The sequence below is a fragment of the Halichoerus grypus genome, chromosome 1, assembly GCF_964656455.1.
Source record: "Halichoerus grypus chromosome 1, mHalGry1.hap1.1, whole genome shotgun sequence".
Taxonomy (NCBI): Eukaryota; Metazoa; Chordata; class Mammalia; order Carnivora; family Phocidae; genus Halichoerus; species Halichoerus grypus.
This window is the reverse complement of record NC_135712.1, coordinates 111,560,667-111,813,501: the sequence shown is the minus strand read 5'-3', so window position 1 is coordinate 111,813,501 and position 252,835 is coordinate 111,560,667. Positions and strand designations below refer to the sequence as shown.

General features: G+C 39.8%; 5 protein-coding genes and 4 pseudogenes across 14 annotated transcripts; 3 read left to right on the top strand and 6 right to left on the bottom strand.

Moving 5' to 3' along the window:
- Positions 1 to 2,098: 2,098 nt before the first annotated feature.
- On the bottom strand, positions 2,099 to 4,674 carry LOC118550514 (large ribosomal subunit protein eL15 pseudogene; annotated as a pseudogene).
- Positions 4,675 to 15,895: 11,221 nt separating this feature from the next.
- Positions 15,896 to 55,500, top strand: HPS3 (HPS3 biogenesis of lysosomal organelles complex 2 subunit 1). 7 transcript variants are annotated; one of them, XR_004924592.2, is made up of 17 exons: positions 15,897 to 16,358; positions 23,208 to 23,699; positions 24,277 to 24,448; positions 24,550 to 24,635; positions 27,006 to 27,198; positions 32,577 to 32,658; positions 36,573 to 36,727; positions 38,757 to 38,865; positions 40,731 to 40,912; positions 41,772 to 41,952; positions 42,859 to 43,092; positions 44,356 to 44,541; positions 44,885 to 45,073; positions 46,503 to 46,610; positions 50,254 to 50,460; positions 51,125 to 51,219; positions 54,647 to 54,872. XR_004924592.2 is itself a non-coding variant. In XM_036115621.2 (17 exons), exons 1-17 carry the CDS (start codon positions 16,142 to 16,144, stop codon positions 54,772 to 54,774), a joined length of 3,012 nt encoding a protein of 1,003 aa, XP_035971514.2. In that variant the 5' UTR covers positions 15,898 to 16,141; the 3' UTR covers positions 54,775 to 55,500. The 7 variants fall into 7 exon arrangements, 3 of the variants coding, with proteins under 3 accessions (XP_077926691.1, XP_035971519.2, XP_035971514.2); XM_036115621.2 differs by having other exon boundaries at positions 15,898 to 16,358; positions 51,129 to 51,219; positions 54,647 to 55,500; XR_004924594.2 differs by lacking the exon at positions 54,647 to 54,872 and having other exon boundaries at positions 15,896 to 16,358; positions 50,285 to 50,460.
- On the bottom strand, positions 44,619 to 102,974 carry CP (ceruloplasmin). Of its 4 annotated transcripts, none has more exons than XM_036115616.2 (20): positions 102,612 to 102,974; positions 95,003 to 95,250; positions 92,594 to 92,806; positions 91,667 to 91,840; positions 89,584 to 89,838; positions 88,163 to 88,334; positions 84,940 to 85,079; positions 83,186 to 83,338; positions 81,450 to 81,664; positions 73,057 to 73,207; positions 71,602 to 71,814; positions 70,268 to 70,475; positions 68,331 to 68,470; positions 67,066 to 67,194; positions 64,234 to 64,340; positions 62,560 to 62,776; positions 62,021 to 62,160; positions 60,727 to 60,889; positions 49,162 to 49,266; positions 44,619 to 45,070 (listed from the first exon to the last, which is right to left on the bottom strand). In XM_036115616.2, exons 1-19 carry the CDS (start codon positions 102,752 to 102,754, stop codon positions 49,163 to 49,165), a joined length of 3,285 nt encoding a protein of 1,094 aa, XP_035971509.2. In that variant the 5' UTR covers positions 102,755 to 102,974; the 3' UTR covers positions 44,619 to 45,070; position 49,162. The 4 variants fall into 4 exon arrangements, 3 of the variants coding, with proteins under 3 accessions (XP_035971509.2, XP_077926669.1, XP_035971512.2); XR_013447037.1 differs by lacking the exons at positions 44,619 to 45,070; positions 49,162 to 49,266 and adding exons at positions 55,779 to 56,342; positions 59,376 to 59,589 and having other exon boundaries at positions 102,612 to 102,972; XM_078070543.1 differs by lacking the exon at positions 95,003 to 95,250 and having other exon boundaries at positions 102,612 to 102,968.
- A 7,047-nt stretch (positions 102,975 to 110,021) lies between these two features.
- Positions 110,022 to 140,147, bottom strand: LOC118550500 (ceruloplasmin-like). Its single transcript, XM_036115640.2, has 19 exons — positions 139,956 to 140,147; positions 138,880 to 139,130; positions 137,397 to 137,609; positions 136,747 to 136,917; positions 135,465 to 135,707; positions 132,936 to 133,101; positions 130,912 to 131,042; positions 130,395 to 130,535; positions 129,909 to 130,120; positions 128,146 to 128,296; positions 127,313 to 127,525; positions 124,926 to 125,133; positions 124,031 to 124,170; positions 121,782 to 121,910; positions 119,657 to 119,763; positions 118,529 to 118,730; positions 115,122 to 115,261; positions 111,163 to 111,325; positions 110,022 to 110,180 (listed from the first exon to the last, which is right to left on the bottom strand). Exons 1-18 carry the CDS (start codon positions 140,108 to 140,110, stop codon positions 111,167 to 111,169), a joined length of 3,132 nt encoding a protein of 1,043 aa, XP_035971533.1. The 5' UTR covers positions 140,111 to 140,147; the 3' UTR covers positions 110,022 to 110,180; positions 111,163 to 111,166.
- Positions 140,148 to 159,338: 19,191 nt separating this feature from the next.
- On the bottom strand, positions 159,339 to 184,756 carry TM4SF18 (transmembrane 4 L six family member 18). The gene is made up of 6 exons (XM_036115641.2): positions 184,555 to 184,756; positions 184,272 to 184,465; positions 181,373 to 181,462; positions 173,993 to 174,135; positions 168,714 to 168,894; positions 159,339 to 161,929 (listed from the first exon to the last, which is right to left on the bottom strand). Exons 2-6 carry the CDS (start codon positions 184,446 to 184,448, stop codon positions 161,915 to 161,917), a joined length of 606 nt encoding a protein of 201 aa, XP_035971534.1. The 5' UTR covers positions 184,449 to 184,465; positions 184,555 to 184,756; the 3' UTR covers positions 159,339 to 161,914.
- A 6,027-nt stretch (positions 184,757 to 190,783) lies between these two features.
- LOC118550515 (SREBP regulating gene protein pseudogene) lies at positions 190,784 to 195,263 on the top strand (annotated as a pseudogene).
- Positions 195,264 to 221,912: 26,649 nt separating this feature from the next.
- Positions 221,913 to 222,860, top strand: LOC118550502 (small ubiquitin-related modifier 2 pseudogene; annotated as a pseudogene).
- A 5,525-nt stretch (positions 222,861 to 228,385) lies between these two features.
- On the bottom strand, positions 228,386 to 229,854 carry LOC118550516 (peptidyl-prolyl cis-trans isomerase A pseudogene; annotated as a pseudogene).
- A 1,676-nt stretch (positions 229,855 to 231,530) lies between these two features.
- Positions 231,531 to 238,921, bottom strand: TM4SF1 (transmembrane 4 L six family member 1). Its single transcript, XM_036115643.2, has 5 exons — positions 238,610 to 238,921; positions 237,095 to 237,184; positions 236,859 to 237,004; positions 234,220 to 234,400; positions 231,531 to 232,390 (listed from the first exon to the last, which is right to left on the bottom strand). Exons 1-5 carry the CDS (start codon positions 238,784 to 238,786, stop codon positions 232,376 to 232,378), a joined length of 609 nt encoding a protein of 202 aa, XP_035971536.1. The 5' UTR covers positions 238,787 to 238,921; the 3' UTR covers positions 231,531 to 232,375.
- Positions 238,922 to 252,835: the final 13,914 nt, after the last annotated feature.

The window sequence follows — 252,835 nt, the reverse complement described above, 5'->3', positions numbered from 1 at the left end:
ATGTTCTCTGTATTGAACATGTATTGCTTTTCTGCCACAAGAAAATAATAAAAGATATAAACCAAATTATAGTAAAGAAATTATGAAGTTTTTCAACTTTGTTTTTAATTAATGTTAGACTTATAGAAAAGTTGAAAAATTACTACAAAAAGTCCCCTCATATCTCTTACCCCATTTATTTTAACATACATAATCACAGTATAATTATCAAAATCAAAAAATTAACACTGACACAATACGCTTTCTGAACTTTTTTTTTTTAAATAAGAAGGCAGAGGAAATGATGGAAGATAAAATCTTTTGTAACTTAGTTATTTACAACAGAATTTTCTCAGACTTAATCAGGACCCCAACAGATTCTGGGGCAGATTTCTGGGTATAACAGCTGGTAGGGCAGAGGAAGTAATATAAAATGAATGCCAAATAAAAGTCTTAATAATATAATGAATATCAAGTGCCTGCCTTTGAATAATAAATGCTTATTGTCATTACTATTATTGTAATAGAATTATTATCCAATGAGTCCTCTAGCACTTAACAAGAAATATAGTTGATTGAAGCTTATTTCCTGGTGCTCAGCAGCTGGGTTATTCCTAAATACCAGAATAACTGTTTCCAGAAGCCATTTTCGTAGGTGTGTGTCCTTGATCATACTGAATTGTTTCATCAAGAATCAGGAGACACTCTGATGCCAACTCCCATTCTGAGAAATCTGTGGTGTTCCAGATTACAGAGGACTTTCCCAGGAGATAGTAGTTTCCTCCTCCTTCAGGCCTTGACTCACTAAGCGCTCCTACTCGGCAAAAGACCAGAATTGCTGAAGAATCAGGCCTGCCTGGGATCTGTCCCTTCCTTTGTGTCCTGCACAGGATGCTTTTCCTAACTTCAGGAAAGCACAACTCTGAGCCATGGAATTATTTAGGGTTCTTGTCATGGCCATGGTGAAAGTTCTTATTTTAATGAATACTGCAAGGATTGGTGAATGTTTTTCTGCCTTCTTTATGGCTAAAAAATTAAAAGACCAAAACTTCAACTCTAAATACACTTTGGACATTATCAAAAACACTTTTTAAATGTGGGAAACTTTATTGTATTAGCAAATCGGTTTAAATCATCAGTCATTATCACAATTCACCAAACCATTGCATCCTACAACCATAGGATTATAGTTTGCTAACCCAGAATTAAGGTTTAACTTGCCATTTCCAAGTCCTTTAGAAAGTTAAAAAAAACTGCAAAATGTCAAACACATTTTTCAAATTTGAAGAAAAAGAGTAATTTGAATAGATTTTTAGAGGAATTTAATCTCCTGACCTAATAGAATTAGAAATCCCAGGAGACTCAAGTTCATAAACAGATGAAATTTTAGGGTCAAAATATATTAATATCCTGCTTGAATTGCTAATTTTGTAATATTTACAAATAAAATTTCCATTTCTCAAGTATTTTTAGATAAGGTGTTGGGGTCAAAAAGAAAGTCAAATGTACCCCCAGGTGAACATTAAAGCATTGATGACCTAGGTTAGCATACTAAAGTCAACACAGATGGCTGTAAATATTCAGAAAATTGAGCTTATCAGTAAACATCAATAGTTGTCTACATTATAAATTTGTGAAAAAGATCATTAAAAGGACAAGACACATATTTATACCCATAAAATTAATATAGATTTTTAAAAAGGATGAGACACAAAGCTAGCCTGGTGTCTAAGATGTGCTTTTTCAAGATACTTCTGCTAAGAAATAAATCACTATATTGTTTAAAATTACTATTTATTTAAAAGAAAATTTGAGTTTAGGAAAGAAGTAGCAATAATAGATACATATATTTAAAAAAATTTTTTTGACTGTTGTAAATTGTTTATTTATTTTAAAGATGTTATTTATTTGACAGAGAGAGACACAGCGAGAGAGGGAACACAAGCAGGGGGAGTGGGAGAGGGAGAAGCAGGCTTCCCGCCGAGCAGGGAGCCCGATGCGGGGCTCGATCCCAGGACCCTGAGATCATGACCTGAGCCGAAGGCAGTCGCTTAACGACTGAGCCATCCAGGCGCCCCTGTTTATTTATTAAGTAAGAATTTTACAAACATTACTTATATTAGCAGTAACAGTGGAGTTGGAGAGTACTGGCGTGTAAGTTGTGACCCTTTCCCAGGCCACGCCTCCTGGGGCCTGCAGATTTCAATTCTCAAATCTCCCTGTGCTTGAGGGCTGGTTTGGTGATCTACTGGGTGTCAGGATTTCTTCTGATAGCCTTATGTAATGGATCAATGAAGATAACCTCAAAGAATATGTATGTGGAATCTTCACCAACCCAGTAAGAATTCAGGATCTTCAGAACTCGACAGTGGTGTCCAGCTCCCTCCTAGGCAACAGATTGAAGGCTTGGGGCAAACTTTAGCTGGTTAACACCATGATGGGCAGGCTTGCCATAGGTAGCACACTGAGGAATTGGGCGTTTGCAGTCACCACGGTGCACATGAATCTGATATACGACATAACCTTTCTTGGTCTTGTATCCCAGTCTGTGCACTTTATCAGGCTAGGTTGGGTGGGGTACCCTGGGGAGTACAGACAGTTGGCAGTACTGCAAGCAGTGCACTCTGAGAATAAAGCCCATTACATCTGACTGCTTCTTCCTCCATAGCCCCAGGATGTACTTGTAAGTGCCCACCTTCACTGACTTTTGAGCTAAATTGCTGCCACCAGATGGAAAGGAAAGAGCCTTTCTCCCACAAACCCTTTTGGGTTCTTCTTAAAAAATTTTTTTGTACTAAGTATTAAATAGGATAGTTCTCAGTCTTTTCCCAAGAATCCCTTTGTTATTGAAAGATCGCCTAGAACTTTATTCAGGTTTTTAATCAAGAGTTTTTAACTAGCTTTTAACAAACTTGAAATTATATATGTTGAGTAAAAATAATTTTTAAAAGCTTTTTTAAACCTATACATTTTTATTTGAGGAGATATGTTTAGTCTTTTTTTTACACCAAAAATAGGTGGATAAATATTATTATCTTTGCCAGGGGTTCCTGGCAAAAGCTGGGAATTACAGAGGTTTATGTGCTAGACACTTGTATATACATGTGCAAAAATGAATAGTACATGATTATTAAGAATAAAAGAGAGCGGGGGGGGGGGGTGGCGCCTGGGTGGCTCAGTCAGTTAAGCATCTGCCTTCGGTCATGATCCTGCGGTCCTGGGATCCAGCCCCACTTTGGGCTCCCTGATCAATGGGGAGCCTGCTTCTCCCTCTCCCTCTGCTGCTCCCCCTGCTTGTGCTCTCTCACTCTCTCTCTACCTCAAATAAATAAATAAAATATTAAAAATAAAAAAGAATAAAAGGGTCACCTGGATGACTCAGTCGGTTAAGCATCCAACTTGATCTCAGCTCAGGTCTTGATCTCAGGGTTGTGAGTTCAAGCCCTGCATTGGATTCCACAGTGGGCGTGGAGCCTACTTAAAAAAGAAAAAAGAATAAAAGATAACTAATATATGGTCTCTAAATGCACAAAAGAAAATACTGCATGTCTTGCATGGTTTTTTAAAGCAGCAAGGTAAACAAGATACAAATTACTAAACTGCAAGGGAAATTAACAAAGCAGAGTAATGGAGATAAAAATACTGGGAACTAGGAAAGGGTGTTCAGAGGCTTCATGAACTAGGAAGCCCCTAAGCTGGAAGAAAATGAAAATTTCATTTTTTAAAAAAGATTTATTTATTTTAACAAGAGAGAGCACACGCACAAGAGCAGGGGGGAGGGGCAGAAGGAGAGGGACAGAGAATCCTCAAGCTGACGCCCCACTGAGTGCACAGCCCAACACAGGGCTCGATCCCAGGACCCTAGGATCATGACCTGAGCCAGACACTTAACCAACTGAGCCACCCAGGCATCCTGGGGAATGACAATTTTAATGGGTGTGTTGCAAAGGAGCCTTTAAAGCTAGAGAAAACAACAACAACAACAACAACAACGAAATACCAAGTCAGAGAAGCCACCCATTTAAACTATGATGAAGTGCTTATTGTGGGTAAAAGAATGTCTAAGAGACGGTATAAAACAGAGAAATGCATATCTCATCCAACTAAATCCCCAAATAATGCTGTTCTGTATTTCTCAATATCAATTTAATATAGAATTTGGTGTGGACTACAAAAATAAGAGAGTAAATATTTTCCTAAACACTAAGACTTGACATGTTTTTATTGATGTTAATTAGCCAAGGGATTGTCCTGTTGTCTCCCACCCACCCAGGGAATTCCTTGCAATCAATGCCACACTCAGCAAGAATCTTCCTTAATGGATATTATCTCTGTCCAAAACAAACTATAGATCTTTCTCAACTTACAGGGTTATATCCTGATAAACCCATCCTATGCTGAAAATATCTTAAGTTGAAAATGCATTTAATACACTTAACCTACAGAACATCATCACTTAGCCTAGCCTACCTTAAACATGCTCAGAAGAGCATGTTTGTTGGTCCACAGTGGGGCTGCCTCATCTAAAACAAAGCCCATTTTATACTAAAGTGTGGATCATCTCATGTATTGAATACTGTACTGAAAGTGAGAAACAGAACAGCTGTAAATCATTATCAGTTGATTACCCTTGTGACCTCGTGGCTGATTGGGAACTGTGGCTCGCTGCCGCTCACTGCTGTTGCCCAGTATCATGAGAGAGTATCATACTGTGTATCACTAGCCCAGAAAAAGATCCAAATTCAAAATTTAGAGTGCAGTTTCTACTGAATGTATACTGCTTTTGCACCACAGTAAAGAGAAAAAATCATTATGTCAAACTATTGTAAGTCGGGGATTGTCTATAAAACGATAACAGTACAAAACAAAACAAACACAAATCCAAAACAAAACTAAGAGATCATCACCGGTCTCTTTAACCCCTCATAATTGACCTGTGCCCCAGAAGATTTCCTCCCTAACCCCCTCCACATTAAACAACACACAAACACTAAAAGTCCACATCAACCTAAAAATCTTACTGTACTACTACTGTAAAACCAGATGCTGTTCTCCTCCTGCTTCTACACATTTACAAAATATTCTCATTCAGAGAGCTAGGGAATCATTATAAATATTACCGCTTTGGATTTCTATCCCTGAGGTAGTTCAAAGTCCCAAAACGAACACAATAAAATTACATGTTTTCCTTCATTACTAAGGATTAATTATCTCAAAGGCCTACAATCTAAATGCTCATTTCCTGATTCCAAGACTAGTGTAATGCTCTTCCTCACATCATACAATTTAAGCTAACAACTGATAATATACATGAAGACATTAAAAGTCACACAAAAATCAATAGTGAAAAAAAAAACCAAACGCAAAAAAAAAAAAAACATCTATACGTAGCACCACACTAACAGGTTAAACTTAGCTAAAGACACAAAAATTTAGTTTAGTAAAACTACGGGCATCTTAGGAAGTACTTGAGAAATTAACAGTTTATTAAAATAGGGTAAAAATTTCAGGTGGGAGCAGAAAACTAAAATCACGTTATATTCTACCAGAAGCCTTGGCCCTGACCGTACTCCTTGCCGGGCCCCTGCCTTAAGTCCTTCACGTTTCATCTCCAACTTCAGTCGCTCTGGGAAACCTTCCTCACCTACTCGTTTCTGCTCAACACAGCAATTAAAAATACACGCCCTTTTACTCATGCTATTTTGTCAGTTTGCTGGTTAGCCCTTCCCAGATTGTGAGCTCTGGAATGAAAAAACCTTATCCTGTAGGAAGGTCAGATAGAACCTCGATCAAAAGAAGCAGTCGCGCCTGCGCGCCTTCAAGCTGCACCCCTAGGGGACACCCAGCACGTGCCCATTTCGCGCGAGAGCAAGCACCAAGGTCCAGAGCGCAAAGCGCAGGCGGAATTGGGCATGCGTGTTTGGAGACCAAAAACTACTAATCCCAGAATCCTCTGGGAATGCATCCTCCTTATCCAGGTTGCCAGAAAGCCCCGCAGGGTTTCAGTCGGTGTTTGGAAGCTTTTCTTTCATCAGAATACAAAGGGCGGGATTAACCGGTATGTTCCTTCTGGCGCGGGAGCCGCCGAGGCAATACCTAGCTTTCCTGGGATTGGGGATGGCGTCAGCGAACCCTCTTTTAGGCTTGTCACATTTTGTTAGACCATGGTGTCAGTAGAAGTTCCAAAAAATCGAGATTCTGGAAGGAGTGGAAGGGGACGGGGAGACAGCTGCGCCCGACCCCGCTTTGTGCCAAGCAAGGGCAGATGGCTTAGGACCCCTAGGTCTTCTCCAACTCACACTGGCCGGGATGGTATCTTGGTCCCCAGAAGCCCCGTGTCCTAGGAGTCACACTGTGGTGGCCACCAGGCGTCAGCTGCAGAAGTCTTGGTAGGGGCAGTGGCGCCTCTGGCTGTTCTCCGTCTCAGTCTCAGTCTCCAGGGAAACTACCTAAACGGGACCCAGACATCCCTTCTCCCCTGTTCCTCATCTTCAGTTTCACTCCATTTCTGCTTCAGAGACTCAACTCTGCCAGCTTACATGCAAGGATCCACCCCACGCCTTCTCCCCACCCCCAGTCCCTAAATCGTCAGCCTCTACCCTCCAACACTGATATCCTACTTTTCTTTCAGACCCTACAGTCCCATACTTTTTGCTAGTATTGTAGCATCATTTATTATTAGCTCACATTGAGCGTGTACATCTCTAGTGCCCTATTAGGCTGAGGCTCTAGGTTAGCCAGGGGCTTTCAGAAGAGTGCCTGGTGAGAACAGTTCTGTACTTGATCTTCAATTTCCCCACTTGATATGAAGCCCCTTGGATTCAGGACAGAGAGAAGAGATGTATCAAGATGAATCATCTCCTACTGATGATAGCAAACTTTACATTATGCCTTATTCTCATTTGTAAAATGGAGGTAGTTACCCTTAAGCAGAAGGCTCAGTCAGTTGCCAGAAGTGCAACCTTTGCCCTCTACCCCAAAGAAGAAACAAAACCCTAGGCCATAGAAGAAAGAGATCATTACTCTTCTGGTGGTGCTCACACTGGGAAGTTGTGACGATGAGGCCACTCTGGGGAGGATACCTTTGAGAGGAAGGGGAAGCTGGAGGACCAATTACATTTCAATTTCACAGCTATCAATGATTCTTGTGTGCTCTTGGTTACCTTACTCCCTAGACCTAAATTTCCCTTTCTAGATATATGTGTATGTGGTAGAGGGGCACAGAGGTGGGGGATAGTCTTCCTTGACATCCTTTCCCTGTATTTAAAGCATTTTTATCCCAAGTAGATTAATTTAGGTTCCAATCACACCACCAGAGGGCACTATTGACTGTCTGAAGAGCATCTGAAAAGCCCTGTTACTGTTGTCATAGTTTTTACACACATTACTTAGAAAAATGAAACAAGGTCCCAGATAAAGGCATTGATTTATTTAGCACCCCAAAGTCAGAAGGAAAACCAGTCTGTTAAGCCAGAGGTTGCCAACTTTGTTTCAAACTGGAATCTTTAAAAGACTCTGATTCCTGGGGCGCCTGGGTGGCTCAGTCTGTTAAGCATCTGCCTTTGGCTCAGGTCATGATCCCAGAGTCCAAGTTGGGCTCCTTGCTCAACAGGGAGCCTGCTTCTCCCTCTCCTCCCCACTTGTGCTCTCTCTCACTATCTCTGTCTCTCTCTCTCTCAAATAAATAAGTAAATAAAATCTTAAAAAAAAAAAAAAGTAAAAAATACTGATTCCTGGTCCCTGTCTCCAAACATTCTAATTTCACTGATAAGGGGCCCAATATGGGCATCAGTACTTTTAAAAGCTCCCCAGTGATTCTAATGTGCAGTAAAATTTGGGAACTGTGGCCTTAAGTTCTCTGCTCAGTTTTAAGAAAGGAGTGTGAGCCTGATCTAAACTTTATATGTTATCAACTTCAGGGAGAAAAGCAGGAGTCCTCAGGGAAGCAATTCCAGGAATGCACTTGATGCAGCTCCAACTGGAAACACTGCTAGCCTCTCTGTGCTATTTAGTATTCCCAAGAACAAGAGCCTTACTGGAGTGACCCAGGAAATTAAGTTGAAAATTGATAATAATAGCAGCTTTCACTTACTAAGCTTTTATAATGTGCCAAGCATGTTTTACCCTTAACAGGTTTTAGCTCATTTAATCTTGAGAATAAAAAGCTGGAAGCTATCATTATTTCCATTTTACACATGGGGAAACTGAGTCACAGAATGGTTAAATAATTTGCCCAGGATCACACAATACAGCTAGTAAATTGCAAAAGCCAGGGTTCAAAACCAGATAGTCTGTCTGCAAGAGTACAAACTCTTAATCACCATGCTATTCTACTTCCTAATCCACAAATAGTGAATTTTTTCCTTTTCTCCCCACTTGGTCTATATTCCCTCCAATAGTGTTCACATCCATTTTCACCCCTCCTTCATTCTCTACTCTTATCTCCAAGGCCTACATTTCTGACCATTGTTCATTTTCAAATTACTCAAGTTTCTAGCCCCACATAACACTGTGTACTCTGGGGAGATACTAGGATATAAAATTTTCTCACTATGTGGCAGGCCCTTCAATAAAAACTTTATATGTATTATCTCATATGAGGCTTATAATAACAGTGTTGCAGTTGAAGAAATCAGCTTGGTGAGGTAAAATAACTTGTTCAGCTCTTTGGCTTGGTTTCAGGTTGTTTGCCCTGACTTTACTCAGGGCATTTCCATCTGTCTTCCCAGGGTCCCAGTAAGTGTTTATCAAAAAGAGGAAAAAAGGGAGGAAAGGAAGAAAGAAAGGAAAGAAGAAAGGAGGGAAAGACGGAAAAAAAGGGGGAAGAGACTTCTCTGTTAGAGATATTGTTAATATTATAGAACAGGTCCAAATTCCATTAGTCTGAACTTGAGTGAAGAGGTGGTTTTCCTAACGTCATTCCACCAGGATAGAATTCTGAAGCACCATTATGTGGGATTTCCCTTTGGCTTAGGCTGGTATCTTTTTCTGGGTATGTATCTTGTGTTCCCAGCTAAGGAGCAAGCTCTATGTTTCACACTCCCTCACTTCACTCAGCACATTGGCTCGTATGTAGTAGAAGCAAAGAATTAACAGGTGCTTTTAGATATGGATGACACCTCATCTTGCCCACTCCCCTCAGTCTGCACATGTGGAAACTCAGGTCTAGGGAGATTGAGTGTTGGCACCAAGACCACAGTTAGTTGTAAAGTTGGGATTAGCATTGACTATCAGCTGAATGCTCTTGGCACTCTTCCAAACTCAATAAATATTTGATTTTTAAATTGATGTATTTTAATGTCAAAATGACCTGTATTGTGATTGGTACATTATATATGTAGAGACATGGAACTATTTCATGAGGTAGTTACCACTGTAAATAATTTTTTGGTTGTAATAAGATTTCAGATTCATGCAGCCATGAATAAATAAAATAGTTTACTGAAAAAAATAGTTTACTGAATGGTTCTCAAAGTTTGGTTCAGTAGCATTAACATTGCCTAGGAATTTGTTAGAAATGCGGTTTCTCTGGCTCTACTATAGACTTACTGAATTGGAAAGTGGGGGTGAAGCACAGCAAAAAGTGTTTTCACAAGCCCTCCAGGAATATCTGATGCATAGTCAGGTTTGTGAACCGCTGGTGTAGTGTGAAGTGTCTGTTTGGTTTAAGAAATATATAACCATAAGGGATTCTTTTTTTTTTTTTTTAGATTTTATTTATTCATTTGAGACACAGAGATACAGAGAGAGAGAGCATGAGCAGGGGGAGAGGGAGAAGCAGGCTCCCCGCTGAGCCAGGAGCCCGATGTGGGGCTCGATGTGGGGCTTGATGTGGGGCTCGATGTGGGGCTTGATGTGGGGCTCGATCCCAGGACCCTGGGATCATGACCTGAGCCGAAGGCAGACGCTTAACCATCTGAGCCACCCAGGTGCCCCAGCCATAAGGGATTCTTAATCTTAGGAAAGAAACTGAGGGTTGCTGGAGGGGAGGGGGTTGGGAGATGGGGTGGCTGGGTGATGGACATTGGGGAGGGTATGTGTTGTGGTGAGCACTGGGTATTGTGTAAGACTGATGAATCACAGACCTATACCCCTGAAACAAATAATACATTTATGTTAATTAATTGAATTTAAATAAAAAAAGAAATATATAACCAATGAAAAGTCTCTAAAGATTTTGTATAATGGGTTTTTTTTTTTAATCAGATATCCTGTTTATATATTACCTTGATTAGGACTTGTCTGGCCCAGATATAAGAAAATGGTCACTGAAAATATTTTGTCAACAACCCAGTTTTTACCATAAAATTATTCTCTAGAATAAATCGTTCTGAAAAGATATAGGATTAGACTCTCGTGACAAAAGCAGTGCAAAGCCAGTAATTGCAAGTTTATGTGTTTAACAGGTACATCTTCCTAAAAAATTAATAAAGGTAGTTCATAGAAAATTCTGTTCATAGTTCATAGAAAAATAATGTTAACTCATGAAATAGGTATATATATACTAGGTATAGTTAATTTATATATGTTTGCCTGTGGGGGGAAAAAGGGAATATGTACTTAGAATGTTTGAATCTGAGAGCTCTGTGATTATTTAGGAAACAGTTTTCATACAGTTTCAGCAATAACCTAGATCAGTAGGGGATGCTACCAATTCTTCCAAGCTAGGAGTCATTTTATATAAGGAAATTCCGGAAGGGGCCACTCTTGAATAAGATAGAAACTGAGTGAGCTAGGCATAACCCAGCCTGGAAGTCACCAGAAATGTAAATTGTCCCTTTGAGCAAAGGAGGCATCTATTCCATTAGCCCTGCTTTATTGAGTGAAAAGGTAGGGAAGGAAAGATGTGTTTGTGTGTGCATGTGTGCACATGTGTATGGCATTGGGTATAAGGAGAAATTTACTTTCTTTAAGTCCTCTGTAGCCCAGGAGACTATTCTGAGAAATTTGTGAGAAACTATAACCTTTGGCATTTACCCATTTTGTTATTTACTGTTATTGCCTGTTTGTTTTGTTTTCCTAGCATTAGTTTGGAGCAAATATATTCCAAATTCAGAGTACCTGAAGATCGATTTTAGGAGTAGTCCTGTGGGAGAAGGAATCCCAAGGCCTAGAGTGGGTAGGGATGGGAGCTCCCGAAGGGAAGGGTAGGACAACACTGGTCTGGCTGGGCCTCAGGGAAGGCATTGGCATAAACAGACCAAAGGGCCCATGAGGATGTCCTCTTGTGGCCGTGCATGACGTTAGGAAAATGGGCGTAAAGGTTGGCTTTGGTGGCAACTTGGACATACAAGCAGTTGCTGCTTGGCATTCTAAACTAAGTATCATTCACCCTTTCTTTAAAGCCCACGACAAGTTCTGGATACCAGCATACTTTGGGTTGCTGTAGAAATCCACATGTTTTGCTTTAATAACTTTTAGTATTTTACACTTCTAGAGTGGCTTGCCCACCCTGCCTTTTGCCCTAATGAATTGGGCTCTTTAAGTAAAAACCCACAAAAAGACATGAGGTGATATATCAGTAAGAAATTCTGAGCTGGGATACTTTGTCTCTTTAGATAAGTTTTCCTGAGTGAAGATTCTCAAAGATGCTCTGCACATTCATGTTTTTAAAACATGAACAGTATTTTTTGACTTCTATATTTTTAAATTGAAGGAATAAAATAACTATTGAAATAAAATGTCCCATTTAAGCAAAACAATGTGAAAGACCCTACACGTTTTTTCAGTGAGGAATTGGAACTTAGAAGAGACGAGATCTTAGAGGAGATCTCATCCTCTACTCTCTCTCTTCTAAAACAAACAAACAAACAAAATATGTCTTCTAGAGTTACATTTGTGATTATTACTCTTGCTTTTAAAAGCAAACCCATAAAGAAGAAAAGTGAGTCTACATGGTCTGGAGGGTACATTACACAGAATGTCAGGGAAGTAATATTAGAGAGGACCTAAAAAGAAGCAAGATGGTAAGTTATGGGAAGATCTGGGAACCAATTCCAGGCACAGGGAACAGCAAGTGCTAAAATCCTAAGAGAATGAGCAGGGGATTTTTAGAGAACACAGAAGGCTTCTGTGTCTATGGCACAATGAAAGAGAGTGGTAGGAAATGAAGTTGGAGAGAGATAATGAGGTTGACCAGATAATATAGGGCCTTGCAGGCCAAGCCAGGAAATTTTAGTTTTGATCTGAATATCATGGAAAGCCATTGGAATGTTTTGAGTATGAAAGTGACACTGTCTGCTTCTCTTTCTCTCCCTTACTAAAAAGCATTTAGAATTTTTAAATATTTTCCTGAACACAGCAGATATCTTAGAACACATTATTTACCATTGAACTCCAGTCCACATCACTCTTATTTTAGATTCTTTTTTTTTGGATTACATATTTTATTGTATTTTTTTGTTAGCTTATTTTACTTAAATTCAATTAGTTAACAATAGTGTATCATTAGTTTCAGATTTAAAGTTCAGTTATTCTCTTATTTTAAATTCTTAAATACATATGAAGTAACTTCTATATAATTGAGGTTCATACAATGAGCTTTACTTTGCAATTAGCTAATTAGCAATATGATTTGGGGTAAGTAGTCTTATAGTCTTTAAAAAAAATTCCACGTATTTAAAGTACACAGTCTGATAAGTTATGACATATGTATTCACCCATAAACCCATTACAAAAATCAAGATAATGGGCATCTGGGTGGCTCAGTTGGTTAAGTGACTGCCTTCGGCTCAGGTCATGATCCTGGAGTCCCAGGATCGAGTCCCTCATCAGGCTCCCTGCTCAGCAGGGAGTCTGCTTCTCCCTCTGACCCCCCCCCTCCCCAGTGCTCTCTCTCTCTCAAATAAATAAATAAAATCTTAAAAAAAATCAAGATAATGGACATATCCATCATTCCCAAAGTTTACTCATGCTCTTTTTTAATCTGTCATATCTCTGCCCCTCACTCAGACCCAGGCAACCACTATTATCTGTTACTATAGTTTGTATTTTCTAGAATTTTATATAAATAGAATCATTTATATAACTAGTACATTCTATTTTTGTCTGGCTTCTTTGATTCAGCATAATTATTTTGAGATCTTTCCATGTCGTTTTATGTATCAATAGTTCATTCCTTTTTATTGCTGAGTAGTATTTCATTGTATGGATAAAACAAAATTTGTTTATCCATTTATCTGTTGATGGATATTTGGGTTGTTTTCGGTTTTTGATGGGTACACAAAAAGCTGCCATGAGAATGTATGTACAAGTCCTTTTAAGGATACATGCCTCGGTTCTCTTGGGTAAACACCTAGGTGTAGAATGGTTGGAACATATGGTTGGTGTATGTCTAACTTTCTAAAAGACCGCCAAACTGTTTCAAAAGTTCAGCCACATCAGTTGCTCCATATCCTCACTAACACTTGTTATGATCAGTCTTAAATTTTTATTAATACAATAAATGTATAGTGATCTCTAATGGTAGTTTTGACGTGCTTTTCCCTAAGGACTTATGCTGCTGAGCACCTATTGGAATCTTAATGCCCAATGTGATGGTGTTAAAAGGTAGGGCCTTTGGAAGGTGATTAGGTCACCCTCATGAATGGGATTAGTGCTCTTATATAAGAGGTCCCACAGAGCTCCCTAGCCCCTTCCAGCAAGTGAGAACACAGCAAGAAGTCAGCAGTCTTCAACCTCAAAGAGGACCCTAACCCTACTATATGCTGGCACCTTGATCTCAGAATTCCCCAATTCCAGAACTGTGAGAAAAAAACATTGTTGTTTATAAGCTGCCTAGTCTGTGGTATTTTGTTATAACAGCCCAAATGGATTATGACAGTGGCTATCCACAAGCCAAGGAAAGAGGCCTCAGGAAAAACCAGAACTGCAGACACACTTCTGACCTCCAGAACTGTGAAAAAAAAAATTCTGTTTAAGCAATCCATTCTGCGCTATTTTATTATGGCTACCCTAGCAGACTAACACAGCCTCCCATAAGGAAATTAGGGTGTGCCTACGGCTGGCCCTGCATTTGTAACAGGAATATAAGCAGGTAACTCCTCTTTATGGCTACTGACATACATGGAAACCAGGGACATCCTCCTCCTTCCCTTGGTTAGCATGTCTATTCCCTAAGAATCTTAAAGGAGGGCCGCCTGGGTGTCTCAGTCGTTAAGCGTCTGCCTTCGGCTCAAGTCATGATCCCAGGGTCCTGAGGTTGAGCCCTGCATCAGGCTCCCTGCTCTGCAGGAAGCCTGCTTCTCCCTCTCCCACTCCCCCTGCTTATGTTCTCTCTCTCGCTGTCTCTCTGTCAAATAAATAAATAAAATCTTAAAAAAAAAAAAGAATCTTAAAGGAGGCTTATTTAAGGGAGAGGTGGCCTATCTCTAGAAGGGACTGGGGTTCCAGGCTGTGAACAAATATCACTGGTTTCTCCAAAATAGACATTTTCAATGTAGGGTGAAATTACAATAAAATTGTAAGTTTAGTCTTGAAATTTTAATTTAGTACTGGAATTGTAATTTTCAGTCTTGAAGGAGGAAATAAAAAAAGGACACATATGGCATATATTTGTGGAGAAAGGGGTGTTCATGAGTGTTGTATCTGAATGAGTTAGTTGTAAGCAGTTGTTAGGCTCTTTGTTTTTTATATGAATTTTCAACCCTATTGCTGACATCCTTGTCCAGTTCTTGGCCTCACTTAGTTTGGTGAATAGTTGTATCCCCAGAAGTCCCTATTGGTTGGGTTAGGTGAAGGACAGTAGGATACTACTTAAGGGGTACTTTATTCATCTAGATGGCAAAAGAAATGGAGGTAGGTTTAACTTCAAACCAATTTCACCTAATTTGTAAATTCTTCTAAGAAATGATTCATGAGGGTGAGAACTAGAAACCGACCAAAGGAAAATTTGCTCTTTCCGGGCGCCTGAGTGGTTCAGACCGTTAAGCCTCTGCCTTCGGCTGAGGTCATGATCCCAGAGTCCTGGGCTCAAGCTCCACGTAGGGCTCCCTGCTCAGGGGGAAGCCTGCTCCTCCCTCTTCCTCTGCTGCTGCTCCCCTTGCTTGTGCTCTCTCTGTCAAATAAATAACAAAATCTTAAAAAAAATTTGCTCTTTCTTTTTAGTTTTGTCCCTACACAAGTAAGGGGACACCAAAAGTAAGAGAACACGCCACAAGTCATACTTACATATGTTATTTTCTGGATAAATTGTAAAGAGTAGCTCTAATGCTCATGTGGGTTTTTTTGTTTTGTTTTGTTTTTAAATTGGGATTGTAACCATGAGCTCCACCTTGAGACATCAGGAATAGATACAGGACACAGATTAGTCTTAGGAGCACTGGACTGAGAGCTAGTGGATTTCACCCCTAGTCATTCCATCCTCTGGGGCTCAAACTAATTTTTTGTCAAATACCTGGAGTTCACTAGGTTATGTCCACGGTTCTTCAGCATTATATATATATATAATATTATATATACATATATAATATAATATTATATATATATATAAATAAAATTTCCTTCCTTCCTTCTTTCCTTCCTTCCTTCCCTCCTTCCTTTTTGCTAAGCGTATTCTAGGTGTTATTTCCAATGAAATCATTCTAGAATTTCCAATATTTTGGAACAACTCTTCAGTGTGTTCAGCCCGGTGTGGAGCCGTGTGCACTGCACTTCAGCTTTCGCCGCAGCCCTATCCTCCTGAAGCTCAGAGGCTATCGGGAAGACTAAGCGATGCCTCTGAAGTAAGTACAAAATGGTACAAGATAGCAGATAATCAAATGTTGAGACGTATTCAAGGGCCTAAACATCTCGTCTAGCCCAAAGCAGTAACGTGAAATGACGGGGGAAAAAAGGACACAGCGGTCTTTGCGCCAGTCAACCGCGGAGCGCGGAGGTGTGGCCAGCACCGGTCGGCCGGGTCCAAGGCCCCCAGACGAGAGGCCCGCGGGGCGCAGGCGCACGGGGCGGAGGCGAGAGTTCCCCGGACCCCAGCCTCGCCCCGTAACAGCCTCTTTAAGAAGGGGAGCCGCAGGCGGCCCGGGTGACGCTCACGTGACTCGGCTCTGTGCAACTGCTGGCGGAAGTGGTCCAGCCTCTGCGACCCGAGCGGGGTCTCTGGGCGCCCCGCGGGGTGTGCAGGCCTGAGCGGGCACCGCCGGGCTGCCCCGGAGCCGTGGTCAGGATGGTGCAGCTATACAACCTGCACCCATTCGGGTCGCAGCAGGTGGTGCCCTGCAAGTTGGAGCCCGAGCGGTTCTGCGGCGGAGGACGCGACGCGCTCTTCGTGGCGGCAGGCTGCAAGGTGGAGGCATTCGCCGTGACCGGACAGGAGCTGTGCCAGCCGAGGTGCGCCTTCTCCACGCTAGGCAGGGTGCTGTGCCTGGCCTACAGCGAGGCGGGTGAGTAGCAACGAGGCCAGGGGGAGCCTGGATCCCGGCTTGGGGCCTCCTTCCTAGAGGACTGAGCGTCCCCGGCGGCACTCTGGGTGGGGAAGAGACTTCCCGGAATTTGCTGGATGGTCTCGCGGGGTCTGGCTGCTGATTACTGAAGGAGAGCAGAGCTGTGCGGTTGTCGTGGCAACCGCAGGTGAGCGCTTGCTTCAAGGGGGCGGGGGACGCTGTCTGCTCTTTCTTACCTCGTTCGCTCACCAGAAAGGCCCGTGGTTGGGTGGCTGGGTTCCACTCAGCCCAGACACTTAAAAACAAAAAATACAACCACAAAAAACCCAAACTCAGAAGTATAGAAAATCTCAAACACATGCAAAAGCAGGGAGAATAGTATCCTGAACCCCAGGTACTGCCAGCTTCAGCAATCATGCCAACTCATGGCCAGTCCTTTTACATCTATACATTTATCCACTTGCCGGTTTTTGAAAGCTCACATTATATGCTGGTTTTTAAATCTATGCAAGTGGAACTCAAGTCATAAACTCCTCCCTCCCACCCAAAACAGCACAGCAGCATCCACTACCCTTTTTCCAAGAAATGTGAAGCAGTACAAGGAGGTACTATGTGGGTGTATCTCTATTTTAGAAAAACCCAACATTTAAAAATAGATGGTACTTAAGATTACAGGAGGATTTTCCATAGGCTTCTTTTAACTGCTTAATAATGCACTTAAAGTTTGATTCCTGCTTCTCAAGAGGGGTATAAAGGTATAAATTGCAGTATTTATGGTAGAAAATCCATGGCTCAGGGGCTTACTAATGAAGTAGAGAGCCCGAACTTGGAGGATTGGGGATCTCTTTCTGCTACTGGTTGGGTGTGAGTTTATAGAAACTTTTGGATCTCAGGCTCTCTCTCTCTCTCTTTTTTTTTTTTTAAGTTGAAATACTAGATCAGTGATTTCCAGGCATTGGGGTTTTGTGGCTCCATGATGGGGCTATCATCATACTTAGTATCTGAGTATTCATTTTGTCCAGTAAAAATATATATTTTTAAAAATGAAAAGCCCTACTATTTACTATAACCATAAGAGAAAAAAGCACTTAGCCCTGAACATTGGATATCTTTGCTTTATGAGCAACTTACTATGCTGTTATTTTTTCTTTTTGACTAGTGAAGACATCAACAGAAGCTTGCACTGGTTCACAGATAATATTTGAAAACCACTCATTAGATCTATATGTTCTCTTTCAGGAGAAGATTCTGATTTTGGAATTTAGTAGAAATACTTCTCAATCATTTTTCAATATTGGTGGTTTTCCCCACCCCACCCCCCCTTTTAAACATGGAAGTTCTTACCTTCAAGAGCTCTACTGAGTGGCAAACTCACCAGTCTCAAGGTGTGATATGTGTGCGTGTGTGTGTGTGTGAGAGAGAGAGAGAGACAGACAGACAGACAGAGAGTGAGGCAGAGACAGAGAGACAGACATATTTATGTAATCTGCCCCCATTCTTCCAAATGGACATTTATTCTAGAATTGAAAGTGGCAGGCATCATGTAAACCTCTAGTTTTCTTCCCTGTCAGTAGTGGTGATTCTTGGGATCTTTGATGTCACTACTTGTGCTTCAGAATCACCTGGGGGAGCTTGAAAATATGCTGATGCCTGGACCACAACCTCAGAGAAACTGTCAGTTTCCTGGGCTATGCCCCAGCATTGGGGTGAGTCTGATATTTAACCAAGATTCAGAACTACTGGACCTCGTGCCATACTGGCTGCTGTAGGCATTGAGTAGCATGGTAACCTTATTAATGAGGCCTTGAAAAACAAAGACTTTTTATAACCCAGTTTTATAATCCAACTTTCCTAAAGAAAGTTCAGGAGTCATGTGGTATGGCATTAGCCTGGGTCAGATAGCTCAAGGGAAACTTTCAGTCCTCAGCTTGAAGACTGGGTACAATCCCTGGGTACAGCTTCTATTAACCCACACATAGTTGACTCCTAGCTATGCTGATATCCAGATAACTTCTCTTCCATTTCTCAGCTTTTTCCTTTTGGTCTCTTTCCTCCCATTCACAGTAATTTAGACATGGGGATTCCTGCTCTAAGTGCCTCCTGTCTTTCTCTGTAGCAAATCTCCTCCTGTCAGAAACAAAATCAATCTTATATCAGCCATTTCTATTCATTATAAGTGCTTTGCAGGTCTCTTACCCAAGTAGAAAACATTTTATTTTCTTCTTCTTTTTTTAAAGATTTTATTTATTTATTTGAGAGAGAGAGATTGAGAGAACAAGTGGGAGGAGGGGCAGAGGGAGAAGCAGACTCCCTGCAGAGCAGGGAGCCGGATGCTGGATTCAATCCCAGGACCCTGGGATCATGACTTGAGCTGAAGGCAGGCGCTTAACAACTGAGCCACCCAGGTGCCCAACATTTTCACTTTTTTAATCTCTAATTAGCAGGATGCTATTCTCCCTTTATAAAATTTGGGGCTGTTAGGGAGAAAGTAGGTAGAAATTTTGAAGGACAGAGGGCCCTAACATCATCATCGTTAATGGAAATTTAATTTAGGCTTTGTGTGTGAAGTGAAGAAAAGGAGACAGGAGAATTTATTGCTCTCAATGGAGAAAGACCTGGTGGCCAGGGTTGAGTGCTGTGTGGGGAGCTCTGGTGCAGGACATTTGTTTATGGGGTGTCTGAAAGTGGTAGGGCAGGGAGGACAAGACCGCATGGCTCTCATTGCCTGTTCTTTAGCACAGGTGTATTAAATGAGTCTGTCTATTACATACCCCCCAAACCTTACCATCTCTTCACTTTTCCAGAGCCATAAAACATATTTTGATGCATCATATATTTCAGCCTTCTGATGTCAATTTTGTCATAGGAGCAGCCTTTTCCTTAATCATGTATTAGTATTAACCAGGTTTATGATCTTCTTATATAAAAGGAAGTTTATTATTTTAAAAAATCAATAATCTCAGCTTAAGAATAAATATGAGAATGATTTTTTAATTTACTTAATGAAGACAGAAGCTGTTGTAAAGTAAGTAGAGTAAAGCTCTGACCATATACATAATGCCTAAAAAAGTTTATAAGTCAGTCAGAGGAAGACAAATACCATATGATTTTTTGTATGTAAAATCTAAAACAAAACAAAACGAAACAAAACAAAAAACAAAAAAAAAACCAAAACTAATTGGTGGTGGGGTGGGGGCAGTGGGAGAAATAGATGAACTGTTTTTTTGTTGTTTGTTTGTTTAAATAAATAAAATTTTTTTAAAAAGTTTAGTTTCTTTCTTTCATAAAGAGCTATTAACCTCCACAGAATCCTCCAGACTTATATCTCCTTTTTAACATTTTGAGAAATAGCATAATTGGGGAATGAGCATCGACTTTTGAGCTAACCAGATCCAGGTTTAAGTCCCAGCTCTAGCTTGTTGGCTGTGTTGCCTTAGGCAAGTTACCTAGCTTATCTGAGCCTGTTTCCTGATCTGTAAAATGGAGAATGAGATAGTATCTTAAAGCTTTGTTGTGAGGATTAATTGAGAGAACTCTAAATCTCTGATCATAATGCTTGTCAGGTAAACACATTTACTTAGCAAGTTCTAGTTCATCATTATAAAACTAATCTGAAAACATACAAGACAATATGGGCACTATCTACAGTTTGCAGATTATGTATAAATGATAAATAGACTTTATCGGTGAAGTAGGTATATGTTTATAAATGTCTGAATAAAACAATTTTATTTAACCAAACAAATATTCTTAGTTTTAAAATTCATTTACTAATTTGAATATGGCACCAAAGCATGGGCAACAAAAGAGTAAAGTAAATTAGATGTCATCAAAATTAAAAACCTTCATGCATCTATAAAAGACACTAACAACAGATTGAAAAGGCAATCCACAGAATGGGAGAAAATACTTGCAAAGCATATATCCAATAAGGGATTAATATCCAGAATATATAAAGAACTCCTATAACTTAACAACAACAAAAGCCACTTCAAAAATGGACAAATAGGCATTTCTTCAAATGGCCAACAAGCACATGAAAAGATGCTTAACGTCATTAATGACCAGGGAAATGCAAACCAAACCCATAATGAGATACCATTTCATACCTATTAGGATGGCTATTATTTAAAGAAGAAAGAAAATAGCAAATGTTGGTGAGAATGTGGAGAGATTGGAACTCCTGCACACTGCAGGAATGGAAAATGGTAGAGCTGCTGTGGAAAACAGTATGGTGTTCCTCAAAAAATTAATTACCATATGATCCAGCAATTTCACTCTTGGAAGTATATAAACAAAGTAGTTGAAAGCAGGGACTTGTGTAGATATTTGTACATCAATGTTCATAGCATTTTTAAATGAGAGCCAAGAAGTGGAAGCACCCCAAATGTCCATCAACTGAAGAAAAGATAAACAAAATGTGGCATATGCATGTCTGTACCTGCATGTTCATTGCAGAATTATTTATAATAGCCAAGACGTGGAAACAACCTGAGTGTCCTTAAACAGATGAATAAATAAAATGTGGTATTTACATAAAATCGAATATTATTCAGTCTTAAAAAGGAAGGGAATTCTGACACACATTACAACACAAATGAACCTTGAAGACATTGTGCTAAGTGAAATAAAGCAGACACAAAAGGACGAATATTGTATGATTCAGTTTACATGAGGTATCTAGAGTGGGCGAATTCATAGAGACAGAAAGAAAGTAGAATGGTCATTGCCAGAGTCTGGGGGTGGGGGAGATGAGGCGTTATTGTTCAAGGGTTTTGAGGAGGATGAAAAAGTTCTAGAGAGGGATGATGGTGATTGGGGCACAACAATGTGAATATACTTCATACCATTGAACTGTATACTCAGAAATGATGAAAGTGGTAAATTTTATGGTATGTATATTTTACCATAATAAAAATTTGAAAAAAATAATTTACTGAGGAAATTCTAGGAAGATGGAGGCTATAAGGCATCTTTTGATGCAACTCCATCCAAATTGCTTCTCTGGAACAGAGTGAGCACATTTATGGAGCCTGGAGGGTACGGTTAGGCATTCTGTGAAGATATCCAGGGAATGAACAAGTGCAAGCTCCATTTCTGTGGTATCAAAGGGACCAGCATCAAGAGAAGGCTTGCCTTTCTGGAAGGCTGGCTCATTTTGGACACGGAGGGAACCCGGCCAGCCCAGCGAGTGTTTGCTGAAAGGGGCTGCTTGCTTGCTGCTTGTGTATATGGGAAGTCATTATGCTAATAGCAGCGTTTCAGTTTCAGTTCATTGAAAAAGGGCTTATTTACCAAATAATGTTAGTAAATAGGCGGTCCTACATTTGGAAAAACCTTGACTTATCTTCCCCTCAAAGTTCTAAAGATTAAAAATTTAAATTAAAAAAGCCACTAAAATAGAATATGTAAGAGTATAGTTATGTAATTTGGAGGGCATAGGGGACTGTCTAAGCAAATTAGGAAAGAAGGAAATTAGGAAATTAGGCCAAGGAGGAAACGATATATATCTGACTACATACATATCTGATGACTTTTACTATGGTGAAAGATGCCATGAGTGAAATCAAACGTCAAAGAATAGACTACCAAAAACAATTTGTTATTCATGACCAACCAAAGATCAATATCACTTTTACCCAGAGAGCGGCTATTTCTTAGTAAGAGAAACAAATCAAACATCCTAATGAAGTAGATAACTTGCAGAAGAGAAATCATACATGACTGATAAACATAGCAGAAGATGGCCAGCTTTAGAAATGGTCTGGAAAATATACATTATAATAACCATAAGAGTCCTGGTTTCCCCATCACGCTGAGTCAGTGCTAGTGAGGATATAGGGAAACGGGCATGTTCAAACAGTGCTGCTGGCAACATGAGTTCCTATTATGTAATTGTGATAGAATCTGGCAATATCTTAAGATTTAAAACGTACCTGCCCTTTGGCCCAACATTCGTACTTTTGGGAATATTGAAACAAACCCGTAGGAAATAAATATATAGGTATAGGCCTATTTGTTACAGTATGAAGTATAGTGGCAGAAAAGCTTGAATATATATCAATAGGGGAACTGTTGAATGAATTATGGCACATGTATACATAGGATATACAGATAATTTTCAATAAAACGACGTTAGATACCTATGTATTGACGTGGCGAGTTAAGATTTATTGGTAATTTTTAGAAGTCGTAGATTGTTAAATATATTCAGTGAGATTCCATTTTGGTGGGAAAAAAAAAAGAAAGACAAAACACTAGTCTACGGTCTATGTTTATATGAGAGAAAAGTATAGAAGGACACGTACCAAGCTATGTGTGTTACCACTGGCTCGGACTGCAGGGAAGAGATTATGCTTTCCATTTGCCATCTCTTTACTGCTTTGATTTCTCACAACAGAGAGTAACTATAAAATTACTTTATAATTTAAACAATATAATAAAATCAACAAGTAAGGGAAAATTAACTTGGATTTAAGTTTTGTTTAATATGTATAGCTTTATCCTACTTCTCAGAGTTGACATGAAGGTGTGACTTGTGGGAAGGGGGATTTCAGAGCTACATGAAACACTCAGCTAATATAAGGAATAAAATGTACAATTTCTATGTAAACTGCATGAATAATTAATGGATTATCTTAAGACATAATGGCGAGAAATTTATTTCAGAACCTAAATGCGTAATGTCAGTTAAAAATACACCTAAGATCCTATTAATTAGGGTTTTGTTCTCGTCAATCTTTAATTCAACCATTCACATTAGGGTTCACTAATAGTTCCTTTTCATGGCACAAAGTAAGTGGTTGTTTCTAATTACAAATTCTAAGTATAATCTTATTTCCATCTCAGGAGACTATTTGGCAGCAATTGAAGAGAAAAACAAAGCTACGTTTTTACGTGCATATGTGAACTGGAGAAGTAAAAGGACTGAAAACTGTCGCGTGTGTATCCGAATGGTTGGACATAATGTGGAGGCACCCTTCAGTGACACCTACAAAGACCAGATGTCTATTATTGAAATGCCGCTTTCTGAGGCCCCCTTGTGCATCTCCTGTTGCCCAGTAAAAGGAGACCTTCTTGTTGGTTGCACCAATAAGTTAGTCTTGTTTAGTTTGAAGTATCAGATCATTAATGAAGAATTCTCAATATTGGACTTTGAACGTTCTTTAATTATACACATAGATAATATTATTCCTGTTGAAATTTCTTTTTGCATTGGTTATGTTGCTCTCATGTCAGACTTAGAAGTCTTAATCCTAAAACTGGAGTCAGACCCTAAAAATGGAGAGAGTGTCAACCACCAGCCACATAAGACCAACAATCCAATGAGACAGACAGAAGGTAAATAATGAATTTAGCTTGCTTTCTTATCTTAGGTGTAGAGAAAACCCTTACTTCTGGCAATCTCTGAAGGGTGCTAATATATATATATATGTGTGTGTGTATATATATATATATAAACAATCACCAAGCCACATTGTTTATAGATTCAGTTATACCTGATACATGGGATTTGGGTTTATGATCTGGCTGCCCATATCTTACTCTGTAGCATGTCAGTGTGTTTCAGCATATACTTGTCAATAGAAATAATGGAAGAGCTAGGAGGGGTTTCTGGCCCCAGTTCTCATAAGTTGAATGGCCTTGGGTTAGGAATACCATCTCTGAGTTTCAATTTCCTCGCGTGTAAAATTGGGATAATATCCTGTTGTACTTTATCAGTTGTGAGGAATAAATGAGGAAGTGCTAAGGCTTTTCAAAACCATAGTGCCTTGCAAATATGTGAGATGCCTGTGTGTATGAATAAATAAAATTACTATATGTCTATTTAATTGGTCTGGGGATGTTGTGAAATTTAATTTTCATTCAAGTAGTACTTGGAGTTATTAAACTCTTTTCTCAAATTTTATTTTTTAAGATGTCAGTCATGAAACTTTGCAGCTTGAGTCAGATGACTTTGTTATCTGTCAAAAGCCCATGGAACTTCTTGGTGAAAAAAGTAGCCAATCTGGAGTATCCGTTACACTGGAGTCAACGGGATTAGCTGATGAAAAAACAAAATATTACCACGTTCAGCACCTGCTCTATAAGTATTACAAAGCTTTTCATTCACCAGCATTTAATATATATTTGCCCGCTTAGAAGTACATGGAAATTAGATGTCTTCCTCTTTCTCTTTTTAAACTCGCAGACGTTTTGCTCCTGATATTTCATTCTGTGTCTTTTCTGATGACGTCAAGTTACATTCACTTCAGCTGCTACCTATTTACCAAACAGGTAAGTAAGTATGGTATTGCTACAGTGCAGAGATGAAAAGGCTCTGGGCTGGGAGGGGAGACCGATGTGGGTAATACGTTAGGTTCTTCTACTGAATCTCCCTGTGACCCTGGACAATTTCCTTAGCAAATAATGCTAAATAGTGCTCCTGTGAGCACTCGCGAGAGAAGTTGTGTCTGCTAGGAGAAGCCATGGAGAGGACGTGACAGACAAAACACATTTCCCCTTTCAAAATAATTACTTGGCCCGAAAAGGGAAATTAGAGACTTGTCCTAGCTGGGTTTTTTTTAGCTGGGTATGTGGCAAAGCTTCATATGATGGCCTTGCGAGCAAGGTGGGAAAATGTTGACTGAATGGGAAATTCATTCAGAGTGGTGGTTTTCAACCTTGTTGCACATTGGGCTTACTTGGATGCTTTAAAAATACTGATGCCCAGGCTCTACATACTATGGTGCTGGGCATCAGTAGTTTTTTTTTGTTTTTTTTTAAAGATTTTATTTATTTATTTATTTGAGAGAGAGAATGAGAGAGAGAGAGAGAGAGAGCATGAGATGGGGGAGGGTCAGAGGGAGAAGCAGACTCCCCGCTGAGCAGGGAGCCCGATGCGGGACTCGATCCCGGGACTCCAGGATCATGACCTGAGCCGAAGGCAGTCGCTTAACCAACTGAGCCACCCAGGCGCCCCGTATCAGTAGTTTTTTAAAAGTTCCCCTGGAACCTAATGGACAGCCAAGACTGAGAATTTGCCATTGGGTTTTGTACTTAGTCCTGGCCTGCCTACCATCTTTAGATGTTGCCTAGAGACAATATAAATATTATTCTGATTAAATGTGTTTAATAAACCTCCCTTATTTTTTTCTTTCCTAGTGAACATTTATTGACTACCTACTATGTTGGGTATTGTGCTGAATACTAGGGAACCAATAATGAGCAAAAGTAGGCAAAGTACTTGCACTCGTGGAGCTTATTGTCTTCGGGGAGGAAGCAGACATTAATCGAATAATCATTTGATTATTATCAAGGAGTATACAATTACACACCGAAATGAGCACTCTGTGGGAAAAGAACCCTACCTTGAGAGCCTATAACAAAGATATTAACCTCATTTAGGGGTGAAGAAAGGCTTCCTAGGAAAGAGGATCTGAAGAGTGAATCGGGATTGATTTGGAAATATGGTTGGTGCAGAGGAAGCAGCACAGGCATTGTGGTAGAGGGAGAATCTTATATTTGAGGAACTGAGAGGAGCAAGATCGAGAGGTAGAGCAAGGCAGAGAGGGTCGTGAGACAACACTGGAGACCAGAGAGGGCCCAGAGCCATGTTAGGGGGACAACTATCTAATGGTGTCTCCCTTTCTCTCTCTTTTCTTTGCAATAGCAAGAAACTGGACTAATACCGTAGAATTTCCCATAATCTGAATTTTGTTAATTGAGTCCCCACAGTGTCATTTAACATGTTCCTGTATCCCCTGTATTTCCCTGTGATTTGGTGGTTTGATCTAAAGCTGTACTGTTCACTGTGGTAGCCATTAGCCACTTGCTACTGCTCAGCACTTGAAATGTGACTAATCTAAATGGAAATACACTGTTAAATGTAAAAGTCACACCATATCTTGAAGAGTTAGTACTGAAATATATATATATATATATATATATATATATGATATCTCAATTTTTTTGTTGACTGCTTGTTGAAATAGCAATAGGGATATATTGGGTTAATACAATATACTATGAAAATTTTGCCTGTTTCTGATTACTTTTAAAATGTCATTACTAGAAAACTTTAAATTACATATGTGGCTCGTGTTATATCTCTATCGACAATGCTGGTCTAGACTAAGTCTTGATTAGATGATGGTGGTGGTGATGATTATGAAGATGATGATTTGGTAGCACAAGTAATGCTGACTTCTGTTGGAAGGTACATGGAATCTGGTTGACTCTGTGATGATTATTACGTACATCTGTTAATTTATTAGGGGTTGCAAAATGGTGATATTTTAATTATATCACTCCCTTTTCATATCTTGCTGGCATTCCTCTATAAATAACAGCTTTTCCATGGGGCACCTGGGTGGCTCAGTCATTAAGCGTCTACCTTCGGCTCAGGTCATGATCCCGGGGTCCTGGGATCGAGCCCCGCATCGGGCTCCCTTCTCCATGGGGAGCCTGTTTCTCCCTCTGCCTGCTCTGCCTGCTTGTGCTCTCTATGTCAAATAAATAAATAAAAAATCTTAAAAAAAATAAAGAACAGCTTTTTCTAAACAACACTTTGGTTATCCACACTGAGAGACTTTTTTGCTTAGAAAAGTTAAGATATCAGTTTCCTTTACTGGTTTCATGGGTTTCCCCCCCTTTTTTTTCATGCAGGTTCCCTTACTTCTGGTAGAAAAAAATTGTCTCAGGAAAAAGAGTTGCTGAGTCTCTTCTGTTTTTTCTCGTTACCTCATGTGGGCTATCTGTACATGGTTGTCAAATCTGTTGAATTAATGTCGGTTTACCAGTATCCTGAGAAGTCTCAGCAGGCGGTGCTCACACCACAATTTTTACATGTCATCGCAAGGTATGTTACAGTGTTACTTGCTGGACTTTGAGTCACTTATTCTTCTGCAAATCCTTGGGGTGCTTCTTAAATCTTTAAATGAGAATTGTGTGGGGGCACCTGGGTGGCTCAGTCGTTAAGTGTCTGCCTTCAGCTCAGGTCATGATCCCAGGGTCCTAGGATCCAGTCCAGCATTGGGCTCCCTGCTCAGCAGGGAGCCTGCTTCTCCCTCTGCCTGCCGCTCCTCCTGCTTGTGCTCTCTCTCTCTCTCTCTCTCTCATAAATAAATAAATAAATAAATAAATAAATAAATAAATAAATCTTAAAAAAAAAATCAGTGAGAATTGTGTGAACCAGTATATAGTATTGTAAATTAATGGTGTAAATTTGTCTTTTGATGGCCCATACCTACCTTTTCAATGTCAAAGATTTAGATTCTGGTTTTGCCTTTGTTTTATTTTCTTAGATTGGATAGGGGTCTTTGTGAGGAAAAATTTTCATAGGGAATTTTAATGAAAAGTCAGTGGGGCCAGTCAGGACATCTCTGGATTTCTTTTTAGATTTCCTAATTTTTTTCTGTGCTGTCCTATCCTTTCTATATGAGTTGAGTTATTTCATAATGGTTTAGAACTGTGAAGGAGCCAGAAAGACTGCCCTCTAATTAGTACAAATGGGGAAATAATCCAGAGGTTGGCACTGGCGAGGTCATGTGCCTGGTTGGTGGCAGATGCCTTTTGGATTGCCTTACCCTAATATGCTGGCATGTAACCTGGGTTCCTGAGCAGGCTTTTAATCTCATTTCCTTTTATCTCAGCAGTAACTGATGCTTCTGGTTCTATTTCCTGTTTTTTGAGCTTAGATTATGTGCAAGACACTGCATTGGGCCCTCTGGCCAAGCAACCATGAATAAGGTATACCACCTGCTTTTTAAAGCAACAGCGTGAAAGAAGGCCAGAGACACATACGTGGGGCACAAACACCAGGGGATTTGTGAAAAATATCTTTAGACTTTGTGAAAGTGGTGTAGGCACTGCGAGGAGGGAAATTACTTCTGGCTGAGTCATACAGGAAAGTTTTTTGTGCTTGAAGTGAGAAAAGCTAGTTAGAATCTACAGATGTACATTAGAAGAGAAGGGCATTATAGATATGGGGAAGACTATAAACAAAGGCTATGTCTAGTTTTGTAGGAGCATCTAATAATTAATTGCATAGGACAGTGATTTTTAATTTTTTTCAACTGAGTGGTAGTATCAGAAGCTGCAGCAGGTGCTGGAGTATATTCAGACAGCACAGAGCTCACTGAAGGTTCTGCTACTCACTCATAGTGTGGTTGCTGCCCTCTCCCCCCATTGTCTGGCGTAAGGAGAAATGCCACTGTGTGCTTCCTAAGTGAACATCGTGGAAGTAGCTAGTCTCAATTTCCACCGTGTTGCGCATAGTGATGTTCTTTAACTAGGAAGAAGCTGAAATGCAGTGGTGCAAATAATGCTCAAGAGAGAGCTCAGGGCTTTGAAAATTAAGGACTTCTTTAAGGTTTTGATCAATAAAGTGATGTGATAAGAGCACTGCTTTAAGAAAATTAGTGGTGGCTGTTATGCAGGATGGATTGAACACAGGTAAATAAGCTACTGAAATGGTTCGGGGAAGGATGATCAGGGGCTGTAGCAGTGAGAGGACAAGGAAGAATGCATGGGAGAGGCTTCGGCAAGAGAATGACAAGCCTTGGTGTCTGTTGGGATGGTGGGAATGCAGGAGGCATGAAAAACCTCGCCAGAGTGTTGAGGCTGCTCTTATGAAAGAGTGGAGGCGGGTGAAGTGTGGGGCAAAAAGGAAGTTTGGTTTAGGCATTTGAGTTTGAGGCGCTGAGAGAATATCAAGGGGAAATGTTAAGTAGGCTTTTGGACACAGAACTGAAGATTAGAAAAGAAAGGAAAATGTAGATGTTTTATTATCAAAAAAGAGCTGTCGAAGTAGGGAGCATGGCCCCCAGAGTGTGCAGCAGAGAAAAGTAGTTGGAAAACTAAACTCTGGTGAAGGTCATGTTTAGGAAGGGAGAGAAAGAACAGAAGGATTTTCAAGAATTGAAAGAACCTAGGGAACTACAGCATCTTAGAAACCAAGGAAAAGGGGCGCCTGGGTGGCTCAGTCATTAAGCGTCTGCCTTCGGTTCAGGTCATGATCCCAGGGTCCTGGGATCGAGTCCCATCCCGCATCCGGGCTCCCAGCTCAGTGGGGAGTCTGCTCCTCCCTCTCCCACTCCCCCTGCTTGTGTTCCTGCTCTCACTATCTCTCTCTGTCAAATAAATAAATAAAGTCTAAAAAAAAAAAGAAAAAGAAAAAGAAACAAAGGAAAAACTAGAGGGAGAAAGAATAAAATATTAATTTCTTTTTTTTTAAAAAAAGATTTTATTTATTTATTTGACAGAGAGACACACAGCGAGAGAGGGAACACAAGCAGGGGGAGTGTCAGGCAGAGGGAGAGGGAGAAGCAGGCTTCCCGCGGATCAGGGAGCCCGATGCGGGGCTTGATCCCAGGACCCTGGGATCATGACCTGAACCAAAGGCAGACGCTTAATGACTGAGCCACCCAGGCGCCCCTAAAATATTAATTTCTGTCCCAAAATATTGATGCAAAAGACTATTAATCTTTATCTGGTTGCATAAAGGACACAGAATTTAGTGTCTCTCTTAAATATGTCATGAATTAGTTTGGAATGTAGAGTCCTGAAAACACAGTTACGGGAATTTGAAGGGACTTAAAATGTGTGGGTTTTGCCTGTCTCCAGATAAGAAATTACTGAAGTTTTTCTTAATATCAGCACCAAAATACATTCTGACATCACTAACTTGACTGTGGAAGCACTAGACGTTAGAATAGCAGTTGTTATATGTAAATTCAGATTCTTAATAAGGATCCCCACCCCTATTTTTAAAATCCTATATTTGTTGAACTTTTTACATATTATTATTTTTTTTAAGATTTTTATTTATTTATTTATTTGACAGAGAGAGACACAGCGAGAGAGGGAACACAAGCAGGGGGAGTGGGAGAGGGAGAAGCAGGCTTCCCCGCGGTCCAGGGAGCCCGATGCGGGGCTCGATCCCAGGATCCTGGGATCATGACCTGAACCGAAGGCAGACGCTTAACGACTGAGCCACCCAGGCGCCCCATTTACATATTATTTTACCCAGTAAATACATGTTTTAGAAATATCTTGACCCGTAAGTTTGTCTTGAAAAGTTTCTTGAAGCCTGGTATGTTTTTAAAAAAAAGCAATAGAAAAAAATTTTTAAAGAATCTGAGAACAATATAAAATCATGTAAAATGTCATCCTTATAGAAATACATAAATGGGAAAGCCCCCCCATAATCCTACTCCTCAGAGTCAACCATGTCAACAATTGGTGTATATTCGGGGCACCTGGGCGACTCATTCGGTTAAGGGTCTGCCTTCAGCTCAGGTCATGATCCCAGGACCCTGGGATCCCAGCCCCACCTCGGGCTCCCTGCTCATCGGAGAGTCTGCTTCTCTCTCTCCCTCTGTCTGCCGCTCCCCCTGCTCATGCTCTCTCTCTCTCAAATGAATAAATAAAATCTTAAAAAAAAAACAATTGGTGTATATTCATCCAACTTTTTTAAAAAACAGTACATTTACTACTATGATTTGTTTTTCATAGAAGTGGATCATATGATGTCCACTGTTCAGCAACTTGCTGCTTCACTTAGCAGCATATCCTGGACATCTTCCCATGCCAACACATTTCAGTTCATTTTATTCTTTTTTTATACTACTGCTTAGTATTCCAGCAATAGCCAACAGCTGGATTACTATAGGTGGAAGGGATTCAGAGGACCAACCTTTTTATCTCTGAAACCTAACAGTCATTTATCTTTATAGTCACAGCTACTCTCACCTGTCCTTCTGACCCCACCACAGGTGCTTTTTTGCTTCTCACTATCTCAAAGTCCCTTCTATTCATTTTACTTCCTGGTGCTAACTCTATTCTCTAGATTTCTAAGTGGTGGTGCTACTGTTCCAGCGATTATCACGATTCCAGAGGTCATTTGTGGAAATGGACTTGTGGAAATTGACAGATAGCAATGGGCTGAGGCTGCAGTGGAAGCCTCCCAAAACAGAGGGAGAATGCCCTGAGTGATACCTCTTACCCTACATTGTGCAAAATCTCCCAACTGTGAAAATGTCAGAATGCCTTCCTTATAAAGAAGTATTTCTCCTATTTTAAAAAAATATTTATTTATTTATTTGAAAGAGAGAGAGCACCAGTGCGCATGCACAAGTGGGGGGAGGGGCGGAGGGAGAGGGAGAAGCAGGCTCCCTGCTGAGCAGGGAGCCTGACGAGGGGGCTTGATCCCAGTGTCCTGGGATCATGACTTGAGCTGAAGGCAGGTTCTTAACTGACTGAGCCACCCAGGTGCCCCAAGAACTATTTCTTCTATTATAAGATCAATGCTAGGTTTGCTTTATTTCAACATAGTTCATTTTTAATCCTCCTACTTCTTAATTTGTTTTTAAAAATTATTCCTGTGGGAAAAAAATAAAAATTATTTATTCCTGTGAATCCACTACAAGATGGGTTTTGTAAGTTAACTGTTTTTAATGTCAGTGTTGGAGTGTTGACTTATCCACTAGTCACCAGGCCTCCATTGTGCACTGACCACTCAGGTGGTCTCTAGGTCATTTTACAGTGCAGAAGCAGCCTGGGGTTGTGTAAAGAGCCAGAGGAGTGTGAGGAGTAAGAAGACCTAGGATCTAATTTGGCTCCATCCTCCAGAGATGTCTTAGACCAGTCATAAGACTTCCATGCCCTCATCTTTAAAACAAGCTTCTGGAGTAGATAATTCTCAAGATTCCTTCAGATAGTCTGTAATTTTCTGTTCTACCATTGGATATGTGTTTGCATAATCTAAGTGTGTTGTCCAGCATAATCTAGGCTCAATTACATCCTGAGATGAGTGGGATAGAGATAGCAGGAAACTTGGGTTCTAATCTTGGCTTTGATAATCACCTCTTTGTACCTTGGCCAGATCCTAGGAACATCATTTTGTCTGTGAGATATTGACCCAGATCCATGGTTCTTAACTAGGATTGTACAGCAGAGCCACACATGGAGCTTTGCAGAAATATACATGTCTAGATTCAGCTCTTAGAGATTATGATTCAGTATGGGTGAGGTGGGGACCAGTTGTATATTTTTACAAACACGCCACGGGGATTCTGAGGTGCTCTTTGTTAAGAAGCAGACTAATCATCAGCATTTGACAAATACTTGAGTCTTCCCTCCCCACCATTGCTGTTTGCCTCTGTGAAATCCTCCCCACTATGGGCATGTTGGTTATTGGCCTCTGCTTTGCTCAGTGGTGTCTCTCCTCTTCCTTAGCAACAACCTACAGTGTTTCACAGTGCGGTGCAGTGCGGCGGCAGCTCGTGAGGAGGACCCATACGTGGACACCACCCTGAAGGTTAGAACTGGTTTATGATGACAAAAAATCTTAAGCTCAAAAAGGGATACATGAATGCTTGCAGATTTGCTCTTGGGTCTAAGTTGGTGAACATTAAAGGTCTTAAGATCTTATTTCTCAAAATAGAACTTTTGGATGTAAAATAGTAAACATTTTGTGATTCATGGTTTAGATGACAATTTTTAAGATTACTTTGAAAACATTTCACTCAGAATTTAGGTGTAGTGCATAGTTTTTAAAATTTGGTAAAGAATATGTGTAGTGTAGGGTCGCCTGGGTGGCTCAGTCGGTTAAGCGTCTGCCTTCAGCTCAGGTCATGATCCTGGGGTCCTGGGATCGAGCCCTGCATCGGGCTCCCTGCTCAGTGGGGAGTCTGCTTCTCCCTCTCCCTCTAACCCTCCCTCCTACTGGTGCTCTTGCTCTCTCTGATGAATAAATCAAAAATCTTAAAAAAAAGAATATGTGTAGTGTAACTTCAGAGAGAGTACTTTACAATTATAGTGTACTACAATTTTATTCTTTTTTAATGGAAATACTGGTGGCACTTGTATATAGCTATTAACAAAGCTATACAGAAATCGGTGTGTTCAAGAACACAAGTGCATGAAAATGATTTATTTATATTTTTTTGTTTTGTTTTATCAGATATGTCTATAATGTATTTCTGTAGTCTTAATCTAAGAGTTAATTGATGTGGTAGGTTATTAACCTCATTTTCAGTGAGAAGTAATATGCTTATTCTCTGAAAAGCTCTTGACCACAAAATAACCATAGGCAGTTTTATGATGAAATTCTATATTTTCTGATCTTGAATTTCTGTTCTCAGAAATATACTGATTCTTTGTGTGATATTCATCATATGCTATTCCACTTCTCAGGTATAAACTACTTGAATGGATGTTTGTTATAAAGCTACATGCAGCAGGAAACTTCCAAATTATGATGGCCTATATTTTTTTTTGTAAATATTTATTTGAGAGACAGTGAGTGAGAGAGAGAGAGAGCACGTGATCAGGGGCAGAGGCAGAGAGAGAGAGGGAGAAGTGGGGCTCGATCCCAGGGCCCTGGGATCATGACCTGAGCCAAAAGCAGACACTTAACTGACTGAGCCACCCAGGCGCCCCATGATGGCCTATATTTTATAAGTTAGTTTATGTCTGTCTAGCACCTAGAACACCTTTTCCTGGAAAAGTAAGTGTTCACTATTGATGGTTATGTTAATAAGCCAGCACTTTGTAGTGCTTAATGTGTCTGAAGTCCTCTTCCACTATCACCGTCACCCAAATTGTGACATGTGATAGCGTTTTCCGTGATCTGAGTTCTCAGTAACTCTTTCATGCAATGGCCTGCCTGTAGCTTTCTGTTGCTGACCAGGCATACTGCCTACCTTCAGCCTCTGAAGAAACCCGACTTACAGCTTCCCCATGCCTTTCTATCTGTGTTTAAGATACACGCATACCCTTTTCTTTCTTTCTTTTTTTTTTAACATTTTATTTATTTATTTGACAGAGACACAGTGAGAGAGGGAACATAAGCAGTGGGAGTGGGAGAGGGAGAAGCAGGCTTCCCTCGGAGCAGGGAGCCCGATGTGGGGCTCGATCCCAGGACGCTGGGATCATGACCTGAGCCGAAGGCAGGCACCTAACGACTGAGCTACCCAGGCGCCCCCATACATAGATTTTCAAGAGCGTATTTTATTTTATTTATTTATTTATTTTATTTTTTAAGATTTTATTTATTTATTTGACAGAGAGAGACACAGCGAGAGAGAGAACACAAGCAGGGGGAGTGGGAGAGGGAGAAGCAGGCTCCCCGCGAAGCAGGGAGCCCGATGCGGGGCTCGATCCCAGGACCCTGGGATCACGACCCGAGCCGAAGGCAGACGCTTAACCGACTGAGCCACCCAGGTGCCCCTCAAGAGCGTATTTTAGAAATAAAGGTTATTTCCCTAGTAAAAATGGAAAGCCAACAGATTTTTTGTCCTTCTCTCATTCTCCCCACGCCTTGCTTTGCTTTTTTTTTTCTTCTGTTTTTCAAACCTCAGAAAGACATAGGCTTACATAGGTGGTGATGCGGGAGTGAGGGGTCCATAATAGATTGAGGTAGGTTCAAGCTGCATTTGAAATTAAATCATGTTGTAGGTCTTCTCAGAGTCTCCTAAAACCAGAGGGAAGGAACAAGGAAGAGAGGAAGGGAGATAAGAAGAGAGATGGGCAGCTAGCTGGTGGGGGATGCTGCCCTTGAGGCCAGTCCTCCTGAAGGTGGCAAAGGGAAGGACAGTGATGATCACACTTCATGGCTCCCCCTTTCCTGGGACTCTACCATTCTGAAATCCTAGATACCACCTGAACCAGCACACGTTTAGCCCTCTTGCCGACTCAGCCTTTGGGAGCCATGGCATCTGAGAAAGATTTCACAACCTCAGAATGTGGTCCAAAATGTACATCTTACCTCCCTTTCCTCCGAGATTCTGGCTCCTCAGCACTAGCTAAGACCATCTTATCTATTCTTAGGAATGAAAAAAATAGATGATGTTTTTTTTTTTTAATTTTTTTATTGTTATGTTAATCCCCATGCATTACATCATTAGTTTTAGATATAGTGTTCCATGATTCATTGTTTGTGCATAACACCCAGTGCTCCATGCAGAACGTGCCCTCCTCAATACCCATCACCAGGCTAACCCATCCTCCCAACCCCTCCCCTCTAGAACCCTCAGTTTGTTTTTCAGAGTCCATTGTCTCTCATGGTTCTTCTCCCCCTCCGATTTCCCCCCCTTCATTCTTCCCCTCCTGCTACATTCTTCTTCTTCTTTTTTTCTTTCTTAACATATAATGCATTATTTGTTTCAGAGGTACAGATCTGAGATTCAACAGTCTTGCACAATTCACAGTGCTTACCAGAACACATACCCTCCCCAGTGTCCATCACCCAGTCACCCCATCCCTCCCACCCCACCCCCCACTCCAGCAACCCTCAGTTTGTTTCCTGAGATTAAGAATTCCTCATATCAGTGAGGTCATATGATACATGTCTTTCTCTGTTTGACTTATTTCGCTCAGCATAATACCCTCCAGTTCCATCCACGTTGTTGCAAATGGCAAGATCTTATTCCTTTTGATGGCTGCATAATATTCCATTGTATATGATGTTGCCCCAATCTCTTTGTACAAAAGGACAATGAAGATAACTTCAGAACCCAAATAGTGTTAATGGAAGAGAGGCCTGACAGCATCATTTTGTGAGCTCTCAGAAACAGCTCTTCTCTTACCTTATCCATTCTACTTGATTAATGCTCCCTTACAGGGACAGGAGCCTGGCTCCTGGGCCAGGATTTCCTCCCCTTTAGCTGACACACCCAGCCCGTCATCCATTCCAGGCAATGTTTCCACCCAAGGAGCTAACAGTCAGGGGCCATCTGAACATGCAAGCATTTCTCTTCCCTGTACACCCATCCACTAAGAAACCATTTATGTTCTCTCTGTGCCATAGAATGACCTTTTAGAGTGTCTGATTTTTCCTAGAAACCACATTGGGCCATATTCCTGAGTCAGCCGATTGTTAGTGGGGATTTCTCTAGGTGCAGGTTACCAGCCCACAGGTGTGCTCCGAGAGCCACTCTCTAAGCCACGCAGGAGTTCCCACAGCTGCCAGGGGCTCAAGAGCACCTGCTATCTGCATTCACTCAGTCAGCAAATCCTGAGTAGCTCTTCAGCAGGCACATATGTAACAGGTAGTTGGTTACATAACTTTAAGACAGGAAAACCTCCTGCTCTGATAAGATTAGGAATTCAGATTGTTTTTTTGGAGGGGGGGTGGACAGGGGAGCAGGACAAATAAACAGACTGGTTTTTGAAGGTTAAAGTTCATGTACATTTATTCCTTGGTTAAATTTGTGATTTTTCCTTTACTAGGCTTGCCCACCTGTCAGTATGGATGTCTGTGCTTTAAGAATACAGCTTTTCATAGGCTTGAAATCCATTTGTCACTTTAAAAACCACCTGATACTTTTGACCAAGGCAGACCCTGAGGCCATTCCAGAGAGAAGAGAATCACCCAAGAGGCTTCTGTAAGCATCCCTACACTTCCACACATTCCTGCCAATGTTTCTGGAAAGAACTGTTACTGGTATATTTTGTGTGTGTCCTAGTTTATCTTTTTAAAAATCAAGACAAAACTTTGAATGATTACATGGCTTGTCTATGTTTTTTTTTTTTCCAGAGAAGGAAAAGAAGGTTCTAGTGGTCTCCATACTATCCTTTATATTAACCTTGGAATTTTAGAAGAAAGTGGATTATAAAGTAGTTCCAATAAAAATCTGTGTAATTTTAGATAAGTTAAAGGACATGCTCTTCAGTGTAATTAATAGGAAAGACAGAGCCTCTAATGCTAATCCAAACTACAAGGCTCTTTACTACTTTTTTCTTTTTTTCTTTGACCTTTCAGTGGTTACATTTTTATCCAATTATTATTTTCTGGTATTTCAATTCAAAAGAAATTAATAATGCATTTCTTACCTTAAAGCACATTCATGATATATAGATACGTGCTGATCGATCTTAAAATAAAATTGCATTTTGATAACACTAATCTCTGGGTGACTCTTGGATTTTCTGCTTCTACATTGTTTGGAATAGAACACTTAGTTCCAGACTAGTTATGCTTCTGTTCAACATTTTTTGTTCTGTGAACTTATGAGTAGGAATTAAATGATGATGATGATGATGATGATGATGATTTGTATGTTCTCCTATGAATAATTTAATCAGGAAAGAAATCCGTCTGGGGGAAGAGAAGCAGATAGTGTACAGATGGTCCCATACTTATGTTAGTTTGACTTACAAGTTTTCGATTTTACAATGGTGTTGAAGGCAGTACCCATTCACTAGAAACTGTATTTCGGATTTTGAATTTGTCATATCACATGTGGTATGATATTTTTTGGTGATGCTACACAGTGGCAGCCACGTGATCATGAGGGTGAACAACCTATACATTTACATCCATACTGTACCCATACAGTCATTCTGTTTTTCACTCTGTACAGTATTCAATAAATTACATCAGATATTCAACACTTTATTATAAAATAGGCTTTGTGTTAGATGATTGCTACTGTAAGTGTTCTGAGCAAGTTTAAGGTAGGCTAGGCTAAGCTCTGATGTTTGGGAGGTTAGGTGTATCTGATTTATGGTATTTTCAATTTTTCATGGGTTTATTGGGAGGTAGCCTCATCGTAAGTCAAGGAAGAGCTGTATTTCTAGTCAAACTGGTTTTTATTTTTAACATAAGTTTTTGCTTTTTCAAATTTTTTGTGCCTGTGCTTTGTCCCACCAACAGGAATAATCAGAGGTTGATTTGGGTAACTGGTCACTCAGAGCGTACACGGGATGGCCTGAGACTGACTGATTCTGAAAGCTTTCTGGCAAGAGGAAGAACAATTTGCAATCTTGCAAATTATTGACATTTTTTTGTAATTGGACATTTTAAAAAATTCTATTTTTAAGTGATTTAAAAAAAAATCCTAACCTATTTGAAAGTTTCTTTGGTCAGAGGTCTACATTTTAAAAAGATTGTATACTAAAGAAAATGCATCACATAGTGAAAGCAAGAGATAAGAGAGTGCTTGAACCCATGGTTATATGTGTCTTGCGCGCTTTCCCAGCAGCCCTGAGTGTTTTGCCTCGTGTTCTGTTGCAGCTTCTGCTTAGATTGGTGACATAGGCGTGCTGGACTCCTGAAGGCCATGTGCAAGAGAGATACTGGGCACAGACACTCTCACAGCCAAGTCTTTCTTCCTTTTGAGGGGTCTTGCCTGTTCTTTGAGCATTTTGCCCATTTAAGAATTCTTGTGGAGTAAATTGGAAGCAATTGGTTTGTCAGTACATGAGAGCTGTCGAATTTTAAATGCTGTAGGCCTGTGTAGCATTGTGAACTAATGTTGTATAAAAATCCACTGTACAGCTAATCACTGAAGAAAATACTAAATGAAAATGATTGCATAAATCTTTTTAGGTATCCAATATTTACCATTTAAGATTGCCATTTATTAATTCTGTGTCTTATCCTGTAATTCTTATCTTTTGTTTTGCTTTTAGTTCTAGAAAAGGAACCAGTGGTAAGCTTAAAACACCTCCTGTAGCTGAGGCTGGGTGGAATTTGTATATTGTGGATACGATCTCACCAGTGCAACTGTACAAAGAAATGGTACTCCTTTCAGACTTCCAATTCTTATTTGTAGAAATTTAGAGTCAAAGCAATGCCCCGATATTGATTCTAATCATCACACATTCAGAGTGCCACAGCCAACCAACGTTCAAGCTCCGTCTGGCAGTAGAGTGTGGATCTTTAGTCACCTTCTCGTTTTCACAGCTCCTGACATTTGAGGAGCCAGTAGAAATCCCCTTCACTAAAATAAGACTTCCTTATTCATACCCACCCTCCAAAGAGGATCGATTAACCAGTCTAAGCATAAATAGCCTTTGACCTTTACTTTGAACCCTAGCAAAGAGAGCCAGGAAATGGAGCTGAAAGAAATCTTAGATCATTTATCCCCATCTCACTCTTTGAAATATTAGTTGATTGTCTTAGGACCTTCGCACCTGCAGCATTATCTGTTGGGTAGTGGCCCAGACGGGGGCACCCTTCTTCCTTTTTTAAGAGTGACAGCTGCCAACTCATTACTCGCAATTTTTTTTAACTCTTTAATTTGAAATAATTTAAAACTTACAGAGAAGTTGCAAGGATAAGAATAGTAGAAATAAAACTCTGTATATTCTCCACACAGATTCACCCATAGTCAACATTTTACCCCTTTTGCTTCTTTCTCTCTCTTTTTTGTGCTTTTGCACTTTCTAAACACACACACACATACACACACACACACACACACTCCCCCCCTCCCGCCCCCCCCAGCCCACGCACCGTGATCCATTGGAAGGTAATTTGCATGCATCAGAGCCTAATGCCCCTAAATACTTCACTGTATGTTTCCTAAGAATCCGGGTATTTGTTTATCACTTATTCAGTTATCACTGAAGTACCATCAGATGCTTAATAAATTTAACAGGACACATATTCCAATGTTGCAGTTGACTCAATTATGACCTACTAGTATCTCCCTTCTCCAGTACAGGGGCCAGTCTAACATCAGGTAGGGCATTTAATTATCATGCCTCTTTGGCCTCCTTTCATCCAGAATAACTTCATAGCCTTTATTTTTTATGGCATAGACATTTTTGAAAATAAATTTTTGCCCCTCCACCTTTTTAAATTTTTTATTATTTATTTTCTTCTTGTTTAGATTCAGGTTATGTATGCTCATTCTCAGCCAGGACATTACATAGGTAACGTTGTGTCTTTCTCAGGGTGTTACATCAGGAGGCACATGATGTCTGTGCCCCTCATTGGTGATGTTAATTTTGAACATCAGGTCAAGGTTTTGCCTGATTTGTCCCTGGCATTTTAATGCTGATAATTATATTGGTTTTGCCCTGTCCTTTTAATTTTGCTTGATTGAAAGTCTTAAAACTTCATCTAGATGATTTGCTTGCTGGAATCTGAAAATACTGATGGGCTCAGATTAGCTAGTGATAATTTTAATAAGCCCACTGTGGGTTATAGAAATAGGCCAAGTAGAACCTAAATTTACTGACTGAAACTACAATAAAGGAAGCATACTCAGTCTAAATTTAAGATTTAAATCATAGAACTGAGAAAAGTTAACTGTTTCACATATGTTTGTTAGCCTTATTGAACTATGAACAAATTATTGCTAAGTTAACAGTGTTATTAGTATTACAGTGTTATTTGTACCTTCTCTAGTGATTAGCACTGTTTAACAAGGGGATGTTTACAATCACGTATGTATTAAGCTGGCTCATGGATTGTGGGGGAAAACAACACCTCAGCTAGGCCCTATCAGAATGGTAAATAACCACTTTTTAGTTTTTTAGGATTTAATGTGTTTAAATATGAACTCTACTAACAAAATATATAGATACTCTTAAGAACCAGGAAACTTTTGGGTGTTTTTCTGCAGCAATATTAGCTGTTGGCCTTTTTTGTTTCAGGTAGACTACAGTAATACCTACAAGACTGCAAAAACCCAGAGCTGCATCCACCTTCTTAGCGAGGCTCATCTGTTAGTGAGGGCTGCCTTGATGGATGCCAATCAGTTGGAACCTGGAGAAAAAGCAGAGCTTTTGGAAGCATTTAAAGAAAGCTGTGGGCACCTTGGAGACTGCTACAGCAGGTTGGTGATGCTTCTTGGAAACTTGTTAGAGAAGCCATCTTGAGATTTGGGTGTCGGTACTAGCTTTTCCATCTCTGGTAGCTACCTGATGAATGGGGGAATGAATGAGGGGAGGAGATTCATTTATTCATTTATTCCGCCAGCATTTGTTGAGCACATACTGTGTGCCAGGTCCTGTGCTAGGCTTAGAGTCACAAAGATGAACATGACTGTTTCCTGCCTTCAAAAGGAGTTACAATTTGTTAGATGAACAATGAATCTCCAGTTCATGAGTCTCCTTGCACTTAATTTAGGAATTAAATTTCTTTCAGGCCTTCTGGGCCTGCTCATGACCATGAAAATCCCAGAGACAGCCGTTATTACTAGTTTATTGCCTGTTAGCCTTTAGAGAGAGATACCGTTTGGATGGTCTGTGATTTTAATCTTAGTAGTCAGTGCTTTTATGATTTCAGAAAAGGACTGGGATGAATAGTGGTTTTACTTTTAGAGATGGTCTTTATAGATTTTTTTGTGTATGATTATTTCAAAGGCTTACTCGACCCACGGGAATGATTATAAATTAATAAAACAGACTTTTTGTGCCTATCAACACCATTATTTTAGAGCCACTTTAAAAATCCTAAAATTCACTTAATGAATTATTTTTCTATTTTTATTATGAGCAGACAAAAAGAAACTGTATTAATTAGGATGACTTTACAGAATAAAACTTAGAACTTGTTCCAACTACTAATGGCAGTAGAAGAGTATTTTGAGATTTATGCCATCCGGAAAGCATTATCTGTTTTATTATCAAATGTGTTAGGCACCCAGGCTTCAAAATGACAAATTTGAGGTTTTTTTACTTCCTTCCCTTTAGGCTTGACACCCAGTATTCCCACCTCGCCTTGCCATACTATAAGATGTCTGGTTTGTCTATGGCTGAAGTTCTAACCCGAGCAGACTGGGTACTAGAGGATGGATCACAGAAATACGAGAGGGGATTAATCTTTTACATTAATCATTCACTTTATGAAAACCTGGATGAAGAATTAAGTGAAGTTAATATAGTTTTCTATTTACTTATATCAACCTTCTTAACTTTTCATGTTAGCAATTTATTTTATGCGATACTGTTTTAGAAGTCAGGTTCCAAATATTTTTCTTTGGAATTATTTTCTTCTTTTCCTAAAAAGGTAATGAATGTGTCCTTTTCTTCATTAATAATCCTAGAATTATAGCTTGGAAAATAACTTATAATCACCTTCTCCTACTTTCTCATTATATAGATGGAGGACTGTGGTCCATTGTGGTTGAGTGACCTGCCCAGTGTGACAGGAGCATATCTTTAGAAGAACGACACACACCCCGGGGCCTTCCCCTCCTTCTCATCTGCAGCCCTTTGCACAACCCTAGTTCTCCCAAATCCCAAGTGTCCAAGCTTCACTTATGAAATCCTGACCCAGCGACCTTGAGACATTGCTAAGGCTTATTTTTAGCCCCTCATGTATTTTTAAAAAGAATTGAGTGCAAATATGCAAAGCTGGACATTGGGAGACCAAATGTTTTAAGGTTTTGAGAGAAAGGAAATTTTTTTGTATACATTACCTCATTAAGTATATCTTGTACTAAGCTGTAATTTTTAAATGGACTTTTAGGTGTAATTTAATCAAATCTTTAATTTCTTCTTTTGAACTCTTGTTAAAATTAGAAATGCTAGCCACAACTCGGTACATATTTTCGCTGCTTTTTCTTCATTATACCTCAGCAAAGAGATCACTTCAGCTCATCTCAGGTCTCCCACATTATCACCGTGAACTCTGTCTTTTTTAATCTAAAACGTCATACTTATAATTTCGTCTCATTTGGAAGTTTATGTCTTTTATATCTCTTTTTTTCATTTTTGCTGATTTTGTTGCTTTCTGTTGATTAACCGGCCTTTTATTTCTTATTCATGTTCACTAAAGGAATTAGCAGCAAAAGTGGTCCAGATGTTCCACGTGGCTGAGCCAAAGCAACTGCCGCATATTCTCTGTAGTCCTTCTATGAAGAATATTAATCCTTTAACTGCCATGAGCTACCTAAGCAAGCTGGATACTTCTGGGTTTTCATCGATCTTAGTGACATTGACTAAAGCAGCAATGGCTCTGAAAATGGGGGATCTTGACATGCACAGAAATGAAATGAAAAGCCATCCAGAGGTATGGTGCCCTGCCTGGTATTAGCAGCAGGCTGAAACAGGACCTGGTAGTCCTACGTTGTTTAGCTTTCTTTTGGCTTCTGTCTAGTTCATTTCTTCTTAGTCATAAAGGAAAATAGACTTAATGTTAGAAAAGAAGTGACCCAAAGTGGGAGTGCTTGGGCTTTGGAAATGGTAAATGAAAAAGAAATAAGAATGACCAGTGGTAGCAATGGGTATCCAAAGACCTCTCAACTTTGCGTCAGGTACTTTTAGAGCACAGTACTTGGTACTGAAGAATATATAGGCTCTGTCCTGAGCTGACAGGCTGATCTAGCATGAGGGATATGGTATGTCCACTGAAACAGAACAGAGTTATGTGTGTTCAAGTACAGCAAGTGGGATGTTAACCATGAGCCTTAGGAGTCTAGTAGTGGAGGAAATGGCCTGCACTTGGGAAAATCACAAATTACGTTATAGAAGATTAGTATTTGAATGATATATCAAAGAAAAGGTAGCTTTTCTTTCGAAGAGAGCCCATTTAGAGTCATGAGCCAAAGATGTTAATCATTAGGGGAGGAAATTAAAAGGTAATGTTAATTGAGCACCTATTATGTCCCAGGTCTATTCTAAGCCCCTTATATATGCTATCTGACTTAATTCTTGCAACAATGTTATAAGTTAGATGCTTTTATTATACCTGTTATAAAGATGAGGGAACTAAGACAAAGAGAGGATAAATGAGTTGTCCAAGATCACATAGCTGTTGAGTGTTCGAGCCAGGGTTTGGAGCAGGCAATATGGCTTCTGATCCTGTGCTCCTATTCTGTTGTTTTGTTGCCTGTGGTCAAATGCCCACAGTATGACGTTAGTTTCTAAAACAAGAGAGCAGAAGTGTTTTATCATTGTACAAATGACATGTTTTGTTAGATGAAGAGAGCGAGTCAACATTGAGGTCTCCTTTGCCTTGAAGAGTACAGTTTTAGAAAGATGAATTTTCTTAAGATATATTCTTTTTATATTCTTATGGTATGTTATTTTTAAACAAGTAGACTTAAATATAAAGCTCTCTACAAAAATAGGATATCCTGATGCTTAATTAAATATTAATAACTTCTTCAAAGACAGTTAACAATGATGTCCCTCTTAGAGTGAGAACTTTGTAGTTAAAGAAAAATTGAGATTGAGTATTAATAGTTTACCCATGAACCTTGAATGCACTGGCATGTATTTTCAAGATGAATGCAATGTACATTTTGATCCTAAATTTCTTGTTTATCTGAAGATGAAGTTGGTATGTGGCTTCATTCTGGAACCTCGACTATTGATTCAACAGAGAAAGGGACAGATTGTTCCAACTGAGCTTGCAGCACACTTGAAGGACACTCAGCCTGGACTGCTCGTGGCTTCAGTTCTGGGCTTACAGAAGAACAACAAAATTGGAATTGAAGAAGCAGATTCCTTCTTTAAGGTTTGTCACTTTCAAAATGCAATGGTTCTGGGTAGGCTGATAAAATTGGTGGGGGGACGGGAAGCAGAATAAGAGACTGAGTTTTCATTTGTTTATTGAAAAAAAAGACACGTAACAAATTTATAAAAGTACACATTAAAAGGATGTATCTAGAAAAATTCCATTCATGCAACCTAGAATCTGTTTTCTGTTCAAATATCTCAATCTACTTTGCCATGGCACGAATGCTAATGATAAATTATTAAATGCATGGCCCACATGATGGAGTGCTACTCAGACTAGCTATAACTTGATCGATAATATATTTATCTGGGATATGGGGGCTTGTTTCACTGTTTTCAAGGTGCTTTGTGGTAAGGATGAAGATATCATTCCTCAGCTCTTGGTAGACCTTTGGGAAGCTCAGCTCGTAGCAGGTCTTCCAGATGTGGTTCTCCAGGAACTCTTTTTTAAGCTCACATCGCAGTACATCTGGAGATTATCCAAGAGGCAGCCCCCTGACACCATACCATTGCGAACATCAGAGGATCTGGTGAGAGAATAGAATAATATATTAAATTAAACTTGTACACTACACATTATAGTAGTGTACCTTGTGATTTTTTTTTTTAAAGATTTTTTTTTATTTGACAGAGAAACAGCGAGAGAGGGAACACAAGCAGGGGGAGTGGGAGAGGGAGAAGCAGGCTTCCCGCAGAGCAGAGAGCCCAATGTGGGGCTCGATCCCAGAACCCTGGGATCATGACCTGAGCTGAAGGCAGACACTTAACGACTGAGCCACCCAGGTGCTCCTACCTTGTGATTTTTAATGGCTTAGAATCAAACCTAATTTATATTACCAGATATCTTATAAGCAGGAATGAAAAATACACTTAAATCTTGTCCATGAGTAAAGTTTCTTGCATTTTAAATAATTTTGTTTTGTAAGGACTGCCCCCTACTGCTCCTATATTACTTACTTGCAGTGGTACCTCAGTAGACAAAGCATAGAGGAGGGGCTTTCCCCCCAAACATGTCTGCACTCCCTCAGGGGATAGTTCCAAAGTAGAACACAAGACACATTTGCAGACTCCTTGGTAGGAGAGGAACTGCAGAAGGCTTGTGGGAGGGAGACTTCCTTACTGGACTCATTTCCTGTCAGCTGCACACACAAGAGCTATTCTGTAGCCCTTGCAGGAGCCCTAACAACTCTGCTTTACCACTTCCTGTCCCCTTCTCCCTCTAGCCCTTTATGCCTGTCCTGGATGCCACGCCTAATGTGGGTTCACTGGAAAAGTTGCCAACTTCTTGAATAAGGGGGCTTTATGGGAATTGTCTTGAGAACTTACGGAAGAGACTTTGCCTAACAAAGAAAGTAGTAGAAGTAAAAATTCCAATATTACTGTTAAATTTTTTTGAGTAAAATTAGCTTAAAAGCAGTATTGCTTTTTTTGCTACAAAGTGTTTCTTAGGAATATTTTAAAATTTAAAATGTAAGGAACTATTGGGGCACTTGGGTGGCTCAGTCAGTTAAACATCTGACTTTGGCTCAGGTCATGATCTCAGGGTCCTGGGATTGAGCCCCCTGTTGGGCTCTGTGCTCAGCAGGGAGTCTGGAGTCAGTTGGCTTGTCTCTCTTCCTCTGCCCCTCCCCCCTTCGCTCCTGCGTGTGCGCTCTCTCTGTCTCTCAAATAAATAAATAAAATCTTAAAAAAATAAATAAAAAATTTTAAAAATATATAAGGAAATATTTAGTGCATTTCCCCCCATTTTTGGTGCAGTTTTATTCAGTGAGAAGCAGCAAGGCTGAGACTTTTCCAGGGGAATATATTCTAAAAGACTTCTGTTCCCGTTCCCAGGAAAGTGTATACCTAACTCTGTGACAAGGCAGAAGATTAGCAATTGCTTGTTCTTTTTGGAATGGATGAAGAGAATCTTGTTTTGTTGTATTTTGTTTATGATAAATTTCTTTTACATTTTAGATTAATGCCTGTAGTCATTATGGCTTAATCTATCCATGGGTTAATGTCTTAATATCATCCGATTCCTTAGCGGATAAAAGTTATACAGAAGACCTTTCAAAATTACAGGTAAATAAAAATGCCTTCTTTTTTTATGAATATGCATATTACAATATAGTATCAGATTTAAATTTGGTAAAACCTCAGGTGTCCTGTTAATCTAGAGTGTATACTTTTGGGGGGGGAGGATAAAATCCACAGTTAGGCATAGTCAGGAGCTCTGGAGGACATTCCCACCTCTGCCTGAAACTGCAGAGAGGAAGGCGGGCGGCTCCCGTTCCCGGCTCCCCCCACCCCACCAAGGCTGGTTTTGTTGCCTGCAGAGAGTGAGTTCACCAGGTCACGTGACTGACTTGCTTCATTTTTCAGGATGTGCTTGGAAACACTTTGTGAAATGGAAGTATGGCAAATGCTTAGTGGTGTTTTTATTGATGGCATTTATTTTTTGTTTAGTGTTCACTCATGTTAGGCCTCTAGCCCAAGGCCACCACTATCTGTCTTATAGAAAGTAGGTTAAAATAGCCAGTTTATCTGGCTCCTGAGGAGGAGTCTTAAAAAAAAAGTAAGTATGATCAAAAATGTAGATCATCCTGCAAGAATTCTGCCCATGACAGTGTTTTTGCCACAAATAAGAAATAAAGTCCATCTTTGACTTGGTGGACCAAGCTGGGCTAGATGTGGATATGATTTTATTTCAGGTAGTCCTGTGGCCCAAGGACTGAATATAACCCCCACATCTGCTTTGTTTGGTCTGCCCAATATAGTGCCAACATATACAAATTGAAATTTCCAATGAAGAATTCTGAGTTTCAAGATTTTTCTTGAAAAATTCAGCAGAACTGGTAACCCTGGGCTTTCACTGCCTCTGAGACCTTAGAGTTGGAGCGAACTAGTGATTTTGCTCCATGGTCAGTGCTCATATTGTCCTGTCTGCCTCAGTTCGTATCTCTGGGTCTGCCTGGTCCAGATATGGTGTCCGGTGTCCATTTTCCTCATACCCAGCTGCCTTCATTCATTTCCATAATCTGTTTTGGCCTGTTTAGGCTTTTGAGTTTGCAACCCCTGATTCACCCTGGGAACTGGTATAAGTGTGGTTCCTGCTTATAGAAACCACAATGGCAAGTTGGGGTTGGGGTCAGGGAGGGAAGATCAAAAGCCCATATTGCTTAGACTCAGGCTTTAGACAGGCCTGAGTTGTAAATCCAGAGATGGAGTTACTTACATTCATGAAAAACTGCTGGAGAAAATTCTTGTTGGTTCATATCTCTAGTACACTTACGATACAGAGGCTCCTTAGGGCTTAGCCTCAAATACATTCATTCAACAAATATTCCTCAAGCAGGTGCTGTCAACTTGGTCTGTGGCATTGGATAAGCCAGGCAGGGCCTTGCCCTCCCAGAATATATATATTAATTACATATTTAAAATCACAGTTGTAACTAGTGCTGTTAATCTTACCGGATAGAGCTTCACAGAATTTTTATAATCACTGCTTGAAAAAGTGTAATTGAGTGATCTTTTAAAATTCATTTTAAAGTATTTAAAAAGAATACTTTCTTCTGGGAATCTTTGCTGTTTAAGGATAGAAATGTAGTCAACCTATACTTTTAAAAATTGTTTTCCTAACAATGAATCATGGAACACTACATCAAAAACTAATGATGTAATGTATGGAGATTAACGTAACATAATAAAAAAATAAAAAATAAAAAAAAATTGTTTTCCTAATTGTATCTTTTTCTAGATTATCTGTGGGTTGAGTCATTAAATAAAAAATAACCATCAAGAAACAAAAAGATCTCATTTGTTTTCACCTAGAGGAATGGGAGTTTCAGAATCACCTGGAGAACTTTTCCAAAATTTTATGATTCCCCTCTGCCCCGCATCCCACCATCACCACACAGATTTGATATGAGTGTCTGTCTCTTATCCTCAATCACTGTTATAGTGTATTTGTGCAAAACTTAAAATAAAAACAATCTATAAATCAACTAATGTCAAAAAGCTGCTATTTGGAAAGACACAGTAACTAGTAGATGCCCTGCCTTTTGCCATAATCATCATGGTCCCCTCCCCCACTTCCTTGCCGACCACCACTCCTTAGATTGTGTCGGTGGAGGATAGAGTCTGTGGGTTCCAGCCATGCAGAGTCGGCTGAGAATGGGGGATCACAGAAGGAAATAAATGTCCGTGTGTTAGGTGTGGAAAGGAGCCCATTTCCAATACTGAAAACAAAGGGAGCACTCTGCTAAGTAGCATTAAGAGTAGTTTAAAGAGTATCCTTTGGGCCATTTTAAATTCAGTGATACACGTGTTGTCTGGTGTTTCTTATTTTTAAACTTGTTGATGATATGGATAAAACTAAGTAAAAATTCATGGGTAATCAATTTGTACCAAGCTTTGAGTAGTTTCATTTAACCATGGTTTGGGTTACCCATGCCTTGATCCTTCCTACCCTGCCCATTATCCAAATTAATCAAAAGTAAATATAGAAATAATCTGTGTTTTCTTTCATGTGGGAGATCCTACAAGTGGTAGATTTTCATGTTTGCTCTCTTGTTGTCAGGAAATTATTTCGATGAAGGTGACTATTAAACTTGCAGGAAGGAAAGGGACCAACCTTATACTCCAAGCCATTCCTTGGTAGATATTTGGAATAAAATAATCAAGCTGACTGTAAACGAATAGGTCACATTCCATATCCTCTTGTGCGTCTGAGAAGATGCTGTAGTAAAAAGGATACAGGAAGAAGAAAAATCAGGAAATGACCATCTCATCTTTATCCAGAAGAAAGGGAAAGCAGAGATTTTTTTTTGGTGGTAGAATCAAAAGTAGTATTTATAGTTTAAATGTTTAAAAGTAAAACACTGGTAAAGTTCTGAATACTCAAATACTACCTACTCTATGTCTTTCAGTTTGTGGCAAATAGTATTGATACAATTGCTTTAGTTTTCTTAAATGTTAGATTTTATTTTTGGTTATATATGTAGTGCATGCTTATTATAGAACATTTGGAAGATACAGGAAAGTGTGAAAAAATAAAAAGTGGGCTTTGTCCTTCCATCCAATGAGCTGATCTCTGTTTCAAATTTCAAAGGCATTTCTATATGTACATGTATGTACCTGTGTAGATTTTACAAAATTGATCCTGCTCTGAATATAATTTTGTATTGACATTTTTTACTAATCATTCTGTTATGAGCATTTGCTCATTAACTAGCCACTGACAATAATTTTGATGGCTATATAATATTCCACCATATGAATGTACCGTAATTTACTTATCCCTTATTTAACATAGATCCTAGTTGTTCAATATTACAATTACTCCTGAAATGAAATGGACATAAATCTTTGACCACAATGTTGATTATTTCCTTAGGATAGAGTCCTAAAACATTCCCATTAGTTTTAATTTGCAGTCTATCCAAAGCAACTAAAATATGTTAGTTTAGAAATGATTGCTTTCTATTAAACAGTTTTTTTCTTTAAACTAGAGGTGATTTCAAGATTATTTAATACTTCAGTCTACTTAGACTTATAAATATTGTATGCATGTCCTCTAAAACCTCATTCATCTTTTTGTTTCCTTTCCTTTTTTTTTTTTTTTGGCAAGTGCTGTTTGGTCTTTTTAAAAAAAATTGTATTCTATATATTGTGCTTTAGTTTTTTGGGTGCCTCATTCCATAACATTTCACTTTTCTGTTCATAGTCTCTTATATGTGGTCCTTCATTTGACATAGCTTCCATTATTCCATTCCTGGAGCCACTCTCGGAAGACACTATCGCTGGCCTCAGTGTCCATGTTCTGTGTCAGACACGTTTGAAAGAGTATGAACAGTGTATAGACACACTGTTAGAAAGATGCCCAGAGGCGATCATTCCATATGCTAATCACGAGCTGAAAGAAGAGAATCGGGTACGCTTTTTCAGCTTATGTCTTTTAGGCTTGATTAGTGATCATCAGATTTGATAATCTTGTTGCCTTATCTGCAAAACAGGGACAAATTCTATCAGTCCAACCTCACAGGTCTGGATGGGTCAAAGGAGCAAATATGTTTAATATGTTACGTGCTTTGAATACTGTTAGAGACTATTAAAATGTATGGTGATTGTATGTTATCTTCATTAAAAACCTCATTTGGAAATAAAGCAGGATATTACTTGAAGATTTGGGAAACAGTGTATGATAGGAAAATATTTTCTGGGCTATATGGTCTTTAGCTTAGAAATTAGAAGAGTTTTAAACTTTAGTACTCCTCCCTCCCTCCCACCTCCCCTCCCTTCCTTCCTTCCTTCTTGTTACCTAAGAGATGATAACAGGGCATGTCTATGTTTCTTCTTGAAAATAACGAAGTACATATGTACAACATACATATCATTAGATTTTCAAGTTACAAACCTGATTTATGGTATAGTTTAAACAGAAGCCTGGCTGCTGATATAACTTCTGTTGTAACAAAGTTTGGCACCTTAACCAACATGATGTATTTTTGCCCTGTGCTTTCCTGCACAATCTTACTCTCGTTGGAAATTTGAATGTAAAATGCATCAAACTTAAACTGTATTCATTTTTTCCTAAGATAGACTTTGTGGTGGAAAAAACTGCTGCCTGAACTTTGTCACAGAATAAAATGTGGTGGAGAGAAAGGTCAGCTTTACCTGTCATCATTAAAAGGTAAAATGATCTTTTTTGCTTGATTATAAATTTGAGTCCTAATTTTCGTTTCCATAATTTGCTGAAGACTTGCTTTCTCTGTTTTTTTCATGAGGTTCTCAAATGAGGTGAAGAGGGTCTTAGCAGAATCATCTCAAAGGTTTATTTCCACATTGATATGCTCCCCCATCACATTGGATATTCATTTATCTCTTCGAGCCATGGAGCTGATACTTTTAAGTCAATCTTTTCAAACACTTAACAAATGATCGTAGTCATAGAAACTCACAACCTCAGTATTTTAAAAACTTGAATAGCCATTAATACAATTGCATTTTTTATTGATGATCTGAGTGCTTAATTTATTTCATATAGGAAATTAAGATTATTATTATTATTAATTATAATTGTAAGCAAGTATTGAGGAATAACAAGGTTCTCAAGGATTTAAAAGTTGACTATAAATTATGCAGTGTTTTGCAGCATAGGTATTGTTTGAATTTGCATAATTTGTAGTCACCTATAATTTGGTTATCAATTTCTCTAGTCTTACGTGTTAATATCACTAGATAATTGTTGGCCTGATGACAAAGGGTGTGGTTATATTGATTTAATTGTGCATAAAAGATTAGAAATTGACAGTGCTGGGGGCGCCTGGGTGGCTCAGTCAGTTAAGCATCTGCCTTCGGCTCAGGTCATGATCCCGAGGTCCTGGGATCGAGCCCCACATCGGGCTCCCTGCTCGGCAGGAGGCCTGCTTCTCCCTCTCCCACTCCCCCTGCTTGTGTTCCCTCTCTCGCTGTGTCTCTCTCTGTCAAATAAATAAATAAAATCTTTAAAAAGAAATTGACAGTGCTGGCATTGTGTTTTCCAGCTGACGTGATTGGTTTTTAAAGTGTTAGGCAGAGCCAGTGGCCATAGGAGGGTGTTTTTCTGAAGACGCCCACCTAAGTAAAGTTGCGTGCTTGTGACTGGGAAGATGTGGTGACTTGATACTAACTTTTTGTCCTACTCATCTCCCTGAGTGAATTTTTGCTTTTCAGAAGGTGGAAATGTCAGATATTTGATGGCCTTGTCCCCCTGTGTCACGTTTATCACATACCTTGGAGCCGATTATTTGTGTGGGTGGATCACTTTGCAGAGCAGCTATCCCACAGCTTCATACCTCAGTAGCACCATTATCTCAGTCAAAGGACTTCATCCTTTCCTCATCCATATCCATGTCCTCTCTACCCCTAGCCTACCCATAATCATTCCTCCAAATGTTCCATTTTTCTCTATCATCAAACTATGTCAGTGCGTGTGCATAGACATGTGCATGTATGTATGTATGTGTGTGATGTGTGTGGCTCATTAGACTAAGTGCTGGGTGAGATTTATGTTTACTAGACTCCAAAACCTCAAGAGCTGGTATAGCGTTTTACTCATTTTTCCTGTTGTGCCCTCCTTACCAGCAATATGCCTGTCCATAGGAAGCGTTCTCTATTTATTGATTTGAAGGGAAGACACCTGAATAATTTCAGGTCCATTTTCAAGGGAGTTGTAGTGCACTGAGAGGAGACCAGGACTAGAGTCTGGAGACCTGGTTACTGAGTGACCGGAAGCAGGTCAATGTTTTAGTATCCTGAGACTAATGAGAAGTTCAGGATTGACTCTAGAATAAACGTTAGGCAGGATCGTAAGATGGCAAGGTTGGAGATGGAGGTCGGGAATCTATGTAATATGCTTAGGAGCTTGGATTTCTTATCTCTCTAATACAGCATTTCTCAGCCTTGGCACTATTTACATTTTGGACTGATAATTCTTTTGTGTATATGCATTTTAGGATGTTTAGCAGCATTCCTTGCCGCTAAATACCAGCAGCACTCCCCCAGTTATGATAAACAAAAATGTCTCCAGACATTTCCAGATGTCCCTGAGGAGCAAAATCATGCTGGTTGAGAACCATTGCACTAATGCAGAGCCATTGAAACTGGGGCTAGTGATTGGCTTGTTTCCGGGAAATATTTGTTACTGTTTTTGTGGTAATGGACTGTGTTTATTATTAAAAATGTTACTACTGTAGTAAGTTACAAAAATGAAGTTTAGAAAGTCATTTAAAATCCCATCAGCCAGAAATAACTATTTTCATCATCTGATGAATATTTTCTAGACACACTGGAGGATTTAAAGTCCTCTACAGATTTAAGATATTGACCTTATTCTTGGAGTTATAACCTATATTAGCCCCTCACTGGTTGGCAGAAGAGGAGAATTGGGCAGTGGCAAGATTTTTGTTGCCTCTATAACCTCAATACTGGCCCCCAACTCGGTTTTTTTAAACCTATGATACTATTTATAGGCTCCACATTTACGCTAAATAAACTGGTTTGATAGGGAAGTATTGATAATTCATGTTTTTCATATGGGTTTTGCAAACTAGTTAGTAGTCATTGTTTATTAAGTTTCTATTAATATTTTAGATATGCATCATTGTATTTTATTTAATTCTCAAAGGACTCTAGAAGCTAGCAGATGGTACCCCCTCATTATAGATGAAGAAACTGGGACTCAGAAGGTTAAGTGGCTTTCTTAAAGTCACAGAATCTGTCTGACTCCAGAGTTAGGGATCTTTCTCATACATCACTGCTGATCCATTCATTAACTTTTTAGCAACATGGGCATGTCATTCCTTTGTGTAAGGGATGCTTTAGGTTGCTGAATATTAGAGAGATGACTTTGGATGGATGCACACACATCTGAGCAGGAGATTTTATATTGTAGTCACTCTGCAGATAGAGTAAGTGGTGGACAGGTGAGGATCACACAGGGAATGGCACTGGTGTTATTGCCAACACTGTTCTTAAGTGTCACCCCCTCTCTTCCCAGCAGAGGGCAGCATGTATGTATCAAGAAGCAATGGAATCATAAAATTATAAACATGTTTGCTAAATCCCTTAGTAATTGAAGATGTACACGAGAGTACCTTATTTTACAGTTTGGAAAAAAATGGTCATGAAGACAGATTTGTGCTTATTAAAAACATGAAAATCTCATAATAGAGAGGAACTGATTTAGGAAAATGTCATCCATCAATTAGTAGTATTTCCTGTCCTAGCAATCTTTATAAATTACCTGCAATATAGCCCTAACATTAAAGACAGTATCCAAATTATTTTAGTTTTCTTTAGAGGCTAATAAAAGTATATTGAAAAATAATGCAATGAAGCAGTAAATCAAAATTGCATGGAACTAATATAAAATAAAATTCAGGGCATTTTAGAAAGAATGAATAAGAAGTTGTTAAAACCGTAAGTAGTCTGTGGATTTAAAAGACCGATCTTTTTTTTTCTTCCTGTTGTAGTTATAACATTTTGTTGCCTGACCTCGCTTCTAATTGGTTGAGTGATAAGAAAATTGAATGAAAGACAGGCTTGCAGTTCTAACTCAGATACTGTCCTACCAACAGAAACGTTGTCAGTTGTTGCTGTGGAGCTGGAACTGAGGGATTTCCTGAATGTCCTCCCAGAAGATGGCACTGCAGCATTTTTCTTGCCGTATCTTCTTTATTGCAGTCGAAAGAAATCATTGACTTGAAGGTATCATTTGAAAAATACCACAATGCCATAGAAGACTGACTTTTAAAAACAACTGAATGTCCAGTAAAAATGTAAATAAAGGATTTTCATATCGAATATGTGCATTTGTTGCAGATGCTTTCAGGCTGCTTACGTTTCCATGAAGTGGTATTATTAGTTTGGTACTTTATGACCTGCATCCAGAATGTAAAAAAAAAAAAGCTACAAAACTTAAGAATTTTCTCAAAGAAGGCATATGTTTTTAGAAGTAGACACTGACTTTTATTCCAAAGAACATCAAATCAGTGTTGCTAGAGAAGTGACAATCTTTTTCACCCCAGAAACACAAAGAAACATTTGGTGGGTATGTTTGAAAGAATGTCACTCCAAGTGGTCCAGAATTTATTCTTGATTTTTCCAGATACCTCAATTAGGTCTCTTCTTCTTCTTCTCCTCCTCCTCCTTCTTCTTCTTCTTGAATAATTTTCTTTGAGAAAGAGGTTAATGTTTCCCCACAGTAAGATTTCAAATTTTACTTTTTTGTTACTTTTTAAAACTCATGCTGTGGTTTCTCCCTGAATCAATGAAGTAGAAATTTACAAAGTTAATTGTCTTATTGTCTGGCCATTAACATAATTTGTTGGATGCATGTTTTTCAGCCAAAGCCTTGTTTCTGTTTTTTTATTGGTGTACTTTTGCTCTTTTAGCTAGAGTATATGTGAAAATAAAGAAATATACCATTGTATTCACAGTTGTGTCTTCTTTTTTAGCCTCTTATTAAACAATTTTGAGTCCAAGTTCAGCTCATTGATAATGTGCTTTGACTTTACTTAAGACTGGCCAAAAGCTACTCACCCAGCATCTGCCACAACTGTATTTTGAAACTTTTCTCCTGATGTTAGTGTTCATCTTTACCAAGATTTAATCTGTAGAATTGTTTGTCAATTTTGCCTTTCTCCAGTTCCAGATTATTCTCCTTTTGACCGTCTCTTCAAGGGTTCACCAAATCCAGATAGATAGGCATTATTTTAATTTTTTATTTTACCTTGTTTTATTTCATTTTAAAATTTTATTTTATTTAAAAAATTTAATTTTTAATTTATTATTATTTTAAAATAATTTTTTACTTTCTCTACACCTATGCCCTCATGTCCACTGATTCATTAAGAATGATATCAGCACCATGTTATAGGGATTGATGGGAAGCCAATGGTTGAAAACATTTCATGAATCTTAATAGCGATCTTTGAAGAACCATCAAGGACAACATCTGGTCATAGATTTTGGGGGTGGGGGTGGAGAATACAGTTTTATAAAGTCCTGGTGGTGATATGAAGGACTTATGTAAATCAATTATAATTGTATTAGAGTCAGTCATGTGTCTGTTGATCTTTTCATATGAAACAAAGAGTTTCCACCACAAATACATGAAAGTGTATGTTTTCAGTCTTTTTTTTAATGCTTATAGCCATTCCAAAGTAAACTTTTTCTTCAGCACTTTCACGTACATTGTTATGAATCACTGTTTTTTTCTTTTTTTTTTTTTCCACTTATCACCAATTTATTTCTTTCAGCCAGACTTGGTCTCTATAGAAAAAGAAATTTTAAGACCATTATTATAAACAGTACAGTGGTCCCCCCTTATCCACGGCTTCAGTTACCCATGGTCAATGTAGTCCAGGGGCAGATGTTCCTTAGAAGGTCAATAGTAGCTTAACGCTATGTCATAATGCCTACGTCATTCACTTCATTTCATCTTATCATGTCAGCATTTTATCATCTCACACCATAACAAGAAAAGGAGGATCACTATATCCTGAAGGATCAGGATGAGATGTTTTGAGAGAGAGAGAGAGAGGGACCGCATTCACATAACTTTTATTACAGTATATTATTAAAATTATTCTGTTTTGTTATTATTGTTGTTAATCTCTTACTGTGCCTAATTTATAAATGAGACTTTATCATAGGTATGTATATATAGGAAAAAAATAGTATATATAAGGTTCAGCACTATCCATGGTTTCAGGCATCCACTGGGGATCTTGGAACATATCCCCTATGGATAAGAGGGATGACGACTCTATATGTCATCTGGTTTAAATGTATTCGCATTTTTTACTGTTAGTTGTTTTGTTTAATTATTCTTGATTTATTTCTATTTTTCCATTTTTTTGTTTTCTTTTTTATTTAAAATCCATTCATTAACATATAGTGTTTTATTAGTTTCAGAGGTAGAGTTTAGGGATTCATCAGTTGCATATAACACCCAGTGCTCATTACATCAAGGGTCCTCCATCACCCAGTTACTGCTTACCCCACCCTCCTCTCCTTCAGCCACCCTCAGTTTGTTTTCTATAGTTAAGAGTCTCTTACGGTTTGTCTCCTCTGATTTCATCCCATTTTATTTTTCCTTCCCTTCCCCTATGTTCATCTGTTTTGTTTCTTAAATTCCACACATGAGTGAAATCATATGATATCTGTCTTTCTCTGACTAACTTATCTCACTTAGCATAATACCCTTTAGTTCCATCCACATCATTGCTAATGGCAAGATTTCATTCCTTTTTGATGGCTCAGCAATATTCCATTATATATATATATATATATATATATATATATATATATATATATATATCTTACATCTTCTTTATCCATTTATCTGTCTATGGACACCTGGCAGCAATGTCCATTTTTTTATATATTTAAAAACATGTCTCATTCTAGTACTGCTTTATTTAAAGAAAATTTACTTTGCTCCCTGCAAGATCTTCATCAATTATAAAGGGGAAAATAGTAACTTTATAGTAAAGAAACCTGGCAGAAATCTCCTTAAATCAAACGCTCAAAGTTAACATAATCAGTAAGGGAAAAAAATCAACATCTTGTGCCTCTTGACATGTGTACAGAGAAAAACAATATCACTTCTGTAAGAATCTTGCCAAAAAATGTATAACCTGAATCTAATTATGAGGACATTAGAGAAACCCAAATTGAAGGACATTATACAAAGTGGCTGCCCTGTATTCTTTAAAAATGTCAAAGTCGGGGCACCTGGGTGGTTCAGTCCATTGAGCGACCAGCTCTTGATTTTGGCTCAGGTCATGATCTCAGGGTCGTGAGATCAAGCCCCAATGTCAGTCTCCATGCTCAGTGGGGAGCCTGCTTGAGAGTCTCTCTCTCCTTCTCCCTCTGACTCTCCCCCCGCCCCCAGCTCTCTCTTTCTCAAATAAATAAATCTTGAAAAAAAAGTCAAAGTTATAAAAGACAAAGAAACTGTTCCAGACTAAGAAGACAAACCAACTGAACACAATGTATGAGTGGGATTTTCTTTTTCTGTGAAGAATGTTATTAGAATAATTTGTGAAATTTGAAAATGGTCTGTAGTATTGAATCATCTTTAATTTCCTAATTTTGATAGGTGTATTATGTTTCTATATAACAATATCCTTACTTTTAGGAAATATATATATTTACTATATATGTTTATTTAACTTTATATATAACTTAATATATATACATTTACTATTGTATATGTGTTAGAGAGGGAAGAGGATGGGGGGCAGATAGGAGAGAGAACAGGAAGCAAATATGGCTATGTAAAATGTTAACAGTTGGGGAATTTGGGTGAAGGGTATATGGGAATTTTTTGTACTATTCTCACAACTTTTCTGTAAGTCTGAAATTACATCCAAAAAAGTTTAAAAATTCCTTTTCATTGGTGGTTAGATATTTACCAAGCAGAGTATTGGATTGGATTGGGGTAGTTACTAGAAATACAGAATATACAGTCCCTGCCTGAATAACTGAAAGCTAGGCAAGCCTTTTTTCCTACTGACTCCTCTAAAAGGTTATCTGACTGTAGTAGAAATGTCACAGTCTAAAAAAAAGTACCTTTTATATTTATCAGAGAAGGTCTTTATTATGCTTCCTCTGGTAGGGGAAATGAAGCATTCCATTAAGTATATCAGGATATTTACAGTTCTTTTCTAGTGATTTTTTTCATTGTGGTGGAAATTGCCTGTCTCCTGGTGCATAATACTGAACAATTTTACTCTAACCTCCTGTGCTCCCTTTTCTGTGTCAGAGTAGACAGAAGATTTTCTAAGATTCAGAATTAATGTAGACTTACCCAAAGCTTTATCAAACTTTCATTTAAAGATAATTCAGACTGGTAAACATGGCTCTCCATCTTTCTGTTTATAGTTCAAGCTATCTTTTTCGTTCATTACCCCTTCTTTCGCTCTATACGATACCTTTTCCTTTTGTAGAAGCCAATTTCTCTTTAATCTTTTCCCCAATGTGTGTTTTCCCTTCCCATTTGCAGTTTGTTCTACAGTTTTCTCTAAGGCTTTAAAAACAATCTCCCTTCTCTTAACCAAGCAATCCTCTCCCTCTCCTTCCAGGCTAATTCCACAGGAGGAATCCTCTGCACGTGAGGCATTTGCACACATGTATTTCCAGAATGCCTGCCTCAGTGCTCCCTCAGAGCAGGATCATCGTTTTGTGTGGTGGCTTACGTGTGTGCTGATGTTCTTTAAACACTGCAGTTTTCTTTCTCATGTTTGACTCTTCACCTTGTTCCGTAGTGACTAGCACTGAACCCAGCGGTTTATTTACCTCTGCCAGTCTTTGGCGTTCCGGTACTCCCAGTCCCACGCTTTGTAATAAAGGCTTTAAGAGAACCATTTTTCATGTTACGAGGTGTCTGTGTAAAACCCGGGAGCAGAAATGAAAACTGGTCGTTTGCACTCACGGTTGATCTTTGAGTGACTTTTAATTTTTGAGAGATTTATTTCTATATTTTCTTCCACTTATATGTCCTCTTTAATGCCTGTTTTAAAGAGGAAACACAAGGCATTGTTTTCTCTACATCATTTCCCCCTGTTGGATTGGCCATCGCCAATTCCAACAATTCTGAACTCAGAAGACCCAAGAAACACCAAAGCCTGCGACCACACAGCAGGATTTCACTCTATAGAACACATTCTGTGACTTTTTACCCAGGAAAGGGCTGTTCCTTCTCCTGTGTTTCCTGTGCTTCAAGAGGGAGTATTATTGCTGGGCTGGGGGAAACATGGAATTCAGATTCTATTTTTTTTTCCTGGATCTTTGCTATAGTCTGAACCTTGGTGTCCCCCCAAATTCCTATGTTGAAAACCTATTGCCCATGGTTGACAGCAACTTGGTAGGGCCTTTGGGAGGTGATTGGGTCATGAGGGTGGAGCCCTTGTGAATGGGATTAGTGCCCTTGTCAAAGAGGCCCCAAAGAGCTAGCTTGTCCCTTCCACCATGCAAGGATAAAATAAGAAGTCTGTAACCCAGAAAAGGGCTGTCACCCAACCATGCTGGCACCCCGATCTCAGGTTAACAGCCTCCAGAACTGTGAAAATAAATATATGCTGTTTATAAACTACCTAGTCCGATATTTTGTTAGAGCAGCCTGAATGGACTAAGACAATCTCTGACAAACAGTAATCAATAATACTTCCCCTCACCCCTAGAAGTAGAGAAAGATATTATTTCTGCCTGATTGACTATTTAAAATTATATTGATTTTTGGGGGGGGGGGTGGGGAGGAGTTTCTTGTGTACCAGACCTAGAAAAAAAGTTAAATGTTTTCTATTAAGAAAGAAATTAAACTCTGAATGTGTCTTTTGTTAGTCTTTTGGTAAATAACACGACCACTCCCTTATATCAGTTTTAGGAATAATTGCACTGCCTTAAATTGGTGTCATTTGTATTAGCTGAGAGACTTCTGGTGCTGTTATCAGTACCAGCTTTCAGAGGATAAGCAGTATCCCACACCATTTAGCAGTAAAAACAAAATTCCTATTTGGTGGTAGGAAAGGAAGAAATCAGGGCAGCGAATTCACGAATGCTTCATATTGGGGAAAGTATTTAGGCAAAGTAGTGCATCTTAATTATATTCATGCTATGTGACTTCTAGAATTACTAACTCGATATTCACCTTCATTTGGTAGAACCGTGTAAGTAGTCTCCATTCCAGCATGAATGTGGTCAGTCACATGGCAGTGGAGTAACCAGATTCCAGGTGTCGTTGGAAACATTTCTAGAGTTTGGTATGTCCCAGGGAAAATGTCAAAGACATCAGAACTATAAATGCCCCTGTGCTTAATTAGAAAAATGACAAATATTATATAATGTTTATTATATGTGAGAGTTCATTCAAATAATCTTTCATTGGCCAGCTCAGGGATAGTGGGAAAAGTGGATGAATCTGTTAAAGAAAGAAAAAAGAGAGAGAGAGACCCTGCACATTTGTGTGTCCGAAACAAACAGTGAGGTATGCGGTCTTGGTACTGCTAAATGTCTGGCAGTAGGGGCCACGAAGTGGGTGTGAAGGGGAGATGTGATGAGAGTCCATTCATCCATTAGGACCACCTGGCGCCTCTTACACTTCAAATCCAGTTTGTCTTTTATCAGAGTGCTTGAGTTACACAAGGGAATTTAGCTGTGGCCTCGTTTCGGTCCTAATCTCACTTTTGCTGAAGCTCTTCTAGATTAGCTGGTCCGTGAAACTTTATGGCAGGGAGGGGAATGCAGGGAGCAGGAAAGGAGGCCCATGGAGAAGCCAGAACCAGAGGCAGTTCAGGTCGAGTCTAGACTAGACACAGAGTAGTTGGGGGGTATTTCTGCAAGGACAGAATTGAAAGTCTGCTGAGAAGGTAACATCTACGTAAAGCAAAATACAGATAACAAAATGGCCTTTTCTGCAATGGGCTTTGTGGTAGTTTCTGAATTTTCTACATTAACTCAAAGGTAAGAAAGAGAGCTTTTGACTCCTGCTGAAATCGGCACTGGGTGAGAAGCAAAAGCAGCGTTGAGATCTAGAGACCGATCAGTTGCCCGACACCAAAATGATAAACTTGTTCACTTTAGGCTGTTTAAGATTCAGAAGTTAGAACTGGTAAAGCTTATAATAAAGTCTTGGCTCTACTCTCTGATCCATCATTATGTGAACATGCCTAACCTCTCTGCTAACAATGCTATTCAAATGCCTTGGCCAGCAATATGTGAGCAGAATTCCACGAAAACCCACTAAAACTATAAATCCAACGAAGAGCCCAATTTGTAACAAAGGTTGGTAACAGCAACTGAAATTGCTGTGTGGCACACTCTTTGGATATAATTTAGTTGTCTCTTGAAACTTTTTTTTTCATGAGTCTCTCTGAGGAAATATTTTCATTTGTATTAAAACATTTTCCAATAGAGCAAGAATAATGACCGTGGATCACTCTTACCTGGTACCCGAAGCTGTGGCCATGAAAATGTACCGAGTGCAAGTCGATTTCATTGCCCATTCCCATCAGATACCAGTTGACTTCATCTCCCACGTGCATCGTGAGGCCTTGCAGGTTCCCAAACATTCTTCCATTAATAGCTGGGGAAATCACATGATTTTTTTTTTAATTACTTTTCAGGATATTTTAAATCAATGGCTGTTTCACTGACCATATGATTACTAGGTTAATATATGAATCTTTTTGAGATAATGGAAGTTATTTCCCTACAGACTGGGAAATGAATACTTTAGGGTCAATAAGGTCACACTGCTTTTCTAGTCCTTTAGCACCAAAAGCCATAATCCTAATTGTGAATTTAAAAGAGAATGAGACCTTGGAATGGGGAGAGAAGTTAATAGGTGGTTTTTCTTTGAACAGAATTCTACCTCACATACAGCATGAGGCAGAACTGGTTTACTATAAAATGAATAGTCTCCAAACTAATTTTATTTGAAAGAAGAAAAGGGGGAACATAGGGCTGGAATAATGTCTCATACCATGCATTTTATTGCTTTCTATGAATTCCTCATTGTCTTTGTTTACTTTCTCAGGGTGTTCAGAGTATGTTTTGATGTTGTCATCTATGTACCAGGATTCATTTTCATCAAAAACAAAAAACAGAAGGGAAAATTCCAGTTTTGTGATGGGATTGAATACTTTCATGTAATGTCTCCGGCAAACAATCAGTGGGCCAATTAATCCACTATACAGATCCTGAAAACAAGCAAAAACTTTGGTCATTTTTGTGATAGAAGTCAGGATTTCAGAGAACTGGGACCTCGGGAATTTCAGAGGGATCGATTTAAGTTGTAGACTTTGCCTAACATGGTGCTGTCAGGTCAGTCACTTTCCACTTGTGGATAAGTTGGACTAACCGTGAGTAGTAGGTAGGTCAAATGGGTGATGCTGAAGTAACAAAAGTGCGTGCAGGGGCCAAATATTGGCTCAGCTAATGAGCAGCAATTTAAAGGAACCCCAAACGAACAGTGTTGGTTGGCCTATTCCGTAAATCAAGCACAGTGCTAGTCTCTAAAAATCCAGAGATGAATCAAACAAAGCCCGTGCCCTCCAGGAACTCAGTCCAGTAGGGAAAATAGAGGAGGGAGAAATGAATCACTCGCTGTGATGGAGGTACATAAGGTGCTAATGAACACAGAGGAGGAAAATGACAACTGACAAATCTATGAGACGTTTGGTCTGGCGGGTGTCAATAATGACAGATGAGGTCTGGAAGGGTCTTTGAGCTCTATCATGTTCAGGAATTTTAGACTCTATCGTATGGGTCACAGGGAGCCATTGAAAACTTGAACATGACATGGCAACATATTTGCATTTTAGACCAGTCATCCTAGTGGTGAGTGAAGGAAGGATTGAAGGAGGAAGAGACTGGAGCGTGGGAGGCCATTGCAGTAGTCAGGCAAATCACGAGGACCCAATCTATGGAGACAGGGAGAAGAAATAGACTGAGCTCTATGGAGGTGGGTGAATTGCCTGTGTGAGCCAGGGGGAAGAACTAGATACTTCATACCCAGGGTTCTAGCTTGAACAAATGAGTAGATTTGGAACTCGTGGTGCCACTTATTGTAACAGGAAATACAAGAGGTAGAGGAGGATCTCAATTCCATGTTAGAGTTGCTGTGTTTCCAGTGCCGGTGGGACATGCTGATGGAGATGTTCAGTAGGCTGGTATATAAACAGGTCTGGAGCTCAGGAGAGAGATTTGGACTCGAGATTTAATTCTACAAAAGAATCTTGGAACAAGTTCTGATTTGCAGTTGTTGAGTGTTTTGTTGGCTTTGAAATATTCAATAAAATAGCTTTAGTTGTGCTAGTACTGAGATCAACACTTTTATTATCATTAATAGAGCTCTGAGATCATGTACCTCAGTTCTTTGGGTTTAATGTATTTTTATGTCAAAAGGGAAATAAAACACTGTACTTATTAATATTTGATTCTGTTACCCATAATCAGCAGTCATAGGGTTAACACACTTACAACTCTATCCTTAAAAAGAAACAAACTGAAAAATGAAACCAAAGTGAATTGTAGAGAAGCTTCCTTTCCTGGGATTTTAAGATAGAATTGGATCACAGGAAAACTCTAATCTCATCTTCCTTCAACTATGTGTCTAATTTGGGGATTTTCACAAAACAAATGATTTAAAATTTACCTTAACTTGATCCACAGTTGAATAGTAAGCCCATGGAATACAAGCAGAATCCTCTATTCCAGGTCCAGATCTTTCTGGGATCTTCCATATGTAAGTGCGAGTTTCACCTAAATAAATCAAGTGTTAATGTATCTGGTTATATTTGGTATATATTTGCGATACACACACACACACAGACACACACACACTAAGTCTTAATAACCAATGACCTAGAAACTGGAAATGTCAAGGTAATTAGTGTTAAAAAGTAGTAGCACTCAAAATTGTTTTCAGGGATTTAGTGTTAAGACAAACTGTAAGACATACTTTTAGATCTTCTTTGTCAGTTATGAATTAACTAACCACGACACACACCTGCAATACCACCAAGCCAGGATGTGGCAATACCAATATCACAATTTGAAGGTATTTTGTAAGAGATCTTTTTTTTAGCTTGAAGTCTGTTTCTGTAAAACACTGTTTTCAACCGTCAAGTCATTTCCCCCAATGTGAGCACCTTCCCCAAACCTTCTCTGTGTTTGTACCTGCGTGCCCTGTGTCATTCCCTTGGCCTCAACTTGGCCTTCTTTTCTCCTTTTCTACCATTATCCCTAGCGATTCCAGAATTCCTGGTGAGGAGCCATTAGCTCTTGGGATCTCATGGGTCACTGACTTGTCACAATGACCTCTTCTCGGGTCTGTCCCATTCTGTCATACCATACGCTGTTCTGTCCCAGCTCTGTCACATACAGGACACTGTCACACCCTGGACCTTGACACTTTGAAGATAGCCAGTTGCTCTACCCTCCTAACTTGCCAAGGCCTTGACCCTCTTCCATGTGCTCTGGGCTCTTCCCCGGGCTGATCTCTGCTTCCAGTCACCTCCGGGTTTCCTGTCCAGCAGTTCACCAGACCTTGACTTTTAGCTGTGGCCACTCACCATCCACTCCATTTACGTAGACCTCACGGTTACATATTCATGCTGTCAGACTTTCATTAGCCAGATTCTGACAAACCTTTTCTAGGGAATCAAGCAGGACAGGAGGGATGGTCTCAAGGGATGTGGTAGACTTTTTCCTTTTTCTTCAAGTCCTCCATCTTACCCACCCCTACATTGTCACCCTTTTTGTAAGCAGAATCTTTCACTGAGAATATAAAGCATAGATTCACCACCTGAACATATCATCTCTTCATCTACACTCTTAATCTCATAAGCCAAAAAATAATGTTTCCTTCTCTTCTCCATTCCCCCACCTGCTCTGCCACCCATGGTGGATGTCCAAAACCCTGGCACTGTCCTTGACCCCTCCTTCCCTAACGTTTACTAATGCCTGATCTTTCAGCAAGGATTGTTAGCACCACCTTTAAAATACAACCAGAATATGACAATTTACCACTTCAGCTACTTCTACCCTGGTCCACGTCTCATTTTTTTAACCCAGATTATTGCAATAGTCCTCTAACTGTTCCTTTATTCTACCCTGTTTCTGCAGTCACTTACCCACACGTCAACCAGAAGAGGCCTTTATAAAGTGTTCCTCAGACCATCAATCTCCAGCTTGGTTAATAGTATAAAATGTAAGGTTCTAACCATGGCCTCGAGGATTCCCTTTCCTCCTATTGCATCCAGCCCCCTGCCCTCCCTGGGTCTCATCTCACATTCTGTCCCCTGTTTGCTCTGCTCTGGCCTCTGGCCTCCTTGCTGTTCCCATCTCGGGACCTTCAATGCTCTTCCCCCGTAACTCCCTGTGGCTCATGACTTAGTATTTAGGTGTCTTCACAAGTGGCACCTCCTCAAAGAAGCCCTCCTGATCACCCTACCTAAAATAGCACTCTTGTTACTTCCTCTCTCTCATCTGCTTTAATCTTTTTCATAGCACTGTTTATAAATTAATACTATGTAATTTGCTTATCTCTTTTGGAAGAATGTGAGAGTCACAAGGGCAGGGCTTTTTATTTCTAATGCCCTGAATTGACACGAGCAACTTTATAGCGTAATTTATTTTTTTCTCACTCATTTTTTCTCACTTGCCATATTGGGGAACTGCTAAATTACTAAGAAATGGTCCTTTCCTAGAAGCCAACTTTCCAACTAATAGAAGAAAAACATAGTTTTAATTAAAGGAAATACACACGTGTATTTAACCTCTTCCAGCTTTTGCACTGTGTTAAGTGAAGTTACTGAGTTTCTAGTACATGCCAGATACTGGGCTAGAATTGGGGGATTTAAAATTCCACGTGGCAGTCTCTGCTCTTAGGACCCTGCCTTCAGCTACAGTCATGGAAACATTCAACCACACACAATGTGCGGTAAATGCTGTCTGGGCATGGAGAGATCATCTCTGCTCACTCCATCTTGAGTATTTGTAGATATCCAGTACTCACAGATGTTTTCCTTACAGTTCTCCTGTGGGTCTCTCTCTTTCTTGCCCCCTCTCTCTTTCTCCCTTCCCTTCCCTTTCCTTATTTGTGCATAGAGAAGTATACACAGATATACCTCCTTGCATGTCTCTTTTTTTTTTCTTTAAGATTTTATTTATTTATTTGAGACAGAGAGAGAGAGCACAAGCTGGGGATGAGTGGCAGAGGGGGAGGGAGAAGCAGACTCCCCACTGAGCAGGGAGCCCCACATAAGGGCTAATCCCAGGACCCTGAGATCATGACCAGACTGAAGGCAGACTCAACCAACTGAGCCACCCAGGCACTCCCCTGCATGCAATCTTAACCACTTCCTTCTTCACTTCCTTAAGACACTCATTTGGAAGGAATACGTCTCTGATAATAGTCATTTGTGGAAAGCCTGTAAAGTCTATTAAAATACCACCCCCCCCCATCCTGCCCCGCCATAAGTACCTGGTAAAGTTGGAGTAACTGTAGAACTCTCTGTTTTCACCCCATGGGCATGTATTGAGTAGGGCCTTGTGGCCATGTTTTTAAAGATAATTTTAACTATGTCTCCAACATCTGCATGAAGTTGTGGACCTGGCAAGAGCAAAAAAGAATGGTTTATATACCTATTGGATGAGAAGTTCTAACTCAGTAAAAGAAGCAAAGATCAGGTAACTTTCTTAGCATGAAGGCAGGAGTGTGTGTGGCTTCATACCATACTACTCTTGGATTTACACCTGGTCTCGGAGGATTCAGAATAAAAGCATGAGGAATGGTTATCTCTATAAATGGAAACCAGGGGTGTATCTCTCATCAAGAGTCTTACGGGAGGTTTTGGCCTGAAAGTGCCCTGCAGGGCAATGGCCTAATCCTGGTGAGTCAGCAGTGACCCTACCCTGGCCAAGAGTCATTGGGTAACACTTGCTCTCATTTCTCTGCATTTGGACTTCCGGGCCTTCCTGAGTGTGAATTTGTGGCATTTGGAAGGGTGGGTGGGGCCACCCCTCCCATTTCTACCTTATTCTCTAGCCAATCTTAGCTTGTCTGCTGCTAAGAATTTCTACAACCCAGCAACAATGCCATTCCCCCTTGGGTGTCTTATTTCAGGGGCTGAGGATAACACGCGCCAAGGTATTCTGTTAGTATGGAAATATGATGAGGTTGGGAGGGAAGTCCCCTGCACTTGATGATTTTCAAGAAAATTCCCAAGACCACTGTTGGTCAGGTTCTTAGACATTCTCTCTTAAAAGGATTCCTGAAAAATCGAAAGCAACTTTCCCCATGCCTTGTGTATGGTAACACTTTTTTCTTTCTTTATTTCCTTGTCTATGTGTACATTTTTTTCTCTTGGAGTTAATCACTAGATGGCAATTTTAAAAGCAAATAGCTATGATTTGGGAGCTGGGAGAGAGGTGGAATAACAGGGAGAATTTGGTGAAGACTTTCACTAGAACTAATTTCTAGGAATTTCACCGAAACGACAGGCATCAATTTGATGAACACCAAATACATACAATTTCATTAGTATATGTGATAATACATTGTTTCTGAGAAAAATAAGCAAAATTTTGGTCATATTCTTCAGTAAACACAGGCTTCTCGTTTTTATTGCATAACTTTTATTTTTATTTGAATACCTTTGACTATGAACTGAGAAATTAAACCCTTGGACACGTACTCTCACTGCACAGAGCCCCACATCGCTACCCCACACCCGATGATTAGCGTACCTAGAATGCCCAGATGTTCTTCTTCAGCCTTTCTCTCCACGGGAACTCTGAACGTGCTGTCAGTGTATTGCCGATATGCAACTTTCTTGTACTTGGAGCCTATGTAAAACTCTTCCTTATCTAAAAATGCATTCGAAACACTTCAACAAAACACACACATAACTAAGGTTAGTACTTGTCTTAATGAAAGTGGAAATTGAGTTTTAAATTTTGAATAAAAATATAGTTTTCACTCAAGTAATTATGCTGATTTTTAATAGCATTCTCCCATTCCAGCAAGAAAGAATAAGACTTTAGAAATAGATAGACCTGGTAGAAAGTGCTCCTTTCTGGGAGTGAAGCCATCTGAGACCTGTGCTGACTGGCACTAGCTGACCTCCAGCTAGTCATTGCCTGGTGGATCCTCAGTTTCCTCACCCCCAAAATGAAGTATGAGATGAGATGATCTCTAAAGTTTCTCTATAGCCCTAAAATTCTGAGCCCAGATTTCACTGATGAAGTGTTCTCTGGTTCCTGCAGTGTTTCTGGTTTATAAGAGCCAATATGGCCCAGTGTTTTCAGCCACTCCCTTTATCTTAAGTTTGCAATGACTCCTCATGGCTCCTGTACATTTTTCTTTTCTTTTTAAAGATTTTTATTTATTTATTTTAGAGAGAGAGAAAGAGATTGCAAGCAGGGAAAGGGACAGAGGGAGAGGGAAAGAGAGAATCCCAAAGAGACTCCCCATGGAGCACAGAGCTTGAAGTGGGTCTCGATCCCAGGACCCTGAGATCATGACCTGAGCCAAAATCAAGAGTTGACTGCTCAACCAACCGAGCCACCCAAGTGTGCCAGCTCTTGTAAACTTTTGACTATTTTACCCCCCACCCCCTCTTAAAATAACCTTTTACTCCTTTATACTGCAAATCATACTCCCCATCGAAGTCAAACTAACCAGCTAAGCTTTGCTCAGCTGTAGGTTACCAGAGATGTTGTGCACCCCAGATCTGCACACATGTCCATCCTGATCTCTCAGATCATATCCATGAAAGGTTAGTGTGGGACATGTGAAATGATAGAGGGCAAAGTGTTTGGAAAAGTCTTCAAGAAGTCTCTGGTGATACTGTTTTACATGCAGTTTCTGCAGCTTCAACAATGATGCTTTACTTACACTTATTCACAATGAACTTATTATTTTTTACATTTCCATAATGTCCATGTTATTGGTGGTTTTGAAGTATATTTTCCTATAAGTTCTTAGGGGACAGAGACCATGTCTACTATACTGTCCTCAAGAATTTTCTTTTTAAAGATTTTATTTATTTATTTGTCAGAGAGGGAGAGTAAAGCAGGGGGAGCGGCAGGCAGAGACAAAAGCAGGCTCCCCGCTGAGGAGGGAACCCGAGGCGGGACTCGTTCCCAGGATCCTGGGATCATGACCTGAGCCGAAGGCAGACGCTTAACCAACTCAGCCACCCAGGCATCCCTACTCTCAAGAATTTAAAATATTCTTCACACATAATAGTTTTAAGAATATGACAGAACAGATTACTGAACTGATAAGGAACTCTGGAGGAAAAATAAGAGAAGCAGCAAATGGTTGATAAGGAAAATAATATTTTAGCTTTGATTTAGGCATTAATTTTTGTTCAAGTTTGAAAATCAATAGCAAGATAGGGCACATGAATATAAGAAGACAATCCAACGGAAAAGAAAGGAAGATGAGTGACTACAAAGAATCAAATGAGACAGGTGGAAATTTTCCTGTGAGAAAATTGCGAGAACAGAAATTAATGAGGAAAGGTTCCTGGGAAACATTTTGTTACTGTTCTGTTGTTATTGTTCCATTGTTACTGTTTAATGCAACTGTTTGTTTTTCTAAAATTTAGCATAATTCTTAATTCTCTGAAAGAGAAAACTAAAAAAAAAAAATTGGGAATCAGAGTCTGGAGAATTACTTTTGTTCTTGTAGGCGATGCAGCTCCCGTTCCCATTCCCTGCTTGGGGAATAATCCCATTCCATCTCCACTGCTGCAATGTAGTAGGTCCTCTCTGCCAGGTAGAAGCTTGGATCGTCAATCTGTTGCTTGCATTTGTTCACCGTGTACTTTTGCTTCATGCCTCCTGTGTAGTGATCGGTTGTCAGGCATTCAACCTCAAAAGTCCCTGGGATGGTAAATAAGAAAGCACATCACTGCTTCGCTCAGCACCTTCTATGGCTTCTCAACTCACTCAGAGTCAACACCCAAGTCCTCAATGTGGCTCACCTGGATGATCACATCAGCTACCACTCACTCTGCTCCAGTCACAGAGGCTTCTTTGCTGTTCTTAGAACAGGTCAAGTGTGTGCCTGCCTCAGGGCCTTTGCCCTTGCTGTTTCCTCTTCCTGGAACACTCCTCCCCAGAATAGCTACATAGCTCATGTCCTCACTTTATTCAAGCTTCTTGTTAATTGTCACCATCTCAGAGAATTGTTACCCACCTTCCCCCATCAGTCTCCAGTCCCTTTTTCTGCCCTGTTTTTCTTTGTAGTACTTATAACCACTATATATATATATATATATATATATATATATATATATATATATACATATATATATATTTATACTTGCTTCTTGTCTGTCTCCTTGCATTAGAATTTCTACTTCACAAGAACAGATGCTTTAAAATACTGTTGTATTTACACTTGTCTAATGAATAAAGGAAGAGGTGACATTGGATTTGTCTTACGTTGTAGTGGCATATGATGAACCAGATAAAGCCTGAAGCAAGTTAGTGTGTTTCACGTTTTGGTTAAAGTCCTTGCTTTTTTGTTTCAGTTTGTTTTACTCACTCAGAACCAGGCCTGCAGAAATCTCTGAGGTTGCATGGCTATCCTTCTAGCACAGGACACTCAACTGCAAACAGCCAACAAGCCAACATTACGTGAAGGCTACAGAGAGATGACAGAGCTGTTACAGAAGTCATTCCCTTTCTAGTCTGACTTGCCAGCTATCTTTAAAAGGACCATAACTTAAAAAGAGAGCGTCCTGAGGATTCTACTATGTGGAAATGGGAGGAACCACAGTCTACTCTTCACCTGTCACTCCCTCCCCTCCCCTCAATAAGCAGGAAACAGACCTATCTGCCACACACTTAGCTAATAGTGGCCCGGACATGCTCTTCAAGGGAAGGAAGAGCACACACTTGGAGGCTTGGGGAAGGGATGAGTTTAGCACCCAACACAGGATTTTAAACCAAAATGACATGAATCCATTCAATGGAGACTTGTCTTGACCTTAAAGAAATGCACCTTTAGCATCAGGCTGCATGAGGAGTGTAACACTTGCTTGAGGGAAGAGGTTTGCTGTGTCTCTTCTTCCTCCTTTTGACAGATACGTGTTTCCGGTAAAGTAAATCCCGTGTACATCAGCCTCATTTCCAGCACTGAATAAGTACCACATGACTGAATCTCCTTGGCACATGTTGAGACCAGGCTGATTCCCGTACATGAATCCATTCATGGCTGTAAAAGTTGGGAAATGGTATTTTGAAAGTGGTTTATCATCTGTCCTCCTACATGACAACCTCCCAGATTTTCTAGAACCAACTTTGTTGATCTAATTTTTGAAAGACCCGTTCATGCCTTCCCCTCCCCTTTATGTGTCAGGAGTGTCTCTGCTGTACCCAGCACCCCCAGAGCAGTCCCTGGCTGGAAGGGGACTAGCCACTTCTTAGTTCTCTCAAGAGTCAGATTTGTGAGCACCCAAATGAATGAATAATAACAGCTATTCCTGGGCACTGTAGACTGGGAACGTGTTTGTTGCTCTGGATGGAAAACTCTCCGATTCATCACGAATGACGAGGAAGAGTGAATGCAGGAAGTTTTCTCTCACTGCTGTTACTAATAGGTAATAGTCTTGACTTCTCCAAAATGTAAAAATGCAAACTCAAAAGGAATGTTATCATGATTGTTACTAGTATTGATTCAATTAAAAAACAACATCGGTTTGTAACACAACTTTACATTTGTTTCCTCTTACTACAGTGATTTTCACATGTAGTCCATTAGCAGTGTGGATATCCTGAACAATTAGCTCACTGTCTCTAAACCTCTGGAATTACACTGGAAACGAAAGAGAAAATCTGATGCTAGGTTCCAATTAAATAAAAATTTCTGGAGGTTGCCCTGAGCATTTAAAAAATAGTTTTAACAGTTTTAATAAGACACCCAGGGGATTCTAATTTGTAGTCAAGGGTGAGAATCATTGAAGTTCATTGACAACAGAGAACATATCTTTCTTCATTTTGAATAATAAAATGAGGCTGTCACTATTAAACCACAGATGAGAAGAGTATCTAATCCAGTAGTTCTCAAACTTACGCATATATTACCTGATGTAGAGGGTTTGTTAAATAGAGATTGCTGGCCCCAGCCATAAAGTTTCTGGTTCAGTAGGTAGGAGTTGGGGCCCAAGAATTTGCATTTCTAACAAGTCCCTGGGTCATGCTAAAGCTGCTGATCCAGGGACAACATTTTAAGGACCATGCATCTAATTGATATATTTTATATGTTTTATTATTCTAGATTAAGTGAAATGAAGAATAATTGACTGATACCTTAAATATCAATATTATCCTCAGAGTTGTATTTAATCGTTTGTTGAAAATTAATCAATGGGCAAAGCTATTAGCATTTTGGTTTCATTAAAAGCATTACATGAGCAGTACTGGAGTAATTTAATATTGGCAGATGGTGTATACTTACAGTGCATCTTATTAGATTCCTGAAAGTCTTCATCTTCCTTATTCACCAGATGAGGTGCAGTTGTAAACATTCTAATATTTTCATCCAGGAGTAAACTTTCATTCTCATCAAACACTGTGGGAAACAGGTAGAACTCCTTGTCTACATTTTTCTGTAAATCAAAACAAGAACAATGAGGTGAAGATAGGATAAGTGAAGTAGAAAGACTTCCATGCACACAATACTATTTGGGCACAAACTCACCAAAGGAAGGTTAAGAACTTTCCATTCCTCTTTGTAGATGGGTCTCACGAAGTAGCCCAGTTGATTACCAGAGTTTTCATTACTATCTGTGTAGTAGGTTTTGGTTCAACATGATCTAAGTCTCTCTCTGCACCTACAAGTTCTGACTCCTCTCCCCACCTTCCTGCCAGTCATCTGGACAAACATTCTCACTTCCTCTCCCCCTGTCCCTGGTGAAACATAAGCAAGCAGAGATGCTGTCTGGTCTACTGAAATGTTTCAGTAGTTCAGAAGAAGGCAGTCTAAGAAATCAAAGCATATGAGCCCCTGAAAACTAGATCCTCCCTCAAAGAAAAGTTTAGATATTATTGCATGTCTTTTTTCTTTCAGATGAAAAATATGATTATCAAATTTTTAAAATCTAACAAAAGCAGAGACCTAAAGGTTAGATCCTATTGAAAACTGAATCAGTGAGAGAGATAATTTTTTGAAAAATTTATTTATTAGAGAGAGAGAGCAGAGGGAGGGGCAGAGGGAGAGAGAGTCTCAAGCAGACTCTGCGCTGAGCATGGAGTCTGATGCAGGTCTCAATCCCATGACCCTGAGATCATGACCTGAGCTGAAACCAAGAATCTGACAATTAACTGACTACACCACCCAGGGGCCTCTGTGACGGAGATAATTTTAAGACAGCTCCCATAAATCAGAAGAAAAGATTCAAAGATGAAAAATATGTACATAGTAATGATTTCAGAAAGAGAGAAATTATAAAAGGGGAAAACATAATGATAATAAATAATAATGGAAATGTTTACCACCATGAAGAGAAAATTCAGATTCAAAAGCTTCACTGAAAACAAGGCAAAAGTAGTCATAGAGATCTATGCTTAAAAATATTCTGGCAAAATTTTTGAGATTCAGACATAGACAAATTTCTACAATAAGTCATTCTAAAAGTGTTATCACAAACACTGGACTTCTCTAGCACAATAAATATCAGAAGAAGATGGAGTAGCATTTATGTTTTTGAGGGGAAAAGATTACAATACAAAAATTCTATACCTAGCAAAGAACAACAAAAATACATTCTCACATGTGTAGGGATTGTAATAGAGGACTGCTACAGTCACTTGTATTCTTATCTATAGAGTAAACTTCAGTGAAAAGTTTACAGGTCATATTTTCTGATCATAATGCAACAAAACTAAAAAGTACTAATAAAGGAAGATCATATTTGATCCTAATAACTCTTAGAGAGGAAGCAAACATGAATTACTAAGTATTTAATAAGCAACGTCCATAACAACAAGGCATAATGTATGGAATACACTAAACATATAAACTGAGAGTCTGAAATACTTTTACTTTTTAATTTTTTTAGAGAAAGAGAGCCCAACACACACGTGTGCACAGGGGTGGGGGGAGGGGAGAAGCAGAAGGAGAGAGAATCTTAAGCAGGTTGCACTCCCAGTGTAGAGCCCGACTTGAGGCTTGGGCTTATGACCCTGATATCATGACCTGAGTTGAAATCAAGAGTTGGCTGTTTAGCCAACTGAGCCACCCAGGCACCCCAGAAATACTTTTTATTTTAAGTAAAACCAAATAAAAATAGATGTTTGTAAATATCTGAAAATTTTAGAAAAGTAAAATGAAAAAAAGGAGAAAGGAATTAATAAAGGAAAAGATGAACTTTTTAATAAATTAGAGCACAAATTAAAATGGTTAAACCTAAAAATGTATTATTTGAAAAGACCAATGAAATACACAAATCTCTGGCAAGTCTAATAAAAAAAAATGAGAGATAACCCAAATATACCACAATAGAACTGAGAAAGGAATATAACCACATATATGGGGAAGGAAAAAAAGATCATTATGTACAATAATAATAATTCTTCTAAGTTGACTTAGAAGAAGGTACCTGAATAGACCAATATCCATAGGTGAAATAAAATGTGATTAAAACACATTTTAATAGACAAAAAAGAAAAAAGAAAAAGTAAAACCCCTAACTACTTCTTTTTAAAAGTCACACAGTTGAAATAATTTTACAGACAATTTCTTTCAAATCTCTAGGGAGCAGATAATTCCTATCTATTTAAACAGTTCCTGAGTATTCAAAACATGGAACTCTTCCCAATTTATTTAATGAAGATAGTGTAACTATGATATAAGACCTAAGAAAGCACACAAAATCTAAAATAATATCACTTACAGCTTATGTGAGAAATTCTAAATAAAACACTATCAAATTCAATACAGAAATGTAAGTGAAAAAATGTTTTAAAAAACCACAGTGCTCATACCACCAGCATTTTTCACAGAGCTAGAACAAATAATCCTAAAATTTGTATGGAACCCCAAAAGACCCCAAATAGCTAAAGCAATCCTGATCTAGAAAAGCAAAGCTGGAGGCAACACAATTCCAGACTTAAAGCTGTTATTACAAAGCTGTAGTCATCAAGACAGTGCTGTACTGGCATAAAAACAGACACATAGGTCAATAGAACAAAATAGAAAACCCAGAATTGGACCCACAGCTATATGGTCAACTAATCTTCGACAAAGCAGGAAAGAATATCTATTGGAGGAAAGACAGTTTCTTCAACAAATGGTATTGGGAAAACTGGACAGCAACATGCAGAAGAATGAATGTTTCTTACATCATACACAAAAATAAATTCAAAATGGATGAAAGACCTAAGTGTGAGACAGGAAACCATCAAAATCCTGGAAGAGATCACAGGCAGCAACCTCTTTGACATCGGCTGCAGCAACTTCTTATTAGACACGTTGTTGGAGGCAAGGGAAACAAAAGTAAACATGAACTATTGGGACTTCATCAAGATAAAAAGTTTCTGCACAGTGAAACAAACAAACAACAAAACTAAAAGGCAACCTACAGAATGGGAGAAGATATTTGCAAATGACATATCTGATAAATCTATAAAGAACTTATCAAACTCAACACCCAAAAAACAAATAATCCAGTTAAGAAATGGGCAGAAGACATGAATAGACATTTCTCCAAAGAAGACATACAAATGGCCAACAGACACATGAAAAATGCTTAACATCACTCATCATCAGGGAAATACAAATCAAAACCACCATGAGATATCACCTCACACCTGTCAGAATGGCTAAAATCAACAACACAAGACACAACTGGTGTTGGCAAGGACTCAGAGAAAGGGGAACCCTCTTACACTGTTGGTGGGAATGCAAACTAGAGCAGCCACTCTGGAGAACAGAATAGAGGTTTCTCAAAAAGTTAAAAGTAGAACTGCCCTATGATCCAGCAATTGCACTATTAGGTATTTACCCAAAGGATAAAAAAATACAGATTCAAAGGGGTACATGCACCTGAAGTTTATAGAAGCATTATCAATGATAGACAAACTATGGAAAGAGCCCAAATGTCCATCGACTAATGAATGGATAAAGAATAAGTGATAGATAGATAGATAGATAGATGATAGATAGATAGATAGATAGATATACCTATATCAGAATATTACTCAGCCATTAAAAAGAATGAAATCTTGCCATTTGCAATGATGTGGATGGAGGTAGAGTGTATTATGCTACGCGAAATAAGTCAGAGAAAGACAAATACCATACGACTTCCTTATATGTGGAATTTAAGAAACAAACCATATGAACATATTGGGGGGATAGAGATGGAAACAAACCATAAGAGACTCTTAATGATAGAGAACAAACTGAGAGTTGCTGGAGGGAGGTGGGTGGGGGATGGGCTAGATGGGTGATAAGTATTAAGTAGGGCACTTGTGATGAGCACTGAGTGTTGTGGTAAGTGATGAACTACTGAATTCTACTCCTGAAACCAATACTGCCCTGTATGTTCACTAACTAGAATTTAAATAAGAGTTTGAAAACAAACAAACAAAAAAACCCCACGGTGTTCAAGTAACATTTTTCCCCAGAAGTGCAAGACTGGTTCAACATTAGGAAATACTTAAGGTATTTGGTCATGCCTACAGGTCAAAGGAGAAAAGATATAAAATAATTTTTTAAATAATATTTTTTAAATAAATTTTTTAAATAAAATTTTTAAATAAAATTACACATTTTGGCACTAGCTACTCCCTCCCTTTCCCCCCAGATCTTTGCAAGGCTTCCTCCTTAAAATTTAGATCTCACCTCAAATATTACATTCCCCTTATCTAAACTAGGATTTCTGTTCACTATCCCATTACCCTTAATAGAAATTCCATGTTCGTGGATAGGAAGACTCAATATTGCCAAGTTGTCAGTTCTTCCCAATTCGATCTATAGATTCAATGTAATCCCAATAAAAATACTAGAAAATTATTTGTGGTTATCAACAAAGGGATTCTAAAGTTTATACGGAGCGGCAAAAGGCCGAGAATAGCCAACATAATATCGAAGAAGAACAAGGTTGGAAGACTATTTCCCAACTTCAAAATTTACTACAACGCTACAGCAATCAAGACACTATGGCATTGGCGAAAGAATAGACCAATAGATCAACGGGAAGAATCGAGAGACCAGAAGTAGATTCACATGAATTTAGTCAACTGATCTCTGACAAAGGAGCAAAGGCAATACAGTGGAACAAAGATAGTCTTTTCAACAAATGGTGACATAACAACTGGATGTTTACATGCAAAAAAAAATGAATCTAGACACAGATTTTACACTCTTCACAAAAATCAACTCAAAATGGATCACAAACCTAAATGTAAAACAAATAAAATAAATGTAAAATAAGTAAAGCTCCTAAAAGATAACATAAGAAAAATCCAGATGACCTTGGCGATAACTTTTTAGATACACACCAAAGACACAACCTGTAAAAGAAATAATTGATAAGCTGGATTTCATTAAAATTACAGTTTATGCTCTAGAGAAGATAATGTCCAGAGAAGTGAGAAGACAATCCACAGAATGGGAGAAGATATTTGCAAAAGACACATCTGATAAAGAACTGTTATCTAAAATACTACAGAACTTTTAAAACTCAACATTAAGAAAACAAACAACACAATTAACCTATAGGCAAAGACCTTAGCAGACACCTCACCAAAGAAGATACACAGATGGAAAACAAGCATATGAAAAGATGTTCCACTTCATATATCATTAGGGAAATGCACATTAAAACAATGGTGGGATACCACTACACACCTATCGGAATGACCAAAATCTGGAACACCGACCATACCAGATACTGGCAAAGATGTGGAACAACAGGACCTCCTGTTCATTTCTAATGGGAATACAAAATGGTATAGCCATTTTGGAAGACAGTTTGGTGTTCTCTTACAAAACGAAATACACTTTTACCATACAGTCCAGCAATTGGTCTCCTTGGTACTTACCCAAAGGGGCTGAAAACTTATGTCTACACAAAACTCTGCACATGGATACTTATGGCAGCTTTATGCATAACTGCCAAAACTTGGAAGTAACCAAGATGTTCTCCAGTAGGTGAATGGATAAGCAATCTGGTACATTCAGACAATGGAACATGATTCAGCACTAAAAAAGAATGAACTATTGAGCCATGAAAAGACTTGGAGGAAACTTAAATGTGTATTATCAAGTGAAAGAGGCCAGTCTGAAAGGCTACATAGTGTATGATTCTAACTATACAACATTCTGGAAAAAAGGCAAAACTATAAAACATTAAAAAGACCAGTGGTTACCGGGGGTTGGGTTTCGGGAGTAGGGAATAAACCGGTGGAACACGGGATTTTTAGGGCAGTGAAAATATTCTATATGATACCATAATGGTGGATACTTTCATTATACATTTGTCTATACCCATAGAATGTAAACACCAAGAGTGAACCCTAGTGTAAACTATGGACTTTGGATGATAACACTGTGTCAATGCAGGTTCATCAGTTGTAACACATGCACCCCTCTGCTGGAAATGTTGATATTGGGAGAGGCTGGGCGGAGCTGGGGGGGCGGGTAGGGGATATATGGGAAATCTCTACTTTCTTCTTAATTTTGCTGTTAATCTTAAAGTGCTCTGAAAAATTAAGTTGACAAAAATAATAATAAAAAAATTAAAAATAAACTGTAAAGCTAAAAATGAAAGGTGCTGGTATTAAGGGAATAGGTGACAGGGGAGAAAGGATAGGAGCCAGACTTCTTTGAATACGCCTCTTTTTGTAGATTTGATGTTGGAACCAGGTAAATATTTTACATTATTATAAAATAATATTACAATTTTAAAGGCAATCCCTAAAAGAAATAGAAGTAAAATTAATTAAATAAACCTGTGTATCTAGTGGGTAGCAAAACTACACAGAGAGGAACTATTCCAAGTGACTTTAACTTTGTAATTTGACTGAACATCCCTAGTGGGATCTACTCTAAGGACAAAAAGGGCTGCAAACAAATCTTAAATTATTTTCAGTAATTATATTGCTGGCTGTAGTGTTGTAATTGTGATTCTGAGGCTGTTGTATGTATATTGTGGGATGAATTGAGTGAATGTTTATGTTGTTATCATTGAGAACTAAGATTTTTCAGTGTAGTTGAAGGGAGATACAGATGTAAGATTAATAAAGTTAAGTAAAAAACAATAAGAATCCTTAGACCTGACTTTGAATAGAAAGTATCAGTATGAACTCATGATTAATTTTATCTTAAAAAATTTCCTTCTCCAGTTCTGTCCATTGAAAAGGCCTAGAAACAATGATGAAGCCAATAGAAATGAGTGAGTACCCATAGTGCCCAGATTGTGGTTCTAAAAATAATTTCTTCCTGAAAAGAACTAGGGCTTCTTAGGAGAAATGGCTGATTTCAGGTCTGGTTCAGAAAGTGTGTAATATGAACTTAAAATAGCTTTTTATACCAAAAATCAAGGAAGCTTCAAAGTCTACCAAGTTCATGTAAAAATGAAGGAATCAACCTGAACAAATCCTCTTAGTAGCAAAAAATAGGTAGGATATTTGGGGCATCAATAGGGATAATGTTAATGAATTCAAACACACCAAATATTCTTAAATCCATGAGTTCACAATAGCACTTAACAAGAAAATAAATTATTAAGAATCTTTGAAGTATGTTAGAGAACTATTACTTTGAAAACTTGTAAATAAAGGGAAAGAATCAAGCATCTGTCATTCCTTTCTTATAGAATATGTACCTCAGGCTAACCAAATAATCCATTAAGGGAAGTTTCTGTTTAAGGAAGTATACTGGCTAATAAATAAAGAAGAATGATGAGATCAGGATGTTACTATTGTGCAATCCCTGATTAGTTTACGAATCTAGGAAATGGTTCTCAGGGGCTGACAACATTCCCAACTGTATGGTATATATTCTCTGATAGAAGTACCCAGTACTACACATGAAGTAGTATTGAAAAAAAGAATCTAACCTGAATTTGATCAGACCTATAGATCTAGCTACTGATTTATAGGAAATTGAGAGAAAGAGGAAGAAACTTTCTTGCTGAATGACACCCCAGGAATACGAACAGTACATCCAGGTGTGGGAAACTTCCATAGGATAGATGACCCTTGAGACAGAAAAATGCAAGGAAATAACCTTGAGAAACACAACTGATTGCAATGAGCGTCATTTTTTGGGTACTGATTCAAACAACAAACTTGAAACAATTAAGAGGCAGCTGGAAAAAGGGGAACATTAATTGGAAATGTTATGATAAAATTTGATTAAAAATTGATGATACTAACATTATTATGATGATGATTCTAAGGTATGATAATTATATTGAAGGCATTTTTTTTAAAGAGCCCTTATCTTTTAAAGGCTCGTATTACAATAATTAGAGATAAAAACATGATGGAGTTAAGTATTTCTCTTTTCTGGTCAAATGGTCATTTCCTCCTTTAAAAATGCTTTAAACAATACTTTCCTTAGTGAATGTTGAGTGACCAATTATTTTTTATTTGTGTGTTGAAGTCTAAATGTATCATAAAAGACCTTGGGTTTCAAGGAAAGTCTGTTTCCAACTCATCTTGAAATAATCATGTTAGCCAGAGAACCTCTGCACAGTAGAGCTCTTATGAGCTGGAGAAAAATTTATAATAAACAGTGTGTGTTAAATCCTCACTGTCTCAAAACCCAGAATTTTCCTTATAATAATGATAATTCAAAGAGATTGGGAAATCATTTATATTTTCCCTCATTGGACTCACCAGTCTCCCATTTGCAAGTAAACTTCCTTTCTTGCATATTTTCATTGGCCCGATAAGCCCAGTGAATATATCTTTGGTGGGATCCACAGCAGAATAATACATCTTAGATAGACAGACAGGATCTTTGTAAGTGGGTCCCACTTCTTTGGGGACAGTCCATTCGTAGGTGAATGTTTGTTTGGGTGCTACATGTGAAGCTGAAGGAGAAGGCATACCTGTGAGAAATGTCACATTGGAGAGGTTAAGTATGCGCTCTAATGTGGTCATTTGAGCCACCAAGTGGACTGGGTTTCGTCTGAGACAACCCACTTCTCAGTTCCTTTTTAGAATTAGAATGAAACCCTACTTGAATGGCGTCCCCCTTGTGCTCCTTTGTCAGGTCACAGATGGGTGTGATTTCCTTCAGGAAGCCTCCTCTTAACCAGTGTGCGGTTGGCGCCTGCTATGGTCCAAATGTTTGTGTCCTCCTAGAATTCACATATTGGCATCCTAATGCCCAATGAGATAGTCTTAGAAGGTGGGGCCTTTGGGGAGTGATTAAACCTTGAGACTGGGGCTCCCCTAAATGGGATTAGTGCCCTTACAAGAGAGATCCCACAGAGCTCCCTAGCCCCTGCTACCACATGAGAACACAGCAAGAAGTCTGAGACCCAGAAAAGGGTCCTCATCCAACCATGCTGGCCCTCTGTTCTTGGACTTCCAGTTTCCAGAACTGTGAGAAATAAATTTCTGTTGTTTATAAGACACCCAGTCTGTGGTATTTAGTTACAGCAGCCTGAACAGACTAAGATAGGGCTGCTCTCACAGTCCCTGATGATGCCCCCAGCACTTTTCATGTTAGATTATGTGTATTTCCCCACAAATAGAACGTAACCTTCCTGAAGCAAGCATCGTCTCTATATTTCCTTTGCTAGAACAACACCTGAAAAGAGGGGGTAATCCATACATTTTCTATTGAACACAACTGAATTGAAAATAACTTCAGACCTAAAAGGCAACTGCAGATGATCCTGTTCAAATATCCTGATTTTATACTTGGGGAAACTGAGACCAGAAAGACTGAATAACTTGCCCACAGTCATACTGCAAGAGGTGGCAAAGGCACTCATCTTCATCGGTCACCCTGACATATAAAAATACCCAAATGCATGCATAAAATGGAATATTTGTGTTATTAAAGTTATATTAAAATGCTTATAATGCTAAGGAAGCAAACTCAGTACAAAAACACAATGACAAGTACTATGACAAGTACAATGACAAATACTATGATCTCAACTACATTCAAAATATATATTATATGTACACAGATGGAAGAGTGGGGGGTTATATAAGAATATAATAGTGGTTATCTATAGAACTGTAGATAATATTTTTGGCTGTACCTTTTTATATTTTTCAAATATTCTAAAATGAGCATTTAATCTTATAATTGCAAGAACATTTTTCAAATCTAAAAATCACCCAAGTAGTACTCCAGAAATGTATAATTGATATAATCCCAATAAGTTACTACCAGCATTGTCAAAAATCATCCAATCAAGGCAGGACAAAATTCCATACACCAGTTGGAAATGGAAGAAGAGGTTTCCTTACTTCCTGGCGTGATGTCTAAGAATGATATACGAGCGGTTTCCTTGGAAGTTCCTGCCTTCAGTTTTTGCAGGGCAGTTTTCCCTGGCTGACTAGCACAGTGGGTTATTAAATGTTGTGTGGTTATAGAAGGTGGTACTCACTTTCACTCAGGGGGTTGTGAAGTGAGGTATAGTATGTGCCCTCGTTGTTCTTACTGACCCTCACCCCAGTTGGCTCAATACTGAGGGGATATGCTCCTTTGTTATGGAAAGTGACTCTGATCGTATCTCCCACCTCTGCCCAAATGACAGGACCTAGGGACAAAGAGAGCATTATTAGTCTTCCTTGGTATATAACATACAGAATACTTAAGACAGTTGTTTTCTTTGGCTTGTCCTCTGGCAGAAACTGCTGGAAGCAACATCTTATTTATGGCAAATGGAACATCTTTTTTTTTTTTTTTTTAAAGTCTCGTATCAGCTTGACATGGTAAGGCTAGAAAGAGATAAGAAGGGCTTTTTGATTTAACTTCAGGTTAAGGAAATTTGTCAGCATTTTGATCCAAGTCGGTTCACCAGCTTTATACATTGACAAGAAACTATTCAGTGTCTATGCTCTCCTTATCTTAGCCTTCTATTTGCCAGATGTGTGATATTTGTCCCAAGAGTCAGGGGGCTGCTAGTTAAACCTTGACCACCCAAAGAGGGTAAGTTAAATTGTCTTGGATGTAAAGAGTAACGTTTTTGTGGATTTTCTGTCACCAAAATCAATATTGTTACCAAATATAGAATAAAAACATAGATATATAGTACATATATTATGGAATATATAAAATGATATTTATTGAGAGCTTCTCATGTGCTTTTCTGAGTGTTTATGTGTATTAACTCCTTTAATCCTTACAGCATCTTTATGAGTTAAGGACTGTTATTGTTATTTTTTTTAAGATTTATTTATTTATTTGAGAGAGAGAGAGAGAGAACACGTGGCAGGGGAGCAGAGGGAGAAAGAAAGAGAAGCAGACTCCCCGCTGAGTGAGGAGCCCAATGCAGGGCTGGATCCCACAACCCTGAAATCATGACCTGAGCCGAAACCAAGAGTCAGACGCTTAACTGACTGAGCCGCCCAGGTGCCCCAGGACTGTTATTGTTATTATTGTTCCCCTTTCACAGAAAGAGAACAGGCATAGCAAACTAAGTACTTTCAGAAGTCACACAGCTAATAGGTGAGGAGTGAGGATAGTCTGGATCCAGACTCTGTGTGCTCACCCACTATATTCTGTCTGAAGGTCTGAGTGAGAACAGGTCTCTAGGCTGTGCACAAGGCTCTAAGACTGACCCAGCCTTTTTCATTAGTAGCCTGGATTTTATTTCCAGGGGAATGTAATTTCAGCTAAGAATAGAGGCTAACAGCTTTGCTGTCTATTTAAACCAAGCCATAAACACAATTCTCCATACCTCTTTTTTTTTTAAGATTTTATTTATTTATTTGAGAGAGATTTTATTTATTTATTTGTTGCTTCTCAACAGAGAGCAAGAGTGGGGAGGAGAGGGAGAAGCAGACTCCCTGCTGAGCAGGGAGCCTGATGTGGGGCTCAATCCCAGGACCCTGGGATCATGACCTGAACCGAAGGCAGATGCTAATCGACTGAGCCACCCAGGCGCCCCTCTCCTTACCTCTTGAAGAAAAAAAAAAATCATCATTTGAAGTCAGCAGAGTTTTCAATGATGAAGATTTACTATTGGTAATTTACATTGGAAAAGTAACTAGCTGCTACCTTTAATTATTGAACGACCTTCCACGTCCCTAGTTTCTATGTAGAAATCGTACTGCAGGTCCTGAAGTTTCTGTTCTTTCTGAGGTTGGGTGGCTCAGGACAAGAGTACAACAGTCACAAATATTCTGCAGGACTCACCCAGGAGGCCAAGATGTTCCTCTTCAGGGCCTCTCTTCTTTTGATTTGTGAAGGAGGCATCTGTGTATTCACGATAAACCAGCTTTTTATAAGATCCTCCAATTCTTGTAGAACCCTGTTCAAAAAATACCTCTGAAGCACTGCCAAAAGAAAAAGGGTTTATCACTGGAGTTGAAAGCAGAACAGAAAGCAAGCGTTCACACAGGACAAATTGAAGAGCAAAATTATGACCAGTGCTCAAAGGTAATTCTTATTTACGATTTGCCAAATATTCAAACAGAAGCAGATGGTACTAGGCGCGTCATAGAAGGATGTTCAATTAATGAGTGGAGTATCATGGTATGGAGGTTTCACTTTTTCAAGTGAAGCGAAAAATTGTAAGATGGCCCATGTCAACCCCTGATAGTTATTAACTGTTCTACAATAGAATCTTTTTAACAAATTATGAAATGTTTAAAAATACAGTAGCTACTGTTAATTGCATATCAGCACCAGCTGGGTACTTAGGAGCTTTCATTTGTTATCTGAAACTCACATGATAAGGCAACAAAGTTGGCATTATTCTCCCCATTTTACAAATGAAGAAATTAAATTTCAGAAAGGCATTTGACTTGCCAAAGTCATTCCATTCATCTCTTCTCCCATTTGACGAATGTATTGGACACCTGCTTTTTGCCAGGAACCTTGTTACATGTTGATGGCGTAACCATAAGCAAGCTGGACCCAGCCCTGTCCACAAGGACTTTACACTGATCAGAGAAGACAGACTATGAACCGATCAACATAATACCATGCAATAAGCACATGGCCTTATGGAGTAGTTCTCCTGGGCTTGGAGAAAGTTGTGGGAAGAGGCCCCAAAGGCTTTCCAAAGAAAGTGATTTTTCAAAACTATCTAGAGGAGAGTCAAGTTAAAAAAGATGAAGTATATGTGGTGGGGAGAATGGGGTGGGTGTTTACAAAGAGGAAATACCCTATGGAAGGCTTGGAGGAAAGAGTGAATATGGCATGTTTTACAAAATATGACAGGAGCAAAGCGTACAGGGAAGGGCAAACAAGAGAGAAAGAGGCAGAAGAGAGAGAAGGAGGCTTGGAGAGATGGGGGTGGGGGGGCAGCAGGACCTAGTTAAAGTTTTAGTGCTCCATCCCAGAGCAGTAGGAAAGCTTTAAAAGATGTGAGCATTCAGGAGCAGTGTTTTAAGAGGATCCCTCAGGTGGGGGAAAAGTAGATAACTGTTGGAAACATTTAGGATATAATGAGGCAGTACATGATGAGGAGGGAAGGAGGGAGTGGTGAAGTGGGGAGTCAGGGATGGTACTCAGGTTTTGGGCTTGACTGATGATGCGTAGTGATATTATTCACAGAGAGGAGAAAGCTCGGATATATGGGGGGAGACAATAGGTTCAGATTTGGACATACTGATTTGGAGGGCCTCATCCGAATGGGGTGTCTCTTAAGCAATTTGAAATGCAAGTCTACAATTTACAAGAGCCTTCTGGGCTGAGCTGCAGCCTTGGAGTCATTGCATCTGGATGTCAGTGTAGACTGGGGCTTAAATTTCTGCTTCAGGAATCACAGACCCAGTTGTGATTCCAACATGTTTCCCACGGATACTGTCCTCTGATGAAGGCTTGTTACAGTCTCGTACCTGGAAAAAGGCCTGGAGACCAGCTGAAAATCACAGGCCCAGCTACGGACCAGTCGTGTGTCATTGAGTAAGTTACTTGACCTTTCCAAGTAGCTGGGTGGCAAATAAAGCTTCTCTTAGGAGGTGATGTCTGAGTAGAGACTTGAAGCAGGGGTGTGGCATAATCTCATCAACATTTTCAAAAGCTTACTTTGGGTGCTTTATGGAGGATGGACAGTAGGAAAGGAAGACTGAGCAAGGAAGAATGGCTGGGAGGCTCTGGAAGTCATTGGACATGGACAGGAGTAGTTCCTGTGAATCAAAGGACACTATCAAGAGAGTGAAAAGAAAACCTATAGAATGGGAGAAAATATTTGCAAACCATATATCTGATAAGAGGTTAATATCCAGAATATATAAAGAAGTCATAGACTTTAACAACCACCACCAACAGAAACAAAAACAAACAACCCAATTCAGCAATGGGATAAGGACTTGAACAGATATTTCTCCAAATCACCAACAAGAACATGAAAAGATGCTCAACGTCACTAATTAGGAAAATGCAGGTCAAAACCACAATAAGATACAACTTCACACCCAATAAGATGCCTATGATAAAAAAAATGGAAAATAAATATTGGTAAGGATGTGGAGAAATTGGAACCCTTGTACATTACTGGTGGGAATGTAAAGTACAGCCACTGTGGAAAACAGTAAGGCTGTTCCTCAAAAAATTAAAAATACAATTGTCATATGACTGAGCAATTCCATTCCTAGGTATGTACACAAAAGAATTGAAAGCAGGGATGTAAACAATATTGTCCTTCCATGTTCATAGTTGCATTAGTCACAATAGCCAAAAAGTGGAAACAACCCAAATTTTCACCAATGGATGGATAAATAAAACACGGTACATGCATACAATGGAATATTATTGAGCCTCAAAGAGGAACGAATGCTACGACGTGGATGAACCGTGAAAACATTATGCTAAGTGAAATAAGCCAGACAAAAAAGGACAAATACTGCATTATGTCCCTTGTATTAATTGCCCAGAATAGGCAAATTCATGGAGACAGAAAGTAGAAGTTATCAGGGATTGGAAAGCTACTGTTTAATGGATACAGACTTTCTATTCAGAATGATGACAAGGTTCTGGAAATGGATAGTGTGGATGATGGTACAACTTTGTGAATGTACTTAATGCTGCTGGATTGCACAATGCTGTATTTTCTTTTCTTTTTAATTAATTAATTAATTAATTTTAATTTTAATTCAATTAGCCAAGGTATATTGTTTTCATGAAAGGAAAGCTAATGCATTGATCAGTCTAGTTGTTTTCAGTATTTTCTGAGGAATTTGTTGAGCCTCTGATAATTTTTAAAACCATTTTCTTTCATGAACTCAAAAATCATATTTTTCAAACTGGGACTCATACCAAACACCTTAGTAAATATTTAGCAGTGTTGTTACTCAGTTTCAGGTACCAATTAAAATGTTAATTGCTGAATCCATCTTTTATGGCCTTTCTTTCTTTCTTTCTTTCTTTTAGGGAGTCCTATTTTGAAATAATAGTCCTTTTTCTGAATTACCTTCCAGGTGCTGTTAAGTTTTTTTTGGTGAAGATGTCTATTCCAGAAGGTGCATAGTTCCAGATGATTTCCTCAGCAGCGACGTAGTAATGTCTAACATGTTTCCCATGGATATCGTCCTCTGATGAAGGCTTGTTACAGTCTTGTACCTGGAAAAAGGCCTGGAGACCAGCTGAAAACCACACGGAAGGAGACATTGGTTAATGCAGCCAATGGTTTTTCCCTCCGATTGCCTCGTAATCATTGCTGGTGAAATAACAGATGGAAATTGAAGAAACAGTGAGAAACAATATTACAAATTATAGTAAATAGTTGTAAATAAATTACTGATAGAAAATTCAAAACTTCTCTATATGGCACAGAGAAGAGATATTAAACACTAGTATTTCTAAAAATGTGGTACCAAGTTCTGTGGAGTTTCACTTGGGAGGTCTTCTGATGAGAAAAAAAAAGACACATTAATAGATAATTAATGAAGAGGGGTTTGGCCATACTTTAAGGGCAGGGTGGAGTAGAGGAGAAGGAATAGTATGAGCATACATGATTATTGTTCTCAGACAAAATCAAAATGGTTATTCACCCAGTGTGTTGGGTCTTCTGAGGCCAAGGTCATATTTAATAGGTGAGGTTATGTTTGAAGGTCAGAGTTAACATACCAAAAGACCCAGATTAAAGTTAATTTCTTCAGGAGATCAATATTACAAACTAATATTTTTTTCAAGAACTAAGAATGTTCTTTTTTTTTTTTTTAAAGATTTTATTTATTTGACAGAGAGAGAGACAGCGAGAGCAGGAACACAAGCACGGGGAGTGGGACAGGGAGAAACAGGCTTCCCGCTGAGCAGGGAGACTGATGCGGGGCTCGATCCCAGGACCCTGGGATCATGACCTGAGCCGAAGGCAGACGCTTAACGACTGAGCCACCCAGGTGCCCCAAGACTGTTCTTATATTGAAGAGATGCAGGAGGGATTTAGCAAGTTAAACCAAGGAGTAACTAGACTCAATGAACAAAGTTAGTTATATTTGATGGAACCAAGTCAAAAAAAAAAAAGCTACTTTTCAACTCCACATGCAAATCTTCTGGTGTTTACAATATTGTGTATTTTACAAAGCTAAGAAGTTATATACAGAACTATACTTTTAGGACAGGACTACACATTCAGAACCAGTTGTTCTTTTCCCAAAATTAATATATTTTCAGATTTCATTACTTTATAAAATTCCAGTCTTTCAGTCTTTTTTATTACATTATGATGCATACCATCATAGGAATGAAATTAAGTGACCAGTTCAAGGCTCAGATTATTCCAAAGATATTTAACTTTTACATTCTGATTCCCAATAATCACCCCATTAGTGGTGTAACAGAGACATGATGCTTATTTCAGCTGACAGCTCATTTTAGGTAAAAATGCCTTACCTTTCAGGTGGTTTAGATTCTGACAGCTAAGCATCCATTCTCCAGGATTCTGGGCCACCATAAAAGCTTCGAAGAGGGTAGCAGGAAAGAGATTGATTGTATCAATCCGGTAGTTCTTATTAGTCAACACTTGGCCGTGGAAGAAAGCTGCATGCACATCCACTTCATTACCCATACCAAAAAGATACCATTTGACTTTGTCCTCTGCACACATGGAGAGTCCTGGGAGACTTCCAAAAGTGTATCCATTCACAGCTGTAAGCCAAGAGCAGAGATCGTGACTCACAGACATTGGTGCCTGGGATAGTAATAGTCACCTCTATAGAAACTGAATGATTTTGGGATGGAAAATACCTGGCATACATCCTGCTGCTATTCCTCCCTCCTGTACCCACATCAGACATTGCTAATCAATCACAGCGCTCTTATTTTAGACCTGAATTCAGCCTCAGGAATTTTGTCAACACAGCATTAGCAGATGAACACAACACTGAAGATGAAACCTGTTTTCTCTCTCTGTTATAAGCTATAGACATTAGTATGTGTATATGTGTATGTGTATTTATAAATACACGCATATATATGCATATATACATACATACATACAAAATGTACAAACATAAGTTTTAAAGACTGAAGGTTATTTAGTAATCAATCATGTATCATGATGATAGTGGTAATATGAATGATTTCAATGCTTTCTTTTTGCTTATCAGAACTCTACCAATTTTCTACAGTGACTATGAATTACTTTTGTAATAAGAACACAAGGAAAGTTTTTTCTTTCTTTTTTTCTTTTTTAAAGGCCGGAAGACAAAATTAGAAGAGATGTGAAGGAGGAAAGAAGAAATGCAGGGGAAGGATAGTAGAGACTGGTACCAGAACCACAAAGCCCTAAAAGTCCAAAAGCAGGATGATCTAAGACCCTTTGAAGAAACTTAGGATCACTATTCACACTCAGTGGTCCTAGAAGTAAGGTGGAAATTGGTTCTGGGAAGCACCATGAATGCACCTGATACAACAGAGGAATAACCACACCTACCCAGACGAGATGTTTGAGGATCTTTTTCTAACATCTATTTTTGATTAGTGCATAACAGAGGCAGGATTAAAGTATAGAAAGAGGACCTTCGAGCCAGAAAAAAAATCTGTATTTCGTTAATTATTTTTCTGCTTTGGGAGTTATTTTTGTATTCTCAATTTCTGAGTAAAGATTATTTTGAAGAAGCTAAACACAAACAAAAATCTATACTTACTGGTCTAGTTGGTGTTAAGAGATGTGATTTCTTATGCAAATTCTGAGTGATAGACAACCTTACTAAGCTCATTGTTTTGTGTCTGGGGGCACAATTAAGAATTAAGGAGAAGCCTGGGCAGTAAAGAAAGCATTTCTAGAAGAAACAAAGTGAATTAAAAGATAGAAAAAAATGATGCAGAGGAAAAATGTAAGAGAAATACCTTTTAGAACTAGTGGTTTGAACTATTTTCCTAAATACAGTTCAGTGCTTTATGATATAAGTATAATTTTAAGCATTTAGTTTAATAATTTTAGGCTGCCTCAAATAATTTTTGGAATGAGTTTGGAGGATAAACAAATATATAAATAAATATAACATACATATACATTAAACCATAATTGATGGTGTTTTCTCCTTATTAGTTTGGGAACAATTTGGTATATCCAGTTGTACCAGGCACAGAGTTTTGATTTGATCTGTTTAGCTGAATATGAAGTTGCATGTTTAATATACCTTCTTATCAAGGCCAGACTAGAAACACACCACTTAGGGATGCCTGGGTGGCTTAGTTGGTTAAGCGTCTGCCTTCGGATCAGGTCATGATCTCAGGGTCCTGGGATCAAGTCCCACATGGGGTTGCTTGCTCACTGGGGAGCCTGCTTCTCTCTCTGCCTGCCGCTCCCCCAGCTTGTGCTCTCTCTGTCTCTCTCTCTGACAAGTAAATAAGTAAAAATCTTTAAAAAAAAATAAAGAAGCACACTACTTATTCATGTGAAGGATAAACCTAGCAGACTTAATGGATAAAGAAAAATAAGATAAAGTTAACACATCTTCTATAATCTTACAATACATCCTGTTACTCTCCTGGAAGTCTTCATCATCTTTGTCAACTTTCTCTGGTTCAGAGCAATAGGTTTTAATGTTGTCATCTAGGTACCAGCTGAGATTTTCATCCACCACAGAAAACATCACCACAAATTCTTGGTCAATATTTTTTTCTTTTTCATTATCCAGAGAATCTGAAGTGAAAATTACTATTTTAGTAGTAGTTAATCTTTAGCATGTATTTTTAGCAGGTGATTTATAGCTTTAAAGATTTATTTTTCTTATAAACCACAAATCTGGATTAGTCACTTCTGTTTTACAGACATGGAAATACTAGGAAATTTTATGTTCAGTATCTTGGGCTTGGAGATCCTTATATATCTGGATGTCCACTGACCACATAACTATTCAATACTTTTTGGCAAATGGGAAGGTTGGAATCTAAAGTTGTGTGTATATCTTCTGGTACATACAGCCATAAGCTGAGACAATAAGTCTTTGCAGGTAAATCCTTATTCCAGTAAGAATTAGATTTCAAGCTCTTGAGCTATGTTGTCTTTTTCATGATGCTAGAAATAGATACTGTGATCTTATATTTACCAACACAATACAGATAACTACAGACCTATCACCATGGAGTGCCGCTAAGGGAGTCACATTCAGTAAAGTCACACATTTCCAACCACCACTGTTGGAAATTGGATACAGCAAAACTGTCTTCCAGGAAAGCATGTTTCTTGCAGTTTACCTATGTGTGTGAATGCTTGTTCCATTTATCCCTTCTTCTTTTCCTGCCCTGCTCTTTCTTTCCTTTTTTCTAGATTCACCCCCTCTCAACCTTACCTACTCAATCATAACACAGAAGACTTGACTTACATTTAAAAAAGCGAACTACCCCATCTCTTGCCTGTTGGTCATACATTGCGATCAATAATGAAAAAATGTACCTTTTTTACAGATTATTAAAGGTCCGATAAGTCCTGAGGCGATATCTTTTGGAGCATCAATGTGGGAATGGTAAATCCTGGTCACACAATTGCTATCTTCCTCACCAGGACTTTGGTCTTGGCTGGCATCCAATATGTATGTGTACTGTTCGCCTGGATACACTTTGTCATCTGCTTTGTGAAAATCTGTGGTGTTATCAGGATAGATGGCCCCTAGGAAGCAATATGCGATAAAGTTACAAAGTGAATGTATTTGAACTTAAATGAGAGAATAGATGGTCCATTAATTTTTTCAGCAAACATTTGGTCAATTTCTAGTATGTGCCCCCTTGGGAATGTAGTGATGTACTATTTGAACAGAGAGGAATGAAGGAGTGAGAGGCTAATGATTAGGGGGTCTGGAAGCTTCACAGAAGATTTGGTTATTATTTTTTATACTTACTGAATCTTAAGGGAGTAGTAATAGATAGAGAATAGTGACTTTTGGTTTGCAATTTAAAGAACCACTTTTGCTCTGGGGTCATGGTATGGAAGCATGAGCAAAATGGCTACTCTCTCTTTTAATTTGAAACATCTTATATGAGGGGGCGCCTGGGTGGCTCAGTTGGTTAAGCGACTGCAGTTGGTTAAGCGACTGCCTTCAGCTCAGGTCATGATCCTGGAGTCCCAGGATCGAGTCCCGCATTGGGCTCCCTGCTCAGCAGGGAGTCTGCTTCTCCTTCTGACCCTCCTCCCTCTCATGCTCTCTCTCTCTTAATAATAAATAAATGAAACATCTTATATGATATCAAATTTTTGCCCATGAAGTAACTATGGATTTTTTAAAATTTTGTACTTTTAATTTCGGAAATTTCCAAAAACATGTAAAAGTTGAGAAAATAATATGATGAACTTACATGTACCCATCACCTGAGCTTTAACAATGATCAACTCAAGGCCAATCTTGTTTCATCCTTACCCCCACCACTCTTATCTCCAACACCACTGAATTATTCCAAAGCATCATCTCATTTCATTCATAAATACTTGAATATGTGCCTCTAAAGGATAAGAACTCTTTTTTCTTTTAACAGAAACACAGTATAACTACCATACCTTAAAAATGAGTAATGCCCTAATATAACATGAAATTGTAAAAAAAGAAATAAGACAGCAGTCAACTTCTATGCTATGAATGTATTTGTTTGTTTCAGAAGAACAAACAAAACTATATGGTCAAAACAATCACCTTCTCAAGCAATACCTCTTTAAAAAAGAAAAAAATTATTTAAAAAAATCTAATTTAATCTTCATTTCTAGACTTAATCCTTATAATTTCAATTAGCATGGCCTCCTCATTTTCACTTATGATAATACCTGACATTCATTGAGCTATTACTATGTACTATTATTGTACTTATTTTATGTATGAGGACACTGAAGCACAGAGAATGTAAGTAACTTGCCTAAGATCATGCAGCCAATAAAAGGCAAGGCTGCACTTGAAACTTGGTCTATTACTTTCGGAGCCCTTGCTCTTATCCACAGCAAAACACCACCTCTTTCCATCATCATTACCATCATTGAGTACTAAAAATGAATCAGAGACATCAAACCTAATCTGTGTTCTTCCTGTACCATCTTTAAGTTTTCTAAGTCCTACATTCCAATGACCTTTTTTTTTTTTAAACATTTTATTTATTTATTTGAGAGAGAGAGAATGAGAGAGAGAGAGCATGAGAGGGGGGAGGGTCAGAGGGAGAAGCAGACTCCCTGCCGAGCAGGGAGCCCGATGCGGGACTCGATCCAGGGACTCCAGGACCATGACCTGAGCCGAAGGCAGTCGCTTAACCAACTGAGCCACCCAGGCGCCCTCCAATGACCTTTTGATTAATTGTATCTCAGTTGTGGCTCTGGAGTCGTGCAGCCATGTGTACCATTTGGCTGTCGTAGGAGACTACCCAGACTGCCTGAGCCGGGACAGAGTTTATCCCAAGTTAGGATGGGACGGGACAGCGGCCACGGTATATTCACACGTAAGAACTTCAGAGGTGAGACAATCCCTATCTTGAGTCCTGTTTCCTCCCTCTGGACGTTTGCCTTTTCTAGGCCTTAATTCCCATTGCCTAGTTCTTTCATTCTCTTTGGCTGGCGAGGTGCGGGGCGCTGGGAGGGAAGTCCCAGTTCTCACTGACTCATTCCATCCATCTACCCAGAAGTCCCATCACATTCACACTTCACACAAGCAAGCACAACTAAGAGAAACTCAGTATTATTATGATGAACCAAAATACTTAATAAAATCGTTTAGAGCTAAACGACAAAGTTATAGATCTTATCCAGGAAGGGAGGCCATAATCTTAGAAGTTAAAAAAGTGCTCCTACTGAGAATTAAGAGGAAATTCCAGCTAGAATATGAGCTGAACTTACCCTCATGTTCCTTATAGTAAGTTATTCCATGTGGATGAAAAGTGTAGGGCCTAGAGGCAAAGTTTTTTAAGTGTACATAAACCTTATCTCCAGTTTCAGCTTTGATAATAGGGCCTAAAAACCCCAGCCAGATAGGTTTTTCTATAAATGTTGTAAAGGTTTTGTCTGTGTACTGAAGATACAAGGCCTTCTTATAGAACCTTCCAATTCTATTTGGGCCATTTTGAAGATAGATATCGGGATGTCCCCTGGAAAGGAAAAGAAGACAACTCTATCAGAAGCCATCATTTTGGGGGATAACATTATAATTATAACATCTCATGTAACTAAAGAGAGATTAATAACTATATCACATTAAATGTTTCCCTACTATTGTATGGATGCTTCCAAAAAATGAAGAGGTGAGCGGGTACTTACCCTGCTATTTTAATTAAGTGAGGCATCCCACATCAGGTGTGTATTAGAGAATCATGTGTGAAGGCACCATAAAAATATGGTGTATCTTACAACAGTATTTTTCTTTTTTTGTTTTTGTTTTTTTTTAGAGATTAATTAATTAATTATTTTTTGTGGTCTGATAATCTTTTATTAATATATAATGTATTATTTGTTTCAGGGGTACAGGTCTGTGATTCATCAGTCTTACATAATTCACAGGGTTCACCATAGCACATACCCTCCCCAGTGTCCATCACCCAGCCACCCCATCCCTCCCACCCCCCTCCACTCCAGCAACCCTGTTTGTTTCCTGAGATTAAGAGTCTCTTATGGTTTGTCTCCCTCTCTGGTTTTGTCTTGTTTCATTTTTTCCTCTCTTCCCCTATGATCCACCAGAGTATTTTTCTGCAGGATTTTTATGTTAAAACCCAGAGGTATTATGAAATAAAATACAAAATTAAAGTGAAATATTAAAATAAAGCAGTTAAGACGTTACTCATTTATGGTATACCTCTTTCAACTGCTAGAAAAAAATGAGTTTATAAGCAGTTAATCTTGATATTTGAGACTTCAACATGTGCATATATTTTGTTTTCCTATATAAATAAAATTAATGATGCTAAATTAATTTTACCATTTGTATTTCTTTTAGCAGCACTAAACCAAGATTGGAATTGATGCGTTCAGTACATGTGGGTTTTAAAATTACCTTTGGATTCAAATTACCCTTATGTTCTTTTAATCCCTTGCAACTGAAAATACTTGAACACTGAACGTTTACATTCTGCTTAGTGGCTGATTCATAGTTGCTCAAAACTTTTCTAAAAATATGAGCAAATTAAATTATAACTGGGCCAGGGGAGCAGGGGGAGGAGGAGAAAGAAAGACAAGAAAGGAAAAGGAAGAAAGTGAGTTTGGTATTCAAACTTTTAAAATGATTCTTATGTTGTCTTTAACAGAAGGCTCTGAATAGCTCAGGAAGATCGATTTGTGGGTAACACCATCTGCCCATGTGGAGGACCCACTTAAAACCTGGACTTTGGCAAGTTCCACCACAAATGGGATCTCCTCCAGTAGAATAAAAACTGCTAACACTCAGGCTGATGATCTGAGGTTTGTATTTCTTGGTGTGAGTGTGTGTGTGTGTTTGTGTGTGTGTGTGTGTTTTGCCAACTTTCCCCTCAGTGACCTCTGATGCCTTACGGTTTCTACTCAGTCCCCGTGGACCCGGAAGATCTGACTGGAGAATAAACTTTGATTTATTTCCTCAGCTATAAGCTCAATGAAAAGAGTGAGAGAGACTTTTCCTTCTTTTCTTCAAGACAAGAGGAGGGCTTGTCTGGGACCTCTGGACTAATGTTGCTGCAGAGTTTAAAGGCCCAGTTCTTCCAAAATCTAGGCTTGCAGCCTAATATTTCTTAAGTTTTAATGTGCATGGGAATCTACTGAAGACCTTGATGAAATACAAGCTCCTGAGCCCCAGCCCCATTGATTCTGATGGTGTGCATCTAGGCTGGGGCTCAGGCATCCGTAGTTACTAACAAACACCCCAGTGTGTTGGTGTGTTCTGTTGGGGGCGGGCAGCGCTGGACCATGGATAACCTGAACACGGGAGACTCCAAAGTGAAGGGGAAGAGAGCTGCCTAATCCCAGAGGCAGTGGGATTTCTTGGGACAGTGAGACAGAAAAGTGGCAGGTTCTGTTTCCAGACCCTACCCTGGTAGTGGCCAGACTTCTGTTGCTATAGTTGCATGAGGACATCAGATTAAATCTGAGTACTGGAGCCAGTGAGCATAGCTGCTCGGCAGTGCTTCTGGTAGCTGAGCTGGGGCAGCAGCAGCAGGTGCTGGAAATAGCAGAGCACCATGCCCCGGATTGACCAGAGGACTTTGACAATGAGTATCTCATCGTTGTCACCATAGACCGAGGATGCCATTTTTCCTGGATTGTGTGAACTCCAGGATTCTCAAATTGTTCACTGAGAAATGAACCCTTTTGATGGGAAGGGGGCCAAACTGGAAGTTAGAACACAAAGAAGTGACATCTTTTGCTTCAGTTCTCCTAATTGTTTTCTAATTGTGTGTTGGAGTTTCCATTTCATTAGAATAAAATAGAAAAACGAATTCAGGAAGGCTCAGAGGGACTTCAAGGACATCAATATGCATGGGAAAACAGCAGGACAGGGGGGTGAATTCTTCCTCTAACACTGCAGCGTTAGCATGAACAGGAGGAGTCCTAATAAGGAGGTGTTTTAACAACAGCAAAATTCTGAGGCACTGAAGGCCGCTGAGATTAAAAGCAGATTCATCCAGATGGTACTGCTGTGAAGAGGTTCACGGGAGTACAGTTTCAGTCAGGCACACGGCTAGAGCACGGCTCACAGCGCGGAGATGGAATTCCTCTCTGGTCACCCCAGCACTCAGTCTTACACAGGCCCATCCAAGTCTGAGCGTAAACTTTCTCCAGTGTCTCCTCGTGTTAGGAGATTAGTCCTGGAGATAATTTAAGTCGAGATTCTAATCTGTGTTCTAAAATGCCCTCTTGATACACATTTTACATTGGCCCTCAAATTTTTAAGGCTTCACTCAAATACTCTGTGTATTTATATTTTCTGAATGTGACTCTGAAACACTTGAAGCACGTCTCATCCCACTTCCGTAAAATGCAGTGAGTTTTGTGGGATGCCTTCATTGCACAGAAGTTCCCCTGTATTAATCACCTCCTGACAGGAGGAGCGCTGCCTAAGCCTCGGGATTCACTCTTTGTACACGGAGATTTGGGGGAGGCAAAAGCTTCTTTTGAAATAATTGATCTGAAGTTATAACATATATTCAGGGTTTTTAACATTTGGAATTCCTTTTATATACACAGCAATATGCGAAATATGTTTCCCATCTTTTTTTTTTTTTTGAAATAAAATTAACCAAATTGGGAAATATTTCATATCATGTGATAGTCTAAGGGAGGTCTATTTAATTATGTTCTGTCTCCAAAGGAATATCAAAGGATCATAAGAAGAGGTCTATTTAATTTCAAGAACACAGCTTGAGGACAAGGGTCAGTTACTGGAAGTTTGCAGGAAGTTTGACAGTCAGATATTCAGTCAAAAGAATCCATTATAGTTGATCTTTGAACCAGATAATTCATATTAATTGTAGTTCTTCCTGTTGGCAATTGTAACATGCTCTTTTCTACTCATTACAATAGATACTGTCTCTCTCTCAGTAATCACATCCCTCTTTTTTACCCCCCTAACTTCTAGAATCCTGTAGCCAACCCTTACAATTTCTGGTAGATTCATACTCAGAAGTGAGTTTTTAATGGTAGTGGAATTTTTAAAAAAAATTTACACTGCCTTAGTAAGACAATAATAATGCTACATCCTTCCATAAATTCAGAATGCACTTGAGTGGTCTTGGTTTATGTTTAGACACGATTACTAACATGTGGGTAATATATGGGAAAAGTTTCTGGATTCTTGGCTTCATCAGTGGAGACACAGAAGATTAGTTTTCTATTGCCAAATAACAAATTATCACATAACAGCTTCAAACAACACCCACTGATTATTTCACAGCTCTGTGGGTCAGAAGTCTGGCCCGGCGTGACTGGCTTCTCCGCTCAGGTTATCACAAGGTTGACATCAAGGTGCTGGAGGGGCTGAGCACTCATCTGGAGGTGCTGGAGAAATCCACTTCCAAACTCAGTCAGGTTTTTGGCAGAATTCAGTTCACTGTGGTTGTAGGATTAAAATCCCCACTTCCTGGCTGGCTATAAGTGGAGGACCTTACTCAGCTCCTCACAGCCACCTGTATTCCTTCTCAATTGGCCTATTCCAAATGTGAGTCAACAGCAGTTTGTTGAATCACCTCAAATCTCTTCTTCTTCCTCTTCTTCCACTAGGAATTCTCTGGGTTAAATTAGGCACACCCAAATCATCACCCTATTTTTACTTTATTTTATTATTTATTTATTTAAATTCTTCATTTAAATTCAATGTAGTTAACATATACTATATTTTTAGTTTCAGGGGTAGAATTGAGTGATTCATCAGTTGCATACAACACCCAGTGCTCATTACATCAAGTGTCCTTCTTAATGCCTATCACCCAGTTACCTCTTACCCCCACCCACCACCCCTCTGGCAACCCTCAGTTTGTTTTCTAGAGTTAAGAGTCTCTTATGGTTTGCCTCCCTATTTTCATCTTATTTTATTTTTCCTTTCCTTCCCCTATGTTCATCTGTTTTATTTCTTAAATTCCACGTGTGAATGAAATCATATGGTATTTGTCTTTCTCTGACTGACTTATTTCACTTAGCGTAATACGCTCTAGTTCCATCCACGTTGTTGCAAATGGCAAGATTTCATTCTTTTTGATGGCTCAGTAGGATTCCATTGTATATAATACCACCTCTTTCTCCATTCATCTGTCGATAGACATCTAGGCTCTTTCCATAGTTTGGCTATTGTGGACATGGCTGCCAGAAACACTGGGGTGCGTGTGCCCACTTCAAATCACTATGTTTATATCCTTTGGATAAATACCTAGTAAGGCAATTGATGGGTCATACTGTAGCTCTATTTTTAACTTTTTGAGGAACCTCCATACTGTTTTCCAGAGTGGCTGCACCAGCTTGCATTCCCACCAACAGTGTAGGAGGGTTCCCCTTTCTCCACATCCTCGCCAACATCTGTTGTTTCCTGAATTGTTAATTTCAGCCATTCTGACTGGTGTGAGGTGGTATCTCATTGTGGTTTTGATTTGTATCTCCCTGATGATCAGTGATGTTGAGCATTTTTTTCATGTGTCTGTTGGCCATTTGTATGTCTTCTCTGGAGAAATGTCTGTTTATGTCTTCTGCCCATTTCTTGACTGGATTTTTTGTGGTTTGGGTGTTGGGTTTGATAAGTCCTTTATAGATTTTGGATACTAGCCCTTTATCTGATAAGACATTTGCAAATATCTTCCCCCATTCCATAGGTTGCCTTTTAGTTTTGTTGACTGTTTCCTTTGCTGAGTCATCACCCTATTTTAAAGGCAACTGTGCCATTGAATATAATATAGACAATGAGAGCTCTAGCTCTTCATACATATGGGTTCTGGAGTTTTAAGACCACCTCTAATATGATGGATAAGGAGATGGGGCCTTTGGGATGTGCCTAGGTCATGAAAATGGAGCCCTCATAAATGGGATTAGTGTCCTCTGAAAGAGGCTCCAGAGAGATTTGTAGCTTCTTCCACCATGTGAGGACACAGTGAAAAGGCTATGAACCAGGAAGAGAGCTCTTACTAGAACATGGCCATGCTGGTACCTTGACTTTGAACTTCTCAGCCTCTAAAACTGAAAAATAAATTTCTGTTGTTAATAAGCTACCCAATCTGTAATATTTTGCTCTGGCAGCCTGAACAAACTAAGACTGCTGGACATGCTGGTAATCAGAGACAGAGAAGGGAGAAACAAGTTGCTACCTAAACTCATCTTTACAAAAAGTTTAGTAGAGTATTGGTGAAATTAATAAAGCTCTGTTCAATAGTCACAGTTCAGATATATTTTTTTTAAAAAAAGATCACAAGCAGAGTGAGCAGTGCCATTTAGAGTTCACATGACTCTAGGTTGTTGTTGAAACCACAGATTATCAAACCAATGTTGTGCAAACTCCCTAAGCCCAGACAAGACACAAGAGTATTTAAAACCAAAGAAATTCTCTGTCCCCCAGTTCCCCTCCCCCAGCATTCTTAATAAACACCCTCTCTCTTCTCTCACTTCTGGAATTACAGACTTCTTTATTGAAGCGTGTTTGGGGCAATGTCTTGCACTTAGTTTATGTCCAGTAAAGCTGATTTGATTTTTTGATCATGAATAAGAGCAGAAGAATGGTGGATGGGGGCATGGAGTATAGTGTTTTGTTTCCCTATAAAAATCGCATATAATTTACATTGTATTTAATCAGGGAAAATACTGCCACCATACAAAATACCTTGGTGAAGTCATGAAAATAGGTCATATTCCTAAGAAGAGAATGCTACCTCAAAACCAGGCTTTAAAAAAATTATAGCAAGGTGTATTAGTTTTGTTTACAATCAGTTATTTTTAGGTCAGAAACTCTTCTTATTGTATATTACTAAATTAATAACTTAACAGGTATTATCAGCTATGCATTTATTTTTTATGGTGAAAAATTTCAAACATACATAAAATGAATGAGAATAGCATATACCCATCAACATAATCAAAGATTATGAAAATTGGCATACTTGCTTAGCTATTTTTAAAGATATAATCTTAGCAGCTGATGGTCATTGGGTTCATTTGTGCTTTATCACCATTAAAATACATTTTTAGAAGTAGCGAGCATTGAGTGTGGTGATAATTAATGAGCATTATTAAAAGTGATGACCTCAGTATAAACTTCCAGTATAAAAATGTCAAGGAGAACTATACTCTTGCTTTTCTGTATGGTGACTATTGCTTGAAATAAGGGGGCTTTCACCTAAAACATGAAAACATTTAAATTACACAGAGTTTTTTGGGGGGCCATCACAATAGATATCTCACATTTTTTTGTACATGTGTGATGGACCAAGCACCGTACTAAGAGCTTTAAATGCACCCACTCTTCCAAGAACCCTATGAGGTATTCTTTATCTCCATTTTACAGATTAGCAAGCTGAGGCTGAGAGAGATTAAACTGAATTAACTGTCCAGAGTCATCCAACAAGTACTGGGTGCAGTCATATTTGTTAAAATTGTGTTTAATTTCTATAAATGATGTTTTAAAGGATCAAAAAACATTTTATTCTTACCTACTAGTAATCAATAAATAGTATGATAAACATAACATTTTACACTGTCATTATTTAAATTAAGGATCCTCAGCATAAACAGACAAGAAGACTCATCCCTGATGAGAGACAAAATAATAACCAGAGGAGGTATTAAGGAGCGCCCGCAGATCCCCTGAGACTGAGGGGAAAGGTGTAGGGCAGCCTTTCTCCCTCACCAAAAAATGCCCAGGAATTTAGAGATTTATTAAAGTTTCCTGGATTTCCAGTCCACATTTTGCTCTTTCTATTTACAACAAATTAATAAAATATTTTATCTTATTGCCTTTATTTTTTAATTGATAGTTTATAAATTTGGTCTATAAACAATAAAAATAGTGACTTACGTGTCAACTGAGATAAGTTTCTGCTCACTGTCAGAGGCATAGTCCCAAGTTGTTTCAATAATTCCGATGTAATAACGCTTCTCTTTCGCCCAGGCTGAGTTACTATATAAAAACAGAAAAATACTCAGCCACAAAATCTTCATTTTTTTTCCTCTTGGAGCCTGAGAAGCAATGAAGTGAAATCAGAAGCAGGCAATTTTAAGCTTCTTCCTTTATTTGCTTGTTTGACACAACTTAATGTTGCACAAAAGTAAATTGTTTCGTCAAAGCAAATAATGTTTCCCACTTCAGCTCATTTCTCGTAAATCCAGAAAGAAAAGTTTTCTGTTGCCAGGCTTCTCTGATGACAAATAAAAAGTCGACAGTTATTGTTGGAGCCACTAGAGTGTGCATAACTCTGCCTTCTTCCATTTATTGCATAAATTCCAGGAGGGTAAAAATCATCTCTAAATGCTCCCTTTGTTCCTCGAACAATAAGCCACAGTACAGTGGCCTGCACCCAGCGAACTCTTAATAAATTAGGAGGAAATTATGCAAAGTGGTTTAAAACATGTCACTCTTTACTTTTGAAATGGCTACCAGTACTTAGTTGCAACTTGATACAAAACCTGATATTTAGCTTGCCAAATGTAAGTACCCCACAATAAGAATCTTATTTTGAAGGATTTATCTATTTTGTATGCTCTGCACTTACCTGCATAGAAAGTTTACCATATTATTCTGCATTGCTATATGCAAATAACAGAGCACAACAGGGGTTGATAATTCTGTTTTATCATCAAAGAAATCAGACCTAAGTAAATCTGTTTGCAAAGGCAAAGGTTGGTCTTAATAAACAGAAGTTTATTATCAGAAGTAAGTAGAAGTTTATTAACAGAAAATCCTGGTTGTAACATTGCACACTTTGTGTTAATATAACCTTTTCCTCTAGAATCTTTCAATGCATTATTATTTGCCCGAAGTTGTTTATAAAAGTAGACTGGTATAGGAGAAAGGACCCGGATGTTTGTACAATTCATTAATTTAGTAAGTGTTACCGAGAGAACCTGCTATGCGCCAGGTCCTGTTCTAAGCGGTGGGGGTGCAGCAGACATGAGTCCCTACCTTCATCAGCTGACATTCTACTTGTGAGAGACTGGCAATGTATAAATGAAGAGTGAAATAGCTAGTATTAGCAGCAAGTGCTAGGGAGCAAAACAAATCAGAGAAAGACAATAATGAGTGCCAGGGAAGACAGCGGGATGAAAATCAAAATCCGATGGCACCATGTCACATCAGACAAGATACTTAACCCTGGCCTCAGTTTCCTCACCTGTAAAATCTCAGTCTCAGCGACTATTGTCCAGATGGTAATTAAAATGACTCACCACGTTAAGGCACATAGTAGAGATGCTTCTCTCACCAGGTCATAATATCTTAACTAATTGCCCTGATACAGACAACTGAATCACATTGCCCAGGATGTCCCAAGACCTCCTCCTAGAGCCACATTTAACTATTGTGTCCTCATGCCCACTGAGAGGACCACTGGCCAAAATCTGTGCCTTGCAAGGTGCTGTTCCTTTTAAATACTGGAGCCCTAGAGGGGCTCCTATTTCCAAATGGTCTACTCGGAGGGGACATCTTTTAGCAATTCATTCTCCCAAAAGGAGAATGGCACAGAGCCATTATATGAGCCAGCAGCTTTCCAGACGTTTCCTTCTTTCTCATCCTCTACTCCAAGCCCAAACTCAGCCCTGAGGGATGTGAGGACAGTGATCAGATCACAGCAACAATCCTGTCACTTCTTTCAGCTAGTCTACCCCACTCCCACCAAAAACAAAACAAAACAAAACAAAAAACCCCAAACAAACAAAAACGGCTCAGGTAGTTACTGAGGGCTTCAGAATATATTGGGGGCGAAATGAAATGGTTAAAGAATAACACCCCTGCCCAGTGGGAGTAAATATTTGATGTTGCAATGCAGGGAAGGTCATGAAGTCCATCTTACTGTTTTGTAACAGTTACCCTTCCCATTAAAAGGCATATAGCTGCTGAATGGTGGGAAGTAGGGAGAATTATCTGAGTCTTAATACTGTCTAAATAAAAAGAGGCCACTGCGGGCTAATAAGCAACCAGCCATTGACAGGGTCATTTACTGCAAACTTCCTTATAGTGACTCCAGGGTTGGACCTCAAAAGTGAACTTTGAATGATGTTGCAATTGAGAACTTCTGTGCTCAAGAAATGTGTCACAGCAGCATAAACTGGGGTAAGACAAGAAGCGCAAGGGGCCCACAGGAGAGGCTCAGCGGACTTAGAGCATCGCAAGAAAGAAGAGAGGAACCTGGATGGGACCAAATAGCTCATCCACTTAACTACGTCTGGCAGAAGGTTGCTACCTCAGAACCCTGGGGTACACCTTTATAGTTTGCTATAAACAATTACTGCACAGCCAAGCTAATTGTTTAGTAACCTGAGTAGAGTCACATACCACAAGTTTTAATCACTTTCCACAATTTCTTTTCTTTATTGTCTTAAAGATTTCTGGAGAGTCTTACCTGCATTTAGCAATTAAGACCCTAGGGCTAGGGGCACCTGGGTGGCTCAGTCAGTTAAGCATCTACCTTTGGCTCAGATCATGAGCCCAGGGTCCTGGATGGAGCCCCACGTTAGGCCCTGCTCAGCGGGGAGCCTGCTTCTCTCTCTGCCCCTCCCCTCCCAACTCATGCTCTCTCTCTCTTATTTAAATAAATAAAATCTTTCAAAAAAAAAAAAAAGGTTAAAAAAAGAGATCCTGGGGCTGATAAGGGCTAAAATCAAGGAAGCTTCAGCTTTATTTCTGTCTGGCAAGATTCAATCTCCCTTTACTTCCACTATTCCTGCTTATACCCTCTAGTTTCTTTTTTGGTTGATCCATGACAACTGGCTTTTAACATAATATGTCAGAATTACTAAGAAACAAACCACCGAAGACAGTCTTTCACTTTGTGACTGCAGGAAACAGTATAAAATCACAAATCATTCTCTACATGACCAGTCAGACCACCACGATGCTATCTTTTTCACAGGAAATTGTGCAACTCTGGAATTTTATCAGTGAGTGTGGTTACATACAGAACTCTGATAATGAGTGCTTTGACTTGAACTAGTATAGCACAAACCTGGCTGATCCTCTTCTCTATTGTTCAGTTCATAACTATTTAGGGGGTTATCAAATTGGTCTTTGGTTGCTCCATCCCCTTTGGCTGCCTGTTAATGGGTCAAGGTTCTGGTCAGCACATTCTGACAGGTAGAGCTGTCACAGACAGGGGAAGAAAAAAATCCTAGACTCTCATCTAGCAAAAGCCTTGATGGTGTCGACGTCTACATTACAATGGGGAAGGAGATTTGTTTTTTAATGGCATAAGGATTCCAATTACTCCATTCTTGTTTTCTTACACTGTGAACAATGTAGAAATCAAAGCATATGATTCGTTAGCAATGAAAAGGAACCAAAATAGTAGAATTATTTTTATAAAAGGTTAAAGAATAGCTTGTTCACAAGGTTTGATTACATACAACTTCAATGTGCGACTTAAAAAAAAAAAAGATTTTATTTATTTATTTGGAAGAAAGAGAGCGAGAGAGCATGAGCAGGGGAGAGTGGGGGCAGAGGGAGAAGCAGACTCCCCCTGAGCAGGGAGCTGGGCTGGGGGCCTAATGTCAGGACCCTGGAATCATGACCCGAGCAGAAGGCAGTTGCTTAACCACTTCACCAACTGAGCCACCCAGGCGCCCCCAATGTGCAACTTTCTTGAAACATCTTCCTCTCTTGTTGTGGTTAACCTCATTTCTTCTTGCTTCTATTCCATGCTGGGGCAACACGTTTTGTATAGCTCTTAACACTTTGATTTGTGCCTGGGTCTTAATTTATAAAAGATGGCTCTGTGATGACATAAAAAGGCGAATGCCATTGAAAGAAAAGTTACAATTCCCCTAGACACAAGAGGCACGCATGTCTTGCAGGGCCAGCGTTGTTGAGGAGGCAGAAGCAGATACTGGGGGAAGCATAGGCCACAACCTTCGTTGGGATTTGTGTAGGAAAGGCAAGGCAGGGCAGAGTAAATAGCTTATAATTGGCTAGTTTGAATAATCTCAGCAGGCTTTGGGGCATAGGAACGGTCTCTAGTTTGGTGCTTGGCTCCAGATTGATTTCGGGCAGAGGAACTATGGCTTGGTGTGTGAGTTACATAAAGGAGGTGGTTAGGGGTATGGATTCAGGGATTGGTTGGTTTGCATATGAAAGTCTGGCTCACTGGCAAGCTGTTAACTATCTCTAGGAATTAGCTAGCTCTGGGAGGGGCAGTCTTTTCCCACCTAGCAAGGTCCCCAAAGACGTCAAAGCATGATAAAATATTGAAAATTAAAAACATGATTAATACATATTTCGTATTGGAATTATCTGTTTATGTGACTGTCTCCTCAATTAGACTGGGCTTTCTTGGGGCCAATGACTATGCCTTGTTTTATCTTGAATCCCAGGCACTCAGCATAGTTCCTGACACACAGCTTAATAAAAATTGAGAGAATGAATAAATGTTAACTATAGGAACGGTCACTAACATCAATTAGTTGATTACTGTATGCCAGAGCAGTGCCAAGAGCTTTATAAATTTTATTTCATTTAATCTTCACAATAACCAATTGGGCAGATGTATTAGTTTTTTTTTTTTTTTCTAATTTTTTTATTGCTGCTTTAACAAATCGCCACTAACTCAGTGGCTTGAAACAACATAAAGTTAATATCTTACACTTCTAGATGTCAGAAATCTGACCCCTACATCACCGGGCTAAAGTCAAGGTGTCAGTGGGGCTGCATTCCTTTCTCGAGGCTGTAGGGGAGAACACATTTCCTAGCTTGCTCCGGTTTTTAGGGGCTGCCCACATTCCTTGGTTCATGTGGCCCCCTTCTATAAGCCAACAATGGCAGGTCGAATCCTGACATTGCATCACTCCGACCTCCTCTTCTGCCCTCCTCTTCTACTGCTAAGGACCCACCCTGATAACCCTGAATAATCTCCCTATCTTAAGGTTAGTTGATGAGCAGCCTTAATTCCATCTGCAACCTTCATTCACCTTTGCATGGACAGTAATATAGCCATAGGTTCTGAGGATTAGGATGAGGACATCTTTGGGGGAGACCATTATTTTGCTTACAGAATATCACAAATAAGTATTATTATTATTATTATTATTATTATTATTATTATCTTCATTTTACAGATGAGGAAACTATGGATAAGAGAGATTTTATACCTTGTCAAGGACCCCATAGCTAGTAAGTGGAGTAGCCAGAATTCAGGTGTGTCCTCCCTGACCCAGAGATGCACTATGATCCTGAGGGCAGTAGAACATGGCTTCAGACCACGGTTGGGCTGGGCTTCCCAGTCTCTCTGTGCTGTGGAAGGATTCAGGCCAGGGTCTGGTTGGCAGTTGGCAGATTCAGAACCTTCATTTTGTCAGTTTACAAAAAGATGATTAGGTTTAGAGGGCTCCCTTTGGAGAATTTTGCAAACTTGGAGAATCAGTCAATATAGTAATTTATTCATTTAAAAATAAAGGAGAATAGGTATATATTATTGGTCTTTTATTTTTTTATTTTTATTTTTTTAATAATCTCTACACTCAACATGGGTCTTGAACTCACGACCCTGAGATCAAGAGTTGCATGCTCTATCAACTGAGCCAACCAGGTGCCCCATATAATTGATCTTTTAAAAAATTTGTTTATAGATCTACTTAGAAAATCATATTATGGAACAAAATTTTCTTGGCAAGTATAGAATTTGACTAAAAGAGTGTATATTCTTAAAGTATATTCCTTTTTTAAAATTTTTTTTTGCACTAACAATATTTCTGTTGAAATGATGGTACTCATCATCACAATGAGAGCACCTTCCAATAGTTGTGCAGGAGACACATCCCACTGATGCATTCTTAGTCTTTGACTGTTCCTGTTAAGATGCATGCAGCTGACTACCTTTCCCTACAACTCCATTCACTAGATCACACTTCACGTATCCATTAAATTAGGGTTTATTTTACTAGACTGTGACTACTGTCCATCTCTGAATCCCAAAGCCTAGGATTGTGTTCTTAAGTGAATGAGTAGATGAAGTAAGCATTACTTTTGGTGACATTGGGGCATCACCTTTAGCAATTTCTTACAGAATAGTGTAGTTTTATCAGCAACACTTTTAAAATTCTCAGACTGGAATGCTTCTTGTGGGGAAGGGGCATGGCTAGTTTCATCCATATTTTGTAGGTTCTTATTAGCTTCAACAGCAGAGAGTGAAGTAGTATTGTTACTTTTGCCCAATGTTATAATAGCATTATTAGCATATTAATTTTTAGAAGTACTCTTCTGGAGACACAAGTTGGAGTATCTTGGGGTAAAATGAAATGATGTCAGGGATTTGCTTGATAAGATTCTGGGTATTTATATATTACTTCTGAAGTTAAGAAGTTAAAAAGTAAAAGGAATGAAGAGTCTGGCTTTGGTTTCAATTCTCACGTTGAATCCTTTTATTTAACTAATTTCTGATTTCAAATATTCTTATTGTCTAAGGCATAAGCTGTTTGTTAGCCAACGCACAAGACATGTGTAGTCCCCTCTCCCTGTTATTTCCTCTACAAAAGCTACAAAAGCTCTTTCTCAGCCTTCCTTGCAGTTAAGAATAGCATATAAGAGGGGTTTGACCAATGAGACACAGGAAGAAGTTGGCTGGGTCTCCTCAGAAGATTTTTACTTTCCTGATAAAAGGAGAATATGTGGTTGGTGCTACTCTTTTTTCCTTCTTCTCTGCCTTCAATGTGTATACAATATTTGGAGTTGCAACAACCATCTTGCAACCATGAGGCAACAGTCATGAGGGAAAGGCCAAGGACATTAAAGACACTGGCCCTTGCACCATCAAGTTGCTGAACCAACACTAGCAGCCTCCTAACTTACTAAAAATATGAAACAAACACCATTGGTAATCCCCATAGCTGGGTTTTCTGTAGCAGAACACATCCCAAATGTTCATATTGTTAGATACAAAGTCAGAGCATGAGTCCTTATTCTTGGTTCTGGAAGACTGGCACTTATGCATTCTGTAACCTGCAGTCTAATAATAATACATGGGTTTGCATTTAAAAGACTGATACAAATTTTCAACCATGCTATGAGAATTTCATTTTTTTTTTTTTTTTGATGCTTGCTGATGGTGCAGGGTTAGTCTTGGATTGTGTATTTTTTTTTCTAACTGAGCTAGACTTCAGATTGTACCTGCTCTCTTTGTTCCTCTTGCTCACCCCCTTTGCTATGTGTTGAAAACCTTGTTATACCACTACAGACTCTACTCCAGTGACACCGTTTACAGAAAGAGGAAGCAGCTCGCACACAAAATGGACAAAAAAAAAATTTATTTCAAGCTCGTTTTCCTGGTAGATTGCCATGAGTCTTCAGCCAGGCCCTCCTAGATTCCTTTATCTCTGGTGTTTCTTCTTCAGCAGCTTTTGCTCTGCTCATGGACTTGTCAACACTCATATCAGAAAGATATTTATGCTGCGGAAAAGAAAGTTTCATGATGTTCTAAGAAGTAACTGAGTCAAAATATTACAATCATCGTATCAAGAGACTAAAGGGTAATGAGCTCATGGATAGCCTAAGTAACTAAGGAAGTGATGAAAGTCTCAGAGAAAAAGATACTGTTTTCATCCTAAAGTTGCTAGTAAAATGTGTTGGAGAAAGGGGAGACAAGAATGAGAAGAAATTAAGTGTCACTTGAATATGAAAAAATATGTAATCATTATTTAGTTTCTTTCAAGAGTTGTAGAAACACTTTATACTTCCACCAGAGTGTATGTAATGCCCATCTCACCACACTGTTACCGATATTATCTTTGAAAAAAGAAATTGTTGCCAAATCAATGGCTTACTTACCCAACAACTGTATCTGACTGTTATTTAAATGCAATGTTTAAGTGATTTGATTATTAGCAAGGTTAGATATCTTTATAGTTTCAGTAATCATTTGTGTTTCATCTTCTATAAATTGTTCAAATCCTTATCCATATGTTGTATGAATCTGGAAATAACACATTTAACTCTAGAGTATCTTTTATCAGATCAGAAACAGTTATCTAAGTTTGAGAAAGAAGATAAAACCAGAGTTTCTTGGTCATCTCAAAACAGTAATCTTTGGGTTTTTTTTGAGATTTATTTATTTCTTTTAGGGAGAGAGAGAAAGTGAGAGAGAGTGTGGTGGGGAGGGGCAAAGGGACTGGGAGAGACAGAATCTCAAGCAGACTCCCTGCTGAGTGTAGAGCCCAATGAGGGGCTCGATCTCACAACCCTGAGGTCATGACCTGAGCAGAAATCAAGAGTCGGACGCCTAACTGACTGAGCCACCCAGGCACTCCACAAAACAGGAATCTTTGAATGAATGAGTCACGTGTCGGATCATGTAAATGTTCAGTGGATCAGATACCCTTATGTAAACATTGAATTTATTTAAATATGATCACTTCAAATTAATTTGGCTTACCTTTTCATTCGATTACAGTATAAGTGCTCTCCATTCCACCCTCAATGTGAACACTAACATGGCAATGAAATAACCAGGTCCCAACATCTCTTGCATACATTTTTACAGTCTGATATACTCCAGGAGGAAGGTCATAAACGTCAGAGCGATACAGTCCCGTATCCTCAATAAGGAGACAAAACACCATTAAATAACTTAAAAAAGGTAGTAGTCATTTATACATCCTATCAATTCTAATATGCTTTGTTAGACGACAATTAGAGAGCATTAGGTGCCATTGCACTTCTCCTCTGAGTACAAGTGAGGGTTTAGAGGAGGAACAAGCCTGAGAACATTTCAGGAATGGGCCACAGAGAAACATCTCACTCTAAAGAGATCTTGTGTCATTCTTGGTGTTAGATACTTTGTCAGGGTCTCCTGCAGAAGAAAGCTCTAGATTTCAGACAACATCTGGTCTTACAAATCCCAAAAGTTTTAACTGAATTATTTCTTTTTTTTAATTTAATTTAATTTTTTAAAATTTATTTATTAACATGTAATGAATTATTTGTTTCAGGGATACAGGTCTGTGATTATTCAGTCTTACACAATTCACAGTGCTCACCATAGCACGTACCCTCCCCAATGTCCATCATCCAGCCACCCCATCCCTCCCAAACCCCCTCCAGTCCAGCAACCCTCAGTTTGTTTCCTGAGATTAAGAGTCTCTTATGGTTTGTCTCCCTCTCTGGTTTTGTCTTGTTTCATTTTTCCCTCTCTTCCCCTATGATCCTCTGTCTTGTTTCTAAAATTCCTCATATCAGTGAGATCATATGATACTTGTCTTTCTCTGATTGACTTATTTCGCTTAGCATAATACCCTTTAGTTCCATCCACGTCATTGCAAATGGCAAGATTTCATTTTTTGATGGCTGCATAATATTCCATTGTATATATATACCACATCTTCTTTATCCATTCATCTTTAGCTGAAGTTTTTCTAACTAAGGATGTTGGTGATGTGAAGATGACCATTTCTTGAGATATAGCTAATCAGGAAAACTCATGGTTACAGGAAGGAGAGGAGCTCATCTGCCTTCTGGGGTCGGGACTGAAGACTGAGGGCCTTAAGGGCTATTTGTTCTCCTAAGCAGAGAACCAGATGTTCAGAAGACTACCTCCTCGGCAGGCTACTTTGATTTTGAAAGACGAAGCTCTGGGGCCTGGCCTGACTGGATTAGGATGGATTTGGAAGAGCATAGGAAGGAGATGAATTGCTCTGAATAATGCAAGGGGAGGTATTTGGAGGATGGGGGCATGTTAAAGAGTACAGCTCAAGACGGGGTCTGGAATAATTTGAGGAGAGGACAGATGTCAAGCAAGTCCTGCATTGGGCTCCCTGCTCAGCAGGAAGTCTGCTTCTCCCTCTGACCCTACCCCCCTTGTGCTCTCTCTCTCTCAAATAAATAAATAAAATAAAATCTTTTTTAAAAAAAAAGAGTCTGTTTTTCTGTTTGTCTCTTTTTTTCTTTGTTCATTTTGTTTCTTAAATTTAATAGGATTGCTCTGAAAAGAGCAGTTTTGTGAAGAGGTTAAGAGTGAGGGACTCTAGAGCTGGGGTTCAAATCCTACTTCTACCCCTTATTGTTTATGGGAAAGTTCTTTGTCTTGTTAATCCTTCATTTCGTTCCCTTATAAAACAGTGATAAAATAGTGCCTATCTCTGGGAAGCCTCAATGAGAAATCCATGCAAAGAACTAAGCATAGCATTTGGCACATAAGATGTACTTAATCAAGGTTAGCTTTAATTAACATTATAGAAATGTTACCACAAATTCCACTTAATTTGATGCCTTATAATATAATCATTTTGCAGAGCTAGTCCCTGAGAGCTAACTCTTTTGATTTCCTCTCTTTTCCACACAACTCTTGGCATGGTTCTAGGAATGTCAGAGGCATTTGCTGAACTGAACTGATCTGAACTAAACATCAAACGTACGGTAGAAACTATAACCAGAGTTTAAATCTCTCTCTTTTGTTCTAATTTTTAAAGTCTTATGTAAACACTTATGAATAACAACCCTCGTATCAAGGCTTTTCCTTCAAAAATATGAGGAATGTAGAGGGAAGTACAGGAAGGTCATGATTTTTGGCCCCTGGGTGGTGGGTAAAGGAGTTCATTATATTATTCTGTCTACTTTGTCATGTAAAATTCCCTAGAATAATAAAAATAGTTTTTAAGCCAAAACAAGTAAGTTAAAGAAGAATAAATGTGTTCATTAAAGGACAGAAAAGAAAGCAGCACACTGATAAAGTTTGGTGCAAAACAAGTCATGCAGACTCATTGAATTTGTCTAAGATAGGCTCTGAGCATTACAGAAGCCATGAACATAATACATCTAGAATCCAGGAAGGCTTTATGTGAAACTTTTATCAATGCCAAAAGATGGACTGTATTATGCCAAGTGTCTGGACTAAATGAGGTGTCAAATGCATGAGATATAATTGGTGCTCAATTGTACATTAATGTTTATATAAGGGACTAGGATGAAGAGATAAAGAAAATGCTCCTTAAGTAAATAAATGACACTAACTTGGACACTGAAAAGAGGAAGGATAAACCTTAAAATACTTGTAATAAATTAGAGAAATGGTCAGGCAAAGATGGTCAGTAAAACAACAATGGTAAAGAATATGAAGGTGTGGTGGGGGAAAAGCAATTCAGACAGAGACATAAAGAGACTAAGAATACATAAAAGGGAAAAAGATGAAGATAATTATTTTAAAAAGTTACCACAAAGCCAATTGTCACCTAATTCCACATTTTTATTTTATAACAAATGCTGAAGGAATGATAGAATTAGAAAGCTACCATTTATAAGTCCCACTGTAAAAATTGATTCTGGCAATAATCATCAATGGATCCTTTTTATAACTACAAGGTGAAATATAGTTGGAGAATAAAATATGCTTAAAAAATCACTTCACAGCTTGCTTATTAATTACAAGGGAAAGATGATGCTTTTGTAAATGGAGAGAAATTGTAGACCTCACCTCAATAAAGTTATCAAACAACCCCAACAATGTCAGCACCTGTTGTCAGGATGTACTTCTTGGTGTGATGCATGGGAAGCACATAATATCACCTATGTACTGTTCATGTCAAGAATGTTTGACATGGATCTGATCATGAGGAAACTATCAGACCAAGGCAGAATATGGGGCATTCTACAAAGCAACTGACCTGGACACTTCAAAAATGAAATGCCATGAAGGATCGAGAAAAAAAAACAACCTTCTTTTTTAGGAGAGAGATGACAATGACAACCAAATGCTATGTATAGATAATTAGATCCTGAATTAAAAACAAAACAAAACAAAATGGTTAGAAAGAGAATTTTGGGGACAACTGGGGCTATTTGAATGGATTATATGATAGATTATATTACTGAATTAATGTTAACATTGGGGGTATAGTAATGTTATCACAATGGGGCAGAGATTCTCCTTAGTCTGAGGATGCATATGGCTTTATTTAGTATTTAGAGGTGAAGAACCATGATGTTTGCAATTTACTTTAAATTGGGTTCAGAAAAATAGAGAAAGAAAGAAAATGTGGCAAAATGTATGAGTGTTCCAAGTGTTTTTCTCTTATGTTACTAAGTGTTTGAAAAAAAAAGTTGGGATAGAAAGGGTGAAACTTGAGATGATTATAGAAGTCTTATTTACCTATCAAGTAACACCATATTAGAGTGAGAAGTGCACTTCATTCATTCGTAAACATTTACTGAGTGTCCATGGGACACAAAGAGCTAAATGTATAATTATTTACATGCACCTGATATGTTATAGATTGTAGGTATTGAACTTCAGTTCTGGCTGGGTCATTTCCTTTCTAGTCCTGTTATCCTGCCATGCTGCCCCAGTAACTGCTTCACAAGACACAACAATAATTAAACAAAGCTGCCCAGGGCTCTTACCGTGTATTCAAAGCTGTGGCCGTGAAAGTGAACTGTGTGCAGGTCAAATTCACTCCCCATGCCAATCAGATACCAATTCACTTCATCCCCAACGTGGAACGTCAGACCTTGGTTATTTCCAAACAGTCTTCCGTTAATTGCTGTGAAGGGACACAATTTATTATATTCAACAAATATTTAAAATAATGTAGGTTTTAAAAAAAAACATCTCATAGAAAGTATCACAGATGTTTTCGGAGGCCATGAGGATGTTAAAGTCAGCCTAAGGAAGCTGTTAAACATGACCAAGCCATCCATTCATGTGGGTGAGTCTAATTCTAGAGAGTTTTTCTTGCCTGAGGAAATGAAGCATTGACTTTGCTTTAAATAATTGGGTTGCACTAGAATATTTCACCACTATGGATACTTAAATTGATGGATACTTAAATGTGTCTATATATTTAAAGTATATTTAAAGTGGTCACAAGAGGCTTAGAAATTGAGTGTGTTCTTCTTTAACTGCTCTAAGTCAGACCTTCATGATCTGTCACTGGTATGATTAGAATGGCCTTTTAGTTGAGGTCTGGGCCTTTTGTCTTTCCCTCTCTCTCTAATCCTCTATAGGAGTGGTTTCCAAAGAGTAATAGGAAGAAAATATTAATTTAATTATATAATTATATATGTAATATATAATTTAATCATTAATCGTATATAACATATGCATATTAATATATAACAATTAATAATCTATAATGAAATTATAGATTAACATATAACTATCAAGATATCAACATATCAATATATAAATATATAATATTTAAATTATATCAATATTTAAATATATAATATTTAAATTAAATTTAAATTTAAATATATAAATATATAAATTATATAAATTATATAAATTATATATAAAAACTATAAAATATCAATATCAATATATAAATATATAATATTTAAATTAAATTTAAATTTAAATATATAGATACATAAATTATATAAATTTATATAAAAACTATAAATAATATATAGATTATATATAAAAACTATATAAATTATATATAGTTATATATAAACTATATAAATTATATATTATATAAATTATATATTATATAAATTATATAATTAATATTTTATATATAATTACATATAAATAATTATTTAATAAACATTAAATATTATTTGAGATTTAAGATTAACATTTAAAATAAATTTTAATAAAATATTTTATATAATCATTGTTAATTAATTTAATTATATAGTTATATATAGTTATATATATAATTATATATATATTTCCTCCTTTTTACTTTTCTATTTTGTGTTCATCTTTTGAAATGCCAAAAATGCATTAATACAGTGGTACAAATATATAATTTATAACCATATATCTAGGGAGGTTGGGTTCTAACTTTTAGCTGATGGAGGGATAGAATAGAAAAAACTAAGAGACTCTGCTTTAGACCGTGCTTCTCAGACTTTAATGTGCACGTGCCCTGAGACTCTTGTTCCCGTGCAGATTATGGCTTACTAGGTCTGTTTCACCTGAAATTCCGCATTTCTAACAAGCTCCCAAGTGATGCTGAGGCTGCTAGGACTACAAGTGGAGCACAAAGGCCGAGCTGAGTGCCAGAGCCGTTCCTCCAGTACACACCTCTTCCTGCTGTTCCCTCGTTCGGTGCCTTTAGTGCCTTCGGCACAGTGGTTCTGGACGGGATTTTGTCCTGCAGAGGACATTTGGCCATGCCTGGAGACATTTTGAGGTTGCACAACTTGGGGGGAGGGTGTTACTGGCTTCCCGGGGGTTGGAGGGTAAGGATGCTGCTAAACATCTTACGATGCACAGGACAGCCCCCCACAATAGTTACCAGACTGAAATATGAATAGTGGCGAGCTTGAGAAACCCCAATTTAGATCGAGTCTAAATCCTTAACAGGGTAGTCAAGGTCTTGCACAATTCTGTAGGCTTTTCTTTTCTTTCTTTCTTAGGTCACATTCTTCCGGCTACATGGAATGTCATCCCCCTCCCTTTCTACTAGACAGACTCCCATGCATCTTTAAATACTCAACTTGGGCTCCTGGGTGGCTCAGTTGGTTAGGTGTCTGCTTTCAGCTCAGGTCATGATCCCAACATCCTCGGATCCAGCCCCGCATGGGGCTCCCTGCTCAGCGGAGAGCCTGCTTCTCCCTCACCCTCTGCCTGCCGCTCTGCCTACTTGTGCTCTCTCTCTCTGTGAGAGAGCGCTGTGTTTGTATTTCTGTTACAGCAACCCCCCCTCCCCCGCCGGCCCCGCCAAGTCAGCAGAGATAGGCTGGCCCTGTTCTGTGAGCAACTTGAGAGAAGATGCCTCATCTAACTGGCCTTCGTATCTCCTCAGCACGAGTATAGTGCTCTGTGCCCTCCACGAGGCTTATTAAAAGATGATGGGTAGCAAGGATGCAGTCCTTGAATTAATTTCAAATTTACTATATGTATCTTGGGGGGGGGGGTGAAGAAGTTGAAAAAGATCACATTTGGGTTTGCCTTACTTAAGGATCCCTCATCTAGTCGCGTCCCCAAGCTTCCTCCAGTGAAAGGACTGGGACCAGAAGTCTGACTGAATGTGACTATAATTCAGTGAGATTGTTTATGTGCTTTTTCTTTGAATAATTGTCTCATTACTATGATTCTAGATGGGAAGGGGGACATAAAAAAGCAGGACGTGCCTAGTCACAAGCCACCTACAAAAGAATTTTGGTTGATGAGCATGGAGTTCTTTAAAGTTCTGCTTGGTGGGAAGATTGGATGGGGCCATGTGCTCTCCGGTTTGCCGCAAGCCCCACCTCTCCCTGTGTCCATCCAGGTAAGACACTTAGACAAGTGTGTAGGAAATCCCTCCAGAAATGATAGCTGGTATTCTTGGTTTTACATCACCTGCATGGTTCCAGAAGCGTTGGAATTTGCCTCACTGCTAAGTCTACAGCCCTTAGGCCAGATCCAGCCCTCTCGTTTCCTGTTCTTCTGTGGCCCATGAGTACAGGGTGGTTTTTAAATTTCCAAGTGGTTGGAAAAAACCAAATAACCAAAAAGAATATTTCCCAACATGTGAAAATTATATGAAATACAAACTTCAGTGTCCATAAAGGAAGTTTTATTGGCTCGTAGCCACTTCCATTTCTTTATGTCTCGTCTGTGGTTGCCTTTGTGCCCCACGGCAGAGTAAAATATAGCCTCCGGTAGGGACTGTGTGGTTTACAAGTCTACGCTCTTTACTCTCTGGTCCTTTATGGAAAAAGTTTATCAGCCCCTGGTCCACGGGATCTATGCCACAGCCCCATGCGATTGCTTTCTCTAAACTGCTGAGTCGGCCAAGGGTGAACCTTCATCTGCTCCCTTTGTGTGGGACACCCCACAGGCTCCAGCCGCTGAGGCAGCTAGTGGACATTACCGTGCATTTGGTTGCTGAGGTCAAACAGTTTATCATTCCTGTCTATGTTGTTCGGATCTGAAGAATAGGTGTTAACATTTTCTTCGAAGTACCAGGATTTGTTCTCATTAAAAATCATAAAGTGGAGCACACGGTGAACTACGCTGGCTTTGGTGTTTTTGCGACATACGATCAAAGGGCCTACCAGTCCACTGTTAAGGTCCTGCAGAGGAAAAGCAAGATTGTCAACTGTGCCCAAAACTAAAAATGTCCCCCAACCAGAGAAACGAGTCGAATCAAGGTTGAGTTCTAGCGAGGTCAGATCCTGAGTTTGTAGTTACTAGGATTCTGAGAGGAAGGAAGAAGATGTTCGACATGTTAGATCCTTGACTAAGGAAAAACGGTCAGCTCACTCACTTGAGTTGAAGTCTGATGAGAACCACTAACTCCTGAGAGGGATTTAAGTCACATTCCTCAGTGGATTTAGCTCTATTTTTGAAATAAACAACAACAACAACCAAAAAAAACCAAGAGCTTTGTTTTTAATTAGAATTTCTCGGCCTTGGAGTTGGCCAGCCGCGAAGTCTAAAGGTCTGGGATCCTTGGCCATGTGATACCGCTGCTCCCAGAGCCGCTTCCAGCTGAGAGCCTTAGTTTGTTTATACTCATTTTGGTTTGGGGTTGAATGTCCGTGTAGATTCCTGTTCTAGGCAGAAAGCAGGCCAAAATAACTAAAAGTCTGCAGATGAGCCTTTTGTTGTTGTTGTTAAGTGAAAATAAACTGAACTCGAGCATTGATGGCTTAAAAAAATATATACATCTGTATGTGTTTATTTCTCATTCATCAGAGACTTTTAACTCCATACTTTGTTTTCTGTAATCCAAATCCAACAAAACAAGAGGATATTATATTTTCCAATTCACAGTGACATGTTGGAAAGTATCGTGAATCGAAGTAACCATAACGCAATGATTTTGCTCTTGGAAAATGCAAACATCTGTAGAATTAAAAGCTGAGCAGTATTTAGGTTGCTTAAATGAAAGATTACATAGAACTAAGATTGTTTTTTTAACACAAATTCCTTCTTTCTTCCATTATAATTTCTAAGAGGAGATAGGAGGAAAACGATGACTTGATTTAAAGTTTACCTTAATCACATCCACGGTCGAATAGTAAAACCAAGGTATGCACTCAAAGTCCTTTGAGGCAGGGCCAGATCTTTCAGGAATCTGCCAAATGTATGTTTGGATCTCTCCTAAAATAGACAAATACAGTGTATATAAACAGAATCTTTTAAAGCCCATGTTTTTATGGAGAACCAGATAACGAGCAAACCCCAAAGCTATACAAATATTAGGCAGCATGGTCCTGGTTTTCACTTCTGGCTCTACTGCTCCTAGCTTTGCGGTCTTGGTCAATGTGTTTACAGTTTCTGAGCCTTCTGTTTCCTCCTGAGCATAAAATGGGAATTTAGGGATTAGACAAGATGGTCCAAATAAGGCATTACTTGGGTCCCAGGGTGAAGTTGATATAACTATCACAGCTGGCTCTCATGTTCTCAGGGTTACTGAATCAAAACCTTATAGTGATTTTGCCATTGAAAAATGTCAGTCGTTACATATCTAATTTATTTGTTCAACAAATACTTATTGTAGTGAAGATAATGTAGGCTTTGAAACGCGACAGACTTGTTTTGAATTCCAGCTCTGAACCTTCCAATTTATAGATCACATGGGGCTCTTCCCCGCTCCCAGAGCATTTGCATTAGCCCTACTGAATCTAAGTCCTATACTCTTGCCTATTTCAGAAAAGTTCTTTGGGACACCTCCTTCCACTCCTGCCCCTTGCTGTATAATCCTGCATCTCCCACTTCCAGAGGCTTAAATTAATTTTCCCAAGCCCCTCCACTAACTGATGCTATCCCCAACTTCCCTGCTTCCAAATCTTTAACAATCAGTCTACTTAGAACCAGCCCTCCCCTTCCACCACACCACACAGTGCCTGGGTTCAGCAGATACTCAGCAGTGTTTGTGGAATGTACCCAATGGGATCCTTCTCCGACTACTGAGAACAGAGTCCTGACTTGCAAACTCCTTGGATAGGAGAATCATGTTGGCACTACCATAGGACTGTCTCTTTTTTAAAATCAAAAGGGAATATTTCACCTGCCATCAAAATCTCTCTTTCCTCCCTCTGCCCCACACATCTTCCCTTTTTGAATTTGGCTCTTTCCACGATACTACTTGTTTTGGTAGGCAACTGGATTCTGGATGTCCCTCCCAGGTTCCCCTTTGAGAATGAAGGAAATTTTGCTCCACAGGCTGTCTACCCTCCTCTGAGACAGCCTTGGTGGAAGAGAGTCACCTTACCCAGGCTTACATCCAATGACAGCTGCAGGGACAGAAAGGCCCAGCTTTCTCACCCCAACTCAGGACAGCTGAGGACCACCCACTCTTCAGAACTTCTAGGGGTGGTTGGGATTTCTATTGAGGCTGCATCTCTGCATAAGCTCTCCCCCTGCCCAATTCTGTTTCTTTGTCTTTGATCCCAAGAGCACTATCTGCCCACAAATTTTCATTTCAGGGTCTGCTCCCTGGGCATTAATATTAAAAAGCATTTGTTTTGGGGGCACCTGGGTGGCTCCGTCGGTTAAGAGTCTGCCTTCAGCTCAGGCCATGATCCCAGGGTCCTGGGATCGAGCCCCACGTTGGGCTTCCTGCTCAGCGGAGAGCCTGAGTCTCTCTCTCCCTCTGCTTGCTGCTCCCCCTGCTTGTGCTCTCTCTCTCTCAAATAAATAAATAAAATTTGTTAAAAAAGCATTTGTTTTTGTCTGAGGTATGTGGAATGGCATGCTGTACAGTGGTGATGCCACAGAAATGTTAATACATGAGGTTCATTACTCCCTCTTAGTGACTCTCTCCCCTGCCCCCTTCTTCACACACTGCATCGTATACTCAATTCCTACTTTAGCACTTGAATTGGAGAGATGGACTATAGCCTAAGAATACCTGGCAGCCGGACAGTGGAGAGAGGGGAGGGAAGGTGGTTCTAGAAGAGACTTGTATACACGGGGGAGTTTTGCTCATGGCACCCATCCTGGAAGCAAACTCAAGACTTGTGAAAGGAACTCGCTCCCCAACTCCTTCTTTAGACCCTTCCTACTAGTCCACTGGTCTCTCTCATCTAGAACTACACCTATACCTAAGAAAGGACATTAGCACATAGTCCTGCATAAAAGCTTTGAAGCTTTCTTTCCTCTTCTGAAGCAGTTACCTGGCTGTGTTGGAACAACAGTGGAATAGTTTGTTTTCACTCCATGAGCGTGAATCGAATATGGTCTTGAGGCTTTATTTTTAAAGATAATTCGGATTTTTTGACCAGGAGTGAGAAATATTAAAGGACCTAGGGAATATAAAAAGGAAAATGTGTGGAAATTGTTATTTATTTTAAACTATGAATCATCTGTCCTCTTAAGTATTTATACAGCGACTTATTTTTATCCTTTTTCCTTAACATGCAAGCCAAATAAAACACACTTTTAACAAGTGGATCATTGATGATTTATGAAACATGGTTTTTGCCTGGAAAATTTAAGTCTTTAGAAAACTTACTTTGATGAGCATCAGTTAATACCTACAAAAACACACAATTTAGAAATGAAATCTTTTATTTTCTTTCTTGACCAACCTTATCACTTAAACCTTTTATCCTTTTCCCCTTCACCTTAATGGAGAGTTAGGAGGAGCTGGAGGCCTTGTTACTGACCAACAGTGATTTTTTTTCTCTCTCTCAAGACTGAAGACCCCTTCATTATATTCACGCTCCCTTCCATCCCAGGCCAAGAACTGGAGGTAAAAAAAAATTGTTTTAAATCTTCTTTCTATTTAGAAGCAGATTATGTCACTGACTCTAAAAATTCTGAAACAGGGATGGTTTTGAGATGAAAGAAGCAGTAAGAATTCTCTTCAAACTTGTACTATAATTACTGAAATCAGAGCCCTGAAGATATGTACTGGATATTAGATTCTAGCTCGGGACATCCTCTCTTTGTCCCCATGGCCGTTTCACCTTCCCAAACACTAGAGAATTGTTTTCCCTGTTCTGTAAAGTGGTTGTTGTTTTTTTTCTTTTTTTGTATAAATATAATGGAATCTAGAGGGTCATGTCGTGTTATTTATCTTGATGCATTCAGCCAGAATCCTAGCAAAAACTAACATCCTGCTGTTACTAAAGATAGGAGCCCGCCCAATAGCAGGGGGAACTGGACAGCACAGACCTCCTTCTGGGGGTCGCAAAGGATCAAGCTCAAGAGGTCAATGAGGAGCCAAGAAGAGTAAGAGTAAGAGTTTCTCCAACAGCATGTAAATCTCAGGGTCTCACATCAGAAAATAGTCTCTAACAGGGGACTCTGGGTGTCTGACTCTTGGTTTTGGCTCAGGTCATGATCTCAGGGTTGTGAGATCAAGCCCCATGTTGGGCTTCTCACTCAGTGCAGAATCTGCTTGAGATTCTCTCCCTCTCCCTCCCCCTCTGTTCCTCCCTCTGCACGAATGTGTGCACGTATGTGCGTGCACACGCTCTCTCTCTCAAATAAATAAACAAACAAATAAACAAATAAAATCTTTAAAAAAAGAAGAAGAAGAAAATAGTCTCCAATAGACACTTAGATATCAGGAGCCAAATAAAATTTGAGCATATGGAAATGCCATGTGACTTCTCGAAATATTATGCAACATACAGACATGTTATTTGACATATGAAAACATCATGTGACCTCTGGAAATGCTGTGGGACTTAGGGAAATGTTGCATGTAGGTGCTTGGGGGTGACTTGTAATTTTCCTAGCTGACCTGTCAAGGGTAGAAGAAAGGGCTGCAATATTCCTCACTCTTGGACAGAAGATGAAACTAAATATTAACACTTTAAGTGTTTAAATTAAACACTTAGGGTTGCCTGGGTGGCTCGGTCGTTAAGCGTCTGCCTTCGGCTCAGGTCATGATCCCAGGGTCCTGGGATCGAGCCAAACGTCGGGCTCCCTGCTCAGTGGGAAGCCTGCTTCTCCCTCTCCCGCTCCCCCTGCTTGTCTTCCCTCTCTCACTACATCTCTCTCTTCAAATAAATAAAAATAAATAAATAAAATCTTAAATTAAACACTTAAATTTAAACAAAGAGTTCCCCCTTCTCACTATAGTAGGGCTTCTGGGCTTCATTTTAATATCAGTGAAATGATCTCTAAATGCTACTTCTGAAGTCTCTCTAGAGTTCTTGAGTTCTAAGAAGCCAGGTAATCTGAAACTGACCACATTAACTTTCTATGGTCCCTTCAATTTCCATGAAACAACACTTGAATCAGTTTTCTTTTCCCAGTAAAAGTGCCTATCGGCAAACAAATTAGGATTAGCATGATAGGCCCTTTCCTCTGTCAAGGTGGAGGTTAACAATATCCTCAATGTGTGCAACAGTCTGTGGTGGCTGAGGACAGGAAGAAAAACCTGAAGACCAGTCTGATCATGTATCAATACCTAGTATGTCCAGATGTTTTTCATCTTCAGTTCTTTGTGTTAGATTCTTGAATGTGATATCATCATACTGACGGTATATGACTTTCTTGTATTTGGACCCAAGATACGTCCCAATTCTATCCAAATATATGCTTGTTTTACTTTAAGGAAATAAGAACAAAACCAAAAAAACCACAAGGTTAGTTAATTTAACCATTAAATTAGACAAATTCTCATATGGAAGAACTCCTTATTGCAACAACACAATTGATTAATGTCTAGAGGCCACCACTTCACCTCTTCTTAAAAAAAAAGTATTAATACTGGTAAGTGGCTGGATATTCATTCTGTACTTTAAAACATATTTTCTGGATGAAATTTTAGTTTTGATAAATGAATAAATAGAAAAAGTGAAAATCAGAGAGAGAAATCAAGTTTTACAAAAAGAAAAACAAAGGTCTTCGATTTGAGGTTCCCAGAAGAAGAGAGATTGACAGAGACAAATGAAGATAAAAGGAAAATCTGACTGATGCCACATGTTAAATGTAGCTGAAGTGATGTTTATTACACCTTGGAGTGACCAGGCTGGATGGTAACACACATCAGGAAGACTGGATGCAAGGAGTGAAAAGAAAGCGAGAAACAAAGCACAGAAGTGATGCAGATATTTAGAAAGAATTGAAGTCATTTATAATTGAAGGTAAGATACACAGATACACTGTGATTTGTAACGGAACGTATCCTAAGCCCACACGTGCCTCGCACTTACCATGCACACACACCCATCATGCACACGCACACCATACACACAAATACACATGTGCACACACGTGCACGCATGTGTGAGACTGAAAAGAAAGGGTGGAGGACTCCAGAAGGAGCCCTTCTCGGTTAGAGATGGAAGTTATTGCCATACTTCTCTCCTTGTAAATGTTGCAGTTGTTTCTCCCACTTCCTGCTAGGAGAATAATCCCACAGAACTTCCTCAGCAGCGATGTAAATGGTTTTCTCTTCCTCATACTGTGTTTGATCAGGGTTTGGCTTCTCACACTGCCTCACGTGGTATTTATGCTTCATGCCTCCTAGATAGTGCTCTGTTGTCATGCAAACTACATCAAAAGTTCCTGGAGATGAGTAAGAAAAGAATGCATAAAGCTTTGCATTCAGATTTCTTTTCTCTGTGAAGTCATCTAGAAGATATAAACCCCCAAACGTAATACAGTAAGATAGTCCATTTGGTTTTTTTTTTTTCATTAATTTGACAGATACTTATTCTTTATGCCAGGCTTATTTCTAGGCACTTGGGAAACATCAGTGAGCAAAACAGTTAAAAATCCATGTCCTAAGGGTTTATATGGCAGGGTGGGTGGGTGTTGCCGAGATAAAAATAGCAGGTAACATTTATGGATGTTGGAAGCTGGTAAGTGCTATGGATTAAAAAAAGGCAGACCGGTGTGGGAAGGATTGAGAATCCTGGGCAGGGTGGGGCAGGGCAGGGGGGAGTTCCAGGGAGCAATGAGCAATATTTTATAGGATGATCAGGGTAGGCCTTGATGGAAGGGTGACACCTGGACAAAGATGAGAGGTGACTGATGGATCCGCGGCAAGAGCAATCCAGGCAGAGGAAACACGCAGCAAAATCTCTAAGCTGAGGGCCTGTTTGGTGTGTCTGCAGACCATTCCAGAGGTCTGTGTGTCTGGAGTGGAGTGAGCAAGGGTGAGAGGAGACAAGCTTGGTGTGGGTTGGAGGGCTGGGTCCCACGGACCCTTGGGAAACAGATGGTAGTGGGCAAGTGTGGAAGGAAGGAGACCTGTTAGGATGCTACGAAGTAATCCATGAGAGATGGTGGGGCTTGGATCGGAGTGGCAGCGGTGGAAGGCGATCAGACTCACACTTTCAAATCCCCAAGCAATGACAACAGCAAAAAAACTCCAGCCTGGTTCAGACCAGTATATTCCACCTGAATTCAAGCTGTCTTTCTTTGATTTTGGTAATTTTATGCTCATCGCATGCCAACGCTGTTTCTCAAAGTTACCTTTATCATCACCAATACTTTCTTCTGTCTCTGTATGTGTTTCCGTTGTTGCTGTTACTTTTTGCATAGGGTAAGATTCAGGAAGACTGACAAGGAACAAAACCTTCAGACTCAAGGATTTGGGAAGAAGTATTTGTTTAGAATGAAGTGATGCCCATATAGCCCAGCGTTTGACTCATAGCAGGTGTCTCCACATGTTTACTGCAGCTGATCTCGTTAAGTAAAGAGATGAAGAACGAAGCAATTTTTTTTTTTTTAAGTCCAGGAAAACATCTCCAGGGAAAAGGAGAGGAAGAAGTGGGGCGGGCAGGGGCAGGAAATCACCTGCCACCGAGTGAGTGCACAGGGCAGAGAGGAGAACGAGTGTTGGAAAAGATTTCTTTCTTGTTTCCCTCTGAGTGCTCTTAATCTCAGGCTCTGCTTGTTTGTAAAGTAAAATAAAAAATTTTTACATGTAGAAAATGTAATCAAATGAATCTATGGTATCACCAAGAGTTCAGATACCAACCCATGGCATTTATGGAGTATCTAGCTTATCGTGTAGCCAGCATTTGATTGGTGCCAGTAGTTTTTGACCAAGATGAATGGATTTGTATTTTATTTATTTATTTTATTTTGGTGAAGGTGGATCTGCAGGATAAACGAAGGAACTAATATTTTATTGAACGTCTAACACACGCCAGGCACTTTACTATGCTGCATCTATCTCACCTGGTCCTTCCTTGTCTATTCCTTTTTGCGGATTGTAAATTATTGCAATACCTATTTTACAAATGAGGGTATTAAGTTCAGAGCAGAGGGGAGGTTCCTCTGACACCCCTAACAGTATTCTGATTTAAAAAAATTTGCCACAGCAGCAATCGACCTCACTGAAGTGAAAACATTTCCCTAGAGAGCCAAGCCAGCAAGGAGAGGAGTAGAGAGAAGGCGGAAGCAGACCGGTGGGTCTGGGAAACAAACAGATAGAGAATAGAGTGAAAACAGATTAAAATGCTTCAAAGCATCTTCATCACTTTTGAGGAGTGTGGATTGATTTAGAGTCTGGAGCCCAGGAAGAGAAAACCAAGAGGGGTGGAGGGGATTTTTGTGATCTGGGAAATGATATATTACTGCTCCTATAAATTACATGGAGCAGGGGAAAGGCTTTTTAAACACTGTTTATATAAGTTCCCTTTTTTTCTGTACGAACAATATTCAGTGCATGTCAAGACACTGTTTTTCATAATTTGGGCACATTTCAGTGTGAAAGAGAAGATCTACTACTTACCTATGGAATCGGGTGTCATAAAAAGTGTCTGGGAGGTGTGGGGAAACAGAGCTATGGTGTCGTCCCTTGATCCTAAGGAAGTGAAGGTATTTCCTGAAAAATATATCCCATGTAAGTCTTTTTCTGATCCCACACTGAGAACGTGCCATGAAACGTTGTCTCCTAAGCACATGTCCAGTCCAGGCAGATTTCCATACATGTATCCATTAATGGCTACAAGACATTGGGGACAAAGAAAAGAATATTTAATTTATTGATAATTGGCATCTCTTCAAACTCAACAAAGGACTAATCCTAAGGCAGCTCAATCATGTAAGATAATCTCAAGATTATCTGTGTTCACCCCTTCCTTTTAGATTTGAGGAAACTAAGGCCAAAGAGGCAATTACTTGTCCAGTGTCGTTAAGCTTATTTTTGGAACAGTTAAGATCAAAGTCCAAGTCTTTAGACTCTAGACCAGTCCTTTCCCCCTACACTTGCAGTCTTCAAAAACCAACCAACCAACCAACCACCTAACTCAATAAACACTCCATCCACCAGTGTCACTAAATTTGGCAGTAAAAAAATACATGACTTTTCTATCTCACATTTAGTAATAGCTAAACAATATAGTGCACCAACAAGGCATTGTTAAATATTTAGTAAGTTGAATTTAACATAATCATCCTAGTAGATAATATTTTTGTTGAGAAATTATCTTTAAAAGAAACATGAAATATATTAGCCAACCCTTGGGGAAAAATGTATGTCTCTCTTAATCTGTAATTCTTTAGACATAATGAAATTAAACAAGTGCTTAATGCATTTATTTTGTAAATTGCATGTTCCCTCACAATACATCTGGTTGGACTTTTGGAAGTCTGGATCCTTTTTATCCACGTTTTCAGGCTTTGTGGTAAATGTTCTGATATTTTCATCTAAGAGATGACTTTCATTTTCATCAAATATTGTGGCAAGCAGGTAAAACTCTTTGTCTTTTCCTTTCTGTGGATGAGAATAGAAAAAGAAATAGACATGAAATATAGATGCTCTATGTACAAAGTCTAGTCAAATAGTTGATCTGCATACAGGATTTCCTACACAAAGTGTTTTGTATACTCCTCGAAAATCCAGGCACAGATAAAGGCATGAATCCCAGTGAATGGATTTATCACAGAACTAAGAAGTTAGGAGAATTATCTATAGTTGTTTTCATATAAAGCTCTTACTCTAGGGACCCCTACAACTGAACTTCATAAAACTAAACTGTATGATCATAGATGTTTATAGTGGCTTTTCATAGGATGCTTTGTAGAAAGTGTGTTAAATAAAATGTTTTCAATTCTAGAAAGTCTGCATTTTTAGCATTTATGAAGAAATTAAATATGTACACGTATTTATATTTTTGGATAAATAGAAAGATTACATGTGCTATAAGAATTATGAGACTTATAATGCTTGAATTATATGGATACCTGTTAATATATCATCTCATTTTTAGATAAAATATACATTCAATTATACATATATTTATTTGGGGAGATTTATTAGGCTTTATTACCTTATAAATTATAAGTGCAAAAAAGAAATTAGATATCAGTTCACTTGTGAGTGAGGAACAGGGGAAATTCATCCCTCAGACATTTATTAAGCACCTACTACACGCCAGAGAGGGTCAGTCGTTTTCACAAAAAATTAACAAAACAACAACAAACAAACAAACAAACAAACAAAAAAGCCTCACGTATGGTTTCAAGGAACTTATGGTCTAGTGGGACAGAAAGGCCAATAAATACAATTGCATGGATAAGTGCTCCAATGGAAACATACACAAGGAACTATGGTAACTGACAGAAACCACTTTAGTTAGCGAATATCGTCTGAAGGGCAGGAAGGAACTTTCAGTCGGAGTTTTAAAAACGTCTCCCCTCTTAGCAGGCAAAGCCGTGAGGAGAGGCCATCCCCGATAGAGAGCAGAGGGCAAAATCAAAGAGATGTGAATGAGCCTTTCTTCCTCAGGGACTAACAAGCTGATTCTGCACAGTGTGGCAAGGAAGGAGGCATGAATCTGGAGGGGCCGACAGGGGTCTGTTGTGCTGACTTCTGAGCCAGCCAACTGCAGAGTATGGAGCATGCTAAAGTTGGATTTGAAAAGAAGTGGTGTGGAGGCACAGTGAAGCAGGGTGAGAGTGGAACCCGGAGTCAGGAGGTTAAAGGAGTTCAAAAAGAGGGGATGGTACCTCCCAAGAAGGCAGTGGTATTGGGAGTTGGATGACTAATGTTGGAGGTGAGAAAGGAGTTGTTCATGGAAATCCTGGGCTGGGTGGTGTCATTAACAAAAGAGACAGAGTGAAGGAGAGAGGGGCAGGTAGTGGTTGTCCAGAGGGAGATGAAGAGTTAAAGCAGTCAAGCGGAAATAGAGGTGTCTGGTACACGCTAGGGTGGGTGCTCATTGGGCAGAGGAAGATGCAGGTCTGGAGTTCAGAAAAGGATAGAATTGAGAAAATCAGCCCACAGAAGAGATTGAACCTGCCGACTGCCACATTGCTTTGCCTCTGCAGTTCTGTCTCAGGCAACCTCTCACCAAGGCCTATCTGGACATAGATCCATGACTCACCTGTTTGCCATCTTTACCAAGGCTTCCATTTCTGCACACGAGGAGAGGCCCTACGAGGCCACTGTTGATGTCTCTTGTCATATTTACTGAGGAATAGTATAACCAGGTCAGACAGTTGGGATCTGAGGAGGTAGGACCCACATATCTTGGAACTTCCCATGTATAGACAAATATCTTGCCAGGATTTACATGTGAGGAGGGTGGAGGAGTACCTAGTAAGAAATAAATATTGGTAAAATAGGTCCTAGGACCAGAAGTACCCTAGTCTAGGCTGTTAGATCTCTGAGAGCAAGGACCGTATCGTGCTCACTTTGTAGCACCTCGGGTGACAGTTGAAAGCGGCTGAAGGAATCACGGCCATAATTAGGACACAGTGCTGTTATGATGTGAAAAGTGGGCTGCATCATGATTTGAGGAGAAATTTATTTTCTAGCTGACATTATATTGCAGTGTGGCTTGTTTTGGCCTCCCTCAAACATTACTTACTTCCTCCAGGTGTTTTGTAGAAGGAGCCCTCATTACTCTTTCTGTAACGTAGTCCATGAGGCTGAATGCTGAGTGGCATGGAAGCCTTGTTATAAAAAATGATCTTGATGATCTGTCCCACTTCTGCCTTAATAATAGGGCCTAGAGACCAACAGAATTAGTAATTGTCCTCAGTTTTCACAAACAATTTTCAGGTGTGTTACCTGAGTAAGTTTCTTCTAGGAACAAATTAAAGAGACAATGCTATGAACCAGGAATGCCTCCGACTGCAAGAGCTCTAGATGATTCACGGTCTTAGAAAGTCACTTTGGATCGCATGAATATATTAATCTTATTGGATGTATAGGGACAAAAGAATGTAGTTTAAAATTGGGTGAATCAGAATGTACTGTTTTCATAAGGTTGTAAGATGACAGCCTAAAATCTCTAAAACTGTGAGATGTGAATACTACTTTGATTGCACAGAATATGTATAAACGGTGGTTATAACCCTGCAGGGCTACGAAGAGAATCTTACCAAGGATTCCAAGGTGCTCCTCTCTTGCCTTCCGTGTTCGGAAGGAAGCATCGGTATATTCGCGGTAAACTAGTTTTTTGTAAGATCCTCCGATTCTGGTCGGGCTTTGTTCAAAATGTAGCTGGGATTCACTGTGCAGAGAAAGCAGATGCACGAAGAACTTTTAAGTTAACAGTGATCACGTGAAAAGAAAACAAGAATCTGTTTTAAATTACTTGTAATATATTTATAAAAGCAATGCATGCTCATTGTAGGAAATTTGAAAAATAAGAAGAAAACTGACCCCCCAAAATTAAAATCTTCATAATCCCATTATCTACATATAACCACTGTCAACATTTTCCATGGATTTCTTTTCAGTCTTTTATCTGTGCGTGTGTGTATAAAAGTATCTATGCCTGTCTACTTGGCGGTTTATCCACACACTTTCTTCTGGAACACAAGGTTCTTTTTTTTTTTTCAGTCAGGTAGTAACAAACACCACTTCTAAAACAACTATGTGCAGAGATGTTAGAATAGTAAGATGAGAGATGTCATTCTTCTTTTTAGATTTTATTATAATAGGGGTGCCCGGGTGGTTCAGTCGGTAAGCGTCTGCCTTCAGCTCAGGTCATGATCCCAGGGTCCTGGGATCGAGCCCCACGTCGGGCTCCCTGCTCCGCAGGAAGCCTGCTTTTCCCTCTCCCGCTCCCCCTGCTTGTGTTCCCTCTCTTGCTGTCTCTCTCTGTCAAATAAATAAATAAAATCTTAAAAAAATAAAAAAAATAAATTTTATTATAATAAAATTAAATGGGGTCCCCTGAGAAAAAGAGTTTCTTAGCAGTGAAGTAGTGACTTGTCATGCTAACACATCATAGAATTTCATAGCCAGGACAATCAAGCAAGCTGAAAAAAAATCTATTAATTCATACTTATTTTAGTCAATATAAAATGAGAGTTGGACCTAACTCTGAATCTAATTTTTGCTCTAAGCCCAGATATCCTTCATATAAAATTTCCATCCCACAGATTGAATAATTTATTGATGAACTGAAGAAGTGAAAACACTCACTCGACATAACATTCTTAGTTTTCGCAAATTTTCTCTGAGTAAATTAGAGAAAAATAATTACCATGGGAAACACTGCTTGGTGGTTTCAGAACTTGATATTTTCTGACATATAACTTCCATTCAATAGACCAGAAGGTTTAAAATTGCTGTAATCTTTGAGTTGGTAAATATAATTATAGCAGTTGGACTATCAAAAAAACTTTTTGTGTACTTTTAAATACTGTGCCATGGTAATGTATTTTGGTCATAGTTTTTGGTCATTAAAATAGTAATTGGTAATATATTCTTAGTTGCTGTTGGAATAAAAAATATTTATAAAACATGATTTAAGGCCGCCTGGGTGGCTCAGTTGATTAAGCGACTGCCTTCAGCTCAGGTTATGATCCTGGAGTCCCTGGATCGAGTCGGCATCGGGCTCCCTGCTCAGCAGGGAGTCTGCTTCTCCCTCTGACCCTCCCCCACCATGGTCTCTCTCTCTCACTTTCTTTCAAATAAATAAATAAAATCTTAAAAAAAAAACCCAAAAACAAAAACATGATTTAAGAATGTCATAGGAAAGAAAAAAGTAATAAAAAATGTCATGGGCAATAATTTAATTATGCCTTCAGATCTTAGCAGGAAAGTATAAATTATACATGAGGAATGTTTTGAATTTTTATAAAATTGTTATTGATAACATTATCCACTGCCTCATAATTACATATAATAAATCTATTTTAAAACAGTGCTAGGGGAAAAAATGAGCAGTATGTTTTATTTCGCGCTGGCTGCCAAGGCATTTAGAGAAAAATTTTGTGTGGTAGTGATCTTTTAATTCAACATCTTCTAATTATTGATATAATTATTTTTCTCCTTTTGTTTTATCGGTATCTTTTTGTGATAAGATGCCTAAATCCTTCTTAGGAGTAGCTGGTTATGAAAAAGTTCGATTATCTTTATTTAACCATAAATATTTTAATCACTGAATTATTACCTTCCAGATGTTGTTAAATTTTCTTTAGTGAAGGAATCTACACCAGAGGGAGCATAGTTCCAAACAATTTTTTCAGCAGCAATATAATAACATACAACATGTGTCCAATGAACATCTGTTGAAGGTTTTCGGCAATTCCTTACGTTAAAAAAGGCCTTCATACTATCTGAAAAACAGTAAACCCAAGCAGAGAATGTTACTGCAACATTTTTCTTATTCCATATATATTTTATATTTTAGCCAACAATATTGCAACTTCTCCTTTTTGGAGAAATTTGAGGCATTTTACTTACGGAATCTGTGTAAAAACCTAAAATGTATGAAACAAATACAAAAAGCAGGATGCAAAGATAAAGGTTAGAGGAACATATATTACTGGAGAATAATCACCACCTTTGGACCAGTCCCTAGATGAAGATGTTGCCTGTCTACCAAGAAGAATTTGAGAGTCTATTTGGCCAAAAACATCTTTCCTTGGGGGTATAAAATTACCACCATTAGTCACTAATGAATTAGCTGATTTATTAGATTAACTAGAAGGAGGCAGGAAGAAAATCAAGGCAGGTAACTTTCCACGAGGGCACCAGTCCTGTGCTTTGATTTTGGAGTACTGTTGGTGGGAGTGTAAATTAGGACAGACATTTTGGAAGGCAATCTGGGCAGCATTTGTTAAAACATAAAAAGATACAAATAAAAAGATGTTAACTATAACATTGTTAATAAGCAAAAAACGTGGAAGCAATTTAAATGCCTATCGGGAGGCAATTGGATAAATAACTCGGGATAGATACATCCCCAGTGTGGAAAACTATACAACAGTGTAAAAGAATAAGTTAGATGTATGTGGAATGTCAGGAAAAAGATTTCAAAACATTGATAAGTGAAGAAAGCAACAGCAGAAAATTATATGCAGCGTGATCTACTTATGTAAAACAAAACACAAAATATAGCAATGTGTTTTTTGTTTCTACATGTTCATATATATTGTGTGAGAATGCATAGTGAACAGGTTTTCAAGTATTCACACCCAGTGTTTACTCTCTGGGGAGGAACAAAGATGGCGATGGGAGGGTTGGACTAATGGTGTGTTCTTAAACCGGCTCTCTAAAGAAAAAAAAACACCATATTTGATTTATTTTGCTAATTTTTGTGGTCTAAACACTCCCACTGTGACCAGTTTGAAGTTACCAAGAGTTTACCAGCTGGCTGACTTAACTCCCTGCCCTCTTGAGCTGGTATGAGCTGGCTCCCATACATCACATTAGATTTTTGCTTTTTCTGCCTACTGCCCACCCCTCCAATCCTCCCCCCACCTCATTCCTTCCTCTTTCCATCCTTCCTTTCTTTCCAGCCAAAGTCTATTCATGTATTCTTGTAATTACTAATAAAATAAAATAAAATTTTAAATAAATTTTAAATAAAAACATTTTAAATACAAATTTTAAAAAGACTGGAAGTAAATTTTAAAAACCACACACAACTCTAGGACACGGGAAGAGATTAAATACAAGGGAAAGCTATGGAGTCAATCAAATCAACCAAGGAACTCTCAGAAGCTTCTCAATTGTGCCAAGGGCTGGCCCTATTCTTTCTGCAGAGCTGAGGGCCAGACCTGGCTCGAAGGCACCATCCGCAAAGTCAGTAAATGGGAAGAGTGGGATTGAGTGTACATTTTCACCTGAAAATGATATTCCTTTCTAAGTGAGAAACTTTTCACCATTAAATTCAGTCCTCGAGTTGCAGTGGCTGCGAGTGGTTCTCCTTTTTCCCCAGAGCCCTCGAGGGTCCCAGCGCATAGGAAATCCTGATAAATACTTGCTGTGTAGTTATTTCCGTAACTAGTGGAAGCATGATTCTAACCAAAGTATGAGACTTAGAAGGCAGGTTTGATCACAAAAGTAAACCCATTTTTGTATAAAAAAAGAAAAGTGAATTCTTCAGTTCTAATAATAACCGTGTTTTTTGATCGAAAGGTAAGACAAAAGAGTGCATGATGATATGTAGAGTTTGGTCATATTTAAGTATAGAAAAGATGAATGACTTCATAACTGGCTATCGTATGATTCAATGGACAGTGTGATTGAAGAGGGAAACAAACGGAAATACAAAGGTTTCCTGAGTTCTGGATTAGTATCATTTAGTCCCACAATATTCCTGGCAATTCTTCTTACAGGGTTTTGGACACATGTTTTAACCTCTTGAAACTTGTTTTCTCAACTTAAAAACAAACAGTAATAATACCTGCTCTGACATTCAGGCTTTTTGTAAGGCTCGCTGGCTAATAAATATAAAAGTTTTTTTGTACAAACAAAACAAAACACCCCTATATACCTAGAAGCGTTCATTACTATGGAGTTAAGTGTTAGAGACCCGGGTTCCAGTTCTGATCCTGTCACTGCCTTTCCAAAAGGCAACCCCATCACCTCCCTAGAAATCGCTTTCTATCATTTGGAAAAGAAGGTATTTGTGAGGGGTTGCAACGTTGAAAATTCTCTGACGCTGTGTTATGTAAAGGTCACAAATCCCTACCGTGTATCTGACATCCCAGCTGCCAGTCTCCAGGGCCCTTGGCCACCATGAAGGCATCTTCCAGCGAGGCAGGGAAGACAGTAATGGTGTCCTTTCTGTGGTTCCGGGATATCAGAGTTTGTCCATGCAGATAGATGGAGTGTGTGTCCAACACACCACCCATGCCCACAAAATACCACTTGACCCTGTCCTCAGCACACATGGTGAGATTGGGCAGATTTCCATACATGTATCCGTTTATTGCTGAAAACAAATGTATGTTTTATTTTATTTTTTTATTTTTTAAGTAAACTCTACGCCCAAAGCAGGGCTTGAACTCATGAGCCTGATAGCAAAGAGTTGCATGCTGTCCTGACTGAGCCAAGAAAATAAACGTGTGCTCATCTCTCACACACGGTAGATGAGGACCATACGCTATACATTCTTTTTTTTTTTTTTAAAGATTTTATTTATTTATCTGACAGAGAGAGAGAGAGAAAACAAGTAGGCAGAGAGACAGGCAGAGGGAGAGGGAGAAGCACGCTCCCCGCTGAGCAGGGAGCCCGATGCGGGGCTCGATCCCAGGACCCTGGGATCATGACCTGAGCCGAAGGCAGCCGCTTAATCGGCTGAGCCACCCAGGTGCCCCATATGCTATAGATTCGGCGCATTTCCTCAATACACAAACCTCACAGTGTCAGCTTTATTCTCATGCATAATCTAACATGGGATTTGATTGGTGTTTCAAACATGAAAAGGCCATAAATATTGTATATAATTAGAAGTGTCAAGAGCACGAAGAATTACAGGCAAGAGGAGGAAAAGTGAGCGAAGGGCAGAGGTCAGTGACGAGGGGAAAAGAATAAAAAGAAGCTAAGTCCCGGAAAGAAGAGAACAAGGATGGGTGACTGAGGGAATGAGAGTGGCTTTTCTGAAAAAATCTTATGTAGAAACATTTTTTTTTAAGAAACACATTTTCATAAAATACCTGGTCAGTTATGTTTTTGTTCTTCCATAATATTTTATTACCTTAAAATTATACCTTTCCTTTTTTTTTACCATCTCCTTTTGATCAAGATCAGACTTTAGAAAACAAATGCATCTACCTAACTTTACATGCTATGAAACTCTGCAAACCAGCAAAATTTACTAGATGCCTTGCATATCAACCAGCGTACCTTGAGGGAAAACTGGAAAATGTAAACTCAACCACACAAACTTGAACAAAAGGAAATCACTAAATAGAATCACCAAAGTTAGAGTTATAGGGTATGATGAATAAGAAAGCTTTCTTTAATCTTACAAGGCATGAGATTGCTCTCCTGGAAGTCAGGATCGTTAGCATTAACTTTGCCAGATTCAGTGTATGCATTAATATTGTCATCGATATACCAGCTTTTGTTTTCATCAGTTATGGAAAACATCAAAACGTAAGACCTGTCGATATTTTTTTCGGTGTCTCCATCCAGTGTGCCTGAAACATAAAGAACAACAAAACTTGCTGTTTGCAATAATTATTTTTGCCATGAAATAAACTGGTGATTCTAACTGATTCAACTTAATCTTGCACACCTACAGACAGAACTCTAAGGAACAATGCACGCAAGGAACAGGCAAACAGCCTCTCAGCTTCCTACTTTCTTCGACCCTGCTGATTCAACACTTCTCTATAGGAGAAAGGTGTCAGTCATTTTGTGAAAAGGCGGCTAAAGTGAAGTTCACTGGATTTGACTACCATCTAGTGACCAACCTGGACTTGAACTGAGGTGTTGGACTCACCATCGCCATCTAGTGCTCGGAGTCTGAGAGGGCAACTTTACTTTCTTGACTGAAGAATCAAGGTCAAGGCAGGAAAAGGGAGCTCATCTGATAGAAAAATTCCACGAGGAGAGCAGGGGGAGAGCCCACTTATTCTGGTTCTATTGCTACAATGAGATTTTAAAAATATGTTACCTCTTTTGCAAGTCAGAATTGGTCCAACAAGACCCGAAGCCACGTCTCTTGGCGTGTCTACATGGGAGTGGTAAATCCTTGTCACGCAGTTACTGTCATCGGGGCCAGGCCCCTGATTTTCTTCTACAAACCACTTGTAAGTATATCGTGCCCCTGGTTGCAGACGGTCATCTTCCTTTTGCTCGCTCGTAGTATTATCAGGATAGAGGGCACCTAGGAAACATAATCCACACTGCGGTCACAGTAACCATTGGGCAACAGTATTTTGAATGTCACTCATGCCTTCTCTAGTAAGCCATGAATATATGTTAATTTCTATTTTTGGAATCAAGTGTACATTTCTCCCCTCCTCTTTCCTGTCTCCTGTCTCTTCTTCCTTAGCTGGCTTCCACTTGAATATCCAGCTTGTCTAGTTTCTAGACGAAACCGGAATGAGATAGGCAGTATAATTGCAGACTATTATCACCATTATTGACGGATTCCAAAAATATTTACTGTATATCTACTATATGCCTAGACCTCAGATACAGAAACCTAGACTCCTGACAGGCCTTCCATATTTTCTTCAGACTTGGGACCCAGGGCATCAAGAGGTATTCATGTGTCCTCCAAGTAGACCACTGGAGCCCAAAAGTGGCCCTCTGCATAGCTTACATTACCCTGAGCTTTTACCCCAGTTCTGAATCTGGGGCCTTTCTCTTCTTTCTTTCTTCTTTTCCTAGAATTTTTGCCTCGAATCTTTATCTCTTGAGGCTAGAGTCCTCATAACTATGAATAAAGTTCTTACATTCAGTAGAAGACTTCAAAGCATGGCCAGCCTCTCATATTTACCCATATCCCAGCAACCCCCTGCTCCATGGTGAACATAAAACCTTATTTTTTTGGCTTTCTCTTCCCTTTTTCTAACACCATTGGGCAGCTGTGAGTGTAGATGTCTAGGAGACAAGATACTGTCTGGAAAATAATGATTTCTCTTGATAATGATGTTTTCAAGAGGCTAATCCTCATCCATTAGGAAATGAAATGAGGTGGGGTAGAATAGTATTCCTGGAAAATAATGATTTCTCTTGACACTGATGCTTTCAAGAGGCAAATCCTCATCTATTAGAAAATGAAATGAGGTGGGGGTAGAATAGTATTTCTGCCAACCTAACATTTGCTCATGAGCATCTCCTACCAAAAAAAAAAAAAATGTGGCCCATGCTTTCTCTAGTAAGCCATGAATGTTCATTAGTTTGTATTATTATTATTGTGAGTGAAAAGTGTGTTTTCTTTCCTAAGAATTGCACAAGGGTGGGCACTTACTCAAGATGAAAAATTGAAAAAGGATTGTCAGGTATAAACATTAAAGACATCAAAAATAAGAGTTTGCATTCACCCCAAACTACTCCCAGTTCATAATTACCCTGCTTTCCCTGAGGTCTTGGGCTCATACTTCCCATAAGCAACAGCTCAGGAATATAAGAAAAAAGGATCCACTTACCTTCATTGTCTTTAGAGTAGGTGAGTCCATGAGGATGGAAACTATACATTCTTGAAGCAAAATTTTTTACATGAACATAAACCATGTCTCCAGTCTCTGCCTTAATTATCGGCCCTAAAAATCCCAGCCAGGATGGTTTTTTAATGATTGTTTGAAATGTGTCATTAGTATACTGAAAATACAAAGCCTTTTTATAAACAGATCCTATCTTGTCTTGGCTTTGTTTTAGATATTTATAGGACTGAAACTCTCTGTAAAAAATAAACAAAGAAACAAAAAAAGAGAACTTTAATAAAGTTTGACAGGAAGGAAAAAAAATGTTAAGTCAACTGAAACTAGAAATAAGAAGCTTTACAACCTAATTTTGATAGACAAAACTCAGACACGGGAGAAAATGTGAAGGGAATCAAAAAAAGGTGGTGTAAGCAAGGAGAACGTTGGAGTCTATGATGAAGGGATCAAATACAAGTGTAGCAAGTAATATGCGTGGCATTTTGGTTTACAAGACTTACCAAACTCTCCATACTGAGCCACAAAAAGGCTTCTAACCCCACTTGAAGGTCACTTTAGATCTCAAGCATTAGATCAATCCCAGTAACTTAGAATTGTTTACCCATTTATACGGATTTGTGGATTTGCTGGTAGACTTAGGGTCTTTTTGGCCAACAAACATGGTAAATCCAAACCCCCACGCATAACCGCTAGATTTCTCCCTCCCAATTACTTGAAAAGAGAAATCAAGAACAGAGCTGCAATTTTAGAATCTCTGCCATACCCTCCATATCAGAAGGAAAAGTGTTGTTTTATATCTTGAGCATCACACAAACAAAATTGATGATAAACACAGAATTAGAAATGATCCTTGAAATATTGTGCCATGTTGGCAAAAGTGGCGACAATTCTAAGAAAGAACAATTTCTGATTTCTATCAAGAAAACAAAGGAAGCAGTTCTAATAGCAAATGTGCCCTTAAAGGGTCAACGATGGGAAATTCTTCATTAGCATTTTATCAGTGAATAACAATTACCAACTTCTGTTTCTGAGAGTAACTTTTTCATTGCAAAGGTGTTACTTACTGATCTTCTGAAAAAGGCTTCCCATTGAGCATATTTTTACCAGTAGGAGCATAGTTCCAAGTGGTTTCTTTAATGCCTATGCTGTAGTGCCTGTCTTTTGCCCAACCTGGAGAACTAATACAAACCAGAAAGATTAATGGTGAAAGGGCCTTCATTTTCAAACCTTAATCCTGGAGAGTCTAAGTGAGTGATGCCTGCCTTTCTTTTATAATCCAGGCTTTCTTCCTTTATTTGTGTCCATTTACATAATAAGTAGGAGTTGCATAAGAGCCCATCATGTTTCATCTACACATACGTCATTTCCATTCCAAATGCATTTAGTTTTCATTAGTCAGGCTGAGTGAAATGTTGCACAACCCATAGAGAATACTGGTGCTTGGCCAGTATTAGAGCTTGCCTGAATTATTGGGTAGATGGGCTACCAGATTATCCCCCGACACCATCCCCCAACAATTACTATCTGTTCCTAGGTTATAAGAATCATCTCCAATTTATTCTCCAGCCTCCACGTTCTCCCAAATTCTTCATTGCATGTTAGTTTTAATAATTCGTTGCTCTAGATGTTAATTTAAATTCCTTGTCATTTAATACTTTTATTCTCAAATTTCTTGAAATTTAAGACTGTCCATAATCTGCCCCTAATCTGATATTCCGCGTTCATCTGCATAATTCACTTAGAGGACCCCTTCCCTCTGGGAAGTTGACTTATTAGGGACCCAGCTTATCCAAGTTGTCCCCATTTTTCAAGCCTCCTGAAACTTTACCTCCTTAGTGAAGACCTCCCTGATTATTTCGGCCTATAGACACTTCTCTCTTTCTGAATTCACCAGCTGTGTCCAGGCCTGGTAATTAACTACACAGTTTTGTACTGTTGTTTAAATATACATGTATTTTCTCTACCACCATTAGATTATAAATCCTAGAGATTACTTCTTTTTATTCTGTATATCTTCTAGAAATGTCAAGGAAGAAATGTAAAAATTTTTAGGAACAAATAAATAAAGTCCCTTGGCTATAGTTACAGTACGTAAGGAAAGGAACAGGAATCTTTGTCACTGATTTGTATATCATCATTTATTGGGATACCTATTACCATTGGGTCTTGTTTGAGACTTTACAATTGGAAAGCCACAATGCCTTTCAACAGTTAGAGTGGTATTCTGATTGAGGTTTGGAAACCCACACTTAGAAATATTAAGGCGGGGCAATCATATAACATGTATTATTTTGCAGCTTGCTTTTATTCCTCAACTACGTGTCTTAGAGACCTTTATATATCACTGCCTAGAAGTCTACTTCCTTCATTCCAATTGTAGCATTTTTTTTTCTATTATGAATGTAATTCATTTATTTTTTAAAACACACAAAATCAAAGTATATTTTTCCTGGGTGCACATACAGATGTCTATACACACTTAAGGAGGTGCCCAAAAGGGTACCCATCGAACTAAATACAGCTCTGAGAAGAGAGAGGATTATTATATTTAAATTATTTTTTACAAGGAGGATACATTTCTATATTACTTGATTTTAAAAAATCAACCAAGTATTTGCATTTTTTCTTTCTTGGATTAAAAAATAACGGGACTCTGAATCTTCCTTATAAGCAATAGTTGCTAAATTCTACAGAAATCAAAACTTCTAGGCTGTTGTATCACAAAAATTATTCACATTTGTGAATTCGTAGGTGAGTTTTAAAAACAAGTTGGGTAAACAACAGTCCACTGCTTTGGCAGGTTTTAATGTCACCAGCAGATGCTGGAAGGAATTCAGAAAAGCTAAGCCTGGAGGGACCTCGGTGTGTGGAAAAGCTGCCCACAGGAAAATCAAGAAGAGGAAGGGTTTCACAAGTGGCACCCTTGGGGAAACAGTTGAAAGGGTTGGAGAGAAGACTCACATCAGACCTGCTGGGTCTCACATGAGAGAGGGATTAGAGACAGCCTCTCTGGCCTCAAGGAGGAGACCCATGGGTTGGAATAGTTGGAAGCTCTAGTCTCACATATTTAGCTCTGTATATGGAAGAACCTTATGACCTTCCCTGTCACTGTAGCCTAGACCAGGAGCTGTGAAAGACCCGCCACCCAGCAGGCAGGGGGAGGGATTCCTTCAGCGGGCTTTCCAGTGTCCCTTTATCCCGAAATTCTGTGACTTCCTTCCTCATCCTCCCAGAAACATTAATTTTACTTTGGAACGTGGATAATACAAGACCCATTCAGCTGCCTTTTTTTCTTCTTTTTATTTAGTAAGCACCCCAAGAAGTGCAAAGTCTAGTGTATTCAAATCAAACAGATGTATCCCCACTTCCCAACTCCACCATATACTAGCTATGTGATTTGGGACGAGTTGCATTATCATTCTGAACCCAAGTCCCCTTATCTATAACAGAAAGGTAGTAACAATTAAAGCTCCTGGCCGCTGTGAGGACTTACCTTCTAGCCTATCAAAGAAAGTTAAGCATCCTTTCCCCAAGACAATGAAAATGGTGTTGGTAAACACTCACTGTTCTTCTTCTCAAGAAATAACTAGGGAAACTGGCTTTGTGTGTGTGTGTGAGAGGGTGGGGGTGGATGGGTGAGATTGGAAGGCAGCACTTTTTCTTAGGTGATGTTATATTTTATGGCTTGGAAAGATGACAGTTTCTGTCCTTCCCTTCCTGCATAGACCTCAATAGATCCGTCTTTTGGTACAGCAGTATTTCAAGTTGGTCACCATTATTTGGTTATTTTCTTGGTTTGTAGCCCAAGAGCATAAGGCAACTTACTTAGCTAAGCTTTGTTGAATTTGGCCCAAAGGTGTAAGTTCAAACACCTTGGAGGAAAATTTGGATTCCTTCCTGGTTTTTCCATTCCACAGCTGAAAATTGTTTAAGAAGAAATAGAGCACATGAAAATATGCATAAGGTTCTAATGACACTAGTACCTTGTTTGCAAAAAAGCTTTACAATATATAAAAATTACCTTTAAAAAATTATTCTTCAAAATGTAATCTTCAAAACACTCTCCTTCACCTCAACTCTTATACCTGTTAAATAAATGAAGTATCTAAAGCTCAGAAGGTCTAGGAACTCACTGCATGATGCACACTTCCAAGTTATGGTGCCAGGGTTCAAACAGAAATCCCTGGATTCCAAATCAAATGTTTCTCCTGTGTGACCTTATTAATTGGCTTCCATAATTTAAGCGCATATACTTCTATATTATTAATAAATGCTAAGTTTTGCTCAGAACATATAACTCTAATTTTATCTTCCAACAAAGCAGACCAATGGGATATAAATGATGTGGAGACAGGATGGGGAGTTTAAAGACAATGAGGAAGATGTTAGCAACATTTACATCCACTTCCATTCTTTCTGTTTCTTCTGCCAATAACCACTATTTGTTGAAAGTCAGATGGTCCTTAGTCATTTTCTGAACAGTAACTCTAATTGTGTCAGCAAATCCTGAAAGGAAAGTTCATTAAGTTCTTTTGATAGTTGAGGAAACTAGAACTTGGGGGTTTTAAAGAACTGACCAAAGCAAATAGGTGTTATTGTCAAATTTAAACCCAGACCTTAAAGCCTGGTGGATGCTCTTACTACTAAACTCCCCACCTCCTACTCTGGGCAACTCTGAGCAACTATCAACCAGATCAGAAGAGTTTAAATAAGTAGAGCAATAGGCAGCTGGGGCAGATAGGTACACTTAGGCTAGAGCCCTGTGTCCTTCTCAGGTTGGAACTATGTAAACTGCAAGCTTTTATAGTATGGGGTAGACTCCATGAGGGACCAGATGCCCACAGAACAAGGCATAGAAGGAAAGAGTGGGAAATGTTGAGGACCAAGAGGAAAGAGAAAAGCAGGCCCTGATATTTGGAGCTGGCCTGATACTATCAGCTGGGCCTTGTCCTGGGACTCACAGTTAGACCTTGGTGTTCTTCTCCTATTGGACATAAAATTTCCTGAACTCTAGCATCAGACTACACCACTGTGACCACAATGAATCAAGACAAAAATAGGTCCACTCCAAAATAATGTCTGAACACACAGGAGGAACATGAACATTGTCCAAACCTTTAAAATAACCAAGCATTCCCTTATCCTGGCTATAACTGACTAATGCTTCTTCACCAATTATAGCTTTAGCTTGGCTTTGTTCCTCCTGACTTATAGATAAGATTTAAGACATCCAGTCATAGAATCGACCCTCCTGCATCCAATCCAGAGCAAAGCCCTGCTTCCTTAAACATCCCCCAAAACACCTAACACAAGCACCAATCCTGTAAACCCTTTGTAACACCTTCTTTCTGAGATACTCCGTGATTCTCTATGGTATGTGTTGTCTTTCATTGCAACAAGCAATAAACACAACTTACTCAATTACAGGCATATTCCTGTGGTTGGATTAGAGTGCACTGACACTAATTTCCCCTAGGAAAAAAAATCCATAGCATGGCTACTATTAAAATATTATCAACATGACAAAAATTAAGAAATGTATGTCTCCAACCTGGACCTCTCTGCCTAATTCCAGCATATATGGTGGTCTACTCGACATCTTCACTTAGCTGTTTAGTACAGCACTTCACAAACACTTATGTGCAGATGAATCCTCAGAAAAATCTGAGGGTCTTTCAAAATGCAAATTCCGAGTCTGTAGGTCTGAGGTGGAGCCCAATATTCTGCATTTCTGTGCTGGCTCCCTAGCGATGCCAGCGCTGCAGGTCTATGAACCATACTCTCCGTAGCAACAACCAAATAGACACCTCAAACTCAACATGCCCAAATATGAACTTCTAAGACTTTCATTCTTAGCTCCAACATGTTAGGAGCTTGGAAGTCATCACTGCCATCCTTATAACAAGAAGCACTGGACAAACTGGAAATCAACAACTTTTCTTAAACCCATTAGAGAAGTAATGCAAGTAGGGAGATGAAAATTCTAAAAGAAAGAATCAAAAGAAAATGCTAGAAATCAAAAAACACTGTAATAGGAATAAAGGTGCTTCTGAGGCTTCGTTAGACTAGACACAGCCAAGGAGAGAATCAATGACCTTCAAGAGCAGTCAATAGAAACTTCCAAAAGTGAAATGCAAAGAGAAAAAAGAATAAAAACAAAAAACAAACACATACACACACACAGACACACACACTATCTTGGAACTATGGGATAATTTCAAAAGATATAACAAAATTGGAATGCCAGAAGGAGAAGAATGAAAGAAATGGAGTAAAATAAATATTTGAAATAATAAGGACCGAGAACTTTCCAAAATTAGTGACAAATACCAAACTACAAATTCGAGCAGCTTAGAGAACAAATGCTAGAATAAATACCAAAAAACAAAGCCCCATACTTAAGCATATCATATTCAAACTACAGAAGAACAAATCTAGAGAGAAAATCTTGAAAGAAGTTAGGAAGAGGAAAGTATCTTCTCTACAGAGAAACAAGAATAAGAATTATTAAACTGGAATGATCTTGCTCATCTTCCTAAAGCCATTCATTCCATTCACCTCCTTCTTCATCTCAGTTAATGGCACCTCCAGTCTTCTAATAAAGCCAGGTCAAAAATGTTGGATTCATCCTTAGCTCCTCTCTTTCTCACGTTTCACAACCAGTCTGCCACCTGTTCAAAGTATAACCTAAAATCCAGCCACTTCTCACCACCTCTACTGATACTTCCCTGGTTCAAGCCACAGTTGTGTCCCTCCAAGGAACTGTAAGAGCCTCCTAAATAGTTTCTCTGCTTCTACTCTTGCCTCCCTCCGGTCTGTTCTTAACACAGGAGCCTGAGTGACACTTTAAAAATATAAATTCCATCAGGTCACTCCTCTTCTCAAAGTCTTGTAATGACTCCCTATTTCCTGCAGTATAAGATCCCTTCTATGATTTTCAAAGCTCCTTAATGAGTTCACTTCCCATTACCTCTTTTTGCCCATCTCCACTCTTCTCTCCTTCACTCGCTCTGCTCTGACCCGGCTTGCCTCCTTGCTGCTCCTCAGACCTACCAGCCACACCTGCAACAGAAAGCTTTTGCACTGACTCTTCTCTCTGCCTGAACACTTCCCCTCCGGTATCCTCATGGCTCCCTTCTTCATCTCCACCAGGTCTTAATTTAAATGTCACCCTCTCAATGAGGGCTACCCTGACCATATGATTTAATATCAACACCTGCTCCACTTCTCTTCTCCCTAGCACGTGGGATTCCCTTCTGTCCACAGCATGTATCTTCCAATTTACTATACAATCTTCTTCTTTATCTGGTTTATAATTTATTGTGGGTCTCTTTATACTAAAATGTAAGCTCCATAAGGGCACAAAATTTTGTTGGTTTTGTTTGTTGATGTATCCCTAGCACCTAGAACAGTGTTCGGCACAAAGTATGTGCCTAATGAATATTTGCTGAATGAAAGCATGGTAGGATACCCTGAAACTGGCTATGTGACCTGGAAAAACAGTAGCAGCAACAATAATGACAATTTTGGAGTGCTTTCTATGTGTTAAGCACTTTATGAGTTTAACTCATTTAATCTCTATAACCTTGAAAGTGAGACAACTAAAGCAGGAAGAAGGCAAGACTCCCACCCAGGGGGCACCTGGTTGGCTCAGTCGGTTAAGCATCTGCCTTCAGCTCAGGTCATGACCTCAGGGTTCTGGGATCAAGTCCTACATCGAGCTCCCTGCTCAACAGGAGTCTTCTTCTCCCTCTCCCTGTGCCCCTCCCCCTGCTTGTGCTCTCTTTTTCTCTCATATAAATAAATAAAATCTTAAAAAAAAAGAAAAAGACTCCTACCCAGGGCTGCACAGCTGGTGAAAGACAGAGCCAGAATTTGAACACCCAGGTATTTGGTCTCCAGAGCTCAAGTTCACAAACAATGTGCTATGTTGAGAAAGTGGATTATCCTCTCTGTACTTCAAGCATTTTCCTTTTCATTACAAACTGTTGTGCCAGATTATTTTAAAGGATCTTTCCTTATCCACAAACCTGAATGTCACTCTGCTTCACTATTTTATCTACTTTGCTGATGATTTTCAGACTAAGTTATAAGATAAGGACTTGATGGAACTAGGACCTGGTGGCTCTGTGGACATCACATTGCAGATCCTTCAGAATATTCCTACTTCCTATTTTCAGATGCAAATATCACACAACTGTGCATGAGTAAACTTTTTTTTTCCTGCTATGATAATACAATGCTGGCTAGTCCTGCCTGTCCAAGTTCCCTTAGTATCTGTAAGAATGAGCAAACAGGGACGCCTGGGTGGCCCACTCGGTTAAGCGGCTGCCTTCGGCTCAGGCCATGATCCCAGGGTCCTGGGATCAAGTCCCGCATCAGGCTCCTTGCTTAGCAGGGAACCTGCTTCTCCCTCTGCCCGCCGCTTCCCCTGCTTGTGTGCTCTCTCTCTCTCTTTCTCTGATAAATAAATAAAAATCTTAAAAAAAAAAAAAAAAGAATGAGCAAACAGTGATTTTGTAAATCAAAGTTCTTCAAAGAAAACAGAACAATTTTAAATAGCCAGATTAATCAAAACTAGCAGAGCCCCCACTCCTGCTTTTAGGAGCAATCAAGGACTTTTGTGGGGGAGGGAGTGAGGGAGTCTGGTACAGCTCAGAGATATTCAACTGGCCAGAAATACTGAGATATAAAATGGTGGGATTAATAGAAAACTGTATTGGAAAAAAAATTTTTTGCCCCTTTTGTTTACCAACTGTGAGCCATTTCTACTTCACGGTACATGTGAATGACACTCATAAATAGGAAGTCATGTCTTCACTCATTTATTCAACATTCAGTGGATGCTTATGGAGAGTTTTTATGTGCCCAGCCTTATGCCAATCACTAGGGGGGTAATGACATTTATAAAATAGGGCAGTATAATGAATGAGGAGTGTCTGTGGCTGATGGTAGAACCACACATAAAGTATGGCCAGACAAAAACACAAACCTCATTTCTTGTTTGTATTCTCAAATATATTGTCTGGCTTATTTACTTACCACATTACTAAAATCAACCTATCTTCAGTGGATGAGTAGCTGCCATTTTAAAAAAAAACATTTAAAAAAATTATTGCCACAGACTGCAAGGATGTTTCAACATCTGCAAATCAATCCGTGTGATACACTACATAAATAAAAGAAAGGACAAGAACCATATGATCCTCTCAATAGATGCAGAAAAAGCATTTGACAAAGTACAGCATCCTTTCTTGATTAAAACTATTCACCGTGTAGGGATAGAGGGTACATACACCAATATCATAAAAGCATATATGAAAGACCCACAGAGAATATCATTCTCAATGGGGGAAAAACTGAGAGCTTTTCCCCTAAGGTCAGGAACATGACAAGGATGTCCACTCTCACCACTGTTGTTCAACATAGTACTAGAAGTCCTAGCCTCAGCAATCTGACAACAAAAAGAAATAAAAGGCATCTGAATTGACAAAGAAGAAGTGAAACTCTCGCTCTTCACAGATGACATGATTCTCTATTTAGAAAGCCCAAAAGACTCCATCAAAAAATTGCTAGAAGTGATACAGGAATTCAGCAGAGTCGCGGGATATAAAATCAATGCACAGAAATCAGTTGCATTTCTGTACACTAACAATGAAGCAGAAGAAAGAGAAATCAAGGAATCAATCCCATTTACAATTGCACCAAAAAACCATAAGATACCTAGGAATAAACCTAACCAAAGAGGCAAAGGATCTGGACTTGGAAAACTATAGAACACTCATGAAAGAAATTGAGGAAAAAATAAAGAAATGGAAAAACGTTCCATGCTCATGGATTGGAAGAACAAATATTGTTAAAATGTCTACCCTACCTAGAGCAATCTACGCATTCATGCAATCCGTATCAAAATACCATCAACTTTTTTCACAGAGCTGGAACAAATAATCCTAAAATTTGTATGGAACCAGAAAAGGCCCTGAATAGCCAGAGGAATGTTGAAAAAGAAAACCAAAGCTGGTGACATCACAATTCCGGACTTCAAGCTCTATTACAAAGCTGTAATCATCAAGATTGTATGGTACTGACAAAAAAACAGACACATAGATCAAAGGAACCAGAAATGGACCCTCAACTTTATGGTCAACTAATCTTCAACAAGGCAGGAAAGACTATCCAATAGAAAAAAGACAGTCTCTTCAACAAATGGTGTTGGGAAAATTGGACAGCCACAGGCAGAAGAATGAAACTGGATCATTTCCTTATACCATGCACAAAAATAGACTCAAAATGGATGAAAGGATGTTGAAACATCCTTGCAGTCTGTGGCAATAAACTCAAAATAAATGTGAGACAGGAATCCATCAAAATCCTTGAGGAGAACACAGGCAGCAACCTCTTTTTTTTTTGTTTAAAGATTTTATTTATTTATTTGACAGAGAGAGAGAGACTGCGAGAGAGGGAACACAAGCAGGGGTAGTGGGAGAAGAAGAAGCAGACTTCCTGCTGAGCAGGGAGCCCAATGCGGGGCTCGATCCCAGTACCCCAGGATCATGACCTGAGCCGAAGGCAGACGCTTAACGACTGAGCCACCCAGGCGCCCCGGCAGCAACCTCTTTGACCTTGGCTGCAGCAATTTCTTGCTAGACACATCTCCAAAGGCAAGGGAAACAAAGGCAAAAATGAACTCTTGGGACTTCATCAAGATAAAAAGCTCTTGCACAGCCAAGGAAACAGTCGACAAAACCAAAAGACAACTGATAGAATGGGAAGAGATATGTACAAATGACATATCAGATAAAGGGCTAGTATCCAAAGTCTATAAAGAACTCATCAAACTCAACACCCAAAGAACAAATAATCCAATCAAGAAATGGGCAGAAGATATGAACAGACATTTCTGCAAAGAAGACATCCAAATAGCCAACAGACACATGAAAAAGTGCTCAACATCACTTGGTATCAGGGAAATACAAATCAAAACCTCAATGAAATACCACCTCACACCAGTCAGAATGGCTAAAATCAACCACTCAGGAAACAACAGATGTTGGCAAGGATGCGGAGAAAGGAGAACCCTCTTACACTGTTGGGAATGCAAATTAGTGCAGCCACTCTGGAAAACAGTATGGAGGTTCCTCAAAAAGTTGAAAATAGAGCTACCCTACAACCCATCAATTGGACTGCTGGGTATTTACCCCAAAGATACAAATGTAGTGATCCGAAGGGGCACCTGCACCCCAATGTTTATAGCAGCAATGTCCACAATAGCCAAACTATGGAAGGAGCCGAGATGTCCTTTGACAGATGAATGGATAAAGAAGATGTGGTATGTATATACAATGGAATACTACTCAACCATCAAAAAAATGAAATCTTGTCTTTTGCAATGACATGGATGGAACTAGAGGGTATTATGCTAAGCAAAATGAGTCGATCAGAGAAAGACTATTATCATATGATCTCACTCATGTGTGGAACTTAAGAAACAAAACAGAGGCTCATAGGGGAAGAGAGGAAAAAAGAAAACAAGATGAAAGGAGAGAGGGGGACAAATCATAAGAGACAATCATAGGAAACAAACTGAGGGTTGCTGGAGGGGAGGAGGGTGAGGGGATGGGGTAACTGGATGGTGGACATTAAGGAGGGCACGTGATATAATGAGCACTGAGTATTATATAAGACTGATGAATCACTGACCTCTACCTCTGAAACTAATAATACATTATGTTAATTGATTGAATTTAAATTTAAAAAAATTAAAAATAAATAAATTTAAGTATAAAAAAAGTTATTGCCACAGAATTTTAGGGCAACCAGAAGAGAAGACCCAACAACTATCTGGAACCATGACCTTATTGTGAAAATGTCTGTGTAATCTCCCAGGTTGATGACTTTGAGAATATCTGCATTCACTAGAATATGCACCATCCGGTGTGTTTCTTATTAAAATAGTTACACTATGTCACACTCACAACTCTTCAGCTGCTATCAGCTAAAAAAAAGTGGGTTGATTGCAAAAATTAATTTGTAATTCATCCTTTGGACTTCAGGATGACTTTTCTCCCAATGAAGTAGTCTTCTGAGTGGTGGATGCATTCCACCTCTGCCCTCCAAATGACATTGTAATCCCAAATATAGATATAATAACCAAAGATCATTGTTACTGAAACATGGCCACCTAAAGTAAATCCATTTGAAACTGGAAATAAAATACTTGATGAGGATTTTATTGTTAGAAATGAAACCAAATAAGAGAATAAGCTTATTTTACTTTGTATCAGTTGAAATCCTACTTTTTTGATTTATAAAGATGAGTTTCACATGGTTTCATCTAATATTTAACACAATTTTGATTAGGCCTATAAGTCTGCACCAAATCTTAGGATGAAGCTAAAACAAATCAAGTGTTACTTGGATTTAAATGTTATCATTTTTGTTGACAAAGCTTTGAGAGAGCACAATGTGAACTCCTTCATTTCACTTTTGATATATGTAGCACCTTCACAGAGAGGGTCATTTTGCCTAAATATTGAAGGGAACCCAAAGGCATCTCTAAATCTATCATACTCAAATCATTCTTTTGACACATGTAACCTGTCATAATTCTTTGGCATTTCTTCAAACATTTGCTAACCTAACTCTGCCGGATCCTTATTTGTCAAGACCTTGTGTGTAATTTGAGTAGTTCTCTATTACTTTCAGTGACTTGAAAGTGCTCCAATATTTACATTTAATTGGCACTGGGAAGTGAAGCAGGGAAAGGAGAGAAGCCAAAAAGCGAGTGAGTTAATGCTGTGGGTAACTGGGGCTCAGTCAGGCTGGGGATTCTTTGAGAAACTTGGTAATAATACCCCCTCAGAACTATCCTATTGAAGAGCAAGGAGGGTATGGAATTTACCACCAGAAGGTCACTGCTGGGCTGTTGACTCCTAGGCACTTCTGGCCTCCCCGTGTGGTGTGGAAGCATGCTCCTACACCCAGAGAATATATTCAGGTAGAGAAATGCAGAGAGTCATCTGCCTGTACTTGGACTATCGGCAGAAGCCCTACAGGGTGAACCAAGGGGAAATGTGAGAGGCACTCACACGTCTGCTACACTCAGTTGGGTCACTTAGAGAAGGTGACGTCAGATGTCTCCATTCAAAAGGTATCTTTTCCCCTTTGTAATTTATAAGTAATTTCAAAGGTGACCTTTGAGTAAACGTCTTATTCCCCAAACATAGTTTTACTCAATGATTTTACTATCATTCATTCATAACTTCTTTTTTTAAGATTTTATTTATTTATTTGAGAGAGCAGGAGTGGGGCAGGGAGGGGCAGAGGGAGAAACAGACTCTTTGCTGAGCAAGGAGCCCGATGGGGGGCTCGATCCTAGGACGCTGGGACCATGACCTGAGCCGAAGGCAGACACTTAACTGACTGAGCCACCCAGGTGGCTTATAACTCTTATTAACATAAGGGATCAAACCTTATTTCTAATCGCTGAGTTCCAAAAAACCTATAATTAATGAAAGTAACCTCACCTGGGTCCCTGAACTCTTTGAGCCTGCCTTAATCTTTCCCCTTGGCTATCCTTTTAGATCTTCAGTCCAAAGAACTGATCCTTAGGGGTTTGTGACATTATAGAAACTGACCCACGATACCAGGAACTGCCTCCAGGATTCTTGCAAATGTTTTTCTTCAATCTTCCTGCCCTTACCCCTAGGGCTGGGTACTATTGCCTCTGCCAAAATACGTGAAGAGTAGGCCTAGAATTCAGAGGCAGAGCAGTGAGACTTGCCCCGTCATAACCAAGAACACCAAAAGGCTCCAAGGAGCCTCATTTTCCAATTCGGAGAAGCTAACAGAAGACTCCTCCATGATGGGGCTCAGTCGTTAAGCATCTGCCTTCGGCTCAGGTCATGATCCCAGGGTCCTGGTATCGAGCCCCGCATCGGGCTCCCTGCTCAGCGGGAAGCCTGCTTCTCCCTCTCCCACTTCCCCTGCTTGTGTTCCCTCTCTCACTGTCTCTCTCTCTCTCTGTCAAATAAATAAATAAATAAAATCTTAAAAAAATAAAAAAGATTCCTCCATGAGATTTCCACCATGGTGGACTTGATAGATTCAGGTCCCAAAACAATATGTTATTTACTTTTGAAGAAGAAAAAAATAATAGCAAACATAAACTTGTCTGTGTTAGAAAAGAGGCAACAGTGCAAATGAGTGTGGTTCCCATGGCCTGCCCGCTCTCGGAAGTGGGCAGGGGAACAGTCCCGAAGAGTGAAGTGAGTGTCCTCAGCCAATGCAAATGGTGGACAACAGAAGGGAGATCAGGAACATCAGCAGCACGTGGTGAAGCCAGACCAAGTAGAGATAAAAATCTCACCGAGTCATGCCGTCCTTAAGTTAAAAGGATAGTACATTTGCAGCAGGGCTCCTGGTGACGACTGCCCTTGACCTATCTGTCTCTCAAGTCCTACTGCCTGGGGACTGGTTGCTCTACACCTGGTGAGCAGGTGTTATTCTGGGACACTCTTTTCCTTCTTTCTGGGAATTCCTCTAAGCTCTCCTCTGTGATCTATCTCCTGTTTCCTGAACCTTATTTCTTCCTCTTTGTGGAGGGAGAATTCTCTCATTTTGGTGGAGTGTGTTCTCCAGGAGCTTCCTGGGAAGGTGATATTTTGAGAACTTACTCATCAGAAAATGTCATGTGTCATGGAAATAATTTCCTTCAAAATGTAAAAGGCATTGCTCCAGTCTTTCTCTAATTTAGCTGTTTAGAAGTTTAAAGCCAATATGATTCCCTATACTTTCTATGTGAGCTGTTCTTTTTTATCCAGAAGGTTATGGAATATCCTCTTTCAGTCAGAGGTTTTAAAACTTCATTTGGTATACCTTTTCTATCTGGATACTCATGCTGTTCAGTTTCATGAAGTCTTTTCTTGCATTAAAATTATTTCTCACCTGGGGCACCTGGGTGGCTCGGTTAAGCATCTGACTCATGGTTTCAGCTCAGGTCATGATCTCAGGGTCGTGAGATCTAGCCCCAAGTCAGGCTCCATGCGGAGCCTGGAGTGTGGAGTCTGCGTGAAATTCTTTTCCTCTCCCTTTGCCCCTCCCCCACTCACGCATGCTCTTTCTCACTCTCTCTAAAATAAATAAATAAATAAACAAATAAATAAATAAAATCTTAAAATTATTTCTGTCTCCATTTTATCTGTTATCTCTTTCTAGAAATTCATATTATTTGGTGTTGACTTCTTATACTGACTGGTTTTCTAATTTTCCTTAGTTTTTGCTCCATTTAAAAAAAAAAAAACTCTTATTCTTTTTGCTCTAGTCTCTGAGTGATTCCTTGACTTCATTTTCCAAATCGTCTACTGAGTTTTTCATTTATGCTATCTTATTCTTAATTTCTAAGAGTTTTTGTTGTTGTTGTTGTTCTTTGAATGCTTCTTTTTAAATAGCATTCCTGTCTTTTCTCATGAACACAGAAATTATCTTTGTGAGGAATTCATGGTATATATTTTTTAAGGTTTTCTTCTTTCCAAGTTTGTTTCCTCCAAATCAGTGTTTATTTATATTTGCTTTAGTCTCTATCTTTCATGTAAGAGGCATTCCTTAGATGTGTGAGGACCCTTGTCTATCTGCTCATGATTATGAATGAAGAGAAGAGCTGATTGCAAGTTGAGTGTGTGTGTAGGGCTTATTGACTCTGAACTTCACTGTTGGGTAAACTGGGTGAGCCGTTTGTTGAAGAATTGCAAATGTCACTATATTAGTTTCCTATTGCTATGGTGACAAATAACTACAAACTTAGTGACAGAAAACAACACAAGTTTATTATCTTACAGTTCTGGAGTGTAGAAGTCCAAAATCAGTTTCACTGGACTAAAATCAAGATGTTGGCAAGCCTGAGTTCCTTCTGGAGGCTCTAGATGAGCATCCATTTCCTTGACTTTTCCAGCTTCTACAGGCTGCCTGCATTCCTTGATTGATCCCTTTCCTCCATCTTCAAAGCCAGAAGTGTAGCAGCTTCTCCCCTGTCAGATTTCTGTTCCTATCTTTGTATCTTCTCTCTCTGAATGTGATATTCTTGTCTCCCTCCGTAACGACCTTTGTGATTACATTGGATTTGCCTGGATAATCTCCCCCATTTAAAAATACTTAATTATTCACATCTGCAAAGTCCATTTCTAGGCAACATATTCACAGGCTCCTGGGAATAGGACATGGACATTTTGGGGGGTTATTATTCAGCCTACCACAGTCAGTATCTAAGTTTTCCCTCTTACACCAGCCAGACTCCCTACAAGAGGCTCCAACTTGGAAGGTAAAATGTGGCTACAAGTATTCTGAGATCTGAGTGGAATAAAGGGGTTTGGGGCAGGTGTCTCTCGGCATTCCTCCTTCAGGATGAACCAGTCACTTAATGTCTCTGATTTTGCTGCAGTGTCCATATCTTTGGTGAGTTTAGTTCCCTCCAATTCAGAGACCCTCTATTTTACCTTTTCCAGAGAATAAACTTTCAAATATCTGCCACTTTCTAGTGACATAGAGAGGAGAAGGGATACAGGGAGGCACTCAATCCTTCTTGTTTTAGTGTTCTTCCTTTACTCCCAGTTCCAGATGAATCTGGTGCTATCCATTTGGGAGTCTTTTGAAGATTCTGACATGTAGATTACGCTGGCTCTCTGCTCCCCACCCCCACTCCCAGAGCTTGGGATTTTCATGTTTCATGAATTGGTTTTGTCAGTTATGTTTTATCAGTATGCTTTGTAGCTTCCACAATTTTATTGCTCTTGTCTCCTCTCCTGATCTCTGCATATTTGTTGGTTTATGTCTTTAAAAAAATCTTTATTATAAATTTAGTGTGATTTTAGGCAGGAGTGAAATTAGATGTGTGTGTGTGTGTGCTTTCATATTAATGCAGAAAAAACATTTGACTTGAATTGGTTATGTTTCCTTGCGTCAGGCTTGGGTTGGCTCTGACTGCAGTGGCCAGGCACCACATCTAATAAAAGGATTTTAGTGGCCAGGTTTTTTGTGTCCTGCCCTACCTGCCCAATTACACACTAAAGCTTGACTTCTTGCCTCAGTTTCCTACCAGAAATCCCAGTTCCTCTGAGACTGGGCTCTTGTCCCTAATTCTCAGCTTCATCTCACAAAGCAGGAAGTAGAACTGGCAGGAGTCATTCTGAATATAAATAGTTGGGGTTTTCATAATAGTACCCTTGAGTTGCCCCCTTTCCTTGTGGCTTTTCAGTGGGATGGAAGTATATAGGCCAGAGGCTGAGGTTTTAGGAACCTGATTCTTTATTTTTATTTTTATTTATTTATTTAACAGAGAGAGAGAGAGAGAGAAGGAGACAGCACAAGCGGGGGGAGCAGCAGAGGGAGAGAGAGAAGCCCGCTCTCCGCTGAGCAAGGAGACCGATGCGAGGCTCGATCCCAGGACCCTGAGATCATGACCTGAGCTGAAGGCAGACGCTTAACCCACTGAGCCACTCAGGAACCTGATTCTGACAGCTATTGTGTTTACATTCTCCAAACATGTGACAAAAGGAAGTGCAGGCCTGCACTTTGTCTAGCCTAGAAATGCGTGCCTCTTACCTCTGCCTACTTTCCTTCCCCAGACTTCTGACCCTATCTTCTCCCTAGAACTGTAGGACATTCCTTTACTCCCTTCCCCTTCTGTTATATTTGTGGTATTTCCACATCTCAGCCATCCCAAATCTGCTCCAGCTACACTGAGTTCTGATTTCAGTCACCCGGGTTCTAAGAGCTTTATATGTACCAACTCACAATCTGCATAACACCTCTATTATTTTTTTAATATTATTTTTTTAGAAGGGGAGTGGGGGCAGAGGGAGAGGGAGAGAGAGAATCTTAAGCAGGCTCCATGCCCAGCACAGAGCCAGATGTGTGTGGCTTGACCCATGGGGCTGATCTCAGGACCCTGAGATCATGACCTGAGCTGAAATCAAAAGCCAGCTGCTTAACCGACTGAGCCACGCAGGCTCACACACTCTATTATTATTCCTCCTTTACAAATTCAGGAACTGAGGCACAGATACTGTAAGTTAACTTGACCAGGATTGTACAACTAATAAGGCAGAGTCCCGATTTGAATCTGAGCATTTTGACTCCAGAGTACATCTTTAAACCATCTTTAAACCACTTTAAACCATCTTTAAACCACTATGTTATAGACTTATAAATCACATCCATGTGCCAAACACTGTTTTCTGAGATATATATATATACATATATATATATGATACACATATCTGAGATACATAAATATATAATATGTAAATAAGATTATACAAATTAGTATATATATATATACACCCATATAATCTTCATGGATACTATAGATCAAGCAAACAACCAAAAGGAAAGATACTGAGGCTCTGAACAACAAAATTAACAACTTCACCTAATGGACACTGTAGAATCTTGCACCCAATATTTGGAAAAATATGCACTTTTAAAGTACATAAAATATTTACAAATAGTAACCATAAAACATGTTTTTAAAATGTTCAAAGTATCAGAATCATATAGACCACATTGTATAATCACAATACAATTAAGTTGGAAATCAATTTTTTTTACTGTGAATTTTTTAAATTTTATTATATTATGTTAATCACCATACATTACATCATTAGTTTTTGATGTAGTGTTCCATGACTCATTGTTTGCATATAACACCCAGTGCTCCATTCAATATGTGCCCTCTTTAATACCCATCACCAGGCTAACCCATCCCCCCACCCCCCTCCCCTCTAGAACCCTCAGTCTGTTTCTCAGAGTCCATAGTCTCTCATGGTTCATCTCCCCCTCCAATTTCTGCCCCCCTTCATTTTTCCCTTCCTACTATCTTCTTTTTTTTTAACATATAATGTATTATTTGCTTCAGAGGTACAGGTCTGTGATTCAACAGTCTTACACAATTCACGGTGCTCACCATAGCACATACCCTCCCCAATGTCTATCACCCAGGCACCCCATCCCTCCCACACCCCACCACTCCAGCAACACTCAGTTTGTTTCCTGAGATTAAGAATTCCTCATATCAGTGAGAGCATATGATACATGTCTTTCTCTGATTGACTTATTTCGCTCAGCATAATATCTTCCAGTTTCATCCACGTCGTTGCAAATGGCAAGATTTCATTCCTTTTGATGGCTGCATAATATTCCATTGTATATATATACCACATCTTCTTTATCCATTCATCTGTTGATGGACATCTTGGCTCTTTCCTTAGTTTGGCTATTGTGGACATTGCTGATATAAACATTGGGGTGCACATACCCCTTCAGATCACTACATTTGTATCTTTGGGGTAAATACCCAGTAGTGCAATTGCTGGGTCGTATGGTAGCTGATTTCGTCTCATTTTTCCTCCCTTCCCCTATGATCCTCTGTTTTTTTTCTTAAATTCCACATATGAGTGTCTTTCTCTGATTGACTTATTTCACTTAGCATAATACCCTCTAGTTCCATCCACATCATTGCAAATGGTAAGATTTCATTTTTTGGATGGCTGAGTAATATTCCCGTGTGTGTGTGTGTGTGTGTGTGTGTGTACAGGTGCCCCTTCAGATCACTACATTTGTATCCTGTGGATAAATACCCAGTAGTGCAATTGCTGGGTCGTAGGGTAACTCTATTTTCAACTTTTTGAGGAACCTCCATACTGTTTTCCAGAGTGGCTGCACCAGCCTGCATTCCCACCAACAGTGTAGGAGGGTTCCCCTTTCTCCGCATCCCCGCCAACATATGTCATTTCCTGATTTGTTAATTTTAGCCATTCTGACTGGTGTGAGGTGGTATCTCATTGAGGTTTTGATTTGTATTTCCCTGATGCTGAGCAATGTTGAGCACTTTTTCATGTGTCTGTTGGCCATTTGGATGCCTTCTTTGGAAAAATGTCTGTTCATGTCTTCTGCCCATTTCTTGATTGGATTATTTTTTAAAAACCCAAACTCATATATTTGGGAATTTTAAAGCACATTTAAAAACACATAGATGGAAAAATAAATCCTAAAGAAAAGTAGAAAAATTTATAACTAAATAATAAGGAAAATATAACATATTGAAACTTGGGAGATGCAACCAAATTGACACTTAAATAAAATGTGTATAGTCTTAAATGATTATTTTAAGGAAAAAAAGAAAGTTTGAAATTAATAAGCTAGGCATTCAATTTAAGAAGTTAGAAAAATTACAGTGAGAGAGAAGCAAGGGAAATAAGAGAGAAATAGCAAATATAAAAAATAAATGCATAAAATAGAATTCATTCTCAATTAGAATTAGCAATATTCAGTCTCTCTGAGAATGAGAAAATGAAAAGAACAAGAAAAAGGGCTATCACACACTTACCTTCATGTTTAGTGCTTTTCTATTTTAAGCTCCTTAAGCAGATTTTACAAAAAGGATGAGAGACTACTTCCTTTTAAAATGGTATTTATTTTTTCTCATTATTCAGGTAACACATTTTCAAATGAAAATTTGAAAATATAGAACAATGTAGAGAAAAGAAACATGGGTCACAATCCAACCATTAGGGGATAATTATTAACTACTAGCATTTAGGTATTGTTCCAGTCTTTTTTTGTCTGTATCTGAAGGTTTGCACATGTCTACATGTAATCATATGGTTATTAAAAAATTTGGGCTCACAGTGCACACATAGATTTGTATCCAGCTTTTTCCCTTAAAACTGCATTATTAGCAGATGCTCTTTAAATTAAAAATGTGGGGTTGCTGTGTTAATATTTAATTTACTGATACAAATATTCTACTGCATGTGGCTGCAACCGTGTTCTTAGGCAATGTTTCCAATTCTGGGGTGGAGTCGTTCAGCTGACATCTGCTCATGGTCCCCTCAAGGCATGGTGCCATATTGAATCTAAACAAGGTTGAGACAGTCTGACTGTGTCAGACAAACTGGTGGGGTTGACCTGCCAGAAGTCTGTTTACCAGAGGGTAAAGGAGTCATTGGGAGAACTAAGAAAGGTGGATGATAAATATGACAAGTTTATGGGCTGGGTGGAGTAATCAGATACTCTCTGTATGTTGGTGTCCTTTCTCCTCCTTTAATTATTTTCCTGACAGCAATGATTAGGTTGCTTTTTTCTTAGCTTCCTTGAGTTCAAATTCTCAAGCAAGAATGACCACTAATCTCATTTGGATGGTGTTTCCCTCTTGGCTAAGTCAGAGCTAGTAGGGCGACAATAGGCTGCCCATGGCTTGGGTGCCCATCCCAGTTCTTTTGGCTGGGTCCAGGCATGGAAGTCATCTGATATACAACATGGCTTGCTTTTAAGACACTCACATCAGCAAAGGCTGCGGTCAGGGCAGCTTCCTTTAAAGGAGGATGTGGGCAGAGCAGGTGCCAAGGAGAGAAGCATTTTTCCCTCTTCCGCCAGGCTGCTGCCCGGCTTTGGTACAGAGCAGGTATTGACAGAGCATTGTTGACAATGTTCATGGAGGAGAGCAACAGGGAAGGGGCAGAAGTGTTATGGCCCAGTGGGGCCTATGATGGAGACAGGTGTTCAGCAGAGCAGCCATGAAGGGCAGATGGGCCTGGCATAAATATCCAACACTGAGTGTCTGCTATACCTCTTTGTGCTATGTCCTAAGGAGAATGGGAAAATATATAACATAGCTGCTGTTCTCAAGGAGGTCATAGTAAGTATAGGGTATAGATAGAAAGTTTCTAAATGTTTCACTAAAAATTTTTTTTCTATAAATACAGGTAGTGGTAACTCCCTATGACATAGGTATCAACCAGTCAATGGTCACTTTTTTTAACCCATTGAGCATGTCCTCGACTGCTCATTTATTTCAAGGCTACCTCTTGTAGCCCACCACACTCATCCTCAGGAGTGAGACAATAAGGTTAAAGGCTCAGTTAGATTATATAAATTTGTATAACTTTTTTTGCCTTTTCTTCTCTTTTTTCCAAAGATTTTATTTATTTATTTGACAGAGAGAGAGACAGAGAGAGAGGGAATACAAGCACGGGGAGTGGGAGAGGGAGAAGCAGGCTTCCCGCCGAGCAGGGAGCCCAATGTGGGGCTCCATGTGGGGCTCCATGTGGGGCTTGATCCCAGGACCCAGGGATCATGACCTGAGCCAAAGGCAGACGCTTAACGACTGAGCCACCCAGGTGCCCCCCTTTTTTTGTCTTTTCTATCTCAATACTTTCTTTATTGAAGGGTTGAAGCGTTATTTTATGATGTTTACAGATACTCAAGGTGGGAAAACATGTGGAAAAGTATATATCTTTAAAGGTTGGCTAAAAGCAAACATTTTTAATAGTAAAAATATGAGTTTTAAAATATGTTTTAATTGTAAAACATGATAAAGAAAACTTGGGAAATAGAGAAAAGTAGGAAGGGTCACCTATCATCCAGACAAATGACAGTTGACATTTTTCTGTAAATCCTTCTAGATTGAGTTTTTCTCCTAAATTTTGATTATTTGGTGTTTACCTTAGATGGTTATGTTTATACTGTAAACATAAATTTGTAATCTGCTTTTTTAATTAACAGTATTCATAATCTTAAAATATAATTTGTAATGACTGTGTATCATAATTTGTAATGACTATATAATATTACAACTAATGTACTACTCTTGATTTAATCCTTCCCCTAAAGTTAAACTTTGGGGTATTTCTAATTTTCTAGAATATTAAATAATATTGCATTATTTGTATTTGCAGAAAGTTTTATCTTCTATTCTTATTTATTTCCATAGTATAGATTATTGGAAATGGATTTGTTTGACCAAAGAATATGGATATTCCTGAAGATCCTGGCACATATTGCTTAGAAAAAAATTCCAAATTGAAGGGTGACATAGTTGGCACTTTCAGTGAGGACTATCAATTTTATAAGCAGGCTCAAAAAACACCAAACGGAGAAATCACCATCATTTAAATATTGCCTTAAGGTCTATAGTAGATATGAGACAGATGGATGGCATCTTGATAGTGGAAAATATTTTTGTTGTCATTCAAATGATTCCAGGCTATAAAAAAAGAAAAAGAAAATGAATAAAGTAGTAAATTTGGCTTGATTAATGATCCATGATCCAGGTAGCAACTTAAATTTATAGTTCATATTCAAAACATGATGAATTAGGAAAATATCTACTTGAAAATACTAGGAAGGGTATACATTATTTTTTGTTAAATAAGACACAAGATAACTCGTTCATGATTTCTCTTCACTCTGGACTTGCTGGGTAGTTTTAGCAATTTCAATCATAACGAAATTAACATCAGTATTTTAGCAAATGAAGCAGAAGCAGTTTTGAAGGGATAAAAACATCTTTCTTAGAGGGGGGTGGAGCAAGATGGTGGAGGAGTAGGAGATCTGGATTTCGTCCGGTCCCAGGAATTCAGCTGGATAGGGATCAAACCATTCTGAACACCTACAAACTCAACAGGAGATCGAAGAAAAGAATAGCAACAACTCTCTGAACAGAAAAGCGACCACTTTCTGGAAGAGTCATATTCTATCCCTTCATAGTAGTTACCCTTATTTTTGGCATATATATATAAGTTGTTCTCTCTTTAAAATTTTGAGATAGTTTCTCCTAACAGATCAAAATATACCCTAAATCTCTAGGGTATGGCTTTGTTCTAGTCTCCTGCCTGATCACATTCTCTCCTTTTTTTTTCTTTTTTTTTTTTAAAAATCCTCGTCTTTCTTTTCTTTTTTTCAAACAACTTCTTATCAATTCCTTTTATAAAATTTTTTATAATTTTCATCTTTACAGTCATATTCCATCCCTTCATCATATCAACCCTTATTTTTGTACATATATAAGTTTCTCTTTCTTTAAAATTTTGGGAGGCACTTTCTTCTAACAGACCAAAATACACCCAAAATCTACTGTGTGGCACTGACCTATGCACCAGCCTGATCATATTTGATCATATTCCGTTTTTTTTGTTTTGTTCTGTTTTTGTTTGTTTTTATCTTTTTCTTTTTCTTTTTTTTTTTCTTTTCTTTTTTCTTTCTTTCCCTTTCTTTTCCCCCAGCTTCAGGCCTTTTCTGATTTGTTTAGAGTATATTTTCTGGGGACGTTGTTACCCTGTTAGCATTTTGTTCTCTCATTCACCTATTCTCCTCTGGACAAAATGACAAGATGGAAAAAATCACCTCAACAAAAAGAACAAGAGGTAGCACCGACTGCCAGGGACCTACTCAATACGGACATTAGTACGATGTCGGATCTAGAGTTCAGAATCATCACTTTAAAGATACTAGCTGGGCTTGAAAAAAGCATGGAAGTTATTAGAGAAACTCTTTCTGGAGAAATAAAAGAACTAAAATCTAACCAAGTCGCAATCAAAAAGGCTATTAATGAGGTGCAATCAAAAATGGGGGCGCTAACTGCTAGGATAAATGAGGCAGAAGAGAGAATCAGTGATATAGAAGACCAAATGATGGAAAATAAAGAAGCTGAGAAAAAGAGAGATAAACAACTACTGGATCACGAGGGCAGAATTTGAGAGATAAGCGATACCATAAGACAAAACAACATTAGAATAATTGGGATCCCAGAAGAAGAAGAAAGAGAGAGAGGGGCAGAAGGTATATTGGAGCGAATTATAGCAGAGAACTTCCCTAATTTGGGGAAGGAAACAGGCATCAAAATCCAGGAGGCACAGAGAACCCCTCTCAAAATCAATAAAAATAGGTCAACACCCCGACATCTAATAGTAAAATTTACAAGTCTCAGAGACAAAGAGAAAATCCTGAAAGCAGCTCGGGAGAAGAGATATGTAACCTACAATGGTAGAAACATTAGATTGGCAACAGACCTATCCACAGAGACCTGGCAGGCCAGAAAGGACTGGCAGGATATACTCAGAGCACTAAACGAGAAAAATATGCAGCCAAGAATACTATATCCAGCTAGGCTGTCATTGAAAATAGAAGGAGAGATAAAAAGCTTCCAGGACAAACAAAAACTAAAGGAATTTGCAAACACGAAACCAGCCCTACAAGAAATCTTGAAAGGGGTCCTCTAAGCAAAGAGAGAGCCTAAAAGCAACATAGACCAGAAAGGAACACAGACAATATTCAGGGACAGTCACCTTACAGGCAATACAATGGCACTAAATTCCTATCTTTCAATAGTTACCCTGAATGTGAATGGGCTAAATGCCCCAATCAAAAGACACAGGCTATCAGATTGGATTAAAAAACAAGACCCATCAATATGCTGTCTGCAAGAGACTCATTTTGCAAAGACACTCCCAGATTGAAAGTGAGGGGGTGGAAAACCATTTACCATGCTAATGGACACCAAAAGAAAGCTGGGGTGGCAATCCTTATATCACACAAATTAGATTTTAAGCCAAAGACTGTAATAAGAGATGAGGAAGGACACTATATCCTACTTAAAGGGTCTATCCAACAAGAAGATCTAACAATTGTAAATATCTATGCCCCTAACATGGGAGCGGCCAATTATGTAAGGCAATTAATAACAAAAGCAAAGAAACATATTGACACCAATACAATAATAGTGGGGGACTTTAACACCCCCCTCACTGAAATGGACAGATCATCTAAGCAAAAGATCAACAAGGAAATAAAGACTTTAAATGACACACTGGACCAAATGGACTTCACAGACATATTCAGAACATTCCATCCCAAAGCAACAGAATACACATTCTTCTCTAGTGCCCATGGAACATTCTCCAGAATAGATCACATCCTAAGTCACAAATCAGGTCTCAACCGGTACCAAAAGATTGGGATCATTCCCTGCCTATTTTCAGACCACAATGCTTTGAAACTAGAACTCAATCACAAGAGGAAAGTCGGAAAGAACTCAAATACATGGAGGCTAAAGAGCATCCTACTAAAGAATGAATGGGTCAACCAGGAAATTAAAGAAGAATTTTTAAAAATCATGGAAACCAATGAAAATGAAAACACAACTGTTCAAAATCTTTGGGATGCAGCAAAGGCAGTCCTAAGAGGAAAGTATATAGCAATACAAGCCTTTCTCAAGAAACAAGAAAGGTCTCAAATACACAACCTAACCCTACACCTAAAGGAGCTAGAGAAAAAACAGCAAAGAAAGCCTAAACCCAGCAGGATAAGAAAAATAATAAAGATCAGAGCAGAAATCAATGAAATAGAAACCAAAAGAACAGTAGAACAGATCAACAAAACTAGGAGCTGGTTCTTTGAAAGAATTAACAAAGACTTAGCAAAAAGAAAAGAGAAATGACCCAAATCAACAAAATAATGAATGAAAGAGGAGAGATCACAACCAACACCAAAGAAATACAAACAATTATAAGAACATACTATGAGCAAATATATGCCAGCAAATTAGATAACCTGGAAGAAATAGATGCATTCCTAGAGATGTATAAACTACCAAAACTGAACCAGGAAGAAATAGGAAACCTGAACAGACCTATAACCACTAAGGAAATTGAAGCAGTCATCAAAAATCTCCCAACAAACAAAAGCCCAGGGCCAGATGGCTTCCCAGGAGAATTCTACCAAACATTTAAAGAGGAATTAATACTTATTCTTCTGAAACTGTTCCAAAAAATAGAAATGGAAGGAAAACTTCCAAACTCGTTTTATGAGGCCACCATTACCTTGATCCCCAAACCAGACAAAGACCCCATCAAAAAGGAGAATTACAGACCAATATCCTTGATGAACATGGATGCAAAAATTCTTACCAAAATACTAGCCAATAGGATCCAACAGTACATTAAAAGGATTATTCACCACAACCAAGTGGGATTTATCCATGGGCTGCAAGGTTGGTTCAACATCCGCAAATCAATCAACGTGATACAATACATTAACAAAAGAAAGAACAAGAATCATAGGATCCTCTCAATAGATGCAGAAAAAGCATTTGACAAAGTACAGCATCCTTTCTTGATCAAAACTTATCAGAGTATAGGGATAGAGGGTACATACCTCAATATCATAAAAGTCACCTATGAAAAACCTACAGCAAATATCATTCTCAATGGGGAAAAGCTGAGAGCTTTCCCCTTAAGGTCAGGAACACGGCAGGGATGTCCACTATCACCACTGCTATTCAACATAGTATTAGAAGTCCTAGCCACAGCAATCAGACAACAAAAAGAAATAAAAGGCATCCAGATCAGCAAAGAAGTCAAACTCTCACTGTTTGCAGATGATATGATACTTTATGTGGAAAACCCAAAAGACTCCACCGCAAAACTGCTAGAACTCATACAGGAATTCAGTAAAGTGGCAGGATATAAAATCAATGCACAGAAATCAGTGGCATTCCTATACACCAACAACAAGACAGACGAAAGAGAAATTTAGGAGTCGATCCCATTTACAATTGCACCAAAACCATAAGATACCTAGGAATAAATCTAACCAAAGAGGCAAAGGATCTGTACTGAGAAAACTATAAAATACTCATGGAAGAAATTGAGGAAGACACAAAGAAATGGAAAAACATTCCATGCTCATGGATTGGAAGAACAAATATTGTGAAGATGTCAATGCTACCTAGAGCAATCTACACATTCAATGCAATCCCCATCAAAATACCATCCACTTTTTTCAAAAAATGGAACAAATAATCCTAAAATTTGTATGGAACCAGAAAAGACCCCGAATAGCCAGAGGGATGTTGAAAAAGAAAAGCAAAGCTGGTGGCATCACAATTCCAGACTTCCAGCTCTATTACAAAGCTGTCATCATCAAGACAGTATGGTACTGGCACAAAAACAGACACACAGATCAATGGAACAGAAGAGAGAGCCCAGAAATGGACCCTCAACTCTATGGTCAACTAATCTTTGACAAAGCAGGAAAGAATGTCCAATGGAAAAAAGACAGTCTCTTCAAAAAATGGTGCTGGGAAAATCGGACAGCCATATGCAGAAGAATGAAACTGGACCATTTCCTTACACCACACACAAAAATAGACTCCAAATGGTTGAAAGACCTAAATGTGAGACAGGAGTCCATCAAAATCCTAAAGGAGAACACAGGCAGCAACCTCTTCGACCTCAGCCGCAGCAACTTCTAGAAACATCACCAAAGGCAGGGGAAGCAAGGGCAAAAATGAACTGTTGGGACTTCATCAAGATAAGCTTTTGCACAGCAAAAGAAACAGTCAACAAAACCAAAAGACAACCGACAGAATGGGAGAAGATATTTGCAAATGACATATCAGATAAAGGGCTAGTATCCAAAATCTATAAAGAACTTATCAAACTCAACACTCAAAGAACAAATAATCCAATCAAGAAATGGGCAGAAGACATGAACAGACATTTTTCCAAAGAAGGCATCCAAATGGCCAACAGACACATGAAAAAGTGCTCAACATCGCTCGGCATCAGGGAAATCCAAATCAAAACCTCAATGAGATACCACCTCACACCAGTCACAATGGCTAAAATTAACAAGTCAGGAAATGACAGATGTTGGCGGGGATGCGGAGAAAGGGGAACCCTCCTACATTGTTGGTGGGAATGCAAGCTGGTGCAACCACTCTGGAAAACAGTATGGAGGTTCCTCAAAAAGTTGAAAATAGAGCTACCATACGATCCAGCAATTGCACTACTGGGTATTTACCCCAAAGATACAAATGTAGGGATCCGAAGGGGTATGTGTACCCCGATGCTTATAGCATCAATGTCCACAATAGCCAAACTGTGGAAAGAGCCAAGATGTCCATCAACAGATGAATGGATAAAGAAGATGTGGTATATATATACAATGGAATATTATGCAGCCAGCAAAAGGAATGAGATCTTGCCATTTGCAACGACGTTGGTGGAACTGGAGGGTGTTATGCTGAGCGAAATAAGTCAAACAGAGAAAGACATGTATCATATGACCTCACTGATATGAGGGATTCTTAATCTAAGGAAACAAACTGAGGGTTGCTGGAGTGGGGGGTAGGGTGGGAGGGATGGGGTGGCTGGGTGATAGACATTGGGGAGGGTATGTGCTACGGTGAACGCTGTGAATTGTGTAAGACTGTTGAATCACAGATCTGTACCTCTGAAACAAATAATGTAATATATGTTAAGAAAAAAAAAAAAGATAGCAGGAGGGGAAGAATGAAGGGGGAGAAATTGGAGGGGGAGATGAACCATGAGAGACGATGGACTCTGAAAAACAAACTGAGGGTTCTAGAAGGGAGGGGGGTGGGAGGATGGGTTAGCCTGGTGATGGGTATTAAAGAGGGCACGTTCTGCATGGAGCACTGGGTGTTATACGCAAACAATGAATCATGCAACACTACATCAAAAACTAATGATGTAATGTATGGTGATTAACATAACAATAAAAATTTTAAAAACCATCTTTCTCTACTTTAAAACCAATTACTAATGATTCAGTATAAAGAATGATTATTAGGTTCATGTAGCAGCATTCAGAAGAGAAATTATTTCAATGGGATAATGTTGTGAGCCTTCAATTATCTTATGAACAGGGAAATTCTCAATAAATAGTAAGACCTCTTTGTGCTCTGAGTTATTTCTACACAAAACTGTGGCTCATTCAAAACACTTGTGCTGTTTTCACCATTCAGGACTGAGTGCAGATTTTATAATTATTCCATTGATTTAATCCACATAGGCAAGCCAACAGACACATTGGAATATCGAAAAAAAAAATTGAGCTATTTGTTGAGGGCAGTAGGGATGGAAAGAAAAAGATGGGAGGCTAAAAACCTTTCAACCAGAGTCATTGAATCTTGGGTAATGGGGGGTAAAATGGAGGAGGTACAGGTGCCAGTAGTGATCTATTACCTGGATGATGACTGAATAGGTTCCACACAGTATCTTGGATAACTGAGTGACTACTCTGATGAGGCAAACAATCACTTGAAGCCCACTGAGAGCTATGAGAATAGAAAATAAAATGATGTTCCACTCCACTACGTGTGCAGGTTCCAGGCACTCGGTCCATATGCTGGAGTCTGTAAGGAAACTGAGAGGAGGGATATAGTCAACAAGACTCGTGGCCAAGCCAAAATACTTGGTCCAAGTAAGAAGGCTACAGATGTTTGTATGTTTGGGAAATTAATATATATTACTGAAATACATAATATTATTAAATGTGAAAGAAAGCATTTAAAAAATCATTCAAATACATATATTGAGTATATAGCATGCATAAAGCATTGGGCTATGCTTATTTTAAACAGGGAGCCTGCCTCAGAGACAATTTTAATTCAGTTAGAAGGCAAGACACATTCTGAAGGGTTCACTAGTAATAAAAGGCAGCACGTGTCAATACCAAGAAAGGTAAAGATTGCTCATTCCCTAAAAGTCCAGAAGTTAGCCTGGGCTATCCGGGACAAGGCTGAGCTTGTGTTAGATATAAAAGATCACAGATGTGGCCAAATAACAAAGGGAAATGCTGCTAGAAATTCCTAGACTCAGGGCACCTGGGTGGCTCAGTGGGTTAAGCGTCTGCCTTCGGCTCAGGTCATGATCCCAGGATCCTGGGATCAAGTCCCGTGTTGGGCTTCCCGCTCAGCGGGGATCCTGCTTCTCAACCTCTCCCTTGGCTGCTCCCCGTTTGTGCTCTCTCTCAAATAAATAAATAAATAAAATTAAAAAAATAAATAAATCCCTTATAAGCCCTATTTTGCTTTAAAAAAAAGAAAAGAAAAGAAAAAGAAACTCCTAGACTCTGTCCCCAGAGTCCTTTCAAACAGTGGTTCCAGGATTATCTGGAGGGCTTGTGAAAATGCAGCTTGCAGAGACCCCACCCCCCCACACCCCCCCACCCCCACCACCGAGTTTCTGATCCAGAAGGTTTGGATGAGGCTTGAGGTTTTGCATTCCTAAGTTCCCAGTGTTGCTGCGGCTGCGGCTGGTTTGGAGTCCGCAGTGCGAGCACGTCTGCTTTAGAACACCGCTGCCCTCTGCTGCTGCTAAAATTTAAGTGATGAGGTGGGAATGCAAAAACTCGGAAGGTTCCATCAGTCTAGTTTAGCACTGGATTGTGAGAATTCAACCATGCCCCAAGATGATCTTGAAAGCACGGTGAATCTACCCGACTGACATTTGCTCACTTCCGGATCCAGCATGCCCCGCAGTGCTTCTCCGAAGGGTGACACTCTGTTCACTTTGATTCAACGGAATCAAAATGGAAAACTGGTCTCCTCAGAGAATTCTCCAAACAAAGATAATCAAACCTATTTGTAGGGCAGAGTTGTTCATAAATACCTTGTCAATAGCAAGATGCTTTTTCCTGAGACGGCGGCTAAGGCAAAGAGCCTACTGGGCAAGTGGCCTGGAGCACTGGTGTCTGTGGTGGGACCGGTGAATTCTGCAGTTCGGGGAACACCACCACCATGACTTCCCTCTTCTCCTTGTTTTTCCTTCTCCCCTACCCTCCCCCCACTCTGCCCCGTTTCTCTCCTATTCCCTTCCTTTAGTTCTCTCTTTCCTCCCTTTCTTTAGTTCCTACTCTCTATGCTCCGGGACCCTCAGAAGCACTCCGAGAATTTCCTGATCTTTCTAAAGGCACTTAGGTCTCAAGCGGCAAAAGTAGTCAGTAGGTTGTGTACTTGAGACCTTTCTTGTTTCTTGAGAAAGGCTTGTATTGCTATATACTTTCCTCTGGGGAGGGTATGTGTTCTGGTAAGCGCTGTGAATTGTGCAAGACTGTTGAATCTCAGATCTGTACCTCTGAAACAAATAATGCAATATATGTTAAGAAAGAAAAAAAGAAGAAGAAGAATGTAGCAGGAGGGGAAGAATGAAGGGGGGGAAATCGGAGGGGGAGAAGAACCATGAGAGACAATGGACTCTGAAAAACAAACTGAGGGTTCTAGAGGGGAGGGGGTGGGGGGATGGGTTAGCCTGGTGATGGGTATTAAAGAGGGCACGTTCTGCATGGAGAACTGGGTGTTATGCACAAACAATGAATCATGGAACACTATATCTAAAACTAATGATGTAATGTATGGGGATTAACATAACAATAAAAAATTTAAATAAAAAAAAAAGTACTCAGTAGGGAGCTCTTGGTTCTGTATGATCTTGGACAAGAGACTTCATATCTCTGACCTCTAGAGTCTTATTTGGACAATGGGATTAACATATGGAACTCTGGGGTTATTAGGAAAATTCGGTGAAAGCTATGTAAAAATGCTATGGAACCTGTAAAGCCTGATACAGATAAAATCTCCTGTTATATTTCCCTAGACCCATTCCATACACCCTCATACTCTGAACTCAGTCTCAGCCATCAGGGAAGCTAATCCCTTCAAGATCCTCGCTCTAGACTTCCCAGTACACGCTCTGCACAGATCACCCAACACCTGAAAGCAAGATGACCTTCATGGTGTTGATTTTTCTTCTGGACTGTGGTGCTTATTTATTCTTCCTGTAAACCACAGAGTAGTAAATGCACTAGCAGGGTCTGGAAGGAATGGAGATGCTATTTCTGATACTCCTTCCCTCCACAGCCTCCATATAAAGCTCTATCACAGCATTTACTTCCTTATATTGTAAGTCTGTCTTATCTGTATCTATATCTATTCCCTCACTAAGCTGTGTACTCTGAGAGCCCTACCTTGATTTCTACACCCCTGAATAGCCAGGCCTAAGACCTAAGGCAGTGCCTGGCGCATTGCAAAGATCCACAAATGCTTGTTGAATGGAACTGATTCAGGATCCCCAGCAGTCGCCATGCCTGTGATTGAGCCTACTGACCACCCAGCAGATGGAGCCATAAAACATTATGCCCGGTAATGATGTTAATCATAAAATCTGGCTTATTCTAAAAATTTATTAAATCTTAATCTGTGCTTTGTTTCCATTTAATTGTCAATTCTGTGAGGTGGAAATGATTTACAGAGGCTCAGGGATATCTGTTTAAGGTCATCATACAGTTTTGTTTTGTTTTGTTTTTAAAGATTTCATTTATTTATTTCACAGAGAGACACAGAGCGAGAGAGGGAACACAAGCAGGGGGAGTGGGAGAGGGAGAAGCAGGCTTCTCGCGGAGCAGGGCGTCTGATGCGGGGCTCATTCCCAGGACCCTAGGATCATGACCTGAGCTGAAGGCAGACGCTTAACGACTGAGCTACCCAGGTGCACCTAAGGTCATACAGTTTGTAAGTAGCAGATGGAAGACATGAACCCAGATGTGTAAGTATTGAAGGCTTGTGCTCTGAGGGCAATGTTCACTCCAAAGCCTCCATCTTAGCAGAACATTCTGTCAGGTCCGTGTGAGCTCCTAGAGGGAAGTAAAACTGTGTAACTTATCTTTGATTCTCTAGCACCTAATTCAAGACCTGGGCACAGTAGATGCTCAAGAAATATTTGTTGAAAAACATACAAATGAATAACTGATTTGTGGAACTTTAACATTAACATTTGTTCCACCCAGAATTTGCCAAGGTTTGGAAACTTCTCTAGGAGACCAGAGACTTAACTTCCCTTCATGGCTTCTAATGTTTTACCCCCAAATATTTGTCTGTAGCTGGAGTCAGGTGAATACAAATATCAAGGGCAACTTTCAATCTGTACCTCTGAAACAAATAATACAATATGTGTTAAAAAAAAAAAAAAAAGGAGAAGAAGAAGATAGCAGGAGGGGAAGAATGAAGGGGGGGAAATCGGAGGGGGAGACGAGCCATGAGAGATGATGGACTCTGAAAAACAAATTGAGGGTTCTAGAGGGGAGGGGGTGGGGGGATGGGTTAGCCTGGTGATGGGTATTAAAGAGGGCACGTTCTGCATGGAGCACTGGGTGTTATACGCAAACAATGAATCATGGAACACTACATCAAAAACTAATGATGTAATGTATGGTGATTAACTTAACAAAAAAGAATTAAAAAAAGAAAGAGTAATGGAGAGGCATGTGGGCAATCTCAGATTCTTGCATTGAAAGGGAAATCTTCTTTGGTTTGGGGGTCTGGGGATGATGGCACAAAAAAATCATTTTTTGCACCTAGTGGGATTTTTTTTCATTAGGGTCCCCTTTCCTGAGCCCCTAAAGTCCCACAGGAGTGGTCCGAAATGCCTGAGGTTATTTTCTAGGTTCTCCCGACCTGAGAGAGAGCTCTGCTCACAGCACGTGGCACTTGGTGGAACCTTCAGGACAAAGGTGGCTATGGGCACAAAAGCAGTTTTGCAATCCAGGCCTAGCTGAGCATGTAAGACTTCAAATAGATGTGGGTCTTGAACAACAGAGCCAGTCATAGGGAACTGAGAAGAGACTGTAACTTCCCTAGGGAGTGGTACAGACACTCCCTCCATTTATACCATTAGAATTCTGAGCATAGGACAAGACCAGGAGAGGTTCGATGGACGTCTCCTGCATCTCTGGATGGCCCTGCTACCTCTAGAGCTGTCTCTGCAGGTGGTGGCAGGTACAATGCCAGTGTGAGGTGTTCTGCGATCCAGCACTGGGTTCCCCAACAGCTAACTGAACCACCAGCCCTCTAAGTAAGGCTGCCTTCCTAGACTCCTCTTCAGTCCACACTAGATCATCTCCTGGCTCCCCCACAAACCCCTGCACCTGGTCGTGTCCCCGGATCTCACTCTGAACTTGGCCGCTCATGCTGCCTGCTTCTATCTCTGTGTGTCCCTGATAGTATAGAGTGGGTAACACCATCCAAGGGCACTGGGATTCTCTCCCAGACAAGCCCTTTTCCAGCTCTAACAGACTGCACAATCCGAACTGGCCACACAACGAGACTGAGTTGGCAGAACCATTGAAGCCCTAGGCTCCAGCAGTTGCCAGACCACAGTAACCACAAAGCTTTGCTCTGAAGTTTGGGAGAAACACACCTTTCATTTGGATATCTCCACATCAACCTCAAAATAGTGAATGCAAATGACATTAAAAGACTGGCCAAAAAAAGAGAGAGAGAGAGAGAAGAAAAACATCTAAACAGAGATCTATGTAGGAAGAAATTGGTCTATTATTTAACTAATAGGAAAATTCTGCACTAACATACCCACATGGAACCCCAAAGTGATCATGGAAAATGAGCATGAGCATGAAGCCAGGCGTTTCTGGCTTTCTGAGCCCCTTGATTTGGGGGATTATTCCTTACCGTCCTGCCGTGCCTTCAAAGGCATACTCCCAGCCATCCAGAGTGCGGCAGTAGGGACCCTGAACGAGGCCCAGAGCAGATATGACCAGGCAGTATCCAGAGAAAGCAATTCCAAGGGCAGAAAAGATCATCGACAGCAGTGTCTAAATTAAACATAGAAGAAGGAGGTCAGAAAAAAAAAAAAAAGAAGAGGAAGGAGGAGGAGGAGGAGAAGGTGGAGGAGGTCAGTGCCATAGAATGAGACAAGGGGATATTGTGGATAAATGTTCAGATAGGTACCTTCCCCTACTCACCCAAATCTACTGCATGCAGTCTGTGTAAATGCCCACAGAAAAACAGAAATATTTAATCCAAACCCACCTGATCTTTAAAATAAGTTTTTAAAATGACTTTTTGTTTGGGATTCCACAGAGGATCCTAGTTAATTTACTACATTTCTTCCTTTCTTCTGGAATTTCAATATCAAAATAATGATCATACATTAATGCAGTGAAAGGGTGTGACCGATCAATCTATATTTACTAAAGACATTATTTTCTAGGTTGGGTGGGTTCTCTAAGAATCAGAAGCTAGGACCTTGGCTTTTCTCCTGTGAAGATGATATGTGAATACCTTCACTCACAGGAATATGAGGAGAAATATCAGGTGTTAGCCTACATGGCCATATTTATGTTCAAGTGAGGATAAGATTAATGGGGAAGAGGGTGTTTTCCTTGGAGTAGAGAGAACGAGCAGTGTTCACAGGCAGATCGGTACAAGCAGAGTTGTAAGGGTAAATAGATTAGTGTGATCTAAGAGAGGGTTCCTACCGAGCGTTAGAGAGAAGTTTATGAAGACCAGATTGACATGTTTGCTAATGTTGGGGAAATGGGGCTGTTGGACACAACCCAGCCCTCAGAGTTGCTTACAAAGTGAGTGCAACTTGGTATATGCAGGCAGAAGGTGACTTTGAATGCTGGATCAAGGAGGGTGGACTTCATCCTTCAGGGCAAGTAGCTTTTCCCCCCATACCTTTCACTAAATTTTTTTTTCAAATCTACCAAAAAGTTGAACATATAGTATAGTATACTAGAGTCAATGCATCTTTGTATACTCTTTGTCTAGACTCATCTTCTGTGAATATTTTATCATTTTTGCTTGCTCTCTCTCTGTATGTATATGTATATATCCATGCACATGTATGTATTTATTTATACATTTCTGTTCCTGAACCACTTAAAAGTAGGTTGTAGATACTGTGATATCTCACTCCTAAACCCATCAGCACATATCTCCCCAAAATAAAGATATTCTATTATTCTGCAACTGTGTTTTACTTTTTTGTACAGAATCCAATGAGAGTTTATGCACAGGGTTACATCTCTTTAGTTTCCTTTGATCTACATTACTCTTACTGCCTTTTTGTTTTTTAGAATATTAAATTGTTTTTGAACAATCCCAGCCAGTTGTCTTATAGAATGTCCCCCACAATCTGGGCTATTCTGATTTTTAACTCACAACTAGACTTGGGTTAAACATTTTGGCAAGAACACCTGATGGGCATGAATACCTTAGGGACCTCTCACTGCTATTGGTGATGCCTTTGACCTCTTCGTTAAGGTGGTGTCCTTCAGGTCTATAAACATACATTTTCCACTTTGCAATTAGTAAATAAATGGTGAGGTAATACTTTGAGACTGTGTAATATCCTATCCCCCAAAGACATTTCAACTGATGGATTTACCATCCACTGATGATCCTCATATCCATTGATCACTAACGATCACAATGACTGGTTGCAGGGTGCTGTTCATCTCATGATATCATTTCTTCTGCATTTATAACTTACTACTTTTCTGCACAGAAAAACTTCCATTTCCCATCTCTCTCTTTCTCTATTATTGTGTACACATGGATTTTCTAATTCAATGTGTTATCATTCATAACTGTTATTATTCTTTTAGATGCTCATTTGGTCCAAATATGGCCAGTGAGAACATCCTGTCAAGTCAATTCCTGTGCCCTTTGAGATATCCCTGTCATTCCTTGAACATCTCCTTGCTTCCTGGCACAAAATGTACCAAGCTCATTTTGAATTTATAAATAACCAGAATAGCTCTTTTTCCAACAAGCCATGTATTTGGTTTTTGAGTAAGGAAGTGACATGAACCAATGTATAATTTTGAAAGATGGCTCTGCGGCGATAGCATGCCAGCCAGAAGTGAGAGAGCCCAAAACAAGGATTCCATGTCAAGACAATTTCAACTTGCGGTGACAAAGACATGCCCTGGAGGAAAAGGAAAAGACATTGGGGAGGAAATAAGTAGCTAGAGATGGACTAAAAAAAAAAAAAAAATTCTGGAATGAAAAGGACAGAAATAGGGATGCCAAAAAGGGTAGTTTGGTTTGGGAGACAACTTAATCTGGTTTTAGAAATGTTCCTTTCAAGCTGAGAGTAGAACAGCCAAGTTAGTTGATGATAAATTCAAAACTTGAGACCAGAAAAACTGAGAACAACAAACCTGTGATTTGGGGAACAAAAGTGATCTCACATTATATATATCTCAAATAATTTAACATTATTTTACTGATTATAACATTAATACATGCTCATTATGGGAAATCAGAAAAAAATGTATTTAAAAACCCAAAGAAGAAAAGAACAATTCTGCTTTTTTCCTATTTGATATTATTTCATTGGCATCTTCACATTGATTAAAAGATCATTCAAATTATATTTCTCATACTGATTTTAATAGAATGTTGGCCCATCATGGGATGAGACAAGCTACTTTTTTTTTTTTTAACAGGTTACTGACCGTTACACTTTACAAAGAAAATTTACCTATTCACCAATGCCATCTTCCAAAAAGGAAGAAGGATGTTTTGAAAAGATTGAGCTCCTTGTTTACCAAATACGCTCTTAAGCAGTTCACTGGAAAGATCAACGAAGAATTTCTTCATTTGGTGAAACTGGCAACCATAGCATAGGACATATATTTGTATATATATACAAATTACAGTCTAATGAGTAGATACCATTGCACAATTGAGCCTCGAAATAAAACAGGAATAAGAATCTCTCTGAGTCAGTTTCATTTTCTATAAACTGTAGATGATGTAGATGATTATAGTACCTATGTAACAGGGATGTTTCAAAATTAAAGAACACAATGGATATAAAAATTATTTCAAAAGTGTAAATATAATCACAATTTTTATCTATTATTCCAAGCACCTCTATTTGGCAGATAGTTGTTTTCCAAGGTTAACAACACACAGGATTTTGGCAGAAAATGGGACTCCACAGAAGAATGAATAGCAAACAAGAAGTTAATGGAGTTCAGATCACCCCCAAAATATGGCACCTTAGCAGACTGAATATTTTAAACTGAAGGGGTTTGAGAAAATGGCAGAAACAGGATGGTCACTCCGACCCCTCCCAGCCCCTTCACCCTTCTTCTCTGAAACAGGTCATAAAACTCCCACGTGCAAGTTACCCTCTCTGTACAAGGAGGAAAAGGAAGACATTTTTATCAGCAGAGACAGGGAATTTGGGGCCAAGAAACCTATGTAAACAAACCTCATTAAACTCAACCTTATCTTCCTAGTTACTTCTTCACCATTTACTACCCCTAGCCCAAACCCCCTCACTTGCCAATTCTTTAATTGCTGTTTCTTGCTACTCTGGTCACCCCTTTAGGTCTTCATTCTCTTGTGAAGGCTCCCATGTATACATAAAATTCAATAAAATGTGTACCCCTTTCTCTTGCTAATCTGTTTTTGTCAGTTTAATTTTCAGATTGAGTGCCAGGGACCCTAAGAGGGTCGAATAAAACTTTTTTTCCGCTACAGTATCTGGCACCCAACAGGGGGCACCATTGGCTGGGGACCCCTTGCTTAGTCCCGGAGCTATGGTTAGAGATCCTGGATCTGTGACAAAAGCCACAGAAGAATTCTTGCCATATCAGTTTCTTGGATCTCTGCCTGTGGGGGACTGGTCCAGGGTAGGTGGTAAGAGTCTTTTCCTTTTCAGATTCAGATTGGCAGGGGAAAACATTTATAAAAATTAGTTCTTTGGATTGTGACTCTGGTTAAAATTTGGTTTCGAGTTATCCATTGGTTATTGATCCTTTCCCTCCCATGGACAGCTAATCAATTTCCTGTTTGTCTCTTATTTGTGTTCTGAGAAATTGGCTTGGCCTTCTGCCTGTCAGGGCATGCAAGTGTCAGTTCTTGGGGACAGCCAATTGTCAAGCTGTGGGCCCCCAAAAATCTGCCATACAGAAATTTGGGCTGCACCCCACTGTGGCTAGCATCCTACCAACTGTCGCCAGCTTTCAGGAGGAGTTGCCTAAGTCTTTCTTTTGCTACCTCTGGGAGTGATTTTGCTATCTTGGGAGGGCTGCATCTTTTGCACCCTCCTTGGGGACATCTCTTGCATCCATGGTTAAGTTTTGGTTTTGGTTTCAAGTCATTTGGTTTAAATATTTGAAACGATTTTTTTAAGGGGCTGTATGGTCAGAAGTTGGCCAAATTGAAGGTTGATATTCAGACCCTGATAGAAATTTTTTTTGGATTAGTCTCTGTATTTAGGAATACGTGATTTATATGAGCATTCATTTATCTCTATGCCAATTAGAATAAAACTCTTTTGAGAGATTTTATAAATTATTTTGGTAATACCATCTGGAGGTAGAAAAATATCAAACATCTGTAACAGACATATACAGACATAAATAAACATATAGAAAGACACAGAGATCTTACGGCCTTTGTTTTTAAATTTTAGCCACGTATCAGGTACGGTGATACAAAACTCACCAGCTTATAAAAGAGTCCAAATTGTGTTTCTGGCCGATGGAACAAGTTATGGCTACCCATTCGGATGGCTAAAGTCTTTTACTAATAGTTGTGGAGAAGAGTGTTAAGATTTTTATCTGCCCTTGACAAGTAATCTTATGAAGGCTGTGGACTAGATTTTGGCAAGGGAGTTTTTATAGCAGTTGGTTTTTTAATTTTTTTAATTTTAATTTTTTATTTATTTTTTTGACAGAGAGAGACATAGCGAGAGCAGGAACACAAGCAGGGGAGTGGGAGAGGGAGAAGCAGGCTTCCCACGGAGCAGGGAGCCCGATGTGGGACTCGATCCCAGGACCCTGGGATCATGACCTGAGCCGAAGGCAGACGCTTAACGATTGAGCCACCCAGGCGCCCCAGCAGTTGGTTTTTTTAAAATGTATGCTTTAGAAATTATGGAAATAGCATATTCATGAATTTGCCAATCAACAGGATGTTGATATCTATAACACTCCACAATTGCTTACTTCCTGGTTTTCACTAGAAATTTAAGTTTCTAAGAGTTAAGAATTCTAATATATGGAATTAAAACTGCTAAAAAAAAAAAAGAAAGTAAAACTACTGGAAATAAGAAGAGAACAACTGTGTGTACAAGAAAAAAAAGTAGGTGTTTTGGTAAAAAAAAAAAAAAGTATGAGTTACAGAGATGTGTTTTTGTTGAGGGAAAAAGAAACTTTTGGGGAAAACTTTTTCTCCTCTGTCAAGTGAATCAATTCCCATTGCAGAGCTTCAGCAGTTCCAAACCTGGGCAGACTCACAGTTAGCCTTCAAGATGTGCTTTATTTAATTTAAATGAGAATTAATTGCCACCATGCTGTAATTGAGAAGTTGTACATAAAGCTCCATACTTCTACTTTCTACTGAAAACTGAGAAACACTGCCCAGTTTTATCATGATAACAATCGGCTAGACTTGAGGAGCAGCTCCCTCTCTCCCTTAAACAGAGACTTGCTCTAATGCCTACCAGGCTCAGTTCTTTCATTTCCATCAGGTAGTTGCTCCTGGGGGCATATAAACTGGGACCCCTATTCTAAAGCCCTACCTTGAAAGAACCAAGCAGGGAATTCAGAGAATCCCCTCTCCCTTCCTCCTGCTTTTCCCTTTGAGATACCAGTCATCTCATTCAATTTGATTATCAGACCCTGTCCAGACTCCACACTGTCTACAGCACCCATTTGTGCTGGAGATGCTAATAGTCAAGGCAAATTGAACACATTTATTTTTATTATGAACCTAATGGCACATACGTTTGTTTTCTAGAGATTCCCTGAGTATCATAGGTTAATGTTTACCTGAATCTATTGCTTCAACTAGGCAATTTTGAAAGCTTTTCCATAACTATAATACCAGCAGCTACTGGAGAATGTCTGAGTTGGTTGGTTGGTTAAGAAAATACATACACCCACAAAGCACATGCACATGCACATGCACGTGCACAGAGTGTCTGTCAATTCTTCAAATCTTCTCCTCCAGAAGCACAGTTCTAAATTTAGCAGCTAATTTAGTCTTCCAACACATCTGTCAAAGAAAGCTGGACATGTCATCTTGGCTGCGCATTAAAATCTGGTTGCCCCTCGGACCAGCTAGCTCAGGATGTCTGCGGGTGGGATTCCAACTCCAAGCTCTCAGATGATTGCAACGGGCAGCCACAGTGGGCAGCCACTGCTGCAAGATATGCCTACCAGGCCTCCAGGAAAGTCCTTTTGGTTAATACATAACGCGTTCTCTCTGAGCCACAGGTAATTCATATAAGTATGAATAACAATGATCTAACTCACTGGGTAAGTGTGAAAAAAACTATCAAGTGCTATGCAAATATGATTAAAAGATGATGACCCTGAGGAGAAGGATAATGATGGAAATGTAGGAGCCTAGCACCTGCCTGCTGAGCACAGGCTTAGAAAATTTGGTGGTATTATTCTCTCTTGATTCTATTTAAATTATTTTTAAAATCCCAGTTTAAAAAATGTACATCACGTATACCCAACACATGGATAAATCTAATCATTATGCTGAGTGACAGAAGCCAGATACAGAAGAAAAATTCTGCATGATTCTATTCACATAGACTACAAGCTAATCTATAGTGACATAAAGCAGATCAAAGATTAATCTTTCAGGGGTGATAGAAATGTTCTGTGTCTTGACTGTGATGGTTGCTTGGGTGTATTTGGCTGTCAAAACTCATGGACTTGTACAATTTTAATGGATGCCGTTTATTGAATGTAAATCAGTCCTCAATAAAGTTGAAAAGGGAAAGAAATAAACTCACAGAAACCCAGTTAGGAAAAGGTAATATTATTTTCTAATTTCATGTATCTTTAAATCCTGAACTTCTGGAAGAACATCAGCAAGACAAAGGTGGAGGAAAGACAGTAAACAAAATGGAAGATTTTTTTTTTTTTTTTGAGTAAACTCTTGGGCTCTGAGTTGAAAAGATCATGGAGAGGGGACAATAGTGTCAATATTTTCATGTTTCATGAGTGAGAGGAAAGAGAGCCAGAGCCCATTCAACCATCCTCAAAGTACTCTTGCTCTTACCATGTATTTTTTGCTGCAGTTTTCACTCTGGCAACATTTATAGTTGCTGTCATTCTCCAATACAAGAAGAACTGCTGCTACTATAAGCATCTGTAGTAGGGAAGAGAGGAAATATCAGAAATGAAATACTAGTCATAATCAGAGCACAGTGATTCAGAGCAGGGACTCTGGGGTCAAGGGGACCTGGGTTCGAATCCCAGTGCTACCATTTTCTAGCTGTGTGAGCTTGAGAGTCCTTCCCTATAAAATGGTGTTGGGAACTCATCTCATTGGGTTGTTAGGAGGTCATGTATGCAAAATTTTGAACATAGTGCTTGATTTATAGCAAGTGATTGATAAATGTTAGCTATTATTAGCATGGCATCAAAAGCTAATGATTAAGCAGTAAATGGTATGGGCATGGGAATACCACCCCACACAGCAAACCTGCATTTCTCACTGACTCAGTTGCAGAGGTCAAAGGAAAATCATTCACCAGACTTTTCTGTTTGCCAGCCTCTCTCCATTTACTGCCCTCTGGGAATGCAGGTGAGAGGCATGGTTAATCTGAAACTACATGTCTTAATTCAAAGTAAAGTCAGTTTGATTTGCCCAAGCACTCAAATCATCTCAGGTTCAAATTTTCAAGTGTGCTTTGTCTCTATCAAGCCGACAGACTGGGAGAATTCAATGTATTCTACTTTCTTTTCTTGGTATCCTAAGCAAAGGGCTCAAGTTCTGAAAAGAACGTGGATTTCTTTACTGTTATAGTTCCCAGTTTGGGCAGGTAATGGACCGTGAATTGCTTCTGACAAATTCTCCACCTATCCTTTACTCCCAATGCTCAGGACTGAATCTTGAAGCTGAGTTCATTGTTATTTTACTATGTGTAGTCAACATTTCCAGTTTCCAAGTTTGTCAGCTTTTGTTTGTCTACTTACTTATTTATCTACATCCCTCTTCTTTCTCTTAAAAAGATTTGATGCGATAACAATCATGTTTTTCAAGAATTCCTTGACAATGGAAAAGAGAGAACTGGTTCTTCTCTAACTTTTAAATTTTACACAGAATATAAGCCAAAGAGTCTTATATGCTCCTCCTTTCAACACCATTAGTTATCGCAGATTTTAATAGATTCTGGTTTAATCTTATCAATGCCTTGCAACCCTTCTATTGACTACGGTGACATATTGAGGGAAACAATGACGAGAGAAAGCACAGTACAACAGGTACAGTGACTGGCTTCATTACAATATTAGTAGAAACAGTTAGACCTAGACCCTGGAGTCCTGTGTCCTAAGAGAAACACAGGCATCGCTCGTGTTGAAAGAGAAACTGCTTTTTTTTTTCATTGTCAAATTATAACTGGAATACAGGGCTCAAGCATAATGGAGAAACATTACCCCAAATCCCGCACCCTCACATGTTTTTATGTATTTACTCCCAGTATATTACCACATGTGTATATTTTGCATAGTTGTAATCGTAACTTATTCACAATTTTTGTATCTTTTCTTTTTTTCTTAACACAAAATAATATGCATTTTCCATGTTATTACATCTTCATAATTATCATTTTCATCACCATAGAAAGTGAATGTACCACAATTTATTTGGCCAATTCTATGCTAGGGGGCTCCTACTAATTACTTACTATTATGAATAGTGCTGCCATATATATCTATGTATGCATCTCTTTCCTTATTATGGATTAGTTGCTCAGAATTTATTCTCAGGTTTAGGATGACTGAGTCAAAAGACATAAGTATTTTCATGGATCTTAATATAGCATATCAAAATCTTCTCCAAAAGGTTTGTATTCACTTATAGTACAATAACCAAACATTCATTATGTACCTACCTATCACATAGCAACTTCAGTAGCATTGGATATCAATACTTGAAAGTTGACTAACTTCATATACAAAATAGTAACTAAATGAAAACTGTTTTCATCATAGTTATTCAAATATTATAATAATTAAGCACCCATGAAGATGTAGAGATAAATTATAATGCATTTTCTTTTGTGTCATTGGTGGTATAGTAAGCTTGTACTGCACAACGTGCTGTTTTTAGAAATGATATGATCAGGAAAAGGGGTTTTTCCTCCAACTTGCCAACATGATTTACTACCAGCTTGTTTTTAAAGAGCACAAAGTCATCAGGAAAACATTCATGGATTCTGACTGTAAATAATTTGATTTCATTTTCAAAAACACCCCCCATTATGAGGTGTATAATATCAGACTATTTAATGATGATCTGGCCCATTCTTCAACAAGTATTTATAATCGCAGTATTCGCTGGCTACCTATACATGTCAGCCTCCGTCCTGGGCACTTCCTTCATGAGATTTTATTGAATCCCCACAATTACCCTAAAAAGTAAATGCTATCACTCCCATTTTTCAGATGAAGACACCGAGGCTCAAAGACATTGAGTAACTTGCTCAAGGTCTCATGGCACAAATGGCAGAGCTTGTATTTGAACACAAATTTGAATCTCCAAATCTCTGTTTTTTCCACGCGGTCTTGATACCTCTCCAATCTAGAGAAATCATGAGTGCAGATAGAAAGTATTCTAGAAAAGAGCACTGCCACTGGACATTAAACAGCTTAAACCAACACACAGGGTTCATGAGGACATAATATTTCGACCAGCTAGCGACCCACAGACTTTCATTAGGACTAATTTCCTGCACTGCTGAAGTGACATAAATGGGCAGCTTACCGAAGACAAAGCTAACCTCCCAAGCCCTCACAGACTACCTGTCCCTCTACCCCCACCCATCTTCCAAATCCCAAACCCAGGATTAGTGGCATGATTTTTCCATTATTCATTATTTCTGCTAGGAACAAGACAATGCTTAGTAAAAACACCCTCTTCTGCAACCCCAAGTCTCCAAAGTCACACTTACCATGATACCTGAGAAACAGATTCCTTCAAAATACCACACGTAGTTGGTGAGTTTATTGCTGGATGCATAGGAAGTTTGCCCATTTGGGAAATACAATAATATATTCACAATTATGCTCCAAAGTGCAAGCAGAATCAGCAGACCACTTAAGCAGCCTCCACATTTCCGAGACCCCATTTTACCCTGCTCAGAACCTGCAGGAGATTTCAAGAGTGTAGAATTACATAAAGCCTTATTTTCTTCCTACCTGTCCCTTTTTTTTTTTCTTTTTGAGATTACCTACCACTTTCTGGATCAGAGCCCTTCACTTCATATTCATGAGAAGCCCAGGGCTCGGACAGAACTGCAGCCCGCAATCTCTGGTGAGAAATAGTGGTTTACTGTTTGGAGAACAATAGACAATGATCCAGGGCTGAAGAGCTGAGCTGGTCTTCATCCTGTGCCAAAGGAATGCGGTGTTTTTACTGCATTTTAAAATAAGTCATTTTCCTCTGGATTACAGAAAGAAAGCCTTAACCCTGAGCATATTTTTAAGAAGGAAGTTGGGGTGGGGGGTGGGGTTGGAATCAAATCTGGCAAATTTCATCCAATGGTGAACAGGGAGGTTAAAGGGGAAACTACCAAGGAAGTTTATGCTAGAGCAGTATATCCTGACTTTATGTATCTACCCTTCATTCAGTATACTCTATTTTGTGCTCACTATTCACCAAGCTTTGTTCCAACTGCAGGGGGCACAAAAAGACAAAGACAGGGACAGGCTGATGGGGGAGAAAAACAAGGCATCCCTGTGGGTGAGTTTACTGTTGCAACACGGGTACAGTTTTCCTTCCAAGAGTTCATCTCTGTGATTTCTACCTCTCTGGAAAATAATAACAGGTATAAATTCGTATCTCTCTTGCTGCTTAGGAAAATGGGTAAAAGAATCTGGGTAATTTGATTAAGACTTTACGTGTAAGAAGTTTGAAACAAGGATTTAAGAATTATCGCTTCTAAATGACTGCCCTGAATAGAAAGAGCCACAGGTCCTTCTAATTAGGATGACATGAGGAAAGGATTAAGGGACGGCATCCTGACACTGCTATGTTTTTTTGTTTTAAAGATTCTGTTTATTTATTTATTTGAGAGAGCCAGCACGAGCAGGGGGAGAGGGGCAGAGGGAGAAGCAGACTCCCTGCTGAGCAGGGAGCCTGACTCAGGGCTAAATCCCAGGACACTGAGATCATGACCAGAACCAAAGGCAGGTGCTTAACCAACTGAGCCACTCAGGCACCCTCACCCTTTTTTAATGATTTTATTTATTTATTTATTTATTTGAGAGAGAGAGGAATTGTTGACACTACTATGTTAAAGATGATGAGGACAATGGTGGTAAGGAATTCAAAGTTTGCCTGACCTCATTGCCACCTCTCTCTATTGGTAACAGCAGAACCCTGTTCAACTTAACCTTCTTTTTAAAAATTATTTAATTATTTATTTCTTTATTTGACAGGGACAGAGAGAGAGAGAGAGCACAAGCAGGGGGAGCAGCAGAGGGAGAAGCAGGGAGCCCAACATGGGGCTCAATCTCAGGACCCTGGGATCATGACCTGAGCCAAAGGCAGACGCTTAACCAACTGAGCCACTCAGGCGCCCCTCAACTTAACTTTCTTTTTTTTTTTTTCAACCTAACTTTCTTAAGTCTCAACTTCCTCATCTGTGAAGTGGAAATTAAAAAAAAAAATTATACCTTCCCTAGAAGAATAATGTGAGGGTTAAACAAGATTTTGTGTACAAACCACAGTGTCAAGTGATATAGAAGGAGTAGACAATAAATCAGAGCCATCATTAACAATAAAAAGAGCAGTTATAGGGACATAATTTCAAAATAGTACAGAAAGCAGAAGTAACATCTGCTCTCTTGGTACCCAAAGAGTTCTGTTTCATGAGCTCTTAAATCTTGATCCCAGAAGTATTTACATTAATTTGTTAGTGTCCTCCAGAAAGTATTAATATTCTATAATATATATACTTTTAAGTCAAGAGAATAAAAACTTATTTTATATAAATAATGTTATATTATATTCATACTTTTTTTTTCCAAAAAATTGAGATCCTTGGATCCACTTTTGGATTCAAACAAAAAAAACCTAGAAACTAAATCTTATTCTAGGATGGGCTCCAAAGAGATTTCTTGGCACCCCTGGTGAGTGTGATTTTTTTTTTTCCCTAGTGTTTTTGAGCAAAGTGCATCACAAAGTCTGGTCATTGGATTTTTTTTCCAGGGACATAGAAGCAAACTAAAATCATATTTACTAGAACCCTTAGGATGATAGGGAGAGCAACAGTTTGGGCTGAATATTTATTGAGCACCTCTTATGTGCCAAGCACTGTTCTAAGAGCTGGGGAGAGATGGATCCATGAAGGAGATAGTTCAAAATCCTTGCCCTTGTAAAGCTTACATTCTATTGTGGGGAGATTAACAATAAAAAAATATATATATAGCTTGTCAGGTAGTGATCAGTATGGCTAAAATAAATCAAGAAAAGGGCAAGTAGGAGTGCCAGAGAATAGGGATGGGAATATCATTTCAAACAGGGTGGTCAGGAAAGACCTTAACAAGAAGATGACATCTGAGTAAAGATGTGAAGGCAGTGGAGAGTGTGAGCATGTAGGGAACTTGGGGGGAAAGGATTCCAGGCAGAGAGAATGGCAAGTGTACAAAAGCCCTGAGGTCGAAGTGCATCCTGGCGTGGAGACCACTGCGGCTAGAGCCAAGTGAAGGGGGGGAAAAGTAGTAACATCTGAGATTAGTTTTGAGTAGGAAAATGACTTCCTATGTTCAAAGGCTCACCATGGCTGCTGTGTTGTGAATTGGTTGAAAGAAAGGAGGTGAGTTCTAAAGACATTTCAACAATCCAGGTAAGAGATAATAGTGGCTCAGACCATGACGGTAGTAGCCGAGATGGTGAAAAAAAGGCTGGATTCTGTGCATGTGTGTGTTTAAGATTTTATTTTACATAATTTCTACACCCAACGTGAGGCTCGAACTCACAACCTGGAGATCAAGAGTCACATGCTTTACTGACTGAGCTGGCCAGGTGCCCCTGTATGTATTTTTAAGACAGAATCAACAGTATTTGGTGACAGATTGGATTGAGTATAAGAGAAAAAGAGGCATCCATGCATGCTTTACTGACTGAGCTGGCCAGGTGCCCCTGTATGTATTTTTAAGACAGAATCAACAGTATTTGGTGACAGATTGGATTGAGTATAAGAGAAAAAGAGGCATCAAAGATGACTACATGGTGCAGGGCCCAAGCAACTGGAAGAATGAAGTTGTCATTAACTGAAATGAACAAAACAGCAGGTTGAACAGGTTTGGGAGGGGGAAAGATGAAGTGGTAAGTTTCAGGCATTCCAAGTTTTGAGATACCTATTAAAATCCAAGTGGAGATGTCAATTAGGTAGTTGGATATACAAATATGAAGTGCAGGAGAAAAGTCTTGGGTAGAGTGTATAAGAGTTGTCAGCATTTGATATTATTTAAAGCCATGAAATGCTATGAGAATAAGTGTAGACAGAAAAGAGGCCCAAGGACTAAATCCTGGGCAGTCCAATGAGTTGAGTTTGGAGACATGACAGGGAGCCAGCAAAGGAGCCTGAGAAGTGGCCAGTGAGTTAGAGAAAAACCAGAAGCTTATCCTAAAATTTGAGTTTCTAGCTGAGGAGGAAGTAACCAACTGAGTCAAACGCTGCCTATTCTTCAAGTAATATGGGAGGACTGAGAGTTGGCTATTGGATTTAGCAACATGGAGGTCACCAATGACCTTGATAAGAGAAACTGGTGGTGCGATAGACATAGGAGGCCCACTGGAGTGGGTTCATAAGAGAACGGAAAGAGAGGAGAGGAGTTTTCTTGGAGAGTTTTACTATAAAGGAGAGCGGAAAAATGAAGCAGTAGCTGGAGGAAAATGGAAGTCAAGGGAAAAAATTTAATGGGAAAAATTGTAGTATGTCTGTACATTGATGGGAATGTTCTTGTTGGGAGTGGGTGAGGGGAGGTGGGGATTGATAATGCAAGAGAGAGAGGGGAGAATTGCTGGAATGTGTCCTTGAGTAAATGAGAAGGGTTGGGAGCATGTACACAGATGGAGGAGTTGGTCTTAGATATAGCCTGGGCCCCTCAGTCCTTGGCACAGAAAGGAAGACAGAACAGACGAGATTGGATTTGTTTTCTTGGTGAAACAGGAAGCCAGTTGATCAGCCGAGAAGGAGAATGGGGGGAGAGTATTAAAGGTTTGGAGAGAGAGGAAAAGGTATAAACAGTTGCCTAGGATGGTGGATGGTCTGGAGGATTGCCAGCAGGCAGTGGGGGCCCAATGAGGTCATAAATGGATAGTGAGCCTGGGCAGCATGATTGAGTGTTTTTCCTAGTGAACTGCAGCTGCAGAGGTATGGGCAGAGGAGTAAGGAAGCTGGAATTGTCAGGACTGGGACTTTGCCAGGCAAGTACCGTGAAGAGAGAGAGGCAAGGGAATCAAGAATCTATGTAAGAGAGTGATTACAATGATGGACCATGGAACGCAGTGTGAGAAAGTCAAGTTAAGGACATGAGAGAATGTGAGGAGAGAGAAAAGGGGGTTGGATTTGGAGACTGTGTGTCCCAGTGTGGTTGAAGAGTTCCTGGTTTGGGGTGGCAGAAAGAGAAAGAGCTGGAAAGGCAGAATTTAATGATTGAGAAGTGGGATGCTGGAATTTGAGATTAAAATGTTTCAGGCATTGATGAAGACAAAGTCTAAAGGTGTATTATGGGCTGAATTGTGTCCTTCAAAATTCATTATGTTGAAGCACTAATCCTTATAACCTCAGAATGTGACTATATTTAAAGTGGTAATTAAGTAAAAACGGGGCTGGTAGGGTGGGCCTTAATCCAATGTGACTGGTGTCCTTATAAGAAGAGGAAATTTGAACACACAAAGAGATACCAAGTGCACCTGGTGTACAGAGAAAAGACTGAGTGAGGACACAACAAGAAGGCAGCCATCTGTAAGCCAAGGAGAGAGGTCTCAAGAGAAACCAAACCTGCTGACATCTTGATCTTGGACCTCAAGCTTCCATTACTCTGAGAAAATAAATTTCTGTTGTTTAATCCCCCTAGTCTGTACTATTTTGCTATAGTAGTCCCTGCAGACTAACACGGTGTGGCCATGAAAGTGAGAGGCGAGGTAGGATGGGAAACAAGAGGATTGGAAAAAGGAATTGAGAGGATTTAGTTGAGATTTTATTCTTATTCTTATTGCTGATACTTTGTACTTTGAAGAAGAGTGACTAAATACTTTTTGTTAAAGTTTACAGAGAGTGGAATCATTGAGGATTTTCCATCTTCTACCAGCGCAATGGCTTCCAGTAAATTCCAATGTCGGTGAGATGAGCAGTCACTCCCAATTCGGGTGTCCCTCAAAGTAATCATGATGAATTGACATCTAATACTCATTAGATGTCTTTTTTCATGCTAGAAACTGTGCTAGAAGCTTTCACACATTAAAACAAACAAACAAAAAAATGAATTCAATGACACTAAGGTGAAAGCATTATTAATCTCATTTTGCATGTGAAAAAAAAAGGACCTAAGAAAAAGAAATTTTCAACTTGCCCAAGAACTAGAAGTTAAGTCCAAGACTTTTATATTCTTTGGACTCTTCAACTGCCTTTGCCGGATACACTTTTATGTATCAATCCCTTCTTCTTCATTGCAAATGGGTTTCAAATGTGGATATTCTGATTCCTTGGTAGTGTTATTTTGAAGACACACTGGTAACAAGATAGGTTAGCTAGATATATGACTGCTGTCTACTGTGGAGATAGGGTCAGGGAAGCCAACATGCATGGCTAATACTCCCCAGTCTTAGTCGACTTTTATGTCACAGGTAGTTACAAAGACTTGGGGAGGTACAGGACCAACTGCCATTTGGAAGACCGTTCAGTAAGTGTGAGGGTGACAGAAGTAAATAAAGAGGATATGACAGGCTGGAAAATCTGATAAAATTGTGGAAAGGGGAGTTGAGTAATATCCTTATTTTGGTGATCCCATTAATGAATACATCTAATGAAGTGTCCCCAGACAAGCAAAAAAAAGAAAAAAAATTTACTTAATTTCATTTCTAAGAAGACTCTTTTTTAACCTGCCTCCTGAAAAAAATAGGTGTACTCATAAAGAAGATTCCTGAAGCCATTTATCTCCAGTAAACTCCCAATTTTCTTGCCAATGAATTCTTACTAAATCAGGATTTTCTTGCTAGTCCTCCAGGAACCAGGGAGAGTCACTGGGCTGCCGTGCTTATTGGCTGCTTCTGGCCTTGGCTTCCTGTTCTCAACAGCAGAGCTGAGGAAATCCGCAGGATGCTTGCTACCAGGGGACAGGATGACTCAGGAGGAAACACTCCACCTAAAATAGTCTTGGTGTGCAGCCTCTGAGTCACTTTGGAATCAAAGTTAATGTGTGATCCTGGAATTAATCCCACAGGTGATGGGAAATGGAGAAGAAGGAAGTATCTGAAAGAAGTTTATCCAAAAGAAAAGTTTGCCACAAAGATGAAAATTTAACAGCAGAAAAGGCTACTATTCAGGGAGAAATTTCATCCTGGAAGTTCAAAGTGGTTGAATTACGATTTTCTCCAGTGACCATGGGCATAAAGTGGTCGTCAAGGCCCAATCTAGGGACCCACCGGAAGTGGATATTTCCTTAAAAACACATTAGGAAAGCAGCAGTAGAACAGCTGTGTAAACAGAAATGGACCACTGGGTTGCAGTAGCCTTGATTTTTGTCTTTATAATTCTTTCTCAAGAATTATCTGGCCAAAATGTTTATGGTGCTGCTAGACTCTACGTTTATCTCTAATTCATAAACATCTAGTGTTTCACCTACTGAGAGAGGGGATGGAATATACAATTCATATTCAAAGCTCTCCAGGCAACATTCTGTATTTGGAATGGCCTCTCAAACCTTTGTCTTACCTGCCCTTTTCCCTGTTCATCCTGGCTCCAGCCCTCAGAGTCTATTTATTTATTGTAGCTCTTCCCAATGAGAGACCAAGGAACTGGTATTCCATCACTTATTCTTTAAATGTATTGAACGATTACCATCTAGCAGGAAGGCAAAGAATGCCAATTTTTTTGCCCTCAAGATGCTCAGAATCTAATTGAGGAAATAGAAAATTTCAATAACAGGTTTGTAATACAAAATGTCAAATCTCCCAATAGATTTAAGCATAGGCTTCTTGAAATCACAGCAAGGCACAGGGAACTTGAATGGAGCTGGAGGTTCATGGGAGATTTCTTGCTAAGGCAGGGACACAACTGAGTCATCAAGGTGAAGAAGCAGGTAGCTGGGCAAACTGTGACTCAATCAAAGTTAAACATTCACTGGTAGATAAATGCAATGTATGAAGCTTGATTGGATCTTGGCTTGGAAAACAATGAGGTGAAATATATTTTGAGGACAATAGCAAACTATGAATACAAAGAGTATTAGACAATATTAGGTATTTTAAATTTACTTAAGGTAAAGTAATGGTGTAGTTATGAAGGAGGTTGTTCTAATTTTTAGGAGATACATACACTTGAAATGTATTTAGCAAATGGTTTAGTAAACATCTGAAATCTGAAATGGTTTAGCAAAAGGAGGAGGAGGAGGAAAGAAGAAAGAGGAGCAGAAGAAGAAAAGAAGGAGAGGAAGGAGGACCAGGAAGAGAAGGGGAAGGAGAAGAAGAATTGAATCTATGGTAGATAGATAAAGGAGTCAAACATAACAAAATGTTAACAATTGTTGAATTGAATCTGGGTGTTCATTGCACTAGTTTTTCAACTTTGTTGAGTTTTTGAAAATTTTCCTAAAAAATAGTGGGAGAAAAAAATACCCTGGTAGATATTCAGTTGCATAAATGCCAACACTACCCAAAATTCAGAGAGTGTATTCATGCTGGGAATAGAAAATAATAGAAACAACCACATTAGGCTACACAGAAGTACCGAGTTAGGAAAAAGGGGCCCAGTCTGTAACTTAGAGCCAGTGTCCAGCTGCCTGAGTGGGAAGGAATGTGGTTGGGAGGGTGGGTGAGGAAGGAGCTCAGAGCTTGAAGAGTCTTGTTTGTGTCAGGCTGAAGAGTTTGGACCTTATCCTGAGGAAGTCAGAACCACTTAAGAGTGGAGGGCATTTTAGAGGCACATTTGAGGGATGGATCAGAGTTTGGAAGGCATGGAGCTAAGAGATCATTGCAGAGACAAGTGCAGTCATCCCATCAGAAATAAAGAAGGCCAGGGCACCTGGTTGGTGCAGTTGGTTAAGCGTCTGACTCTTAGTTTCAGCTCAGGTCCTGATCTCAGGGTCATGAGATTGAGCCCCATGTCGGGTTCTGTGCTTGAGATTCTTTCTCCCTCTCCCTCTGCCCCTCCCACTCATGCTCTCTCTCTCTCAAATAAATAAATAAAGCTTTAAAAGTAAAAAGAAAGAAAGAAGGCCAAATGTTGGGGAGGATGCAAAATAAGCTGCTTTGGAAAAGAGTTTGGCAGTCTCTTACAAAGTTAAATATATACATACCCTACAAACCAGCAATTTCACTCCTAGGTAATTACTCAAGAAAACAAAAATCTTAGTCCACACAAAGACTTTGACAAGAATGTTTAGAGCAGCATTATTCATAATCACCAAAATTGGAAGTATTGACTAGTAAATGGATAAAGTGTACATTCATAAACAGAATAGTGTGTAATAAAAAGGAATGACCTACTGATACTACAACATGGATGAATTTCAAAAGCCTTATGCTAAGTGAAAGAAGCCAAACTAAATACTGTATGATTCCGTGGCTATGACATTCTGAAAAAAAACAAAGCTAATGGTACAGAAATCGGACCAGTGGTTACCAGGTGCTGGGGTATGGGGAGGATTTGCCTACAGGGCACATGGAACTTTCTGGGGTGATGGGGAAATATTTTATATAATATTTTTATCATGGTGGTGGCTACAGAGCTGCACACATTTATCAAAGCTATGCACCTACAAAGGGTGAGTTTCACTGTATAGAAATTGGATATCTCAATATACCTCCCTTCAAACAAAAGAAAAAGAATAACAGGACATGAGGACTGAATGGATAGAGAATAGGAGAAGGAAAAGTAAAAGATGTTTTGGTAATCAAGAAAACAGATACACTAATACAAGAAGTGGAAATGTCAGAGGATAGCACCTGATACAGCCAGTTAACTGTTGCAAGAATAAAATGATCAATCAAGTTATATCTAGGAGTAATTCAGAATATATTAAAATATTTTCATCTATTTTTATGTTACTACTTTAGCAGCCAACTTGGCACAAGTGTGAGGAAAATGTTATTAACTTTAAAAAGTATATAATGGATTCTCAAGAAGAAATTTATATTCTGGAAACATAGAAAGCTTGTGTGTGTGTGTATGTGTGTGTGTGTGTGTGTGTGTGTGTGTATGCATGGGCATTCCTGTCTCAAACTATCTGATGATAATCTTCTTTGCGTTGTGTTTTTCACTGATTTTACATGGTTTTTAAAATTTATTTATTTGAGTGAGAGAGATTGAGAGCTAATGGAGCAGCAGAGGGAGAGGGACAAGCAGACTCTGTGCTGAGCACAGAGCCAGACATGGGGCTGGATCCCATGACCCTGAGATCATGACCTGGGCCAAAATCAAGAGTCAGAGGCTTAACCAACAGAACCACCCAAGCACCCCTGATTTTACATGTTTTTTAAATAATTAAAATGTATGCAAAATGCTTTCTTAATTCCAATTAATAAAAAACACTAATTTTTTTTAAAATGAAGAATGCTTATAATATGGTGGAAGCAGTAAGCATGGAGATATTTTGGAGAGAATTCAAGAAGATAGAATCTTTTCCAGGAAGTGATTTTTCAGATAAGATAGGCTTGCACATGGGCATATGGACCTCTCAAATAAGAATACTACTATAGTATTTGTGGGGAGAAAAGAGTGGAAATAATCTAATTTTCCATTAATAGGAAACTGGTTAAATAAATTATGGTACATCTATACAAGAGAATACTACGTAACAGTTAAAAACGAGAAAAATTTATGTGTGCTGGTATGCAACAATGGTTGAATTTAAAAAAACCAACAACATTGTACAGAATATTACTAATTATACAACAAAAGAGATCACACACACACACACACACACACCGCATAGCCATAGAAGATCTCTGGAAGACTATGACCAGAAGCTGTTTTATCTGTCAGGGTCCATCAGGAGACAGAAATTACACAATAATTTGAATAGTGAAGGCTTAATATAAAGACGAGTTAGTGGCTGCCGGACACTGGCTGGGCCACCACCCGCCACAACTGATGGGGCCGCTGGCCACATAGAGGCCCTGCCGCCTGGGCCTGCGCCTGCCCCGCCGCACAGCCCGCCGCCACGCCCGACACTCGCGGGCGCCGTGAACATGGCCGCCAGGCTGTGGCGCCGGCTCCTCTGGAAGCGGTGGCTGCTCGCCCTGGTCTTCCGGCTCTTGCTGGTCTACTTCCTCCTCAGCACCTTCGAGCAGGAGGAGAGGGCAGGGAGAGATCAGAATCTCCTCTAGGTTCGAGACCACGGCCAGCCCATTCTGTGGAAAGTGCAGTTGCAGCTGGGCAACAGCAGGCCGGCCTGGCCACCGGTGCCGGAGCGCCATTCAAGGGCAGCACCTCGTCACCGACAGGCTGGGATACGTTGGTGAAAGGGAGGATTTGCTGGGGAATGGCCGCTGGGACGTCAACGTCCCTGGCACAAAGCAGTACCGCTGTGACGGCTGCTGCAGCGCTTGCAAGTACTGCGTGTCCTGCTGCCGGCCCCCCAGCAAGCGACTTCTCCTGGCGCGCTTCCTCACCTGGGCAGCCATGGTGTTCCAGAACCTCTTCGTGGCCGTCAGAGATCACTTTGAATTGTGTTTGGCCAAGCGCAGGACCTCATCCCAGGTTCCCAAGTAGTTGATGCTGGCTGCGGACTTGATCTGTTCATCATGACAAGGGTAAAAGAAAAAGTTTAAATTACAGGCGTATCCAGCCCTCTCCCCGCCCACCGCCCACGCAAAGAAGGACCCGGGGTCATTTCGTAGTGAGTTGAATGGTGGCTGCGCAAAAAGGATACGTTCACACCCCGACCCCTTGGAACCTGTGAATGTGAGGCTATTTAGAAAAGTGTCTTTGCAGATGGAATTAAGTTCAGGATCTTGAAATGAGATCACGTTGGATTATCTGGGTGGGCCCTAAATCCAATGACAAAGTTCCCATGAAACACACAGAGGAGGTACACACAGAGGAAGGCCCTGTGGAGACAGAGGCAGCCACAAACCCAGGGATGCTGACAGCCACCAGGAGCTTGAAGAGGCAAAGAACAAAGCCCCCCTAGAGCTCTGGAAGGAGCACAGCCCTACCAACACCTTGACCTTGGACTTCTGGCCTCCAGAGATGTGAGAAAATAAATTCCTGTTGTGCTAAGCCACCAAGTTTGTGGCAGTTTGTTTTGGTAACCCTGGAAAACTAATAGACATTTCGTCTTGCATTAATGGAAAAGGGGCCAAGTTAAAAAAAAAAAAAAAAAAGGATATTGGAGAAGTCAGTAGGATTTAAATAACAAGTTGGATTTATTGAGTACTATACCACATGCCAGGTACCTGCTTCAGTTAAAACATGACAGAAATTTGACCCAGCAAGATGAGCCCCGGAGCTCATGTTTTTAACTTGTTACCCTGTACTTCTAGGAAAGAATGGAAGCTGGAAAGGAACATGGGAAGGGAATGAGAAAAGTTCGGAAAATTGGGGGTAATTTGAGAGAGATTTGGGGGCCAATTGCCATGGAGGTGAGATACGAGTTTGTAAGTTTTGTTTTAAATTATGAATTGAATTTTTGGGGGGTGATCCTTGAGAAATTTGGCAAAGATTTAAAGTGCTCTCCAGTTAATTTTTTTTTTTTTTTTGACTTGAGACTCTGAAGAGACTTGGACATTTGGTACTTTTGTTTTATATGAGTTACATTTTCACACAGTTGCCATTCATTCACTGAGCTCCATTTGGCTTATGTGCCAGCATCTGTGCTCAGAGGTGGGCAGACCTGCAGATGAGTGAGAACAAGATCCTGCCTTGGGAGGCTCAGCTCGTCCTGGTTCTGTAGACAAAGACTGTTGAGTTTGGACATCATTCTGTGGACAGTGGGAATTTGTATGCAGGGGGGACAAAGCTGAGAGAGAGCGAGAACTGGTTCTGTGTTCCCCAGGCTGCTGAGCCTTCCGGATCTGTGAACCCCCATCCCTAAACTTTAGCAGGCTGTTGGCTAAGAGGATAAACTGAATCTTGCTAGTCTACTGAGGATTAAAGGGCTAACTCATTCAGGTAGCACAATCAGATTAAAAATGTTTCCTCTAGGGCTTTTTTTTTTTTATGGGGGGGTAGGTGGGTGTGTGTGAAGGAAATAGGAAACGAGGTGTAGCATGGTTGATTGACTTTCCTTTAATCTTATCTCCTTGATAGCCCCTACTGAACCCAGTCGTAGGATCAGTCCTGGCTTTCAGAAAATATATGCCTTGACAATATGGACAAAACCAGATTCTAGTCAGCTCTGAGACTCCAGGGAAGTCATATCTGATGTGGTAGGGCAACTCTATAGTTACTGGAACCCCGGGGAAGAACACACATTACTATGGTCAGAAATGACCCATGAAAACCCTTGGAGAGACATTAAATTGAGACTGTTGTGTTTTCTGTCAGTCCAGTGCAGCCAGGTAGCCTACAGTGTTGGGGAAGGTTGTTGATTGTTCGGTTGAGCACCGGATGAAGAAGTTGGCCAGAGTTTAGAGGCCATATTGTATGAAAATAGTAGATATTTAAGCAGTAGACTCATGCTTGGGGCAGAGAGGCACTCAGGAGCGGAGGAGACTGAATGGACTCCAGTTCCACACTGGGAGAAGAATGGCAGGTGAAAGCCTGCTTGGCACTTAATGTTCATTTGTCCTCTCTTTTCTCCCATCATTTTGCTATTATTGTTATTTTTACTATTCTGCTGAGTGCCTACAATTGAATTTGCATGACACAATTGCATACATTATAAGACTACACAATAATGGAAGTTTTTCTTGAAACTACTTGCTTTTCAATATGAGAGTTACACCTTCCTGGCTGCTAAAACAGGACTTTAGGGAAACCAGAGCATTTTCGTCTCTGGTCCTTTCTGAGAATAAAATTTAGCCAGCTGAGCTGTCTGTGTGGCTCTGCCAAGGGATTGCATTTTCTAGCCAAGTTGGGTCTTGTCCACAGTGATCTGGAAGCCAATTTTCTGAATAAATCACAAAATCGTTCCTGAAAAAAAAAAAGGTGGTTTTTTACAGAGAATTTACTGAGCGAGAATGAGAAAACTCTGAAGAATACTTTAGGGCTGAGAAAAAGTACCCAAGAAAGGAATGAACTTGAAAGGTAGAGCCTCAAGCCTGGACCCAGATCTCCTTGGAGAGGGAGAGGTCCCACCATGGTGTAGCATTTTACTGGGTTGCCTCAAGTCAGAGCTGGTCCACAGTTGACAGGCGAGGAATGACAAGCTGGAAATACCTCCAGTGAGGAACCAGTAGTCTGAGACTGGTGGGAAAGAAATCACTTGCTGGGGGGTGCTGATGGAATTCTCTGGGAAACTGCCATGGAGAGTGCTGTTGAACTTGATGGGAAGCTGGCTGGGCCACCGGTTGGTCACAGTGGAAACCTGCCAGGAATTGCTTACAGGAGTGTTGCTGAGTTGGCCCTGGGGAAGCCAGCTGGGCCCCCACCATCATTGCGTTTCCCACATACCTGCCTAGCACCACAGGCACAAGAACAGAAAGCCCACCAGAACCGGGAAGAGAAGCCCATCTTTCCTCCAGAGTCCCACCAGTGTCCTCTACTGCCAAAGCTGAACATTGTGGCAGGGGGCAAGGAAAGCTGCTTCATTTATCAGAACAGAGAAACGAAGAGGAGATTGGGGGCTGGAAGGCAATAAATTCCTAAGTGCCACAGCCAGTAACAGTCATATCTGGGGAGAAAAACTGGTTGATAAGGCTCTGATGTGAGAGAGAAACTCACTTTTCACTGTAAATCTTTGTACTGCTTGATTTGGGGGAGGGACATTGAGAAATTTCTTTAATGCATTATCCTAAGTTTCATACTATAAAATAATAATGCTGTTGGTGATAGTGATAGGCCAGCCATTGTTCTAAATGCTTTAACTATGTTAACTCACACAATCTTTCCCTGGTTACTTATTATTAGACCCAATTTTTATACTTGAAGAAACTGAGGCACAAAGAGATTAAGTAACTTGCCCAAGATTAGCTGGCAAGTGATTGAGTTAGTAACTAGTTATCTGGCTGCAGAATCTGTGTTCTTAATCACTACATTATATTAACTTCTCACATTTATCAATGTTTACTGTGGCATAAAACATAGTGAATGAGCGAGGTGATAATCATTAATACTGCTCATCAGATATTTCCCAATCTTTTATTCCCCTTAGGGGTGAGTTGGATCATTTGATTAAACAGTTACGCGTGTCATTTCTAGTCAGGCATGTCATTATTTGAAAGAGACCTTCCACAGCTCTCTTTCTCCTCTTGCACCAGACTGTGTTGACTGTGATGGGTAGATAGCATGAGCAAGAAATAAACCTTTGATTTTCTAAGACCTTGATATTTTTGCTGCTGATTCTTACTGAAGCAAAAATCTAGCTTATTTTTATCGATATAAATGATGTGTTTCTGATTAGAGTTAATACCAAAACGTGTTTTATAAAATGCCAAGTAAGGTATATCACTTACTCTAAAATTTTTTATTGGAATTTTGAACTTAAGAAAAATTGAAAAAATGAGAATTATACAAAGATCACTGTTCTTCAGCTAGACTCATCAATTGCTCATATTTTTGCTCCCTTTGCTTTATGTTTCTCACATGCTTTTTTCCTGAATCATTTTTTTTTTTAAGATTGTATTTATTTGACAGAGAGAGAGCCAGAGAGGGAACACAAGCAGGGGGAGTGGGAGATGGAGAAGCAGGCTTCCCGCAGAGCAGAGAGCCTGACGCGGGGCTCGATCCCAGGACCCTGGGATCATGACCTGAGCCGAAGGCAGACGCTCAATGACTGAGCTACCCAGGCGCTCCTTTCCTGAATCATTTAAAAGAAAGTTGCAGACATCATGAAACTTCACTGGAAAAACTTCAATAAGCATCTCCTTTTTTTTTTTTTTTAAGAATTTTATTTATTCATTTTAGAGAGAGTGCACGCTGGGCAAGGGGCAGAGCGAAAGGGAGAGAATCCCAAGCAGACTCCACACACTGAGTGCAGAGCCTGACTCAGCACTTGATCTCATGACCCTGAGATCATGACCTGAGCTGAAATCAAGAGTCAACTGACTGAGCCACCCAGGCGTCCCTCAATGGGCATTTTCTAAGATCAAGAACATTTCTACATGACCACTGTGAAAATCTTGGTTCCTAATAGCATTCACATATTTACTTCTCGCTGCATCCTACACTACTGTATACATAAAATAGCTTTAGAACCACAATTTTAATATTAATACCAATCATAAATCTATGAAGTACACTTTAAATGTTTTGCAGTCTCCCTTTTCCTTTAGTATTAAGGACACCAAGGATGTGAAATCATGGTACAATGTATAGTACAGAACAGAGTAATTCAAATAACTTTGAAGCCAGTCCTCTGTACATCCTTAGTGAGATATATTCTAAGGACATAAAGGGAATGCCAAGAAATCTTGATAATAACCAGATAGAGATTCATGTGCTTCTTTTTATATTTGATTTTAGTTTTGATTTTTAAAATCTTTTTATTACATTTTATTAAATTGTTTTATGGATGGACTTTTACTTGGTTCAAAAGTCAGAACAATATAAAAAAGTATACTCAAAGAAGTGCCACTCACTTCCCTTCCCTTTACTCTGTTCCCACCATCTCCAGAAGCAGATATTTTCATTAGTCTTTGTTTTATCCTTCCTGTGTTCCCTTTTTTTTTCAAAAATAAGCATGCATATATATATATATATATATATATATATGTATATATATATATGTAATATGTATATTGTTATGTTCTCTTATTTTTTACACTTCATTTTTTTCCACTTAATAATATAATCCTGGAAATCACTCCATATCAGTTTATAGAAATATTTCATATTTCTTGTTGTGACCTATAGTACTCCATCATATAACTATACCACAGTTTAATTTATTAGTGGCTGTTTGGGTTGTTTCCACTATCTTACTATTACAAGTAATATTGTAATGAAGAATATTGTACGTGCATTCTTTCATATTTGTGGTGGTTTACCTTCTTTTTTTTGTTTGTTTTTAAAGATTTTATTTATTTGACAGAGAGAGACACAGTGAGAGAGGAAAACACAAGCAGGGGAGTGGAAGAGGGAGAAGCGGGCTACCCGCGGAGCAGGGAGCTTGATGCGGGGCTCGATCCCAGGACCCTGGGATCATGACCTGAGCCGAAGGCAGACGCTTAACGATTGAGCCACCCAGGCACCCCTGTAGTGGCTTACTTTCAAGGTAGTTTCCTAGAAGTGGTTTTCCTGGGTAAATACATAATTATTATTGTTATGTATTGCCCAATTTCCTTCACCAGGGGTTGTATCACTTTGTATTCCTACTGGCATTGTATGACAGTGCTTATTTCCCCACAGCCTCGCCAACAGAGTATGTTGCCAAGCTTTTGAATTATTGCCAGTCTGATAGATGAGAAATGATATCTCTGTATAGTTTTAATTCTCATAGTTTTTATTCTATTATGAATAAATTTCAAAATCTTTTTATGTATTTAAGAGTCAACTCTAGGGGTGCCTGGGTGGCACAGTCAGTTGAGCATCTGACTCTTGGTTTTGGCTCAGGTCCTGATCTTAGGGTTATGGAATGGAGCCCCACATTGGGCTCTGTGCCCAGCATGGAGTCTGCTTGAATTTCTCTCTCCTTCTCCCTCTGCTCCTTCCCTCAAGGCTGGCACACTCCCTCTCTCTCTCTCAAATAAATAAATAAATCTTTTTTTTAAAAAAAAGAGGAGGATGAATTAAGATGACAGAGGAGTAGGGGGACCCTAAGTTTGTCTCATCCTTAGAATACAACTAGAAGTTATCAAATCATTCTGAACACCTGAGAAATCAATCGGAGAGCTGAGAAAAGAAATGCTGCAAGTCTACAAGTAGAAAAGCGACTACAATTTGGAAGGTAGGAGGTGTGGATATAAGATGTCTGAACTAGAATTTAAAATGATTATAAAGATACTGACTGGGCTTGAAAAAAGCCTAGGAAACTCTAAAAAATCCCTTACTGTAGAGATAAAAGGACTAAATTCTAGTCAGGCTGAAATTTAAAATGCTATTACTGAGATGCAGTCCCAAGTGGAGGCCAGATAGATGAGGATGAACAAAGCAGAGGAGTGGATCAATGATATAGAAGATAAAATGATGGAAAATAAGGAAGCCGAAAAGAAGAGAGAAAGAAAACTATTAGATCATGAAGAGAGACTTAGAGAATTCAGCAATTCCATAAAGGGAAATAATATCCATATTATAGGGGTCCCAGAAGATGAGGAGTGGGAGAAAGAGACAGAAGGTTTATTTGAACAAATTATAGCTGAGAGAACTTCCCTAATCTGGGGAAGGCAACAGGCATTCAAGTCCAGGAGGCACAGAGACCAACCCCCCCCAAATCAACAATATAGGTCAACTCCTCAGCATATTAGAGTGAAGCTTGCAAATTTCAAAGATAAAGAGGAAATCCTGAAAGCAGCTCAGGACAAGAGATCCTTAAACTATAAGAGTAGACACATAAGGCTGGCAGCAGACCTGTCCACAGGGACCTGGCAGGCCAGAAAGGACTGGCATGATATATATAATATATGGGAAAAATACGTAGCCAAGAATGCTTTATCCAGCAAGGCTGTCACTCAGAATAGAAGGAGAGACAAAGAATTTCCAGGACAAACAAAAATTAAAGGAATTTATGAACACTCAACCAGCTGTGCAAGAAATATTAAAGGGGATCCTTTGAGTGGAGAGAGAGCCCAAAATTAACAAAGACCAGAAATGAACAGAGACAATCTACAGGGACAGCAACTTTACAGGTAATACAATGGCATTAAATTCGTATCTTTCAATAATTACTCTGAATGTAAGTGGACTAAATTCTCCAATCAAAAGACAGAGGGTATCAGAATGGATTAAACAAACAAACAAACAAACAAAAAACCCCAAGGCCCATCGATATGTTGCTTACAAGAGATTCATTTTACACTCAAAGACACCTCCAGTCACCATTTATCATGCTAATGGACACCAAAGAAAGCTGGAGTGGCCATCCTTATATCAGACAAACTAGAATTTAAACCAAAGACTATAATAAGAGATGAAGAAGGACACTATATCATCATAAAAGGGTCTACCGAACAAGAAGATCTAACAATTGTAAATATTTATGCCCTTAACTTGGGAGCAGCCAAATATATGAACCAATTAAAAACAAAATTAAAGAAACTCATTGATAATAATACAATAATAGTAGGGGACTTTAACACCCCACTCACAGCAATAGACAGATCATCTAAACAGATCACCAGGGAAACAAGGGCTTTGAATGGTACACTGGACCAGAGGGACTTAACAAATATATTCAGAGCATTTCATCAGCAGAATGCATATTCTTTTTGAGTGCACATAGAATATTCTCCAGAATAGATCACATACTGGCTCACAAATCAGGTCTCAACTGGTACAAAAAGATTGAGATCATACCATGCATATCTTCAGACCACAATCCTATGAAGCTTGATGTCAACCACAAGAAAAAATTTGGAAAGACCACAAATACATGGAGGTTAAAGAACATCCTACTAAAGAATGAATGGGTCAACCAGGAAATTAAAGAAGAATTAAAAAAATTCATGGAAACAAATGAAATTGGAAACACAACAGCTCAAAACCTTTGGAATGCAGTGAAGGTGATCCGATCCTAAGAGGGAAGTATATAGCATTACAGGTCTTCCTCAAGAAACAAGAAAAGTCTCAAATACACAACCTAACCTTACACCTAAAGGAGCTGGAAAAAGAATAGCAATTAAAGCCTAAATGCAGCAGGAGAAGAAAAATAATAAAGATTAGAACAGAAATCAATGATATAGAAATAAAAAAAATAGTGGAACAAATCAATGAAACTAGGAACTGGTTCTTTGAAAGAATTAATAAGATCAATAAACCCCTAGCCAGACTTATCAAAAAGAAAAGAGAAAGGACCCAAATAAATAAAATCATAATTAACAGAGGAGAGATCACAATCAACACCAAAGAAATACAAACAATTATAAGAGGTATTATGAGCAATTATATGCCAACAAATTAGGCAGTCTGGAAGAAATGGATAAATTCCTAGAAACAAACTAAAAAAGCTGAAACAGGAAGAAAATTTAAAAACCTGAATAGACCCATAACCAGCAAAGATATTAAACCAGTAATCAAAAATCTCCAACAAACAAGAGTCCAGGGTTGGATGGCTTCCCAGGGGAATTCTACCAAACACTTAAAGAAGAATTAATACCTATTCTTCTGAAACTGTTCCAAAAAAATAGAAATGGAAGGAAAACTCCCAAACCCATTCTATGAGGCCAGCATTACCTTGATCCCAAAACCAGACAAAGACCTGACCAAAAGGGAGAATTTCAGATCAATAATCCTGATGAACATGGATGAAAAAAAAAAAAAAATCTCACCAAGATAGCTAATTGGATCTAACAGTACATTAAAAGGATTATGCACCACGACTAAGTGGGATTTATTCTTGGGCTGCAAGGATGGTTCAACACCCGCAAATAGATCAATGTGATACACCATATTAATAAAAGAAAGGATAAGAACTATATGATCCTCTCAACAGATGCAGAAAAAGCATTTGACAAAATACAGCATCCTTTCTTGATTAAAACCCTCCACCATGTAGTGATAGAAAGAACATACCTCAGTATCATAAAAGCTATATATGAAACACCCACAGCAAATATCCTCAAAGGGGAAAAACTGAGAGCTTTTCCCCTAAGGTCAGGAGCACGACAAGGATGTCCACTCTCACCACTGTTGTTCAACACAGACTGGAAGTCCTAGCCTTAGCAATCAGACAACAAAAAGAAATAAAATGCATCCAAAGCAATAAAGAAGTCAAACTTTCACTCCTCATAGATGACATGATACTCTATGTAGAAAGCCCAAAAGACTCCACCAAAAAATTGCTAGAATTGATACAGGAATTCAGCAGAGTTGCAGGATATAAAATCAATGCATAGAAATCAGTTGCATTTCTATACAATAACAATGAAGCAGAAGAAAGAGAAATCAAGGAGTTGATCCCATTTACAACTGCACCAAAAAAAAAAAAAAAAAAAACACCATTAGATACCTAGGAATAAACCTAACCAAAGAGGCAAAGGATCTGGACTCAGAAAACTATAGAACACTCATGAAAGACATTGAGGAAGACACAAAGAAATGAAAAAATGTTCTATGCTCATGGATTGGAAGAACAAATATTGTTTAAATATCTATGCTACCCAAAGCAATCTACACATTCAATGCAATCATTATCAAAATATCATTGACATTTTTCACAGAACCGGAACAAACAATGCTAAAATTTGTATGGAACCAGAAAAGACCCCAAATAGCCAAGGGAATGTTGAAAAAGAAAACCAAAGCTGGGGGTATCACAATGCTTGACTTCAAGCTATATTACAAAGCTGTGATCATCAAGACAGCAGGTACTAGCACAAAAACAGATATATAGATCGATAGAACAGAATAGAAAGCCCAGAAATGGACCCTCAACTCTACAGTCAACTAATCTTCAACAAAGCGGGAAAGAATATCCAATGGAAAAAAACCCATCTCTTCAACAAATGGTGTTAGGAAAACTGGACAGCCACATGCAGAAGAATGAAACTGGACAACTTTCTTACACCATACACAAAAATAAACTCAAAATGGATGAAAGACCTAAATGTGAGACAGGAATCTATCAAAATCCTAGAAGAGAATACAGGCAGCAACCTCTTTGACCTCAGCCACAGCAACTTCTTGCTAGACACATCTCCAAAGGCAAGGGAAGCAAGGGCAAAAATGAACTATTGGGACTTCATCAGGATAAAAAGCTTTTGCACAACGAAGGAAACAGTCAACAAAACTAAAAGGCAACCGACAGAATGGGAGAAGATATTTGCAAACGACTTACCAGACAAAGGGCTAGTATCCAAAATCTATAAAGGACTTAGCAAACTCAACACTCAGAACATAAAAAATCCAGTCAAGAAATGGGCAGAAGACACAAACAGACATTTCTCCAAAGAAGACATCTAAATGGCCAACAGACATGAAAAAATGCTCAACATCACTAGGCATCAGGGAAACACAAATCCAACCCACAATGAGATACCACCTCACAAGAGTCAGAATGGCTAAAATTAACCAGTCAGGAAACAATGGATGTTGGTGAGGATGTGAAGAAAGGGGAACCCTCTTACACTGTTGGGAATGCAAGCTGGTGCAGTCACTCTGGAGAACAGTATGGAGGTTCCTCAAAAAGTTGAAAATAGAACTACCCTATGACCCAGTAATTGCACTACCATGTATTTATCCAAAGGATACAAACATAGTGATTTGAAGGGGCACCTGCACCCCAATGTTTATAGCAGCAATGTCCACAATAGCCAAACTATGGAAAGAGCTGAGATGTCTATTAACAGATGAATGGATAAAAAAGATGTGGTATATACATGCAATGGAATATTACTTAGCCATCAAAAAAGAATGAAATCTTGCCATTTGCAATGACATGGATAGAACTAGAGGGTATTATGCTAAGTGAAACAAGTCAGTCAGAGAAAGATAAATACCATATGATTTCACTCATATGTGGAATTTATGAAACAAAATAGATGAACAAAGGGGAAGGGAAGGAAAAATAAAATAAGAGGGAAACAGAAAGAGAGGCAAACCATAAGAAAATTTTAACTAGGGCGCCTGGGTGGCTCAGTTGGTTAAGCAACTGCCTTCAGCTCAGGTCATGATCCCGGAGTCCTGGGATTGAGTCCCACATCGGGCTCCTGGCTCAGTGGGGAGCCTGCTTCTCCCTCTGACCCTCTCCCCTCTCATGCTGTTTCTCTCTCTCTCTCTCAAATAAATAAGTAAATAAAATCTTTTTTAAAAAAAGAAAATTTTAACTATAGGAACAAACTAAGGGGAAGTGGGTGGGGAAGAGGTAACCGGATGATGGGCATTAAGGAGGGCACTTGATGTAATGAGCACGGGTGTTATATGCAACTGATAAATCACTAAATTCTACCCCTGAACCTAATAACACAGTATATGTTAACTAAATTGAATTTAAATTAAAAAATTTTTAAGTCAACTGTATATCTCTTTCTCGAATTGTCTGCTTATGATTTTGTCCATTTTTCTCTCAGGGCTTGAATTTTATTCTTTTTGACTTTTAGGCACTCTTTATGTATTAAAGAGATGAATCCCAATATAAGTTGCAAATGTTTTCCAGCAATTTGTCATTGCCTTTTGACTTTGCTTGTGATGTCTTATACCTTGCCAAAAAAATTTATTTTTTTTTAAAGATTTTATTTTATTTATTTATTTGACAGAGAGACAGCAAGAGAGGGAACACAAGCAGGGGGAGTGGGAGAGGGAGAAGCAGGCTTCCCGCCGAGCTGGGAGCCCAATGCGGGGCTCGATCCCAGGACCCTGGGATCATGACCTGAGCCAAAGGCAGACGCTTAACGACTGAGCCACCCAGGCGCCCCAAAATTTATTTTTATGTAGTCAAATTTATCAGGATTTTCTATTGTTGCTTTGGGATCTTGTTTTATAGCTTTAAGAAGTTCTTTCCAAACTCAGTTATGTTTTCTTAGTACTTTTATGCCCTTTTTTTTTGCATATAGATTACTGATCCATTTGAAATTTATTCTGATCTATGGTATGAGACAAAAATCTGATTTGTCTTTTTTTGAAATGGCTATCTAGTTGTCCCTACACCATTTTTTTAAGTTAATATTTTTCCTAGTGACCATCTTATTATTTACTAAATTCCCGTATATACTTGGGTCTATTTTGGAATGTCTAGTCTGTTCCATTGGTCTGAGTATTTGTCTATTCATGCTGTATCTTTTAAAATCATATGCAAGTATTACTCCCCTATTCTTCTTGAAAAATAATTTTTAAAAAGAGTGCAGTGTCAATGGGACTTGGTGACTAACTGAATGTGGAAGTTGAAATAGAGGAAAGTGCCCTGGCTACTCCCAAACTTCTTTCCTATTTGCCTTGGGTAGTAGAGAGTAAGGTTGTTTGCCAATAGGTGTGGGGGAGAAGATGTAAGGAGAGAGTATCACAAGGAAGGAAGCCTTGGATCATACCAAGGGTATGCACAGGAAGAGGAAACCAGGAAAAGGACTGAGAATGCACAGTTGAAGAGATGTATATTAGTTTCCTAAGGCTGCCATAACAAATTACCACAAACTGTGTGGCTTAAAATAACAGAAATTTAATGTTTCACAGTTCAGGAAACTCGAGGTCTGAATTCAAGGTGCCAGCAAGTTTGGTTCCTTGGAGGTTCTGAGGGCCACCCTGCTTCATGCTTATATCCCAGCTTTGGTGGTTGTGGCAATCCTTGGCATTCCTTGACTTGCGCTACAACACTCCAGGCTTGGTTCTGTCATACCACGGCTTTCATCTCTCTGTGTGTCTTCACATGGGCTTCTTATAAGAATACCCATCCTTGGGTTTAGAGTCTACTCTAATCCAACTATTCGACTTATTACATCAGCGAAGACCTTATTTCCAAATAAGGTCATATTCGGAGGCTCTGAATAGATATGAATTTGGGGAACACTATTCAAATATTCACTATTTAAGATGGGAGAAAATCAAGAGGTGGAGGCAACATGGAAATCGAGGAAATACAATTTCAAGGTTCAATAGGTCCAGTGATTTGGGAAGATCAAGTGAACCATGCCCAGAGAGCCATCTGCTGCTTGCTATCCTGTTGTCCTCCACTATCCAACTACCCAAGTTGCCTTTCAGTTGCCCAAACCTGTAGTGTGTCCTGCCCCCAGGTCCCGTCCTTGCTGTTCCCACTGCCTAAACTCTATCCCCACCTGCTTTGGTTAGTGGGCACCACCTCATCCTTCAGGTCTCACTTTGGAGCCCTAGAGGGCAAGCTTCACATCCATCTTAGACAAATGTATATCTTGTGCCTCTCACTGTGCTTGGCACATAGTGGATTCTTAATAAATGTATGTTGAATGAATAAAGGTACTTTTATGTAAATGACATTGTTCAGAGCATATTACTCAACAAATTGCTTTTTTGTTATTACCATAATTTGCTATTTTTTCTTCTTAACAATAAATCAAACAACTTACCTCCTGGTACAGATTTATCTAGCAATATTCAAAGCTCTGCTCTAATTGTCCTCAGAAAATTGACTCTGAAATTGGGCATTTTGTTGTTAATTTCTCATTGCTAAGATGTAGATTAAAGTTAATTTACACTCCTATAGTTTGTCTATACCAATGTACCTTAGAGTAAATTACAGATGCTATAACACTGGGTTAAAAAGTGTATTTTTTTTCACACTTATATGGTGTTTACTATGTTCCAGCTACTGTTTTAAGCATTTTACTAATATTAACTCATTTAATCCCCATAACAACATAATGATGGAGTTACTACTATTTCCTCCATCTAATGGAAGAGGAAACTGAGGCCCAGAGAGATTAAATTACTTGCCTGAAGTCACACAGTTGGTAAAAATTGAAGCTGGGATTTAAACTGGGCAATGTGACTCTAGATGGACTCTGTGCTGTAGGTTGCCTCTCAAACATACTTTTAATCTTTCCTTACATGGGCAGTTGCCTTGTTCATATAACCTTTTTCTGCAGCATGAGCTGAAGAGATAAGCCTGCAGATTTCTCCAGTGGTCCCTACCTACAAGTTCCACATCTGCATCCAGCTGCCTACAACACAGCACACACAGCTCTGTAAGAACATACAAGAAAGTACACGTGCAAAGCAGTCCGAGTCAGATTTAGGAAGATGTTAACGTAACCAGATTGGGCCCAAATTGGAGTCACTTCTGCTAAGCCTCATGTCAGTAAACCAAATCTTTTAATTAAGTTTCTATGCTCAGCTTTCCCAGGAAAGGAAGGTCCAGGTCCACCAATCAGTGCTTGCCTGCTCAGCACAGGCTACCAAGCTCCAAGACTTCCCTTTGCTAGAAGGAAGGTAACCTTGCAATAACCAATCCACTTTTGCCCAGTATAACTTCTTGTTCCTGCTCACTTTGGTCTATAAACCCTCTCAAATTGTACAACTATTTGGGGCTCCTTTTTATTTGCTAACTTGAATGCTGCCAGATTCATGAATCTCTGCATAAAGTTAATAAGATCTTTAAAATCTACTCAGTTTAATTTTGTTTTTTGACAAAAATAAATGTTCTCTAAAGTCTCCATAACATGAAAGGAAATAATTCTGCTAAAACAAACAAACAAATAACTAAAAACCAAAAAACAAACCAAAACAAGAAAACCCATCATTTATATTTCTAATTTACACTACTAATTAGAACCCTTAATTTGAATTCTGGTTAACTTTTTATCCTCAATAAAATTGCATGGACCCAGGTGCTTTATATTTGTATATGTTAACTTTAAAAATGAAACTGTCAGTTATTTTACCAGCAAAAATGGGTTTATTTGGGAATAGCTGAAAATTTCGATTCAGGACACGCAAGCTACAGCAAACCCTAGGCAAGTTCAGAGAACAAAAGAGAGGAATGCTCTTTTGTAGAGGAAAGTGGGGGGAGTTGGGAGAGGCTATTATAAACAAAAAGTCCATTGGAGTAAGTTGGGAGTTCAAAGTATAGTGGTTTCCCATTGGCTGAGTTGTGACAGTCTCTCATTGGCCTTGCTGTTGCTGGGTAAGGAGAAAATCTTTCTTCCTACTGGGGTTGTAAGGTATAGGCTTCTTCCTGTTGAGAATGCAAGGGCTGCAGCCAGTGGTTTGGTGTGAGAGCTCCACCTTCTGGCCTCTGACTCCACTTTGAATTAGGCTTCCTTTATTCAGTTCCACACATAATGAAAACTCATTACAGTAGTTATTTTTCCACAAAAAAGGAATCATTTTACCCTGAGGCCCATACCCTAGATGGTGTTTTTCAAAAGGTTTATTATGATGAATTATTGAATAGGACAGAAAATAGAGTTCATTGCTGTATTGCTTTTGTGAAACCTAGTACACAGAATTGCTACAGAAAATGGTCTCAATCATTACAACTTGGTACAAGGTGCTTGAAAACTTAGCTCTGGACAGCAGAAATGATACAAAATAACAGCTTTTAGCTTCAAAAAATGCACGTCTAATCTCTACTGGTTATTTTATTTCATTCATATAGTATTTTATGGTCTACAAAGTGCCTTACCCACATACCTCATTGACCTAAGAACAGGTCTGTGGGTCATGCAAGCAGAACATTCCCATCTCCTTAAACACACACAGATAACAAAACCGAGATGGGGCAGCCAGTTTCTTGGCTGGGCTATGGTGGAGCTGTCCCTAGAATCCACCTTTCTAACTCCAGCTGTTCCAGACATCCCATGGCAGCTGGCAGAGCAACATGTCCTGGTACTGTAATGACTAACAAATGCCTCCTGGGGCTAGAAGTACAGGTGCCTCCATCAGTTTTTAGCACCAGGTGGAGGAGGTGACTCCCTCTCCCTCTGGTTGTTTCCAGGACAACCTCTAGCTCAGAATGCAGGTATACAAGGGGAAAGTCACCAGTAACGGCCTTGGTTGCCTGTGACCCAAGGACAGATCTGCTCACTCTCCATATTCAGTTAGACCAGTGGGTCTCAACCTTGATTGCACATTAATTCATGATTAAAAATCCTGAAGCCCAAAGCATACTCCAGACCAGCTGCATCAGACTCTGGGGTTGAAGTCTAGGTATCAGCTTTAAGATTCCCCAGGTGATTCTGATATACAGCAAAGGTCGAGATCCGGAGAATTAGAGAAATATGGTAAATCTCATCTGGTCTAAACCCTCAACTCTTTATTAAATGAGTCAGTTCTTGATTTGAACATAACAAAAATACACTAATGATCTGATTGGTCTACAAATTTTTGACTTACTATCATTATGAAAATAAATCTCAACTTAGAGAGCAATCCTGCTCAGCATTACACTTTGCCGATATTACCTAATTTAAACCTCTCCTGAAGTAGGTATTCTCTCCAATTCACAGGCAAGGAAGCTGGGGCACTTGGAGCTTAGTAACAATACCCAAGATTACACAGCGGCTAAGGGGTGGAACTGGGATTCAAACACAAGCAGTCTTGACTGCAACACTCAGCACACGACTTCTGAGCAGCCCTGCCTGCATGTAATTATTGATTTTCTGGGCTGGTTCTGTGCTTGGTTGTTGGCATTCATCTGTGCCTTATGCCCCTCAAAATCTGTTGGCAACTGAGACTGGCTCAGATCTTCCTCCTTTCTGCTCTTATAGCATCTTGTGATTCTCTCCAGCCAGGAAGGCTCCTTGAGGAAGATGCCATGTTCTGTTCTATATCATTCTATCTTCCGTGACCAGAAAAATGCTGCATAGTGGGGCTCACACACTACCTATTGTTTGAATGAATGACACTCTAAGCCACATGGACTACATCCATTTGACTAGTTTACACAGTCTTATTCCCCAAACACTTATAAATAAACGCTTTGAGAGACCAATACTATGGTATTCTGCTGGAAATAAAATGGAAGTTCCTCAAAACCAACTAGTTCATAGTGAGTAGCATGAATAAGTTTTCCAGGAGATTCTTAAAACATAAAACAGTTCCATATAAAACTGTAGACATTTGAGCTGAAAGGTACCTTGGAGAAACATGTAATGGCCCCAGTGTAATCTCATTTGAAATTCGAAAATTAGGTCCTCCCACTCTTCCCTCTTCCTTCTTTTCAAAAAAAAAAAAACAGGTTGGCACACCATGCAGTGAGAGAGGGAACAAAACAGTGCTTGTGTTCAGCGGTCTGGAGTGCGATGCTCAGGGGCTCCAGCAAAACCTGCAAAAGGCAAAACGATGTAGTTATAGATTTTCAGAAAATCTATAAAGTCTATAACATTTATTATAGAATGTATTTAATTAGTATGAACTGCTCCCAAAACTCAAAGTACCAATACCAAATAAAATCGCTGTGGCCCCCACCCAGCCTAGTAACAAAAAGGTCGGTCTTCCTCTTGACCTGCCCCCTCTCACATTGTTCTCTTGGGCGTAGGCTGGCCCGGGATCCTTCAATCCCAGCGCTGTCTTTACTTCCCTCGGCCACATGGTGTCACTGTTGAAGACCAGTTGGTTCACCTTAAAGTGCTTCCTCTGCTGTTAAGGGGCTGTCAGCATGACCCGGTCTGAAGGGGCTGCAAGAGCTCTTCAGGGGCGGTGCCTTCCTCCAGCACCCGGCTCTGTCAACGGCCCCCATGTGGCTTCCCTTTCAAGCTAGCTCTTTTAGTCTCTACAATCAGAGCTAGCCCCTGAAGCTCTGAGGTGGAATGGGTTCCACTGCTTACAGAATGCTCTCCATCCTTTCTCTCCAATGATCCCCAAGAGGTGGGGTGCCAGCATTATTTCCGCCACCCATCCCCCACCCCGCTCAACTCCCCAGACATGAAGGGCCTCTCTATATCACCTTCCCCTAGACGATCTAGGCTACTCACCCTTTACTTACTTGTCTTCTATGGTTTAAATTGGTATATATCCTCTTGTTTTTTTTTAAGATTTTGTTTATTTATTTGACAGAGAAAGAGGGAATACAAGCAGGGGGAGTGGGAGAGGGAGAAGCAGGCTTCCCGCTGAGCAGGGAGCCCCATGCGGGGCTCATCCCAGGATCCTGGGATCATGACCTGAGCTGAAGGCAGGCGCTTAACAACTGAGCCACCCAGGCGCCCCGGTATATATCTTCTTAAGGGAAAACTGCCCCCAGGAGTCCACAAAGCTATTTTCTACCCTGGCCCATAAAGAAAAGTAACTAGCACTTCTCTCACTAAAGAAGTAAAGAGAGAGTGCCCGGGTGGCTCAGTGGGTTAAAACGCTGACCCTCGGCTCAGGTCATGATCTAAGGGTGGTGGGATTGTGCCCTGCCCCGGTGGGGCTCCTCACTCAACCTGAAGTCCGCTTGAAATTCTCTGCTCCTTCCCGTGGATGCTCTGTCTTTATCTCTCTCAAATAATAAAATAAATAAGTAAAATCTTAAAAAAAAGAAAGAAGTGAAGAGATACAAGAGAAGATTAACTCATAGGGCTAAGTTAAAATAATACCAAATATATTTTCATTCTATCATTTTTTTATTTTCAAGGAAGTTACAAATCTGTAATATAATACCTTTGTAACTTTGTAACTTTGTGACTATATATATATATATATATATATATATATATATATATATATCCAACCCCCTCGGGGTGTTTTATCCTTCCAATTCTCCCCACTTCCAGCCCTGTGCATGTTTTTACCATAATCTGTTTACATATGGCCTGGTCTAATGTCATGACCATTTAGAAGTGAGTGAATTTAATCAAGTCAGGGGCAGACCTGGGATTGAGGGCCTGGACTCCCAGTCCAGCCCTCTTTCTGCAACACTACCCTGCCCCTCCATTTCTGGAGAGAGTACCAGGCTGGCAGGGCCAAGGTGTTACCTATCAGCTAGATGGGAGATAGGATTGAGTCAAAGTGGACAGTCAACAAAGACTCCTTAATATCTGCTCCCACCACTGAACACACATCTTTCTCCAAGAACTGCTGAATTCAAACTGCAGCTGGTCTTTGGAGCCACCTCACTCTGCTCTCTACTTTCCATTCCCTCTCTCCATGTTGGGTGCAAAGTACCCCAACATGGGATTCCCATCAAATCTACTTATAGTGAAGCCAGCATCCATCTTATCAGATCATATCATCCCCAGGCATAGTTGGACCAGCCAGAAAACACGGAGGTCTAGGCTCAGGAGATAGGAATGCATGCTTATCATCCAAAGGAACATATAGGACTGCAACTCCAGAGCTTACAAGTAGTTAATCAGCACTACCCTAAAGATATAATCACTAGATGTACCTAATGAAATTTCTAACGTATAAAATAAAGATATTTTTCAGATTCCAAGTCTCTTCTCATGGAATGGACCTCCAGGGGACCAGACATTAAGTAACATCTGCTAGCATGACCTCATGGGCCTCCCATCAACGGAGTCTACCTTCTCGGGAGACCTCTGGTAGCATTTCCTCCTGGGCCTCTGATTAACAGCATCCACTTTCTCAGGGGACCCCTCCCCCAAATTTTGCCCTTAAAAATCCTCACTTGCCAGCCATTGGGGAGTTCAGGACTTTTGAGCATTAACTCTCCATTCTTCTGGGTGGTGCCCTACCAATAAACGGCCTCTTTCTTCACTGCAAAAACTCTGTGTCAGTTTTTTTACTGCCTTGCTACAGATGGGGTGGATGAAATTTCATTTGGTTTGTTATAATAGCAACCATGTATTATTGTTTTGGCCACCTAGAATCCCTTTTTTCCTCCTTTGGGGAACTGTCCTCTAGCATTCCATGCAGTCTTGGCATATTTGGCCCATCCCAGCCATCCCTAACTATCCACTGGTGTAAACACATGGCTTGTGCCCAGTCAAAATATCTCAACTTGGGGACCACAGCACATTGGTCTTGTGACCCAAGCAAGGCAATTAGGGCGCATCCTTGGATTTTACTTACGGACATTGGGCTAGACAAGCTCTCACTCTTCTGGATTCACTAATCTAAGATGATAAATCATTTAAGTAAGGAATTATTTCACTCAATGTATTCTGCTCACACACTGCCATATGGAGGAAGCTCATCTGCAATAAGAGAAATGAGGCCAACAAGCCAGGGGATGCAGAGGAATAGGAGAGAGAGTGACAGTAAGAAAACAAAGGGTGTAGACAACACAGTTTGAGGCCTGGAGTCCCTTGAACTCATTGGCATCAGAGTCGAGTTTCTGTAACATCTAACTGAGAAAGTTTTTTTGACATATTGACCCTCTTGGATCTTTTTTGTCTGTGTGGTGTGATAAGAAATATATTTGGTTTTTGTCCCTAATTCCAGACACAGGTCTCCTAAAACCCTTGGAATTTCCTGAGTGATAGGAGTGTCTTTTGTTATTTATAATTAGCCTCTTTCCACCACACCTGAGTTTATGGGAATGAGGTGACTTAGGATGGGGCCTCTACATAGCATCAAGATGGGGCTGGTCACCAAAAAGATCAAGTGATCAGAGGATGGAAACTCACTGACCTTCAGGAAGTAGAAGGGGAGCTGGAGATTAAACTTTATAAAAACTCTTGAACAACAGACTTGATGAGCCTCCAGGTTGGTGAACATCAAGGTGCTGCGAGGGTGGTGTGCCCAGAGAGGGCATGGAAGTTTTGTGTCCCCCTGTGTATATCTTGCCCTGTATATCTCTTCTAGCTGGCTTTCCTGAGTTGTATCCTAATAATAAACTGACAAACATAAGTGTCTCCCTAAGTCCTATGAGCCATTTTAGCAAATTATTGAGCCTATAGAGGGGGAAGGTTATGAGAACCCCTGAAGTATGAGTGGCCTAGGACTTGAGACTAGTGTCTGAAGTGGGGGCAGTCTTATGGGGCTGAACTCTTAAATCTGTGGAATCTGATACTAACTCCAGGTAATTAGTATCAAAATTAAATTGAATTGTTGGACACCTCATTGGTGTCCAGAGTACTGGAAAATTGGTTGCTGGTGTTGACAAACACCCTATATTTTGTCACAATATACTGATGTTGGGTTTCACTTGTTTGAGACTCTACTTTAATGAAAAGAGTAGCACCGCCACTGTGTGCTGGGGGCAGGGATATGGATGTGTCAAATTCCCAACCATCATATTTGCATTGTCTGCCTTCCTAAAACCCATGCTGGACACATAGTGGGCATCCCCACACTCCTTCAAATGGGTAACACTCCTATCCCAGGAGCCATCCAGTGCCCCTTCTTACACAACCCACAGCTCCCTCCCTTTTCTCCAAAAGTAACCACTATCCTGAGTTAACAGTGGTCATTTCCTTACTTTTCTTCATAGTTTTATCATCTGAGGGCATCCCCAAACACTATAATTTAGTTTTGCTTTGTATGTGTGTGGAGGGGGGATGGGGGACTATGACTTTTGGGATATGTCATACATCAAAGGAAAGGATTTTACAATGAGCAGTGGTCCTCAAACTTCTCATGGCAGTGGTTCTCAAACTTGAGTAAGCATCAAAATCACCTGGAAGGTTTATTAAAACACAGATGGCTCATTGGGCTCCACTCCCATGTAAGCTGATTCAGTGAACCTGAAGTGAGGACTGAGAATTTCAAATCAGTTTCCAAATGACGATGCTAGACCAGGACCACACTTTCAGAACCAGACTTAGGGTATGTGGGGCTATACCCAGGGCTGTTCTCAATTCATCTTGAATAACTAAGCTTCTTACTTACCATAATACTTTGGAAATCAGGATTTGATGGCTCCAGAATTTTACAATCATCTGTTTATTCTTTTCATTATGCTGGCAGATGATGATTTGCTTAACCAGTTTCCTTGTACCCAAACAAAAGAGCCTAGGTCTAAGATCCTGTGAGCTCTTGTATTTAGACCATCATCTGGTGCCAAACCACTGCTCTGTAAAGGTCAGAACCCATAAAGGTGGCTGAGTTCTCTTGGGTAACTGGTCTCTAGAGCTTGGAAAAGAGAGATTAGTAAAATCCTAAGATTCTCCATTTTGCACACAAGCCAGAAGGAAAGCTCTCCATCCCTAGCCATAACAAGTAGTCAAACACAGAATCTTCCCTTCAACATCCTTTCACCCTCATTGCATCTGCCTCTCCAGGTAGACTGCTGTATGAACTGAAAGGATGAGTTTGGTGCTGGTATAAACCTAAAGGAAGATTCAATCTCTTCCAACAGAATTTATATTCGGTAAAAAGAAGAGTGCTACACAGGGAAGAAAACTAATGTTTATTTCTGACTTTCTTTCCATCGCTCAATGTGTTGGGTGCCAGAGGAATCAGTCTTCAAGATGGCACCCGGTGATCCTTGCCCTCCTATCTTATCCCTATCTTGTGACCAATAAAATATGGCAGAAAAGACAGTATGTAACTTCCAAGATTAGGTATAAAAGCTGGCAGCTTCCATCTTTCCATCTTGGGCCTTCTCTCTCACTCTCTCGCTCTGTCTCTCTCACACACACACATACACACACACACACACACACACATCACTGACTCTAGGATCAGTGTCATAAGCAGCTCAACAGAGAAGGCTACAGTGCAGGGACTAAAGCCTCCAACTGACAGCCGCATGAGTGATCTTGGAAGTGGATCCTCCATACCCAGTCAAGCCTCAGATGACAGTGGACTCAGTTCACTTTGCAGCCTCATGAGCAACCCTGACTTAGAACCTGAATTAAACTGCTCCTGGATTCTTGGCTGCAAAAACTGTGAGGGGGCAAAAAAAGTTTATTGCTTTAAGCTGCTAAATTTGGGAGTAATCTGTGATGCAGTGTTAAATAATAAATACAGGTGCCTTTCCCTAATTTTTAGCCCTCATACAGCCCCGAGAGATAGTAATGGCTTTATTTCACTGGACCTAAGATGTCATCAATTGCAAGGTGTTCTGTGAACCATTAAGAAAGGAAAGAAATGTTGTTATTTAAACTGTGGTATGCCTTCAGTTGTAAGATGCACTCCAATTTCAGGTGCAGAGTGACAAAAGTGGGCATCTCAGAATTGATCAAATGTGTTACCTGTATTTTGTAGCAAGGGTTTCTTCTCACACATAGGGGAAATGAAAGCTTTCCCTTTGATCCCCATTATTCAGCTCTGTGTGGAGTAACCACTTAGTATGTTTTGAATAGAGAGGTCAATGGTCTACATGGACATAACCTGACTTCTAGGGCCATGCTGAACTCAGCATGGATCTTGTTTTTCAGTATAGTTCAATACGATAAATTTTTAAGAGATGTAAGTTCTCCTAATTCTCATTTTAGCCAAAGGAAGGCTCCTCTCTGGATTCTTTTTTTTTTTTTTTAAAGATTATTTATTTATTTATTTATTTGAGAGAGAGAGAATGAGAGACAGAGAGCATGAGAGGGAAGAGGATCAGAGGGAGAAGCAGACCCCCCACTGAGCAGGGAGCCTGATGTGGGACTCGATCCCGGGACTCCAGGATCATGACCTGAGCTGAAGGCAGTCACTTAACCAACTGAGCCACCCAGGTGCCCTCCTCTCTGGATTCTTAATCAGCACTGTCCCTACATTGTCTCTTACTAAAGCGCAGATATACTGCCTTTGTGGCCCTTTAAAATCAGCCCCAGCTGGCCCCAGCTCTAGAACAGCTGACATGAAGTGTCTGTTCTCACATACATTATCTGAGCCAGACATTATCATTCCCACCGGACATAGGAGGGAAGAGAAGCTGAGAGGCATGAAGAAACTTGCTTACGATAATAAAGCTAGGAAGTGACAAATGCTGGATGGAGTTCTACCAAGCTGTGCTCACTGCCATTCCTCCCACATCAGCAAGCCTTCTCTAAAGCACGGCGTCATGGCCTGGTCTCTTGGCCTTAAATGATATTCACAGCCAAGCGAAAAAGACAGCCAATGCCTGTGAGAGTTTTCAGTAGCCTCTAAAAATGCCTTTTCCATGAATAGCCTGCTGTCTTTCATCTTGGGAACACCGAGTGTTTCATCAACAATATCTCATTAGTCCTCATAGCACCGGACTTTTCAAATAAATGAGTTAATGTTTGCAAAAAGTCCTTGAGATCTAAAGACTAGAAATGCTGTATGAAGATACGGCGTTGTCCTAAAGCCTGAACAGCTGCTACAGAGTCTGTTCAGAGTCTGTCGGAGAGCTCTCCTATGAAAATGGTGGACTTTTCAAGTCATGGAGATGGAGGCAGGAATAGGGGGAGGCAGATGCAACATAGCCGATCCTGGTTTGGAGATGGAGTAAATCTATAAAGCAGAGATGCCAAAGGGGATTCCATTGGCAACTCTGGTCAATTACTGATGCCCTCCTGATGGGCTGAGAAGGATCCTGAGGCCATGTCTGGACTCCTTGGGAAAGAGTTTGGGAATGGTTAGTGATGTCTGCCATGGATGCAGGACTAGTGAATTCAGAGCATATGTTCCAGAAATTTGCCCTTCTTGCTACAGCTCAGTGAGCAACTTTAATCATTTATTAGTTCTAGGAGGGCCTTTTTGGTTGTTGTTGATTCTTTTGGATTTCCTGCAGAGACAATCATATTATCTGTGAACAAAAACAACTTATTTCTTCTTTCCCAATCTGTATACCTTTTATATCATTTTCTGGTTTTAGCTGAGACTTCCAGTATGATGTTGAAAAGAAGTGGTGACAAGGGACATCCTGCTTTGTTCTTGATTTTAGCAAGAAAGACTTGATTTTAGCTCAGTCAGCTCTTACGTGGTGACAAGGGACATCCTGCTTTGTTCTTGATTTTAGCAAGAAAGACTCTATTCACTTAGTAAGATATTAGTTATGGATTTTTGTAGATGTTCTTTATCAAGTTGAGGAAATTCCCTCTATTCCAAGTTTGATAAGAGTTTTTTTTTTAATCATGAATGGGTGTTAGATTTTGTCCATCTATTGATATGAGTATGTGATTTTTTTCTTTTTTAGTCTGTTTATGTGGTAGATTACATTAATTGATTTTTAAATGTTGAACCAGCCTTGCATTCATGAGATAAATCCCACTTAGCTGTGATATATAATTCTTTTTTTGATTTGCTAATGTATTGTTGAGAAAGCTTACAACTATTTCATGAGAGATATTGGGGTATAGTTACCAAGTGATTTTAACATGCAGTCAGACTTGAGCTCCTTGAAAGAAGAAATTATATACAAAATTCTTCACATGTTGGGTGGCTACTGAATACCAGAGCCCAGGACTTGGGTGAGGAAGAGAACGATGAAGCAAGAATTAATGAGAGTGATAATAGAATGGAACTACTATTCTAATCTCTTTATTCATGGACAAAATAATAGTCATCTGACACAAAACTTTATAGCTTGTAACGATTTCATATAAGCTCTAATTTGACCATCCTAGTCCTGTTAGGCAGTTTAGAGATGACATTAGTATCTCTACTTTACAATTTAAGAAATTGAGGTTCAGAGAGAAAAACTGATTTGTCCAAGATCAACAGCCGCAACCCAAATCCAAGGTTCCTGAGTGAAACCCAGCATGCTTTCTGTATGGTTCTTCAGCTCTTCAAATTTCTGTGGTTTTTTAGTTACTCAAATATGCTTATTATTTGATAAAAGTCCAAGAAAGGGCCCAGTTGTCATTTAATTCCCTGTGGCATTAAAGGGGGGAATGACTTCCAAAACAAAAAGAAGGAATCTTCAAAAAGGCAAATAGAACCACCCACTTCTGGTCTGTGGAAACCATTTAGTTTAGTTTGTTTTACCCTCAGAAGCAGAGGTGATGGGAGAGTACGAGGTGTGGAGCCAAGTAAAGTATGGTGCTCAGGGAAGGTCAAGGGAGCCTCTGCAGCCCTGCTCATACTTTCTCTCTACGCTTGGGCGCTGGTCCTCCCACCTGGCACATCTACAAACTATCAAACCCTGACGTTCTCATCTGCATATGGGAGCCATGAAGATGCAAACATGAATACTTCTCTCATTATACAAGATGAGATTCACCATTGCCTCTAGTGTGACGCTTCCCTGGGCCAAAGAAACGCCTACTTGCTCATAGGTTACCTGACTCACAGGGCACCCTGACCCTCCAGCCAGGGGTGCTGAAGCCTGAATCGTCCAACTTGCCTTTGCAGAAACTTGTTACTAATATGTCATTTCGTTTCTCTCTCTTTCCAACCTCAAGCTTTGCCTGCCTCATGTCAATGGCTTGTCCTTGCTCCCTATACCTCTACACCCATGCACAAGAGGATGCATGCACAAATGCAGAGGGAAGTTGCTTCTCAATCTTTCTACACACACCAGGGTCCACACTCACATACAAGCACACCCCATGATAAACACATTGGGGCTCAGAAATGGAGTTGGTGGGAGATCTGGCTTGACCCTAGATTATGGAGGGATGAAACGCCTTATAATTAAGTTATTTTTATCTCTGAAATTCTGCTGTCTCTTCCACTCAGAGAGGTCTCCCACTTGAAGACCAAGACAGCTAAGTAGAAACTTTCTTCTCCAAAATTGTGACATTGGAAATCAGGACTCCCCACAAAACCTAGGGAGCTGGGGCCCTTGAAGGGCACATAATATTCTCCTAGAGAATTGGAGCAAGATCCAGAAAGGTGGTAACCCTGCACACTTATTCAAGAGCAGCATAGATAAAGCACATCAGAGTTTCTGTCCATTGAACAGACAGCAGCTAATTATACTGAGAAATGTTTTCTTTCAGCCTAAGTTCCTGGTCAATGGAAATCTCCTCTGGGGGTGTGTGCTCGCTCGGTGCGGACCTGGTACCTCTTTTGTGAAGCGGCAGCTGAGGAGACTCCGGCGCTCACCATGGCCGAGGAAAAGCCCAAGGAAGGAGTCAAGACTGAGAACAACGATCATATTAATTTGAAGGTGGCGGGGCAGGATGGTTCTGTGGTGCAGTTTAAGATTAATAGACATACACCACTTAGTAAACTAATGTGAATGACAGGGTTTGTCAATGAGGCAGATCAGATTCCGATTTGTTGGGCAGCCAATCAATGAAACAGACATACCTGGAAATGGAGGATGAAGATAGAATTGATGTGTTCCAGCAGCAGACAGGAGGTGTCTACTAAAAAGGGAACCTGCTACTTTACTCCAGAACTCTATTCCTCCAGACCAAGAAGACATTCTCAATTAGAAAGCCACAATTTGGTTCCACCACATCCTGACTACTACAGTACAGTTTTCTCTATTCTTTCATTTTCCCCTTCCCCCATTCCTTTATTGTACATAAAGTAACTGTGTATGTGCACAAGCATATTGCATTTTTTTTTTTACCTAAATGGCCAATGGTATGTTTTGATCGACATCAAATGGAGATGGGATGGGGGAAAATACTGCTTCTGTGAAAATACCCCCTCTCTCCATTAGTGGCATGCTCAGTCAGCTCTTATCTTTTTATTCCAGTAAGTAATTTTGCTCTCACTGTTTAACAAAAAAAGAACAACATAAAAATCCTTGCATACCTTGTTCGATTGGAGAATTTTAATGTTTTTCATTTATCATTGTAAAACAAGGACAATTTTATAACTTTTTTGTATGTAGCTGTTACATGTAGGGCAATCTGTCTTTAAGTAGGGATAAATTACTCTAAAAGAAATGAATCCTAGATAGTTTTCCCTTCAAGTCAAGGGTCTTGTTGTTTAAATAAACTTCTTGTTTAAAATGAAAAAAAAAAAAAATCTCCTCTGGGGACACCTGGGTGGCTCAGTCGGTTAAGCATCTGCCTTCGGCTCAGGTCATGATCTTGGGGTCCTGGGATCGAGTCCCGCATCGGGCTCCTTGCTCAGTGGGGAGCCTGTTTCTCGCTCTGCCTGCCGCTCCCCCTGCTTGTGCTCTCTGTCTCTGACAAATAAATAAATAAAAATCCTAAAAAAAAAAGACAGGAGAAGAGAAGAAAGAAAGAAAGAAAGAAAGAAAGAAAGAAAGAAAGAAAGAAAGAAAGAAAGAAAGAAAGAAAGAAAGAGAAAGAAAGAAAGAAAGTCTCCTCTGACCTCTATCCTCTATTGTCACTTCACAAGTTTATCATGTTCCCAGATCTGTGCTTTTCTTCTTACCTGCTATTTACTTTCTTTCCAAAGCTGTAGCCCTAGGCTCTGAGAGTTAAATAATTTGGGAAGTTTTGAGTTAAACAGGTTTTACAACAAGACTTCTCAGAGCTTATGGAATGTTAATGGGTACATGGTGACTCTTCGGGAAGATTTGTCTTGTGTGCACTATTTCCCAGACATTTTCAGAGAGGTCTCATAGGCCACCGATTTAGTTCAGAAGATGCTGATGAAGTCCCAGACAGAGACTGCTATCTCTTCCTCTGTTATGGGTTGAACTGTGTCCCCTCAAAAAAGATATGTTGAAGTCCCAATACCTAGTATCTCAGAATGTGACCTTACTTGGAAATATGGTATTTACGGAGGTAATCAAGTTAAAATGAGGTTATTAGGGTGGGCCCTAATGCAATTCAACTAGTGTCCTTCTAAAAATGGGAAATTTGGACACAGAGATGGATATGCACAGAGAGAAGTCTATGTGAAGAGACACAGGGAGAGGATGTCCTTTTACAAGCTGAGGAATGCCGAGACTTTCAGAAGCTAGAGGAGAGGCCTGAAACAGATCCTTCCCTAGCACCTTCCGTGGGGGCCTGGCCCTGCTGACACCTCCATGTTTGACTTCTGACCTCTAGTACTGTGAAATAAATTTCTGTTGCTCTGAGCTACCTAGCTTGGGGTACTTTATTACAGCAGCCCTAGGAAACTAATATATCCCCTAGTATCCATTCTTCTAGCTGAGTGGTAGGTAAATCAGGTTCATTTTTTCTCTCTTTCTCTCTGTTTATTAAAAAATTTTTTTAATTTCTATGATAAGCTTAAAAACAACAAAAATACCCGTTCCTCTCCTCTTCTATTGTAATGGAAGTATCAACTTTTAGCTAGGCAAATGGCCAGCTAGACTAGAGTTCAGCAAACTCTTTCAGTAAAGGTCTAGATAGTAAATATTTTAGGTCTTGTGGAACAGATATTTACTTTCACAACTGCCCATTCTGCCATTGTAGCAGGAAGGAAACCATAGACAATATGTCAACAAACGAGCATGGCTGTGTTTCCATAAAACTTTATTTACAAAAACAGTCAGCAGACCCAATTTGCTGACCCCCAATCACTGAGTACTGCTGTTTGCTGGGCATTATTCTAGGAGCTGGGAATACCGTAGTAAGCAACACAGTCAAGGCCTCTGCCTTGTGGAGCTTGTAAAATCTTGTTTACAGCTGTGTCCTCAGCACCTTGTGCAGGGCAGGGCACGTAGTGATCAGTCCAGAAATACTGAGCCAGTGAGTGATTGACAGGCCCTTGGGTGAAAAGAGATGAGTCAAGCCTTGAGGGTGGTAGGCCAGGGGGGAATCTCTGGGCTCCTTGTGATGCTAACTAAAGCCCAACAAAAGAATCTCCACTGGCAGTTTGATTCCTTAACAAGGCAAAAGCAAACCAACACCAGGAGGTTCCTTTTATTTTTTTTTTAAGTAGGCTCCAGGCCCAAAGTAGGGCTTGAACTCACTATCCCAAGATCAAGATTGCATGCTCTACCTACTGAGCCAGCCAGGAGTCCCCAGTGTATTCTTTTTTTTTTTTTTTTTAATTTTTTTATTGTTATGTTAATCCCCATACATTACATCATTAGTTTTAGATATAGTGTTCCATGATTCATTGTTTGTGCATAACACCAAGTGCTCCATGCAGAACGTGCCCTCCTCAATACCCATCACCAGGCTAACCCATCCTCCCACCCCCCCTCCCCTCTAGAACCCTCAGTTTGTTTTTCAGAGTCCATCGTCTCTCATGGTTCTTCTCCCCCTCCGATTTCCCCCCCTTCATTCTTCCCCCCTGCTACATTCTTCTTCTTCTTTTTTTCTTTCTTAACATATATTGCATTATTTGTTTCAGAGGTACAGATCTGAGATTCAACAGTCTTGCACAATTCACAGCGCTTACCAGAGCACATACCCTCCCCAGTGTCCATCACCCAGTCACCCCATCCCTCCCACCCCACCCCTCACTCCAGCAACCCTCAGTTTGTTTCCTGAGATTAAGAATTCCTCATATCAGTGAGGTCGTATGATACATGTCTTTCTCTGTTTGACTTATTTCGCTCAGCATAATACCCTCCAGTTCCATCCACGTCATTGCAAATGGCAAGATCTCATTCCTTTTGATGGCTGCATAATATTCCATTGTATATATATACCACATCTTCTTTATCCATTCATCTGTTGATGGACATCTTGGCTCTTTCCACAGTTTGGCTATTGTGGACATTGCTGCTATAAACATCGGGGTGCACGTACCCTTTCGGGTCCCTACTTTTGTATCTTTGGGGTAAATACCCAGTAGTGTAATTGCTGGATCATATGGTAGCTCTATTTTCAACTTTTTGAGGAACCTCTCCCCAGCGTATTCTTATATGCACCAAAAAACATGTACAAGAATGATCATAGCAACATATTTCTAAAGATATAAAAACTAGAAACAACCCAAGTATCCACTAATAGAATCAATGAGTAAATAAGCTATATTATTTTCAAATAATGAAACACTATACAGCAAAGGACAAGAACAAACTACTGCTGCAGAAGACAACATAGAAGAATATCAAAATCACTGCAAATGGAAACCATCTACCCTCCAACCTTCCACTTGGACACTGAGGACTAAAACTGTAAACTGCTCTACAGCTTACTGCCTACATTTACCCAGATTTTGTTATCCCATAGTCTTCATTAGCACAGCTTACTTACTATTCCAGGATACACTTGCCCAGGCAAATCACTTTATTGTTCATTATAGAACTTCCTGAAAGACCCATCATCTCTTCAATAGAGAACATCAACAGTTTACACCTCAAGAGTCTTTGAAACTTTTTCACCTCAAAATCCTTGCCTTGCTTTCCCCACAGTCCTAAATGATATAATTCCTACCAATCCTATTCAAATCTTCACATTGAAAGACTCACCTAAACCAGAATCAAAATCTCAAATTTAACTTTTTCCTTCCCCCTCCAGCGAAAGCTCATTCAAGGTGGTATTCTCCCTGATGGCAATAAGCAATACATTCAGCTTTGTCCTCTGAACAGATTGTTCTGGTGATATTTCAGGAACCAGCATTCAACAACATAATGTTTAGTGAGAAAAACCAGACACAAAGAAAGCGTGGTTTATTAATTAATTTATATAAAGTTCAAGAACAGACAAAACTAATCTATGGTGATAGAAATCAGAACGGTAGTTACTCGGGGTGTGTGTAGTGGTGGGAGATTTACATACTGCCTGGGAGAGGATATGAGAGAGTTGTCTGAGCACTGGAAGTCCTAGATCTTGATCTAGATGGTGGTTACATGTGAACAGACGTATGTAAAATTCATTGAGCTATACATTTTTGTGTGCATTTTACTACATGTAAAAAAGTAATTTATTTTTTTGAAAGATTTTATTTATTTATTTGAGAGAGAGACAGAGAGCATGAGTACGAGCATGGGGGCAGGGGGAAGGGGCAGAGGCAGAGGGAGAGGGAGAAGCAGACTCCCCGCCGAGCAGGGAGCCCGATGCGGGGCTTGATCCCAGGATCCCGGGATCATGACCTGAGCTGAAGGCTGACGCTTAACTGACTGAGCCACCCAGGCACCCCATAAAAAAATAATTTAAATAAAGGCTTAAAAAGGTTAAAAATTTAACCTCGGTGTCAGAGGTTACCAGGAGAGCTGAGTATAGTTTTAGAACTTCTCCTTTAGCCAAGAGGTTGCCTTAAACCATACAGAGTTAGGCATTTCGTGAGATCCCAACCTGGCTACCTTGGTTTGTTTTCAAACCTCGTAGGTATGGTGTCCATCTGAGATGCCAGCGGCCATTGCAATTGGCCCTGAGCCCTGGGTATAAATTAATAATATTTATACGCACGGAACAGAGATGGGTGTGGTGAGAATTAGCAAGTGAAATGTTTGACACAGAGCCTTGCACTTGCAGGATGCAACTTGTGGCTATAGACAGCTTGAAACAGCCCCTCTGGGGGAATGATAGTGTTGTTCCTATAAAAACTAGTGTGTGAAATGTCGCATAAGGGGACTCGCCACCCCTCTGTCTTTAAGGGCTGAGCTACATTAGTTGAGAGTACATACAGAATTGTGTCATCAAAATGGGGGGGGCAGTCTTAATGGCTTTCGTTCTCCTTATTTGTAAGATTCACCCATGTTGTCTCATGTAGTCATAGTTTGTTTTTTTAACTGCTGTAGGGTAGGAAAATGTGGTTATATGTGGGGTGTGTGTGTGTGTGTGTGTGTGTGTGTGCTCGTGAAAGGAAGAGAACTGATTATTTAATTAATTCCAGGAATTAACAAAAAATCCAGCTTCAGAAAGGTCGAACAGGCTTCTTTAGCTGCAATAATTTTTAAAAGCATCTACATTGACAAAGATGAACAAACACACAAAATACTTTGTGTTGAGAGGAAGAACCAGTTGTACTAGCCTAGGGTGGGTGACAATTTCTCTACGTGAGATGCATTGAATCATTTCCACAAACCAGGCCAGACCATGTCCTATAAAGCCATTGTTAACCCTCATCTCAGAAAACTAAAATGAGGAAAATTCAAGCTGTGCCTACAAAAATCCTGATAAAAGGCCAATGCTTAAAGTAAAAGCATTTCATCACTTTCATTTTTAAGAATGGAAAAACAGATATGTAGTTGATATTTGTAAAAATCTTATTTGGTAGCTAGACCAAGTGGACACCATGTACTTATATTTCCCAAACACTGAGTGAGAATTATGGCCTCCCTATCATATTTTTAGCCCATGGTTACTGCCTGCCTCACCTGGCCCATGCCTTTGGTTAATTGCCTGCACAATTATTCTCCAGTGTTCACTGCAGAATGACCCCTCTGTCCACCCACAGACACAATGATTTTCTCCTACACTTGGGGATTTTCCTTCAAAGACTGTGGACCACTCCCTGAATGAATTTAGGAATGAAGCTTTCTTTTCTCAAAAGTAATATGTGTTTACTGCAGAAACTTCAGTACGTAGAGATAGGCAAAATGAATCCAGACAAAAATCACTCAGAATCTGACCAATATTATTCCTTAGTGCATATGTATTATAAATATAAATAACATTTTATTGTGCTGACATTTTATCAAACCAGTTCCTTGTTGGACATTGAGGCTTTTGTTATTTTTCTTGGTATAAACACCACTCCCAAAATTATTCCTGGAAACTGAACGTCCTTTTTTTGTTTGTTTGTTTGTTTAGTTTTTACTTTATAATCACGAACTTAACTCTGCAATCCAGCTCTTGGAGGGGAATAAGGAAAATATGGAACCACAGACCTGCAGCAAGAGCACAAAGATTATAGGCTATCTCGAGCAGATGGGGGTGAAGCGGTGCTCTCCTGAGCTACAGAAGGAATGGTCTGGTAGTTAAGATAACACACAAGTCAAATGTATTAGATTTGTCCACAGTCAGCCATGGTGATCTTCTTGCTGGTTATGCCATTCCTGGACACAAACCCATCCACGCTTCCACAGTATTCATGCCCTCTTTCACCTTGCCAAAGACCACATGCCAACCAGCCAACCACTCCGTCTTGGCCGTGCAGATGAGAAACTGGGAACTGTTTGTGTTGGGTCCAGCATTTGTCACGGACAAGATGCCAGGACCCGTGTGCTTCAGGATGAAATCCTCATCATCAACTTTGTCCCCATAGATGGACTTGCCCCCAGTGCCATTATGGTGTGGGAAGTCACCACCCTGGCACAGAAATCCTGGAATGATCCTGTGGAAGCAGGAACCTTTATAACTAAATCCTTCCTCCACAGTGCTCAGAGCACGCAAGTTCTCCGCTGTCTTTAGCACTTTGCAAAGTTTTAAACACACACACACACACACACACACACACACACACACACACGGGGCTGAAAAGGATATACAGACCTTATAGATAGTTGCTTTTCTGAAAAGTTGCATCAAATCCCATACCTGTTCCCACTGCGGGTAAGCGTCAAAGGAAACAAAGTCAAAAAGATCTCACACACGTACCAGAAACAAATTGTAGTGAAGGTCACACTCTATCAATGTCCTTAGATTTTAATTCGAGAGGTTCCCTGTATTTAGCTAGTTATTTGTAAATTTGGTAACTATGACAAATGCATACTCAGAGGGAACTAGCTAAACTTCAGGCCATGTGTGCTATTCAGGTGACTCAGAGTCTACAGTAATCTTATTGTTTTTATGTTGCCAGGTGATAATAAGCTGTTTCAGTACAATCTCTGAGGGAATTTCCAGTCAAATTGAAGGGTTTGGAATATTATAGACCCAGAATGTGGGCTATAAATATAAGTAAGCTAGGATAGAAGGTAATTTGTTTCAGCTATTTCCTCTGGACGATGGCGATGTCTACAATTAAAGAATTTACAAACTAGGGGAAGCTTTGAGTCACTCAAATTTCAGTCGTGGGATGGGACGACCGAGGGTCCCAGGGGCCTGTCCAAGGCTCCCTCAGGTGGGTGGGAAGGCTGAGTCAGTGTTGGAGGAGACAAGACTCCAGGACCTGGGCGGGCAGGGGTAGCAGAAGAGGTCCAGGGGGCCAAAGAAAGGAGCCGGAAAAGTGTGGGTTTTCATGTTAACTGACCTAGATTCATATCGTAGTTTTCCCACTTGTTAAAGATAGGGCCTAGGGCATATTACTCAACCTCTCTGAGCTTTAACTCTATACAGTCGAGACAAACACCACGTCCTAGGGCTGCTGAGAGATTTCAGTGAAATAAATGTGTAGAAACTAACTACAGTAACTGATACATCGAAGGAACCCCAACAAAAGGTTGCTATTACTACTATCATGATTAATCATTATTATTGCTGTTGCCTTTGAGGATAGAGGGATAGATTTAGGGGGGAAGTTGCTTATTACTGATCATTATACCTCTTCTTTGGATTTTCTATTTCAGGGGTTCTTAATCTTGTGCCCAAGAATTCCCAAGAGGCCCATGGATAGATATCTGGGAGGGGGGGCTGTTAAACTCTGGTGAGAAAAAAACATCAATGTTTTTACTAACCTGTAATGAAAACTTACTATTTCCTCTGTTATGACCACATGCAACAATTCACAGTAGTGATCACGCTTTGAGGAACAATACAAAATCACATATTATTTTTGTATCACATTCAAATTGTTGCAGGTTTCTCAAAATATCATTTCAATGGGAATCCTGTTTCAAAAGCACAGTTGTTTGTAGACCCACTCATTAGACCATTGCTGGAACACATGCGATCTCTGTTTTCCTGTCTACAGATGTTGGAGTGATGGAGCTGGCTGTCAAGGTAACTGTATAATTTTCAAAAATATTTTGATAAAATATCACAATTTGATAAAACATTGTACCTTTACTTTGTGGACTTTTTTTTAAAGTAGGCTACACACCCAGCGTGGGGCTTACCTTGAGATCAAGTGTCGCATGCTCTACCGACTGAGCCAAACAGGCACCTCTATTTTGTACACTTTTTTTTTTTTTTTTTTTTAAGATTTTATTTATTTATTTGAGAGAGAGAGAATGAGAGAGAGAGAGCATGAGGAGGGGAGGGTCAGAGGGAGAAGCAGACTCCCCGCCGAGCAGGGAGCCTGATGTGGGACTCGATCCCGGGACTCCAGGATCATGACCTGAGCTGAAGGCAGTCGCTTAACCAACTGAGCCACCCAGGCGCCCTATTTTGTACACTTTTAAACAGTATTCTTCCAAGGGGTCCGCAGTCTTCATCAGACTGCCATAGGGAGACAGAGGCACAACGAAGATTCGAACCCTTGGGCGGGGAGGCCACTGCAGGGCACCTGGCACACAGGAGGGGCCCTGCTGTCCACCAGCCCAAGAAGCTTCTTTATTCCTGTGTCGATTGCCTAGGCCAATAAACACCAAAAGCAGAACACTTCTGAAGACAATTCCTAACAGATCAGGGAATCCTGTCTCTTAAAAGAGCCTAACTCTCTACAGTAGATATAAAATATCAAGGGAGAAAATATCTGTGACCCTCCACAGGAGCCTGATGCCTGGAGCATCCAGTAGAAAGGAAAGTTACCTAAGTGGTGTAATGAACTCAACCCCAACGGATGCAGAGCAACAACAATGCACAGATAGCAAGAAAGGTAGAAGAGGAGGGCGAGGATGAGGCAGAGAAAGTGGGATAAAAAACCCAGAAGCCACAAAGCCCTGAACAACAGCGGCTGCACAACCTGCAGGCTGGGGGGGGGGGGGGGGGGCAAGGCGGAAATAGGGAGAAAAAAGGAGGAACTTTAAATAAAGGACAATGAAATTAAACAAGAAAAAACATGGTAGTGGATACTTTATTTTGTTGGATTTCAACCACCAAGTTTTGGGTTTATTTCCTCACAGTCCTCCTGCCCTTCCTCCCCCTCCCCCATTTTCCCATGATGTTGATAAACTGCTTTATTCCGTTTCCCATCTTTTTCTTGCCCAAGTATCCAGGCCTTTTTCTTTTTAAATGCATGATCCTTAGCGCTTGTCTTTGAAGGACAAAAAGTTTTCCACGTGTTAGAGAAAGTTAGGATTCGGGAGGACTCCTGGAAGCATTGTTTGTATTGACTCCTTCCTTTAGCTCAGGGCACTCTCAACCAGCCCTCCTGCTCCGCGCAAGTATCTGCCTCTCACAAAACTCGGAACAGTTCATAAAGGCCTCTTGTCAGAGATGTGCAGGCATATGAATGGGAAACACCATATAAACAGTGAAAAAAACACATCTTTTCAAGTTGTTAGACTTTTTTCCTTCATGGTCTTAAAAAAAAAAAAGCAACTAGACATCTTCCATGTAATAAACCCATGCACATATAATAGAAATGGGAATGCAATATTTATCCTTATAATGCTTCTCAAAAACATTACTCAGGCCAGGGTTTATCTCAGCTACGCTGAGGACCAGCCGTCATTCAGTCGATAAATTACCTCATTTATTTTCTCAGTCCTAAAAAAAACGTTTGTTTGTTATGCTCAAACACTGACATCACGTGAAGATGCCAGTCTTCATACACATTTATAAAAGTAGAATATGTAGAGTATGATACAGTGGTACAAAGTTTTACAAATTAATACAAGTCAAATATATAAATTACAATGAAATAGAGGAAGGTTGTGGTTCTGTCTTGGGGTGGTTCTTTTAGCAGTCATATCGCTGTAAAGAAAATGAGATCGGCATTAGGTTACAATCAGGCTAAACAAACAACGATGCCATTTTCGTCCTAAAAATTCCTGTTTGAAGCAGACCTAAAGCAGGCTGATGTCAACTTCAGCTGAGAGCTCAGACAATGCTCATGAAATGTTTCCTAAACAAACGGACAGCCATTGTCCTCTCTGAGGAAAAGCTGCAGGAAAGGGCCATGAAAACGCAGCTTACCAGTGTTGGGTTTGCTCTGAATGTGTTTGGGGTAGGTTTTCAATCTTAAGGATTTTAGAGATAATGCCATGGTAACTTTCCCAATTCAATGCTACCAAGTTACAGACTTGACTCATCTACACTAAAAACCTTGCCCTTTGAAAGTGTCTTTTGTCTGAGGAATAAAGGTAGCAGATCTGCACTGGCGTGTCTGGGAAGAAGCCATCCCTACTGTGACTCAGATGGGAAACCCTGTGGGACTATTTCCCCTCCACCCCATCCCCCCCTCCCACGCTCAGGGAGGAGAGTCACTCTTCCAAACCACTATGCCTCTTCCCCAAATGCACAAGGGCTGATGTCCAGCAGGGCCTCACCTAATTTAAACTCTGCCTTGTATGAAATTCAAGGCTAAAGATAGGTTACATTAGAGTAATTCAGAGAGGATTCTTCTCTGTCTCTCCCCAACCATACTGCCTGGAAACAAGTCCACATTGAAAGTTTTCCACTGTGTTATTTTCTTGGAAATTTGGCAGGCTCCCAAAGGAAATTATTAATCTTGCTGTACTTGCCTGATAAGGGAAACTAGATTTTTATTTTAACTTCCCCTCAAAAATTTTAGAAAGTTTCCATTTATTTACAGCAAGGTTTTTCATGGTAGCAGTGGGCTTTCAGTTTTCATTAGGTTTTGTCATATTTTAAAAGAAAGAGACCTTGATTGAACCAAACGAGCAAATGATTAGGTAAACAGAAATTAAGTTTCTGTTTACCTAATCCTGTTTTACAGAATAATGCATAAAACAAACCCTCCAAAATTGGACCAAAGCTGGATTTCCATCAATTCATTAATACATGGGTTTTTTTTCTAGGAGGATATAGAAACAAGAACTTTCCCTGCTACTAACAAATGCATACCTCTCTCTGAAATCATATCTCCAGGAAACAAGTGCTTCCTGGTTTTCTTTCACCGTGAAAGCCTTTTCACAAGCTGCTATTCAAAGGTTACCAGCGATTCTCTGTGCTTAGCTGTTGGGTATTTTGGGGACTCCTTTTTAGGAAGGAATTGTAAAAAAATGCAACAGAACAGCAAGTATTGTGTACAGGTTGAGAGCAGGAGCTGTGGCATAAGATGACCCAGGGCTGGAAGCCTGCTAGTTCCTGACTAGGTGATCTTAGACATATTGCTTAATCCCTGACTCATAGTCTCATCTGAAATGTCAGTGTAGCTCAGTGCCTAGTGCAATGAACGTTGGCTACTATTTGTGTACACTAGTTGGGAACATGAGAGCAAACAAAGTCGTGTCTCTTTGGCCAGAGCAGGGCCAGTGAAAGGGGCAGTGAGTTTGCTCTTGAAGGGACACTTTGTCTATGGACAGCATTTTCCTTATATACACAGAGCCAACTACAAAAAAACAAGATAACCCAGGGACTATGACACTCAAGGAAGCTTACTACCGAGAGCAAAACTGAATGCTGCACATGCTTTGCCACAAAGAGGGTATAGGAACAAATCCTGGTAGGTTGAGCAGTGTTTAATTTTGCCCTTTTTTTCTCTATGATGAAAACAACAGTGTATTATAGTCATTGAATACCCCAGGGCCAAGCGGTGACATTTTCACACAGGTTCTTACCTGTTGGCGCGAACAGCAATAGCCACATATTCCTCCCATCATTCCATTTATTACTTGAATGAGACACAAGATGAATTCAATTCCACCGAGGGCCAAGAGGATAGAAAACAGAGAGACATTCCATTCTACAACATGCTTGGGTTCAAGGCACTGGGACCATGTGGAGGTATCCAGAAGGTACCTGTGGATAAAAAAAAGAAACTTCTGACACCTGACCACACCTAATGGGATGTCTCATAAGCTACTTTCTGTGTGGTGCTTTTTCATTCAGAAAAAAAGAAAGGAATTAATTCATTGACCTGTATCAAATTGTTCTAGTCCTAGTCATTTCACAAAGTGAGGAATTTAGCCCAGGTCGTGTTGCAAGGACAAACATAAAATTCAGCAAAGATTATCGGGCAGTCAGTGTGAGTTAGACATCAAGCCCAGGCTGGGGATATAATGGTGAACATGGCATGGGCTTTGCCCTGGAAGAGCAGAGCCTCCAAGGGAGGAGACAAGATGCAATCGCAATGCAACAAGTATACTGCTCAGGTTAACCAAGTGTGAGGAAGGGCACTAAGCTAGGCCAGGAGAATACCTGCTTATGTAACTATCCCACAAGTCTGAGCTCCATGAAGATAGGAACCAGACCTTTCATCATTGTATATATAACCCCTAGACCAGTATCTGGCACATAGTAGGTACACAACACTTTTAAAATTAATTGAATGATAAATAATCTGAAGTCACGTTAGCAAACCATGCTGAAGTCACGTATACACACATACACACGGGCACACACATACAAGTCATACACATATATACGTGACTTAGGAGATTTTCTAGATACCTGAGTATTCTTACAGTCTGAAAAATTTCTCTCTCTGATTACTCTCTTAGAATCTCAGCCTTTGCTACCTCACAAAGCATTTGGATCCTTAATGAAAGGAGTCAATCATGTGGGAAAATCTACAATTGACTTAATTCCACAAAGAGGTCTGGTATAACTCTTTTCTTATCAGTTTTTCCTGAAACAGCAGAACAACGGGGCTTGGAATTAGAGACCTAATTTTGAATGGTCATTGAGCCAATCAGAAATTCAATTTGTTGATTAAAAAAAAAAAAAAAGAACTCTGTCCTTATGACCTTGTCTTTCTGCCTATCAGTGGGGAAAAGAATTTGTAATTTTAGGACACAATGTAAAAAAAATTCTTTGGCCCCACTTGTCCATTGAGCAATTAATCATTGGCTTGTGACCATTAGTTATTTCCCATACTGAAATCCTTGGACAGGTTGAAGTGAGGAATGATACAGAAGTAAAAGTTTTCTTACAGAAGCTGGGGTGGGTCAGGGGAGGGACATACACTCAAACAGCTGTAAAAATGTTTTAGTGATACTCGCCCTTCTCCTTGCATTCCAGCTGCATTCATCATGATCTTTTTTAGAGGTGGGTTTTGTATGTCTGTGAATACATGAATAACCAATCTCTCCTAGTACATTCAGTATGTTCCAAACAGTTGAATCACGATCAATAACCATTTTGACCACTGAAATTTCAAACCCCTCCTTCAGAGGCTACCTTGGCTGTATTCATTGTAAGTTACGAGATAGTATTAACAGCCAGCAGAGGCCATGCTCAGAGTGCATCAGCTTCTGTGACAAATACTTTACATTTATTATCTCATTAATCCTCCTGACAACTGCCCCTGGTTTTATTTTACAGATGAAGTAACTGAGAAGCACTGAGCTCAGTCTACTTTTTCCTGGTTGCTGAGGGAGAAATGCAGAGCTGGGATGGAATCCAGGTCCATGTAATTCCATGCGCATGGTTTATGAACTCACTATTCATGGGGGACAAACAGTCTTGATAATGTAAAGGCAACTGAAATTCATTATTCATATTATTTTCACTCATGAATCTCATAACTAAGCTTTTCAAAATTCAAAGAAGGATGTCATTCGTCATCACGTACATCAGTTTCTATCAGCTATTTCTGATCGTTTCTCGATAATGGATAAGAAATAAGTATCAACATAAAATAAAAGACCTTAAATTATCCTGATGTTAAAGTTGTGTATCAGACCTGTCTTATATAGGCTGATCACTTTAAATAACGGGTTTGTTGTACGTAGTTATTATGTTTATATGTGAGTGTGTATATGGGAGTAGTATGATCTACCCTGGGCTTTGGTTAAATTCATATGCTTTCCATCCACATTATGTAAGGATTCCATAATATTCTCTTACAAAATAGTAAAATCAGCTAATCGCTCTGGTATAGTGGACACACTGTATGAGCACAAGCTCTACAACAGGCTGCCTGGGTTCGCATCCTGACTGTCCATATCCTTCCTAGCCATGTGACTTTGAATAAGTTCCTTCAACTCTCTGTGCCTCCTCTTCCTCATCTGTAAAATGGGAGCAATGGTGGTACTCATAGGGTATCATGAGGGCTGAATCAGAGAATCCACCGAAAAGTACAGAGAGCTTCTCCAGGTCAGAGATCCAAGTGCTGACACAACCGCCTGGTGCAAAAAAAAAAACCTGGCCGAGCGGACGGACACACGGATCGCTGCTGCCGTTCCAACCTGACGGGCTTGCCACTATACCATGCGGTGGATGAGAATGTGTGGCCCGACGGGAAACAATTACTCACTGTCCCTCGGTGTTGGCAAAGGTGTAGTTCCAGTGGCCAAAAGTATCAAGACATCGTGGTCCTTCCGCCAAGCCCAGGGCTGCCACGATGACGCAGTAGCCAGATCCGGCGATTCCGATCAGAGCAGCCAGCGCAGAAGAAAGCATCTGGCGAGAGGAGAAAGAGCGGAAGTGAGCCTGCGTGGCCCCGGCCGCCTCCCAGGGACCGTTTCCACCTGCCGGAGCTGGAGCACCTACCGCACATCTCTTGCCGCAGTTTTCGTGGCCACAGCAGCCGCAGCAGTCGTCCTCTTCCAGCCCCATAAACACAAATGCCGGCAGGAACATCTGGTTCGAAAACAGGCAAATAAAAGTCACCGCCTTTCCCCCAAATCAAAGCCTGCCATAAGGGTCAGGCTAAGCATCTTTTGGTGGAATATATTTTTTCTGACAGTGGTGGATGGCTTTGAGTTCGCTTGCCCAAGTATCTCAAAGAATGTAAAACTATGAGAACAAGATCCTTCTAAGTGGAGTACCTGCTCGTTTGCGTGTAATGTGTCAAAGCAGTCTTTGGGGTGAGCGTGCAGGATGAGAGGGCTCAAAGAGTAACCTATAAAAATGTTTTTTTCCACAAGAGTTCCTAGCACAGTCCCAGAGGGAGCTCTGCTTTGAAACTCTTAAGCCCTGTTTTGAAACTCTTAAGCCCAGTCTTTAAATCTGATTTTTCCCCCTTGTAAAACATACACCATACTAACAGTCTTTCAGAGAATAACTGAAATTTTTCATAAATGGGAGAGATGAAGACACCATACAATAAATATGAACTGCTTCTTTGATGATACGATTGTATGGTTGTCGCCTCACAATAAAGCTCTATAAATAAGGTAAGTATGAAATACTCTGAGTTTGAGATCAAAAGAAGCCTAAACACGTGCGATGTTATATGAAGGACAAATGATTATGCCAACATGATAATAATGCTTCATAATAATGTATTAAATTTAAATGTTGTAACGTCTTTTCTTGACTAAGAAAAATATTCTGTGTAGTACTAGCAATTCCATAAAATGTCTTTTTAGAATTCTCAATCCCAGCCTTTAAAGTGGCAAACTCAAGTTCGTCCACATTCTTTCCATGCTGTGGTTGAAGCTAATACTTTCAGCTCCCAGGTTGGCAGGCAAATTCCTCTCACTTCAATTAAAAACAAACCTTGGAAAAAACAACACATTCCACTGTTAGCTTCAGACCCTGATCTGCTGTTAACTGAAGGGTTTTTCCTAGACACCACACCCAGGATTACATAAAGGAGAAAATTTATAGTTCTTTCTAAATAGCAATACACTCATAATTCATGATTTTTTTTTCTGTCACAGATGCCTGAGAATAAACAGCAGAATTTGGATCCAAAACTCTGTTGATTTAGACAGAGAACCAGCGGCGTCCTCCCAGCTCCCCAGAGCAAATGTTATATGCCCAACCCCTCCAGTACTAGAAACTCTATAGTCTCTCAGATCTGATTTAAAAGCTACTGTTTTCTAGCTGTAAAGTAAGAGAACATAGCAAAAAGGTAGTCCACGGTTAGCTGAAAGAGGATTTTGTAAAACGTCTAACAAAATTAATACACCAGACCTATCTTTTGTGTGATCTGCTTTCCAAAGAAGAACAAACAAAAATAACTGGATTGGAAAGCAGGCATCGTAGAAACCTTTCCATGAAAACACCTCATTAACAGAAGAGAATTGTTTAAGCTTCTAATAATTCTGAACAACTTACCAGCAAGCCCCCTCCTACGATGCCAGAGAAGAACCACACGAAGCGGCTGAGATGGTTTTCAGAGGCATATTTTGTTTCCCCATTGGGAAAGTAAAGCAAAATATTGGCCACAATGCAGAGGATGGCCAGCCACACCAGAGAATGTCCGATGCATCGCGCACATTTGCCGTAGCACATGGCGGCAGAGAGTCTAGGAGGCTTTCCCTCTTCCCTCTGCAGCTCCGTGAGGGCCTGAGTCAGGCGAGAGTGTGCCCGTCTGGGGAAAAAGCAAAAGCAGTTCTCAGCCCATTCCTGAATCTCTTAAATACTCGGAGTTCTTAGTCACTGGGTGGGTGAGGTACTTCGCTTTCATTGGTCCTGATTGCAGGCTCCCGTTGGGGTGGGGGGAGGCAGGGGGAACGTCCCGCCCTTCGGATGAAATCCTTGAGACAAGCGAAACCAGGGTACGGACGTGAGAAACAGCCTCAGTCATAGGCAAGGAAGAAAATGATTAATCTTCCCCAAGACATGCACCGTGCAACTCCTTCTCAGGACAAAGAACTAACAGGGACGTCTAAGACAACTTTCCAGTAACTGTCGAGGGTCCGCAGCGTGACCGAGTGGGGGCAGGCTTTGCGAGGCAGCGGGCTGTGATCCTGCTCCACGCAGCTGTCTGGACAGTTTCCAGTCTGACGGCTCCGTGTTCACTTCCCCCTCGGCCCCGACTTAATGCCAGACCTGGGGCCAGTCTCCTGAGCCCTGAGCTTGTCTCGTTGTCTGTGAGAGGCAAGGGAGGGGGGAGGCGAAAGCCAGCACCCACAGATTTGAGGAGGCTGTTGGGAACGTTCCCGAGCAGTCTTCTTTCCTCTGCCTGCAGCATGCTCAGCGGGACTGCTCCGACTGGCCGGCTTTCCCGGAGAGCTGCCTCCAGAACAAATCTGGCACCAAAACAAAGGTGGCATGAGTCAACACGAAGGGCTCGGGCACCTTTTTATTCCTGAGTACTGCTCTCAGGCAAAGTGAGGACTGCGAGGGCCAAGAGAGGCCTAAAGCATGGGGGAAGGATAAAAAGAAAAAGAATTTAAAAAAGAAAAAGAAAGGAACAGGAGAGAAAGGGACTTGACAAGCAGAGCGGGGGTTGGGGGGGGCGGGGGGAGGGGAGACTGAGAGAACCTGGACTGAGTGGGAAGGCACGGTTGTTGATCGGGACTGAGGGTCTCCCCGTGGTCTACCAGCCAGCTCCTGAGCCAGCTGTTGCACCCTCGCAGATGAAGGCTGAGAAAGGGGGTTACACTGACTTTCTTAGGTGGCTGCCTTGCAGAAGGAGGGGTCGGACTCCGAAGAAGTTCAGCCCTTGAAGAGCAGGTTGTGCAGGCCAGGTGGGCTGGGGGAGGACGGGGTGACCAGGTGGGGCCAGGACTGGAGGGGCCTTGTCCCCGGGACAGAATAGGGAGTGAAGAGGCAAAAGGCCAAGATGGGGTGTTGTTAGTTCGGAAGAGGAAAGTGAGCAAGGCTGGCGAATCTGGGAGCTCAGGCTGCGGCCAGAGGCTGAAGGATCTGGGCCAAAACTGGAGGGCAGGACACATACCAAATTTGAGGAGGCTAGCCGGGGTTAGTCTCATAGAATCCGGATTGGGAGGAACATACTAACAAAGGTGGGGCCATGATCCAGACTTGCCTGAGGGAAGAGGTGGATAGAAAAGTGAGCGCAGGCTGGGAAGGCTGGAACCGCCCACCTGCTCAGGTAGAGGAAGGCAGATTTTTCACAAGAACGTCACTCCGTTACCACCATGCATCCAACAACCTGGCCCATGCACCCTCTGTCCTGGCTTCAGGTCCTAATGGAGAGAAGAATCCACAGGTATCAGGGCCTGGGATGGCGTCCCAGGTGAATGCCTGGGCCCTTTGTTAAGGCATCATCATTGCAAACCTCCACTCTGCAGATCTATCCCACCTGGGGCCAAAATGGGGCGAGCAATCCTGTGACGACTTTGCTCCTGAGTGCTTAATCCCCTTCCCCCTTCTCTCTCGCCCCTACAGTCAGCAGGGTGTGGAGAAGAGAGTGAGGGGCAGGCGAAAAGTCTGGAGTGACAGCCCACCTCTGCTGTTTTCCAGTTTTGTGGATCAGGCAAGTCATCACATTTGTGGGACTCTGTTTTCTACTCTATAAGACATGGGGCAGGACTAGATCAGTTGTTCTTGAGTTTTTGAGACTCTTGTGATGATATGGACCCTCTCCCCCCCAACCCCCGCCAAAAAAAAAAATGTACAGGTGCATTCATTCAACTTCAGAGGTTTCATGGATTCCCTAAAGCCCATGAGTGGATTCTCTTGCACATTTCTCCAGGTGGGCCCTGTCTGGAGACCATTTGCATCACAGATGCAGATACTTGGTCCACTCCCAACATAATAAATAGGAATTATGGGGGATGAGGCCCAGTCATCTGAATTTTTTACCAACACTCCAACTGAGTCTTCTGTTTCGCTCAGGTTGGGGATCACTGGCCTGGTCCACGAGCCAGCTAAATATCATGTGTATTAGATGTTCCCTGAGGCCACTCCCACCTCCAGTGGCTCCTCAGCTCTAGGCAGACATACAGGGTGTGCATGAATTGTGGGGGACACTCTGCAGTTCGGTGTAAGTCCCTTGCAGGCTTGAGCTGACCAAATTCACTTGTAATATGGAGTCTGTCCACCTTGCCCACACTCCTATCATTCTATATAGTACCTTCTGCTTCTGCCTCTCAGCTGGTAACCTAAATCAGGGTCCTTTTGGGTTTAGTTCCTGGTTTAAGACCAGATATGCTTTTCTGGACAACTGTTTAACCGCTTGGCTCTGGTCCTAGCCAGACTTTGCCCTACAGGCCTTTCTCCTGGCTGTGAACTCTCAGCCTCCTGTACAGAGCTGCCATCTCCATGGACACTTTCTGGGTTCCGTCCCACTCTCCAAACCCCACCCCCGTCCCTCCCCCAACGTCTGCGTCCCCCACCCCCCATCATCTTTGTTCTAAGCATTATCTTCTCCCAGAGCTTCCTGCTGCAGGATTCTGCTCATACATCCCCTCAAAGAGGCCCTCTCCAAAGACCCCATCTAATGATGGGATTCCCCCTCCCCTAGCTACTCTTCATCACATCACCCTGTCCTATTACCATCCCAGACTTTATCATCCCTGAAATTTTTCTGTGTATTCACTTGTTTCCTTTTCTATTGTCTGTCTCCCCTCCTCTGAATGGGGAACCCTTTTGGCCCTTGTCCACCATTGTTTCCCAGGGCTCGGAACAATGCCTGCTACATGGTAGGTAGTCAGTAAATATTTGCTGAAAAGCTAACTCAATAAATAAATGAATCGATGAATTCTTAAGCCTGTTCTTACCAGGCTGATGCGCCAGTCCCTCCACCTTCAATTCTGTTATGCCTCCTTGTGAGCCACGGCCTCACTAAAAACCCCCTTAGCTGGTTCACACCATTGCTCCCTGGTCCCGCCACTGCCTGACTGTTTAGTTGGGGCAAGTTATTAACCATTCTGTACCTCATTTTCTGTCATTCTTTGTTCCCCAATATTTATTGAGCTCCTACTGTGTTTTCTAAGTTCTGGGTATACATACAGCAGTCAACAAAACAAACAAAAGTCCCTGCCCTTAAAGAGAGTCCATTCTATCAGAAAGCGAGACACAAATACAAAATAATATTAAATAAATAAAACACCTTGTGCATTAGTGATAAGTGCAGGAAAGGGGACTAGGCGAGGGAGGGAGACAGCCTCCTGAAACAGGGTAATAATAGAACCTACATCACAGAGTGTGATGTGCAAAGTGAGTCAGTGTGTGCAAAGCATGAAGCACCTGGCATTTAACAATCACTCAATAAATGCTACTTGTTATTACTTACTCTTTTCATCAGCCCACTGGCCCAGGCAAGATGTCTCTACTCCCTTTATGATATATCTACTTCTCTGGCATCCCATCACTCCAATCTGTATTGGATCCCTTTATTGTCTTTTGTGACTGATTTTTAGATACTGGAGTTCCCACAGTGATATTAAAAGTTCACTTTTACCTCCCTCATTCCCTCTGGAATCAGCCTCAATGCACGAATACCTTTGGAAAGAGTGGTCTTTACTTTGCCACAGGACTGTAGGTCTCTGAGCATTGGACACTGGTTCTCAACCCCATGTTTTGGGTATGCTGTCCCACTGCCAAAAAAGCCCTGTTCTTCCTTCTCACCATGGTCCACCCCACCTGGCTTTGTTCCCTTGGCTGAACTCATCGCTTTTTCCATGACACCTTCTGTCACACCCTGCCTGCCTCTTTCCTAGATCTGCTCATCACTCCCACGTTGTCCTTGAACACACCCCCCATCCAGTACCAATCAAACCACGATATGCTGATGTGTATCCTCATTACCTCTCAATAATAAGTGCTAAATTTTGTTCAGATAAATAGGGGAGTTGAATATGTTCAGTTCTAAGGTTATTTGCTTTTAAGCAAAGCCAAAATGTCTTATGGAAAGTTAGGCAAAATTGGCATTTTTTACATTAAAAATTGTTTTAATATTTAATTTATTTATTTGAGAGAGAGAGAGATCACAAGCAAATGGGAGGGGAGAGGGAGAAGCAGACCCCCTGCTGATCAGGGAGCCCGATGCGGGACCCAGTCCCAGGACCCCAGGACCATGACCCAAGCCAAAGGCAGACGCTCAACCAACAGAGCCACCCAGGCGCCCATTACATTTAAATTTTAAAGTGTTCAGTTTTACCTGTCATTCACATGAGCACCTGGTATGACTTCTTATGGTGAGCTCTCCTGACCATTTGATGTACAGAATGTGGCTTCAAGAATAATTCCAAGGGAAACTCCTTTTGATAATATCAAGTACCATAGACGCAGAGGTTTTAATGTTGGAAGAAACCTCAAGAGAGTGAATGGTTCAGCTCCTGCCCCTTCACAGAATCTTTATGGCCATTTTATAGTTAAATCCACAGGGATTAAAAACTCTTCCCAATATCATCTAGTTATGATATTGGGCAGTGGAAATGAGTTACCTTTAAGAACTAATGTCAATAGTCCATGATTAGGTGTAGTTGTGGGATTCTAAGAGGAAGATGTAAACCCAGACCCCCTGCCCCTGGTTGCTTTCTTCCACATGTGTTTTGCCTTCTTCACTGGGAAAGCACTGGTCTGTCACTGGTTTGAACACGAAAAATATAATGATTCATACATGGTAGCCATACTTGTTAGAGCTTTTTTGATTACAGTTGACTCTTGAACAACACGGGGGTTGGGGTGCTGGCTCCCCATACAATTAAAAATTCACATATTACTTTTGACTCCCCCAAATGCTAGTAGCCTACTGTTGAGTAATAGCTTACTGATAACATAAACAGTTGACTACTACATATTTTGGGTATTATATGTATTCTATACTGTATCCTTATAATAAAGTAAGCTAGAGAAAAGAAAATGTTATTAAGAAAATCCTAAGGAAGAGAAAATACATTTACAGTGCTGTACTGTATTTAGCAAAACAATCTGAGTTAGGTGGATCTATGCAGTTCAAACCCATGGTGTTCAAGGGCCACCTGTATAAGTAGCAGAAGCCGGTTCCAGCTACCTTAACCAAAAGGGCATTAATTATAAACTAAAAGGTAAGGATGCAGAAGGGGTAATAGGACACATGAACAGGGGGAACTGAACTCCGTACGAAATCCAGAATGTCTTCAGTCTCCATCTTGCCTCTTTTTGATTCTTCTATACTTAACTACATTCTTCCTTATGCAGACTCATTTCTCTCTTTCACGGTCCACACAGAAGAATATGGCTACTGACAGTTCCCAAGTTTACATTTTTCTCTGTTCAAAAGACCTATCAATCTCAGATTCTGAATGATGGGAGTTACACTGGACAAGGCTGGGGCGTGCCCACAGCTTGTGGGGACTGAATAAACACGGCTGCTAGGATCCATCTCTGATCCATGCAGATGAAGGAGCAGGTATCCTCAAGGAAGGGTGAGCTTAGGACCAGGCAGAGATGCTGGGAGCTGTCCTTTGTTTGAAACTATAATCAGGGTGTCCAACTGCAGCAACAGAAAGGCAGAGAGAAGGAGCAGTGTTAATTAAGCCATCGTAGCTACACTCTCCTGGCTTTCTCCTCACCTTAGATTGTAGCTCAATTTATTCTTGGGTTAAAAATAAGCTTCTTGGGAGCGCCTGAGTGGCTCAGTCATTAAGCGTCTGCCTTCGGCTCAGGTCATGATCCCAGGGTCCTGGGATCGAGCCCCGCATCGGGCTCCCTGCTCCGCGGGAAGCCTGCTTCTCCCTCTCCCACTCCCCCTGCTTGTGTTCCCTCTCTCGCTGTGTCTCTCTCTGTCAAATAAATAAATAAAATCTTAAAAAAAAAAAAAAAAGCTTCTTGGCCCAAGATTAAACCAGAGTTTACCTTCACCCTCATCGACCTTTCTCCCCGATGCCCCCATCCCCGTCTGGTAGGTGTAGTTCAACATTTCACAGCAGTCATCTTACCCCCTCATCAAGCCAAGGAATCTCCCAGGTCTCATTGCCATGTTCGGACAAGGCCGCTCCTGGGATGCCAGCCCCCTGGTCTGAAGCTCAAGGTGTAGGTCTGGCTGCTCAGAAGGGCTGGCCTGCTCCCTTGAGGGATAGGTGAGCTGAGGGCATCCAGAACATGCCTGTGACAACCAGCACGTGAAAACAAATACTAGAAAATGAACGTTTTCTAGTTTGAGTATCTTTTCCTTGGGTTTTGTAATAAAGCCAGGCATATGAGATGGTGGAGGGCCTCAAAAATCATCTGAGTCTCAATGGAGAGTAGCCTGTGGGTTTCTAAAACCACACACACTGATTCAGCGTAGGGAAACAGGGAATCTCTGAGGCTGGGGACAGGAATCTGCATTTTAAGAAAGCTCTCTAAGTGATTCTATTGCATAGCCAGAGTTGAAACCCACTGAGGTAGGTGGTCCAACTTCCTAATTTTATAAAGAAGGTCCCTGAGATCTAGAGGGATTCATTTCAGTTCAGAAGAAAAGCCACAGATTAAATGAAAACAAAAACAAATGAAAAATTAAAACTAATTCATCTGCTTGTGTATTTTGAACCTGGTCAACCAGGTGGTTCTCTTTGTGATTCTTTTGCTTCCCTGGATCCCAGATGCCTTTAGGGAGAATGACAAAACTGGGTCTCCAATTTCTGTACATTTAGGGGAAGGAGGGGAGGACAATTAAATAGTGTGCAGAATATACATGTGTCAGTCCTTCCCATGTCATAATTGAACTTTATGGCTCTCCTGTGTGGAGCTGTCTCCAGGTGAGGAAACAGAGACTCAGATGGGTTAAGTATGCAGGCTAAAGTCACAAGGCTAGTGAGTGACATGCTCTGGATTCCTACTCAGGTCTCTCTGACTCAGACACGGATGTTCTTCCTTCACACATTTGGCTTACTTATATGACTTCACAACACCCTCACCAATGAAAAACAACCAAATTAAAGGACTTTTTTTTTTTTTTTAAGATTTACTTATTTATTTGAGAGAGAAGGAGAGAGAGCGGGGGAAGGGGCAGAGTGAGAGGGAGAGAGAATCTCAAGCAAACACCGTTCTGATTGCAGAGCCTGACCTGGGGCTTGATCTCATGACTCTGAGATCATGGCCTGAATGGAAATCAAGAGTCAGACACTTAACCAAATGAGCCACACAGGCGCCCAGGCGCCCCTAGAGGACTTTCTATTCGACACCTCCAAATAACAAAATTCCAAGACATTAATCATTTGGGTTCTACTTTGATTGGATAAATGGTTTTAAAATTAACCTGGTGTTTTTCAAATGAGAAGATGTTGCACTAATGTGAGTTAAATTGTCAGAAATCTGGAGGATGGCACAGTACGAAGGCTATGGCAGTATTCAATAATCTTGGCTTTATTGTAGCAAAATAGTACTGTCAGCAATCAAGATATGAGCACAATTAGAAGGAAAAAAATAGTAATTAATTTTTTCCTACATTTAGTGTAGGAAAGAAATACATGGCACCCTTCCCACTGATACTGAATAAGCCAAAAACTCGGGTTACTGTTGATTTTGCCCTAGGGAATTTTACTGAGAAGGCCTTGGACCTTATATAAAAAATATGCTTGCCTTTTTTCAGAAAGGTTGGGGTAAAACCCTCCTGCTCTCATGCCAATTAAAATTCAACTCCTTGGGGCTCCTATCAGTTGGGAGTCGAAGATCGCACAAAAATGAGAAGGGAAGGCAGTTGACTCAGAGCAGAATTTTAGATATCACTTTCCAGGGATCCCTGGTGACAGAGGAGCTTTTATGTGTGTGTGTGGTTGAGTTGTAAATAAAAAAATCTTCCTGCTGTACATTTGTTTAGTCATTTCTATGACTTCACCACTCTTGGAGACGCAGACTGAAGCATGAGTAAGAGGCAGTGTGAGCGTTCTCCAAATAACCATTCCAGGTTGGTGAGGTAATACTCCACCTAGACCTTGTGGCCTTGCCACTCTCAGTCAAACTGGTTTTTGGGGCTGTCAGTCAAAGTCCAACATGGCACCCTTCCCACTGATACTGAATAAGCCGAAAACTCGGGTTACTGTTGATTTTGCCCTAGGGAATTTTACTGAGAAGAGCATTATAGCAGTGGAGCAACTGAGACCCTGTGTGTGTGTGTGTGTGTGTGTGTGTGTATAGACAGACAGACAGACAGACAGCAAGGAAACATGAGTTGGCTGCAAGGATTGCTTCTGGCCAAGGCGGCTGGTTGACCTTCCTTCTACTTTCCTGTTCATAGTCTCTGCCTGGCACTGATGGAGAAGAACTGAAGCCTTGCTGTCCGTGTAAGCATTACCCTTGCCTCTAATATAAACACCATGCCTCGGATTTCCTCCCCAGAAAGGGAGTTGAGATTCTAACTAGCTGAATCATCTAGTGACAACGCCTTTCATTGTGTTAGGTTACAAAACACAGTAGTAGCCTACTCTGGGAACCCTGATGGGAAATCCATTCCATTTTCATGTTAAACCACTAGTCTGGCCTGTTGCAAATGACTAAAAGATTCTACAGTCATGAGTTTTCAACGAAGTGATTTGGAAATTACCTTTTCAGACTTAGACGATGAGGAAAAAAACTTGAGCAAGAATTGCAAAGGGACTGAAATACCAATTGGAAGCATAACAATTACCTAGAATATCGCTAATGCATTTATTCCTGCCCAGTGGGAACCAAATAAGCTTCTCTGGTGAGAGCCTTCAGAATAGCTGTCCCTGTGAGTCACTAAATCAGGAATTTGGGATAGAATGAGAGTTGTGAGTTGTTGGGGAAATGTTATTAAAAGCAAGCTGGGGATGTGGAGTCCCTGCTTTGCTTTGCAGCTCCTTTTGCAGACAGCTCTCTGTCTCTGGCAGTTCTCACTCCCCCTCAAAGGAACACTGAGAAGAATTGACTTGTCCTTCTGAACCACCCTTCTCTTCCACTTGCCTGACTGCCTACCCAGTGCTCCTGGTGTGTTCTGTAATGACTTGATGCTTGCAGGAATCAGAATCCCACATGCAGAGTGGCATCTAGGTTTGGCACCAGGCTTCTGTGTTTCTTTCTGGCTTTTTTATCATTAGAAAAAAGAACGTGAACATAAACAAGTGGAAAGCATTTTTTTCCCCTACAATCACATCTGTGACATTATATAGGGATATCCTCTAACTTCTCACAATATATTAAAGATAATTTAATAATTATCATGGGGAGTTTTTAAGGACCTCTGACAAATTCATTTTTTATTTATTTTCTGAAAAGGATAGAAGTCAGGATTTTTCTCTCATTTTCATCCTTCTGAAAGAGTTTCTGATCAACCTGAGGATCATTCATTCCACAAATATTAACTGACTAATTCCTGTGTGCCATGCATGAGTTTAAGAACTTTACTTGTATATCTCACTAAATTCTCACAACAATGTTTTGAGGTAGGTACTATATACACCATCATATGAGTCCTGCATTCTTTTGCGATGACCTACTAGTCTTTGGTAACTTCTTGTTGTCTGGTATAACACGATGCACCAAGCTCATTTTGTACATTTCCTGCCCTAGACCTGGAACCAGTTATCTCCCTCAGGAGCCCTGGATCTTAGAGAAAAGGTATTTCAAAATCACAATTTGGGCTCAAGGAAGCATCCCCAGTATCACTGTTCTTAAAATTCTTATCCTGAAAAGACATTGGAAAAAGAGATTCTTCTACTGTTCTTTGTATACTCCTCTGTATTATTTGAATTTACATCACATGTATGCATTCTTATCATTTATTTGTTGCATACAAATAATACATAATTACAGCATTGAAAAAAGTCAAAGTAAAAATTCTTTCACACCTTTTCCATGCCCCTCCCCTTGCCAGAGATAACCACAGTTATCAAATTGCTGTGACTTCTTTCAGACTTGTCTTGGACAACATTGTCACCTAAATAAGACTAGTGCCTTAAGGATTCCAGATGCTATTTTAATCTATTTGGGTGACTCAAAAAAACAATAATCTGAGGTAAAAACACAATGGACAGCAATGTAAATCTTCACCTGGACAAGCAAGTAGGGCCTCCATGTTTAACTCCAGGGAGCGCTGTTTACAACTCTGTCTGGGTGATTCATGCAGCAACAAACCTGCCAACAAACCGATAAAACAATAAGCAAAGGGCATGAAGAGATAGGAAATGCCTCTTAAATACATGAAAAGATGCACAAGTGTGCTTTTAATAAGACAAACACAAAATACAACTACACCAGGATACTATTTTTCATCTCTCAGATTGGCAAAGATGAAAATGAACCCTTGTTCAACGCTGGTGGAATGCCCATATTTCTGGCAATTTGACAATAGGCATTCAATGACAAATGTATTAGTATATGCTAACTTAAAAGGCTTCTGGGAATTTATAAATATATACAAAGATGCTTGACTATTTAGGAAATGATGTCTGCATAAGTCAGGGCTTCTTAATAAGAGCTGCACAGGAAAATCTGGGGGATTCATCAAATTGGATGGAGGAAAAACTGTGTTTTTATTTTCATTAAAAAATAACTGGAATTTATCATTTCCTTTCATTATGAAAGTAGGCAAGAAACCATAATAGTATCAGCCTGCACCCTTGTTACCAGTAAAAATCAGATCTTTTATGTCATATTACAGTTGTTGCAGATATTCTGAAATACCATTTATGTTCATTCATAGTTTGAAATTAGAGTAGTTATTAGTCCCACTGCTAGATCTTGTTATGTAACTCATTAATAAATAAGTGCATACATTTTTAAATAAAAAATATTTTGATAACTATATTTCAGTATAATTGGTTTCCATTTAATCTTAAGGATTTTATTTTATACACTTGAAAGAGAACACTGCAGCGAGAAGAAATTCATAGGCTTCACCAGACTGCCAAAGGGGTGCATGGCACAAAACAAATTCAGAATTAAGTAGTTCATTGCATCATATATATAATCATAGCAAATGATGGGAAGCCTCCAAAAGTGTGAACTGGCTAAATAACATTTGTATATTGCTACAGTGGAATACTTTGCAGCTGCAAAAAAGAATGAGGACTCTAGCTAATAAAATGAAATGATATCCCAAATATTGTAAAGACATAAAACAGCACGCAGAAGAATCTGTGTAGTGCACTACCACCTGTACAAAAAGTGAAGCTGGAGATGATATAATACGAATGCCTATCTGTTCGTATATGTATAAAATACCTCTGGAAGATAAACAAGCGACTGGTAATATGGCGGCCTCCAGGGATGAAATCTGGGTGGCTGGGGGCCTGGAGCATTAAGGAGACTTTTTCCTGATGAACTTCATACTACATTTAATTTTTGAGCCTTGTGAATGTATAATCTATTCAAAAATTAAATAAAACCTAGCATTTAAAAATTCCTTACTAGAATCTGTCAAAGGGATTACTACAGAACCATGAGAGTACTTCTCAAAGTCCAGTTCCCGCTCTGTCTTTGGAACCACACACAGCCTGACCTGGAGCAAATCCCTGGGGGCTCTATCATTTCAATCCCATACTCTGTCCAAACCCCCAATAAAACATTTCTGAGACTTCCTTGGCTCTTGCCTTTCCTTACACCTTCAGCATTTTCTCTTCCAGAAGTAAAATCTAGCCTATTCCAATTCAAAGCAGACACTCCAGTCTTGGCTCTACTTTTGCTGCATCACAAACGCTCATGAAGCAAGTTGGCACTGGCGGGATTATTCCTAATGGGCAGCAAAGGGAAGTACATGAATATTCACCAATTACGCATTTTTAGTCTCCAATATGATTTTTTTTAAGTTTTATTTATTGGAGAGAGAGAGTGAGGGAGAGAAAGAGCATGAGCCAGGGGACAAAGGGAGAGGGAGAAGCAGGCTCCCCACTGAGCAGGAAGCCCGACTCAGGGCTCGATCCCAGGACCCTGGGATCATGACCTGAGCCAAAGGCAGATGCTTAACCGACTGAGCCACCCAGGAGCCCCTAGTCTCCAATATTATTTGTTCATGTTTTCATAATACATTTATTTTTAAAATGAAGTCAAACTCATTGAATGGGGTAGATTTTTAGTGTTGTTAGAAGTGAAGCCTAGTTACTACTATTTGTAAGAGAGCATAAATATTATGGGATTAGATCACTAAAAATATTTCTTCTTCCCAAAACTTCTCTCATGGATTTCCTACTGTTTTCAACATGAAGCCAAGTTTCAGGACAATACACTGATGACCATGCTTGTCTGGTACGTCTTTGGCAATATAGGGTATATTTATACTACCAAAGTAAATAATTTGGAGAAAACATTAATACTGAGTCCAAGTAACAATGCTAGCATGAGTATTGATTGTCAAAATCATGCAAGTTACAAAACAATTGTGCCTATAAGTATTTTGTTTAGAGCGTTATGACAACAAATGCTAATTCTTCTTGAGATTTGGGTCAGCAGAGAGAAGTCGGCATTAGTTTTGGAAAACATTTTGTTTAGAAGCAGACTTGAGGCTCTTTGCAGGATAAACAAAACTGTAGCAGAGTCTTGCCACAAGAACTTGAACAAATCGTTTAAAATTACAACATAACATTATTTTTATGGCGGACTCTGGGAAAATATTTGAGGTCTCAACAGAAACCTCCAGCTTGTTTTTGAGTTAGAAATGTGTTTTCCTTGGAGTCAGGAACAGGATAAAGAAAACTGGGACAGTTGCCAAGGCTCTGGGCTTTGAGCTCTTCCACGCTGCAAAGAGAAATAGTGGCTGGACTGCCAGTGGATTGGGGTCGGGCCTGGGGCAGACTTTGGGAGGAGGAAGATAAAATGTTCTGTTATTTCTGAAGACCTGTGTAGCAAGGTGAGTTGTTAAGAAAGGAATAAGTGGTATTTCCAGCTCCCTTTTTGCTGTATGACAACACCTAGTACAAAAATTTCCCCAGACTGTGTTCCCCAGAGGAGAGCATGGAGGTTAGGGCTTTGGAGTTGAAGCCACACAAGCTACCTAATCGAAGATGGATGGTTTTCTTCAGTCTCATTAGAGATTCTGAGGCCCTAAGGGTCTCTGTGGGCCTGTGTGCAGTAGAGGAAGGGACCACCATGACGGGCATCTCTGGTCTTCCTGATCACACTGCCTGACCAGTACCTTGGAAACTGATGAGTGACAGCAGATGGAGTAGCTGATAAGGACTCTGCAGGGTATGGCATCTCAAATACCAGGAGATCCTCGCATGAACCCCTGGAGAATAAGAGAGAATTCCCAAACATGATTGAGGTTGAATTTTTCTGCCATCATGTAGGTAAAAGTACAGAACCAATTTCTCTAGTTTAGAGAAATGTAACATTTACACATCAGAAAGTGGCAGAGTGACATTCGTACTTGCTACATTGGAAGTATTTATCTACAGTCAAGTATAAATCTCACCTCCCCTACTACCACTACTCCCATGCAAATATGGGTGCCTGCTCACATACATGCATACACACACACACATACACACACACATACACACACTTCTATTATACATCTTGGAAGTGAGACTGCCTGGGACCAGCTTGCCTCTCCACCCTTCCTTACCCACCCTTCAGTCTTCATGTTACCTGCCACATTAGTCTTATTTGTTGGCTTCCTTAACTTAGTCATTCAACTGATTCTACAGAAAAATCTTGAGGGCCTGATATTTTCCTGTAACTCAAAGGCATAATTCTAGTCTCAAGACGTTCATAGTCTGGAGCATAATGTTG

Coding starts and splice junctions, on each gene's coding strand:
- LOC118550500 (XM_036115640.2), bottom strand. CDS start 140,110: ATGAAGGCCCTTTCACCATTAATCTTTCTGGTTTGTATTAGTTCTCCA. Junction 130,536..130,911: donor GGAGCACCTTGGAATCCTTG/GTAAGATTCTCT, acceptor GTTGGTCTCTAG/GCCCTATTATTAAGGCAGAA. Junction 124,171..124,925: donor CAACATTTACAAGGAGAGAA/GTATGGCAATAA, acceptor ATTTCCTTAAAG/TAAAACAAGCATATATTTGG.
- TM4SF1 (XM_036115643.2), bottom strand. CDS start 238,786: ATGTGCTACGGCAAATGTGCGCGATGCATCGGACATTCTCTGGTGTGG. Junction 237,005..237,094: donor ACTGCGGCAAGAGATGTGCG/GTAGGTGCTCCA, acceptor TCCTCTCGCCAG/ATGCTTTCTTCTGCGCTGGC. Junction 234,401..236,858: donor TTTGCCAACACCGAGGGACA/GTGAGTAATTGT, acceptor TTTTATCCACAG/GTACCTTCTGGATACCTCCA.
- CP (XM_036115616.2), bottom strand. CDS start 102,754: ATGAAGATTTTGTGGCTGAGTATTTTTCTGTTTTTATATAGTAACTCA. Junction 67,195..68,330: donor AGAACATCTGGGCATTCTAG/GTACGCTAATCA, acceptor TGCTCTTGCCAG/GTCCACAACTTCATGCAGAT. Junction 64,341..67,065: donor AGTTACTCCAACTTTACCAG/GTACTTATGGCG, acceptor TGATTTATTTAG/GTGAAACTCGCACTTACATA.
- HPS3 (XM_036115621.2), top strand. CDS start 16,142: ATGGTGCAGCTATACAACCTGCACCCATTCGGGTCGCAGCAGGTGGTG. Junction 16,359..23,207: donor CCTGGCCTACAGCGAGGCGG/GTGAGTAGCAAC, acceptor TTTCCATCTCAG/GAGACTATTTGGCAGCAATT. Junction 41,953..42,858: donor TGGATGAAGAATTAAGTGAA/GTTAATATAGTT, acceptor TGTTCACTAAAG/GAATTAGCAGCAAAAGTGGT.
- TM4SF18 (XM_036115641.2), bottom strand. CDS start 184,448: ATGGGGTCTCGGAAATGTGGAGGCTGCTTAAGTGGTCTGCTGATTCTG. Junction 181,463..184,271: donor TCTGTTTCTCAGGTATCATG/GTAAGTGTGACT, acceptor TCCCTACTACAG/ATGCTTATAGTAGCAGCAGT. Junction 168,895..173,992: donor TTTGAAGGCACGGCAGGACG/GTAAGGAATAAT, acceptor CCCTCCTCTCAG/TTTCCTTACAGACTCCAGCA.